The sequence below is a fragment of the Canis aureus genome, chromosome 10 (genome assembly GCF_053574225.1).
Source record: "Canis aureus isolate CA01 chromosome 10, VMU_Caureus_v.1.0, whole genome shotgun sequence".
NCBI lineage: Eukaryota > Metazoa > Chordata > Mammalia > Carnivora > Canidae > Canis > Canis aureus.
Window position 1 is genome coordinate 71,868,076 of NC_135620.1, and position 288,358 is coordinate 72,156,433.

The 288,358-nt window shown below is 48.2% G+C and overlaps 2 protein-coding genes and 1 long non-coding RNA gene across 9 annotated transcripts in view; 2 read left to right on the forward strand and 1 right to left on the reverse strand.

Moving 5' to 3' along the window:
• Positions 1-1,513: 1,513 nt before the first annotated feature.
• Positions 1,514-238,680, forward strand: PAPPA (pappalysin 1). The gene is made up of 22 exons (XM_077913087.1): positions 1,514-2,368; positions 33,549-34,611; positions 54,746-54,891; positions 59,007-59,300; positions 66,254-66,446; positions 72,875-72,996; positions 80,466-80,964; positions 108,425-108,553; positions 113,509-113,600; positions 142,786-142,979; positions 169,098-169,214; positions 170,150-170,285; positions 172,501-172,714; positions 181,580-181,748; positions 184,231-184,414; positions 193,454-193,664; positions 194,337-194,508; positions 202,256-202,403; positions 206,823-206,932; positions 215,446-215,517; positions 220,139-220,237; positions 232,855-238,680. The coding sequence occupies exons 1-22, from the start codon at positions 1,951-1,953 to the stop codon at positions 232,960-232,962; spliced, it is 4,890 nt and encodes a 1,629-aa protein (XP_077769213.1). The 5' UTR covers positions 1,514-1,950; the 3' UTR covers positions 232,963-238,680.
• Positions 238,681-266,868: 28,188 nt separating this feature from the next.
• The window catches only part of ASTN2 (astrotactin 2), an 850,745-nt gene continuing 829,255 nt past the window's right edge, over positions 266,869-288,358 (reverse strand). For all 7 annotated transcript variants that reach the window (XM_077913090.1, XM_077913089.1, XM_077913088.1 and 4 more), the window contains 3 exons: positions 282,688-282,788; positions 280,396-280,579; positions 266,869-267,690 (listed from right to left, as the gene is read on the reverse strand). In XM_077913090.1, coding sequence (XP_077769216.1) covers positions 267,453-267,690; positions 280,396-280,579; positions 282,688-282,788 — 523 coding nt within the window. In that variant the 3' untranslated portion in view covers positions 266,869-267,452. The remainder of the gene's footprint in view (positions 267,691-280,395; positions 280,580-282,687; positions 282,789-288,358) is intronic.
• The window catches only part of LOC144322732 (uncharacterized), a 14,941-nt gene continuing 2,095 nt past the window's right edge, over positions 275,513-288,358 (forward strand). The window contains exons 1-2 of the long non-coding RNA XR_013388371.1: positions 275,513-275,607; positions 286,617-287,314. This is a non-coding gene — a long non-coding RNA (uncharacterized LOC144322732). The remainder of the gene's footprint in view (positions 275,608-286,616; positions 287,315-288,358) is intronic.

The window sequence follows — 288,358 nt, forward strand, 5'->3', positions numbered from 1 at the left end:
GTGCAGACATGATCCCAGCTCTCGGGAAAGATCTGGAGCAGCCCTGAGGACAGGGGTGCATGGGGAGGAAAGTCCCCTGGTTAATGGAGCAAACTTCACCTCAGGCTCCTAGCGTGCTTTCCACATGCAAACCTCACGCAGCATCTTTTTATCACTACATTATTTGATCATACTGGTAATTAATAATTCGTAATTCACCACTGCTAACTCATTTTGACTTATTAAACACTTGGAAGGGAAAAAAAAAAAGAACTGTTTTGCCATAAGGGGGAGCTTTTGAGTTCCATAAAGAGGGGGGAAGAAGAACAAAAATCTATTACATATATGTCCCAGTTCAAAACAGATCCACAAAGCAGCAAACGGTCAGACCCTTACCTGTGACTTGAACAGTGTCGGAGAACCTGAGTGTCTTAGGTTGAAAAAAAAAAAAAAGGCAGGTAAATGAATATGTCTCTCTCATTTTTTAATATAAAACTACAATAATTTCTAACAGCCAATAGAATATTTTTAAGAGTATCCTGGAGTAGAGACCCAGTTGTGCTGAGTGCAAGCTTCGGAAAGGCAAATGCCTTGGAAAATGCCTTTCTTCTGGTTGTTCCTGAGGATTCTGTGAGGATTTTGAAGACAACATTTGGACTAGCTGCAACCAGCAGCACTGGGGGCTCAGAGAGGAGGGCGGGTGTGTGTGTGTGGGGGGGACGTTCACCATTGCATAACTTTAAGGGAATTCTGAGCCGGGGAAAGGGATTGAGAAGGTAAAAGAGAGGGAGTAAGGAGGAAGGAAAGAGGACGAGGGAGAGAAAGGGAGTGGAGAGAGGGAGAAAAAGAGAGGAAGAAGGAGGGAGGGGGGGAGAGAGACAGATGAGGGTGAGCGAGGGAGAGAGACAGCATTACAAAAAATTCAGAGAATCAAGTTTCAAGACCCTTTCTGTGCTATAGAGAGGGATGAGGTTTACCAGCAAAGTGCAAAGGAGCTCCTGAGAGAGGCGCGAGATTTTTTTTTCCTCCCGCCAGGAGAAAAAAAAAAAAAAAACATAATAATAATAATAAGGGGGGGTGGGTGGTGAAGGAGGGGGGGGACAAAAAAAGCAAGCAAACCAAAACAAAAACAGGAATGTGTGTTTTGAGCAGGAATGAGGAGAGCTGGAAGGACCATAAGGGGGTGTGTACAGAATTTCATTAAATTGTTACTTTAAGATTGTCTTCTAAAAAAAAAAAAAAAAAAAAAAAAAAAAAAAAGGAGGGGGTGGAGAAGCGGGAGCGAAGGAGGCAAACGGCGAAGTGGAGGAAGGCTGGGTAGCTCGGCCTCTCCAAACTGATTGATTAGTCATGATCCCCGCAGTTTTAACAGGGACTCATTCAATTGGGAAGGTGGAGCGCTCGGGAGCAGATTAGCATACGCTTGTTTACTCATCTTCTGAGGGCTTTTTCCCCCCTCTTTCCTTTCATTTTGTGAAGAAGGAGGGAGGGGAGGGGGGACGGGGGGGGGAGAAGGGGGCTGTGGCTTGTGTTATAAAGGACGCAAAAAATAAATAAATTAGAGCATCTTTTGGGGGGGGAGGGAATTCAGCGGATCAGTGTCTTAGAGGAGCTTTTTTTTTTTTGGAACAGCGAGAAATCATATAAAATAAAATGAAATAAAACAAGGAGGAAGGCAACCAGCTGTTAGAGGGTGGGGGGGTGAAATAAGGCAGATAAAGGAGCGGGGAGAGAAATTAATTGCCAACCAGGAGGAGTTGGGCTGTATTTTTTTTTCCTTCTTCAAAGGTGGGGGGAGTGGAGCACACACCTTGAGGAGGGAAGCGAGAAAGAAAAGGGGCACAGCGAGTGGAAGGGGGGGCTCGGCCGGGAAGGTGAAAGGCGAGGGAAGTCGAGGCGCCGCGGCTCCCAAAGCTGGCAGCTCCGGGCGGCGGTGCAGGGGCGCAGGGGGGGCGGGGGGGACCGTCGGACATGCGGCTCTGGAGTTGGGTGCTGCGCCTCGGGCTGCTGAGCGCCGCGCTGGGCTGCGGGCTGGCCGAGCGCCCCCGCCGCGCCCGCAGGGACCCGCGGCCCGGCCGCCCCCCGCGCCCCGCCGCCGGCCCGGCCACCTGCGCCACCCGGGCCGCCCGCGGCCGCCGCGCCTCCCCGCCGCCGCCGCCGCCGCCGCCGCCGGGCGGTGCCTGGGAGGCCGTGCGCGTCCCCCGGCGGCGGCAGCAGCGGGAGGCGAGGGGCGCCGCGGAGCCGGGCCCGCCGGGCCGGGCGCTCTACTTCGGCGGGCGAGGCGAGCAGCTGCGGCTCCGCGCCGACCTCGAGCTGCCCCGGGACGCGTTCACGCTGCAAGTGTGGCTGCGAGCGGAGGGCGGCCAGAGGTCCCCGGCGGTGATCACAGGTAGGCGAGGGCGCCCCGGCGGGGGCCCGGGCGAGCGGGGCGGGGGGCGGGCGCCCCGCGCCGGCGGACGGCCTCGCTTTGCCGCGTCTGCCGAATGGGCGCGCGCGCGGGCTCCGCGGCTGCCCAGCCTGCCCGGAGGAGGGAAGGCGCGCGCGCGCGCGTGTGTGTGCCTGCGCGTGTGTGCGCGTGTGTGCGCGCGTGTGTGTGTGTGTGTCGGGAGGAACTCGGGGAGCGCTCCCGGCGGCCGGAGCCCCTCGGGAGCCGTGTGCACGCACGTCCCGCTGGAGGGGGCCGGCCGCGGATGGAGGGGAGGGCGGCCCGCGCGGGGCACGATCCTGGGGCTCACGGATCTCTCTCACTTGTTCATGGAGATGAGCAGCCCCCCTTCCCACGTCCCCGTTTCCTGGGGGCCCGTGCACCCCGAAAGCCTCCAAGGATGGGGCTGTCGCGATCCCAACGACTTAGAAGTCCTCGAAGTGCCCGAAGTTGCTCTGCGGGCTGCGCCCCCTGCGCCCCGCCGCGCACGGGCGCGCACATCCCGGGCCGGGCCTCGGGGCTGGGGCGAGCCGGCCTCCCCGGGGCGCGCGGGGCTGCGGGGGACCCCCGGGGGCCCGCCGGGAGCCGCAGTGCTCGCTCCCCACCCTCCCCGGCCGAGCCCCGAGTGAAACCGGACACTTGGTGAGGGTTGCAGACCTTAGACGAGCTCCACCAACGTCCGCCCCCCTCCCCATGGAGCTGGGGCAATGCCTTTAATGCAACTGGGTGGGTGGGTGGGGGGGGGGGCGGCGGCGCCGGAGCCGAGGAGGAAAGTTTCGCCTCCGCGGCCCGAGCCCGGGAGATTCCCTCCCTGCACAGGCAGCCTTGCCCCGTCCTAGAGCAGGGGTTCCCCCCTCGCGCCGCCGGGAAGCCTGCGGAGGCGGTGCGCGATCCCCCCCCCCGCCCCCCTGCGCTGTCTTCCCGGGAAAGCTGTGAGCTCCTCCGCCACTTGTGCCTCTCTCTGTCTGGCTGCTTCCGCGAGCCCCATCTCGGGGCACCCAAACTCTGCTGCTCTCCCAGGATCCTGCCCCCGGAGCTCCCGGGCTCCCGGGCTCCCGCTCCCAAGCCCAGAGCGAGAGAGTGACTTTCCCCCCACATCTGACGTCACCACATGCTATTTTTTTCCCTCTCTTGCCCCCCCACCCCCCCATCCCCACCTCCTCCAAGAAGCAGAGGGAAACCGGGCTCTTTGGGTCTCAGCATCCAGGTCCTAGGCACCTGAAGCGGGGCACGGCCGCAGAGCCGAGGGGAAGTGCTCTTTCCACTAATCCTGATGATGCTGGTGATTCAGGGCTACGGTCTGTTTACTTCTCTTTCGGAACCTGGGAGAAGCACAGAGCCTGCTGCTCAGGGATGATGAAAAAAAAAAAAAAGAAAGAAATGAGTAGAACTGATTCTTCCTGAGCTTTACCTGCCATGCTAGTGATTTGGAATGCTTTTCCGATGCGGAGGGGAGGGCTCAGGGTTAGATAGGTATCATCCATGAAAAGGTAATAAATACGTTTTTTTTTTAAAAGAATATATATATATGCATGTATGTATGTATGCAGAACACCTGGGATTCTACAGGAGCTTGCTTTATAAACGTCTATAATTCAGACAAGGAGCCTCTCTTCACACGCGTTCTCTTGAGCACTCATTCACTCTCTCACACAAAGATTGTGCAGTAAAATACTTTAATTGGATGGGGGACGTTAGGTTATTATTGCTTGTATAAAATGCCTGGCCCATTTTATGTGTGGAAATAACATTCCTCTGAAAATGGAAAAAAAAAAAGAAGAAAAAAAAGGAAAGAAAAGAAAAGAAAAGAAAAGGAAAGGAAAGAAAGAAAGAAAGAAAGAAAGAAAGAAAGAAAGAAAGAAAGAAAGAAAGAAAAGGCACTGCTGTCGTGTAGCACCAGAAAGCCAGGAGCTTTTCTCCCGAGGATTCTGGTGGATTTTTTTCCCCTCCCCTAGTTGAGTCTGAGCCAGAATTGGCGGTGTGTAAACACCTGGCCCTGAGCCAGCCGAGACTCATTCTGCGTATCCTCCAACACGGTACAGGCTGTTGGACGAAAAAGAACCTGCTTCTCCTTGAATTAAAAAGCAAACAAACAGAGGTTCTTTGCAGAAGCACTTTTTCGGGCTCCCTCCTGCGTGTAAGTTCAGGCGGGGAGAGGCCCGGCCTAGGTGGGCAGCCCGGCCAGTGCCCAGCCATCCTCCCGTCCTCCCGCCTCGACCTCGGGCGCCCGGGCTGCCGCCTGACCTCCGCTGGCTCCCTCGGGCTGGGCGTCGCCACTTTCCTAGGAATCCCTGGTCCCCTATCTGGAGAGAGCTTGCATCTCTCAGCAGGGAGCGCGCTGCTATTTCAGGCAGAGGGTTGCTGCCGTGCTGTCAGGCCAGGCTGCCTTACATCACTCTTTGCTGCAGGATTCAATTGGGTTTCGTAAAGGTCTAATTTTACGGTGCTGTTAACCGGGTCTGTCGTCTGGCAGAGGCAGGCCTTGCCGCTCCTGGTAGGCGGGCTGTGCTCCCAGATCCGCCCGGGATGCTATTTCTGCCCCGGTTCAAAACTTCCCTGACACCAGTTCAGACAGGCGCTCTTGGAGAGGCAGGGGGAAGGAGGGAAGGAGCAGCGTGCTTCTGAAGCTCAGAAAACATGCCTTTTATTTTTTCCAAAAGGGAAGAAGAAGAAGAAAAATATATATATATATTAATAAATAAAAAGGGAAAGGCTTATACGGGCAAAAACAAAGCCAAAGTTAGGAGGTGCTTGTGCGCAGGGCCCACCGATGATGGAGGGTCTGTAGGATCCGAGAATCCTTTAAGGCCCTGGTGGAAAGGGGTCCGCAGAGGTTACCCCCACCCTTACCCGTTCTCTCCAGACCCCGATAGGGAGACAGAGAGGGGAAGGAGGGGTGCTGCTGGGGGACACAGCGCCGGGGCAGCAGGAGCTCGGTTTTGATCTCAGGCGTGCGGCCTTCCAGGCCTCACCCGCCCCCCTGCAGGCACCGCCGCCGCCGCCACTGAGAGAACGTGTCTAGTAAACAGCATCACCTCTTCCCCCTCCCAAGCCCACCACCCAGGCACAGCCTTTGCCTTCCCCGCACAGCACGTTGGGCTCCCTTTCAAGTCCAGGGTGGGGGGCTTTCCTACACACTCCTTTGCTTTTGTCCCGTAGCAGGCAGGAGCCAGACCCCTGCCCCTCATCCCCAAAGGGCCCCCCCTCCCCAAAACCCTCCAGTCCAAAGAAAGAGAAAGGAGAAGAAAAAGAAAACAATAGACTCAATTTGCTCCATCGAGCAGAGGCCCCGAGCAGCAGTTAATCTTGTTAAAGTTTCTCCTGACGTGTTAGATAAGTGAAATGTGGACCGCACAAGTGCTGCCCTCCTCCCGCCCCATCCCTCAGTGATCCAGAATTCCTGCTCTGAAGGAGAAAGGGATTTACCTGAATCCCGTCCAGCACCTCTGCTTGCCACGTTTTTTTTTTTTTTCTTTTGTTCCAAATGTTGGACTGTTGAGTTCGCTGGCTATTCGGAAAAGACTATTTCCTCCCGTCTGCCGCCCCCACTTCCTACTACCCCACCAGGCCCCCCCAAAAAGAGTGCCTGCAATTTTCCCAGCCTCACAGGTGCCCTAACAGGGAAGGCTGGGGGGCAAGGAGTGCCATCTGTTCACAAGGCTGGCCCCCACCTGTCGTCGTCGTCACATCCAGGTCTAGAACGTCGCGGGGGTGAGGTGCCCGTTTCAGCCCTTAGTTTGCCCACTCGAGAACCCACCTCTGCCCCTAACTGGCGGGGTGACCTCGGCCAAGCTGGTTGAGTCCTCTGGGCTTCGGCTTCATCTGCAAAGTGAGGGTAGGACTCAGGACTGGACTTGGTGTATCGGAAGTGCTCTGCAAACTTCACTCCTACTACGGGCCATGACTTCCCGACTTCCCGGAGAGCTCGGTCTTACCCTGATGGGCCGAGGACACACCTGGAGGACAGGGAGTAGCTCTCCCTGGATGCCCCCTGGGGGGGCACGGTGCTAGGCACCCACCTTGCGCCAGCACACTTCTCCCTCGCAGCCACCCTGGGACGCGGTGAAGAGGAGGGGAGTCTCAGCCGGGGGGGTGGGGGGACAGTCCACGGTCCCCCCGCCCCTCAGGGAGGCAGAGCCCACGTGTGAACTTGAGTTCTAAGTGCCCGTATCCCCTTCAGCGGCCTTCCTGGGGCGAGAAGAGCCGTTCACGTTTCCTTCCTTATGCTTAAGGCGGGATGTTCCCCATCCCTTCTGCATTGCTGGGTGCTGACCACGCACCTAAGAGGATAGAGAGCAGGTCTAAGTCTCACTCGGGGCCCTGGATTGGACTTGGCGGGTCTGTTTTTCCTTTCCTGCCGGATTAAGCAGACGGGGCTTGGAATCACGGTTGCCGGTCCCGTGCCGTGAGATTTGAGATCAATGTCACTTTTCATCTCCTCCTGTCCTTTGGTTTCCTCATCTGCAAAATGGGCATAGTGATCCCGGGATATTGCAGGGAAGTAAACATGCAGAAAGTACCTGGCAGGGTGTCAGCTCCTCTTAGGGACTCAGTCAACGGGAACGGGATCCAGTAAGTAACAGCATTCCCTTTTCACTTTTCCAGTTGGCTAACCTGGCTCCCAGGAAGTCGGCCTGTTGGCGCTGGGAGGACATCGCCTCTCGAGTTATTGGGGGAGTAGACCATGTATGTCAGGGGACAGTTAGACGCCCCCCCCCACTCTCTCCCCTTGCACTTTCATTTCCTCTTCTTTGACCTACTTGGATGACCCCTCAGTGGTGAGAGCCAGAGGAAGTCTAGAGCCACTGGACCAATGAATGAGCAAACCGGTTAGCACCGAAGAGTGTGCACCCTCAGGAGCAAAAGGCAGACGGTGGTCACAGTGGGGTCTGGGTCACAGATCTACTGTCACATGCCTCTTGCTCCTCCCCTGGGTTCCTTCCACTTCCCCTTTTCCCCAAGCAGCCATTCACGTGGACGGCTGGGGTGTTGGAGGGGACATCACCCTGGCTCCTTGCCACAGAGGAGAGCAAACTTGAGGCCGGTCAGAGGTGTGGAGCTCGGGAACGTGGGCCGTGCAGTGTCGGCCCAGGCAGGGACTGGGGCAGACAGGTCGTTGTGCAGTGGGGAAACTGAGGACCAGGGTCATACAGGGGCTAAGAATTAAAGTATATTCACAAACTGTGCCCTCTCCGAGGGGCCTGGGAGGTCGTACTGTCCGGGAGTTCACAGCCCTGGCCGCGCCTGGAATTACCAGCCTTTAAAACATCCCAATGCCCAGGCCACTTCCCGGGGATGCTCATGTCACAGGTCGGGGCTTGGCCTGGGCGCTGGGGTATTTCAAAGCCTCCTCAGATGGCATGGAAGGACCACCAGTGGGGCGAATCCCCGATCCAGTTTAAGGTCTCCTTGCTCTACAGGCGGAGAAACTGAGGCTCACAGGGGAAGTAGTACTGCGCACTAACTGAACTGGTTAGTGGCTAAGACTTGAGAGATTTGTACCTGTCTCCATTCTGAGTTCCCAAACACCAGAAAGGACCCTTCCTTCACTCTCGGTTCCCCTGCTGCCCCCAACCCCCTGGGTGCCATGGCCCTGCCATTCCATTTTTCCCAGAGCCACCTCTGTGTGTGAAACTACCCTCTCTCCAGCGGGTGTCACCTCTCAAGTGCTGACACTCCTGTAAGCAGGTAACACTGAGTCTTAGGCTTTTGATTTTACATGAATCTCTCCAAGGGGTGGGGAGGGGAACCTCCCCGAGAAGGAAGGGAAGCTGAGGCAGCCTCAACTTTGCACTGGGCCAATTCTAACGGAAGGGGTATGTTCCCGTTATTTCAGAGCCCCCTCATTGAGACCACCCCCCATGTGAGACCCCCTCATTGGAGACCCCTAGAGCTTCAGGCTGTAGCTATCTCAGAGGAGGAGAAGGGAAAATGCCCAAGTGCCCTGGGTAGGAGGACCTTGTCCACAGCCAGCTCGCACCCTGTCTCCCTAAGGCTCAGGGATCCAGCAAGTGCCTGTTCCCCCCCCCCCCAGCTGCTCTGCTTCCCTTAACGTCCCCTTCTCTTTCTTCTTGCTGCACAAAGGCCCCACTTCATGCCTTGATGCACTTCCTGGAAATACTTAACTGAGGACTGACCTGTGGATCTTGGCCCCTTGGCTCCTTATGAAGACCTGAAACTGGGCCTCAGGAGCTCTGAGTTCAAGTACTGACTTGGCCTCCCCTGAGCTGTGGGACCCGGAGCCCCCAGCTCAACCACCGGGGCGTCAGGGGACAGGATTCCAGGTGTGGTTACATTCCCCATCCCCACAGGTTGTCGCAGGAACCCGGTGAGACAATGGTAGCAGAAGCTCTTGGCCAAGATTAGGACCAGGTCCACATGTCAGCAAGAGGAAGGGGCGGTAGGCTGGGAGGTGAGAGATGTGAGGAATTTGTGTGATCAAGGTCATTCCTGGGAAGGCGCCTTCATTATCATTATTCACATTGCAAATGATAAATAGTGATCAAGTTAGCAAATCTTTTCATGCCTGTGACCTCACTGGAGCCCTTTGATGTTGGGACTTCACAGGTCTCCCGAATCCTACCTCTTAGGTGCTGCGTGACCTTGACAACTGCTTGCTGGGCCTCAGTGTTCTCAGGATGCACAGGGAGGCTCCGGGGTGGAAGAGGGGCTTTTAGACTGCACTCCGCAGTCTTAAGGGTCCCCTGGGGAGATGCTGGAGGGCAGGTTTCCGCCTTCCCCCACTTCCCTTCACCTAATTCTGTATAAACTGTGCACTTGTGCAAGATTCCGTTTGAAGACAGGGAACAGTCTGAACGGACAGGGGATGACATTGAGCACTTATTGTGAATTCCATTCATGTTGTTATGTATATTCAAAGCCCCTAATCTGTTAGAACTGCCTATCGAAGTATTTATGGGTTAGAGTCCATTATGTCTGTTTTATTTGTTTAAAATGCTCCAGAATGACACTACTAATAAAGGTACGGTCACTGTGGAAGATGGAGGAAGATCAGCAGACTGATAACAACTGTTGAGAACAGGCGATAGAAACGATGGGCTTCAATGCCCGTTTTGTCTGTCCCTCCATGTGTGGCTAAGGATTTCCATAATAAAAAGTCAAAAATAAATTAAGAGTTTGAGCACCATAGGAGGAGTCGAAGGCTCAGATCCCTGCATGTTCTGTGAGCCAACAGATGTTCCAGTACCACAGTGCCAGCTTGGGGAGGGAGGGTCAGGGACCGTCCCGAGGTCACACAGCAGTCAAATGAAAGTCGGGGTGCAGTCCAGCCTTCAGACACTAAGAGCTCCCTCTGCCCTCCCCTCTGCACTCTCACAAAACTCAGGTGACTGACCATCCTGGGAGAGCTCAAGGGGAGGCTTCTGAGGCGTGTGTAGGAGGGTGGTGGTGGAACCCTGCTGGTAAGCAAGAAGCTTTTAAGTGAGGCTATTCTTGGCCATATAGAACCGTCTCACACACTGTGAGGCATTTAGCATCTTTGATACCATGCATAAGAATCCCCCAGGATCTGCTAGTTGCTGTGACAATCCAAAGCATATTATGGCAACACACACACACACACACACACACACACACACACAGAGTTCCACGTATTCCTATTATTCACTTGTCTGGCTCCTCATTTCTCTCCATCTCCAATTGTCCTGGGAACCATCTAGAAACTCCTTGAGGTCTGAGGGAGTGACCTTCATGTGTCTAATCCCAGGAGAAGTGGACACTATGAGGAAACACAGGAAAGGAGGGTAGGCTTCCCGGGGACTATTTTGTAGTGGTTGATCTTAGGACGCAAGGGTCCGATGGCCTGAGTTTGATTTCGTGACTCTCCCACCTGCCAGCCGCGTGACCTTGGCCAAGTTACTTAATATCTCCAAGCTTCACTTTTCCCATCTGTAAAATGCGGATAATGCTGGCTCCTACTTCATGGGGTTGTTTTGAAGATTAACTGGGCCTCCATGTGGAAAATGCTTAGTAATGGAATCTAGATCATGGGTAAGCACAGTAAACGTTAACTCATGTTGGTGTTATGTGTGACCGACCCTTGCCACCTTGCCACACGTTAATTCTAATTCTCTCAATAACTGAGAGTTGGACAGGTTTATCTCCTTGGGCAGAGCCAGGGATTGCCTTTCCCTTCCTTGCCACTCGGGAAAGATACATCACTCTCAACATAAAACAAAAGGTAAAGGGAAAGGCAAACATAGAAACACTTTATTGTTTCATGTGTCCTCATAGTGGAGACGCTAAGGAATCCAGATGAGAACAAGGGACACAGTAAAAAATTGTCCATCTCCTGCCTGGGTATCAGGAGGTAGTTACTGACTTCTTGCGATGTGCCAGGTACCGTTTGGGGCCTGAAGACAGAGCACTGAGCATAAGAGGAAAATATCCCTGCCCTCAAGAAATCTGTGTTTTCAGGGATGGGGTAAGGAGATGGACACAGAGTATACATGAGAGAGTGACTGTATCACACATGTATGTGTTCATAAAGAAAAAAATAGAGAAGGAAGTAAAGGGCACGTCATAGGGGTGGGGCTGCAGGAGGAGTGAGATTTAGATGGGTGGTCAGGGGAGACGGTAATGAGAAGTGGCACTGGGGAAGAGCCTTAGGAGAAGACCCGAGGCTACCTATAAAAGACTGTGGGATATTGGAGAAGGAAGAGCAGTGGACCAGGAGCTAGGAGATGTCAGTTCTAGACCAGTCAAGTCATTACCTCACTCTGTGACTCTGGACCTGTCATGTTCCCTCTTGGGGGCCAATTTTCCTCATCTGTAAGGTTGAACTAGGGACGAATCTATCCTTGCCCTAGGGACCCTCCACGCAGAGGTCCCCCTAGGATTCCATAATCGTAATCAGGTCAGACCTAAGGCAAAACCGTCAACTTGGCCATGGTTGCAGTTTTCTTCCTGGTTTGGGTGCATTTTCCTCCACTAGGTGGTGTCTGTCCCTCTCGAGGGCCCCGTGGCCGCACACTTTCTGCTTCCTCGCCCCCGGCAGCACTCCTTGAAAAATGACCTGGTATTCCTTCTTGCTGAGGCTTCATTGACTGACGACACCTTAGAACGTTCCTCTTCCATAGACCTATGTACTTTTGTGCCTCCCCGGAAAGCTTTATATCAAAAAGCAAAGTATTAATGGGTAGAATTTTTGTCAAAGAGTGACTGAAGACATTATTTAGGTAATATTGGTACTTCCCAAGAGCTGGAAACCATCTCAGTCATTTTGCTCATCATCACTGCCACAGGTACTCCAAAAAACTCAACGGAGTGACCTTTCCGGTGGTCACTTACTTGGCTCATAGCTAAAATACTCACATTTCACAATTCCTTACTATACAAGGGCCCTTTCAGGCAAGTTCCTGGGCATCACGGTAGGCCACTGACCTTTTAGTCTCACTTATCATGTTAATCAGATTACTACATGAAGTAAAATACTAAAACTCTATAGTCTGTGATGATCCGTTAGCCTGTTTTCCTTCTGTGAATCCTCAGCACTGTCTTCAGTGAAGTTCCTCGTTCTTCTTCTCGTCCTCCTCCTTCCTCTCTTTCTCTCTGTTCCTCACACCTAACATACTTTCTGTGGCCACTTAGATTTTCCTTCAAACAAAGAAAAGAACATTTGTTTTTCCATATTATTTGCCACAGACCCAGGGTCCGTAAACCCTGGAAGAGTGGGGGAGGTGACCCTTTTTCAATTTTAGAGAAACTAGGTTCTCTAAACCAGGCTCTAGTTCATTTGGAGGAAGTAGAGACAGAGAGTCTAGAGGGTGGGAGGCCACAGCTTGGCATCCATGGATGTGGTTGTGGGGAGCATGTCCAGCCTTGTGCCTTCAGGAAGCTCATGGTCTAACCTGGACCTGTCCCCTTTGTAATCAAGAAGTTACACCTTTATCTGCCCCATTCCATCCTTTCTTAATCCCTGTTGTCCAATAAACGTGAAATGTGGCTGGGCAGGATCAGACCACACGTGTTTCTAGAGAAGGGGCTGTTTCCCCCAATGATGTTGTAGATCTTTCAGCTGCAAAGGCTGGAAAAAAAATGGAAAAACAGTCCAGTCAGGTACAAGATTGCCTTGTTCTAAGATATACAAAGTACCCGAGCAGAAAACCTAAGAAATGAATCCAGACTGTACTGTTCTGTGAACTAACGATTCACATAGTAAGTCCCAAGAACCAAGATATGTGAGTCAGAAGGATTCATCAAAACCATTATTTTCAAAGATAGGAAACTGAGGGTTGCTGGGGGAAAGACTCCAAATCAGTGAGCAAGCTGGGTAAGGTCCTCTGTCCTCTGAGTCTTTCCAGGCCTCTGTCGGCTTGTCCCCTGATGTTGCATCCTTTCCCATTGAGCAATCACCACCTCTCCGCTGATGAGCATCATTTGTCTACAGGCTCTGCTGGACTCCAGACTCATGGATCCACTGGAAATGTTAACACGCACTTCAAATGCAACATGTCCAAAGCTGAATCATCATTTCTCCAAAATTCCTTGTGTTCTCATCTGGTGTCACCCACTCTAGGTAGATAACCCACCATACTTGGTCATCCATTTTCATCTGTCCTGCCTCCTTAACATTTTTATAGCTAGTCTTCCCTCTTCTTGGCTTAGGCCCTCTGGGCCTCTTGCTTTGACTGTTTCCCTAGGATTGTAATGCCCACCTCTCTCAGCCTCGGCCCCACACTGCACCCCTTCATTTTTTCCTCCAACATCCAATAGCCAGTTTTTCCCAAAACATAAATCCGACTCTTTTCTTTCACCTCTAGCTCTAGGCCCTTCAATAGCATTGGCATTATCTGCAGTTCCCCTTAGATACCCTGGACATTTTTGTGACATAATTTTCTTTAGTTGCTGTGTTTCTATATACCCCTGCACCATTTTGCAGAACACGTTAGCTTCCATGGGATTCTGCTCAATGTTTCCCCCTTCCGGGATACCCTCCCTGACTGTCCCCCACCTCTCTTATCCATCTGTCTCCATTATACTCTCTGTACACATATACCAAAACACCTGGAATTCTTTATCACATTTAATTGTGTGCATATTTGGGGTCATCTCAACTTCTCCGCTGCCTAGCACAGCCTTTGGCTTATAAAGGCGCTGTGTACATTTCTGTTTAATGAATGCATGACTGGATAGCAAAACCAGCTACATGTCTAATGATTCTGAGAGAAAGAGCTCAGGAACCTCAGGCATGTTGCATTACGTAACCAAAGCACATGACCTAACCCGTGCGTCACACTCAAAAACATTACACAGTGGTTAATTCCATTTCCCCTTGAGCGAAGAAGTCAGAAGGGAAAAGAAATCTGGCCTTCCAAAACAGAGGGGGGAGGGGGCAGTGCATTTAAATGCCTCCTCAACTCACATTTCGTCCTCTAATCCAAGCCACATTTTAGCCTTGGTCTACCCCTCTCAGCCCCTCGCCTGTTTGCAAAGCATTTGTTTTGTGTGTGCACTACAGCACATAATCCCAAGATTTGCTCTCCTCTCAGATTTCCCCCTCTCCCCCTTATCAGGTTCTTACTGGGCCTCGAGTGTCCTGGAAGTCATATCTGTTGCCTGGGTTTTCATCCATTTCCCTCCTTCCTGATTGGGGGGAGGGGGGCTTTCCATCTGCTTCCCCTTGATCTTGTGAGACCTTGTGGTGACCTCAGGATCTGGAATCCTCTATCCGCTGTTTATATACCCTTGGGAGAAAGTACGTATTCTCAGCAGTAATAACAGTAATAAAAGCAGCTAGCTTATAATGAGCACTTACTATGTGCTGGCACTGTGCAGAGTGCTACACTTTGAACCCTCTGAATTAGGTTTAGAAAGTTACATGACTTGCTGAAGACCCCACAGCTAAATGGTGGTGGGACTAGAGTTCAAACTCAGGCCAGTTTAATTTTGTCTTTATCCACAGGCTTAGAGCATGGCTTGGAACACAGTAGTTGTCCAGTAGAAGTTCCATAGAGGATACATACATGCAAGGATAAATGGGTAGATGAAGGGAGGAAGGGACGGGAAATGGTGCCCCCGGTGACTGACGCAAACATTTCGAGATTGATAGTAGAATGAAGAGGGAAGGGATGGGGATGGAAGAAGAATCTGAATGAACATGATAAGATTTCAAAGACAGTGTTGAGGCAGAGGTTAATTCCATTTCCCTTTTCTGAGCTGAGTCTGGGATGTATGTAGGTGACGGTGCTGTGTGAACTATGGGCTTCAGAGTAGAAGAATGACCCTGGAGTGGCAAGACTGAGTTTGTGGTGTGTTCTCACTGGAGCCGATTAAGCCCCTGTAGAGCCCAGTATACTGTAAGCTCTCAGGATGACTCCTGTACAGAACAGCCCCACTGAGCTGATTAGATACGATCCACTAAAAACAAACAAGTACCATATCTGGTTCACCCTTTCCCAATGACGTTTATGCTCTGCTTTATCAGACAAATATGCTCATTATACAGTTGGAGAAACTGAGGTCCAGGCAAGTTAACTTGTTAAATTAAGCTGAGTTGACTAATGTTAAGCAGCAAGTTAGCAGCAAAATCAAAAGTAGAACTCAGATCTCTTGACTTCCAAATCAGTGCTCATTCCGTTGAGTCACTTTGCTTTCCTTTGTGGGAACGATGGGGGTGGGGGTGATGCCAGTTACATCTGTGAGTTCACATTAGTGACTTAGAAGGAAATATACCACTGTTTGGTAACTTTTCTTAAGCGCTTCTTATGTGCCAGGCTCTATCCTAGGCATTCTGTGAGGTTCAGTAGGAAATGACAATTTATTAGAAGTCAACCAACTTCCTTGTTTCCTTTCTTCCTTCCATCCACCCACCCTCCCACTTGCCTACCCATCCGTCCGTCCATCCATCCATCCATCCATCCATCACCCACCCACCCTTCCACCCATCCACCCACTTAATGGATGTTTATCGAGCACCCTTTAGTCTCTGTGTATTGTATGTTGAACCAAGGGTGGCGGGGGGGAGGGGACTAAAATGAAGTGCAGGGCACAGTTCCATCCCTTGAGGAGCTCCCAGTCCTAGCAGCGGAAGCAGACTGGTAAACAGATACATGACATCATGGTAACTGCTATAACGAAGCAATTAATAGAGTCCTGGGGAAGCGCAGAGGCAGAAACACTGTGTTCTTGAACACCCATGTTTATTACAGGGCTAGAAAGTGTTCTGAGCTTTCAGGGGCATAAGAGGCCCCTTCCACCTGGGCGGGTTGGGAACTTTCTCATGAAGTAGGTGGCATGTGTCTGTATGTGGAGGGCATGCTTTGCCTTGCATGTGGATAGATCACTCATGCCATTTTGAATGTAGAGCCATAAATCAAATTAGAACAATAAACACTTTTTGATTCATGTCTCAGCTGAGGACACTGGCCCAGAGTAGCTTTTAGGAGCATGACACTAGGAAATGATTAGACAATTCCATCCATCACCATCCGAATCACGTCCAGCAGCCCCTTATATCCGCCCCTCATCGCATTTATCACTCTGTTGTGTTTGCCTCCGTATGTGCCTGCCTCTCCCCACTTGTCTCCAAGCTCCTTGGGGGCAGAGACCATTTCTGTCTTCATTTCTGTTTATTCCTGGCTTTAGCACAGTACCAGCCCTGCCCATTGGTGTTCAAGAAATGGGGTTAAGTGAATTGGAGGTGGCTCTAAATAACAGAGAAGATGAGAGGTGCTCTGAAGGAAAGGTGCTTTGAGGAATGACATCATGGGCCCTAGTAAGAGCCAAGCGGTGAACACAAACATGTTCTGAAGGACCCTAGCTGTTAGATGTTTCCTCATCTCTCTGAGCTGACCAGTTGCCTGTGTGTGTTCTTGCCACCTTTCCCTATCACTCCCCTTTCTGTCTGCTGAGCCAGAGTACCATTCTGTAAGCTTTAAGTACTTTTCCCCCATGGTTTTCTGCTAGCTTCTCCAGTCCCATCCCTGGAGAGAGCTGAGAAGAGACAGGTGTAATTGTATGGGAGGTGCCCATGCTCCTCCTGCAACTCTCACCTGTGTCTTGGAGACCTTCCAGAAGATAGGGGAGCAGGATGATGGCAGGAATCATGCCTGCTGTGCTCAGGGCACCTTCCCAGGGCCTGGTACATGGCAGCAGTTCAATATATATTTGTGGGGGGACTTCCAAATGAGTAAATGATGTAAATTTACAACACACCTAGGCCAGTGTCCTCAGGTCAGAGAAGAAGAATCAGATGTCCCGAGGAGACTAAGAAATTATCCCAAGTTCCATCCTAGATTAGAGCAGAGGAACACTAGAGCCCAATTATCCTGACCATTCCTTCTGTCCTGTCATGTTGTGTTGGGGTTTGAGTTCAGCCCTCCTGAACTTGGTCACACAGGTTTCAGATCATTGTATCCTGAAGTGGGATAGGACCCAAACTATCCTTTTATGCTGAGAGGTCTAAAGTCCACAATGGGGGAGAGATTTGCCCAGGGTCCCACAGTTTTGGTAGTGGTAACACCCAAAGCTTCCAGAAAACCTCTGTGCAACTATCTCCACATAGCCAACAAATATATAGTAGGGGCCTGACACTTAGAGATGCAGCAGTGAGTGAGCAAGATAGAGCAGGTCTATGCCCTCATGGACTTTATTTTTTTCTGGGAAGAGAAGGACAGTAAATGAGTCAACAGTTGTAAGGTCTCGTATATTAACAATGATGAGTGATAAAAGTGGATCATTAGAGAACACTGGAGTCGAGGGACTTCAGTTTGGGTGGTCAGGCTGAGGTTTGCATGACAGATGAGAAGGAATAAGCCATGTGAAAAGATAAGTGAAGAGAGTTCCAGAGAGAGAGGGAGGGCACAGCTAGCACACAGACCACGAGGCAGGGAGAGTCGAGGATGCTGAGAGAGCAGGTGTGCAAGCCACCCAGCTGCGGGTGTCCTCGCCTGAAGACCTTGCAGGTCCTGAAATCTGGATTTTAATCCAGATGAACTAGGAAGTTACAGGATCCAGTGGTCACTCTGACCTAGAAGTGGAGAATAAATGACATTGAGGCCAAGAGTAGAATCTCAATCACACCACGATTGAGGTGTCCGTTGATTATCAATGATATTATTTTAGTGATGAGTAGTATTTTGGTTAACATCACTATTCATTTCCTTACTAATACCATTACCAATTAAAATACCTGAATAGCACTGGTATTTGAGATAAACAGAGAATCAGGGTTTTCTTGCACCCTCTGGGAGGACTTGGACAGATTTTGAACCCTGAGACATTTTCCGTAAAAATTTGACGGTGTGCACTTTTTTTCTGGGGGAGAGGTTGCCATCGGTTTCTTAGAGGGGTCTATGGCCCCCAAATGATGACCTAAATGCCTAAAGGCAGGAGGTACATGAGGTCATTTCCTGAAACCTGTACCCAGCTCTAAAATCTGAACACGCTAGGAGATCTGAGAAAATGAGAATGTTGATGTTGAGTTGTCATATCAGACTGAGGAATTGCACTTTCCTTCATCTGTACCCTTGCTGGAGTAAATAGAATTTAGGGCTTCTTTCCCTCTGAGGAGAAGTTAGTTTATTCCTTAGAAATATAATCTACAACTTTGTTTATTCAAACTCTGGTCTGAGTTTCTCTGAGTTTTAAAATAGGCAAGTTCACTTCAAATGTAGCCTGAGGTGGTCCTGACCATAATTATCCACTATGGGCTTTACCCACGAATCTATGAATCCAAATATCCATCCATGCATCCATTTATCCATCCGACCTAGCAACCACCCACCCACCTCCCTTCTTCCCATCTATCCTTCCATCCTTCCATCTCCCTACCCTTCCATCAGTCCATACCCTCACCCAACTACCCTTCCATCCATGTCACCTTCCATTTTCCAGGCTATGTGCTAAGGCTGGGGCAAGAGTTAGAAGGCTCTGATTCTTGTTTTATGCCACTCTGAGTCCTTGAAAAAAAAAATCCCTTGAGATACCTCCACTGAGTCCTTTGCTTCTACTAGACTACAATTTGAAAACCCCACTTTAGAAGTTGAAAACTACTTTGAAAAAATTCAGCTGCTGTGCTTGCATAGTTATATAATTATAAGTATTCCCAGTAGTGCTCTGAATCTGAGTCTAGACTACTGGAGGCTCCTTTATCAACGCTAATATTTTAGATCAATAACAGCTTCCACCCGTAGGTCAGCAGGTGGTGGAAAACCGATAGAGAATGTGAAATAGTGGCAGGGATCTTTGAGAAAGGGCAGGCTTCATAAAGGGAACAGAGAAGGGAGCTGCCAGTCACTTAGCTCCTGGGACTCTCTTTGCCCACAGCCCCAAAGCCCTTGCACAGTGATTCTGGGCCTTCGTGCTCCGCCTGTGCCCCTGGATGCATGATGTAGCAGGAAGCCCGCGTGGCATGGGGTTGTTTCAGTTTCCGAAGCATTTTCGACATGTACCTATCATATTCCCACTCGCCTTGTAAAACAAGCATTTTCATTTAATACAGTGAGGTCTTTGTATTCTCAACAATAAACACATGGTCTAAGGCTCTCGGACACAACCTGCCTTTTTCTCCCACCCTACTCCGTCCGCCCTCACAAAGCCCTGTGTCAGCAGAAATATCTGTTTACAAACAAGGGCTCCGAGAGAGCAGTATCAGTAGCTCAAACAGACCTCCAAAATATGTCCCCGGCTCTGTCCTTGGCATCCCCGTGAGCAGTGTGTGTCATTGGCAGCCGCTTCCATAGAAGGCTTTCTGCCTTTCCATCTTTCCAACTGTCTTCGTGGCTGGCTTCCTCTGTCTCCTTCCACTTATTCATTAAAACCATCAGGAGCCTGGACTGTAGAGGCGGTCGGATGCTGGCCCAGGCCTCCTGGATATCTGGAAAACAGAGTCCAGCCCGGGAGTATGTGCAGACAGCAAGACAGACTCAGACACCTCTAACCTGTAGTGTCTTCCGAAGCAGGAGCTGATTGAAGGAGGGTTATTAAGTGGGTGGATGTACTAGTCACATGATCATGCAGCTCTAGGTCATTTTTCACTATCAGGATTATCCGTGGCTGAAGGCACTCTTTGGCCTCTCTTGAACTTGGGTCTATTATAGCTCCCTACTACCTATACATCGAAAGAGAATAGCTAACATACTGAGCGTGTGACGTGTGCCAGGCACTGTGTTGAATACTTTGTGCATATGAAGTCTTTGGTCTTCGAGTGCTAGGCTTCCAGAGGAGGGAACTGAGGTAGAGGAAGGTTCAGTGACTTGTCCAAGGTCACACAGCACGTCAATGGGAGAATGAGTCCTTGGAGTCCGTGGTCTAGCCACTCCCCCACAAAGTCTCCAGGTCAGATCTGAATTTTTTAGCCCCGCATTCAGCCTCCTCCCCAAACGTTGTTGTTTACCGCAGCTTTTCCTGGTTCCTCATATCTCAGTTTCTCAGCCTCAGCACTATTGACGTTTTGGGATGGGTAATTCTTTGTCACAGGATGTTTAGTATTGGAGGATGCTTGGCCTTGACCCACTAGATGCAGTAGCATCCACTCCCAGTTGTGATGAGCGGGAATGTCTGCATAAGTATTACCAAATGTCCTCTGGGGGCAAGATCTCTGCTGGTAGAGAACCACTGACTTACGCGGATTTTTTTGATTAAAGAGAACGTATTCCTAGAACACATACCCCCACCTCCATACTTTCTCACATTTGATTTTCCCCTTGACCTTTTAGTGTCCTTGGACGCCTCCTCATCAGTCTTCTGTGTTCCAGAATCTTTCGGTCCTTTGCCATCTTTTACAGCCAGAGAACAAATACTAGCCTGTCTGGGTTACTGATCTGCTTTGTTTTTATGCTTTTGTTGTTGTTGTTTAGAAAATGTTCACCACCTCCAAACTTTCTGTTCAAAGTCCCCTTAAGTTACAAGCTCAACCCCTGTCATGCATTCAGTGACGTGTATTGGGTCAACCATATGTCAGGTCCCAGGCTAAGCCCTCAGAGTCAAGGATGTATGTCAAGGAGATGGACTACCTGCACCTCAATAACTTATGTGATAGGCTGTCTGAGCAGAAGAGAAGTTTCAAGATAACTCTGTGCCCTATTCTAGCTGAGAAGGTGGGGAAATCAAGCCCCAGAAGGTCAATGATATTTGATCAACATCAACCAGAGACCAAGCTCAAGGCTGAACTAGGTCATCCTCCACCTAGAGGAACAGAATTAAACTTCTGAAGTCCTGAGGAGATCTAACTACCAGTTATCCTTCTAGAGCCTTAAAGAGGTCCCTTGGGTTGGATCATGATGCACGATTTGCCGGTGGATATTAAAACAATAGAAAATTAATATCTGAAAAGTCTGTTAGCCTTCTGTCTTCAGAAGTTTGCTTACACTCCATGCTTTGCATTATAGGCCTTAAGTCCGAATGACTTCAGATTTCTCCCATGAGCACTGGGCAGGGACTACTAAGACGTGAGTCCTGAATCTTTCATCAACGTGGCCCTGTTGATAAGAACACCATGATCCCAAGCTAATGACCCCCCATTTGGTTCCTCAAAACCAGCAAAGATTCCCAGTTGTGTATGGAATGAACTTCCGATCTCTCGGCGTGCCATTCACAGCCCTTGGCACTGTAGCCTCAGGCACACCTTGCAATTTCATTTCCCTCTGCTACTCTGTACATCCTCAGTTCCATCGAGAACTCAGGTCTTGCCCCCAGAGCCCCCTTCCAGTGACAGCACAGCTCCCAGCCTTTGCTCTCCTGTTTCGCCTTCTGCCGGAAGGTCGTCACCCAGCCGCTGCCACCCAGTCCCTGTTCCTCCTGCAAGGCTGCTTCTGTGCCACTCCTCCAGGAAAACTTCCTGAGCCTTCTCATCTTGTCCACATCGAGGGTTCCTTCCACTGAGCTCTGTTTGCTCATCCTTCTACTAGAACTTACTCTATTAGGCTTTTCTTTATGGGTAGTTAAGATCTGCCCCTTGTCCTCACACAGTCCATTTTCCCCAGGCTGGGAGGCCCAATTTCAAAGTTACTAACAGGAACTCTTGGGTCTGATTACCTGGGTTTGAATCCCACCTGTGTTACTCGGGTGAGTTATCTGTGCTTCTCTGAGCCTCTGTTTGCTCATCCTTCAAACGGGAATAAAAACTCTACTCCCCTGCTTGGATTGTTGTGAAAGCTTCCTGAGCTAACCCGTGCAGTTTCCCACAGCACCTGGGACACAGCAAGCGCTAGGGGGGCATCAGCCATCAGCCACCACCATTCCCCCTGCATAGAAGAGTGATTGTGGATGGCACCGGAGTGGGAATCTGCCTGTCTGGCCGCGTCCCTTCCTTATCTCGTTTTGCCATCGCTCTCCCTGAAAGGCTCACCCCTGGCTGTGTGGGCCAGGATGAGGTGATGGCAGGCTCACCCGAGAGAGGAGCTTTTGTTTCCAGAGCTCAGCCCACACTGTCTGGGGTGCATTTTTACATAACTTGCTGTGGGTCTGCGTCAGTTATGAAATTCACGTCACTTGGCTCGCCCACATGGGAACCTTCCCCATCCCTCTCAGCTCCTTGGTTTGGCTACAGGTACTCAGTGACCCTCCTGGTGTTATTTTGTAGATGAGGATCTAAGGTCCAGATGTGGACCCAAGGCTGACTCATCTACGAGGTGCAGCCAGCATGGTACCTGGAAAGCAAGGTACTTTTAGGGGCCAATAAAAATGGCTTAGTTTCTTTGAAAATCAGAAGAAAATAGTGTAATAACATGAATTATGTAATGATGAATCCAGCCTCTTGATTGTATGCGTCTTTCTGCCAATGTAACTGTAAAACATAATTCTATGTATTTATGGAGGAAAGGAAAGGTGCCCAGGGCCAGGAAAGTCGTGACGTGACCCTGGTTGAAAAGGAATTTGCCCAAGATCAATAGTACATTAGTGGCAAGCCAGGGCAAAAGTTCATGGCTTAACGCTCTCAACTTAGAAATCTTATCCCTGCATTTTTAACAGATTGCCTAGAAATCCGTTCACCATAGTCTTCTCTTTCCCTGATGAGACAGTGGACCAGAGAGGGGGTGCGAGCTGCCACAGGTCACATGCTTAGTTATGCTTTCCTGACTCCTCATTATCCCTTGTAGTATTTTATATAACCCAACCTAGTGACTGTGGATGCAACCTTCGCATCATACAGGTGGAACAGTGGAGGGCCAAGAAGTGGAAGAGGCCTACTCAGTGTCACAAAGATGCCACTCTTGCCTCCAAGTCGGGCTCTTGTTCCAGTACTCTGAAAATGGTTTGAAACTTCAAAATCTACTCAAATTGCATTTCCTCACAAGCCTTGGGCATGTTTCATTCATTCATTCACTCATTCATTCATTCAAATACACATTCACACGTTCAACACCTGTGTTCTGAGCATTTATGTTCTTATATAATAGAAGGCTCCAGACACAGAGTTGATGAACAAACACGTACTCTTCATCTTTACTCTCCCAGAGGCTTACTTTCTCCATTTGTGTGAACAGAATCATAGGTTCTATGTTTCTTCCTTTAGAGAGATCTAGGAAAAGCAAATGAAATAATTAAGATTCTTTGTACACTTGAAGGCTTCAGGGAAACTTAAGGCTTCTTGTATTATTATAACCAACAGAGTGTATAATCAATATAAGGAAGCTTTAAAAAAATGACTGTATGAAGAAATAAATAACCATCTGCTTCTAAAAGAGTTTTTGCTTATATTTATTCATGGAAAACATAAAGCATTGGCAAAACACTTGACTTTGGAGTCAGAGAGCTAGGTTCCAATCTTATGTATGTTATTACAAGTCAAAAGACCTTTGCCAAGTCAAGAAAACTGTCATACTTTCTTCATCCATAAAACGGGACTGCGAGAACTTATAGAGTAGTCATAATAATTCACTGAGATGATGCACATAAAATTGTTGTCCTTGAATGTGGCACATCCTAAATGGTGGGTCTGTATTTCTCAGTAGGTTCCTGTGGCTCTGGGTCACAATAGAACAAATCAGAGTAGTGATCCTAGGGATAGAGTAAGGAGGCAGGCATGATAATAATAGATATTCCTGTCTGCATGTTATCAATTCCTACTATATCCACATTGCATCAACCAGAAGACTGGTACTAGCATTAGGGATTAGCAGTCTCTCACAAGGGGGTACAGTCTGTGTCTGGTCATGCTCTATACCCTGAATGTCTAGGTTGGACCTGATGTAGTAGATGTCCTATGAAAGTGTGTTGAATGCATCAGCGAGTGGGTAGGTGGATAAATCAGGTGGGACCTGGGGATGTTAACTTGGGGGATAGAAGAGCCAGGGATAATGCAATCAAAAGCCTCACACCTCCTCACAGCTGTCCTGGGGTAGAGGCTACAGAATAACTCTGTGGGTCCCTGGAGCTCAGATCCTGGATCAGTGGAAGGCAAGAAAAGGGAGGTGATTTGGCTTCACTACAGGCGAGCACAGAGAAATGCCCAAAGATGCAGAGGTCTCCTTCTCATGGCATGGAGTTCTCTAATCCCAAAATGTGAACAATCTTGTCAAGATGTTGTACGGGTGATACAAGCAGGAGGTTAGGTGTGCATGATATAATGACCTTTGAGGGAACCTCCAGCCCTGACTATACCCGATTCCATAAATGATGAAGGGTAAGGGCTGGGGACTGCTGCAAAGAATGTGGAGGGTAGGATGGAATGGTCCTTGAGAATTTTCTGGAATGTGGTATCACTGTCCCTGAGGTTTGGTGAGTGAGCAGGGAAAAGCTTGTAGGTCCTCAGAACCATCACAGTGACCCAAAGGCGGCTCTCTTCCCCAAGGCGGCTCCAGCATCAGCACCACGTAGCTTACCAGGGTCTGGCCTGTGCTAGGACATCCTGTAAGGGCCCACAAACTGAAAATGCATGAATCCCCCTCTCTTCCTCCTTCTTTTTTCCTCCTTTGTCTCTCTCTTCCTCTCCTCCACCACTTGCTCTTTCTAAAAGTGTAGGTACTCCAATGTCATTGATGATGTGGGAGCAAGAGAGCAAGGAGTGTGCCTTTCTATTTCAGAAAGGATAAAGTGTAACCACACAGAAGAAGGTGGGGGAAAAAACACGGATCACAGTTCTGAGGAAAAAGAACCGACATTCATATCAATAAAAGGTAGAGCCAGCATGTGTCACGTGCTGTGCAAATGAGTGTTGCATTCTCTGACCTCAGTCCCCACACTGGCACTGCGCATTAAGTACTGGGATTATCAGGTACAGTTGAGAGAACCATGAGGCAGGTGAGGGGATTTTGCCCAAGGCCGCCTCCCTAACCAGTGGCGCGGGTAAGACCTCCCGGTGCACGTGCTTAAGGCCTACAACGATGCCAGTGCCTCCCCCGGCCAGGTCCTGGGACGTTCATGATCTCGTTAGCTCCCCCTACAACTGGCAGAGGTGGAGAGTGTCCCCCCATTTTACAGATGCGAAGACTAATACCGGAAGAGGTGCCCCGACTGTCCCCGAGTCACACAGTGAGCAAGTGGCACAGCCTGCCCTGGATGTACCTTCACGGCCCTGTGGAAGCCCTGACCTTCCCAAGGCCACCCAGCTGGCTCAGGGAGGAGCAAAGGCCGCAGGGCTGGGGAGTCAGCACCCAGAAGGGGACATGGGTGCACCCCGAGAGCACCTTGCCATCCCAGACGCACTACTCTCGTCAGCCTTGCCTTATGTCAGTTTAGCCTTCGGTGGTTCACGAGGAAATACGCCTTCCTTTAACTCCTTTCTTTCTCTGCGAAGTATACAGGGTAAGGCTTTGTAGTCCTCTGGGTGTGAGAGCTGACACCCGGAGGACTGAACCCCTCCAAGGTCACGCAGCTGGTACAGACGGGGCGCAGACCCATGTAGTCAGAGGGCTCCCAGGGAAAGGTTCCCAGGTTGGGGGCAGGCGCCCAGGCCACGGCGGGCACGCTTCCCACCCCACGAAGGGACATACCTGAGCTAATTCCTCCAGGGGGTTGTGTGTGTGTGTTTTTTTTTTTAAGATTTTATTTATTTATTCATGAGAGACACAGAGAGAGGCAGAGACACAGGCAGAGGGAGAAGCAGGCTCCCTGCGGGGAACCCGAAGCAGACTCAATCCTGGGGCTCCAGGATCACACCCTGGGCTGAAGGCAGACGCTCAACTGCTGAGCCCCCCAGGCATCCCCAGGGGGTTGCTCATGATGCTCTTGCCTGTCTTACATCAGGAGAAGGAGATGTCTAGGACTCAGAATAGTTTGGGATAAGCCTTCCAGCCAGCTGGGAATTATTTCAAACCTCCTCCTTCTATGGAGCCTAGAGTCCATCCTTGGAACCGAGGTGGGCCCGGAGGGTCGAGGATGCTGAGGAGCAGTGATGTCCCACCTCGGAGATGTCCCGGCTCTCCTCTGAACGCCTGGTGCTGCTGAGTCGTCCGGGGTCATTTTGGTGGTCCTCCCCCCGCTCCCCCCGACTGAACCAAGTACAGGGACCATGGGTATACTTAACCCAAATCTGTCTGTTTTAATCACTGTCCTCTGGACAGATAAAAGCTTTCCATAGGATTGCTCTCTCAAGCATTCCTCTGTGGCTTTGATACCAGCCATTAAACCCTGGAAGGGAAAACAAAACAAAACAAAACGGGACCAGCTCCAACCTTTAGCTTTTAACTTTTTTTTTAGCCCCCCGAAAGAAACCAGACTGTTGACCTAATTCCCCCTTTCGGGTCCCCATCCTCTCACCTCTACTGGTATTTCTCTGGCAGATGTCTCACAGCGAGTGGACACCCTTGAGTTGGGAGGTCCTACAACTGCTTTTCCTCCACCCCCCCCCCCCCACATCTGCCTCCATGACCGTCCATCTCTCCCAGCAGGAACTAAGGCTGGGGTGTCTGGAGGACCCGGGATCTCAGAGTCTCAGGGGGCTCCTATGGCCTCTGGTGTAAGCCTCCTACCTCATGGGGCAGGGTGTGAAGAGGCCCAGAGAGGGGAGCTGCTTTTGCAGCAACCCACAGCAGAGCAATGGCAGGTTGGGCCACAGGCATCTTCCACTGGGCTCAGTTATTCCCCCTGAAGGAAGGCATCCTGGAGGAGAGCTCTGGCTTTCCAGTTAGTCTGGTTGTGATTCCACTACTGGCTCACTGGGATCCTCGTGGGGAAATCACGTTGCCTCTCTACGCTTCACTGTCTCCTCTGGCAAAGGACTGTCGGGAGAGCCCGCTTGATGGGGTCATTATGAGCAGAAGGGGACCTTTGTGCCTAGCAGCAGAGGACCTGCTATACAGAGGCTTTCGGCAAATGCTTTCTATTATTATCATGATTTATTTGAAAATGCTGCTTTGTCACCAGCCGAAAGGACCCAGGTCGAGTATCGTTTCTCCTCCCATGTCTACTCAACCAGTGAGAGAAAACCAAATAATGGTATAAACTTGATGTGATTGTCATCCGTTGCCGATCGTCCTCCGTAGACAGTGATGGAAGTCAAGGGTTATCCGAGCAAATTTTGCGTTGACTCAAACCATGCTGGGAAACCATCCTAGGGCGGGATGCACACGCACAGCGTGGAGACACAGCTGAGGGCCTCTTCATCCCTGAGGAACTGAACTTGAAATCAGGAGTCCTTAATTCCAGTCAGTCCCTGCACACATGGAGTGCTGTGTGTGACCTTCGGCAGGTGCCCTTGCCTCTCTGAATCTCGGCTTCCTCGGCTGTAAGTGGCACCTGTTATACAAGGGCTGTGTGAGCATAAGCCTGCACCCTGCTGAGACGCAGAAGCAACCCCCCCCTGCAAGGGCGCTCCCTGCACGTGGCCGCGCAGCACCCATCCTGCCTCCTCCTGATACGCCTTGCTTTGCCCGCCTGGGGAATAGAGTGAATTGGGGCAACGTGTCGAGACCAGAGGAGGATCCTGAACGGGGCACGAGGCCGCGGAAGATGGGATGGATTTTAGAGACACTTCAGTGGGAGGGCTTGGAAACTGGAGTGGTGGTGGTGTAGTCGGCCACGGGTGCCCTAACGAAGTCCCACGGACCGGGCGGCTTAAACAACAGAAATTTGTTTTCTCACAGTTCTGGAAGCTTGGCATCTGAGAGCAAAGTGCCCGCAGTGCGGGTTTCTTTTGAGCCCTCTCTCCTTGGCTTGTCGGTGGCCCTGGTTTCCTTGTGTCTTCACGTGGTCCTCCCTCTGTGTGTCTGTGTCCCAGTCCTCTCTCCTAACAAGGACACCAGTCCTAGCCGGATGAGGGCCCGCCCCAAGGACCCCATTTTAGCTTGATCACCTCTGTATCAACCCTGCCTCCAGACAAGGCCACCTTCTGAGATACTAGGAAGTTAGGACTCTGACATGGGAATTTTGAGGGGATGCGATTCAGCCCCTAACAAACAGAAAGGAAGATTGGGAAGCATCCAAGGTACAAGGTGACTACACCCTTGGAGTCGGAGGGAGAACATTTCTGTCGAGACCCTGGACGTTGGAACAAACCCCGGTCAGAAACCAGCAGGTAGAGAAGTGGGTGGTGGAAGTCCAGGTGCTGGAGGACATGCCCTGGCAGGCATCCCGAACTCTGGATAGACAATGAGACCCAGGCACATCTTGGGTTCCAGGGAAGTGGGGTGAGCTAAGTAGGACAGATTAAGCCCCGGTAATAAAGAACCATTGATACATGCTCAGTGTTTTAGACCCAAGCAGAAGAATGACAATGGAAAGTAGCCTTCTGGCTTGCAGTCCAATTCCACGTGCTTGTGTTGGCGCGATGGGACTTATAGAAATATTGTCGGAGGGGGCCGTGCCTCCAGGCAGCCCCCTTGGCTCTTAATGCAGTGACGTGAGTAAGCACCTGGGCCTGGGAATCCTCTAGACTTGGACTCCAAGCTTTGTCGCCTTGGGTAAACCTCTTCCCTCCCTGAGCCTCAGCTTCCTCTGAAGAATGGGCAAAGGCGAGAGTTTTGTTGTGAAGGTTAAGCGGGAGAATTAATATAGAACACGTGGGACTTAGCAGGTTCTAAATAAAGGGTACTATTCTCTTGTAAAAGAGCACAGTGCTAGGGAAATGTCCCTCCTCCTTTTCCTTCCTTTATTTTTAATTTGCAATGACAAACTCTACGGAGCACCTGCAAAAGTACCAGGGTCTGTCCTGGATGCTGGGCACTTTGAAATGAACCAAACAGACACACAGATGGGAAACAGAGACACTGGATGAGTAATTACAGAAGTGGTGAGATCTCCGACAGGAAGGAACGTGATGGACTTGGTTGGGGTGGGGGGGACTTGTCTGTCCCTGGAGTGGAACAGAGTGGTCAGATGGAGCTGCCCTGGGTTAGTGCCATCAGTGTGACCCCAAGAGGGGGACCCCAGGGCCCGGAAGACTCCTGGTGCAGCCCTGGCCAGGGTTTTGGGAGACCCGTACGAGCCTTCTGCCTTCGGGCTAGCCTCTTTTACGTCTGTTCTTCATCTCCAGGATGAGGGTCAGTGGGTAAATGAGGAGAAAAAGAGACAGTGAAGTAGGCAGCCAGCTTCTGGGGGGATCGAAAGCACTTTTCAAAGCAAGCCAAGCTAGCTGCAGGAAGATAAGGGCACGTTAGGAGGGCCGGCTGACCAGGGTCGAGTGACGGGTGATGGTCATGAGGCCCTGGGCAAGCTCCTTCCAGGTCTGGGGCTGGACGTCTCCATCCGTGCAGCGTGCCCTAGCCCCTCACAGGCTCCGCACACTTGCAGTGTCTGCTTCCATGCGCTTATAGCCTTGAGGCAGGCTTATGCTAATTAGATGTAGATTGTGTGCAGGATTGCCCCGTAGCCTTCATCTTGTCACATGGGGATGTGTCCCCTGGGATCAACTTCCAGCGCCACACAGATGGTGCCGACTTCAGCCCGCCTCCCTGTTTCCTTCACTATATCTCTATCTTCCTAGACAACCACGGGGAGGGGCCAGGTGTGGGGAGGGTTCTCACGTGTCCCCCAGAGAACACCATCCTGTGTCCTCTGTGGACATCCATAGAGGAGAGGGGACCTAAGCACGCACGCGTTAGGATTGACACGGGGCGTCCAACATTCAAATCAACACCTATTTCGAGCTCCTTCTGCTTACAAGGAACCATTCTAGTAGTGAACAAAAGAGCTCTTAAATTGTAGGAGGGGAGGATCATTTAATCCAAACGTCTCCTCTTTCAGAGAAGGGAAATGAGGCCTGGCAGCATGAGGGGTGGTGTGACTTGTCCCAGGCAAGGTCATCCGGCAAGCCGAGCCCGGATCTCTGGTTCCAGATCCCTGGTTCTGGGCTGGTGGTACAACCCCCTGGAATGTGACTACCGTGGATTAGGTTTTTTTTTTGTACAGAAATAAGTCCCCATCACCATTACGCCTCCACCGCACCCCCATTGATGTTCAGTGATTTAGTGATTTCCTTTCACCACTTACACTCCAGATAAATATTTCCTTCTGAACTACTTAAAAAAAAAAGATTTTATTTACTTATTTGAGAGAGAGAGAGAGAGAGCATGAGCCAGGAGGGAGAAGCAGAGGGAGAGGGAGAAGTAGGCACCCCATGGGCCAGGGAGCCCAATGTGGGAACTCAATCCCAGGACCCCAGGATCATACCCTGAGCAAAAGGCAGACACTCAACCAGCTGAGCCACCCAGGTGCCCCTACTTCCGAATTCCTGAAGCCACTGCCTCAAGGTTCTCATTTCCCTTAATGCATTTCCTCTTGGTTCCGTTGAAAAGCCTCTCTTTGCCCTCCTTCTGTGCCTCTTGGGGCTAAGCCACCTCTTGGTCCCCTGCAGTATGTGGCAGACTGGCCTTTCTCTCTGTTCCTCTCTTCTCACTTGGCTGCAGACGGAGGTGGCTTGAGCCTGGGTCCCAAGCCCCAAGCCCCAGGAAGGTTCTGAACGGAGGGCACCCTACAGATGTGTAAACATTTTACCTTGCTAACCCAGCCAGCAGCCTTCCAAAGGCAACAGGAAAACGCGGGACTGAGAGCCCCTGGCAAAATAGAAAACCTGCAGGGAGGGAGAGAGAGAGAGAAAGAGAGGGAAAGGGGATTTTGTTTCACATGTTAATTTTCTCATTAGAAGAATTCTCTGTTTAAGAAGGAGGCTGCGCCAGGGGAGCAAGAGAAGGTGAGCTCAGTGATGGGGTGGGGAGCACAAGCTTGACGACTCCGGGGACTTCGGTCTCCTGATCCCCTGTAGCAAGCGGCAACTTGTAGATATGGGGTAACTCATTCCAAACGTGGAGCCAGAGCTCTGGCATTGGAGGGGGCAGTGGGGACGTAGCTTTACACATGCAGCATCCTGACAGTAGCTAAGCAGACGGGACTTAGGATTTCTAAGTAGGCTTTACCGGTGACTTCCAGGAGGACTTGTGCTTTTTTGCGCCGTTATCCTACCAGCTCTTGATGCATCAGTCAAGATGCCTCCGGGTGCCTTCTCTCTTTGGCGTTTCTGTGTTTCGTCTCTAGTCATTTTCTACTTGTCACTGACATCACTCCCAGACCCTCCAGCTTCTTAAAAATGAACTACCTGGATGGCTGCTGTAGAGCAAGGATGGTGTATCCACTGTGTCTTTCAAGTATGACAGCCTACTTCAAGAGAGATGTAGGCAAGAGGAGTAAGATCTGTGGGAGTGACGTGATTCTCCCCCAGATGTCCGGCCAGTAGTTGCTTTTATCAGAATTGCCCCGAGTCCCAACATCCGGCTCTTCCTGTGGTTCTCAAAGCACGCTCTCTCTTCTGACTCTCTGTGTTCTTTAGCGATGAAGATGTGACTTAGGGCCTTTGATTCTGTTTGTCCCATTTCCTTCTTCCACTCTATTTGGACTCCTCCTTGTGCTCCTTCATGAGGCACTCACGGAGCATGCACTGTAGGCAAGGCACGGTACAGATGACCGAGCCAGAGGCCTCACGCCTCAAGAAGCATCCCGTCTAGGGGGACTCCAAAACCCCAGAGCCAATGTCTAGCTGCCTCAATGTAAAATGAGTTCAGAGGAGAGATGAGCATTCCTTACAGGGCCATCACGGACAGCTTCTTGGTAGAGGTGGTTTCTGTCTTAGGCACGGGGAAACCCGGAACCACAGACAAGCAGACTTGGACGAGGCATGTGAGGGGGGACCTCATTCAGTCCCCTCCCTTTCCAGGTAGAGAACCAGGAGGTACTCGGTGCTTCACCAGGTTGCCCGGCCTGTGAGAGCAGGTTGACTTTGTGAGGGGACCGCAGCTATTGCCTGAGGGTGTGGGAGGAGAGGTGTAGGCACACTTCGGTGCCAGGCCCAAACTGCCAGCCAGCCACGTCAGCTGCTAACAGAGCGATTCCCATGAGTTCTAAGGCCCCGGTACCCGCAAAGAAGTAAGGACCGTGTGGGCTTCCTCTCCTGATGTTGCTGGAAGCTCTCCATGCTCCTTTGATGAATGCTGATGGCAGATGCACGCTCAGAGTTATGGTGACCGCAACAGGTCTCCAGCTCCGAGTAGGGACTGTCCTCCTAAAGGAGCATCTTGTGTTCGTTCTCATCTCCCTTTCTCCTCCCACCTGGCCTCGTACATCATCCTGCACTTAAAATACACTCTTAATTAGAAAGTCCTCTCCCCCATCCAACAGCCTGTCTGTGCCAAGGACACTGGGTATATTCCAGAAAGGCTGAGGAATGGGGGTTGTTGATTATAAAGATAATTCGATCCAGAGAGAATCTGCTAAGTGACTTTCTGGGGTTCCCAGAGTTTAAGTCTAGAGATGTCGGCCTTGGGACTTTTCCAGACACCCAGCGTGCGGCACCCCCAGGCAGTTGATGTGCTCTAGATCCCTGGTGGCTTTGATGGGGGAAAGGGAAGTACCCGTACAGTTGGTTCACAAGGTAGCGAATCCCAGTGTCTGATGGATCGAGGATCCACTTACCGACTGGTTGACCATAAACCCATCCATCTCGTTGCTTCCTTTAAAATCCTTATCTTTTAACATCACTGCCTTAAGGGTGTTTCGTGGACTACATACACATACGTGGAATCCATACACAGGCCTTAGCACAATGCTTGACCTGCCCTAGAGGCTTGGGGGATTTTACTTAATGAAGGAGTCCCCAACAGCTTTTTTTGTTTTGTTTTGTTTTTAATTTTAAGAGGATGCTTTTCATTTAATTCTTTTGTAAATATAAACATTAGTGTCAAGGGAAAAGCAAGCTGAATTGGGTCTCAGGACGTTTGTCAGCGACTCTGTGTAACTTGACAAGCGCCTTTCGCTTTCTGGGTCTAAAATCGTTCACCTGTCAAGGGAAAAAGTTGGAAGTGGTGATCTTTAGAAGCCTTCCCAGCTCAGGTATTGAGCATGTCTGCCTTTCTCTGAGGCCAAATTTCAGGGCTAGCCAGGACCCTTGGTAGAAGGTAGGCGCATTAGCTTTGTGGCCCTCGACCCTTGCTTCTCTGGACCCACTGTGCTGACAGTTCACCACCGTTGGCCATTTGGTGATTGCCAGTGGTGATGTGCACTCTGGTGATCGTAGTAGGGGCCCTCCTTCTAAATGAGCGTCTTCTATTCATTATTACAGCCTGATTCTCCACTTGCCTCTTGTATCATCCCACACCTAAAACACCCTTTTGGGTTGGGTTGTTTTTTTTTTTTTTTAAGATTTATTTATTTATTTATTTATTTGAGAGAAAGAGAGCATGTGTGCATGCGAGTCAGGGGAAGGGCAGAGACAAAAATCCCAAGCAGACTCCTTGCTGAGGACAAAGCCAAACGTGGGGCTCCATCTTACCACCCATGAGATCATGGCCTGAGCTGAAGTCACGGGTCAGACGCTTAACCGACTGACCCCACCAGGTGCCCCTAAAATACCTTCTTCATAGGAAGTCCCCTTTCCCGTCCGACAGGCTTGCAAAACCAAAGGTGTTCAGATTTCCGTTATTATTATTGTTGGTATTTCCTTTGGCTCAAGTACCCATTCCACAAACAGAAGACTTTCTTGTATGTTCCATATTCAGAACCAATAAAAGTGGAACTACCTGGGCTCACATAGTGGCGAGAAGCCCCCAAGGCCAGCTCACCTGTCCTCTCTGTTCCTCTGGCCCTCACCTTGCCTTAAGGCTGGTCCCAGAGGCTTCAATAGGAATTGTCGGATCCTGCCGAGCACAGTTTGAAACCTGTGGGTGTGGGACATACTAATAATCGGTTTTATCAGCAATAACTGACTGCCTTCCTTCCATCCTTTATTTATTCATCTTTCTCTCTTCGGGCCCCATAGGGCTATATGACAAATGTTCTTACACCTCGCGTGACCGAGGATGGGTCGTGGGAATTCACACCGTCAGTGACCAAGGCAACAGAGATCCACGCTACTTTTTCTCCCTGAAGACGGACCGGGCTCGGCAAGTGACCACCATCAATGCCCACCGCAGCTACGTCCCAGGCCAGTGGGTCCACCTCGCTGCCACCTACGACGGGCGGCTGATGAAGCTCTATGTCAATGGTGCCCAGGTGGCAACGTCCGGGGAGCAGGTGGGCGGCATATTCAGCCCGTTGACCCAGAAGTGCAAAGTGCTCATGCTGGGAGGCAGCGCCCTGAATCAGAACTTCCGGGGCTACATCGAGCGCTTGAGCCTGTGGAAGGTGGCCAGGACTCAGCGGGAGGTGCTCTTGGACATGGAAAGCCACGGCCTCCACGCCCCTCTACCTCAGCTCCTCCTCCAGGAGAACTGGGACAATGTGAAGCGCACCTGGTCCCCCATGAAGGACGGCCACATGCCCCACGTGGAAGTCAGCGGGGCCCACGGCTTCCTGCTGGACACGAGCTTGGAGCCTCCCTTGTGCGGCCAGACGCTGTGCGACAACACGGAGGTCATCGCCAGCTACAACCAGCTGCCGCGCTTCCGGCGGCCCAAGGTGGTGCGCTACCGTGTGGTCAACCTCCGGGACGACGACCGGGAGAACCCGACGGTGAGCCGCCAGCAGATCGACTTCCAGCACCGGCAGCTGGCCGACGCCTTCAAGCACTACAACATCTCCTGGGAGCTGCAGGTGCTGGAGGTGAGCAACTCTTCCCTGCGCCGCCGCCTCGTCCTGGCCAACTGCGACATCAGCAAGATCGGGGACGAGAACTGTGACCACGAGTGCAACCACACGCTGACCGGCCACGACGGCGGGGACTGCCGCAACCTGCGCCACCCTGCCTTCGTGAAGAAGCAGCACAACGGGGTGTGCGACATGGATTGCAATTATGAACGGTTCAACTTCGACGGCGGAGAGTGCTGTAACCCCGAGATCACAGACGTCACCAAGACCTGCTTTGACCCCGACTCTCCGCACAGGTAAGATGCGCTGGGCCACTAGTGCCCAGCCGTGAGCCGAGGTCATCCCCCTTGATGTTGCATGGGCGAGGGACCTGAGGCCCCTCGGGGTCCTGGAACTTTCCGGATTGCCCATTCTGGACAGCGGCTTGGTGACCGAGGCCAGCCCCTTACTCAGTTCTCGTGGGGATGAAATGTGAGGGCAGCCCGTCACCAGCCCCGCATCCCCCCACCCGGGCTACGAGGAGAGCCAACCCTGTCTTCTCAGAGGGCTCGGTGTCAACAGTGGGTGGTGGGAGCCACGTGTGGATAGCTGCCATAGTGTAGGTGGTCGGGGTCGGGGGTTCAGGGCGTTACCTAGGGTGTAGTCCCCAGCCACTTGTGAATGTTTAAATTAGGTGAGATCAAATAACTTTAAAATCTACACTGAGTCACACAGGTCGTATTTCAGGTGCTCCGCAGCCTCAAGGGCTCGTGGCTAGCGTGCCCGACGGATGCGGAACACCCATCCCTGCACAGCCCCCGTTCCATCACACAGCGTGCTGGTAAAGCTGGGGTCAGCTGGGTCACACCACTGGGTGCAGGTCCCAGCCGTGCTGTTGCCCCACGTCCTGGCCTCTCCGAAGCCGTGTCTTCCTCCGTAAAGTGGGAACGGTAACAGCACCTGCTTTGTGAAGCTGCTCTGGGGATCGAGAAGCACGGTCCCTCTTGCAGTGGCCAGCGGGCCATTAGGTCTCAGGAAGCCTTTAGGTCATTACTGGTGTCAGGAAGGTGGCGTGGGCTGCATTGAGGGGGCACCGCGGGGGCTCCAAGAGGAAAGCACTGACGTGCAGCTCACGTGTCTCCAGAAAAGCATAGGCACCGCTTGGACATCCGAGATTGGGTTGAGGGAGAGAGGAGGGAAGTCAAGGCAGAGGGACTTTACTGCCCAGATGAGGGCAGAAAGGAGAAGCTTCTGGAATGCTTCCCTTAGTCTCTGCTCACAGTGTCCACTCCAGCCGGCACCTCCAAAGAAGAGCCCAAAGGTGAACCCCTGGCTGATCACCGTGGGTGATCTCTACTCCATATGGGGCTCGGAGGGCTAGTTCCAGGCCAGAGAGGCAGGCAGCATCCACTTCCCTGATTTCCAGCTTCATGCTGAACTTTTCCATTCTGTCCAGTACACAGGACCCTGGACTTGCTGATAGCTCGAGCGCATTTGCCGACCTCTGCAGGTTTTCTGCTGACTCCTCTCTTTATGTCTCTCTCAAAAGAGCAAGGGCCTCCCATGCACAGACAAAATACCTATGTGCAAAGGAATGACGACGCTGGCAGGAGAGTGTCGTGCCTGGCGGCAGGCCAGAGTGCACGTCAGCTCAGCCGGCTGGCACCAGGCGCGCCCTGGACTCTCACCTTGGTTCAGAGGCACGAGCGCCCCGAGCGGGAAGTAGCCTTGCTGTGTGGCCGGTTCCCTCCAGGTCACAGAGCGCTTTCATCTCTGCTCTCATGTGGGCTTGGGCAGAATTTGGTAGGGAAGGCAAGGCAGAGGTTAGTATTTGCATTTGACTGACAGGGAGCTAGAGGACCTCAGCGCGTGAAATGACCCGGCCAAGGTCACGGGTCGGGAGAGTCATTCAGCTAAGTCACAGATGCACGGCTCCGAGGATGGTGTGGTGTGTGCTCTGCTGAGCTGAACGGCCAGGAGTGACCTATGTGCCCAAGCACAGAGGGAACAGTGGAGGGTAAGGGCCACGGACCGCTACAAGTCCCTCACCCATTTGTACTTTCATTTGCCCCTCCATTCCTTCTTTCGTCCGTCCATCCATCCATCCATCCATACAGCAACTACAGCAACTGTGTATTCAGCACCTACCAAGAGCCAGGAAGGTGGGTACCCTGAGCCCCCTTGTGCCAAAGGAAGCCCAGGATTCAGAGTGACAGAGGGATTTAGCCAAGGTCGCTGAGCTAAACTGGAGAGCTTGGATTTGAACCCAGGTCTGTTGACTCTGAAGCTTCCCCAAAGGGAGGTGTTTTTCAGTCTGAGAAGCAGTAAGAGGCAGAATTGAAGGGCAGGTGTGGCGGGCAGGTGGCTTCCCCAAAGCCTTGGGAGAAAGCTGCGGGGTTGGTGGGGTCAGGAGCCGGGGCAGCCGACCATGGCGGCAGGAGTGTGGCCTGGTGCGGAGGGGCCGAGGGGCCCGGGGCCCAGACACCTCACCGCCGGCCTCCAGCGGCCTCCTCTTCCCTAAGGACCGGAGGGCCTGCCCACGATGTGTGTGAGCAGCCGTGTGCCGCTGGTTTGCAGCTGGGACACTCAGGTGCCCCAGGGGAGCCCGTCAGGTCCCCGGCGGGGCTGGAGGTGACGGGGCTGGGGGTGACGGGGCTGGGGGTGACGGCCCTCTTGTGTGCAGAGAGAAACCAGTTTACAGAGAAATACTTGCTTTGTAACCTTCAGAAGAGGGAAGGAGGGAGGGCGGGAGGGCAGTGAGCATGTGATTGATACTATCCAGGTGATTTTTAATAAAGAGCTGAACTTAATTCTCATCAGGGTCTTCCCTCGCCTCCCCCTTCTCTCTTTTTCTTTCTTAACGGGTGAGCACGATGAAACTACTTCATGCTTCTCAGTCTGTGGTGGGGGACTGACCTTGTTTTGCTTTGCTTTTTCCTCCCGTCTATGGCAAATAGCAAAAGTGAATTTAAGATGAAACACCACAGGACGATCCCATCGTCCGAGTTCTTTTTATATATATATATATATAAATTTATTTTTTATTGGTGTTCAGTTTGCCAACATACAGAATAACACCCAGTGCTCATCCCGTCAAGTGCCCCCCTCAGTGCCCGTCACCCATTCACCCCCACCCCCCGCCCTCCTCCCCTTCCACCACCCCTAGTTCGTTTCCCAGCGTTAGGAGTCTCTCATGTTCTGTCTCCCTCCCTGATATTTCCCACTCATCTTTTCTCCATCGTCCGAGTTCTTGAGAAGTTTCCCAAGGCCTGCTCTCCGCCGCCGTCCGCGGTGTGCCACAGGCTAGGGGGCAGTTCCTTCTGACCACTGATGCAGCAGTTCCCTTGAGTAAAATAAGATTCCTCAGTAATGCAGCCGGGCACCTCAGGGGGAACTCTTGGCAGATAAATAGCATTTCCTCTAACCCATTTAGGCTCCTTTAGGTGATGGTCCTTGGGTCCCCGGGGCCCATATTCCCAGGGGTTCGTGTGGTGTCAGAGAGCACCTAATCCTGGCAGAGGGCTGCAGAGGACATCGAGATTTTGCCAAATGTCAGACCTAGAAACATCCTCAGAGACCATTGGTCCCAACCCCCCTGTAGATGGAAACTGAGGCCAAAACTCACACTATCCATTAGTGGTCAAACTAGGGTACAGGTTGCTCTGGTCATCTGCTGTGGCGCAGCGGTCCACACTGCCCTGACATCCTGGACAACCACAAGTACCTGGCCCTGTGTGTTCTGTCCTCACTTTCCCAACCATCCTCCAAGAGCTTGGGATTATGAAGTGCTTGAAGGAGTGAGTTTGGAAGAGAATCAGATAATGGACTCAGGGTTCCATGAACCCCTGTAGAACGATTCGAGCTACACCAGCAGCTAGTTTTCCTTATTAAGAGGCCATAAGAGGAACAGTCAGTTGAAGCTATGCACAAAGAGAGGGACTGGGCAGTGAGGGGCCTGGAGTGTGTATCATAGTCACTTGGAGATGTTTGGCCAAAATGAGAAAATTCTCCTGGGGCCTTGGCGATATAGGGCCATGACAGCCACACGTCAAGTCTCCAAAGGCCTGTCCTGTGGGAGAGGCCTTTCTCTGTATGGTTTCTAAGCCCTGGCTAGGACTTAGTTGTAATTACAGGAGGCAGCTTGGAGCTGAGTAACAGATCATGTCATCGCCCCCCACCCCAGAATGGTCCTCCCAGGGCAGTGCTTCTCTGCAGGTGAGCAAGCACCCCGCCACCTGAGGCATGCACAGCGAGCATTATGGCAATGCTGCAGAAAGTAGCCTTGATGGTCCTGGGGTTGAGCACAGCACAGCCCGACTTTTTGCTGGTATCTTACTGCAGTCCTGTTAATGGAACCACATGGTAACATTTGGTCACAGACGTTTATTAGGTAGTGTACCCCTGCCAGGCCCTCTGCTCCTGGTTGGGGATGCTGAACTGAGTGGGATGCATTCCTCACCAGTATGGGGCTTCCACTTTGGTGGGGGAATCATATTCACACATAAGAAAATCTGATCCATGACACACGGTGGGGCAGGAGCTCTGTAAGGTAGAGATCTGCGCTAAGGGAACGAGGTGGGTTGGCTGGCAGAGACATGCTTTGAGGGACAGCTGTGGATGGGCAACACATCCAGAGGTAGGGATGCAGCCTGGATGGGCCAGGCCCTGGCAGGAACCAGGCGATACATTCAAACAGAACAATTAAGGAGAGAAGAAGGGGGCAGCTCCTCTGAAGGAGGCTGTCTACAGTAGGGTCGGTGGGGTTTAGGACCGTCACAGAGGCCAGAGTCAGCAACAGAGGGGAGCCATTCCCACCCTTGGCCTGGATGGGCAAGCAGAGAGAGTGGTTTGGGGACCTTGGAGAGTGAGTGTATGCAGAGGACCCCTGGGCAGCCACGGTGACTCTCTGTAAAGAGGGGTAGCCAACCTATCAGAGCCCCTAGGCCAGAAGGGAGCCAGGAGAGTAAATTCCACAGTGTCATTTTCTCCTGCCTTCCTGTCTTCTGCCGGTGATTCCCATGGGGGACCCAAGGTAGAAGTCGCAGGGCAAAGGAACCTGTAGATGCCCCCCAAAGAGGCTGGCCTCCAAGGGCACAGAACGGGATGGAGAGGGGTGGGCAGTGGGTGTGCATGAGCAAACAGCGTGTCGAGAACACAGAGAACGACAGCCCATGCAGAGGGTGCAGGATGAGCAGGGGGACCGTCCAGGATGGCTAGGACGCAGACCGGGAGCAGAGGAAGGGCCGCTGCGTTACCTCATGGCAAACTCTAGCATCAGGATAAATTCTTCCTTCCTGCCTCTCTCCCTTTCTTCATTTCCTTCCTCCCTTCCCTCCCTCCACTTCCCCTTCCCTTCCCTTATTTCTCTCCCGCCCTTGCCCATCCTTCTTTCCTTTCCTGCCCCAGTAAATGTTTGTTGAATGGTCCCTCTGTGCCAGCCCAGACCCTGCCCTTTGGAGCTCACCATCCAGTGGAAAAGACAGACGAGCAAGTGCGCCATTGTAATCACGGCTGTGAAGGAAGGAGCCCCTGTGTCAGCCAGGAGGAGCCGTCTGTGTGAGAGTAAAAGGTTTTCTATCAGACTGGCCGTTTAGAAAAAAAAAAGACATTCCAATGAACTTGGCCATTCTCTCCGGCCGTGGAGACGAGCCAGGGGGGCAGAACTTCATCTGCTGCCACTGGGATGTCCACTAACAAGTTAGACTGCACTCCGCATGCCTTATTATGGATAAAAGGGAAAACCTGGGTATTAAGGGAAACCCCGAGTATCAGGAACCCCAGAGGCAATCGACAGTCTGGGCTGCAGGCACTCCACTGCGAGAGCATCTTGCAACAAACCCAGCAAGCTCCTGTTTGCATCCTCCAAAGTACAGGCTGTGGCACAGTTAGGTGAACTTGACCTTTGCCCATGAATAGCTGCTTATAAACAATAGGACAGACAGAGAGGACGTCCCTTGCGGACTGTCGGCTGATAGGGAAACATTTTCTTTGTCTTCCTTTATTATTATTTTTAATGGAACAAGGGCATTCCCCTGGGGCCATGTTATTTTTTTTGGACCTGAGCTGACATTGCTGGAAGTCTTTGGAAAGGACTGCAGTAAGCCATGAGACAGACTCCTCGACCCCTCTGCTGGCACTGTGGATCTCCTCGGTGTCCTCCCTCGCCCCTTGTCAGAGACCATTAGATGGTTCCCCTTGACATGTTGGGGTCTCTTCTTCCCTGGGATGACATCATAAAACATATACTTCCTTCGCCCAAGTTCTCCCCAAATCTGGAAGAGTTGCATGGAATCTGGGACTCTCTGAGCTGAGAGGAGCAGCGGCAGGGTCTGGCCCTCTCTGGCTGTAGATGAGGAGGCTGAGCTCCCCAGAGGGGCGAGCACTGACCCAGGCCTCCCAGCGAGAGTGAGGCCAAGCTGAGAGCAAGACCCAGGATCTCCTCTCCTAATCCCAAGGCATTTCTCCCCTCCTCCATTGCCACGGGCTCTTAGAAGCCGGGGATTAGAAACTTGGAGAAGTTCTGTGTCGTATGGTCATGTTCTTGCCCATCATCCATATTTTATTAAGACGCTTTAGTACCGAGGGCACTGTGGTAAGTGCCCTAGGGATCCAACATGCAGTCTGTGTCCTGAAGGTGCTTATATTCTGTGGTTTGATGGTATTTTGTTACAGTCATTCAAGAGACGGCGAGAGGGCGGATGATTAATCTCCCAGGGAACCACACAGACGAGGCTTGCATGAGCTCTGAGAAAAAGGCAGGGTCCCTGTGGTTTGAGGGGAAGTCAGGAAAGGTTTTTCTGACTTGGAGGAGGTATACAAACGGACCGCCAGGATGAACAGGCTTTGTCAGGACAAAAAAGAACCAAGAGGTTGAGGTGGGAAAGTGATGGGAGGGTTCAAGGAAGAGGTGGGTCTACTTGGGACTTCCCGCAGTTCGATGCCATGATTTGTTCTTTTGGCGGTGGAGCCCTGATAATCAGACCGACACAGAATGAAGGAGGGTTCAGGGCAAAATGATGCTCCTAGCCTCCGCTCAGCCACGTTGTAGCCATCCAGTCTTGGGCAAGTCTCATAATCTCCTTGAGCCTCCATTTCCACATCTAGGGAAAGGGAATAATAATAATATCTGACCGCCTGGATCACGTGATCGCCTTGAGGGTCACATAAAATAATATCCCAGCAAGAGTTCTGGGAAGAGTTAACCAGCACACAGATGAAAGAGGGCTTTGTTATTTGTTCAGGAACTTTGTTCATTCTTTTCCAGTAATCGTGTAAGAGAAATTGCTTGGAATTTTATAATCAGAATATCAGAGTTTATTTAACGTGACTAATATTCATTAAAGCAATAACAGGAGTCAGGCCTGGTATAGTGGAAAAGTGGTATGTGTTGGAGACTGACCAGGGTTTGTATCCTGGTTCCACTCTTCGTTAGCTGTCTGACCTTGGCTCGTTTCTCAATAAGAGTTGCTGGTTTCTCATCTGTAAAAATTGGGTGAGGACCGCTCTCCAACAGCGTGTGGGGAAACTCACGTGGAGTCATCCGTGTAAAACACCTGGCCACGGTGTGTGGCACGTAGTAGGTGCAGAGTCATCTCCCCTCCTGAGTGCACACATGGGCTCCTCAAGCATTGTTTTATGGAGACTGCCTTTCTGCAGGCCTGGAAAAGAAAAGAAAAACAAAAAAAAAAGGCCTGGTTGCAACTGCAGGACACACATTGAGGTCATTTGCACAGATTACTTTCATTCTTAAGATACTGACTTTTTGGGTTTTTTTTTTTTTTTTTTTTTTTAGGACTGGCCACAGAATTGGTAGTTTTAAATAAAGACCATATACCGCATCAAATTCATTGAACTTGCACACTAGTTTATTTTTTTAAACGACCCCAATGTCTAACTGTATTAGAGGACATATTTCTGCATGAAATGATCCCAGGCAGTGTTGGGATTGGTCACCGTGGGTGAAGTTCCAAATGGATTGAAGCTCCTAGATTTTTCAACCACCTCCAGCCCACATGCCTGCTTGGGTGTGGATGCACAAACACCCCTATCCAGGCCACGTGCAGCAGAGTCCCATTTTCTCTGCTTCAGTCTGGGTTGCCTTCGTGCTCTTCATCTAAACAAAGTCCACCTTTACTCAGAGGTCCCCTCTGTGACTCTGCACAGGTGACTTTGGCCCTGGAGAGCCTGATAGAGGGGTGAGTGGCATGAAGAGAACCACTTGGGGCCTCTCCACGTGATGCTAAGAAGGAGCTCAAAACTGGGACCTGTGAGAAGCCACGAGCATCAGTATAGTCTCACCAATAAATGAGAACATGAATTTTGGAGACCAACCATACATGAGATCAAGCCACTTAACATTTCTTTTTTTTTTTTAAGATTTTATTTATTTATTCATGAGGCACAGAAAGAGAGAGAGAGAGAAAGAGAGAGAGAGAGAGAGAGAGAGAGGCAGAGACACAGACAGAGGGAGAAGCAGGCTCCATGCAGGAAGCCCGATGTGGGACTCGATCCCAGGACTCCAGGATCACGCCCTGGGCTGAAGGCAGATGTTCAACCACTGAGCCACCCAGGTGCCCCAACATTTCTGTGACCTTGGACAAGTCTCTCACTTTATCAAAGACTCAGATGCCTCCTCCGTAAAATCGGGGATGAGTACACAGTCTAGTGCTTCGAGGATTCAGTGAATGATACAGGGGTCAGCCCATGAGAACCACGCCCACCACTTAGCGAGCACCCAAAATAACAGTGGTGGTTGTTTGGGGATTTTCCGTCCTTGGGAAATCTTCTGACCTCTTACATACATCCTCCCTAATTCCCAGCCCCCTCTGGATCCTGAGCCCCGTCCCTGGAACCTTCAGACTGGAGTGGGGGTTGGAGACAAGCTCATCCCTCTCTTCCACCAAAGGCCTTTTATTTGGGCTCCTGGAGGTTCTATTTTCGAAAGATGGTGTTTCCTCCAAAAGCCCCGCACAGACCAGTTGTCCCGAGCGGCACACGGCAGTAAGTTTGCGCCTCCCCAGTGTAAAGCAAAGGCATGCCTGGGATCCCAGGATGGGGCTGGCTGGGTAGCTCTCACCCATCCCAGGGAAGGAGCTGAAAGCCAGGCGGGCACCCCGAAGGCGCCCAGGACTCCAGCGAGCCGTGTAAGAGGCAGCACAGGGCGCCTGCTGGCCTGCAGCTCTTTCTGAAGCAGCATCTGCGTCTCCGAGTCTACAGGTAGGAGATGCTCCCTGTCTCACCCCTTCCTGGGTGTGCATTTCCATTTCAAGCTCCCTGGGTGCGCTGGAGAGCTTGGTGCCCCCTTGAGGGCCCCAGCAGGAGGCAGTTGGGGTTTTTCCACCCCGGGTCTCACATAATCAGCATGCTCCTGTTTCTTTCTCCATCCCCTGGTGACACTGACCACTCATGACAGCCTCGGCCCAGCCAGACGCCCTTCCAGGGTGGGAAACAAAGCGGCGGGAGTGTGGCACGGACTGAGCCCGGGACGCTTGGCCTTAGTGAGACTAGTGTCCCTGACCTGATCTCGGCTCAGTTTGCACCTGCACACCCGCAGCTGGGCTGATTTCCTGCCTCCTGCGTGGGGACCATCACACCCCTGCTCTCACTTTCTGGCGACACAAAACTAGTGTGTGAAGGGCACTTGCTCACGGGTTTGTTTGGCAAAGTCCAACAGGTTCCCATTTCCCCAGTTTCTTTGTCTTGTTTTGTTTTCAGAGCCCCCCCCCCCACCCAGTTCTTGTCTCCTCTCTCTGGGCCTTCCTGTCTTTCTCCCTTCCGTGTTCTAAGTTGTTTTGGGGGATCTGGTGGTGAAGGGCGGAGGGCGAGGAGGTTACAGTCTTCATTTCAGGTTCTGACATTTGTGATTCCAGCCTTTCTTGAGTTCAGACAGCACAGCCCTCCAGCCTTGAGCTTGAACCCTGACTCCCAAACTCTTTGTATGGACACAGTAGGCAACGGCGGGTGACTAGAATGACACACACACGCAGACTACCTCAGGCTCTTACGGGAGGTAGGAGAGGGACATGAGACAGAGAGAGGGCTCTTTCCCAGGAGGATTCATGGTAGAAAAACACAGTTTGCCCTGTGGCTTGGCAAAGCATGAGGAAGGAAGTGACTAGCTATTTCCAGTAACTTCTTAGCCAACATGGAGTAGGCCACTTTTTTTTTATCTTAAATTCTTCATCTGTAAAATGGGAGGATTTGGGTAGCCTATTTTTAAGATCCGTAACTATTCATACATTTTTCAAATCAGATGTGGGAATCCAGTTTGTAGGCCTGTGGGGATTGCAACTAGACTACAAATGGGGAGCTTGATATTGGGCAGGTAAGAGCAAGGCCGTAGGTTGACTCTGGGGACATCCAGGAAAATATGAGACCATGCCCCTGCCTTCAAAGTATTTACCAGCCCCTTTGACCAATTGAGTCTGATGTGTTCAGCGTAGCAGTGGAGCAACAATTATACTGGAAAGGATCTGACAACTGGAAAGGATCTGACTCCCAATACTCAAGTCTCTGCAGCAGCCTGCTGGCGGCACCCTACCTTGGGCAGTCTACGCGTCTGCCATTCTGTTTTCCCGTAGGCCCTGAATGTGGTGTCCTCTTTCCAAAATTCCATTTGAATTTAATTCTGCTTTTGGTAGCGTGACATACGATCTCATGCTATTCAGCATTATTTCCCCATACTTAAGAACTTTTTGATTGTCACATGACCGTTTGAGAGCTATCTGTTTTTAACCCTCGTGGGGACCCAGATTTGGAGATATTATTAGACTCGTTCAAGCCATCCAGAGAGATCTCCATCTACTGTAATAACCGTGCTGTTGTGTCTCTATACGATTCTACTATTTGCCTACAGTCGGGTGATTTGTACGGGGCCACAGCTCAGGCCAAAATCTAGAAGTTGCCATATTGACACACGTTGGTGATGATGTAATTCTCGCTCTATCCTTCTCAAATGCAATATTGTTCAGCCAGTCGTCACATAAGTTATATGGCTCCAAATTAGAGCCAAACTACACAGTCTACTGAAATGCCGCCTGTATCCAGAACGTGGTGTCTCCTACAACTTATGAAAAGGGTTGATTTGTCTTTATTTAATTGTGCTTCAAGTGGACGACAAACCACAGGGCAGCTGGTGAGCTGTGTATACTCTGCTTAATGTGGTCAGTTCTATTATTTATCAATTGTGGTTTTGATCCTCTACGAAGAAAGGGAGGTGGTGGGAAGAGCTAGCTTGTGGGCCCTGGAATTCCGCACTTGTGTTGTGAAAACAGTACTTTGACGTGGGATGGTCACATTACTGTTCTGGTGCTTTTGAACACACCATCGTACTTTGTTATTTCCCCTTACTTATCAGGGTATTCTTCATGCTTCATGGCTTCCCAAAAATAATGAAACTCTGAGAATATGGGGCTATTGGAGCAGAGATTATAGGACCCCAAGAAAAGATCTTAGGAAAGTGACTATTTCAGTGTGTGTGTGTGTGTGTGTGTGTGTGTGTGTGTGTGTGTGTGGTGTGTGCATACCTGTGATGTGCAGGCATGGTGCTAGATGCTGGGGGTACAGCAACGAATATTTCATGAGATAGGTGTGATCCTGCACTCATGGAATATCCTGCAGGTAGATAAGTAGCTAGTTGGATAAATGCTTTATAGAGAAGTCCAAAGTCTGAGGGAACGCAGAGGATGGGTACTTGACTCATCAGGGGTCAGAGTCACTTCTAGCCTGAGTCATGCTAACCAAGTGAGGATAGCTGAGCTCTCCAGAAACCAGGTGTTCTGACTCTTTGTCTTCTGCCCCAACGGTTTCTGAAACCCATTTTCAAAAAGGCAAGTGAAAAAAATAGGAGCTGAGTGGATCCTAGTGAAAAGGTGTTCATTTATAACTAGTGTCCTCTCTTTTGAGATTACCGTGTTCTTTCCTTAGGAGGACTACTCAGTACCCTTTATTTTATTATGTGAAGGACATCTTAAATGGTGTGTGAAGGAAGAGGGGGCTCATCTTCACATGCTTTATTTCTTGGTCAAAATGTGAAATCTCTAATTCCTCCTCAGTATTTTATTTTTAATGATCCAGAGCTCCGAGAACCTCTCCACTGGCCCACCTACTTCTGAATCAGCATTTTCTCCTCCATCCAAATCCTCAGGATTCTTGATCCCACTCATCCTTGGGGCTCTTCCTGATCCTGTTGTATGGAAAGCTGCAGACCAGTGACTTTCCTGAGAGTTGACTTTCCATGTGACTCCTCAGAGGGAGCAACCCCCAGGGAACCAGCTCTCCTGCTGGGCCTACAGTTTGGGGCAGAGATACGAAGGATTTTGAAGTATGGAATCTAAGCCTGATCAATGAGAAATACTCCAGCAGACCACATCAGAACCCAGACCTATTGTTTCACCTCCTCTTGCTCCCACCCCCACCCAGCGTCACATTGTTCCCTATATATAAATACCTGTCCTTCCTAGATAGTGTCAGACCCACCTGCTTTTCTATAAGCCACTGCCAGGGCCTTCTCCAGTGCCATCTGTCCTCTCGTCTATCCAGCAGGCCTCTGTGATAATGCATGTCATAAGAGAAGGTAAGGCATTAATGATTAGGGATGTGATGTGTAGTACAGATGAGCAGCCATATCCGCCTCCCACACCTGTAACCAGGTAGGGGGACCTTGGGGAAATGGTATCACCTCACTGAGTCTCGGTTTCTTCCCCTATAAGCTGAGGATGCTCATACTTAACACATAGGGTTCTTGTAAAGCTTCAAGAAATAATTTTGAAAAGTTTTTCAATGGTGCTGATGTGTAGTAAACGCCCCCAAATGGCAGGTTTTATTAGTATTATTGCATTATGTTGTGATCATCTGATTATTTGTCTCACTTCCTTCATAAAACTGCTAACCCTTTGAGAGTGAAGATTGTTTCTCTTCCATATTAGTATGCCCAGTTTCTAGCTTAGGGCATGGTTATAATAGAATCTCTGTAAGTATTGGTGAACAAAGGAGGAACACACTGAATGAATGATTTGCAGAGAGGAGGGAAGAGAGGAAAATGAAGGCAGGGAGGGAAGGAGGAGGAGGGGAGGTAATGAGAGAGTGACTTATTCAATAAATGAATGAAAGAATGATCGATTTTTCAATTGCTCTTTGATTGGTGCCATTACATTTTTCTTAGACCATGTGTCAAGCTGCTATACAAGAGCTGTGATTTTGGAAACCGATCATTCAGGATTCTGAGAATTTAATAAACTCTCCAAGCACTTTATTTTTTCTGTGCCTCCTCTTACAAGAGAGGCAGATTTAGACATTTCTGACAATGAAACTAAGCAAGAGAATAAAGTCCAGATCATTGGGACCCTTGGGATGAAAACACAGAATCCAGGGTTCAGAACTGGCCACGGCTTGGAGAACGCTTGGTAATTGCGACAAGGATATGGATGCAATAAACATTCTGAGGTTTATCTTGCTTTAATGACTTGCCTTGAGTGGCTTTGATCTTTATATTTGATAATCACTTTCAAATGGTCTGGTGTGTTCTGAAATTGGAGTCGTGGTTCGGGGACTTGAGATCCTCCTCGGGAATGACAGGCTGCGATCAGAATATGGAAACAGGCAGTGCTAAGGGACTTGCTCTGTGAGTTGTAGAAACAGGTCAAGCACCTGTGGAGGAGATAAGCATCGCGGGCCAGTGATGGGAGCAGGGTGCCCTGGTGGGAGAAAGACGGCAGGCATTGGGAGCTAAGGGAGCTAAGGCTAGTTCCCTCCAGCTGCATGAGCAAGCTAATAAGAGAATTGTGCCTCCTGGGCCCCGTTCATGAGTTGGGCACACCTCTTGATGTTAACCTCCTTGAATTTTTATATTCCCCTGCCTAGATTGAATTCTATAATCCCCATTTTACAGGTGAAGATATTGAGGTTCAGAGAGGTTGAGTCCCTTCCCTAATAAGGTCACAGGCACACCTTTTGGCAGAAGAGGAAGGATTTGAACCCTAGACTGTCTCTCTCTTAAGATGAGGCTTTTTTAAAAAAAAAGATCATAAAGCCCGTGATTACAAGAATGAAGTATCCCTTGGTGACGCAATGCCAGAAAAAAAAATGGTGAATACAAAAACGTGTGCCATAAAACTTGATGTACTTGTGCCCCCATTTTCATATCATTGATTGAAGACTAGACCCCATTCCAGAATAATCCTATCTAGAACTAGATCCAAAGGTATTTAATGATGAAAGTAAGTAGCAGAGTCTTACTCTATACAACCATCTTCCATACGATTACGAGTAGAATACAGCTCTAAGGCACTCTATTTAAATGTGATGCTGAATTTTTTAATTACACCTTAAAAAAAAAAAAAAAAAGATGTGCTTGTTTCTATGACACTCGGATGTTTTTCCTTTAATGTAAAAGAGCTGTCCCCAGCGTCTAGCGTAGAGGTGGCTCCTCACAGCCAGGTTCATCTGAGACAAACCCTCTCCAAGTCCGGGGCATCAGCACTTGGCCAGCACCATGGCCATGTCCTGCCTCCACCTGTCGAGAGCCCAGGGAACAGAACTTGGGCAGCACACTTCTCAAAAATCTCCACCGCTATCGCTTCTATGACGGGGAAGTCAGTTGGCCTTAAGTGGGAATAGAAACAAACACTGGCCAGTGGCCAGTGTCGATCTGGGCTCACTGCGAGTCGTACCTCTGACCAACCATCTGCAAAACGAGAGCCAGTGTAGTCTGTTTTTAGGGTTGAAAAAACTCGAGCCCTTCCATAATTTCACTTAAGGGCTCTGTTGTTGTTGCTCTGCATTTTGAGTGTAGTTCCCTTTTGCTTCCCTTTCAATAAAACAGGCCCTGACAGCCCTCTCATTGAGATTATTACAGAGTTGTACCATCTCAGGCCAGTGCATTTAGGAAATATGTTATTGGCACTCACCAGCGAGTGAGATGCATAAAGAAAATATTCTAATGACAGTTGAGTTGAGAGAGCTTTGATCTCCCTCCAGAACTGCTCTCATGGCTTTGAAATGCAGTTCTGGCAGAGGGGTGAAGTCTGGGCGCCTTGGCACTCTGGGGCTGGGCCCCCCTGAAACTGACATTCCAGGGGACCCACAGCCTGCACGGTGGGATCCAGGGGCATGGGCTGCTGAGGAAGCAAAGGGACACCGAGACACCTCCCTAGAGAGGCAGCTTGCGGAGAGGGTCTACGTTAGGAAGAGCTTTCCGGGTTGGCCCAGTGTTTCCCAAACTCTGTTGGTTGTGCTGTTATTTGATTTTTGGCAGAGGCAGAGGTGAGGGTGAGGGGAAAAGGATTATGGTCAAATGTGTTTGGGAACGCTCTTACAGGATCTACTCTACTCCTGTTTTGCATGTTAAAGACTCTGATAATTCTTACAATTAAAAAAAGTACGTATTGAACATCGTTTAGCAGAGCATGTCCTAAACTCATTTGAATCATAAAATGCTTTTCCCTTAAATATGCGCCTACTTCTTGTGGATTTAGCCCTCAGTAGACTGTGATTTGGAAAACGCGAATCTAATTCACAAGCTCCCTGAACGGATAGGGATTCAGAGCTGCAGACAGAGCAGCTAAGTGTAGTGGGAGAGGCTCGACACTCAGGCAATGCAAGTCCTGCACGGGGACGCTCAGCTGAGGGGGAGCCCGGGGCTGCAGTCCCTCCCATGCCTGATCCTCGAAGCCATGCACTGTTGTAGGGAACTGTGTCCACCTGAATGAAGAAGTGACTTTACTAATTTGTGCAGAAGTGCTGTACACAGGCTAGTGAATGGGGGTTTGTCGTCAGGCCCTGGTTTGTCCCTTTGTCAATGCCTTGGGCAAGTCACTTCGCTTCCCCGAGCCTGGACTTCTTCATCTGGTTTTGAAGTTACACAATTTAAGACCATGGTGCTAAACAGTTGCTAATCAGTGTTCTGTCTGTCACACTCGCTCACTCCTCTCACTCAAGTTTTAGGGAGCACAGAGACATGAAGACTTGGTCCTCACCTACTTGAAGCTCATAGCCTGATGGAGAAGACGGGTGCTCACTGGAAAGATAACACAAAGCAGGGTGATAAGTGCTAGAAACAGAAGGGGAGGCTTTGGAGAGGGAGAAGCTACTGTCAGCTAATGGTGATGATGGTTTTGGTGCTGCTAATAATTATCCATGTCATCACAGTAACATAACAACAATAGCCTACGCTAGTCATTGAGTGCCTTCTACCCATCAGGCACTGCATGAGGCACTTTCTCTGTCAGACCTCTAGCCCCCCTGAGAGGTGACTGTCATCCTCCCATTTTACAGGTGAGGGTGATCAGGAGTGGATGTAAGCTGGACTTTGCAGGGAGGATAAGATTTTAAAAGGCAGAAATTCCGGAAGGAAGATCATGAGGCAGAGGAAGGAAACTAATGGGCATATAAGGAAGGAGTGGGCATAACTGGGGAAGCCCAGGGGCTCCAGGGATGAGGACACCATGAGTACTTGAGGCTGAGATTGCTGGAGGAAGAAGAATGTTGGATGGTAGGGATGAGATGTGGAAAGCTGAGACCCAGAGAACCACTCAGAGGCAGATCATTTAGGTTTATACCAGTAGGAAAAAAATAGGAGACCAGACCATGGAGAGGAGTGCGTGCCCAGGCAGTGCTGAGCTGTCCCATTTAAGCCTGCTGGGGTACTGACACTCAGAGAGACAAAGCAACTTGCCCATCGACATAGGTCTGTCCATCCAACTCTGAGTAGTACTGGCACGTAAATTAACAAATGCACTGACGTTTGGATTTGTATTGATTTTTATGGAGCATGAGTAATGAATTTTTTAAATAAATGTGACCAACTTGCAATATACACATGAGACTAACCTTCCCACAGTTGCAAAATGGAAAGCCAAGCAGCCCTGAGTGAGTCCTTTCTCTTCCCTCTTCACCATTCTCCCTAAACTCTAATGGCCCTTCTCTGTTTGACCTTCTCTGCTTTCACCTCCATTCAATGACAGGAGGGATTAAACATTCTCTTAAAGAGGTAGCAAGAGAGAAGTAAATACCCACAAGGGCTCCTGCCCGCCCCCCCAAGACTTTCCCTTGATGCATTTGGGAGACACCCAGCTTGGCTCTGAGTCGGTGGGAAGACCACAGCCAAAAGCTCTTAGCCACAAAGCTGTTTTCCTTTGGGTGGGTCCCCCCCAAAAAAGAGACAGAGAGGAGAGAGGCAAGCGGGGAGGGGGCAAGAACGTGGATGGCTGCCATGGATTCTTCCTCTTGGGGGAAATGGAGGCATCTCAAAGTGTGAAAAAAAAAAACATACAAGCAAGGGAGAGGCTCCAACATCCCACATGTCTGCCTTGGGCCAGGATGAGTACCACCCCTTGAAAAGATTGGCTTCTGCAATTACAACTGAATAAACAACCAATTAAAATGTCTCCCCCACCCCACCTCACCCCATCTCTTCTTCTTATGAAGCTTTCTCAGCCCTAGAGCAGCAGGGCAAAGAGGTGACTTTGTCTAATAACATCTGTGTTCTCTGCCTGAGAGAATGCTTGATGGAAATGGACAAATCAATTAGAAAAAAATAAATAATGTGGAAAGGGCTGATCCAAGAAAATCTCAGCTTCTCTTTGTTTTCATTCACCCACGCATTGTTTCCCTTTGCACCATGGCCCTGCATGAGCCTGGAAGTGAGGGTGAGGCTGTGGGAAGAATTGGACACATAGAGATTTGTGCTTGGCTTTGTCACTATTTATGTGATCTCTGAACCCCTGTTCCTTCATCTGTAAGATGGGGATAAATAATAGGAATAGCTAAACAGTGATTGAACTTTTCTACATGCCAGGTATTGTTCTAAGCCCTTTGCACTTCCTTTATTACATCCCAAATCTTCTGGGCAACTCGATGAGGTAGATTGTTTTGTGTGTACAGCAATTGGCACAGGCAGTGAAGCAAATTGCCCAGGGTGACCCAAACATTGGGTAGAGGAGCTGGATTCAAACCTAGGACTCTGGCTTCAGAACAAGTCATCCTACCTCCCCACTATGCTGCATGACTTCAAATACTGCAGCGATGGGATGAGAGGTATTTGCTAGCACAGGGGCTGGCCTACAGCAAATGCTTAATACATTTTGGTTTTTTCTCTTCGCTCTTTCCTTCCCTGATCACAGAGTAGACTGGCCAAAACTCCTTAGGAGGCTTCCAGTCTAAGAAGGTGAAGTTAGGATTTCCAGAGTGAAGAAGCATGGAAGCAATATTTAGGGTCAATATCTGAGCATGTGGCTATCCTTAAAAGTGGTCAGTTCAACCCAGACATAGCTATGACCTCTCTTAACCCTGTCTGTATCTCTAACTCATGTTCACCTTTTCTTGAAAAGCCAGGAAAAAAATTATGGCAACTGATCGATTATGGGCTCTTGATGATGTAGGGAATGGGGAGGACTCTCTAGTTCTCAAATGTATCTGTTCCCATTGGAGTAGAGGTGTGGGTCTGTGACTCATAGGGATGCTCTATGAAGCACCGGGTAGCTGCTGCTTATCCCAGTGTATTAGTAAGAAAACTGAGGCCTCATAGGAAGGAGACTGGGACCTAAATATTTTAGCTTCTTCCTTTCCCAATGTAAATTCAACCCCATTAACATCTACTGAGTGCTTACCTGGTGGCAAACCCTATGCTGAAAACCGGGTAAACAGAAATGGAGCCACAGACAGTGGTGGATATGGACAAGTAGAGTGATGATTTGGAATAGTGTGAGTGTGCATATTATAGGAGGTGAATGAGTGTAGAGATGGGAATCAGGGAAGCTTTCCTTGAGGTGCGGTACCAGCATGGGCTTTGGATTTGTTCATCAGAGGACAAAATGAAGAGCAGAGTCCCTGACAGAGGGAACATCTTGAGTGGAGGCACCACAGAGGATGCATCGTGGTAAACCCCCCAAAACCACAGTGGGAAATTCAGAGAGGGAGCAGAGAGAGACAGGGCTAGAGGGGGAGGCAGCGTCTTGGAGGCCATGCTGGAGACTTTGGACTTACTCTTTCACATACAGGACATCCTTCTATGACCCCAGGAGGGAAAGAAAAGGGAACTGTCATAAGTTTTCTCCCAGCCAGGATTTGTGTCAACCCTTTATGGGCAGATATGAAAAAGGAAACAACTTCCAGCTCGCTGTGGGACCTTAGCAAGGTTTGAAGCTTACATCTCTTTTCCCTCTTCTGGAGTATGGGCATCATAATACAACCTACCTCAGCCTTATTAAGCAGATTAAGGGAGATAATCCACGTGAAGTCAGACCACATGGAAGGGCCCATCAAACACTAAATACCATTATTCATAGACATCCTCTCACCTACCACGTCAAGCTGCCTGCATGCTTGTTTATGTATGTTTTTATTCATTTATTCATTGATTCATTTCCAGCCTTACTCAAGAAATGATTATCAGCTGCTCACAAGGCCATATGACAGCAGACATAAAACAGAGGCTGAGAGACTCAAGAGAGGAGAGCAAGATGCCTGTGTCGATAGAAAATGATCCATTGAGTAATAAGCCTGTGACTGATGGAGAGCTTTAGCATTTCAGTGGTGATAGGAGAGTCACACTCTTTGAAGGAGGAGTTCTTATTTACTAAGCTCCTTGGACATGCCAGCCTCTTTACAAAGACCGTTTCTGCCTCTCAGCAACCTGTGTTCAGCCTAGGTATTAAGGAGCTGATGATGATAACAGGGGTTTAGTTCACTTTTCTGATACATCAGTCTACAATGGCAGCCACTCCAAATACAATATCCCTCTTTAAGTCCATTGTACAGACAAATAAATAGAGGCTTAAAGAATGCAGAATCATCAAGGGGGAGGGGGAAGCGTGATGCCCAGTGACAAGACCATAGGTTTCCAAGGTACACAGAATTGGCCTTGAAACCCAGTTCTGCAATGTTGGGCAACCTATTTCATCACATTTGGGCCACATGTTCCTTATCTTGAAAACAGAGCAATAATGTCTCTTTGCAAGGTTGGTATAGAGATGCACAGCAGGCCTCCTAGTGCAGCTCTGTACTTGCCAAATAAATGGTCTGATGTCCACAGTGAATGAGTGAAGTAGAGAAGAAGCCAAGACAAGAATACATGTTATCTTTTCCATGGTCTATGTTCTTAGTTTACAGTCACGTTTTGTGGCCCTGTCACTGGGCAAAATAGCGAAGTCCTTAAGGGCAAAGATGTTGACTTTAGGTAAATCCAGGTTCTAACCTGAACTCTGCTATTTATAAGCCGAGTAATCTCACCATGTCTCTTAAACTTACAAGGACTTAATTTTCATAGCTGTGAAATGGGGTCATCTCAACTAACCTTATAATAGTATTGGGGGAAGCCACTGAGGTGATGTTTATAAAGTGTTTAGCAAAGTGCCTGGCACATAGTAGCTCTTAATTACTTGGGGGAATAGCTGTTATTTGAATAGTACCTTTTTTTGGATGGTGATGACAGCCAAGGTTCTTTTTCTGTTACAGAGCATACTTGGATGTTAATGAACTGAAGAACATTCTTAGACTGGATGGATCAACACACCTTAATATCTTCTTTGCAAACTCCTCGGAGGAGGAATTGGCAGGAGTAGCCACTTGGCCATGGGACAAGGAAGCCCTAATGCACTTAGGTGAGAATTAGAAACTTCTTCAGGAGGAAATTGAATTAGCACAGGAATAAATTTAGTGGTGATGATAACGGTGGTGGAAATCATGACCATGATGATGGCGGTGGTAGTGGTGACGGTGAACAATCTCTTTATTGCTTTTTAGTGCACAGAACTCTTCAGCATTCCTCATCTCGTTTCAACCACCAAACATTACTCTGAAGGAGATAACATGGTATCATTAACCCTGTTTTACCAGTGCAGAAACCGGGACCCACAGAAGGAACAAGGCTTATCCAAGGTCACACCCAAGTCCATGGCTGAGCCACATTTGGAATTCAAGGCCCCAGCTCTGTCCGTTGACAGATTTCTTCTTAGTGCATGCAAATATCTGCCCAGCCCATCAGCCACATGGTGCTGGCACAACCGGTTAAGGCTTGGCTTGAGAGATACCAAAGAGACAAGAGAAAGTGAGCTTGTTAAGAACTCCCTGTTTGCCGTGTTCCACCAACACCACCAGGAACTCTTCTTACATCCAAATTATTCATATCCATAAACCAGACGTATATTTATACAAACCCATCCCCAAAAGTCAGAAAAGACAATGGTTTTTGAACCAGGCCCTGTGAGTCAACATCGATCGTGATTTTTCCATGCTCTCTTCCATACACGTCTATATGTGCATGTGCGTTTGTGTAATTTGTGCATATTTGAAATCACAGCATAGGTAAAATTTTACGTTCTTTTTTTTTTCTTCGTATTATGTCGCTTACATTATTATACAGAGTAGCAGTCTTTCTAATCACTTCCAGTCCAGCTTTTTCTCTTAACATCATAAGATAAAAGCATCCTTCTGGGTTATTTCCATCTCCCTAAAGGTGATGTTTTAATGACCATGCAATATTCCATTGAGTGAGGCACTACAAGGTACTCAACCTTTTTCCCCTTGATAGAATGTTCCCGCTGTTTACACCAGTGGATGGCAATGCCTCCCGCGGTGAGAGTCTTCATCCGGGAAGGTTAGGGCTCGGCAGAGTGACAGTGCTGGCTGTTTCCCTAGGCCTGCCTGCTCTCCCAGTGATGCACCCAGAATCCAGTCACCGCTGTCAATCTGCGGTATCATGGAAATGAGGGACCCTGCAACTTCACATGATGGAGACTTCAAACTCTAGAGTTAGTTCCCTCCAGATTGCTCTCTTTCTCACTTGTTTTTAAGGGAATGAACCGACTTGTGTGTGTGCACGTGTGCATGTGTGCCAGCGTGTTGTGGTGGTGTAAATAGAGCTAGAGACAATGAGAAATCTGTAGTGGTTCCCAACTGGGGGCATTTCATCCCCTTGGAGACATTTGGTCATGTCTAGAGATAGTTCTGACTGTTACCACTGGGGGAATGCTACTGGCATCTAGTGGGTAGAGGACAGTGATGCTGCTGAATCTACAGATTTAGCAGGAAAGAATTATCTAGTATAAAATGTCAATCATGCTGAGGCTGAGAAATCCTGAGATAGATGATGGATGGGTAGACAGACAGACAGAGGTTGGGCAGAAACGAGTATGCAACTTAGACGCACCGGAAAGTAGATGATTTGTATCTATCATGTGCCTGGGATGACATATGGGACCCCTCCTGGCCCACAGCATTACGCATGGTTGTTTTCAGCTATGATTTTACTCGGCAGTATGACCTTAGGCATGTCTCTTTCCTTCCCCAAGCCCCAAATTGCTCAGATTTTGAATGAACAGTTTAGACTAGATGGCCTCCAAGGACAGTTCTCAGCACTGAAATGCTGTCCTATTGGAAAAGCGACTGAAAGGCTCTTGATCAGAGTCTTAGAAGGCCTCTAAAGTTAGAGAAAAATATTCCTGATGATTCTGTGAATTTCTGGGGCTGGCTCAGGACCAGGAATACAGAAGGCTATAAATCCATAGCATGTTATAGTGTTTCAGGATGATGTCAGGCTCCAGCTATTTCACCTTTTAAGAGAAGCAGTGAAACAGGACTCGGGCTCTTGTGCTGTGGCTCTGGGCAAAGGGGTGAATCGGGAGGGGATGAGGTAAAACAAACAAAGCTGGCCCGGACATTAAGTCTGCAATCCTGTCATTATCCCTGGAAATACCTGTGGGGTCCCATATCTTCCCACTGCCCTGCCTAGCGCCTCATTGTTGAAGCTTCGTGGAGAAACAGAGAATCACTGGCACTGTGGTAGCTGGTTATTTTAGAGCTCACCAGAGATGCAAAGTCACTTTTCTAAGATCACACAGCCAGGGTGAAGCGGAATGAATGTTGCACCGCATGTCAGGCTGAGGGCTCTGGGTCCCCAGCCCTCAGCTCACCAATCTCCTCATCCTAAGAAATGTTGGCCAGAAGCAATTTCTCCACACTAACCCCAATCAAACCCAACTTATTAGAACCATACATATATTTTTACCCTCTTTTCCTGCTGTGATGCCATGATCCCTGGAAAAAGCCTTGGGTGGGAAGGGGATTATGTTTCATATTATGATTGACAGAAAATAATTGAGAGAGATTTCCTGTCTCAATTTCTCTTTCTCCCTGCCTCTTTGCCTCCCCCTTCTCACACACACGTGTGTGTGTGCACACCCCCGCCCACACACACACCCTCTCATACATCTTTATCTCTGTGCTAGAAGGCTCTGAGCAGTTCAGAATTAATAGACTCCGCGAGCCCCATGACTGAGCAAGCTTGCCCTCCTGGCAGTTCAACCCAAGATAAAACTCCCCCCACGCCTGCAAGCTCAAATCAACAAGGCCCTGGCCTTAGCACCGTTCTTTATAAGACACTGTTCTGCACTTAAAATCACTACTTGCAGAGTGTTCAAACCCGAATTTTACCCTTCTCTTAAACACATTTGGATTTTAAGTTTAAATGTCTCCCTACCAGCCTGTATGCATTTCTCCAGTGCCTAAAATGAACATGAAAAATGCTGTCCATTGCTTCTGCTGAAATCTGCTCCATCTATCTCCCTAAGCTAAGCCATGCTCAGTCACGTGGGGTAGACCGTTGCTCCTCAAACTAGAACATACAGACAAGCCATCTGGGGCTCTTATTAGAATACAGATTCTGATTCCATGGGTCTGGAGTAGGGCCCAACATTCTACGTGTTTAATCACCTTCCAGGTGATGGTCCTGCTGCTTAGTCTCAAGACACTCTTCGAGTAGTGAGTAGTTGTTAAGGCACCCACTGGATACGAAGTGCCATGCTAGCTGCTTACGTGTGCTTAGTTAGACCTCAGAAAACTTCTTTAGTTGGGTTCACGTTCAGCAAAGATTCAACACACATTTAATGAGATGCCATATTCCAGGCCCTGTGACTGGCCCTAGTAGTAGAACTCATTAAGAGGCCTGGCTCTGGAAACGACAGATCCTGAGTTCAAATTCCAGCTTGACACTGTCCTGACTCCCCATCATAAGCCAGTTAGTTCACCTGTCTGGGCATCAGTGCCTCTCTTATTGGGTTGTGAGTTAGTTAAGTGTGATTATACACATGAAGCACTGAGCACAGGGCCTAAGGACACAGGGTAAGTGCTCAAGAAACATTGGCTATAATGAATGATGTCCTAATGATGAGCACACCATGATGCTGGCCTTCGTGAGTACTCACTCTCGGGGAGAACCAGAGATGAGGAAGTGGGATTCGGGGATGGTAATCAACATGCTCAGTGTCATAGCGTTGGTAAAGGCAGAGGGAGGACTGGGACCAGGGGGCCTGACCATGGGAGCCTCGGTTGGACAAGACTGTGCAGAATGTTTGTAAACGAGGCCATGCATTACTGTTGAAGGACAAGGTGGAGCAGAAATGTCTACCAGCCCAGAAATCAAGGTCCTTAAGTGCTGATCATGCCTCTTTTTAAAGTCATTCGAGATCACTTCAGTTGTTGTCTTCCTTCTGCAGGCATTGGGATCTCACAACTCACAAAATGACTTTTGAGACTCCTTCCTACCCAATCAGTGATTCATATAACAAGTCATTACAGTTCTCGGGGCAGTGGAGCCACAGGGTGGAGAAGCCTGTGGTTACTTTGGGCAGCACCCCATTTACCTGTGATAGATTGGGGGATTTCTGTACCAGGAAACAGAGTACCCCATTTGCTTAATGCTCTGGTTTTCTCCTTGCAGGTGGCATTGTCTTGAACCCATCTTTCTATGGCATTCCTGGGCACACCCACACCATGATCCATGAGATCGGGCACAGCCTGGGCCTCTATCACATCTTCCGAGGTATCTCAGAGATCCAGTCTTGCAGCGATCCCTGCATGGAGACGGAGCCCTCCTTTGAGACGGGAGACCTCTGCAGTGACACCAACCCAGCCCCAAAACACAAGTTCTGCGGCGACCCAGGGCCAGGGAATGACACCTGCGGCTTCCATAGCTTCTTCAACACCCCTTACAACAACTTCATGAGCTACGCAGGTAGGGCTCCCCGCTCAGCAGGAGCACGAAGCTGGGTGTCGCACACAAGGCTCCAGGCCTGTCTCAGAGGAGTCTTGGGAAAGCTGCTTTCCTTTTCTCAGACTTCTTGATCCCAGCAATCCCTCATCCCAGACGATCAGGGTAACAGTCCTTGTGTGAGATCCCAGGGGTAATGGAAGCTGTTGTACCTGAAGGCTCCTCAGAAGGACACACTTTAAGGAGCTGACTGGGGCCCAACATCAGGAACTCTAGGTAGAAGTTCTAGCTCTACCACTGGGTCACCTAATGTCTCTGCGTCTATCATATCCCTTCTCTGGGTCTCACTTTACTCAAGAAAATGGAATCATTGGATCCAAGGAATCTTGGAGAAGGTTCCTCTAATTTTGCAGCTGTATTTTTCTAAGCTGGTGATTACTGAAACCTTTTTCCTTCTCTTCTCTCTCTCTCTCTTTTTTTTTTTTGTACTGCAACTTTTTCTTAAATATAAAGCTCTTATACTCACCTTTACTATTTTATTACCAAAAAATATATATATAGAATGCTTTTGGTTTTGCAAATGCAAAATTACATGAGAGGAGTACATTCTTTTCCTAACTGCATACATACTATCAAAAACCTTTTTTTATATTTTCAAGTCATTCACCCTAGCTCATCTGTATGACACCAAGCATTTTTTTTTTCTTCTACTTTTGTGTGGGACTCTAGGTCTCCATCTTTGTTTGAACCAGGAAATCCTTACAACTGTTTTCCATTTCTTCTTTGGTTTTGCATTGGATTGCATTTGAAGAGAGGGGTTTTGCTGCTGAAACCCAATGAATTTGATGATCCCCAGTAGATCTTTCTGCTTTCCCTCTTGGGTTGATGATCTCTGGGGGCCTCTGCAGTTTAAGGTTCATACCGTTCAAACCTGACGTCTCTAGAAGGGTCCACAGCCCATCCTTGATACCAGAAAGCAGTCTTTAGATTTAGGTCTTTTTAAAAGACCACAATGCTGGGTATTTCCTCAAAAGCAGATTTCCCACTGGACTCCCATTCCCAGCCAAGCCGACATCCCACATCCGGTGCCCTGTCCCCCCCTACACAGCCCTGCTTGCGTTCCATTTCTGTAGCACCTTTCCTTGGCCAGCTCAACGCACATGGAAAATAAACAATAACATGAATTTGGAAGTTTGCCGGACTCTAAGGGGCCTCGGAGCTGCCACTAGCTACCAGACCCCCATAAACTAAATCTTTTTTTGTTCCCCTTTGTACAGATCTAAAGGGTGATTGATTTACTGTTGTTTTTTTAAAGGAACCCCTCAGCTCAGTGACCCATTAACAGCAGAACTAATTCACTGAGCTACGATAACAAACTTACACCCGCAAAAGCATATTCAAGGCGACCACGAGCTTTGAAATGTTTGTTTTCCTTAGGATCTCTGATAGATGAGGTGACAAAAGCAGCTGGATGAAATTCAAAATGCAGAACAGGATTGGGTTCTCAGGGCTGGGGAGAGCTATGCATAGGGGCTAGGCAGTCAAGGGCAGAGGGTGGAGACCCTGCGGGGTCAACTGCTTGGAGTTCTTTCCTTCCTGGGTGCATCTTCCTCAGGTCTGGTCACTAGTTGAGCAGAGTCTAGTGCAGTGCTTTCTCGTAGAACTTTCTGCAAAGATGGACATGTCCTGTGTCTATGCCGTCCAGCAGTATGACAGCCACTGGTCTGATGCGGCTCATGAGCACTTGAAGTATTGGCTAGTGAGACTGAGGAATTGAATTGTTAGCCTTTGGTAACTTTAATTAACTTAAATTGAAATAACGCCACCTGACTGGTGTCCACAATAATTCTTGAGTGCCTGTGATACACCACACACTTGTGTGCAATGCTTCCTAGGCTTGTCTTGCAGAATCCTCAAAATAACCCAGTGAGGTAAGTACTATTATCACGGGACCTATTTTACAGACGCAGAAAGTGTGGTTTAATGTAGCTTAAGTAACTTGCCCAGAGCCACACGACAAGAAGGTAAGACTTTTTCCCCTGCAGAGCCTGTGCTATTAATCAGTAAACATCTGGCTCTCTTTCTGATGCTAAGGAAGGCCGAGAGGGCCCCAAGTGCTCAGCTCCAGCAAACAGCAGGCAGGTGATGCTGGCAAGCCTAGTTCAGCACCAGGCATGAATGGCCATCTTGAGCTATGGATAAACCCTGGGCAGATGAAGAGAAGCTCAGACTCTGCTTCCTCAAGATGATAGGCCATGGGAGGCCCCCCAAGATCCCCTTCAGTCAGGGCTTCCTCAGGAGTCCAGAAACCCGGGCTTCTTCAGCCAACAATAATAAGTGTCTTCTTATCATTGCTCTGTGTGTCAGGGCCTTTCAACATGCACATATGCTTCAACGCTGCGATCCCACCAATTAGGAATGCATCCAGAGGAAATAAACCTGTTGATTTATTTAAAGATTTAATCATAAGAATGTTCTTAGCAATGTTCATTGTCCAAATATCAATTGGGTGTTTACTCTCTGCCAGGCATGAAGAAAAAAAAAAAAAAGCTTATATGTGGGGGAAAAAAACAGAAACTACTTGCAAGTCCAGGGAGCATGGATTGTTGAAATAAATCACAAGGCATCCCTGTGATAGAACATTATGTGGCCACTAACAATGGTGTAGAAGAGGAAGCAGGGGTGTAAATAGAAACCGAGTAACATTGTGGTGCAGGGCAGGAAGTTACAGAGTGCAGGCACCCCACTGGAATTCTCCAGGCATTAGCCTTTGACCTTAGGCAAGCTACTTCTCTAAGCCTCACTGACTTCCTGGATTCCATGGAGGATAATCACACCTACCTTGTGTGATAGTAGGTGTACTCGTGCAGATAAAGGATTTAGAACTGTCCGTGGTACCGTAACTAGTGCTCAATAGACGATAATTAGTAGGATTATTTAGCTATTTAATGTGAAAATGGTCACGGAGCCTTGTACAGTGTAAGGTCTGGCCTATGTAGGTGTGTGTGCATATGTGTATTTGTATGTGTATATGCACATGATGTAAATGTGTTTATGAGACTGAGAATCATAAATATTCACATGCAATATACTTATACACATATATCCTAAATATTCATTGTATTATCTCTAGGTAATGAGTTTAGGGTGACGTTTATTTCTTTGTAACATTTTTGGCATATCCCACATGTTTTACAGTGAATATAATCATTTCCTGCTATTCCTACTATTATCTCTATCCTTTTTTAATAAAAACCAGGAAGGCAGGGCCTCTTACAAAGGGCAGCTCCGTTATCCCTACACCAGAAAGGCTTAGCCTGCTAAATGCCCTCATTAGTTTTAGGGGGCGGGCAGCATCACTACTCCCTGTGGTACAGCGGGTGTGGAGGAGGCTGGCAGGGGCGGCATTTGCTCACACCTCCACAACACAGGGCTCGACAGCTCACAGCAGCGCTGGGCCCATGCCCCGACACTCCCTGTCCCCCATGCTCTGCAGCCTCTAGGCTGCAGAGAGGAATGCATGCTGGAGAATGGAGTTCAGTTAGCGAACTCAGGGCAGGGCACCAACAGCGTGGGGACTGGCTCAGGCCTCCCCAGGCACCAGAGCCCCAACATCCTCTCTGCTTAGATGGGTAAGATGGGAACCAAAGAACAAGACGGGCTGGCTGGTCCTGGAGATCAGATGTCGGGAGGGGAAGCGTGTGAAGGCAGGAAGCCAAGAGGGGCTGACTTGAGGCGTGAGCTAATTGAGACAGAGCATTTGTGATCAACAGAAACCCTTTGGTACCTCCCCCCAAGATTCTGGTAGCAGCTAAGTCTCTAAGCCACGCACCCTGGGACAGATGCTTTCTGCCTCCCGCTTTCACGTTCAGATGCATTTCTGCTCCCCTTCCAGGATCTGTCACCTGTTTTGCATGCTCTTTTTTAAAAAAAATTTATTTAAAAAAAACATTTTTATTGGAGTTCAATTTGCCAACATATAGCATAACACCCAGGGCTCATCCCGCCAAGTGCCCCCCTCAGTGCCCATCACCCAGGCACCCCAACCCCCCGCCCACCTCCCCTTCCACTACCCCTTGTTCGTTTCCCAGAGTTAGGAGTCTCTCATGTTTTGTCACCCTCACTGATATTTTCACTCCTTTCCCCTTTATTCCCTTTCACTAATTTTTATATTCCCCAAATGAATGAGACCGTATAATGTTTGTCCTTTTTATCGACAAACATGGAAATGGTTAACTTTTAAGTCATGAAAGGAAAATGCACTTCTTTGGGGAAGAGAAAGAAACAAACAAACCGGAGTGTACGGAGGGAGAAAAATGCTGTTTTTCTCCTCCATTCATCTTGATAAATGCTTTATGTGCTTCAGCTCACTGAGTCCCCACAGCAGCTCTTGAGAGCGGGGTCAATTTCAATGTCCCCAATTTATACATGAGGGACCTGAGTTTTAGAGTTACTTCCTTCTTTGGGAAATGACTGATTAGTATTCTATTCAGTGCCTATGCCTTAACATACATAGTCATTCCCCTATTAATAGCCAGATGTGTTATTGCTGGTATTTTTACCATTATACATGATGCTTCAAAAAATATCCTCATCCCTATATTTTCCGCATGTTTGTTCATGAATATCTGTCTGTTGAGCTCCTGGATGTGATATTGTTAGATCAAAGAGAATGGATATTTTACATTCTGGGGTTTTTTTTTTTCTTTTTTTCTTTTTCTTTCCTTTTTTTTTTTTTTTTTTTTTTTGCTTGCTTCTGGTTTTCTGACACACATACATGCATACCCAGGGGCGCTGTCCCAGGCATGAGGCAGCAAGCATTTACTGAGCATCATCATGGTCCTTTGTGCTCCACTCTCCTTATCTCCATCCAAGTTCTGAGATGAACGTTCTTGGTATCCTCATCAATCTCTGTCTACAGGTGGGAAAACAGGCCCTGAGGGCATGAATTCACTTGCCCATTTGACTCCAGATCCTTCACGCACCGGTCTCTCTCTTTTTTTTATATATATAATAAATTTATTTCTTATTGGTGTTCAATTTGCCAACATACAGAATAACACCCAGTGCTCATCCCATCAAGTGCCCCCCTCAGTGCCCGTCACCCATTCACCCCCACCCCCCGCCCTCCTCCCCTTCCACTACTCTTAGCCTTTATCTTTTCTCCTGCCTCTAACTTATTCAGGTTACCAGGTACTAGGCTTTTGCAGGGGTACCTTTTTACACTAAAAAACACAAAGATCATAGACACAAAGGAGAATGAATGTACCTGATGATCTAGCCCTTCTTAGGCTGAGATGTTTGGACTCTATTCTCCAGGCAATGGGGAGCCATTGAATGTTTGTTATTCCAAGGAGTTAGATGGCTGCATGTGGACTTGAGATAGATGTATGTGACTAAAGATACTTGATAAGGGACACTGGGCTCTTCTCCTCCCTCCAAACATATGATCGATCTGCGCAGGGTGCTGGAGAAGGGACCGGCTGTCATAAATTACTAAGGGAAATCAGAAGCAGCTTCTGTGTATAACCTCCTTGCACTCCTGTCCCTTCCCCAAGCTGGATTCTCAAGGTCCCATCCAACAACCCAGCACCTGCCCAAACTTATTTTCTGTTTGTTTGATAAGAGGAAGTGAGTTTATGCTGCAGGATTCCTGGTGGCGGGTTTATTTTAAGATCCGGCAAGCCCCGTGCTCCTCTGTCTGGGGCCCAGCTGCAGAAACCCTGACCAGGTGGACACCTCTGAGAAGTGGTGTTTTTGGAAACCAAGCCAAAACAGTGCCTTGTTCTGCCCCTGGGGCAGTTGAATGAAGCTGTTGGAGGGGTAGACAGGAGGCATGCTTCTTCCTTGGGAGGCGAGTCTTGGACTGTCTTCAGTCCGCATTGTGGAAAAGAGAGGAGGGCTGAAGGTCGTTCGATCTAAAGACATTTCAGAGATTGTATCCAGCCCAGTCAGACGCGGGCTCACATCCTGTTTATCAAGCACCTGCAGGATACTTTTCCCATACAGGGTCTCATTTATGCACAGAAAGAAGTTTTTGTATTGATTAGAAACATGGTCTTGGGAGTCAAGAATGCAAATCTCACAGTGAACATCCAAGTGACAGTACCGTCCTCATTGCCTGCAGGACACTGAGCCTAGACTGCTCCTAGGGCTGGCTGCCTGCCTCGGGCTGTGCTCGCTGCAGTGGACACCATGTCCCTGTGGTCCTGCAGCTCCCTCTCCTACTGTCCTTGACCTTTGCTTCCCCCTCTTAGCCATGCAGTCTGGTTGACCCAAAGGGCCTCCTTCTTCAGAAGCCTCCCTGGGTCACTGTCCTTCCCCACTGTGCTGCCTCTTGCTCATCAGTGGTCAGCATCACAGACTTTAGGAGTCTTCTGATAACTTGACACCTACGCCGAACTAGCCTTCACTCTATAACTACACTGGTCACTCCTTCAGGGCAGGAACATCTTTAAGTTTCATCTTTCTGTGGCCTTTGGCACAGAGCAGAGGACAGTGATAGATGCTCAGAAGGTGCGTTTGAAGGACAAGATCACTGGATCCCTGGATAGTGAAGTGAACAAGTGAGCAGATGAAATGGATGGGAAGGAATGAGTGAGCAAATAAAGGAATGAATGAATGGGAAATTTGGGGTGAGTGGTGAGGGAGGGATAGAGTAAGGAAATGTGTGACTTACTGAACAGGGACTTGGGGGCCCATGGAAAGCCGTCTGTCTGGCCCTCGTCCTTAACTGTGACCTCTGGGCTGCTCAGTCCCATCCACCCTCCCCTTCCTCCTGTTCCCTCTCACCTGTCTCCAGAAGTGATGACTGCACTCATTTCTTCACAGACCATTAACTCGTGAGCACTGGAAGAGGCCAGCTCTGAGTTGGCAAGGGCTGGGGTGCTGGTTGTCTGGCCCCCGGAGACGTCATAATTCTCTCTCATGCCTGCCCATGCAGCCAGGTTCTTATCTCTCCCTCTGCCCACTTGCAGATGACGACTGCACAGACTCCTTCACGCCCAATCAAGTTGCCAGAATGCACTGTTACCTGGACCTGGTGTACCAGAGCTGGCAACCCTCCAGAAAACCGGCGCCTGTTGCCCTGGCCCCCCAGATCGTGGGCCACACGACCAACTCTGTGACACTGGAGTGGTTTCCACCCATCGATGGCCACTTTTTTGAAAGGTGAGTGTGGCCTGTGAAGTGTTGACTCCTCTCTCTCCTGCCATGAAGAGGGAAATGCAGAAGGGGAGCAGGCTTGGAGAGGAGCTTTGCTGTTTCCTTTGTCCTCGCTCTTGTTCATCTGGAGCCCCTACCGCCTAGCAGTGACTGGTCCATGTAGACACATTGTAAATTTGAGAGTCAGGGGATAAACGAGTGAGTGCTTATCAAAATTAATAAGTAAAGATGCATGCTTTCAGTGAATGGATGTTTAGCTTTATTTTCTTATGAAACACCTGGAAACTTTTATTGCCAGAACATCCTCTGGGATAGAGGTACTGGCCTCATCTCCATGAGCTCAGGAGTTGAAATTGCCTCTGGTTAATACACAATTGTAATATAGGTATAATATGTATCATATATGAAGGTGTACATGTGTGTATATATATATTCATACATCATACATGAATACACATGCATGTATGTGTATGTATGTGTAGTAGGTATATTTAGAATCTTTGTGCCCAGTAGTTTGTTATAGGATTGAGGGTAGAATTTTTAAAAGGTCAAAGATGATAAACTTAAGCACAAGAGATCTGCTCCCCTATCTTTCACTTTCTAGCTGTACTACCTTGGGCAAGTCACTTTCCTTCCTTGACTGGTTCTCTCCCACAGGAAAGTGGGTCTCGTGGTGCCTTAGGGCCTGAAGGCAGGGATCCAACGGTCTCTTGTGGTGCCTTTCAGCATTAAGACTCTCTAAGGAGCTCAAGCTTTTAAGGGAAACAGATTCTCAAGGGACAGGAAAGTGGATTAAGATGTTGACATCTACACTTGGCTGTAATTTAGGGCTTATTAGTATATTAACTCCCAGCCCAGCCCTTCTTGGGCGCATTTTATCCAATACTGATGATAGACCATTGATGATGGTGAAAGTCATAACCAGCTAATGATTAACTAATAATTTTCTGTGGTTACGGTTTTTGCCATTTATCAAGTCCTTACTCTGGGCCATATTCTGTACTAAAGGCTTTATATGCAGAGTCTCATTCACCCTTTCAAGTAACTGTGAATTGGATGGAAGTCATCAAGGAGCATCTGGGTGGCTCAGTTGGTTGAGCATCCGACTCTTGGTTTCATTCAGCTCAGGTCATGTTCTCAGGGTCGAGAGATTGAGCCCCACATTGTGCTCCATGATTGGTGTGGAGTCTGCTTGGCATTCTATCCCTCTCCCTCGTCCTCTGCCCCTCCCCTCACTCATATGCTCTCTCTCGCTCTCAAATAAATGAATAAATAAAATAATTATAAAAAGTAAGAAAGGGGAGTCATCTTCCTCATTTGCCAGGTAAGGCAGGAATTAGAGTGAAAGACTATTTGATTTAACCAAGATTCCATGGGAGGTGCTGGGAGCTAGGCTCCAACGTACATTTTGCAACGTCTTGTCTGGGGCCCCCATGTGCTTTCATTAAGTCCTTCCAAAACTCAAATTATGAGGGAGGTATTACCCCTCCCCTAAAAAGAGCCATAAAAGGTGGTAAGGAACTCTCATTTGCATGTGTATGTGTGTAAAAATACTTATTAGATCAAGGTATCACATTAAATACATGCTTTGATTTTCTCCACTCCTATCAGTCCCTGAATCTAGAACGTTTGTTTGGCAACTGGGTGAATGTGTTCATGGGGAAGGAAATGCACTCCTTAGGCCCTCTATAAACCACCCCTCCCGCACCCCCCTCCCCCCTGCCGCCCTCACTGGGAGCTCAGAGCTGGGTTTGGGAAACCTCATGTGACACTTCAGAGCAGACTTTCCAGCAGCCTGTAGATTTATTTATTTTTTCTGTGGCGATGAGAAGTATCAGACTTTTGGTCAAGCCTTGGCCTCAGTTCCACTTAAAAATGGAAGTTTTGTAAATGAAGCTTCCCGTGTATGTATTTAATTTGTATTTCATAAAGCAGTTATTGTCCATTAAATAAATACCATCTGATTGTTGGAAACCCATTGGAGGGTTAATTGTTGTGTAATGAGATATGTCTCTATTACATGGTACCCTCAGCTTCAATCAATATGTTTTTAATAACCTATAGTCAGTTGGTACTTGAGGCTCATACAATAGCTATTCTGTTCAGTCTGAGATTTCATAACGGAGTTATCATATGTTAAATTACAACTGACGTTTTAGAAACATGTCTAATTAGGGTTAACAGCTACGTAGACGATCGTCTATGGCTCGAGGAAGTCAGTCCACCAGTTCAATAAATTGTTATAAAGAAATGGAGCTACCACTCTCCCAAACCCTCGGAGTTTATAGTCCTACAGATTGGCCCCGGTGTGGAGTGCACAAGCTTGCCACCAGGTTGTCCGCACTGTGTTCTCAGCTCCACCGCTCCGGGTCCGTGGGACCTTGGGCACGCCATCTCGCCTCTCTGATTCTCTCTGGCCCTCTGAATCTTCTTCCACAATTGTACCCACTTCACCAGGTTTTTGTGGGGAATTTGAGAAATACAACATCCGTAATATGCCTAGTACACACACTCTATGTTCAAGAAATATTGGCTCCCATCTTGTACGAGGTTTCCCAGAGCCGTTTAGCTACTTGAAAATTCTCTTTCCCTGCAAAATCTCTGGTGTTTTCTACAACATCCATCAATGCCAACCTCTCGCCCCTGGCCATCCCCACGTCCTCCCGCTGTTCCTCACATCTGCGGTCTAAGAGAATACAAGGGTTTTCCTTAAAAAAACATATTCAGATCCTCCCACAGCCTGTGTCCTCACACATGGGCAACTGAATAAATAATTCAAGGCCACCCCCTGGCTTTTCTAACTCCTTTATTTTTATCTGTCTTGCAAACATGTGTTGACTGAATGGTTTCAGTTATCTGAACAATTGGCGGTGGCACATCGGAAAGAATTCTGGACTAAGAACCAAAAGACCTGGGTCTGAAGTCTTTGAAACCTCATTCATTTCCTCCTCTTTGGCCTCAGTTTTCTGATCTGTAAGCCAAAGACCATCTGGCCTTTCTCAACCAAGGTCCCAATTCCAAATCTCAGAACACAGCAAGTGATTTGAGTAACTATTTTCTCAGTCCTTGCAAGAATGGTGCATAACAAGTACCGTTCTAGAAGCACAGGAGAGAAGCTAACTCATAAGACACAGTGGATATCTTAAAGAAGCACTGTTCGATAGGACTTCTGCAGGAATGGGAATGTTCTGTATCTGTACTGCCCAATATGGTAGCCATTAGCCAACTGGCTGTGGAGCATTTGAAATGTGCCAAGTGTGAAAGTGAATTTCTAAATTTACTTAATTTTAATTAATTTAAATTCAGAGACCCACATGTGGCTGTTGGGCACTGTATTGTTAGCACAGACTTGAGCTTTAGGCTTTGATTCTCATGGAACGTGGATAAGAAAGAGGGTCTCTTCTAGTGTTAGCATCCGGTACTACCGTGATTTCAGTGTCTGTGTGTATGTCATTGTGTATCTGGGCAAATAAAAATCAAATGAATGCCAAACATAAGAAAACATATACTTCCTGGATGTGTAGGATACTGCCTGGTTTTGGTAAAGCCTGTATCTACTCTATGACTTTACAGGCTGTGAACTTGGCATGATTGCTTTGTGCTCGTGATCTTGTATTTCTTAATCTATAAAATGGGAACATTACCCACACCCAAAATCACACCATTGCTTTTTAGTTGCTGACTTTACCTTTACTTTTGTCCTCTTTCCTCAATCCATGTTTCATTCAGCATAAAGACCGATCTTTTTAAAATGTAAATTAGATCACGTCACTCCATGACTTGAAGGGTCTCCAGTGGCTCACAGCCCTCCAATTGCTTCCCATCTCTTTTATGTACAATCTCCAGGTGGTCGACAGGACCTCCCAAGATCTGGTCCTTGCCTACTTGTCTAGCTGCCTCTTTAACACTCTCCTTCATTTATGACTCCTGTCACTCAGATTTCCTTTGAGATCCCTATAGACCAAGCCTTTCCTGTGTTGGTCTTTTACATACCTGAGACTGCCCCTGGAATGCTTTATATCCATTCTTTATGTCATCCTTTAGCTCTCACCATAGATGGCATTCCTCTCACTGAGGTCTTTAATGACTGTTTCAATTTTAATTAGCCCAGTGCACCTCCTCTACCAGTATTCTTTCCTACATCATCCATTTACTTTCCTTCTAGAACTTAATGCACCCATGATTTTATATCTGTTTACTTATTTGTTTATGTACTATCCACCTGGCTACAAGCCCTAGGAGGGGTAGGTAACACACCTGATTTCCTTTCCCTTGGATAGTCAATGTCTGGTACTAGCAATGAGAGGTGGTTCAATGATTACCCATTGAATAAATAGATGAAACAGCAAATGAATACGTGAATCAGTGATTGAAGATGAGGGAAGATACTGTGTGGAGCTCTGTGCAAACAAGATATGTTTACTGTCAGGTGGATGATGGTTTAGTCACTCATTAAAGTATGAGAAACCTAGGATATGTCAAGAACTCAGTGAAGTGCAGGGGACTATGTAACTATCATCCAAAACAAAGCATCTAAAGAAATAGAAAGATAGGCTCAGTGGCCATCAAAGTCCATGTGGTTCCCGACTCCTCCCCAGAACCTTTATAATCTCATTGTCATCATAGAGCCAGTCATGTGACTATGAGCTGCTATGCATGGGTTGTGGTCATTATAATGGCACTCTGCTCCAGAGTGAGGAAGTTTCTCTCTCCACTCCTCATTCCCTCTTGCAAGTGTATTTCTGTAATTATTCTTATCCAGGAGAAATTCATAGGTTTTCAAAAAACCTAGAAAATTCAGAAAACCAGAAGGAATAAAAAAAGGGGGACTCATCCTATATTCATTCCACCACCCAGAAATTGTTGTCAATATTTTGTCATATTGAGGTTATTTGAATAGCATTGAGAAGCTGCTGTAAATTCAATTTTGAATATGATTTTTTCACTTAATATTATAGTTTACACATTTTCCATGAGACTCCATGGAATATTTTTGTAATGGCTGCTTACCACATCATTGAACATATTAATCTTGGGCTATTTCATCATTCTCCTTTCACTGGATATTAATATGCTTGTGAAATTTCTACCCTATGTATGATTTCACATTAACAATGATAAAGCCAAGGATGCAAAATCTATAATTTGAGAGTCTAGACTAAGTTAGTTACGAGATTTAGCAACATGTTTGAATGACTGGTATTCACCCATCTTTCTGTCCACCCATCCAACTGCCCACACACCCATCTATCCATCCAGCCACCCACCCACCCACTTACCCATCCACTTATACACTCATCCATCCGGTTATCCACCCATCTGTCCATCCGTCCATCCTTCTGCATATGTTGACCACCATGTAAAAGTAGATAATCAGGAGAATGATCTGTTCAGATATAGGTTTGGGGATGAGGTCCTGGCAACTGTGTAGAAGAAGAATGGGGAACACTAGCAGCCTGATGCTCACCCACATACTATTTCTTACCATGTGAACCCATGGGCTACAGAGCTTCCCTATGAAGGGAAAGCCATAAGGCTCCTCCACTGCATCTTTCAGGTAGCCAAAGGATAAAGAGCCTTCTAGGAATGATGAAAGAGGTATTGGCAGGACCATTGCATTTTGAGAAATAATGGGCTGATCCCTCTCCCCTCCTGGCAGCTGCCTCCTAAACAGATGCCAAGTCTGGAGAACAAGCAAGATCCCAGAGGCTGTTGTGGCTAAAGGGAGATTGAATCCAGATACATAATACACTTGACAGTAGAGGAAGCCACCATAATATTCCACTTCTGGGGCTGTTCCCTTCAAGGGATTGGTTTGCCCCTTGGAGAGCTGCTAAAATGAATTAGATGCCATGGTAAGGAAACTGCTTTTGACTGTTAAATCAGAAGTGATTCATCCATCCCAGAATGTCAGGGCTGGAAGGTTCCTATAGGCATCATCTGGCTTAGCCAACTCATTTTCAGATGAAGCAACTGAACCGTGCCTTCTTATTTAGTACCTAGGACACAGGATGGTGCTTGGCACATGGGAGGTACCTGATGAACACTATTAAAAGAATAAAATTTGAGGTCAGATGGAGCTAGATTTTTTTCACAACCACACATCAAATCCTCAGTAGAGCTTTGGATATCTGATGAAACTAAGATTAGTATGGATAGTAAGTCTTTGGCATGTTGATTCTGCATGGCTCCAAATTAAAGAAGTGTATCTACTATTAGGACAGAAGCCACATAAGCCCAGACAAGATCTTTGCTGGGCACTGGGGAGGAATTTCAGTCACAGTCGTATCCTGGAAACTTTGGCAAGGATAAAGATGATGGGATAATATGGAATTGTTGTGTTTTCTGCCCTGGTGCCTTTGGCCTCGTCGGATCAGGAGCTCATTCAACTGTTCCTAAGTCGGTGCATTTCCTTTCTTTCCTTGGCCTCCTAGAGAATTGGGATCAGCATGTGAACTTTGCCTGGAAGGGAGAATCCTGGTGCAGTATGCCATCAACGCCTCCTCCCCGATGCCCTGTGGCCCATCAGGACACTGGAGTCCTCGGGAAGCAGAAGGTAAGCCAGCCTGGAAGCTCATTTACAGGTTGGAGGTGCAAAGAACCACTGTTTTGATGGAGATGGAGCCCTATGATTTTAACAGTCTTTTCCACACACTATATAATTTGATCTTACAACTGCCTTCCAAGGCCAATTTATTTTATTTTTGTCTTTTTCCCGAAGCTTTACTGAGACATAATTGACATATAACATTGTATAGGTTTAAGATGTACAAAGTGATGATTTGATGCATGTATTATTGCAAAGTGGTTACACCACGATCAGATTAGTTAACACATCCATCATCTCATAGTTTTTTGTTTGTTTTTGAGTTCATGTAAGATCTACTCTCTAGGCAATTTTCAAGTATATGATACAGTATTGTTAACTATAGTCACCAAGACGTAGATAAGAACTCCAGAGTTATTCAGCATACAACTGGAGGTTTGGATCCTTAGCCCAAGATCAAGGCCAATATTCATGCATCAATTCAGCACATGTCCTTTGAACTCTTACACTGTCCTAGAATGTTGTCCCACTTTCCATATGAGGAAACAAAGATGCTGAGACATTGAACAAGTGCCCAAGGCCATACACCTGGTAAAGACATGGCATATGTATGTATGTGTTTGTGTGTGCCTCCAGACCCTGACAGCCTGTTGGTGCACATCAGATCACCTTAGAATTGACGCACATAACTTGTTGCGGGGGGGATGTCAAGTTTTCAGTAATCTTTGTCTTCTTTGTTTGTTTCTGGGACTGTCCAGGGCATCCACACACATGCCATGACTATCCCTCTCCAAGTTTTCTGCCACATACTCTCCTTTTTGGGATCCATTTAACAGCAAGACACTTGAGGGGAGCACCTCATCGTTGCCACTATTGGTGCGCTTTCCCCATGACCAGACACTCCCCTGGCCCAGGGTCTCCCAGGCCCCCCTGCTGGGGGCTGGCAAACTATGCTCTCTTACTGTTCCACTTGCTGCCAGACTCACTGGGCTTTCTGCAGAAATTAAGAGGATGCCTTGTACTCAAGGCTTATTGCATGGTCACTTGGCCCCGACAGCAACCACTTAGAACTTAAAGAATCATGTGGAAAGTTGCCTCCTCAGTTTCCTTCTGCAATATCCCCTATAGGGCTCAGATCTAGTGCCTGAAGCCTGGCTGACAGAGACACTCTATTCTCCCTTGCCCTCAGAGATTGATACTTAGAACCACCCCCCAGTCTCTCTTGCTCCTGTATGGGGCAGCTCTCGCCCAAGGTTCCTGGGTAGGGACATCAGCCCATCAGAGGAAGCAGAGCCTAATTCCTCCCGGAGGTTCAGGGAGAACTTCCCCATTTTCCTATGTATTTTTAGAAAGAAGGTTGAGAAGAAAAAGCCAGAGAATAAAGCAAGGGAAAGGGATCAGAGAGGAGAGTGAAGGAGAAAAATGACAGCACTGTACTTTGTTATCTTCTAAAGTAGCTTAAAATAAAAATGAGAGCTGAACTTGGAAACTCTAAACAAATCCATCTGGAATGTAAAGCGAGAGGGATGTCTGGGAGTAGCCCTCAGCTCAGCCCCACAGAATCACAGGCTGTCAGACTTGGAAGGGGGGCCTGGGTCATCCAGCCCTGGTTCCCACCCAGTGCAGGAATCCCCCTGGTGCCCTCCCTCACCGAGGCTCTCCTAGCACCAGTGTGTACATTCCTGGGCCTTCCGTTCTAACTCCATTTGTTAGAAAGTTCTTCTCAGAATCTACAGTCATGACGCTCCCATCCCAATGGAACGCATGTTGGGTTCTCACGGAAGAAAGTGTATGCTCTTCCAGCTGATGACACGTTGTGTACGTGCAGAGTGACCCCGTGTCGCCTATGCCCACTGTAGGAGCTGTGTGCTGGGCACATGGGCAAAGCAGAACTGACTATCTAAAGGGGAGTTGGATGAGGAAAAGGGTGGCATCCAGTGCAAGGAGGCCCATGGTAATTGAAGCACAGAGTGCCAGGGGACCTGTAGGAAGCTGACCTCATCCATAACTGAGACTTAGACTGCCCAGGAAATGTCACCACACCAGTGAGCAAGGCACATTGGAGATCATGAAAGAAGTTTGCTATGTTTAGAGTGGTGATTTTTTTTTTCAGTGTGATCTGGAGGCTTATGGGGTTCCTAGAGACTTTTTAGGGTGTCCTCAAAGTCCAAAATTATTTTCATAATAATGCTGTGATATTGATTACCATTTTCACTCCCATTCTCTCCGGAGAGAGCAGTGGAGCTTTCCAGTGGCCGCATGGAATGTGATGTTATTACTACTCTGATAGCTAATGGAACACATGCTTATGTATTCTTGTGTTTTAAAGTTTCTCAATTTTCATTTATAACATGATAACTATCAGTAGAGGTAACCCACATAAATGATTATGCTATAAGAGCTGAAGTAGGTTTGGAGCATGGAGCATGAGGTGTGGAGTAGGGGGAGGTTGGACTGATTGTCCTGTAATGCCTGGATGAGGATGGGTTGATACTGAGGGCAGCAAGGAGCTGCCACATGCCTTGGCAGGAGTCTAAGGCATGGTGTGATGTGTGTGTTATAAAGATAGGATGGGTTGGTCTCTGCTAAAGGGCCTGGAGAGGAGTGTGCCAGAGGAAGGGGAGCTGCCAGGGGGCTGTTGCAGGAATCCAGGAGAGGGATGTGGTGGTGGTCTGGGTGTGATCCAAGGCAGTGACAAATGGAGAGAAGTCAATGGGATGCAGAGATATTTGGGAGGTAGAATCAGCAAGATTCTCCCCTGAGATTTCTCTGGTTAAAACCACCTCGGTTTGTTCTATTGGGTGCGTGAATGAAATAATTTTCAGACATCTCCCCACACCTCCATCCAACCCAACTGTCAATTGGTTAAGTCAATTCCTGGTTTGCTCCTGACCCTCTTAAAGCGTTATGTGCAGAGTAGAGTTCAATTGGAAGTGCTGAGCCCCCTGGTTCCCTGAGCTGACTCAGGCATGCAAGGAAACCCAGCAGCCTTGGGTTTTCCTTCAGGATATGTAAATTTAGTGCATGCAGGCCAGGAAAAGACTCTGTTCTTTTTTTAGAGCATCCTATTACAGGCTCTGTGATCCTTTTGGCTCAGACCCTTTTAATATCCTTGAAGAAATAAACTTTTCCATGAGCCAAATTCTGCAACTTATTTCTCAACTCATTTTCATCCTATTTATCTTTGCATGTTTAAGTTTTTGGACTTCCCAAACTAACATAAAACTCCCAAATCTATGAACGATGCCAGACATATCTTTGGGGTTGGTGAAAGAGTCTGGGGTGGGGGGGTTAAAGTGGGCTGGACCTTGGTCCGAATCCTGCCATCAATGTGCTCTGTGCCCTTGAATGAGTCACTGAGCTTCTCTGAAGATAGCATCTCATGCACAGAATAAATGTCCTCTCTAGCTCTAATATTCCATGAAGCTGTAACTTCTTTATTTTAACTCCATATTAATAAGATAGAATTTTTTTCATTTAACAAATATTTATTGCACATCCATTATCTTCTATTAACTCCATTACATGAACTTCAGGTAAATACAGTCACAGAAATTCTTGCCTTTGGCCACAAAAAGTGGTTGGACACAAAACAAACCCTATTTTCCTATCTCTTGAGCAAAAACTGTATTTCATAGACGAATATTTCCTGAGGTGTTCAATATCAGGGACAGTTGTCACCCAGGACTTAGATAGCTAGGCCTGATCAACTCAGATCTCAGTTAAGGTCACATATACAAACATATAATGTGTTGGGTTTTCCTTGAGAGAGTAACACACGGCACTAGCTCTTTTCATTTTCATTGTTTGTGTGAGTCCTTTCCCCCATTTTTCTGCCCAGAATATTTCAGGTGTGCTGAGTATTCATCTGGAAAAAACTTGGCACCAAGTTTTTATGACTGTATTTGTGTCAACAGCTGCAGTGGATATACACAAAGATATATAATAGATGTCTGTATGGATCTTCATAAATGTAAATTTAAATCAGCATAAGTATGTATAAATATATTTTACACACATATATGGCCTCACTTCTAGTGACCAGCTTCTATAAACATGTAACTTTTCATTTAGTCACCATATATACAAAAGGGTATGTATTAACAATGAAGTTAACAGTAACCTTTGTGCTTTTTGTCCTTCCTCCTTTCTTTCTTTCTTCTTCCCTTCCTCCTTCCTTCCCCTCTTCCTCTGCCCTTCTCCCTGTCTCACATTCACACTCAGTCAACTTTTCAGCCTTGTTCTTTCTTCCCCCTTAGGTACTTTGGTTAGTCCTCGTCCCTTCTGGTGTTCCTTTATCCAAGCTACAGGTGTGATTATCTGCATTAGTACAACCGTTTCCCACCTGGTTTCGCTAGACTGGGAGCTCCATGGGGCCAGAGACCATGTGTGTAGAAACCTCTCTCCCCAGGGACCAGCCTAACTCTGGACACAGACTAGCCAGTCAATAATTATTCTTTGGATGGATAGATGGATGGATGGATGGACGGACAGACGGATGAGTACATACATGCATGGATAGTGTCTGTGACTCTAAACAGTGATTTTTCTAAAAGACAAGTCTCACTTGTTTGCTTAAAGTTTTTCACTAGCCCCCCATCCCTCTCAGTATAAAGTGAAGTTTCCTTAAAATGACCTACAAGACCCTTCATGATCTGGGTTCTGTTTAGCCTGCTGGCATCATTTCTTGCTGCTCTCCCATTGTGCTCAAAATCATAGTCATCTTCTTTTCCATTCTGTCTCAGTTGTTCTCTTTGCTTGGACTTCCTCTTCCTCCCAAGCTTTTGCCTATTAATTCCTCCTTATGTTTCATAACAGAGCTTACGTGTTTGTGAGCATTTAGTAAATATCCCATCCCATTCAAGTTTCACAGCACCCCTGTGAGGTAAGTATCATTGGAGTAGGTGACAAAATAAGAAGCTTGTATAGCTGATACTGTAACCCAGCTTCCATTGCTTCAAATCTTGGCATGCTGCCTGGACCAACAGTATCACATAATATTCTCCCCATCAGGGAATGACTTAACCATCCGAGTCTCAGTTCCCTCTTCTGTAAAAACGATTTTCATCAGGCCTGTGCCATAGACTTACTACCAAGAGGAAGAGAGCTGAGGCATGTAGCATGCTTGGTGCAGCGCCGAGTGCATAGGGGATGGTCAGTTCATAGAGCCTCTAAGGTTAAAGGGGTTGCTGCATTGATGATGGTTGTACCCAGTAACCCCCAAGGCTCTTTTTTACATGTAAAAGTTGGTCTGTGATAACCAGACAAGCACAAGCTTTGCTAAGATCTCCATTCCTGTTTACTTAATTGAGGGTAGTGTCCAGACTCACCTTCCTGTCTTTTGGAAAGTGTCTGGTCCCTCTGTTGATTAACAAGAAACCAGGGAGAAGGCGGGAGCCAAACACATGTGTCATCTTTATTCTCTTGTAGCTCCCACCACTGATAGTCATTTCTCCAAGGAAAGGAGAAGGATTGTCCCATCTGTAGACAGTTCCAGGAAAAAGTGTGTGGAGGGGTGGAAAGCTCACCTGGCATTCCCCATCAGTGAGCTTCAGTGTTCCATGAAGCTTTCACTTCTTTATTTTAACTCCTTATTAATTAGAAGATTTCTTGTTTCACAAATAGTTATTAAATGTCCACTTTGGTCACTATCTATGGACCAGGCACTATATGATATAAAGGCTACCTGGCATGGAGTGAAACAGAGTATGAGAGGCAAAAACATTAACTATCTAATGGGATCTTGATGACGATCAGATGGATAAATTAATAGCTAGGGAATGTGCTTCACACACATTAAAATGCTGCCCTCAGTAAAGCTCAGTGAGTAAGTGATGTCTGTGTGTCAGTAGTCCACAAAGCTAAGAGAATCAAGAACACCACTGAGTTGGAGAGTCAACAGAGGAAAATCTTCACCTTCACTAGGGCTTCTAAGGCGTCAGCATAGACATCACTTCTGCCTTTGACTTAAACCACTGGTCACTTCTAACCAGCCTTTGCTTCAAATAACAGATGAACCTTGCCAAGGGGCACCGGAGAGAATCCTGTCATTCTGTCCATCTCTTCCTGCTCTAATGTGTTGTATTTAAAAAGTCTTTTGAATATTCCTCATCTTCTTCCCCTCTCTCTTTCCTTTTTCTCTTCTCCATCTCCACATGGTGTCTTCTCTTTTCTCCCTCGGTTGGGCAGAGAGACAGAGATTGAGGCATTTTTAGCCTTCACTGGAGTAGCTTTTCCACCCAAAATGGTTTTCTGATGTTCATATTGTGATTCCTATGATGCTGTAACACTACCACAAAGCCATTTCAGACAAATATTGCCTTTTCCCTTTTGTGTTACAAATGCCCAACATCCTACCTCCCACCGACCAGTGATGCAAAAGAAGAAAAAGAATGTGGCTAATAGGATAACTTGAGATCCTCCATCCTACCATCACCAGCTGATCTGTATCTCTTGCTAGACTCTCTTAAACAAATTAGAGCCAATTACTACACTGAGTCCTGATTACTTTTCTCAGCAGTGCAAAGGAGAGCTCTCTGAGGGTCTAGGACTAATGATCTCAGCAGAGAAAAATTCAGAAGTCGCTGCAGGCTGAGATCAGTGGGGATGAGGCATTGTCTCCCCAGGGAGAGAGTAGAAGAATCTCTCCTTCCTTCTCCCCCCGCCTCACCCAACCCTCCCCTTCCTGAGTCAGACTGGACGGAACTCTGAGAAGCTCAGTGGTATGGAATGACCTCATGTGGCAGAGAGGAGGAGAGATAAGATGGCTCCAGGGGCTGCCTTCCAGCTCTGTCATTCATGGTTCTAGACAGTTTCCTCCCAGAGTCCTCAGTCCAAGGGGAGAAACTATCTGTTCTCACCTCTAATTTGCTAAAGGTTGCTTGTTGTCCTGTCATTTCAAGAAGGTCGTACTAAAATCAGTACTTTAGAGATTCTAGTTTATTTTAGTGTCCTCTGCATGCAGGAGGGAGAATAAAGATCATGAACTTCAAGATGAGACAACATTGGGTTCTAATGCTGACCTTCACATCAAGCTGTGAGGCTTTGATCAGTTCACTCCACATTTATGAGTCTTAGTTGCCTCACCTCTGAGATGAATCTTTGCAAGAAGTAAGCACGTTCAGGGGACATATGGGTATTTGGCAAATGTATGTCTCTCCCTTCTTTCCATCTGAGGCAATATAGCTTATAAGTAGGGATTAGATAAGGAAAGTTAGGACATTGACTTAAGCGTAAGATACTTACTTGAATCTAGTTTTGACCAAATGTTTGGTGATTCATTCAAGATCTGTGTTGCAGGGGTGGAGACAAGCTGGGTGCTATGCACACAGCTGATTTACCAGAACACTGAGAATCTTCCTTCTTTTCACCCTCTCTCTGAGCTCAAGTTAGGCCAGTCTCTCCTAGTGTCCACAGGAAGCTCCGAGGACCAGACTGGAGGGCTTTCAGGAACTCATACCCTCATCTCTTCTCCATAGGTCATCCAGATGTTGAGCAGCCCTGTAAGTCCAGTGTCCGCACCTGGAGCCCAAATTCAGCTGTCAACCCACACACAGTCCCTCCAGCCTGCCCTGAGCCACAAGGCTGCTACCTTGAACTGGAATTCCGCTACCCCTTGGTCCCTGAGTCTTTGACCATCTGGGTGACCTTTGTCTCCACTGACTGGGACTCTAGTGGGGCTGTCAATGACATCAAACTGTTGACTGTCAGTGGGAAGAACATCTCTCTGGGCCCTCAGAATGTCTTCTGCGATGTCCCACTGACCATCAAACTCCGAGATGTGGGTGAGGAGGTATCCGGCATACAGATCTACACGTTGGATGAGCACCTAGAGATCGATGCGGCCATGTTGACGTCCATTGCAGACAGCCCGCTCTGTCTAGAGTGTAAGCCCCTGCAGTACAAGGTGGTCCGGGACCCTCCTCTCCATGTGGACGTGGCCTCCCTCCTACACCTCCATAGAAGATTCACGGACACGTAAGTGCACTCTCTGGATAGGGAGATGGTCAGGTGGGTGGGCTGCAGATGAATGTAAGGATGGTCAGAGAGGCCAGCTCTAGAAGAAGATTAATCATTTCTAGGGATCTATAACTTTCACTGATTGTAGAATTGTCCTAATGAGGCAGAGTTGTTATGGTGGGAACAGCAATGCACAAGGAGCCAGGAGGCCTGGATTTTTGGTGAGAGCTCTACTGTAATGCTAAGGTTCCTACGCTTTTCTTAGTTTTCCCAATGATAGAATAAAGGAGGCTGTATAAGATTAGGCATAAGAAAGTCATATATTACTGATGAAATTGGAAGAACTGAAGTTTGCTAATGATTTCCTTTTTATATTTAATTGAAGATTCATGAATTGTGATTGCTTTGTCAGTGAGTGAGAAGAGAGTGAAGTTATAGCAGGTTGCCTAGAAATTGAGCATGTTTCTGCATTTTTGCATGAGAATGTTCCTGGAAAGTGAACATAATCAGTCCCAGTCCTCGTTTGGTTTCCTTTTACGAAGTGGAAGAGAGGTTCAAACCCATTTGATCCTTAAGAGCCCTTGTAGCTCTAGGTCTCCAGGAGCCTTCTGGGATACTCATGGCTTTTATGTGAGATAGTGCTTGTCCTTCATATTCATTTCTCAAGCCACCTCTTCCTCAAACATCCTCAGTATTTAGGAGAGAGGCCACCGTATAGTGATGTTACCAGTGCTTTGCCTATATGCCAGACCATGAGCTGAGATCTTTGCATCTTTTACTCATCTCATCCTCTCCACAACCACAGCCCAATTATCCTTCTTGTTTTACAAAGAAGAGAATGACAGCATAGAGATGTGAAGTCATTTGTCCAAAATCACACAGTTAGGAAGTGGTAAGATCAAGTTTCTGTCCTGACTCCTAAAGCCAGTGTCTTTGATCAGTGTTTGGCTAAAGATGTGATTCTAACTTCTGCTTTAATCCAACAAATGAAGGGGCCTTCACCACCTAACTTGGGTACCAAGAGTTTGCGAAGCTAATCACCAAAATTTGTTGAACTATGTACTGTGTGCAAGGGCTATAAGTAGGGAACACTTTGAGTACTGGAGAGAACAATAGCTCAGAAGTCAGATACCTTGGGTTTAGCCCCGGCCAGTCCACTTACTAATTTTAGATAAATCTTTCAATCTCTTTGAGCCTTACTTCCTTCTTCTGTGTAATGAAAATGCTCAAGTCAGTGGTTTCTATGGGCTTTTTGTCACACTCTCTTTGGTTCTAAGATGATATAAGACCCAATATCTTCTCTGTCTACTTGAAAATATTTACTGAGCCAATCATTAATAGAAACCAAATTTTGGAGGAAACTTTTAATCTTTTTAAGAGACAGAACCACTTTCAAACACTTTACCAGCACTCCTTTTTACATGCCAGCAATTAATGCGCACATCACAAGCAGACCCTTGCCCACTCATTGACTCAGAGATGAAGAACATCTGTTCAAGAACTCAGAGGGAGCACTTGGTTTGTGTTTGAGAATGTACTTAAAATTTAAAGGATCATCTTGCCTTGAAAATATTCCATAATGCTGTCTCTTTCATCTTCTTGCTTGTCTAGAGTGGTAAAGTTCTATAAATATGCATCCACTTAAAATTTCTTTATAAAACAATGGAGAGAAGAAGTCATAGATGCTTTAAACTCTCAATTTAAATACAGATTTCGTTTTTTGCCTGGAGTTGTGTGCTTGTGAGAATAGACATAGTTGATAAATGTGGAAGGGTAGAAATTCAACTGAAGAAGTGAGAGCCCCTGAGTCGCATTCCCGGATAGTCACCAACTTGCTCTAGGATCTTAGGCTAGTCACTCACCCTTTTCAGCCTTAAGAGGCCTTAATCTGCAAGGAGGAGGTTGTGCTAGACTAGGGGTTCTGAAAGTTGGGTGCATGTTATAGAAACTAGGGACATTTTAAAATCCCTTATATTTCACCAGCATCCCTTCTCCAACCCCATCCCCCAATCCCCAACACCCCAAGTATTAACTTAATTTGTAAGGAGATAAAGCCTGGCCATCAGAAGAACTTTTAAAATCTCAGTGGATGATTATAATGTACATTCATGTTTAAGAGCCATTGCACTAAAGCAAGTTCTCAAAATGGGGCCCCAGGCCAGCAGCAGCAAGACCTGAGAACTTAGGTCCCAGCCCAGACAACTGAATCAGAAACTTGACTAGAGGGTCTTCCCAAATGACTTTAATGCTGCTACAGTTTAATAGTCACTCTATTAAACTGTGTAAATGATCTGTAAGGCTCGGGGATTTCCAGGGTCTCTTTCCCAATACTCATTCAATTTGAAAATAATGTACTGAGGACATTCTGTGTGCCAGAGTGTTCACTAGAAGCTAAATATTTCAGGAATGACCTGGTACCTTTCCTGTGGATGCTCACACTTCAGTGCTGAAGACTTTAACCATGTAGTTAAAAACACCCAGTCCTATGCCACTTTGCTTCCAGAACCACCACTATTCAGACCCACACTCTTATGCTCCATTTGTTCTTTCATTCACTCAACAAATCTTTCTTAGAGCCCACTATGATGTTTCAAACATATGGGCTAGACTGAGGCCTTCATTAACTTCCTCTTTGTCTTTCTTGAGTCCTAAAGAATTTACTGGAGACCTAGGCTGGGCTACATTTCCTGACCTGAATGTTCTCTGAGATTCTAAAAAAAGTAAACCATCATTCCAAGTTAACCTACCATTTCAACTCCTTTATCTCTTGGTAATTTGAGTTCTGAACTCCAACACAAATACCTCTTTGTGTGTGTGTGTGTGTGTGTGTGTGTGTGTGTGGTGTGTATTTTGCTGCTTTCACATTTTTTCCATATCAAATAAATTGGCTCTTATACAAGTTCTATATAAAGACTGTTTTGGAGAAAAAGAGGAGTGAGAAAAAAATGCTTTCTTTTTCTTCCCTGACTTAACCCATTACATGATTCCCTTTGACCTTTGTCTTCATTTTTTTCTCTCAACAAAAATATTTATTCCTTCTTTTATCTGTACTGGAGATAGCTTCCCAAGGTATGACATTGATGGAAAGGCTTCTGTGCTTACCCAATGGACACTTCTAGGAGACTGATTACTTTTGGCCAGGATGAGGAAGAAATGTGGAACCTCTCTGTTACATGGAAACCCCTCCATTGAATGAGAAGTGACACTGGTATGGGAAAAGGGGACCAGCATTGACTCTGCTACTAACTCACCATATGTTGTTAAGACACATTGCATCACATCTTTGGGCTTCAGTTTCCCTCTTGGTAAAGTGAGGGGGCAACACATTAAACTCTTCTCTGTGGGTAGACATTGTTCTTAGGTGACTAGTGACTCATTAATTTTTTTTTTTTGTAGTAAAAGGGACTTAGCAGAGACTGTCTGTAAGAATCGGTACCCAGAGGAGACCACTAATTCACTAGGATGCCCGAGTACAATGTGTAGTTGTGGACAATAGTAATAAAAATAACAGTAATGTCAACCGTTTGCTGAGTATTCTCTGCTCTAACTGCCTTAAAACAAATATTTATGAGGAAGTAAAGCTCAGAGAAAAAGCTGAAGCTCAGAAAAGTGATTTATTCGACCTAATACAGCTGGTAATGACAGAGTCAGGTTTAAAACCGACGTCTAATTCCAAATAACACCTTCTCATCCACAGTACCACACCACCTTCTGTTGTAATAGTGCAAAGGCAAGATTCTAGACCTCAGACATGCATCCAAGCTGGCTGAGGTTTAAGGTATAGCAAATAGAAGACAGGCTATGACTCAGGAGACACCAGTCCTCAGTCAGTTCCTGAGACCTACTCGGAGTCCAGAAACACCAGCTACACAGCCAGTTCTTTATGCATCTGGCTGGGAAGAAAGAGCAAGGAAGCTTCTGTTTCTAAACTTGACTGCCAAGTGCTTCTGTACTGGCTACCATGCTCCTTGGGTCTGGATGGAATCTTCAGATTTCTCTAAGATGTAAAGACTGTGGACAAAACTGAGCTCTTTTTTTTTTTTCTGAGAGGAAGTGAGGAATAAAGCAACCAGAAACAATGAATAGAAGCTCACTCTCTTCATCTCTTCGTCTATCCATCCATCCATCATCAGTTCATTCAGCAAATATTTAGTGGTGTCTATCAGATACCATGCACCGTATTAGGAAATGATGATACCGTGGTGCCAGGATAGGCATGGAGTCTGAGCTCATGGTACTCACACTGTAGGAAAAGAGGGAAGCAGTGTCACTATAGTGTAGCAATACCCCGAAGGCGGAGACAGAGACAAAAAGTGGCTTCTAACCCAAACTTGGAAGAATTGAGATGTAATTAAGAAATATAAGATTCCTGAGGACTGGATTTTCTTTGTTTGCTTGCCTGTTAGTGCCTTCCAGGTGCCTAGAATAATTGCAGGCACAAAGTAGACATTCGGTGAATATTTTTGAACAGCTCTTAAATGAAGAAGGAGAAGGAGTTTAGTGGTTGAAGAGAAATGGAGGAGCTATAATTTACTGAGTACTTACTATGTGTCAAGAACTTACTAAGGGTATGACTTAAGTAATCTCATTTGATTTGATCTGCACAGCAGCTCCACAAAGTAGGTGGTCTTCTTCCCAGATTACAGACGAGGACCTGGAATTCAGACTTTGAATAGCTATCAAGCCACCTAGCTAGGGTTGTATGTAAATCCATCAACTCCAAAGCCAGTGCTCTTAGTCATTCATTCTCTGGTTGAACAAATATATTTGTGCCTCTCTCTTCTTAGGATTTTTGATTTAGAACTAGAAATATGCATAGAAGTCACTTCTCCCATTTGGCTTATATGTGCATCCCAATTAATTATTCTATTGATTGTCTCTCATTCAGACCTGTTAACCTGCCAACACAATCTCTGTCTATTTTGCCTCAGCTTCTTGGCATTCTTAATATAATTCTTAGGGGAAATGAATAAGCATAAGGAAATGATATATTTATATGGTCTGAGTGGAATTTCTTGTGCATTTGAGTCCAAATTTTACAAATCAGATCCCAGGTCTGACTCTGGACTCTACGTGCTCAGAAACCCCACCAATCGCAGCTCAAAAACTGTAGTTCATTTATCAGTCTGATCACTCAACAAATGTTTGTTGATTCCCATCATGAGCCTAACTACTTTGTAGGCATTAGGGATGCAGTAGTGAACAGAGCAGAAAAGGTCCTTGCTCTCATTGATTCCTGCAGTGTGGCTGGGAGACACAAACCAGAAACGATTGCATAATATCCCAGTTGGGTAGAGTTTAGTGATTTTAGAGAAGTGTTAAGGGAAGGCCTCTGATGAGGTGATATTTGAGCAAAGACCAGAAATGTCTCTTAGTGATTCATAATAAGGACTAGCTGAACTGCCATCACTGAGACCCTAGCCTATTTGGAACATGGGTGTCTTATAACAGGATCCTTGGTCCTTGATCACTGTTTGGCTTGTCTTATATTTAACTGTGCTTGTGTTTTAGTTCCTTTTTTATTCCCCCTCTCATGTGGTTCAGATTCTTAAGTACAAAATGTAGCATGCTCATATGCAACAGAATCAGGGCTTCTATGAATGCTTGTTGAATGAATGAATGAATGAATGAATGAAGAGCATGTCAACAGTAACATAGAGTGAAACTTCTCGGAATATATGTCTCATGCTTCCAGATCTTAGCCATAACATTGACATGCAATGCCATATTAAGCCTCAGAGGATTGGGAAAGTTTAGACCAAATCAGGGTCAACTGAAGGCATAGATGGATCCCTCATGCTGTTTCTATGGCTCTTAAGCTGCTTCACCACTTCATTGTTTATCTTGGTCCCACTTCTTTTCCTGGCTCTTTCTGTATGTCACCCAGTCATCCATTCTTTGTTCTTGTATGTGTTCATTTGTTAATTCATTCACCAGCCAACGAGTGCAAATCAAATGTAACTGTGTTCAGTAATAGTTGTTGTTTGCCTTAACAAGTATTTACTTATGTGCCTGTGCTGAGCTATATGCTATGTTGGAACTAGGAATAGAGTCCCGATTCCTGGCCTCATGAGCACACAGTTTAAAGGGCCTGAACAGCCAAGGAATCAGGTAACTATCTGGTAGCATGGAAAGTACTCTAGTGCAAAGATCACAGGGAGCTGTGGGAAAACACAAGAAAGGTATCTGCCCCAGCCTGAGGTGGTTAACGAAGGTTTCTCAGAAGAAGCGATGTCTAAGCTGAGGCCTTAAGGATGGATAAGACTTGATGGTTAAGTGTTGATCATTGAAGAGGTTTGCCCTAGTACTGATGGTCGAAACCAGGTGGATACTCAGCAAACGTTGATAGATAAAAGAATGAGTGAATGAATGAATGAATGAATGAACCAGCATACTATACTTTATGGAAGAAGTGCATATTCAGTCACAGACCAGACATGGAGTCTTGAGAGAGGAATGTAGTAATCTAGGCTATCTATACACCTTGGTTCTTAAATCTATATCACTCCTTTTAAATGCCATACAGTACTCCATGGAGGGAATGTGCTACAAGTTATTTAACTGCAGCCCTAAAGCTGGGCCTTTATAATATTTCATGCATTTTTCTGTTACAAACAAATGCTGTAGTCAGTACTCCTATAGGAACCTCCTTATAGGCACATGTGAGCATTACTCTAGAGTTGATGCTGAGAAATGATATTACTGGATCATAATCTATTGGCCTTTTTTTATTTTAGTGGATACAACCTGTGGCATTTTTGAGAGGGTGAACTAGCTCACATCCCACCAGCAGTGTGTAGCAGGACCTGCTGTTCTGCACTGTCACTGTTTTAGTTCCTTTTTTGCCACCACTGGCAAAACAAAAGTGCTTTGTCTCTGTCCATTTGATGATTGAAAACATAGATTCTTATTTATGGTTTTGTGATTGAACATCTTGGGTGAGCATCTTTTCAAATATTTACTGGATATCTACACTTTCTCTTCTGTGACTTGTCTATTAATATCTTTAATTTAGGTCTGGCTGTTCATATCTCTGTTTTCCCATCTGTTACACTGGGATTTTAATGTCAGCACTCCTGCTTATCCATCAATGTTATTAGAATCTAGGGTAAAACAGGTAGTCACGAGAGAACTAGCATTTATGAAGAAGTTACTCTTTGTGTAATTATTTATACACATTGATTTATTTTTCAAATGCTCCCTGGCTGGGAACCATGTCACATTCTGAAAATACAAGGGATAAGAAAAACCAAACCAGTTTCTATACTCCATGGAGCTTAAATTTAGTCACTGTGTTAACCACCATCACATATTCAGGTAGCATTTACTACCTGTAGCACTAACTACTACTACCACACTACTACTAACTACCACATACTGACTACTTGAGATACGCTCAATATTTTTATAAGCCTGCCAATGAGGTATAGGTATCAACATGCCTTATTTTTAGATAGGGAAGCTGAGACTCAAAGAGGTAAAGTCATTTATTTAAGTAAGATCTCAGCATTAATAAATGTTAGAGTCATATTTTACATTTCCTTGCCTGACCCCCAAAGGCTGTGCCTGGCAAATTACTGAGCATAATCATTGCTGTGACAGGCAGAGCATAAGGTGGCATCTTGATGGATGGAGAAAATAGATATTTAAATTAGCTTTTCTTGTTTCTAAGGAGCAATATAATAAGTATACAAAAAAGAACAAATATTTTCCTTTGCTTTTTGAACATTTAAGTACATGAGAAGGAGGAGACATGATGAAGTGTGGACATTATCAAGCCAGCGTGGTTTCCAGTAATGTTTTGCTGAAATGCATGCTTCAGGTCAGACCTCTTCCTGAGTAGGTCCTTCTCCCATGCCAACCCAGCATGGTCTTACCTGCATTCTGATGTCCTGCCCACCAGGATGGATAGGCGAGTTATCTCTCCAAGCCCAGAACAAATACCTCTGCTCCTAGCCTAGACTAAGCAAGTTATACAGTCAGCACAATTTACTCTATTTCTAGAAGCTGGGCATCACCTACCTATGACTCCCTCTTGTCAGTCTTATGGCCAAGTATCTCTCAGAATGAAATATGGATTCTGGGAATATTAGAGTAAGTGAAAGTGTTTAGCAGAATCAACAGATCTCCATGGTCAACAGCAGCGTCCAAAGAAGTGCTAACTGTCTCCAGATACCTTCATGATTTTGAAAATGCGAAGGGCCCCTGTTTGGTGCTAACACCACTGAAATGACTCATCTAAATTTCTATGGGTCAGTTTGATGCACTACTGGACTTTAAAGTGGTTGTTACAGTGTCTCTTCTACAGATATTAAAGAAGACCCAGGGAGGTTAAACGATAGACACAAGGCTCCATTGATAAATTTATTAATTCACTTATTCAATAACAAGTGCCCTATTGCATGTCAATTTCCACGCTGACACCGGGGTTCTGAATCTTACAGTTGGAAAGGAGAGCTGGGCTGAATAATAACTCAAATAAAAATAGAATTACAAGCTGAAGATTAGTATTGTAAGGTTATAATAATATCCCCTCCTTAAATTAAGGGGGGGATATATAGAAGTCAATACTGGAGAGGTAAACAGAGGCCAAGTTATGAAGGAGGTGTGGCCAACATTATGGAGTTTGAGTTTATTTGTTGGAAAGTAGAGGAACAAACCAATCAAATCTGCCTTTTTAATAAAAGTGCTCTGGGTACTGTGTAACAAAAGGATTAAGGGAGAATTAGAAAGTCCATCCAGAAGTTATTGCTAAAGTCTGAACCAGAAATTATGATTATCTGCACAGAGAAGTGGGTGGACTAGAGGTATGTCTTAAAGGTAGAATCAGCAGTATTTGGTGATGTATTGGATGCGAAGGTTTTAAGAAGGAGCTGTCCAATGACTTTCAAGTTTCAGGTATTTGGAATGATGGAAACGTTATTCTGGAAATCAAAGAATAGATTTTAATTTAGTATGCTATTAGAGGGTGGGACAGGTCAAGAGTCCCTTTGAAAAACCAGTTCGTGAAATCAGGTTGCAATGGGTGTCTTGATATCACCTACTTCTTTGTTCTTTCTCTGCCTTGAGGGTAGGGAGGGTGGACTGATCTTAGTTGTGCTGCTCCAGTTCCTGATTTTTAAGAAAAAAAATAAATGGGTAGGAAAGAGAAGTAAAATAACAGCCATCAGAGTAATTACAGATGTGGAAAGAATGGAGGAATTTATCTCATACTGGACATTGGCAAGAAGAGTGGACAAAATCCATTCAGTCTGTGCTCAAAGATGATGAGAATCCTTAGGGCAGGTCTTAGTGGGTTTATGTTGTGTCTGTTCTAACAGGAACCTCAGACATTACTTTAGAGAGGCTGAATTTGAAAATTAAGAGACCTGATTCCCAGGCCAGCACATGGCTGTCTTGCTGTGTGACCCTGGCCAGGTCCTTTCAGTGGTTTGAGCCTCAGCTCCTTCCCCTGGAAAAAGTGGGTTTTGTTTCCTGTCCATGCAGTCTGACAGCGGGTGTCCTGTAAAAAACCAGTGAGATAATGGGCTTGCAAGAACACGTCGCAATCTGGGGAATCATAAAGATTTAAACGTTCATGATTCTTTCTATTGTTTGGTTTTCATTAGGCTTGTTCTTGGCCAGGGCCAGTCTGGAGAGTAAGTGTGAAAGGCAAAAACACAGACATGCACAGACACACACATGAAGCAGTTTCCCTTGAAACTTTAACCAGAGTTGCTAAGATTCAGTGTCGGATTCGAAGAAAGGAAAGACAAATTGCACTTTAATCTCTGTCACTGAGTTAAAGAAAAAAGAAAAGAAAAGGAAAAAAAAAAAAAAACTCTGCTGAAGCACTGGACCTGGATTCAGGAGACCTGGATTCCAGGACTGAGCTCCTAAAATTTTGCTGTGATCATGGTCTGTGACCCCCATCTGTGGACCCCAGCCTCCCGTCTGTAAAATGAAGGCATAGGTAGGTGACTCCAAAGGACATCTTCAGCTCTGACATTCTGTTCAGACCCTCCTTGAGCTCTCTTCCGCACTAAAGGCATCTAATTCCGTGAGGGTGGAGCAAGCAGGTCACACATCACATTAGCAACAGGTCTGGATTGTGAGCGAGACCAGCCATCCCTATTGAAAGCCTTCTCAACACACTGGGGCTCTCAGAACTCCACACTGACATCCTGTCTCTGTTTTAGGGCCTACCAAGCTCTCCTTTTGGAACAATTTCAGTATATATCAGTATGTTTTTCCTGCTCGGTGGCATTTTGAGTTGAGAGGGAGACCCCAGAGGTGGGAACTAAGTAGTACTTGCCACGTTATCCTCAGCTTTGGGTTCAAGACCAGACATCAAGTAGATGGACAATAAATGTGGGTAAATAAATACATGCATACATGAATAAACTCTGTGACCGATCAATAAAGTCAGACATTTATGATAATACACAGACCATATCTGGTGTGATGGAGGCCTGTCTTTTAACTTCTAAGATGGATTAGTTACCAAAGAATGAGGACAAAAGAGAATCTTATAACATGATCCTGTCTCCTCTTGGGGCCTCAGGTTCCTTACCCATAAAGGGGCCAGATGATGTAAGGCGGCCTTCCATTCATTCAACAAATATTTATTTAGCACCGTCTTTATAACAGGCCTTGTGTAGGCAGCAGAAATAAACCAGTCAACAAAAGAGTCCCAGCCCTCTAGAAATTTCATCGAATTCGTATAAGAAGTGAACATATGAACAGGTGGTAACAAAGTTGTGAGAAAGGTATTAAAAGGTGGTAAAAGAAGCCGATGGGCAGGGGCTCCCCACTCAGCTTAAAGGCTCGGTAAGAACGTCTGGGTGAAGGGTAGAGCCTAAGCCAAGGCGAGGATATGTAGCCAGGGATAGGAGTTGAGACTCCTTGCTCTTGGCAAGTTGGAGATGATGAGAGAGTGTGGAATTGAAGGAAGAAGGGTCGAGAGAAGCCAGTAATGATGGTTCTAGACTGCCCTGCTAAGAGGTCTGGGCTTCATCCTGAGGGCAGTGGGAGCCACAGAGTGTTAGGCAAGAGGGCCTTGATCAGACCTGGTTGTGGGACAATTCTTTGGTGATGTGCGGCTCTCAGGGTGAATGTAGGGGATGGAGGCACAGATCGGAAATGGTCAGAGAAGTGGGGCACTGTTATCAGAGCTGAAGCAGGAGACAGTCGAGGGAGGGGCGCAGAGACTTGGGTGTGCTGAGTAATGCTAGGGGCTGGGCATACCTGGACACCCAGGGGGAGGAGGCAGGTGAGTGGGAACTGGATCAACTGGAGGCAGGATGTGGACGGAGTTGAATATTTGGGTTGGGACGAGAGGAGGACGAGGCTCCAAGTACCTCCCATTTGCCAGCTGTGAATCGGTGGCAGGCAAGCAGCTAGGGGCCACTTGGAACCGTAAAATCTCTTCCCTGTGTAGAGAGTCGGGAGCAACGGAGGTGAGCTCGTGCACGTGCCCATGTGCGTGTGCAGGCCTGTGGGTGCCCGTGTGCATGTGCGTGAGCACGTGTGCTCCAGGAGTGTGTGTGCATGTGTGAGCATACGTGCTCCAGGAGTGTGTGTGCATGTGTGAGCATGCGTGCTCCAGGAGTGTGTGTGCATGTGTGAGCATGCGTGCTCCAGGAGTGTGTGTGCATGTGTGAGCATGCGTGCTCCGGGAGTGTGTGTGCACGTGCGTGAGTGTGCATGCTCCGGGAGTGTGCGTGCATGTGCGTGAGCGTGCATGCTCCGGGAGTGTGCGTGCATGTGCGTGAGCGTGCGTGCTCCAGGAGTGTGTGTGCACGTGCGTGAGCGTGCGTGCTCCAGGAGTGTGTGTGCATGTGCGTGAGCGTGCGTGCTCCAGGAGTGTGTGTGCATGTGTGTGAGCGTGCGTGCTCCAGGAGTGTGTGTGCATGTGCGTGCAGTGTGGTGGGCAGACGGGACCTGTGAGACCACCTGTTTGCATCCTCCACTGACTCTCAGAAGTCCAGTCCACGGTTCCGCCAAGGTCCCCGGGGGTCGCGGGGTTAATCTTCCGTGGCACTAATACCTATAACGTTACAAGGCACGGGCTTTGTTTTCTGCCCGGGATTAATCATTCACTCATGGGCCTTAACACAAGCCAGACACCACCTCACTGTGCCTCATGCGAAGCAGTGCCAGCCCCCCCCATGCTGTAGCGCCGCCGTGCACATTCTTGTTGTCAGATGGGAAGTAGGGGTTTTTTCACCCCAGCTTCGAGATACTATGAACTGAAAGAGTTTGGAAACTTCCATCCAAGGACATTTAGGCAAAAACACCAGGAAAGCTGAACTCTGCCTTTAATTTTCTGTATGACTTGGGGCGATTCATTCCCCTTCCCTGGGCTCTCATGTCCACCCCACTAGAAGCTTGGAATCAGCGATACCCGAAGCCATCGGCTCTGTTTCTACATTTTTATGTTCCCTTCTTGGGCTCAGCTCCTTGGGCGCAAACCCGGACTCCGGGGTTTTGAAGCAGAGAGCGTTCTGGAGCGCCCAACCCGGCTCCCACCAGGAATTAGACTCCGGGCCTCTGGGCCTCCGGGGCCTGGCGGGAGTGTCCAGGCACTGACTGAGCCCAGAGGGGTCAGGACGCTTCCCCAGAGTCACACCGCCATTTGATGGGGATACAGGGAGCTGACCCCTGGGCTCCTGACTCCCAGTCTAGGTGCTCCTTCCCCCACAGAACAGAGCCCTGGAGTTTGGCCAGACCTTGGGACGCAAATCCGAGTCGGGCTGCCTGGGCTCCCGGAGAGGTCTGCGATGATGCTCGGGGTGAAATCACAGAAAGCTGACATCAGTACCCTCGTGGCAGCTGGTGCTGGTGAGGGGGGTGGTATAGGAAATGAGAGAACACATTTGGCCAAGCTCAGGGTTCACGTGACGCTCCGAGAGCCCTCATTTCAAAACAAACTCAACCTTTTAGGTTCAAGTTCTCCCTCTCGTCAGAAACGTGACTTCCTGCTTCTAAGAAGCAAGGCTTACAAAAGGGCTTAGGAGGCTGCGTGGACATCAAATAGCTCTTACAAAATAGCGTTTTGATGAGTTAAGTGTAAATGAATCAGAAACATAAGGATTACATTTTCCCCAAGTGCACATGGGTTTCAAAATTTGAGGGGAAATGTAGTTTGCTAACTGCACGCCGGCTTTCACCGAACCCAAAGCATTCATGAGGCGGGGGGTGGGGGGGCGTCAGGGGTAGGGGGGAGAGGAGAGAAGAAAGAGAAGCCCAGCCCCCAAATGGTTTTAGATGTGGTGCCAAATTCAAAAATGCTGTTGGGCTTGCCCTCTGCCAGTAATAAAATTGCTGGCCACCCAGAGAGGCCACAGGGAGGAGAAAGGAGATTGCTTTCCCCACTGGCCCCTGGTCCTCGACAACTGTGTTCAAGTTAGTGCCCCTCAATCACCAGCTGTCACTGGGTCCCTGCTCTCGGCTCACTGGCCCCTGCTTGGCCTCGATTTTCACACTGTGCCGCATGCCTTGTTTACCTCCAACTGTAGCTGGTGTTTTGGCTCCCAGAGGCCTTAGCGACCCATCAGCTTGTCACAAACCCCAGCTCTGTAATCAAGAGACCTGTCCATCACCAGCAGGGGTGTTTGGGGAAGCTGTCACACATCGCCTTTGGTTGCATTCAGGAAAAACAAGAGTCCCTTGTAGATCTTTCCTCTCCCCTTGCTTTAATGCTATCCAGGTGTGGTGTTTTCCCCAAACTGGCAAATGTCTTCCCTTCCAATCTACGCCTGACACAAACAACCAGCTAAGTCTCAGCACTGCTGTTACCTTCTCCCAGGACTCGGAGCTCTGGATCTTTTATAATTTCCACATTGTCCCTCCATTCTTCCCTTGTATTTTATTTCATTGCACCAAGAAAGTAGAAAATCATTTCAATTGGTGGTAAAAGATGATTAAAACAAAATAACAAAGGCCTTGGCTGAAAACTGTTAGTTTTATTAAATTTGCTACTGTGTTTTAAATTGGTACCAGGGCAGATCTTTAGACAATTATATCAAAGGCTGCTGGAATTAATCGGTTGCATGTATGCATTTGCTCCTTTCTGAGCTATGGACAGAGTGGGGGCAGCATCGCAACCATAAAAATAATGAATTTTGTGATACCTGGGTGAGAGGGGCAGAGCCTGGTTCCACTGGGAAGGATCCTAGTGCCCAGTGGACTTTAGACCCCTGCCAGCACTCTACCATTCATTTCATCCAGACCATGGGTCAGAGCTCACAGTGGTCACCAGGGGAATAAGTGATGGATATTGTCTTGCAATAATAAGACAAAAGCCTGAAATCTCCCCAAGCCTTTTGTATCCTCCCAGCCACTACTTGGTCACTCTCAGTGTTGGTGCTCTGCAGACTCTACCTTAGATTATAACCATCCTGTGCTTGATTTATCCTTCCTTTTGTGCTTTTAACTCTTTGAGACTAATGATGCTATCTCCGTCTTTGGGATTAATCCTATCAGAAACTCCATACATGCTTTTTTTCCCCCTTTTTCCTCTCCTTCCCTCCCTCCCTCCCTCTCTTCCTTTCTCTCTTTCTCTCTATCTTTCCCTTTCTTTCTTTGTGGCTAGCCGAAGAAAGCAAGGTCCAGAGAAGAGAACTGATTCATCCAAAATCACAACGAAAGTTAATGCAAGACCTATAGTCTTTTTTTTTTTTTTTCTGATATGTAGTCCAGGGGCTATCCACAGTGATGTGAGACTCTGTCTTTCAAGCTGTTTGGTTCTCAACAGTATGTGATGCTCTCCATCCCAAATCCATAACAACCACCCTTGTCCAGTAAAAAGTAAAACCAAAGTGTCTCTCAGCCTAGAACAAAAGTCAAGTGTTCTCTGAAGAATTCAAGGTAATTAAAAAAAAGAAGAAGAAGAATTCAGGGTGATCCCCAGACAGCATTGGAATTAAGGAGTATATTGTTATGTGGGACAAAGCTGAGTGTACGTAATCTTACTGTATGAATGTTAATGTCTTCTCTTTGGAGAACACTATGCACCACTCCAGAGGCATTTGGAGAAGAAGGTATTTTGTTGTAAGTTTTAGTTCTCTTTAAACAAAACAGAATATGGCATATAGCATGGGGCCCAAACTTGGCAGGTACTTGATCCATTCCTGCATCGTTCATCCCATGGGGAGTATTTGGTCTCCCTACCACCACATACTCCCTTTCTACCTTTCCTCTTAAACTAGTTATCTCTACTGCTACCAAAATGGTCTTCCATGAAACAAATATGATTATGTTCTCCTCCTTTCCCTGATGTGGTTTCTCCTTCCCTTTTCTAGTCAAGCAAGTAAGCCTCCATTGGGAAGTTTTTTCAGACTCTCTTTTCCACAGCCTGGGTCAAATATCACTCCTCTGTGCTCCCACAGCCCTTATACTTTTGAGGCTATGTTAAAGCCATCTGTTTTAATGTCTTTCTTTTCCCCCAGTAGCTTATGAGCATCCTAAAGGCAAGACCGTAGTTTGTTTATCTTTGAATTCCAGACCTAGGAGAAGCTGAGAGAACTCAATGAGTGCTATCTGCACAAATAAATAGATGAACAAATGAAATGATATAAACATATTTATCCAGAATTTGAAAAAGTGGTCAATGCCATCAAAAGTGGCTAGCTTTATGATAGCTAACTAGCTGGATGTACTACTCCTATACCCCTTTCTCATGAGCAGTAAAGATGAAGTGATACAAACAGATTTGTGATCTTTTATTCATAGGACATAGTATGTGTGTGCATTTATACATACAGAGATATGGGAAGGATGCTGACCAGAAAGTTCATGGTAGCTACCTCAGGGTAATGGAATTTGATATGGCTGGATGTGATTTTTAATTCTTTCTTCTAGAACTCTAATTTGTTAAAATAAACATGAGTGATCTTTATGGTTAGGAAAAAATAAAGCAATTATGATAATATGCTGTCACTTCTCAATTAAGAAGAAAAGGTCAGCTCTCACCCTAAAAATACGTTAGAACTGAAGCAACTTTCCTCTACAACTCTACAGAAGAAACAAAATATAATTCAGTCTGAGTTGCAGCTTCGTAAAAGACCTTAGGACCATATGGAAGAGCTTGCCTTATCTTCAGGTAGTTTTAGCCTTCTGTAATTGGACTGGGTATTAATTGGTACTAACATCTTGCATACTAGTGTGTGCTTATCCAAGGAGTCAGCTCAATGTCATGGAAAAGTCAAGGGTTTCAGAGTCAAGCAGCATGGTTTAAATTGTGCTTTATAATCGTTACCTCCATGACCTTGGGCAGATCGCTGCATTATTCTGGACCATAACAGATCAAAGCAAATGATCTCTACCTTTCAAGTTTTATTACAAATCATGCAGAAGGCATATGTAAAGTGAAGTAGCTAATCTAAAGATATTTCCAGTATAAAACATTTGTCCAGATATCCTAGATTCCAAATATCCTAGATCAGAGCAGCAGAAAAATATGTCACCAGGGGCAAGAGATGAAATGAAACAGAACTAGACAGGTAAGCCCTAAAGCTAACGTTTAACTGTGGTAGTTGGGACAAGGGAGAACCATCAGATTTTGGCAACTGAGTAGAGTGTATATTCTTGCTCATCCGAGCAGAAGACATCTGGCCCTGTAACTTTTCGAGGTGAGGAATGGTAACTAAGGTTTTTGGAGTAAAGTGGGGATCTCTGGAAGTCTACATGGTTAGTGAAAATGTGCAGAACTATCCATGTGTCTGTTCTAAGCCTCACGAAAACTGAGCTTTGAGTTTATACTGTGCAATATGGTCTAGAAATGCCTGAGTTGGGCAAGTACTGACAACAAAAGAGAGAGAGGGCAAGAGAAAGAGAGAGAGAGAAAAAAAGAGAAAAGGTTCAAAGCTAATGATGTTCCAGAAGTACCTAGCAGTGAACATGAAATCACTCTGGAGGGGGATATAGATTTTGCCCAGGGACCACGTGATTCCCACAGATTAAAACCTAACAAACATGAGTTAACATGTAAAAATTGAAAAGATGCAAAAAAGTAAATGAGACATTGAGAGAAAGGTCAGCAACCAACACCAAGGTTTTTATTGATCATGGTAACAAGTGTGCCTATTGATTAGTATTTTTGTTAGGGTAAACAAGAAAAATAAATAAAATTAGAAAATACAGTCTCCAAAGATTAGGTGAACTGAGAAGAGAGCAGGAATCAGGAAATCCAACAAATCCAAATGAAAGCTAGAAAGGAGGAAAATAAATATGCTAAAAAAAGGAATGATAACTGCAAAGCACAAAGATGTAAGAAATAAATCGAATACAGTAGGCATTCTACTAATTGGGTTGAAGTTACCCTATGAAGGTTCTCAGGTTGAACTTAACTAAGGATAAGTTCACTGAAAGGTAAAAGGTAATGGAGTGGAAAATATTTACCAGGCAAATACTAAGCAAAGCAAATTAATACTCACCAGACAAAGGAAAAATCAAGGCAAAAAATATCACTAAGATAAAGAGGTCACCATATAAATTATAAAAGGAAATTTTATGATAATTTTGAGCCTAAATATACCAAAGAACATGACTTGAAAATGTATAAATGAAAAATGCCTCTTCCCTAAAACAGTGATAAATCCATAATGATATTATGATATTTTAACACACCTTTCTCAATAATTAATTGATCAAGCAAACTAAAATAATGATCTAGAAGATTTTGAACAACACGCAAAGAAATTTCATCTGATGCAAGTGTATAGAATCTTGCTATTGAGTTAAATTATATACGTATTACTTTTGGGGATGTGTAGGACACACCTCTTTAGTTTAGCATGTCATAGGCCAGAAAACAATAAATATCAAAAGAATCAATATCACATAGAACATTCTTTCTATGATGCCAGGCGCACATACATAATTGAATACATAAATAAATAGACCAATTAAATGAAAAAGATAAAACTTCTTTGGTAAATTAAATATATAAGCAAGAAGCAGAAGTCTTGTGTAAGGTATTATACAGAATTCAGCAGAGTAGTAAAAGCCCCACACTCACACAAACACGCACATTGTACCTAGGCTGGGTCATCCCAGAATGAGAAGAGACTCTAATGTTAGATGGGTTCTGGATTCCAGTAATTCACAATGTCAGCATATTAAATGGTTTTTTAAAAAACAAGGTTGTCTTGCTAGATGCCAAACTTAAGTCTCTTGTTACAATCAGGCCCCTTCATGATCAAAAAACAAAGCAAACAAAATAAAGTGATCTGGGAGTAGAAAGGAACACAGTGAAACACCGTAGGCATTATGTTTAATGATAAAATATGAGAGCTATTCCTTCCAACTCCAGGGTCAAACCAAGAATGCCCAGTAACACTATTGGTCCCACCTGGCACAGGCAGACAAGAATTATAAACACAAATTCTGGGCATTGTAAAGGAAGAAACAAGCTATTACTATCTTCACCTATAAGAGAATACATAGAAAAATTAATAAGAATCGACAAATTATTAGAACCAACAAAACAATCTATGAGGACATCTAAATATAATATAAATTTATAAAACTCAATTATTTTTATCAGCCCCCAAATATGAGAATGGAATTATACATATGTGTGTACATGTGTATATATATGTATGTGTGAGTAGATAGATGAAAGCCACCATTTATTATAGCTCTGACATCTATAAATGCTTAAAGTTAGGAATATATTCCTAATAAAATATCATTCCAATTTTTACAAAGAAAGCTTTGAAACTTTACTGAAACCATAAAAGGAGACCTAAATAAATAAAAAGATAAACTGTGTGTATAAATGGGAGGATGCCATATCATAAAGATGTCTTTCCTCCTCAAATACATCTATAAATTCAATGAAATTGGAATCAAAATCCCAACAGGCATTTTTAAAAATGAAACTTTAAATTCATATGGAAGAGCAAAGGAGTTTTTTGAAAGAAAAAAATGAAGTATAGAATGGACTCGTAGCATAAATCAAGACTTTTATAAAACTATGGAAATTAAGACAAAGTGCTATTGATAAGACGTTAGAAAAAAAGAGACCAATGAAATGAAATAACCCAGAAGCAAACTTTTCTAAGTATGGAATGATATATGGCAAAGGTAGTATTACAGTTCAGTAGTGAAAAGATTAATTAATATATAAAAAATTCTGGACAAATGGCTCATCCATGTTGGAAAGGTAAACAATCATTACCACATATCACTTTAAAAACTACATGACGATTAAAGCCATACATGTGAAAATAAAAACCTTAAAACTATTCAAAGGAGATAGAGGTGACTATTTTGTGACTTTTGAGGAAAGAAACATGTATTCAACAAGGCATTAAAAACACAAATAATGAAGGACATGATTTAAAAATTATTCAACAAAGCAGCATAAACAGAATGAGTGAAAGAAGAGTTACAGATTTGGAAATAGTATTTTCAGTTACTTTAATTGCAAAGAATTAGTATCCAGTTTGTGTAAATATACTTACATAGCAATAAGAAAAGAGAAAAAAAAACAATTTTAAAAAGGCAAAGGTGATAAACAAGCAGGTAACATAGAAATCTACATGGTCAACAAACACATAAGATGATACTCAGGTCTGTTAGTCAGGGAAAGGCAAAACGAAGCAGTAATTAAATGTCATTTAGGATCCATTGAATTGGCAAAAAAATTAAATGTTAGAATCAAGTGCTGACCAGGACCTGGAGCATTGGAAAGTCTGTTGATAGGGATGTTAATTGGTACAACCACTTGGGAGAATAATTTGGCAATATTTATACAGTTGAAGATGCAATTACCTTCAATTGAGGGATACCACGTTAGATATATTTCTTTCAGAAAACTCTTGCTCTCTGCAAAGGAAAGTGAACACAATGTTTAAAAGTAGCATTACTTGAAATAAACAAAAAGGATTAACAATATTTGTATGTCTTCTTTGCATAAATGTCTGTTCACATCTTCTGCCCATGTTTTTGTTTTTGGGGGTGTTAAGTTTAATAAGGTCTTTATAGATCTTGGATACTAGCTGTTTATCTGATAAGACATTTGCAAACGTCTTCTCTCATTTGGTTGGTTGCCTTTTAGTTTTGTTGACTGTTTCTTTGCGGTGCAGAAGCTTTTTATTCTGATAAAGTCCCAATAGTTCATTTTTGTTTTTGTTTCTCTGGCCTTTGGAGACGTGTCTAGTAAGAAGTTGCTGTGGCTGAGGTCAAAGAGGTTGCTGCCTACATTCTCCTCTAGGATTTTGATGCATTACTGTCACACATTTAGGTCTGTCATCCATTTTGAGTTTATTTTTGTGTATGGTGTAAGAGAATGGTCTAGTTTCATTCTTCTGCATGTGGCTGTGCATTTTTCCAGCACCAGTTGCTGAAGAGAATGCCTTTTTTCCATTGGATAGTCTTTCTTGCTTTGTTGAAGATTAGGTTGACCAGAGATCTAAGGGTCCTATTTCTGGGTTGTCTATTCTGTCCCATTGACCTACGTGTCTGTTTTTGTGCCAGTACCACACTGCCTTGATGATTATTACCACTTTGTAATACAGCCTCAAGTCTGGAATTGTGATGCCACCAGCTTTGGTTTTGTTTTTCAACATTGCTTTGACTATTTGGCGCCTTTCTCATTCCATACACATTTTAGGACTGTTTCTTTGAGCTCTATAAAGAAATACTGATGGTATTTTGATAGAGATTGCATTAAATGTGTAGATTGCTTTGGGCAGCATAGATATTTTAACAATATGTGTTCTTCCAATCCATGAGCATGGAACGTTTCTCCATTTCTTGGTATCTTCCGCAATTTCATTCATAAATGTTCTATAGCTTTCAGAGTACAGATTCTTTACCTCTTAGATATCTTATGGTTTGGGAATATCACTCAGCCATCAAAGAAAATGAAATCTTGCCATTTGCAATGACATGAACAGACCTGGAGAGTATTATGCTAAGTGAAATAAGTGAGAGAAAGACAAATTTACCTTATGATTTCACTCATATGTGCAATTTCAGAAACAAAACACATGAACATAGGGGTAGGGTAGGAAAAATAAAATAAAATGAAATTTGAGAGGAAGGCAAACCATAAGAGATGCCAAACTCTAGGAAAGAAATTGACAGTTGCTGGAAATGACGTGGGGGGCAGGGATAACTGGGTGATGAGCATTAAGGAGAGCACTTGATGTAATGAGCACTGGGTGTTGTATGTAACCGATGAACCACTAAATTCCATCTCTGAAACTAATAAAAAAATTTAAAAAGTAATAATAATAATAATAATAGAAACAACCTAGGTGTCCACCAAGAAAAGAATGGTCAAATAAAGTATGGTATACTCCTACAATAAAATACTTATGTCAGTGAAAATAATGAGCTAGATCTACATGTATCAATATGTGTGATCTCAAAAATAATGCTGTGCAAAAAAATGCCAGCTGCATACTGATAAATATAGTATTAGAACATTTATGAAATTTAGAATATGCAAAACAGTGCCTGTGAATAAAAAGTATAAAAACATTCGTGATAAGAGGGAAGAACACACAGGTGGGTTGAAAATAAATATATAAAACAACATATTTTATTTCTTTTTACAACAAAAATAAGAGATGAAGAAAATATGGCAGTGTTGTAATTTGACAAATCTGGATAGTGAGGCTTCCAAGGATATTTTTAAGAGTGTTCTCTATGCTATATAACTGGAATATTTTCTAATTAAAATAATAATAATGGGGGGCACCTGGGTGGCTCAGCGGTTGAGCATCTGCCTTTGGCCCAGGGAGTGACCCCAGGGTCCTGAGATCGAGTCCCTCATTGGGCTCCCGGCAGGGAGCCTACTTCTGTCTCTGCCCGTGTCTCTGCCTCTCTCTGTGTCTCTCATGAATAAGTAAATAAAATCTTTAAAAATAAATAAAAATGAAATCACAATAATGGTGTGTATAAAGTCCTTCGGCACATCATGTCAGACTCAAAAAGTTACTGTTTTCCTTCTCTTCCAGTTCTTGGCTGGAAGGTGGTGTACAGAATGCCTGGGTATTACCCTCTGGTCCTCAGCCCACGGCAGTACTGGAAGATTGGTCTCTTCCTGAGCCAGAGGCATCCTAGGTGGTCCCCCTACCGTTTCTTCCAGCTCAGACAATCTGGGTGGTAAATCCTGAACTACACCCATTCTCAGGGCCGGATTCTAACTGCTGAGGCAGCTTCTCGCTGGTAGAAAAGATGCAACACTACACTTCTCATGAAATGAGAGTCTGCACTCCAGAGCTGATCATCTTCCCAGATTTCCATTTCACAGATGAAGAAACGTATGGTCAGAACAGGAAATGCCTTGTGGTAGTGGTAGTGTTGAAGGCAATGTTTGTCTTTCTCCTAACTTTTAGAACTTTTCCAAATGGTCTTTGCATGTGGACTCAACTTGGTTCAAAACTAGGTCTTTTAACTTCTGTCCTGCAGTGTTTTCTCGTTCATAATTTCCAGAAACTGCTGTCTTACAATGAAGTTAGATAGACCTGGCTCAAGTCCCTGCCCCCAAAGCAGTGGGTAGAGCAACCTTGCCAAATATGGCTTTCTTCATCTGAAAGGGGAGATAATAATAATTATTCAGGGAAATGTTGTTTTGATTAAATGAGATGATTCATAGAAAGTACTAAGCCTAGTGCCTGGCATATGATAAATAGGCAACAAATGGAAATAACAATTGCTATTATTATTTGCGGAAGAAGGAGTTTCAAAGAAGCATGACACAATTAGTTACACACACTATGTGGAGAGACAGAGGGTGATCAGTGAATGGTATGATATGGAACAATAGGGGGTCAATAGGGAGTAATCAAAAAGAGGCTTTAGAGACTGTTTCCTAGAAGCAGCAAATGGGATATTTCCATATTGCAATGAGGCTCTCTATCCCTTTTTCTGCTAATGCACTTTTATATTTCCCATTTTACCTTTACTCTGGTATGGGACAAGAATCATATATCCTAATTAGAAGGTAAAAAACAAAACAAAACAAAACAAAACAAAACAAAACAAACAAAACAAAACAAAACAAAACAAAAAAAACAGACCCAAAGCAGTGAAGTGACTTACCTATAGATTTCATGTGGGTTTTATTTTTTTTAATTAACGTTTTTTTAACTTTTATTTATTTATGATAGTCACACAGAGAGAGAGAGAGAGAGGCAGAGACATAGGCAGAGGGAGAAGCAGGCTCCATGCACTGGGAGCCCGACGTGGGATTCCATCCCGGGTTTCCAGGATCGCACCCTGGGCCAAAGGCAGGCGCTAAACTGCTGCGCCACCCAGGGATCCCTCATGTGGTTTTTAATGGACCAATCACAATATGAACTACACACCAACACTTTAAGAAATATGCATTTTTGCCAAGAGCCAGGTCAGGTGGTACTTAGTCTCCTTATGGATATTTATGTACATACTGATATTTTTAAGAAAATGATTTCATAATCTGTAACAAAATTTTCCTGAAAGATTGAGCTCCAGGTGCCATTGGCTGGCTCATTTGATAGAACATGTGTCTCTTGATCTTGAGGTTGTAGATTCAAGCCTCACATTTGATGTAGAGATCACTTAAGATCTTTAAAAAAAAATACCATAAAAAAGATTGGGCTCCAGATCTCATCCACATTACCATCAATGTGACATTTCTGAGGATGAATACTGAAAAATCATCACAGTTAAAAATGCCACTATTTTTGTTTATAATTGTCAGAAATGCAAACCTAAAGCTGATTCATCATCACTTGAGACATTTGTGAAAGAACAATGGCTAAATGTTAAAAATGTTTTTTTAAAAAAAGTCATATAAAAGATGCATAAAACAATCCCTCAAAAGTAGCCAAGCAATCTCATCCCATTTTGATACAGCAATTTAAATTAATTAGCTGGACACATAAAATTAATCTGAGATGCAGTTTGAGGAATTGACCTTTAAATACTAGTGGAGATTAGCTTTAAAAAAATAAATGACACTCAGAGGTCTATGAAGGAAATCAGAAGTGATGCAACTTATCATGTTTCGGGTGAAGTGATAACATTTTAGTTCCCAACAAAGAGTAAATAGGGAGACTGGGCTTGGTAGTGTGCTCTCATCACTGCTCTAAATGAGAAGATTTTGAGCTGGAGAGTGGCTTTGGATCTCAGAATATTCTGATGGTGTTGGCAGGCCTGGAAAAGGCAGATACGAGGGGCTGGTTCAGCCTTCAAGGCAGGGATATAGAGGGAATGACATGGGAGTTTTGAGATGGGGAATAGTGACAGAGTTTAGGGTCTGAGTGGAGGTAAGAGGTGCAGGAGAGGCAGGAATTCAAGCAATTGTGTATGACTTTCCAGATGGTCTTAGAAGCAGCTAAAAGGAACAACTTGACATCTATGCCCCACTTGTAGACCAACCATGAAATAGGTCCTAACCTCCAGCAAAGCCTTCAGAGTCCACTAGCTTGACCTTCCTAAAGAATTCTATTCTACCGAGGTTCTTGAGAAAAGAGCCGTCATTTGGCATAAATTTTGACTTCAACTTGAAGAAAATGTAATTTTGTCACAAGGATTCTTCAGTGGAAAGACATAATATTTTTAATAGCAGTGGTACTGCTCCCCCTTTCTCTGCATCTTTACCAAGGGAGTGACTTGGGCTTTTATTGTCCTGGATGAAAACCTGAGACAAAACCCCTGCTTCAAAGAGCTGCTGTCAGGCTTCCATGGCGTAATGACACATAAGCCATCCACACACAGTTGGAAGAAGGAGGATTATCAAGGTCTCCCTGCAAATCAGATGTGTTCTGTGTGATGCTAGTGGGTAAGAAGGAGGTGTGGGTGGAAGTTATGGGGAGACAGATTTTGCCCCAGGGTAAGACAAACTTTCTGGGATCCAGAATTTTCAGAAGTTGGAATAGCCACATGGAGTGAGAGCAAACTGCAGGTGCTGAGGGTCTTCTAGCCAAATGATGTGGTAAGGAAGAGACTTCCCACTAAGCTGCGGTATACACCATAGGTGGTGTCCCCACTCTCATGGGTTTGCCTAACCAAGGTTACATGTAGCTGTCACTTTCTCCCTTCTACTAAAGACAGCATAGAGTAACTCCAGTGAATGAGAATATTAACAATTAAGCCTTAATAGTAATGGGTTAATATTTATTCGCTATCACAGGCTGGGCACATATGTGCTTTCTATGTGTTCTCACATTCAATCTGTAGGAAACTGCTGTGAGGTCACATTGATGACTAATTCGAAATAGGCTCAGAGCAGTGAAACACCTGCCTGTGACTTCTCAGCTTGTAAGTGATGAAGCTGGGGTAGAAACACATGTTTGCTTGCCTCAGACTTGTGTTTATTGAAAAGCAGGAGGAGGAAGAGAGGAGGAGGGAGGGCAGGGTAGGAGGGAGGAGGGAAACGTTCACAAATATTAGCAGAGCACCTTAAATATTATCAGCCATAAATCATTTGTGACACACTCTACAAATGAAAAACACAATGTAGAGAAGTACTTTTCACACCCTCATGCATTCCACAGAAGTGCTCCATCTGCTTCAGACAGTGACCATATGCCCCCGGTGGCCTGCAATGTAGCCTGAAGACAATTTCTTATTTTATTTCATAACACAGCCATATTTGTTTAATATAAAACAAGCCTCCATATTTTAGAGGAAAATGAATATACAATAGAACGCGTGTCTTCTTTATCTTGTGCCTCTATATTATCACCCGGGAAAACCACTCTACCTGCCACCACAGTATTTCAGTTTTAGAAGCACGACCAGAAAAAGTATACATTTGTTAGTTTGGAGGTGGATGAAATATCTAATAAATTCTTTTAGAAAGAAGAAACAGAGCCTGTATCCACAAACTATATACAGAAGTTTACAAGGCAACAGTTGTTCATACATTCACAGGTATAATATCTTGAGATTTGTATGCATCTTACCTAACTAGTTTTCACTGACAGACAATGATGGAATCCCCAGGGACTTCTGGTCTACCCCCAATATTGTTTTCCACTCCAGCACTGCCGAAACAATCCCTCTTTTGGGTAACAAGGCCAGCATTCTCAGGAAGGCTATATTCCTCACTAGAGTCCTTCAGTGCTCATAAAGTCATACTCACCATTGTGTTTAGAGTCAGGTGATGTTGTCTGCCCATTGCCTCTGCACCTGTTACCTTATGGGCCTTATCCAAACAGCCCCAGCCCTAACAGCAGCTGAAACAACAGATGGGCAGGAGAACTTGAGATTTTTTGACATCATCTTTTTGTTTATGAAATCCCATCCCCCCCCCCACCTCAACTCTGGAATCTAATAAGAATTCTCTTCATTATCATTTTGTGGGATATTTTTTCCCATGGCACCTTTTTATTATTAAAAAGTAAATAATTAATGCAGAGGGAGATAAAAAGGGGAATAACATCACCCTTCGAAAATGGTCGAAAAGGAAATGAGTATTGTGATTTGGTCATGTGGAACCAACATAAATATATCTCTGCCTCAGAGGATAATTGGCAGTAGCCAGGTTTGATGGCAGGAGGAATTTAAGCAGGCAGCTGAGAGGGGCTGAGAAGGGGAGGGAGGAAATCTGTGGTAAGGTTGAGTGTGAGGAAGTGGAAGCAGGCATTGCACTGGGAGGTCTTGAGAGCAGAGGGGAGATGCAGGCTAGGCAAATTGAGAATCTGGCAGCCACCAGTGCCTGGAATTGCAATTTCAAGACAGGATGCCCCTTTGCAAGGGATGAGATTATTAAAACCGGCCTAAACTAGGGATTAGGGAGGCGGAATGCAGGATGTTATTTAGTAGCCTGTGATTGTGAGCAAGTTGATTAACCTCTCTCTGCCTCAGATTCATCATCTGTAAAATAAACATGAAAATACTAGCTCACAGGTAGGGTGGTTTTGATTCTCAAATGAGAAAAATACATGGAGTGTGTGTAGCCCCAAGCCTGACTCGCAGTTAATAGATGCTGCAATAGTTACTATTTTAGTTGAGGGCGAGAGACAGAGAAGAGCAAGAAGTAGAGAGGAGGACAGTCGCCGAACGTACAGCATAAGGAAGGGGCTTGCCCACATGTAATGAGGCTTTGGTTCAGTTCCTACAATGAGGGGGGGAGATCAGACAATGCCTACCGAGCCTGGCATGGTACTTTCCCAGCTCTCTGTTTATCCCATTTAGTTTTCCTGAATGACATTCTCCTAAACACCTTCATTATGGGCCACCTACCATCCGATTCTTATCCACCAGGGTTATTATAAAGGTTAAATTAAAGCTACAAGTACCTAGTAATATTCACGGTTGTCTGTCATTTGATACTAGTTATTATTGCTGTACATTTTGGTGTGGTCCGTCATGCATAAGAGAGTGCCTGAACCACAGGAGACAATAAAAATTATTGGATAACTTAATGTGGGTGTGATTTCAAAAGCAAGCAAGACTGATAGCAGGTACTCAAGGGGATCAATTTTGTCTGCTCCCAGCATTGTGTCTGTATAGCTAATCACCTTTGTTAATAATCTCCGTTTTCCAGGGATCTCAGCCTCGGCAGCACATACCAGTACTGGGTCATCACCATTTCCGGAAGTGAAGAAAGTGAGCCATCACCTGCCGCCATATACATCCATGGAAGTGGCTACTGTGGTGATGGCATTATCCAGAAGTAAGTGGATGTGATTAAAGAAGGGGGAGGGAGTGATGCTGATGAGGTCAAGAGATGGTCGGGGTGCTGAATAGAAGAGCTTATGGGATACTCTTCAATGTGTGAGCTGTGAGTTACCAGCAGTCACCAGCAGTCTGCCAATTTGTCTGCAAGTAGTTTGCTGGCCTCAAAAGAGAAGCAGTGATTCTTTATCAAACACATATATTTTTCAAGTATGTGATACAATATATGATTCTGACAGAGCTGCCATTATGCACTTAGGACCAGCATGCTCTTAATCGTAACTGTTTTATGTGTACTGCAAAGATTCTATTTGTCTTTTCCATTCAGTTAACAGGACACAGTGCATCTAGGTCGAGACACTTTCACATTCTTTGCCGGTTGCCATTGAAATTTGTTAAAACTGCATACTTATTTGTTATTTCTGTCGTATCAGGTTATATTAACAATTTACAAAATGGGTTAAAGGCTCATAAAAATAACAAAATATTCTAACTCACTATAATGTAGAAACCATAAATAGTAAACAGTCCTCCAGAGTGAATACTGAATGTGAACATAAGTAAGTGCAGGGAGGCAAATGAACCAGAAAGTGTAGACTCCGCACGAGCAGCCAAAAAGGAGAAGTGTGAGTAGAGAATATAAAGCTGCATGTCTACACCATGGATTTTATTGGGTCATCAGTCCATTTATCCCCTCGTCCACAGGGCGAGATAGTGCACAACTGTGAAATAGGGGCAAGAAGCCATCAAGGCTTTTGCGTTGTTTTATAAAATTTTTTTTAAAAAAGTAAACCTTTCAGTTTTTTTCCTCTAAAATTGGCACAAAAATGTTTTCTGGCACGAAACGGAATAGTTTTGTCTCTAGAGGTGAAAAACAGACCAGACACCATTTACAGTTAAGTTTCTTATTGCTAAAGTTGTGTTCCTTATTGCTAACATGGTTGCAAGTTACACTATTGCTAAGAGACTTTTAAAACTATGGGCCGATTTAATGACAGCATCACACGTAGAGAGGGCAAACAAGCTATTGGCGAAATCCCTTCATTAAAGGGCGCTGTTGGGTGTCACATAATTTCTGTACAATGTGGAATGGCAGCGACTGTTTCTGTAGGGGGAGGGGTGCAGCAAGGAGAATGTTTCACAGTTGGATGAAACCGCTGATATGTAGACCATGAATCATAGGTGGAGTACGTATGTGAAAGAGAAGTGCCAGATGACTCTTTCTTTCAGTTCATCATTGACTCTAGTGCTGGAGGGGAAGAGCGATTTAATTTGGTACCAATGATCTCGAGGTGTGTAATGTAAACTGGAAACCTGCTTTGGGATAAAGGGACCGGCCAGGAGCAGAGCAAGGGTAACACAGTTGTGCAAGTAAAGCGTTGCACCTGAATACCCCTCCCCACAGACAGCAGAAAGCAGCTTGCTTTCTGGTCATGACTTAGCACTGAAGGAAAGATTGAATGTTGCATGTATCATCAGATGATGGCCAGCCTGTTACGTCTTTTCAACTTGGCTGTGCGGAAAGATAGTACGCACAAGCTTCCGCTACCCCACAGTCTGAAGTATATGAGCTGGTACAAGAGAGGTACTAATTCAAATTGTTGGCATAAGAAATGACTTTTTTTTTTAATGTTGATACTGGTAAGGTCGGTAATGATTATTTGCACCATTTTAAGAGGCTTGCTAAGGTGACATATCTCAGGGATATATATTCACGTCTTAAATGTCTTGCAACTATAATTTCAAAGCTGTGAATTGTTAAGATTTTAATATTCAGGAGATAATATAAGGATTTTTAAGTGTTGAATGATGGCGCAAACCATCTTATTGCCAAGAATTTGACTTGTCAAGCATAGAAGATAAAGCTCCTCGTTTGTCAGAGGATGAAACTCATGGTGTGCTGTTGTCTATGTTTAAAATCCTATCCACATGCACCTAGCAAACTGAAGAGATAGCTTCTAGTGCTTCATATCACCCAGTTGGGGAAAGGAAAGACATTGACCATTTTCTTCCACATTAAGACATCAACTTCTGGCTCTTGACATAGCTGTTGTCTGAGGGAATTCTAAGCTACTGAACAAGGCAGTCTCCCGGGAGAGTGCCCCATCATTTGTGGGTCTAAAATTGAGCCGCGTATCCAGAATATCCAGGAAACACTTGCGGTCATTGCCGACAACCCATAATTGTGATTTGGGATTTTCTAATTCAGCGCAAAGAATATATATATATATAAAGAAACTAACCAGATGTGGAACCTGACCTACAACTCCGTCTGTCCATTTTGCAGCCAGATATAGATGTGTTGGCAAAACACTGCAAACAACCTCATTCTTCTTGCTGATGTAAAACTATTAATATTTTTAAAATTTTATTATTATTAATATAAGTAGTGTTTTCAATAAAGGTTTTTTTTTAGTATTTTTATCTAGAATTCCTATTCCACACAGATATCAAACACTTATTAAGTTACCAAATAGTTGTCGACATGCTTTGTAGAAAACTGAAGGCAGCTTATGGATGGTTCCTTAGACAGAAACAAACAAACAAACAAAAACTTGTAGGAAAAGGAGGAACGTCATCTTAGCTAATTGGATTTTCCATAGGATGATTTGTGCCGATTCGCTATGTATATTTAAGGGAATTTCCAAAGATATTCAGATAGGCTTCACACTTAATGAGGCCCCAGTGGATGAAAGCATTGGATGAATGTAATTATAATATTCCCAAATATTTATTGAGCCTCCATCATGCATGAGCTTTGGGCTACATTATTATCTCCTTGGGTCCTTCCGACAACCATGTGAAATTGGTTCTATTCCTGCACTTTACGGAAGAGACAACTAATATGTACAAAGACTAAAGTGGTTTTCTCCAGCTTCCATGCCCAGTAAAGAGCAAAACCAAGATGTAAACCCAGGCCCATGTTCCATTTGGATTCACCATTGCCTCGCTGTGTCACCAACAGCCCTGCAAACCTAACAAGTGAAAGGGGAGCTTCATGCTCTCTGCTGTATCCCAGGCCCTGTGCCAGGCACTGCAGATCTAGGATGGCAAAGACGGTCCCTTCCTTTGACATCTGAAAGCCTAGTATAGGGGGATGTCAGGTAAACAGGCAAAGGCGGTCAGTTTGACAGGTGTCATGATAGATGGAGCCCGGTATCTTTGGACACAGAGAAGACAGCCACCCACTCCAGCTTGGGAGGTCAAGGAAGGTTTCTCAGAAGCTCTCTATGTAATGATAGATCTGCCAATCTAGAAGATATTTGTGGTGACACTCATGTTTTGCTTAAACCAATAGAACATACTGTTTGGGTGGTGAGGGAAGGCGGGTTAGATGTGTTCTTTGTGGCTTTGGGAAACCAGCCCAGGTTAAAAAAAAAAATCTCTCCCTAGATAACCCATGAGATAGCTAAGAAACACAAGGCTGTCACCAGTTTCCAACATTCAAGATTCACTAGCGGAGATTGGAAACATGGACCCAGCTTGGAATATGGACTTCTCTTGTCCTCAGCTCATGCATTTGCAGGCAGGAGAGCACTTGAGTGGCTCTTGAGAAATTCATGCAATGGCCCAGCCATCTTAAGGATTGATTGCAAAGCACCATTCTGCTACTCTGACACCTCCTAAAGGCAACAAACATCTCCCAGTGTTAATTGCTTGGGTGAAGGGAAAAGTCTAAGGCTTCTTCCATGCTGTGACAGGTCCCAGCTGGTCTCTGGGGAGGGAGAGACAGCTGCCACACACTTGCAGTGACCTCCCAGGACTGAGTGGGAAAGAGAACCCTGATTCCCTGAGCATCTACTATATGTCATACACCATGTCAGTCGCATTAAGTTCCATTCCATTCTTGCACCAGCTCTAAGTAGCAGGTATGGTTGGTTATCTCTATTTGAACCTGTGGCAAAACTGACACTCAACATCTAGAATAGCACTCTCCAGGAATTTTCTGCAGTGGTGGAAATATAGTCTGTGTTGTCTAGTCCAGTAGCCGCTAGCTACATGCTACACACAGCTATCGAGGGCTTGAAATGTGGTAACTGCGACTAAGGAATGGAACTGTAAATGATTTTTAGTCTTAATTGATTTAGATGGCCTGATAGAGATTAGGTGACTTGTCTGAGATCACACAGCTGGTTTGAAATAAGGGGGTCTACGCCAAATTTTCTGTTCTCCAAGGATGAGAATTTTCCAGTTAATGACAATCCATTCTGTCTTTCAGCTCTTTCTCCTCCTTCTCCTCTCCTCGGTCCAATTCAGAGAGCATTGCTCATTTCCTGTCCATCCCAATCTCTGCAGAACAACCCTGGGGTGATAGAAATAATCTTAAAACACAAAACAAAATGAACAATCAAGAGGAGACACTTTTATTTCCTAGCAGTATAGTTCCCATGGGCCTTGGAGTTCCTGACACCATGAAACGAACCACCCGATGGAAAGAGCCATACTTTCTGGTGAAAGGCAGGCCAGACCCAAAAATGTGACTGGGGAAAAAAAAAATCTTTATTATTAAATTCACTGTGGGGAACAGGGAGGAGAGTAAGGTAGAGCATAGTGAGGAACATAATTTATATTTCAGAAGCTCAGGAATTTCCTTTAAATCCACTATTTTAAAATGGCATCGAGATCTCCCAGACACAGGGGAGCAAGGTTGGTTCCTTCATGCCTTCATCCATTCCTTTCTCCCATCTGACCTAACTCATAAGATCCCGGAGAATGGGTCTGAAGCAGATACTCTGCTTCATCATGGGAAGCACAAAATAAGGCAAGGTTAATAGGATCTTCCACGTTTATATCTTTATACATCTCGTTTTGATGAAAAAGAAATGGACATTCAGGGTAAGGGACTTGCCTAAGGCCTCTTGGAAAGTTCATGGCCCCGGGAGGGACCTTCCCATGTCCAACTGTGGTTCTGAAGCTGCTCTGACCAATTTCTCTTCTGTACCTGGTCTGCAGAAGCCAAGGTGAAGAATGTGATGACATGAATAAACTCAATGGTGATGGCTGCTCCCTCTTCTGCCGACAGGAAGACTCCTTCAATTGCATTGGTAAGTGTGTGTCATTCCTTTGGGCTTAGCTGGAGGAGGGGACCTTGCGGAATCATCCCTTCAAGAAGAGCGGGCATGAGGACCAATGATGACTTGCTCCTTGTGGAACGAATATTTACTGGGTGCCTCCAGTGGGCCAGACCTCATGGGGGGCACTCGGGAATACAATAGGAAGCAAATAAAAATGGGGCCCAGGCCCCTACCCTCACGGAGCTTCTGTTCCCACACGTGACAGCGGTGGCTGCCGGTAACTCGTTTTCAGGCTAGCATCGTCCCACTTACGTTGTAGCTCTTCTTCATTCCAGCTCTCCAGGACGGTTATTAGGATAGATTCTTAAGGATTTTATTCTCCCTTTCGAGATGAGTAAAGTCAGAAGCCAGAGAGTGATTATGAGCGTGTCCAGAACCTCATGGCTTAGAAGTGATTAAAGACAGAACCAGGACTCGAACCTGATTTTCTCTGATTCTTAAGCACACACCGAGCTCCTGCTGCTGCTGCACAACCTGCAGCCGAGATCTGGGAACCACTGTGGTCCCTGTCACACACTCAGAACCTCGGGCAGTCTCTCTGACGCGAGGGTGGAGGAGTAGCAGACCAGCTTGTGTTTAGAAAGCAAACGTCCTTTTCCCACCTTTACTGAGTCAGATGGGAAATTTGTTTTCCTCTGGCTTCTCTAGGAGTCTGGCTGGTCTTGTTGTTACAGCCCCACTTGGGAGGCCCTGGCCAGCCCGGGGCTGGTAAACAGACAGGGGTTGGGGGGCAGGGATGGAATTTTGAGCTGGCTCAGATGAGATCATACTTCCTTTAAGATGCAAATCGATACCTGAAGATCAAAGGTCCCCTGGCTAATCCCCTGGGCTGGAGGTGAAAACTAATCACAATTCATTTGCAAGTACAAAAGACAGAGGTGCTCTATCTGAAGAGGGAAGGGGATGAGGGGATGAAACTGAGGGGATGAAAACATTGGTGGGAAGATTTCTCACTGAAAGGCAATTTTCGAGGAAGACTAAAGGGAAGGAAATGTCATTGGGTCCTCACATTCGCAGTGTGTTACAGGGACACATTTAGACCTTCCTTTCGGGGGGCGGGGGGCTTCTGAGCACTGTGAGCTCTTCACCATGTATCACTCACCCTTAGTCCATTCTCAGCACACAAGGATTGAGCACCTACTATCTCCTTGGCACCAAGTAGGGGCTCAGCAACACAATAAGAGGTATCCCACAGCTAACCATGGATGGAAAAGAGGTGGACTTAGAGGAAGCAAGGAAAGACAGAAGGGGAATTTCCAGGCAGGACCTTGGGTTTTTAAATGACAGAAGGTTGTTTTCTTTGCTCTGTGGATTTGGGCCTGGCCCATGGTAAAAACCTGATGTTAGTCTAGTGGTATGGCTGAAGGAGCCTGAGCCGAAAATCAGAAAAACCAGGCTCTAGTCCTCATTGCACGGAGAACTTGCCAAGTTCACACTGGCCAAGCTGCTTCCCTCGTCTGGGCTTCCATTTACCTGGTGTAAACTTCAAAGGATTGGGTTAGGTGTTCTCTAAAGGCCTTGTCTGCACTTGACTTGTGTGATTTCCAAAGTGTGTGGCTATTTCCCTTACCCATGAGCTACTTGCCTTTGTCGTCATCCTCGTGACACCAGCATCACTCCCAGATCATGCTGGAAAGTATCTACCTGTTTTACTCACACTAAGGGTGCATGTAACTTAAGAGCCTCTGGAAGGAAGGGAGGATGTGGGGAAGGCTAGGTAGGATATGGTACCCTAAAAGAGATGCTTGGAGGGGGTGAAGTCTTACTGGAACTCGGCATACTTGTGACTTTATTTATATTGTCTATGGCTGTTTTCCTGCTACAAACTATTGAGCAGGTGCAGCAGAGACCCTATGTCCCAAAGAGCCTAAAATATTTCCGAATCTGGTCTTTTACAGGCCTTTGCTGACCCCTGGCTCATAGGTTTGAAGTCTTTGATACTCTTGGTTATTGGAGCCTGGCACAGACAGGAGGTGACAGTTATGACATTCTTAAAAAAAGAAAAGAACTGAATTTTAAGCATATGGTGGTGGGGCTTGGGAAGCTCTTAGAAAGTAGTGCTGGACAGCGAGTCCAGTCTTAGCGTGCCTCCCCACCCCCCTGGGGCCTAACTTCTCCACCTCTACTTTAGCCAGAATGACTGTTTTGGACTAGTTCAGTGATTTTTCAAACTATGTTAACTGAGAGACTTAAGAGGAAAGAGGTGACGATGAGGGAGGTGCCAAGAAGGTGAGACCCGGACCCTCATAGATCCACTTTATACACTGTTATTCTCTACTAGATTCTGAGTATTCTGGTGGTGATTATGATACTTGTTGAATTTCCGTTATATACCAAGCACATGTATAAATAAACTCTCGTTTTCATAACAACCTTTTATAGTCCTGCTTTTGCACAAGATGAAGCTGAAGCATGAGAAGTGAACCAAGGATATGCAGTTAAATGGTAGAACCAGGACGCAAACCCAGAGAGTCTGACTTCAGACTGCAAAAAATAGTAAGAAAATAAAATTAAAAAAAAAAAAAGGCAGCTCTTGGTCTTTTAGGGCTTTGAGGGTGAATGAGGAACACACTGCTCTAGAACAGTTCATCTAGTGAATTAATGGACTGGGATCCATTGTCAGTGGTGTGGATGGTGTCCAGGGAAGGCTCTGTTACCTGGTATGTTGAATATGGTTTGCATTAGAGGAACAACTTCAGCAATACCCCCACCCTCACCAATTAGAATTCCATCATAGAGACTCAGTGAGACACAGGACGTTCCAAGAATTAAGGAGCCTATCCAGAGATCCCAGCTCCCAGGAACTACATTCCAAGGGCAAACTCCATGAACAGCTTGAAGAGTAGACAGTGAATCTTTGGCTCCCACCAAATCCAGCTTCAGTGAGTCAGAGAAATGGCACTGGAGTGTGGGAGGCTTTGCTGAGATGGACTGGTTTCATCATTATATTTGTCAAGACAGTGGCCAAGAGAACTGGCCTGAGTGAGACTGACTTGGGCTCATACCATGGCTTAGACGTGCAACCGTAGCCAAACATCAGTATTCTCATCGAGAAAATGGTGAAAGTCCTGAGACTCAACTATGGAAGATATGTATCAATATTTTGGATGCTTATTATTTGAATCTCCTTCCTGGATTTAGGAAATAACTCTCCTTGATATAATAATGACGAAACAGAGATCCCAAGCGCTGCAAGTTGAAAATCCAAAAGTCTCCTTTCCCCACTCCCCTCTACACCTTGAGTGTGGGCACAAGAGCTACACTTCCCCTCAACCTATACGTTTCTGAAACATCAGTGAACAGCATGTGGCATTAGTGCTAAAGTGACCATGTTCTGATATCTTCACAAAGACCAGTCCTGGCACCTAATCTTGAGCTTAGACTCGGGCTTTGGAGTGTGCAAGCCTGGCTCTCCCAGAGAGAGTTCTATAACTATCCAGTATTGCCTGAATAGATACTATTTGTTTGATCGTTTTGCTTAAGTTGGCCAACGATGGTTTCTGTTGATTGTCACTTAGAATCCTGACTGAAAATTGTTGTCATAAGAGACTATGAGGTTCAGCCCCATTCCTAGCAAGTTTGATGTGTTTGATGTACATTAGCTATTACTTGTGTCAGTGTGGGTATGGGTGGGGAGTGAGGGTGCAACCACCATTGACGATCACCGGTTAGGTGGGATGTCCTGTGTCCCACACCTTTCTTTAGTGTGAGCCTCTGGGAGGGCTCTTATATCCAGATGAGGGACCTAAGACCAATTATGATGCCTTAACCTGGCCAAGGTAACATAGCTCATAGAGATGTGATCCCATCTTAGACTGAGTACAGCCCCCCTGCTTTGTCTACTCTACTACTCTGCTACTCCCTGCCTTCCTTCCTTGCATATTCCTTTCTCTTCTCTTCTGTATTATTATTATTATTATTATTTATTATTTTGTCACTGGCCATTTAGTAGGGCCAGTGTTTTCCCTGGGTTTGGTAACACCAGTGTGAGGGTGGGTGACAGATTTATGGTGGCATTCCCATTCACTTTTCAGAAGCCCACACGTCCGGAAGTATTCCCAAGGTGCCAATGTGTTATTATGCAACACCCCGGGACTGCCCTTTCCTACTTTCCCACCCCAGCGCCCTCATCCCCCAGCACATAATAAGTTGCTTGTTAAAAGGAACACCACCCACAAGACCTCTTAGGCAATGCAGGCTGCATCCCCAGCAATGTGGAAATTATCTTGTCCTTCTCCCCCTTTTTAAAAAACATAACATACACCAGGCCTTAGGTTTCAGTTGAAAAAAATGTGGTATCAGTAAAATGATAACTCCCCACCGCACACCACCACCGCCGCCCCCCCCCCCCCCGGCCCCCCAGGCACTGGCTGGAGGCTTTGTTCAGCAGCGCTGGGAATTCTCTTCCTACAGCACTGAGTCATAAACTACAGACAGGCTGCTGATAAAAGCCGAAGGAGGGAAGGTAATGCTCAAATTAGACAAAACGTGAAGCATCCCCAGAAGGGGCTCTACTTAGTGATACATCTGAAGCCAGTGCTGGAAATGAGCTACTTTCTGAGATGACCCGCAGCCCCTTACAGGAGATGCAACATGGAGGACTCAGGCTCCGTTTTGATTTACTGCCCTGCGTCCCTCGGGATGGCTGGTCCCAGGGGTGACTTTAGATGTGGGGCCTGCGCTGCAGCTCAGCATCCAGGAGCCTCCGTTTCCCCCTCTGTGATGTGAGAGCCAACGGGCTGAGGGCTCTAAGGCTTCTTGTCCTGTCTGACCCTGGGGCATCCTCTGCATGTCATTTACTTGAAGGCTTTGGGGTTTCAAATCCTACTTGATGCTGATAGATGGTTAGGAAAAAGAAGCCCACGGACCCCCACGTTGTCATCCCGTGGGTCTGTTTTTCCCGATTCTTCCTCTGCTCCCCACCACTGTGGGGCTGCCATTGTCTCTGGTCCCTGACATAGCATCTCCAGCCCTGTCCCAGAGCCAGGGCCCTAACTCAATTATCTGCGAGGCGGCTGAGGCAGAGGAGGGGACACCCATCCTCCTCCTCCCCCCACCCCAGTCCCTGGGAGGGGCGGGGGTCACAGAGCCTTGTGGCCCCTGTGTCAGGCCGCCCTGGCCTGCTCTGAGCCAAGGCGAGAAAGGAAAACAAGAAGATGAATCGCCACGTCTTCTCGGTGGATGTTCTAATGATACTTTAGAACAACAGTGACTAAAAAGAAAAACAGCATCTGGTTGGGGGGAGGGGAGTGGAAGGAGGAGAAGAATGGGCTCTGCTGGGAGTTGCATTTATTATTATTTTTCTTTCTAACAAAGTGAAATCATAATAAGGCGATCCACCTCTCACCTTACTAAAGCATTAAAATTAAAAAAAACAAACAAACAAACAACAACAAAATAAAACCTTCTCCCAGAGGCGTGTACTCCTTCGGACCTCCTTCTGTGGGAAGCGTGACGGCCACCACACCACCTCCCTGACACACGGCTCCCGGTGACTCGAAGTCATGCTTTGAGAAGAAGAGAGAACTATTAGCAGTAGCCGTGGTGGGGCGGGGGGTGGATAAAGGCATGAGGGTGGTCACCTGTCCGCCAGCCTGGGTGGCACCCTTAGCACTGGCATGATGCCACATGGCCCGGTGACTACGAACCTGGATTCTGGGTGACAAGCCTAGCCCAGCCACTTTGTAATCTGAGTTTCCGTTTTCTCATGAGTAAGATGGGTTAGTAATAGACCCTACCTCGTATGGCTGTTGTGAGGCCGACACGAGGTCATACATGTAAAGCATTTTAAAACAGTGCCCCCCCCCAAAAAAAATAAAAAAAATAAAAAAATAAAACAGTGGCCCCTGGTCAGTGTTATGTGTCTGCCACTGCTGTATTATTATTGTCATTATTCGTACCATGGATCCAGAGGGTGTATCAATCCACCCAGGAATCCTATGACATAAGTGATGTCGTTATCCCAGTTTCCTAGAAGAGAGACTCTGAGGCTCAGAGAGGTTAAGTAACTTGCCCAAGGTCCTTCAGTCAGAAATAGCAGGGGAGGGGTTCAAGGTCCTGCCGGACAGGGTCTGAACACCGAAGCATGAAGCCGTGTCGTTTTGTAGGCACCCAACCGTACTAAGTGTTAAAAACCCCCTTTCTGAGTACTTCTGTGCTAAGAACTCTTTTCGCAAGTGACGTCACTCATTTTCCCATCAACTCTGCGCATTCAGGCTCATAATGCCCGTTTTGCTGACGAGGAGACAGAGGTATTGAGGGTTTCAGTGGCTCATCCGTCCTAAGTCATCCAGCCTAGTGGGTCAGAAAAGGAGGCCTCAGACCCCATCTGCCTGCCTCTAAGGACCATGTCCAGTCTCCTGATGAACTCCCCAGGAACAGTAGACAGACTTTCCCACTGTTTCTGCTCTGGTGCCATTGGCGCACAGCAGGAAGTGAAAGTGTAGGCGCAGGTCCTTCTGTGCCTTTTTCATGAGTCATGAAAACTACAACTTTCAGTTATTATCACCCTATAAACATTCCACTGCATAAACCCCATGCCCCCGACAAAGGGCCCTCCTGTGTTTCGGGCTGTATTTTCATTTTTAAGAGCTCACCCTCCATTGACAGTAGCCACATTGTTTTTTAGCTTAGGAGGACTTTGACACTTAATCCCGTTGTCACGGCAACGTGGTAGGGACAGAGGAGCCTGAGTTCAAACGTCTAGTGGTTGTACATACGCCCTGGGTCACCCTGGGCATCTGCCATCCTCTCTCTGGGTCTCAGTGTCCTCTCTGGAAAATGGGCATGATTATAACCCCCCAGTTCTGTTTAGAGGAAGGTGGAAGTAATGTCCACAGGGTGTTTAGGGCAATGCATGGCAGTTAGTGGATGCCCCACGATGGGGCACAGAAGTTAATGCCACGTCCCCCTCCCCTTCCTCACTCCCATGTCAGAAGTGACTGATACAAAGGCCTCCGGTCCAGCCTGGGGGGAGGGAAAAGTGGTCCTGAGCCTGAGCCTGCTGTAAAAATGCGGTGGTCCCTTGTGCAAAGTGAGTGAGCCCCCTTGATCTCAGCTTCCCCAGCTATGAGGTGAGGGGGTGAGCTAGATGAGCTCCCAGGGCCCTTTCAACTCTGACTTCCAGAATTTAAATCCCAGATCATTATTGTTTTTAAACTGTGCATTTTAAAAGAAATGAGGGCTTGGGGAGGAGAAAGGAATTCCTTTAACCCACAGGGTCAAAGGGGGTCACTGAGGGGACAAAGGAGCAGGAAAGGAAGGCGATGGGGCGGAAGGCTGCCATGAGGAGCAGGACCTAGAAGATCTGAAGTCCTCGACCGGGAGGTCTGATGGACGCATTCAAACGCCCCGAGTCGAGTCAGCACCGGTTAGGATCAAGCTGGCCATCCAGCCTCAGACCTCGGCTTGCCACCTCCTTCGGAAACCCGGGAGGCCTACCCCACAGAGAGGCCGGGGTGGAATGAAAAGAAACAGGACGGCTCTGACGCCAGAAGGGAGGAATTCTAGCCCTCAGCCCAGGTCGGCTTCCTGACTCGCAGGGAGGGGTCAGGCTCCGAAGGGCTCGGAGCTTGCCTGAATTTGAGGAATCAACACCACACTTTGATGTGTGCCTTTGAAAGGCAGCCTGACTCCAAGGCAGGTGAATCTGGGTAGCCAAGAACAAGGGCTTCTTTATGGCCTTTAAAGTGACCAGAGACCTGCCCACGCGCACACACACGTGTCTTGCTGTGCATCCGTGCCCGACGTGGCCGAGGTAGCTGGGGGGAGAGAGGGAGGCCTGGGGGGCCAGGTGTCAGGGTATTTTCCTCACTGCTGGCTCTCTGCTCTTTCTTGGGGACCGTGTTGTGTTGGAAGAGACACTTAATATTCATGAGCTGTGATCTCCACTTGAAGGGAGTGCCCTGGGGGAAATTGAAATATTAAGCAAGTGAGGGATATAGACCTAATTGTATCCTCCTTTTCTTTTTGGACAGAGAAGTCATGTGCTTAAAATAAAATGATGGATGGGCAGTCAGGATTGTGTGAAAGCCCCAGTGCTGTAGCCTGCAGAATAAATCAGCTCTAACATATGCAGTCAGAACCAGGCGGAGGATGGTGCAAGCTGGCCGCTGGGTCACATCATGTCATTCATTCCCACATTTCCTGATGCCTGCTGTGTGCCCAGCCCCGTGCTAGTTGCAAGGGGACAAGGAAGCAGGAGCAAGAAAGGCCAGAGAAATGACACTAATGACTATTTGAATGTAATTGTTGGAAGGGCCAGTAAGTGGACATACTTGGAAGTACGTAAACGAAGGGCCTCCTTTATATCAGACAGGAGTCAGGAAAGTCCTCCTTCGGGACACCTACATTTAAGCTCAGACTCGATGATTGAATAGAAAATGGACAAATTAGGGAGATGTGTAGGGCAGGGTGATAGAGTGAGGACTGCAAGAAGTTTGGACTAGTAGATCCACGAGACAGGAAAGGGCTTACAAGGCTGTCAGAGAAAGGCAGCGTGGCCAGACAGGAGGGAGGGAGGGAGGTGAGGCTGGAGTCCTGCAAGTTCTCCTCTGTCAGATCTCGGTGAGGCTGTCACTCCTGGTCTGACATTCCATGCCAAGCCCTGGCATGCCATGCCAAGCACGATGGGCCAAGTGCGTGCTTGCATAGATCAGGGGTCAGCAACCTGCTGCCCTTGGCCAGCCCCAACCTGCTAACCATCTGGGGACATACAGTTTCATCGAAACCCATTTGTGCTCCTTGGGTTAGATATTTGCCAATACAAAAACATGGTTGAGTAGTTCCGATGGAGACCTTGGAGGGCCCACGAAGCCAAAATAGTTACTGTCTGGCCCTGTACAGAAAAAGTTGACATCCTACCGTTGGCAAAGATGGATGAGTATATAGGTGGGTAAAGTAGCAGCCACTTGGGGAGATCAAGGCACAGAAGAGTTGAAGAGGCGAGTGTATTGCCTTATGCATCTTGCTCCTGGGGCCTTAGAAGCTTAGCTGTAATTGTATCGATCCCCCACATTTTCCCGTTACACAGCAGTTTCCCTCACCTTTCACAGAAGAAGTTACCCCGTCCATTCTTGTGTCCCCAGCGTTCAGCTTCAGCGGGTCATTAACGGATGCGCTGCGTGAAATGACACTCGGTGGCAGGAAAGAGGGCCCAGAGGAGCCCAAACTGCTCACCGCCTAAAGGCAGCATCCAGGATCCTCCTGGGGCCGCAGAAGGGAGTGTGTTGATATTTATGGAGAATCTATTCTGTGGTCTCATTGCAAACCCACAACGCCCCCGTCAGCCAGGCATTATTATCACCACTCTCCAGATGACACAACAGAGCCCCCAAATGTTTAAGTGACTTTTGAGAAACTGGCCTTCATTCAGTAAATATTTAGTGAGCTGGAAAACCACTACATGGGGAAAGGAGCCTTCGGGTGCACTCCATCCCATGCCTGCTGGTGGCCGCGCAGCCCGCCCAACCTCCTCTTTGGGTCTCCAGGAGGCTGTTGGAAGGCGTGGGACCATTGCTCCCATTTTACACAAGGTGAGCGCGAAGCTCAGGTAGGTGAAGTGACTTTGTCCAAAGCAGGTGATCCTTAAACTGCAGAGCTGGGATTTGATCCAAGATCTGCCCAGCTCCACAAGTAGAGGAGCGGTGGCCCTCTTCCAAAACACTAGACCTTTAAAAACCATTAGGAGAGGCAAGATATGTCATCGTCCCTGACAGTAGACATCGTAGTAGAAATAGCTCATGATTAATTTTATTCGTTTCATTAATTTCATGCTTTTTCTCTATTAACTCCTTTGATTAATTGCATTGACCCTCTGTGGGAGTGTTAATATTGTGCTGGCTAAAGATGGCTGGATAAGGAAAAAGCACAGAGATGTCAAGTAATTTACTCGAGGCTTCCAGTAAGGGGGAAGTCTGGCTCTTAAGCCCTCAGGCTGAACTATTAATTTACGCTACCTCTTGATCATTAAGGTTATCTAATAAAATGTGTCCTCTCAAGAGCTGAACAGCCAGCCAGCAAACAGATAATGAGAAGGGGAAACAATGCGCCCAGCAAAGGAATCTTCACATAACAAAAGGATCCCAGGGTCTCTTTAAGAAACACTGTCTGAAGTGTTTGTTTACAGATCATTAAATACTTAACAGAGGGAGAAACTAAAAGCGACTTTCTTTTGGCTGCTACTGATTAAGTACTGAGAATAAATTAAGATAAAGTAAATCTGAAATTTAAATAATTTTTAAGGGATTGGGTTTTCTATTTTCATTTGCCAGACAGAAAGATAAAACACTCCATGCCCGGGGTCTGGCTAAGGTTACCATCTCCCCGCCACCAGGCAGCAGCCACAGGGGTCCCTCGAAGTCAGCTGGAAGCCAATGTGACCAATCTCACACTGGTCTCTGTCTATATTAAGCACCTGCTGCATGTAAAGCTGTTTGCTAGGTACGATGCAGATGGGCGTGACAAGTGGCAGCACAAGTCCTTCACTGGGGGACTTCAGAAGACAGCATCCTTAAGGATGTGCCTGGACTGATAGGAGGCAACTGCAGGAGGACTTTGAAAGCCCCCTGGTGTGGGGTGTGGGTCTGTGAACACTACCAAGGCACCTTGGCTCAGGAAGACCAGGTGCACAGCTCTGCTGCTATAAAGGTCCAGAACTAGGGTTCTTTGGGGGCTACAATGAGTAAACTGGTTCCAAAAAAAAGTCTACTGGGAGGGGAGGCACAAGATAGGTGGGTGTCTGAGTGCAATTCTGCAGCAAGGAGTGGTTTCTAGGCAGAAGCCTGCTGTGCCAGGAGCAGTGTTGTAAGACCAACCTCCCCTCAGTGGGATGCTCTTCAAGGGCCAACAAAGTACTCTTGGCAAACTGACCAGAAGAGAAATCAGAGGGATTTTGGCTCTCAACACCGGTCAGAAACCCAGCCCAAATTATCCATAAGATTGAACTACCCTTCCAGCCACTGTTGGCAGGGCTGTAAAAGGTCCTGGCTGGGGCCGATCCCTCAGTTCAGGAGCCCAAAACCACGCATAGAACTTGAGTTCAGGCTCATTACCCATGCGAGGGCTGCACAAGCGTCTTCCACCTCTCTACTTTCCCATCTGTCTGGGTGCATTTTGCCAAGAGCACTCCTACATGGGGAGAGAGGCTGAGAAAGAGAAGCTGGTTGACCTGCCCCAAGAGCACAGGGGACCACTTCTCTGCTCCAGGCTCCATCCCCCAAGCATCCTTTTCCATCTGTGAGATGGGAGTGCTGTTCTTCCCTTCATAGGGTAGCTAGGATACTTCCTTTCTTTCCTTTGTGAATTTATCCATCATGGAGTTGTTGAACGTGTCTTACGTGTCAGGTCCATGCGAGGCACTGAAGATGCCAGTTCTGCTGTGCTTGGGATGGTCGGTTCCTGTCCTTCAGAAAGCGCTCAATAAATGTCAGTTATTATGACTGTTAATCATCTAGTTCTATGAGTAGTGAACGCCCAGTCCCTGGAAGAGATCAAGCGGAAAGTTAAGAATCTTGACTCCGGGAAGCCATAAAGGGGATTCCATTCCATAGCATGATTAACAGACATAGTTCAGTGTGTTTCTCCCCTAACTTATCTGGCTCTTTCTTGAAGTTTTGAAGCTTCCAGTTTTCCTTAACCCCTCTGGCCACACTTACACAGACGTTCTGCTCACCCTTTAAAATATTGGAGCTCGCCAAAGTCCCCAAAGGAGCTACTTCTCATACTGCACTTTGTCCCTAAGCTCATCATTCAAAGCCAAAGACCGCCCCACCCCCACCCCAAATCTCTGTCTTGAGTCTGGGCTTTTCTCTTGACCTGTGTTTGGACTTACATACCCAGTTGCTCTCATTGGATGCCCCACAGGCACTCAAACTCAACACATTAGATAGCGAACGTACCAATTGATTTTCTCCCCAGACCCGCTGCAACTCCTGTTTTTCTGTCTCAACTGGTGGCGCCACTAGCCAACCAGATATTTCCGCTAGAAGCTTGGAAAACATCCTTAAGTCTCCCCTCCCTGTCATTTCTCACATCCAGACGATCACCACCATGTGCATTTTACTTTGAGAACTAACCCCCACCCCAAATCAACCCCGCTTTCCCTCTTCCTGCCTTCCTTGCTCTACCTGAGTCCCCTCCAGCTCCCTTGCAGACTTTTGCAGGAGAACTCCAGCAGATCCCAGGTTACCCATCAGGGCTTGCCCTCACCGACCCTCCCCCGTAGGGAGAGCACCGCTTCCTAAAATGCAAACATCATTTTGTCACTCTCCATTTGAAAAGGCGAGTGCCCTTGAGATCAATCCAAATCCCTTACTGTGGCATTCAAGGTCTGAAGCTGGCCTTTGCACTTCACACTCCAAGATCTTTTGTGTTTCATCTGCTAGGCTGTTTCCAGCTCCATCCATTTGCTTGCAGAGACTGGCAAGTATCCCCACCACCCAGTCCTGGGACCCCTCCGAGATCCAGCCCAGTGTAACCTCCCAAGAATCACCTTCTCGAATCTGGGTAACCCTCGGGGCTCTGTGTGTGTGGTGGATGGGAGGCCCTCCTCTCTGCTCCCACAGCCTCTCCTACCTCAGGACAAAATACTGTGTCCACAGTGATTGACTTACTTGCTCCCGTCACCAGGCTCTGGGCTCCTGGAGTTTTGGGATCCAGTGTCATTCATCCAACTCCCCAGAATTCAGTCCTGGATCTGGCAAGTAATTTCTGGCTCAGTAAATACAGAATAAATGAGTGAAGGAAGGCCATGTTTCTTAGCAGACAGTTTTACTATTCAGGCAGCAAAGCGTAGTAGAGCTTTGTTGGTCTTTAGAGGCAGCCCAGCCCCAGTTTCAATCACAGGCTCGTCTGCCTTCTAGGGGGTCCTCTCCGGCGCGGTGTCTCACTGTGATGGTTTTGTGCCTGGCTCCGGAGCCAGTTGCTAGTGTTCAGATCCCCTTTCTGCCTCAAAAGTGGGGTGGGGGCTACTTTAGTTTCCTCATCTATAACAGGACCACATCACAGGACTGACACTTGCTACAGAGCTGCAAAGCACCATACAGGTGTTTGCCCATAATGTTCTTTTGAGCCTCTTTTTCCCTTGGTACAAAGGAGAGAAGGGCTAGGGGGCAGCCCTCTTTCTCCATCTCGTTGCTGAGGACGGCCCTAACTCTTTGACAAGGTCCAAGCGTTTTAGAACCTCGGTGGAAGGGATGGGCTGACCCAGGGCCTTTGGTGGTTACTTAGATCCCTCCTCCCCCTCCCACAGGACTGCCTGATAACCCCGAACTGAGCTGCTTTTCAAAACCCAGTCCCAGTGCCCGCTAGAGCTTCCTTTTTGGGAGGGAGCCTGATTCACTAGTAGCTGGAAAGGACTGCAGGTAGGCCACCCCCCAGGCAGAGAATTCAAAGGGAAGTGGATAGCTGTGTAAATAGCACGGCTTTACGGGGGCATTTAAGCCGGTGCTCCTTGTTAAGGAAATTGATGGCTTTGTAAGCACTGCCTCTGAAGGGAGTACTTGAGTTGAAGCCTCCCCATCTGTCCTCGTAAATTCCCTAATGGACTGTGGGCCCGGAGGCTGGGCCCCGGTGTGTTCAATCACCTGCCAACAAAAACTCAGATTCCACTTAAAAAAAAAAATTAAAAAGGTTTAACCAAAACATAAGTGATGGAGCCCGTGCAGTTTAACTGGCACAGGGCAGCAGAGACAGATTGCCGCTTCCTTTGGGGAAAGGGAGACTCCTGATCCTTCACAGAATCTGTTTTCCTGCCGGACTCCACGCCAGGTGTTTTCTATACAGCTCCTCATTTCATCCCCCTCATGTCTGAAAGGAGGAAACCAGGACCAGGACATGAAGCGTGTTGCTCAGGGACGCCCAGCTCCTTAGCGCAGGCCGGGATGTGACCGCAGCTCCAGCAGACCCGGGAGCCTGCCTGTCCTGCAGCATTGAGGACGGAGCCCCATCAGCTTGTCTCTTTAGGCCCCCTCGGTGTCCCCAGCCTCATAAAACCCATGCAGGGGCCCGGATTATGGCATGACACTAGTCAGGATCAGATTCTTGCTTCAACTTGTGAAACCTTATATGAATCTATTGACTTATCCTCTTTATACAGTTTCCTGGTCTGTGAAGTATGGATAAGGATAGCACCAAACATACAGGGCTCTTCTCGGATTAAATGACATTATACATTGAAAAACTTTTAACGTAGTGCCCGGCATGTGCCAAGTCATCCGATCGTTCACGTAGCAAATGCATTTATTGCCTGGTCGCTAAAATGGTTATTAGAGAAGTAGAGGATGCAATGGGAAGACGTAGAGACGGGCAAGCAGCCCCCCCACCTCACCCCGGGGAGATTAGCAGAGAGACTTTGCAGAGGAGTGCTTGGTCAAACTATGGCTAAGGATGCGTAGAGGCCAGTCAGAGGAAGAGCAGTGCTGGGAATTTGGGGGAATACGGCCCATTGGGGAAGCAGCTGCACTTTGAGGCTGTCAGCCGTGACTAGAGAAGGAACGAGAAGGCGACAGAAACAGGCAGGGACCGGATTATGCCTCGCGATCCTCATCAGGCCTCTGCTGGCAAATGTTGAATGGATACCACTGTCTTCTGAGGCAGCCAATTTCGCTTTCAGACCAGCTGCACTTTGTTAGAGTTTTCCGCTGTGTCCCCTCTGAGCCCTCTCTTCTCCAGGTTAAACATCCCCCTACATAAGAGGATTGCTCAGTGATGGTGCCTACCTTGGGCCCTATTCTCAGACCTCAGGGGCCCCAAACTGGTCTGTGTAGCCACCTGAGAACCACAGGCAGCCTCTCTGATCTCCCTTCTGGAATCTATAGCCAGTTACACAGTCTGCAATCCCATGACTTGTTTGCGCAGTCACCTTCTGCAGTCAGTAGAAACTGATCTCAGAGCACCCAGGATTCCTGGGAGCTTTTTCCATACATGAATAATAATGCTAACCCTTATCCTTTCTAGTTAAACAACAACAACAACAACAAAAACAGGTTTTGGTTGATATTTTTAAATATTCCAGATTAACTCATAAAATTTAGGAGTTTTCCCTCCCTCCCTCCTTCCTTCTTTCCTTCTATCCTTGCTTCCCTCCCTCCTCTGTGTTCTCCTTATTGGGAGGAGACACACACACACCACACACACGTTTCTCTAAGAACAAAATACAGTTCAGCAATACAGACCAAAGAGCATATATTCAAATGACATAAAATCCTCTTCCAAGGGCAGAAGAGGAGCCTGCCCATCACGTAAGGTAAAGAAACTTACCCGAGAACAGCTCAGCATGTTGACTTGGCCTCGGCCCTTAGCGCACTGTGGCCTATCTCACCAACTTGGAGGTGGAGGACGCTGTGGCTTGAATGCCTCATCTTGTTGGACTTATCTGAACCATATGGCAGGAGGATGGTCTCCGAAGCGGGCCCAACCAATCAGGGCTCGGGTGGGAGGGACCCACTGTGACACTCTAGTTTCTCGGGTGGGATCCCCACCAAGAGCCCAGTGTGCTGCGGTCACCTTAGTCACGACCAGCTGTGCCAGACTGGGGTGACTGGCTCGGTTTTCCTGTGGTGCCCTGATTCATCCTCAGTTCCTTGGCTCCTACTATTTAGCACAGCATCCGCTTGCCCAGAAGTCTCTCTTCTCTGGAAACTTGAGGACACCCTAACGGATGGATACGTGGCTCACTTTACTGCGTTGGAGAACAGACGTGCATATGTGCCCAAACTGCATTCGTGAGGATCCGTGGGGTTTTCTTTATGGTCACATGTGCACGCTTCTCACAGACCGATTTCTATTTGAAACCGCGGATCCCCAATATTTATATAATGAGCCTTAATGAGCCAACCGAAACCCTTGGCCTGTAGCAATGAACTGTAGAGCTTTCAGTGAGTTACTTGACCTTTCTGAATCTCAGCCGCCACATTTGCAAAAGGCCTAGACAGCCTCTAGAGGCCCCTGTGGGGCGAAACCTTCACTTGTTCGGCAACGTGTACCCAGTGTCCTCTGTGTCCTGGAATTGGAAGGGCTGTCATGGGCCAACCAGCCTGTGATCCAGCTCTCAAGGCCCTGCCAGCCTACTTTAGAGAGAATGCAGCAGTCAAGTAAACTTGTGCAAAAAGCAGGGTCATGCTCTGTAGACAATGACATCGGGGAAGGGGGTGTAGGCCGCAGAGACGCAAGTGGAGGCAGCGCAGCCCGAGGAGGCGAAGGCGAGGAGAGTGAGCTGAGCAAGCCACGCGGTGGCTTCTAGGGAGAGGACTTCTAGATTGCAGGGCGATAAGAACATGTGAAAACAGTAACATGTCTGAGCATTTGCCATAATATTTTATCTGATTGTTGCAGCCACTGTCTAAAATGGGTGGGAGAAGCAGTTTGGTCGTTTCGCTTTTACAGACACAGGGAGCGAAACCCAGGATGAAACTGAGGGGTACCGGGTGCCGAAGAGTAAGTGAGCGGCGGAGTCGAGCCTCCAATTTTGATTTCCTGTCCTTTTTTCCACCTGCAGTTTGCCATAGTCCTCGCCTGTGTTTCTCAGAAACGTCTTCAGCTGCGCTGTTCTCAGTTTTCATTTTGCTAATGTTTCCCCATCTTCAGACCGGAAACCTGTTTTGTTTTTGTTTGTTTGTTTTTAAGATTTTATTTATTTATTCATGAGACACACACACACACAGAGGCAGAGATACAGGCAGAGGGAGAAGCAGCGGGCTCCCTGTGGGGAGCCCGATGTGGGACTCCATCCTCGGACCCCAGGGTCACACCCTGAGCCAAAGGCAGACGCTCAACCGCTGAGCCACCCAGGTGTTCCTGAAAACCTGGTTTAATGTTTAAAGGGGCAAAACCATCAAGAACCAAATACATTTTAGAATGACTCCATTGAAGGCGATCCTAGAGCTACTTGATGGAACTCTCTTCCTGTAGAAGGGAAATTGCAGCCCAGGGAAGGAAATGAGAGTGCATCTCTTTTCAACTCCTGTTCACTTGACCAAGCTGCTGATTTTGAGAAAGTGTCCCATTCTTTTCTCTTTCTTTCTTTTTTACCTCTTTGCTTACTTACTTTTGGTGTGGGGAGACGAGATCACATGACAACCACTGACACTCCGTTTGCGGTTGGCTATCTTCATCACCCTTTTATGCCACTTTTATACATTCTCTGCATATGAATGCTTCAGACTGCTTTTCTCTATTTATTATTAGCTTATATTATCCAAGACAAATCTCATTTTGTTATTTCCTGCTTATACTTTTAAAGGCCTTTGGGTCTTGGGTGTCACTGTCCCTCCTGCCTGCCTGTTTCGTGGCCACTACATAATTCATTGTGGGACTGAATTTTACCTCCTCTTCCATATCGTGAGATAGGATTGGATCCCAAAAGAGACCCAGCTGAAAATCATTCAGGGCCTGAGCATTCTGCTCTATTGAATGCCTTGTCACTTATTAGGATCACTATCTTCGCTTATAATCTTTTTAGGCCATTCAAATAACTATACTTAATTCAAGGTGATGCAAATGTATCTTCGAGTTCCAATTCATAAAACCATCAAATCTCTTTATTAAATTTCAGTCCAGTATGCACCACCTTTTCTATCCAGATGTTCCATTGCTTTGCAAATTCAGTTAAGAAAGAAAATAAAATAATATTTAGGACAGATGGTGAGGCACGATGTCTCATGGGGAGAAAAATATTATGGGATGGTTTAGATAGAATTGGATTTTTTTTCCTCCTAATGTGTGCTTGGATTTATAATAGGATCTCATTCTAATTAATATTTTCATAAAAATCTTTCTATCGTACAATCTGCTGAAACAGATTCAAGTCAGGTTTGTGATCTCTTCAATACAATCAATAACAGACATTTTGAAACTCCAAAAGAATTTTGTTAATTCATCATTTACTGAGCACCTGGTATGAGAAATGGCTTTGTCCTAAGAACCAGAGACGTGAATAGAAGTCACACTTGAAACGGCTCAGAAATGTCTCACAATCCAAGAGCTGTACACACTCATTAATTTATTCTCAAATGCCAATTACATAATATGGTGAGGCAGTTTTGTTGATCCTAAAGAAAGGTGTACACTTGGAAATGTGCTTCCACGAAACCTATGTCACAGGGCTGGGGGGAAAGAAACAATAATAAGTAAAATTTATTTTTAGTTAGTGAATAACAGTGTGGAGGAGATAAAACAAGATGATATGTATGCTCTAATGGGGATGAAGGTGTGTAGGCAAGGTTGTTATTTGCGGAAGTAATATTTTAACTGAGCCCTAAACGATGAAAGGGAAGAGGTTGTAAGAAAAGTCAGAGAAAAGGTATTCTAGGTAAAGTGAATAGCAAATTCAAGTTCCTGGACCTATAACAAGTTTGGTTCATTTAAGAAACATTTGCTTCTTGAACAGAGGGATTGTTGAATGAATAGAGTGGTTGGATGGATGATATGGTGAGTGAGGGGGGTAGTATGATCAGGCAAGGTGGGGACTTGTTGGCCATGATAGTGATTGAATTTCGCCCCACATAGTATGGGAAGCCATTGAGTTTTAGGTAGGAAGATAGCCTGGAAGTTTATGTTTTTAAAAGAGCAATCTAGCTGTGGATGAGTTGAAGAGGAAGGATTAGGAAATAGGCCAAAGAAGCAAAAAGACTGATTAGATAAGCATTGGTTAAGTGACAATGGCCTGGATTAGAGTGGCAGTGATGGAACAGAAGTGAATCTCTTTGGAATATTCTGAGATAAAAGAGGATACAGGATGTGCTCATGGACTTTATGTGGGGTTGGAAGGTGGGCTGAAAAAAAATGGGAGAGATGACTCAGACAGTGTTGATTTGGCCATTGTTGGGCAATGTTGTCATTTACTAAGATGGACAAGAGAGGAGTGTGGGGAGAAACCATTACTTCTGCTTTAGACTTGATGATTTTGTGATGCTTTTAAATAGATATTTAAGTAAAGATGTCACTGTAGGCAGTTAGGATTCATAGAAGAGGTAATTTCTAAAGAAATGTTTGAGTCATTGGCACACAGATATTTTCACATTTTTATTTAAAATGAGAACTGAATGATAGAATGTAGATAGATAGGAAAGGGGGCCCACGGCCTGGCCCTGAAGCCTTGGCAGCATTTAGCAGAGATTTGGGGAAGAAGCAGAGAGCAGCAAATAAGTCTATGTGGGATAAGCTGAGAGCCCAAAAGAAATGGGATGGCAGGTGCCCTGGAATCCATGAGAGAGTGCTTCAGGAATAAAGAGCTATTTCTTTATATGCTTCCAGGCAGTCTAGCAAGACAAGGATTTTGATGTTATGGTTTTAGAAACCTTGAGGTAAATGGTAAATCCATCCATCCAGGATGGATTTTGGTAGAGTAGTGAGTATAGATATTAGATTGGAAAGAACTGAAGAGTGAATTGTAGGAAAGAAGGTGGGAAGTGTAAGTAAAGATAACTCTCAATAAAATCCGTGAGTCATGAAAGAAGTGTGAAGTGGGAGACATAGTGGTAAGGAGATGTGGAATGAAAGGAGGGTATTTTTTTTAATTTTTATTTTTTAATTAACATTTTAATAGAGGCCATATCCTGTTATGATGGTTTGAAAGGAGAGAATAGCGATGCAGGAAGGAAAGGGGGTCAGTTTGTGCTAGACAAGTAGCAATCCAAAAGAGTGACAGGTGAGGCTTTGCGGAGCCAAAGATACCTGAGTCAAAGCTTGATGGGAGACTCAGGCAGAGACTAGCCTTTCAGGCTAAAGAAACAAGGACAGAAGCTCTGAGAGGTGGATTCTGAGAAGAAACTGTACATTTAAGGGCAGAGATGTGCTTTGGGATGAGAATAGACAAGACAATTGGAGCTATAGTATGGAAGGATTTGGGAGCTAGGTGGGGAAGCTCAGATTTTGCAGAAGGTAACTAAGTATTTCAAACACAGTCTAGATAAATTGTTCATGGCTTAATCACCTTAGATTCATCACTCTTAGGAAATGGGGCAGACCCAAACCAGTTAAGAGAGTATTTTAAGGGCCAAGTAGACAGAGGACCGGGCTGTCCCCTGGATCGTGCTCTCCATGATAGGCCTGGGTGTGGAATGGAAGTGTTAATATGTGACTATATCCAGATAATCCTTCTTTTCCTAGTGTTTTCCATTTGCTAGATGATGCCTGGTTGTCACAGTGAAACACAGGAAGGAATTTCTGGCCCACTTTGGTGTATGGCCAACCCTTGGAGGAACCAAAAACCAACTTAAGCTCCTCAGTTTCAGTAGACCCAACCAGCATCTGAAACTTGTTAGCGGATTCATGGTTCCTTAGAAGCCCTTCACCACCCTGTCTTCTGTACGCTGGACAGACCAATCTGGTTGAGGAGGTTAAGAACAAACCCTGGCTTGAATAGAATTAAATGAAGTCAGCAATGTGGGTTGGACATGAAGCCTTTGAAACATAGGCGATATAAAGTCCAGATATTTCTCTTCCAGAGGAAACATATGCCAGTACAGCCACCACCATCTCCCCACCAAGCTTCCCCTTTGTGAACCTTCGGGGGTTAAGTACTCCAGTTTCCCATGTTCCAAGAAGCTATTATTTGGACACAGAGATTGTGCATTTTTTGGTCGTTTGTTGTTGTTGTTTGGATGAATTGTTATGTGGCATGAAGCTTGTTGTGGTTGGACCCATCCCTAAACAAACAGCTGAATTTAAAAATACAGTTTTTTTTTTTCTGGTGTTTAAAAAAAAATACAGAAAATAGTAATCATTGGACTAACCAAATATCCTAATGCCAATCACCATTCCCTCAGCTGGAAATAGAAACAGATACTAATTTCTCAAAAGCTGACCCATCTTCACAGACAAGAAGTTTAGAAAGACAGGTCAATCCTACCACCCTCTGGAAGGTAGCCCATCTCAGGAGAGCATGCATCCAAAGTATTTGCTTACTCCTTGAGTCTTATTACATATTATATCTCCTATTACTTAAAGCTGTCATCTCCCCATCTGTAGAGAGCTTTTTTTTTCCTCAATGGGCTGGACACTTGGTAACCCCAATAGCTTCTCAGACTACTATGTAGCCCATACCAGGGATGTTGTGAAAAGTGAAAATGGAGATTCCCAAAAGGAATGTTGAAAGTTGGTTAAGGGTAATGAACTATTTTGTTGCCAGAATTACATCTTGAAAACCCAGTCCGATCCATCGACATGGTGTAGTAGAAAGGGCATTGTGTTATAAGTTCAAGTGTTCTAGTCTTAGCTGTACTACAGATGTTCTCTACAGGCTTCAGCAAATCACTTCAATTCCATGAATTTCATCTTTCCTGTACAGGAAATAAAATCATTGCTTTCAGCTCCAAGGTCATCATCGTTGTCATAGACCATGTATTGACCACCTGTTATGTCCTGAGGGCTTCACCTACGTTTACCACTAGACCATACGTTCCATGAGGTGAAGGTCATGGATGATTTTTTTACTACTCTGTGCCTACAGTTTATCACAGTACCTAGCACACAGAAGAAACTAAGAAAACATTTTGGGTCATTATGTAATCACATGAATTATGAAGTGATCTGAGCATGATAGCAAACACTTAGTCCTTCAACCATTATTCAGATGAAGAAAGCAAGGTCTAGAAATTCCAAGTAATTTCTCCAAAATCACATAAATGGTAAATGGCATTAGGGAAAGACCTAAGCAAAATCAGGTCTTAGTCCTCTAAGAGTGTGAAAAATGCAGGTTTTCCTGCTCAGAAAAATCATCAAAGTCTCCATTTCTCTCTTCTTGAAGATTTTTATTTATTTGACAGAGACAGAGAGAGTAGGAGTGAGAGCACAAGTGTGGAAGCAGCAGACGAGGGAAAGGGAGAGGGAGAAGTAGACTCCCCGCTGAGCTGGGAGCCCCAGACAGGGCTCCATTCCGGGACTCTGGGACCATGACCTGAGCCAAAGGCAGATGCTTAACCGGCTGAGCCACTCTGGTGCCCCACAGTCTCTCCATTTCTAAACAGTACAATTCAAATATCTCAAAATGGCATTGCAGTCCTTCCTTAGTCTGGCCTCATATTAGCTTTTCAGTTCATCGGCTCCAGGACCCATCATTCTCCCTTAGCTTTAACCTTGACAGCTTTCTCATATACACACACATTGCTTGAGGCTCATCCATTGCTCATACTCTTCCCTTCACATCCCCGAATTCTTTTCTTCCTCCAAAATGCTGCCCCAAACTATCTTCTTGGGAAGCCTTTTCCTGTTTTCCCAAGCAGTATTGATTCCACCCACAAGGGAGGAGCCCCACCTGATTCATCAGTGTGTCCCCAGTACCAGCACAGACACAGAGCAGATAGTGAGTAAATAAATACTGGTTATGTGGATTGAGTCTCTTCTCCAGTTCTCATCAAGGAGTTAAAAGCTATCTTAGCTGGAGATAATAACGACCCTCACTCCTAAATCTTCAGAATGCTTTGGTGCCTCTTACTTATTGCCTATTCATTGCTCAAATGATTTCAAGAGGATTACTGCATTCTTAGTCCCAGCTGGACATTATGGAAGTGTTTGTGAGACAGCCACTGGGGATTTGCTTTAGAGTACTGCAGTGAGTCCCAACGTTTGAAGAAATTTTATAGCAAAGCTAGTAAATATTTTAGACAAGATATGTCATTTCACTGGAAAAAGATACCTCTGTTTTGATGAAATCTGGTTTGCAGTACTCAGGGTATGGCCAATAATCACATCAAAGAAAAGTGTATCGATACCTGCTTAGTTGAGAACAGGCCTACACTGGTAATAATATATATGTATATATACATATACATATATGTATATATATATATATATGAAGTACATTTTAAATGCAACATGATTTTATGTTGTAAACGTCTTAAAAACTCAAGGTTTCAGCTACATATTTTTTTAACTGAAGTACAATTTCTATACAACCTTTGTCCTCACTCCCCATTTTTCCAACAATCTGCTTTATTAGGGACATGACAGTAAAAGTTTTGAACAAGAAGCCATTCAAAAACAATAGAAACTTCCTGAAGTAGCTTTTCTCTCTTCTGTATCATTTTTTTTTCTTCTACATTTTCCACAAGTCAGGTATTTTTCTGGTTTTTGTTCTGGGCTTCTGTGTAGATATTCCTTATTAATGGCACTTGTTTAAAAAAAAAACAATTTTAGGCACAATAGTCCATTACTTCTGGCTCTGCTCTATATATGCTTTATGTATATGCTTTTCAGTTCATCGGCTCCAGGACTATATATATATATATATATATATTAATTAATTAATCCATTGACTATATATATATATATATTCATTGCTTTTGTTTGTCATTTGTCCCCTCATATATTCCTTGGCCATTTGTTGGGCATCTCTTTGATTCTAGGTCCTGTGATATGAGTTCGGAATACAGGGATGAGAGTCAGCAATTTAATGCCCAGAGATAGTTCCTGCCTGCTGGGACAGGGCGGCAAGAGGGTTTTGTTCACAGACAGGTTGACAAAAGCTGGATGTGGGGAATCCAGGAAATGTGAGAGAGAGCACAGAGGAGGGTGGCCTAAGTGAGCTAGGATGGGAGTCAGTGAGAGAGAAGGGAGGATGGAGACAGCTTGCTAGAGGAGACACTCAGCTGCATCTGAAGACCCAGCAGGAGTTAGCAAAGTGAAAAATGAGAAATAGATCCTACGCAGAGGAAACAGCCCTTAGGACGCCAAGACAGAATGATGGGGAATGGCTGGTTTGGAAAACTGTGGGCGAGGTCCGTTGTGGAGGGCCTTGTACTCCAAGCTACGGAAGATGACCTTCACATGCAAGGGCATGTGTCACAGTGTTATGTGTGAAGCCCGGCAGGGGCAGGTATGTATCTGGGGTAGAAGGTTGTAGCTCAGATCTGCTATATTATCCCTCTGTCCTGAGGAATATACATTATCTCAGTCCTTCTTTGAAGAATACATTGGCTTGAGTTCATTCTTGCAGTAGCCAACACCTTATGGCTGTGTGGCCTTCAAGATTCTTGAAGTGAGAGCTTGTGGAAATCATCCTGAGATCTTGTACCAAACTGGCAAGAGCAATTTAAGTACCTGCTTCCTTTTCCAGCAATGAATTCTCCAGCTCTTTCTTTTATTCATTCACCACAAGGATTTTAGTGGTGTTGCAGATTCACAGTTTTCTAATCAGGCTAAGTTCATTAGTGTCCCCCAGTTGGGTTGAAGTAGTTCCATCCTAAGTAAATACATTCAAGATTACCTGGTAGTCATGGACAGATTAGAGGCTTGAATCCAGGGTTTCTGACATTAAGGACAAGAATTCTTGACAAAAGCCTAAACCCCAGCCTTTGCTTACATGCCAAGGTAAACCCATCTCATTTTCCTAAGACTTGGCTTCCAAGCTCTCAAATAGGGGCAATAATCTCTGACCATCTCAAATCGTGTCCTTCAGACAAGCCTCAGGAATGCAGAGGCATGGCATTTCATTCCGATGCTCCAGACAGATGGAAATTGAAAATTAAGTCAATGAGAAGCAGCATCATCTGTGTCTGTCCACTTACAGAGAGTCCATCTGCCTCAGGCTCCTGGAGCCTTGTGCATTTCTTCCAGAAGGAAAAGAAAGTAGCACAGGAAAGTTCAGCTGGGGATGACAGACTTGGCAATGCCTGCGCCCCACATCACGTCCTCTAGCTGGATAGAGCAGTTTCTAAATGTGATACTGCACAAAAGGGACTAAGTCTGAGACAAAGAGTTCTCTTAGGTCGGAGGAAGAAGGGGTGAGGCGGAGAAATCATACTGCCCAGTGCAATCCCGGTGTAAGCCAGTCACCCCTGGCATCTCAGCTCCTTTCTCTCCTCTCAAAGACCCCGTCTGAAGAAACTTCCCAAAGGGTACAGAGTGTGAACTGTGTTTAGACAGGAGTACGTGCATTGGGAGTGCTGGATTTTACTCATTCACTCATTCAACAATTATTTGTTGAGCGCTCCAAGGGGCTGTGCGATGATCAATACAGGGAAGGCAGGCGGTGGGGTGACCATTTGACCTTGGTGTTGACTTTAAACTCTTTTCACTATAACCTACTCAGCTACCGGCATGAAGTGTTCAAAAAGCACCAAGTACATTGATGTAATGAAAACAGGAAGGCCAGTTTTGTTTTATTGTGTTGTTGTTGCTGTCTTTGTTTTTCCTGGCCACGCATTTTTATTCCATTCCTCACTCTGTTCTCTACAGTGCTTGGGGCATGGGAGGAAAGAGGGAGAGAAAATTCTCCAGATGAAGACTGGCAGATGTAGCTGAAGGGCCCCGGGGACTCCAGGAGCAAGAGAAAATGAATTGCAGAGTCCAAGGATGTTATTTCCCAAAATGGCTCACAGTAGCTATGTCAGCAGAATCTTGGGGGAGAAACCAGGCATATTTATTCTCTCTCTCTCTCTCTCTCTCTCTCTCTCTTCCCCCCCACTCCACCTCCTATCTCTCTCTTAACTCTGTCTCTGCCTACCTATCATCCATTTAACTACCTTTCCACTTACTTGCTTAACTGTGCCTACCCCTACGCCTCCCCCATTCCCTGGTTCTGCTGAGTCCCAGCACACAGGAGGTCATAATCAGGAGCAGGTGAGCCTTCATGAGACCTCAGCTTTAGCCCCAGTTCCTGCCATTCTGGAGTCTCTTTGCTGAGAACAAGAATTAAGTCATTGTAGAGAATAGAACTTATGTGATCTTACTAGAATCTCACCCTCCCTGTCTTCAGATTGGAAGGGGGGGAATGTGGTACCAACAGTCAGGCAACCCCACGTCCTGGTCCTCAACAGGATGTGCTCTCCTTACTCTGTAGACAGAGCATGTAGGGGGCATTTCTCTCCGAGGTATGAGAAGGCCAGGCTCCTACTTCTCGCACTGCCGCCACTTCCTCCTGTGATCCAGGAGCAGATCCTTACCGCCTCTGGCTCTCAGTCCCTCATTAGCTAAGATGGGCGAAGATGCTGGCATTGTACGCATCATCTCATGAAATCCGTTTAACAGCACCGGGTAAATATATTATCGTCTCCTTTTCTTTCTTGGATGAGAAGATAAAGTTCGGGGAGGTTCTGTTAGTTTTCTTTAAATCCTACACAGCTGATATATGACAGAGCTAGGATCTGAGCAAAGCTCTGTCAAGCTTTGCCTGATGCCAAAACCCGTGCTTTCGGCAATTCCCTTTATTGAGTTTCAGGAGAGGAAAGCCTGGATTAATGGCTGGTCACTCTCGGATTAGGTCTCCGTTTTATTATATGTAAGTCGGCCCTGCTCGCCAGGAGGCTGGAGCTCCTGAGAAGTGCTGAGTCTGTATTCCCCCCATGCTCGCGCTGCCAGGCGTGCTACTGGTCACTGGAGTCCTCAGCTGGCTCAGGCTCATCTTTAAATAATTGAATTATAATGAATTGATTTATTCTGGCTCTTTTGATAGTCTTTCACTATGTAAACTGTTTGCTGAAATAAACAAGGGATTTTGGAGCTTGGAAGGGGCTCAACATCCTGCTGCCCCTGAATTCACAGACTCCTTTTTCAGATACTCAGCATCCTAGAATTCCAAGTCTTAATAATACTTGACCCCGGCTCTTTCTGTTTGGGGAGAGGACTGCCGCATGGAGTGTTTTAAGTGAGTCCTGATTGCACAAGGTGATTCCATTCAGCCAGCTAGAAATAAATGGAGCCCTTGAAAGAAGAATTATTTTTTTTTCTCTTGACTGTTATTTTAGAATGTACAAAGCATGTTTGTGTCCACTTCCTATGAGAGTTTTGCAGCCATCCTGAGAGGTTGTCCTGGCTGGGACAATCATTCTTTTCTTTTCTTTTTGTTGAAGTATAATTAATACACAGTGTTATTTTAGTGTCAGGTGTACAACATATTGATTGAACAATTCTGTACATTACTCAGCGCTCACCATGGCAAGTGTAGTCACCGTCTATCACCATACAACATTATTGCGATATTTGGGACAATTGTTTCTGTATTACAGATGGAAAGCCAGAGGCTGAGAAGTGAAGCTAATTGTGCGAAATCATATAGCTAATATAGGAGGGACAGAAGTCAATTCCTGATTGGAAAAGGGGCTCCACTCTGTTGTTCTGGAGCAAATAGGGGAAGAGTGTCCTAGACCAAGCAGTATCCTTAGGGTGATCATATGTTCTGTTATGCCTGGGATTTGCAGATTTTCCCAGGACATGTGCCCATTGCCTGGACATAGTTTTTAATAGCATCTCTATCACCAGTTTGGATGATCATTTTAAGCTCACCGGAAGACACCGCATAAGGTCCAGATTTCAAGAAGGCCCGTCTTTTAGAGGAGCTACAGTGTGTAGATAGGATGGCTCCGTTAAGTGTTAAGGTGGGGATCTTTATAAAATAGGAACCCACACAGAAAGGGGTATTTAGTTTGGCCTAAGTATTGGGAAAACAGTGCAGACCACCTGAACATTTATTAAACGGTGGGCAGGGGGATCTCCTTCCGATGGCTGCATTCTGATTTCTCCCGGCGTTGCTCTGTGCTGAAATAGCAAGCCACGTGCAGAGGTCCTGCGTCCTTAGAAGGCACCTGCCAGCTCTGTGCTTCCATGATCTTTGTCCTGGCAGCTGAGCATCGCTGCAACCTGCTGCAGCTCTACGTTGTCCCAAGTAGAAATCTCTGCTGTGGTTTGAATGACATGGGAGCTTGAGAGCTCACTTGGCCTGGGACTTTAACTGGAGCTCCTGAGGTATCTGGCCAGCCCCAAGGAGCCTAGAACAGTAGACAGGAAGGGCTCCTGGACGCCCAGCACTTTCACCCTCTTATCTGATTGAGCCCAGAGGGGCAAGACATTGGTCTTCAGTAACAGAGCAGTTGAGTTACAGAGCTGGGATTGAAGCCAACGCCTCTTGAGTATCAGTTCACTCCTAGGTGAAACCAGAATTCTCTTTGGAGTTCAGTAAACCTCAGTTTGCCACTGTGAAGTTCTGTGATGTCAGATAACATACCCAAAACTTGGAAGAGTGAAAGCCTGAATTTGAAACCAGGATCTGGGGATCCCTGGGTGGCGCAGCGGTTTGGCGCCTGCATTTGGCCCAGGGCGCGATCCTGGAGACCCGGGATCGAATCCCACATCGGGCTCTCGGTGCGTGGAGCCTGCTTCTCCCTCTGCCTGTGTCTCTGCCTCTCTCTCTCTCTCTCTCTCTCTCTCTGTGACTATCATAAATAAATAAAAAAAAAATTAAAAAAAAAAAAAAAAAAAGAAACCAGGATCTGGCATGAACACACCGTGTGACTTTGGGCAAGTTTTTTTTTTTTTTTTTTTTTTTTTAATATTTATTTATTTGAGAGCAAGAGGGAGAGAGAGAGACAGAGAGAAAACCAGTGGGGTGAGAGGTCAAGGGAGAGGGAAAAACAGACTCCCCACTAAGCAGGGAGCCCGACCTGGGTCTCAGTCTCAGAACCCTGACATCATGACCTGAGCCGAAGGCAGATGCTTAACCAGCTGAGCCCCCCAAGCGCCCCTATTTTGGGCAAGTTATTAAAGATGCATGGGAGCTCAGTGTCCTAATCTGGAGGACTGAAATAATTAAAATAATAATGCCTTTCTCACAAAGTGGCCGTGGGGCACACTTGGGGTATAATGAAGGTCCATGTGTTTGTGAATGTGTGTGCGTATGTGTGTGTGTGTGGTAAAACATGCATAACACAAGACCTACCCTCTAGATTTGTAAGTATGCATACACTTCATATAACCATAAGCACAATTTAAGCTGCAAGCACAATGCTTTACACTGTCTTGTGTACCTGCAACTTCATACCCATTGAACAGTAACTCTCAACCCTGAGCCACGTCCCAGTCCCCGCCAGCTCCTGGCCACGTCCCAATCCCCCCACCCCCACCCCCAGCTCCTGGCATCCACCATCCTAGTCTCTCCTCCTGTGAGTTTCGCTGCTTTATAGTCTTCATTTAAGTGGAGCCACACAGTATTGGACCTTCTGTGACTGGCTTATTTCACTTAGTTTCGTGTCCTCCAGAGGCATCTACGTTGTCACAAATGGCGGGATCTCCTTTTATCAGGGTGACCGTTAGTCCCTCGTGACTGCTGATGGTGGGCCTCACGGTGCTGCTGATTCTGCTGGTCTGGGCCCAACCACCGCGGATGACAGCTGAGACCAAAGAACACATCTCTCTGTTCTCTCCCTTCTCTGCCCATCTCCTGCAGATGAACCCAGCCGGTGCTATTTCCATGACGGTGATGGAGTATGTGAGGAGTTTGAGCAAAAAACTAGCATCAAGGACTGCGGGGTCTACACGCCCCAGGGCTTCCTGGACCAGTGGGCCTCCAATGCTTCAGTATCGCATCAGGACCAGCAGTGCCCAGGCTGGGTCATCATCGGGCAGCCCGCGGCCTCCCAGGTAAGCGCCCAGCCGCGTGTGCGGTTTCCTGCAGACGTCCTGCATCTCTTAGTGCCACTGGATGTGGCCACCTGACCATATCTCTAACCAAATGCAACCCCAGGGCCTCACGAGGGATGAGACACAGGATGGTTAAGTGCAGGCAACATCATCATGGTAGGGTAATGCCTCTCCTCCTGTTTCCCTACCTGTTTTAATTCATGTTTGGTGAAAGAATTCCAATTTGTACATGTCACTAGAATTCTGTGGGGCAAGACCAAATTCTTTTGGGAAAGTCCTGCTTTTATTTTTTGGAGGAGGGGGTGCCAAGTTGTGTGCCCCTTGAACACTCGCCTGTGAATTAACTCTATCATGAATTTGCTGTGTGGCCTTAGACTAGTCTCCCCACTTCTCTGGGCCCCGTTTTTCCCATCTTTAAATTAGAGGGTGGTTGAACTTGACGATCTCCAAGGACCTCTCCGCTCTATAAAGCTGTGACTCACTCCTCAGTCCCCTAATGCACTATTTATGATCCAGGATTCTTCCCCCAGGGGACTGCCAGTTTAGTTGAGGGAGCAAGCGATTGGGGCCACCAGTGCTTGTGTGATTCTAGGGATGGCCGTGCTGTCCCCAGAGTCCCCTTTCCAATTATCCTGCTGAGCAAGCACCTGCCTTCTTCCGAGACTCCCATTTCCCAGAGACACGACTCAGTGCCTCCAACCGCCTGGCCCGGTGGCCATGTCAGAGGCCAGCCTGCTCCTGGGCTTGCAGATGAGCCATTATTCCCAGCCATTCCTCCCTCGTATTGCTTCCCTGACTAGGGGGTGGCAGTGGGGGGTTTAGGCCTGATTTCTAGATGTAAGAGGGATGTGACCTTCCTCTGGGGCGCAGTGAGAATCCCTGGATGAGGTGCAAGACAGGCCCACTTCACTTATAAGTTGCAGTGTTTGTTTGGCCATTTTTCATTTGTCTGTTTATACTTGTGTTTACGTGCCTTAGATTATTTATTCATTCACATTTGTTTCTGGCTGCCCTGAGTGGAAGGGATCTTGCCTAGTCCCAGCCTGGTGAATGAATGAATTGAGGAATGAGGAATGAATGAATGAATGAATGAGGAAGTGGATGTTGAGGGTTCACCCTTCCCGTGCCACCTCCATACTTGCCGACTTCTTCTTTGGTTGCACCTGTCACCTTGAACCCAAATCACCTCTAGGCTGCGCGTTCTTGGAGAAAGAGGTCAGCCACATTCGTTCTGGTCCTCTCGTCTTCAAGCACAGGCCTAGACAAGACGAGGTGCTCTGGAAACGTGTGTTTAATTGACTACAGTTACATGCACGTGCGCACACGCGTGCACACACACACACACAGTGCTGAATGCCAGTGAGCACCACCAAGAGAAAGTGCTCGGGCATCACTTCTCTGCGGCATAGAAGGTCCTGCTCGGGAGCAGCAGGGCCGGCCGGCAATGGGGCCAGGAATTCCCAATTCAACGCTAAATGTTTAAAAACCATCATTCAAACGAGGGAATGAACACACTGGGAATCTCACGTGAGCCTCTGCTGAGGGAGCAGCTGTGCTTCAAACCACCCGACGTGTTATCGCTCCTCGCGGAAGGAGGAGGAGGCAAAGGACTGCCCAGCCTTAGCGTTGGAAAGGCGACTTCACGGGGCAATTATTTCAGTCTTGTAAGGAGGGGCTGTCAGGAATTATGGGTGATTATCTCTTCCTAAACAAAAATCCAATTTCAAAAAATCATTATAAATACTAGCTCTTCGATCTACAAAGAGGAGACGAGGAAACAAAATCATCCTATTGAATTATTCATTGTAACCAATTTTATTTTAATGAAATCGACTAGGTTCCATTACTCTGGGCTTGGACATAATCTTTGTAACAAGGAGACTCAAGCTGTAACTAAATTTGCCATAATGAGATCAGCTCACTGGAGAATGTGGGGTCCGGGGTGGGGGTGGGGGGGCGGTGGCTGTGTCCAGGCTGGGCCGGCCAGGCAGGCGGCCTGGAGGGCATCGGAGCCGCAGCCTCCAGGAGCCCCCGCTGGAGGCCAGGCCTGCGTTGACTCCAGGTTGGATCGTCCCGGGGCTTAGGGGACGGCACTCTGGGGCCCACGTTACCCCGTGCGCTGCTTACAGGAGGCTGGGAGCTCACCGCCACCCAGTCGGGGCCTCCGCTGAAGAGGTTGACGCTCGAGAGAAGGGGCGGGAGGCGCTTAGATGCGCCGCATCCTAGGTGCCCCTCCTCTTCCCCGACGCAATCATCCTTTCTCCTCTCTCTCTCTCTCTCTCTCTTTCTGTCTCCCTTACACACACACACACACGCATGTGTATGCACCCACGCGCAAAATTCCCGTGCCGGAGCATGGGTCCCCAGGGGAGGACGGGGCAGACATGGGGGGGGGGTGGCAGGGTCACTGTCGTGCACCTGCCGCCACCTTGGGCCCTACTGCACTCCACAGCCAGGGGACACGGACAGGCAGGGTGGCTTCCCCAGAGCCATGCGGCCCAGAAGTGAAAGGCCCCGCAACTGGGATGCCGGGGAGGCCGCCAGTGAGGCTGGGACTGGCGGCACATCCCGAAGTGGCAGTCAGTGGGTGGCAGGAAAGTGGCCTGGGAAGCAGCGTCGCCGAGCCTGGGCCATTGCTGGTGTCACCATGCCGGTGCCCAAGGCGCTTGGGGTCTCCCTGGCCACTCTGAGCCAGCCGGCCGGACCCCCGCTATGCCCCGAAGCTCTACGAAGGGCAGAGGTGAGGGGCTGGGAGGACGTGTGGCTGCCGGCTGCCTCTGCACTGCAGCCAGGAGAAGAAGGGTCGCGAAGAACCACACGTGGCCTGCTGAGCCGTGAGAGTCCTCGTGGCATATAGCCCCGTCACAGAAGGTCGCAGGGTCTCGCTGGGACTGCCCAGAGCAGCGTGCATCGTGCTCCCTGAGCCCAGAGAGTTGATGAAAACTTCACTTAAAAACAAAACAAAAAAAAAAGATTTTATTTATTTGAGAGAGCGAGCACAAGCAGGGGTGTCTGCAGAGGGAGGGGGCGAGGCAGGCTCTGCGCTGAGTGGGGAGCCCGACTCTGGGTCCAATCCCAGGACCCTGAGATCATGACCTGAGCTGAAGGCAGACGCTCACCCGACTGAGCCCCCCAGGTGCCCCCAAGAAATGGTGCAAACTTTTGTTTCGACTTTATAAAAACCCTTTGCTTCTAATAATTTCCAGCCTCTCGGGTGTCTGTGCTCCTCCAGCAAGATCCCCAAATTTGGTTAGGGCTAAGCTGCTCCACCCCAAACCTTGAGTCTCATATGCAGACCTTATCGGAGGCATCAGAACTTCTTGGTGTGCATATTGGGCTGCACACCCTCTAATAGGAGACATTCCTTGGATATTTTGGCCACGCACCTTCCCGGCCCAGCTGGAATTCAAGAAGTCCCTGAGACAGAACAAAAATGGAAATGAACCGAAGGAATCAAGTTATCTCTCTTTGGGGAACCTCAGAAATGGTTTGGGTTAAGTGCTTGCAAAAATTTCGACTTGTCCTAATTTTGCCTCCATGTTTTGCATGTCTCTGGTGCTTCACGCCAAAGGCTGCCAGGGTGAGATGTAGATAGTCCTTCATCCCGCCCCCGCCCCCAGCATTTCTAGCACAGTCCATTTCCTCCTATCTTGACAAGCACCTCCCTCCTTCTGCAGAGGCCTAGGGAGGAAATGGAAATACTGACTATCTGGAATGCGCAGGGCTCTCCAGGGATTACAGACCTTTAGTCAACCAACCAATTTATTTGGTTAATCCTTTGAGGGTAAAGCTTAGACTAAGCATTTCCAGGGCAGTAGTTTCAGGGCCAAAATAAAGAAAACCTTTCTAAGAACGAGAACTATCCACAGGGGGACGGAGTGCCTCATGATACACTAAGCTCGCCATGGTAAGGCATGGTAAGGAGAGACCCTAGACGTCTCTCCTTCTGTGGTCAGCGATTCTCTTTCTACTCCATCGACCCATTATTGGGTGTATTAGTCCTTTGCCACTTGATCTTGAGTAGCTGTGACCAGCTTCTAGGCCAGTCCCTAGTACTTGGGGCCTCCGTTAAAAGGCAAACCATAATTTGTCTTGTGTTACAGTAATTTGTGTATTAATTCATGTAGTCATTGAGTAATATATTTGAATCCTACACTGCAGAACATGAGTAGGTAAAGAGCATGGGGGGTTAATGGAAATCATGTGACTTGGGCTTTGCCCTCCTCGCCCCTCCTTGACTTGGGAACCTGGAGCAGATGACCCCTCCAGGAAGTTTAGTTTCCTTTTTTTTTTTTTTTTTAAATAATAAATTTGTTTTTTATTGGTGTTCAATTTGCCAACAGGTTTCCTCTTTTGGAAAGAGGGAAAGACAGCATGTACCTGGTGGATGTTAAGATTGTAAATGTAGAGAAGTCATCTAGTACTGTTTTTTTGTTTTGTTTTGTTTTGGTTTTTTGGTGTATGTGTTTTGTTTTTTTTTTCCCCTCCACTTATTGTGTAGTTCAGATTTTACTTCTCTGTCCCATTTATGTTAGCCTTCTCCTCCACACCCTCACCCAGAGGCCACAGTTACCCACACAGTACAGAAGCTCAGTCAGCCTTCCGTTGGGTTAGACGTAGTTGTGTTAGCAAATGTCTCCTGCATCCTCAGGACCATACCAGCCATTCCGAGAGACTCCAGAGAAGCGCCAGTCCCTTGGCTGCCCTCAGAGGGCTCACCCTTTCATCGGAGGGGTGTGTCCTGTTCCAGACAGTAGCCAGAGACCCAAGACTGAGACTCAGAGGGAGTTTCCCTGAGGAAGAAACCGCAGTGCTATCAGCTTACTCAGCCAACAGGGACGAGAGCCAGCACGTACGGACGGAAAAGTCCTTCGCCCACTTTCTGAAGGCCCTGGACAAATTATAAAAATAACATTTATCAAGTTCATCCAGCTTCCGCGTCGAATTCCTTGAATCCTACTGAAACTGCTACAAAAACAGGAATCTCTGTGCTCACTTTATGGATCAGGACAGTGAAGCTTGGAGGGTTGGTCGGGTGGCCTTGGGGCTCGCCCCCATAAGGGGCAGAACCAGGGTGCTGGCTGCCGTGTTCATCATAGGAGCTCAGGTGCAGGGTGAGGCAGCTCCCACCTGTTCTGTGATGACTCTGGAGTAGAAGCTAGGAGAACCGGCATCTCTGGACCTTTTCATGCATGGTGTGTGTTCAAGAAACACCAAAAATGTAGGAGCTGCCATGCCAATACCTCAAATATTGCCCCACCGTGTCTGTCGGGCGGTGTAGACCTCCACCTGTAGGCACTCGTCCTTTCAGGTTACGAATTGCCTGCTCCGGAAGGTCATTTAAAACGGGCTTACGAAACCATGGGAGAAGTCTAGGACGTGTTTTAAGTTGCCATCCCCAACGTGTAAGACAGATTTCTCAGATCTACACCTAATTACTTCTGGATTGTAGGAGGAAAACAAAAGAAGAAAAGCACAAAGAGGACAGTGATGAATGGAAAAGGTGACTTGGCTCGGTTTACAGGTGTGTTTACGGGTGTGTCACAAGCCACGTGCCATAGACAGGAAGCCCTGCAATGTCAGCAAGAGAATCACAGAGTGTGTGCATTGCTCGATGGCCGCCAAGCTTGAGCCAAGAAGTGGGGGCTGTTTCTCCGAGTCTTCATCCTCGCATCCAGAGGAAGGGAGCAGATACCCTTTGGGGTCTCTGGACGCAAGAGTAAGAAATCTCCATGAGCACCTATGATGCAGTGTAGGGAGTGCGGAGGTTCAGGAGAGAGACACCTGGAGGGTGGTAGGGACAGGCAGACACCAAAAAAAAAAAAAAAAAAGCCAGTAAGAAGTAAAGTGGAAATGGAGAGATGAGCTTATAAAGGTGTGCAGGGACATCCTTCAGATGCGTGAGATTTAGACTTTACCCTAAGTGCGGTGGGGAGCTTTTTCAGAGGTTATGAGCCGGGGGCTGTCATAATCGGACGTCCGTTTGAGGAAGAGGAGAGACATGTATTGAACACCTTCTGTATACCAGACCCCGGACTGGGGGGTTTAAAGCACATGACCAGACTGAGAAGTTTCACTTCCTTCTCAAAACGAAGAAACTGAGTCTCAGGGACATGAAGCACCTCATCCACGGCACTCTTCCCTCTTCCTTCTGCCTTCTCTTACACCACACGACCGGCATTTCATCGAAACAGCCTCCCTGGGAAATTCTGCATGGACAAGCAATTCTCCAGTGCCATTTAGATGATCTTATTTGCAAAGGACAGAGAGAAATCTTGGACTCAGCAGCCCGGCACTGAGGTCATTTCTAAGAGTTTTCCTCTCCTTACATGTACCTTCACCAGAACGTGCGTCTCTTCTCACTGGTGAAATGGGACAGCATCTGCCTGTGGTGGAAGGAAGAGGACGGGCGAAAGGAACACACTGACATTTCAGAGAAGATTCCAAGCAGTTTTCCCAAATACCCATGGGATGTGCTTTCTCCTGGTGGTTTATGAATAATTTTTCAAGAGCACATGTGCGAGTCATCTAAGGAGACAGAACAGAAAGTCCCATGGCCTGTTACAGCCTGTCCCATTGATGTGGGGCACTGAGCCCCCCCACCCCCCGGAGAAGAAGAAACAGCGCCTGCCCCAGAAAGGAGCCCCGGGCTGGCTGCTGGGACCGCCCTGAGTTTGTCATAGACGGCTCGGCCTGGCAGGGACTTTAATCTACAGAATTATTCACGATCCCAGACTGTCCTGCTGGCCCTCTCTCGTCCCCTCCCTCTTTCACTCATTGACTCTGTTGCTATTTAGTCAAACTTGAGAAAGGCCAAGCATCACGAATGGCCCTGAAGAACTTGGGATGATGAGAGTTTCAGAGAAAAAAAAGGTGAAATGTTAGGATCTGGTTCACGTGGATTCCCGCTCCGAGCCCCACTGCCATCCTGGCCCTGTCACTTGGGTAAACCAGTTCTCTTTGCTCCTACCCAACCTCCTGTCCCTAAAATAGCAGTAATGACATCTATATGGCAGGTGCTCATCGAGGATGAGACAGTGGATCCAGAATGTGGTTTTTCCTTCTAAGAGCAACAGAAATATTTTCTACTGAAATGCTCCTTTCTGCCTATGGAGTTTTAGCAGTTGAGACACCCAGTTAGGAACAACCCAATTTTGTTGTTGTTGTTGTTTAAAGGCTTGCTCTTTGGGGCCCAAGGAAGAGAGACTTTGAGTGTCTTGGTCTTACTTCACTTAACGAAGATTTGACTTTGCCTAAACGGCTCCCCGAAACCTCTCAATCCCCAACTGCTATGAAATGTTTCTGCTCTTTGGATTGAAAATCAGTAGGATCTTCTTGTGCACCTACTGGGTCTCAAGCATCATGTTCAGCCGTAGGGGGAGGTTGAGAGAAACCAGTGATGAACCCTGACCCTCGGGCAGCCCGCGATGCCCGCGGAGGAGAGGACGGAGGTTGGCAGTGCCGTGACCCGTGCACAGATGGAGCTGGCCTTCGAGGGGCGTGCACGGAGGGGCCTGGGATGGTGCCATGGGATGCAGGGGCAACCGGTTTGAAGAACGACTCTTCATTTCGTGCTTGCCGGTTGCCTCCTGACTCTAAGCCCAAGAACCAGCGTGGCTTTGTGGTTTGGGGCTGCTTCCACCCGTTCTCTGCGAGAGCAGCCCCAGCCCTGCCAACCCCCCCTGCCCCCCGCTGCCCCTCTAGGAAGATTCCTTTGTCTTCCCTCCAAGCCTGACCCCCCCATCTCGTCAGTCTGCACGTCCTTCCTCCCCACTCCCAGGCTCAGGACCAGACTCCCTCCTTCCTTCCATCCCCCGTCACTCACTTGGGGGCCCCCTTAGGACCCCGCTTCCATTCTTGTTTTTCATTTTCTTTTCTTTCTTCTTTTCCCTTTTTTTTTTCCTTGTTGTTTAATTGTTTCTGTTTTAAGTGGGGGCACCGGCGTGTAGCCAGCGTGGCCTTTGCTGTATAATTTAGTTTCATGTTCTGTACCCAAGAAACATGTAAAAAATGTAAACAGCGTTCGCTCTCCGGGGCTGCAGTGCACTTAGGAAGCCGCGGCCAGGCAGGCTTGCTGAGCCCGCTGCTTTGGCGCGTTGAGTTCTGCCCCCAAAACCACATGCTCATTTCCCTATGCCTGAAAGTAAACTTTCTCAAGCCAGGCCCAAAGGATGGGGTTCCGAGGGGACGGAGGCCTGGCCGTGCATGGGCTTTTGTTTTTGTTTGTGTTGGTTTTTCCAGCCCCCTGCTCCCATGCGCATCCCATGGCCTTACCTTGTCAGGTAGCCTGGATGTGTTACCTGTAGACCTGGACCCACGAAGGGCCTTCCACCTGTGCTTCCACCCAAGCCCTGGGTTTCTTAAAACCCCCCTCGAGTTTCAGCCAGACCCAAGTCCCAGGAGGTCCCGGATACAGGTGTGCAGGTTTGCTTTCCAGGGAGGGGTGGGCTCCATCGAGCGTGTGAGTCCTGCTGAGAGGCGTGCTTCTGAGCCAGGGCGGATCCCCAGGGACTTCCTGGGCTCCTGCCCCCCCCCGCCCCGGGGCTCTGGCCCCCCCGACCCTTGTGCGGGCTGGTGCACGGGCACGCTTGGCTGCTGGGCACCCTTGCTTCCATCCTGGGAGCCGGCTGAGTTTGGGGACAGATCTGGTCTGCTCTCAGGACTGGAGGCTGCCTGAGTGACCCCCTCGGGCCCAGGCCCGGCCTGGGAGCAAGGGGTCCAGGGAAAGAGTGGCATCCCGAGTGACGCGGGGAAGCAGAGGAGCGGCTGTGTGTTGGGGAGGGCAGGCTGGTTGGGGGCCCGGGCTCCAGGGCTGCTGGCGCCGAGCCCCCGGGGACAGCTGGAGGTCCTGGATGTGGACGTGCCACACGGCAGGCCCTGGCCACCTGTGGCCACAGGGCTCACCAGCCGCACGCACTGATCCTTTTACTTTTAAACGTGAGTAGTCGTGTGGGGACAGCGGGCCACCTGGCGGACAGGCTGACGGAGAGTCTGTTCCACCGCAGAGCTGCCTTACAGGGGGCCTCGGGGAGTCCCAGGCTTCTCAGCTGTAGGTCGGGGCCTGCGGCACCCTGGGCGCAGCGCTTGGCCGACAGCAGCCACCACCCGCCTTCACTCGGTTCAGCCGCTGCGTCATCTCCTTATAACCAACCCGTGCAGCAGGAGCCGCGTCCCCACGTCGGAAAGGTTGGCGGGGGGCCCTTGGCTCTGTGTGGTGGGTCACAAGTCAATCCAGTTCTTCCAGGGTCCACGCCACCTGTCCCCATCGTTTCTTTTTCTTTTTTTTTTTTTTTTTTTGGTGAAACAGTGTCTTGAACTTCCTAAGTGTGCATGTGTCTTCAAGGGAGGAGTTTTGCCACATTTTCTGTCAGTCACAGTAAACGTTGGTCTCTGCGAGCTCTCACCTGCCAAGGTTGGGCACCGCTCTGCGCGGTCTGTACCACCTGAAGGCCCTAGCAGGCAGGGCCGCACGGGATCTCGGCGGGCTCCTCTGCACAGCTCCCTGCCTGGCGGGGCCGCTCCGGGCAGAACTGGCGACTAGCTATCCCCGGACGGGCCTCGGGGTCCCCATCTCTCCTGCCCAAGGGAGCCTTTGTGCACCTGTCCACCTCTTGGAGGCTTAACTCTCCTTCGGGGTCTAGGTCCCATGGCACCTCCTCCCATCAGGCTGCCTCTGACCACCCACCTGTGTGCAGCCTTCGCTCTTCTGAGATCACGTGGCCCTTTTGCAACCATCCAAGGAGCACAAGCTGCCTTTTACTTTGCTTTTCCTGCATCCACAGCTTTTCAGACCAAATGCCCCAGGAGCAGCTAAGGACTTGGGCTCTATCTTTTAACGTTTAGTGATTTCCTGTGCCTGCCACAGGGTTTGCTGCGTGGAGAGTACTCGGCGGGTGCTTCTGGGTTCATGGAACGAGGCTGTTGGAAACAGTGTCTGCTGAGCCGCGTCTCTTTTATGATTGGCTTAAATGTACAAATCAGGGCCTGTGATTCCCTCATGTGGCCAGGGTACAGCCCCCTGGTAGATGGTCCTCTGGGTGACCAGAGCAAGCAGGGCCTTCGTTAGTCCCCCACTTTCCCCTGCATTGCAGACGGGGGTGCATCAGGGTCGGGGGGGGAAGGGAAGGGGTCCTGAAAGCCCATCCTGGGCCCCAGACTGGTCTTGTCTCTGCTCTCTCTGCCTCCGTGACCCACCCCCTCCACCGCTCCAGAGTGTTAGCCGCACAAGCACAGGGGTTTTTTGTTGTTGTTTCAGGATGAAAAAGAGGGCCTGGCACAAAGTAGGCATGTGGTAAATATTTATGACTCAACCTGCACTTTGCTCTGTCAACAGCTTTATGCAGAAAGTAGGAAACGGCTTCTGGAAGCCGACCCACATGGTAAAGGCTCTAGCCTTTTGCCTCTTGTTATTCCGGGAGAGACGAGGGTCTCAGTGAGGTCCCTGTGTCCCTGTGGGTAGGTTACTACGGAGGTTGGTGGGAACACAAGGGATTGTCTTTCCGGCTTGTGAGAGTGGCTCACCCTCTGGAGGTCGTCTCCCAGCAAAGGAGAACATGAAAGAGAAAGATGAAGGGAGGGCAGAAGGACAGATGGAAGGAGGCGGAAGAGGGATGCAGAATTAAGGGAGAGAGGAAAAGCAGTGACTAAGCAATAATAGAGGACAGTCAAGGGAGTGACATGGTGGTCATGGGGACGGTTGACCACAGCGACAGGAGCCACGTGAGAGGCAGGCTAGCCGGGCGGCTACGCGGGGTCTCTACCCGAAGCCCCCCCACTGTTCCAGCACGGTTACACCTGCCAGCCCCTCTGGGAGGCAGCCACTAACCCACTGGCTCACAGAGGAGTAGACTGAGACTCAGAGAGCTTGAGGAACTTCTCCAAGTTTCTGCAGCTGGCCCCGGGGGTGGGGCGGGGGAATCGAGAATTGGAACCCAAACCCGTCTTCCTCTGTGTCCAGGAAGAAAGAAGTAGAGAGGGATGAAGTAGGGACGTGCTAATTCTGTTTCTAGCAGGTAGGGCATGCCCGAGGCAGGAGTGTGGAGGGGTCCTTGTCTCGGCCCCGGGAGCAGACACCAGCATCTCATTTGGCAGTGGGGGCGTGTGGCCCTCCCAGGGGGTGCAAGGTCACACCGGCAGCCAGTGGCATCGGCTGAGGCTCCAGCCCACGTCCCTTCGACTCTTTAAGAGGTGTGTGACTTCTGCCGCTCAGTGGAAGGCTCGGGGACGTGGCAGGCATAGGGACGGTCAAAGGCTTCACCTCGTGGGTCGCAGATCATGCTGCCGCTCGCCAGGGAGCACATCTCGGAAGGGCCGCTTCCCCAGCCGGCTCCGGTGCAGATGTGCGCTGCCTTGGCCAAGGGCGCCCCGGGGGAAAGCCGCGCTCTGTAAGGCCTCCGTCCCTCGGAGGAACCTGCTCCTGGGGGGCTGGGCACTCAAGTCAGCCGTGTCCATTGGGCATTTGGTGGGCAAAGCCCCCGGTTGGCAGGTCGCATCGAAGTCACTAGCCCTACCTCCGAAACCTGGAGGGGCAGGCCAGAGAGCAGTGCTGCCCATGTCCCTCGTCTGAGCTGGAGGTCAGCACACACCGTTAAAAGCATAAGCACATCAGCAGTCCCTGTCCTCTCGTCCCTGCCCTGCCTCCTTTGGCCCCTCTTCCCAGGAGAACTCAAGATCAGGCCCCCTGGACGGGAGCAGTGGCTGCTCTTCAAAAGCGAAGAGAAGGGAGCCGATCACTCCGTGGTTTCCAGGCCTTGCTCGTGTGTGGGACGGGGCGAGGACTCCTGCGCGCCGTAGTGAGAGCCCAGGGACGGTGCGCTCTGCAGGGCCGTCTTGGCGTCAGGTGTGGGTCCCTCCCTTCAGGGCATGTGACTCGTTCCTCATCATGGACACAACCCGGAACACACAGGTCGTAATGCAGAAAGCTGGAGGAGAGGAGGGATGGACGGGGAGCGCGGAGGGAAAATAAAAAAGAACCACCTGGAAACTCCCAGCTTTTATGAACTCGAGAAAGCCTTGTTCTTTCAACACACAGATGCCTTTAAGTGAAAAATCACTGCTCTGACCTTTCTCGAACAGGCCCGGGTGGTCAAAACTGCCATTAACCACCGTTCAGCCATTCCGAACCGAGGGTTTCGGTGACCAGGCACCAAGCTTGGATGCGGGTAGCGCTTTTCTGGTTAACCCGTGAGCATGTCAGGGCTCCCAGAGAAAGGCCCAGAAGTGGCCTGCAGGGCACCCAAGCCACGCTGCTTTGGTCTGTGTGGCTCAGCCGAGCGGTGGAGACTCCCATGTGTCAGGACGTTGCTCCAGAGCTGGCCGTGTTTTCCACTCCGGAGCCAGCAGGGAGGGCATTTTTGGATCGAAGGTGACTGGATTTGTGTTCTCCGTCTTTGGCGTCTGGTTCTCCACAGGTGGTTTCCGGGCGCTGGATGTAGAGCGCACGGCCTTGCCCGGTCCCGTTGTAGAGTCACGGTCTCTCAGTATTCTGGGCCAGCACTGGAAGGGTCTCAGTGCTCCGTAAGTAGACTTCTCCAGAGCTGGCAACACCTCTGGGCTCCGAAATACAAATCGCGATGCTTTAGGATTCCTATCTGAAGTTGGCAGTGTCTCGGGATTTTCATCTTTCCCTGGCACTATCTCTGTGTTCCCATCTAGAGGTGCATGAAGACTTTGGTTGGAGCTCACGGTGCTCTTTGATCTGATCCAGAGACCACACTGCTTTTATAGCTATCCTGATCTAGAATTCATGAAATTGCATGAATTGCTTTCAGTACAAATGCTGGGGGCGGGGAGGGGGAGATTTGGAAACACAGAAAGATAAGAGCGTGTTTTTTAAAAGCAGGGTGCTCAGAGCTGTGCTTGCAGCAAGATCTGCGTCTCGACCTTTGTCCTTCATGCCTCCGCTGCTGACATCATCTGGGAAACTCGGTTTCTTGTGGCTCAGCTGTGGCCCATCTTTCCCCTTCTCTCGCCTCTTCTCCGGCCGCTGCTCTCCAAAGCCCACTTGAAATTAAGAGTTTGTGTTTCAGGCCTGGCCCGCGGGCACAGATTGCCCTGGCAGCTCTTTGCTCCACGCCGCTCCCTCAGCCTGAACATACCTCGAACACAGATCCCACCGCGCTGTCCTCTGTGGATTTGCTTGTAGAATCTTTTACACACACCGTCCCCCTCAGCCCCACCCATCCGGGGTTGCTATTTGTGAGAAGAGGTTTTACCTTTCTTTCTATTTTTTTATTTTTATTTTTTTAAAGAGATCTTATTTATTTATTCATGGTAGACAGAGAGAGAGAGAGAGAGAGAGAGAGGCAGAGGGAGAAGCAGGCTCCATACCAGGAGCCCGACGTGGGACTCGATCCTGGGACTCCAGGATCACACCCTGGGCCAAAGGCAGGCGCTAAACTTCTGGGCCACCCAGGGATCCCCCTTTCTTGCTTTTTAAATCTGGGACCCATTTTCACCATGTAGACCAAGGTGAATAAGGAACCTACAAGGAGGAAGTGCCATGTAAATATATATTGAATAAGTGAATGAACGAATGAATGAATGGAGAGAGAAATAGAAAAATTCAAGGTTGAGCTAGAAAAAAAAAATCTGAGCCTCCCAAAAGAAAACTGAGATTTCTGGGAACCCCTAAAGCCCCTGCCTCTCACCCCTTCAGAATTTCGGGAAGGTCCCACCAGGCACTCTCCTCACCCCGTCAGCATCTTCCTGTGGGAGGAGGCACATGTGCCGTGAAGTCACCCACGGACCATCTGGCTGGGGATCCCGTGTTCCTCCTCTGCGACAGGAGATTACATAAGCTGGACAGGAGCCTCCAGATGTTAGCAGTTTCTGCTCATTTTTTTCCCCTCCCTTCTCAACAACAATAATAATAATTAAAACAAACACGGGCCTCGTCCCCTGCCCACACCCCTGAAATTACAAACAGGTGGGCCCAGAGGCCCCGCCCCACCAGAGGCCTCCCCGGGTCCCGGGGCCGAGCCGCCGACCCTCAGGGAGGCCTATCCTGCTCTGAGCCCGACAGCCAGGCCCGCCGCCCCGGGGCTCGGGACGACGCAGGCCTCCGGGAAGGGATGTGGCCGTGTCATGAGAAGTCCCTGTGCCGGGCTTTCCCTCTCTCCGGCTCCCACCCCCAACGCCTTGGCCTTCAAGTTAAATGGATGTATTTTGGAAGACGAGGTGGCTTAAGAGATTAGTAATGAGATCCCAAGTCTTTCACTGCTGGGTCAGGAGTTCAGAGGCGGGCCTGGGTGACTGGTGAATGGCATAATTAGGGAGCCGGGAGCAGGCCTACGGAGGGCCCGTGTGAACCGAGCCCGGCCAGGCCTCTGCAGGGAGGGGCCGCCAGCCGCACAAAGCCCACCGCCACATCCGACACTAATCACTCTCCCTTGTTGAGGATTTACTAGCCTCAGAAGCCCGAGCCCCTGCCCGATGCCTCCTGCGAGCGGCTGTCCGGTTTCCAGCGATGAGCACTGCCCAAGGCCCAGCTCTCCTGTGCGTCGGTGGGGAGAGGCCGCTCACCCCGTGGGGTGTCGCGGTGAGAACGCACACCGTGTGCCATACGCACTGGTGACCGGGGGTCACTTATTTTTAATTATTGCCGCCACTGCTGTGCTGATTCTTTCTCCCTTGGCCTCAGTTTCCCCATATGAAAATGGGTAGATCTGAATCTCTGCGGCCACACAGGCTGGAGTTAACGGAGGCGGAAGCAGCTGGGGCATCACCATCGCTGCCTCACCATCACCTTTCACACACCGTGGCCTGCGGGGTCCGCACCTGTACCCCAGGAGATAGATGTGCAGTAACCCGGCCGGCCGGGCGTCAGGCCCAGACCTCAGCAGCCGCCACGCGTGTGGCTTTGGCTCACTCCCAGCTGTCGAGTGAGTGAGGCCGCTGATGCCTGCCTCCCGCCGAGGCGAGGATCCGCATTCAGGGCACGGTTGCTGCTTTACATTTGGCCTTGCCACGTCTCCGGGCTGCTTCCTCCGGCCTCTTGAGTAAACGTCACCTGCAGGAGAAGGGGAAGGCATCACCTTTCTGTCCCCTACAGCCGTAGACTTGATGGTGAGCCGTTTCTCCTCCAAGAAAGGTAGCGTCACTGTAGGAGTGTCCATGTGCTCCAGACCAGGGAGCCTGGTGGTTCTCTGCTCAGGTCCGCTCAGAAGCCTGGCTGCTTCTTCATGGCCGTTTAGGGCAGCCCAGGACTTTGTACCCCCAACCTCAGGGTTTAGGACGTGTGGGGGGTACGGGCCGGAAGACATTAGACCCTGCTGGAGTGTGGAATAGCTAATGCGTTAGGGACAGACCCCGGGGCCGCTGAGGAGCTAATCACCCCAGCGCTGAGCCCCGAAGTTGGAGGCCATCAAATGTCAAGTTATCTTACATGCAAGTAGCTCCTGGGTGGAAGCCCTGAGCTCTGCTGCCGCGTCCAGCCCCCTGGGTGTGAGGAAGGAGGCGTCTCTCCGCTCTGCGCACCTGCCTTGTACACAGGAGATGCTTTTGCTTGATTGTCTGAGCCAAATAATCTCGAAACTGAAAAAGAGCCAGTCCACTCCTCCCCCTCCCTCCATCTCTTTAAGGGGGGCATCAAAGGGGAAGCTGCTCTGGGGGCCTGGGGACAGTGAGCATTGTGTCTAATGGTTGCTACAAGAAAGCCTGGCCTTTCTTCTTCTCTCTCTGTCTCTGTCTTTTTTCAGTGCTACTAAGTGTGCAAAGAGGTCAGAGGAGGGGATTGAAGGTGTGTGTGTGTGTGTGTTTATCTCTCAACCCTCAGTTGCCTTAAAATTCTCTGTGGTCAGGGGGTCAGTTTGGAATAAGAAGCAGAACAGGCTGGACCAGGGAGTGAGGAGAGAGACCTGGTGGGGGGAGGATGACAGTGCTCTGCAGCCAGGGGAAGAGGCCCCGGACCTGGAATCTCGACGTTTGGGTTTCCCGTGTATCACGTGTGCATCAACTAAGATAAGGCACGAGGGACACTTGCTAGAACACCTGATGGAGGTTTCCTCCACAGCCCGAAAGCAGGGTGTTCTCATGACACCTTTCCTAAGCCCAAACGGCATAAGGCAAAGAAACAACTGCCATTCATTTGTATGACAACATGTTGGGGTGTCCCCAGACCCCAAAAAAGAGTCTTACTTAGGCTCTTCTGCTACCTTAGGACCCACCTTGGTAACCAATGCACAGAGTAAATGGAGGCCAAGCCCAGAGGCTCAGAGGCACAGGTCTAAGCTCGGGTGGCCTGATGCTAAGATGCTGGGTGTAGTTCTGGAGAAGCAGCTGGGTGGGGGGCCCTCGCTGCTGGGGGTGCACGCTGCCTCTGCAGGACGCGCCGCAAGACAAACACTGAGCACTGTTGTTTGCTTTTGGCCTTTTTTTTTCCCCATAAAAGTGAAAATCCCCTTTGGATTTCTTTCAGTTATCGAGAACAGGTACTAAGGTAGGCCTTTGATAAAAGCAAAGTGGTGCAAAAAAAAAAAAAAAAAAAAAGCAAAGTGGTGTGACGTGAACTTTGGAAAAGCAGGGGATCCGTATAGATGGTAAAGGATCAACGACCTTTACGACGTTATTGTTGGTGACTCATTCTTTTATTCAACTAGTCTGGGCTTTAGGCTTCTCACTGCTCTTCGTACTGAAGATGTCACAGGCAAGCCACCGCCGTTCTTGCCCTCCGTGAGCGAACAGCCACGTTCAGGGATTGCAAATAGGCCCATCTCCTGGGCCGATGCCGACCAGTGATGAGAGGTTCGCCAGAGTGTTTTATTAAGGTGGATTCTGAGGTCTACACTCAGGGGAACAGTCCGCACCGTTTAATTAATGGTGTCTGTCCCCAGCAAGGGCTTGGCGGATGGCGGATGCCTCAACCGGCCCAGTGGTCTCAGGGCCAGCAGACTCCCCGTTAGCGATCAGCCTGTTTCTCATCTGGAAAGTAGAGGTAATATTAATACCTTTCTCATCAGGTGGTTCTAAGTATGAAATAGCGGAATCGGACAGGCTCTGGTGCGCAGAGTCGTGGGAGATCGCTCGAGTACCAGTTACTACTGTCATCATCGTGTTGTGCATCAACTGCATGTGAGCCTGGGTGGTGGGCGGGCAGGGTCTTTCAGCGCTCAGGAAGGAATCCCAGGTCCCTGCACCACGCGGCTATTACCATGTCCACACCTGGGCTTCCGGCTCTCGTGCGTCAGCCCCGACCCGCGTGCTCGGCCGCCTTAGTCCAATAGGCGCAGCATTCGCTGAGCCGCGCCTCGCGAGCCGCAGTTGGACACCAGTGAAGAGGGGACAGAAATCAGGGGCGAGCACTGCCCCTGACGCTCAAGCATGGGGACAGATGGACACACGAGAAACCACAACAGGTGTGGCCAAGAGGTATTGGGAAGTCTCCACCCAGAGGGTAGGAAGGATACGGATCTGGAGTTGGGCCCGTGGGCTTTGCCTCCTCCGCGGTGAGGAAGTGCCCGGTGCCTTCTGAACCTTGAACTCCCTATGTCTCAAATGGGGACAGCAGTGCTTCTTCCTCCCGGTTAGCACTGCAAGAGGCAAGAGGACCCCCGGGGCAGCGCCAGCACTGTGGACTGTCTGTGAGAGTTGGTGCCCTTCCGCTCCCTGTGGGAGCACTGCGGAGGGAGCAGCGTGCTCTGTAAGGGACAGGCACGCGGGCTCTGCAGAGGTGGCTTTGCTGCACCTGCCCCCTCGGTGTTGTGGTCTCCGTGGCCTGACCCCTGGCCTCCTTCCTGCCATCTCCATGTCAGGGAACCCTGTCCCTCGTACCACCTTGCAGTTCTTGGGGAAATAACTTGGCGTTGGAGCTGCAAGCCTGATGTTACAATGTGACCTAAGTAGAAATATTTGGAAACGCTGCCTGGGTTATGTGTGTGTGTGCATGTGTGTGCGCATGTGCGCAGGGGTGCGTGCATGCATGCACTTGTGCATTTATGTCTATTGTTAGTGTCAGCATGCACCCCCACGTCCCCCCCACCCCCCCAGTCCTTTACCTCTCTTTTTTCTATGAGACCCATTCCCGGGTCCCTTTGGGCTGAAAGAGGAAATTGGAGAGGACGGGCCTGAGACTTGAAGAGCACTTCCTCCCTCCTGTGATTGACAAAAGGGCATGTAAATCTGTAAAAGCGAAATTCAATAGAAACCTCATGGCATCTCCCCTGTGTGGGAAAATACCAGAACTCCCGCTCCCCCCCTGTTCTCCCTCTGTCTCCCCGCCTTTGTGTACGACGTGTGTGGGTGGAAGATAAACTGGATTTAAAAAACCCTTTGAAAGCAAGACATCGTTAACTCCTCTAATTGAAAGCAGTCTTCGGCAAAGGGGGGGGTTTGGAGGCGGGTGCTGGATGGAGGGGACCTGAGCCCCGAAGTCCTGGGGCCACGGAGGCCTCTGTGTCTGTCAGCCCAGGCAAGCCCACTACCCACCAGACATCCCGGCCCATCCCAGAGGAGCTTACGGCCAGTCTGTCCCGTCTCCAGTGGGCTCCGTTCCCCATCTCACCATCAGATGTGATGGCTGGGATCAGATCTCTGAGGATACCCCCAGCGCAAATATCCAGTGATCTCAAGGCTTTGCGGGGAGAACCAGCTCTTTGTAGCATGCATGAAAAGAAAAGAAAAAGAAAACAGAAAACACATTGCTGGAATGGCTGCGGTAAATGTTTATGTTTGCCCTCCGGTTTGCGTAGAAAGGTGGCTGTGAAATTGGCCCTCCAGAGACCAGAGCCGCGAGGTCCAGGGGTTGGCCGAGGGGCTGACGGGACAATCCCACTTCCTTACGGGGTCCACACTCTCTCCGGCAGCATTCGCCAGGAAGGCGCGGGGAGTGAAACGCTGGCCGACTGTCAGCACTGAAAAGCCTGTTAGGGATTCAGCTCACTCTGTCCTTGTGCACGTGAGAAGGATGGGTGTCGGGGGACATAAGATGTGGGTCAGCTCTGGTCGGCAAGCCTCTGGCCTGGCAAGCCAGGGCTCTTTCCACCACCTTGCCCAGCCCAGGGCCGCCCTGGGAGGAACTGCTTTGGGCTGCTGAAGCAGCTTCCGTCCAGCACAAATTCCAAGTCCATCCTCCACGACAGCCCGGGGAGAACGGCAGGTGGCCCCTGCCCAGGTCACAGCCACTCTTAATAAGATTGTGGGCTGAGTGAGCGCCTTCGAATTGAATCCCGGTACCACGGTGAGCTGTGAGCCGTGTGACCTCAGGCAAAGTACGAGGCCTCCAGTCCTTACTTATGAAACAGGTGTCCTCACGGTGCCACCCTCCCAGGGTTGTCCTGAGACCTGCAAGATTTGGCACACAGGCTTAAAAAGCGCCCGTCCTAGGACCGCCATCCCGCCGCTGCCACCATTCCTGTTGTCATTGTTGTCCCCGGGGCACCCACTGCGTCCCGGTGCTGGGCGATGTGCTAGGATGGATGCGGGCGTGACGACAGCGTGCTTCTCAGCTTGGAAGTCTTGAGAACTTAAAGGGCTAAGACTGGGCTCTAAACAACTATACTCCAAGCTGACAAGCGCTGTGACCGAGGTATATACGAAGAGCTATGGGAACACGCGAGAGAGCAATTAATTCTGCGTGGGGGGCGAGCAAGGGCCTTCAGAGGAGGAGTGATATTCGAGACTGGCTTTGAAGCGTGTGTAGTAGTGCACAGCATGGGCATCAGTGCAGCGGCGGGGCTGGCGGGGTGGGGGGGAGTCTGGGCACGAGCACCAAGGTGGTTGAGGCCGGGCACGTGAGAGAAGGGGCCGCGTGGGGCGGAGGAAGCCCCACCGTGCACGTGTGTGGATGCCCACCTGCTGCAGGGGCGGGGGGGGGCGGGCAGCTGGGGGTGAAGGTGGTGATGTGGCCGAAACCGGCTCCCGAAGGCCTTTGCCAGTTGTGTCTTAGGAAACCTCCCGTCCCGCGGTCCCGGGGCGGCCATGGAGGGGTGATCGGGGCAACAGGGTGAGTTCTTTACTTTGGCAGGTTAGTAGTGAGGACCTTGGAGCAGGGAGCATCTGGAGGCAGAGAGTGGTGACTGGTGCCTTCTTCTCCATCAGAGGAAGTGGAGGCTTTGGCCAACGCAGGCACATAGACCGTGGCGTCAGAAGGATCGGAGTCTGGCTTCTGGCCGCCCTACACAACTGGATGTGTGACCTTAATGGGGTTCTTTAAAGCCTCTCTGCCCCCCTTCCTCAAAAGGAAAATGGGACAATGATTCCAGCCTCACAGAGGATAACTGGGAGGATAAATGGTATTGGGACCTTGAGATCCTTGGTGGAAGTCGTTACACAGGGTGTCCTCAAGCTCCTGGGGGACTTTGGGGTCATCCCGGACAACCACGGTGTGTCACAGATGGGGAGGCTGAAGGTGGGGGGGAGGTCCAGCTGATAAGTGACACAGCCAGAACCAACCCAGGTCTCCTGTTTCCCATGGGGGGTGTTAGGTGTAGGCACATCCCTGAGGGTGATGAGGCATCTAGGGCATGGTGCCGAAGACCAAGCGGGGCAGCAGCCTCTTGCCCCTCGGTTCCCACAGCTGTTAAGATGGGACTGGACAGCAGTGGCTGCTCAGCTTCCATCGAAGACCTAGAGCTGGGCTTCTCCTGGAGAAAGGAGTGGCGTGGGCACCGGAATTCCTGTCTGCTCTCCATGCCATGCGTTCTTGGGGAAGAGCGAGACCTCCCGCTAGAGATGGTTCTACACAACAGAAGTAGGACTGGGGGCTCCTGGCCGGCTCAGTCAGAGGAGCATGTGACCCTTGATCCCAGGGCTGTGAGTTTGAGCTCCACGTTGGGTGTAGAGCTTGCTAAAACAAATAAACCTAAAAACACCAAGGGGGAGCTGAGCATAGGTGAGGAAAAAGCATCCATTCTTGAGACCAGAAAATTCTGCATTTTAATAACAGTTTTGCCACCTACTTGTCGCGTTACGTTGTACAAGACAGCCCACCCTTCCTTGCGCGCTGCAGAAGGAATCATCTCAGTAGGCAGCTCTTCAGTTCTTCTAACTCTGGAACTCTAAATACGAAAGCGTGTAGACATTGCTACTTAGAGGAAAACGTTGGAGAAAGTACAGCCAGACACGTCCTGGCCGCTGGGAAGTGCTGTCCGAGGGCAGATTGAGGTGCCTGTGCATGGAGGTGAGTTCTCCGGCTCTGAAGTGATCAAGAAGATCCTGGGTAATCCCTCCTCCAACCCCGAGAGTACCTAAGGGAGGGTGCTTGCCAGCCCACCCACATCTGCTCCTTGCCTGGCACCATTATATGGATTTCTCTCCCCCAACCTGAACCGGCTCACTTGTTTTATTAACGTATTTGCTCATTCGATGCATATCAGTATTTTAGTCTTTCAGTACTACTGTGTCCCATTTTATTGTGACAAAAAAGTGAACAAGAGAGCTACTTTTTTTTTTTTTTTTAGATTTTATATATGTATTTTAGAGAGAGAAAGAGAGAGGATGGGGGTGGGAGGGAAGAAGAGGAAGAGACTCCCAAGCAGACTCCCTGCTGAGCACCGAGCCCAACTCGAAGCTTGATCTCAGGACACTGAGATCACAACCTGAGTCAAAATTGAGAGTCAGATGCTTAACTCACTGGGCCACCCAGGTGCCCCAAGATCTACCTTCTTTCACACATTTTTGTGTGTTCGATAAGGTATTGTTGGCTACAGGTACAGCAGGTTTCCAGAACTTAACCACCTGGCTTAACCTGAAACCTGATGTCTGGTGATTAGCAACTACCTTCTCCCCGCACCCCAGCCCTCGGCCGCCACTGTTCCACTCACTGATTCTACCAATCTGACTTCTTTTTTTTTTTTTTTAAGGGAGTTTTTTTTAATATATTTTTTTAAGTTTTTATTTATTTATGATAGTCACAGAGAGAGAGAGAGAGAGAGAGGCAGAGGGAGAAGCAGGCTCCATGCACCGGGAGCCCAACGTGGGATTCGATTCCGGATCTCCAGGATTGCGCCCTGGGCCAAAGGCAGGCGCCAAACCGCTGCGCCACCCAGGGATCCCCCAATCTGACTTCTGTAGCTGCCTCATGCAAGTGGAATAATGCAGTATTTGTCCTTTTGTGGTGGCTTTATTTCACTTAGCATGATGTCCTCCAGGTTCATCCTTAGCATCACATATGGCAGGGTTTCCTGTTTTTTTTTTTTTTTTTTGGCTGTATAACATGCTGCCATTCTATCAACAGATGACATGTTGTTTATGCATTGACCTCCTGATGGACCTTGAGTTTTTTGCACATCTCAGCTATTGTGAATAATGCCGTAGCGGACATGTGGGCCGAAAGTGGGCAAAGCCGAAAGCCAGGTTCCATCTGTAGGAGGCCCCCCTCTTCATCTGTCAGGGCAACCCGAAGCCTGGAGGCTGCCCATGTTTTTAGAGCCCCTAGGTGTGCTCTGCAAGGTCTAGTGATGTGAAGGGACGGATAGCAGCATGATGGAGAGGGCAACAGGTTACTATGCTCAGCCCCCGACAGCACTGGGGAGGGTTGTTAGGTGGCATCATCAGAAAGATGATGTGTGTGCAAGACCGGGTCATCCGAGGGAGAGAAGAATGGCTCACGCGCGATCTGGGAGGTGCAAGTTGGGAAGACGGGGAGGTGAGGAGGGTTGGGGAGGTCAGCAGAGCGACTGGAGGAAAGGGGATGATGAGGGAGACGGCACCCACTTCCTGCGGCTGCCAGGGGAGCTCGGGTCCCCACAGAGCGTGGGATGTAACTCTCCTGCTTGTTTCCGCATGAATGTTCAGGAAAGTCTCCGTTGTTCAGTAATGCTTTATGCAGTCGGACTTGGCTTTCTTTGGAGGGTGCAAAGCAGTGAGTGGATGAAAACGGAGCATCCCCGTGGAATCAGTCACCTTGGGATCGCACTTGGACCGTAGTGACCAACCCTGTGGCCAAGAGCAAAGCTCTTTTTTCTCTCAGCTGTGCAGAGCCCCGGGGGGTGCCACCCACCCTCAGTAAGTAGCTGGTGAATGAGCAGAATCCGCAAGGTCTACAAAAGCAGGAGGCCTGTGAGTGTTCGCTTCACCTTTCCCCTGCGGCCTACCCCGCTCCTCCCCGCCAGCCTCCCCCAGGAACGTAGAAGGTTTTAAGATCAACCGGGGCTTTGGGCAAAGGTTCAGCTGGATTTGTTTGCTCCTCTCTGATCTGCTTGACTGTCCCCGGCCAGGATCGCAGCCAGCTTGAAACAAACACAATCTAAATAGGAAAACAGGAGAATAAAATAACAGCAGTTATTCTCAAGCCCTGTCTGGTGCTGATAGAGCTGACCAGATAAGAGAAAATTGTATTTGAGCAATAAGAGGGCTTTGTTGGTGTCTTAGATGCAGAGATAAGCATCCCCCCCCCCCCCCCGCCCCCGCCGCCGCCCAGCACTCCAGAGATGTGCTCCAACCACACTCTGCTGGGGACGGGCAGCTCAGAACACTCCGAACACAGGGGAAAGAATTTCCAAATGATACATGTCGAATTGCTGGCCAGGATTTCAAATGCCATAGATAGTTTATGCAAAGGCTCGCACTGTTGTAAAATGTAACACAATCCACTGGCAGATCTGCCTAAGCCCAGTCCCAGTTGTTTTTGAGAAAAATAAACTCGAAGACATCTTCCAGCCTATTAAAGTGGCTGGTCTGCCCCCCGGTCTCCTTGGTATTGGGCTTCGAGAGACTTGACCAACAGAAGCTGTCACCTGCTTCTGGCCAATGAGATGGTTGATTCCTGGCACCTCTACACTCCTTGAGACGTGACACGCGACGTTCGGGGGGAAAACTCCTGCTGCATGCCCAGGACCCACTGATTTCTCGGGGAGGGGAAAGGGAACTTTGGCAATAGACGGCTCTTACTACTTTTCCATGCTCTTAAAGCAGTGAAGCTCTTTTCTGAAGGGAAACATGACATGGCAGCTTGATAGGTAAGACCCGTGAGCGGAGATGCTACAGGTAAAGCAGCAGAGAAGGAAGGAAGCAGATTCACACCCTGAGCCGCAGGTGGAGGCCTCCAGGGAACCCTGGAATCCCTGAAAACCTGTGAGCTCATCTCATGTGCAGATGTCAAAGATAAAGCAGGGTCTCCTTAGCGGAGGCCAGCATGCCCCTGCAGGACGTCCTGGGTGATGCTTCAGAGCTGGCTAAGCAACTTTTTAATTTTTTAAAAATATTTTTAAGGTTTTATTTATTTGTGAGAGAGGGGATGAGCAGTGGGAGAGGAACAGAGAGAGAGAGAGAGAGAGAGAGAGAAGCACCCCCCCCTGCTGAGCAGGGAGCCCAATGTGGGGCTTGATCCCAGCACCCAAAGATCATGACCTGAGCCCAAGGCAGATGCTTAACTGAGCCACCCAGGCGCCCCTCTATATGGGGCTTCAAGAATGAATTGATGAAGATGTTAACGGCAAGGGACACCAGATGAAGGAGGCGCATTCAGGACTCAGTTATTACTTTTGCAGCTTTTTTTGTCAATATGAAATCACTCCAATACAAAAAAGTTCATTTAAAAAATAAAAAGGCACTGATGATTGCAGTTGTAGATGATGGCGCAGCCACGCGGCCACGCATTTGATCTTGAATTTGACTATAGCACATTTGACATACGACTCTTCTACTCTGTTTTTAATTCTTCTGTAGTCATCTCTAGGGATCTCTGGTAGGGAGATTGTCTTGCTCTGTGTGATTTTTTTTGTAAATGACATCATATTGTACCTGTCCATTCATACCTCGTTCCTGCTCCGCCTCCCTCCCCGCGGAGTATTAGGCTTTTGCAACCTCTCCATTGATGTCTTGGACTCGGGAGGAGGGAGAGCTTCTGTTTCGTGTGGCCAGGACCCACACTGGACCTGACACTGAATACTTCTACTATCATCCCTGTGCATGGATTTAATTCAGGCCTCTTCACAGTCTTTTGCCAAATGGAAGGATGGTCACGTGACTGTTTCTTACTCGATGCATCCCTTCCCCACAGAAGGACATATAAACTGTTCCCGATCTCTTGCTACTCTAGGTATCGCTGGAATCCGTATCCTTGATCCTTGCATATACTTTCTCTTTTTCCCTCTCTTTTGTGTTTGTTTTACATGTATACGTGTCTATTATGACCTTCTGGGGTCTTTTTTTATAGCTTGCAGGAGCCTTAGCGTTTGCCAGTCGGCCTTTCTCAGATGAGTACACTGAGACCCAGACGTGTGGCATGACAGGCCCAGATCCACAGGGAGTTTTGAGAGAGGAGCCACATCCCAGGTCAGAGGAGCAGCATGGACGTGGGGCGGCCTGCTGCGAAAGGCCTCACCAATCTCAAGAACTAGTCCGTTGTTTCTCTCCTTTTCCATCATAGAGCTTTTCTGTTTTCTACTCGACAGTTTACAGCTGCGCATGCCTGTGTGGTGCCTGGATGGACACGTGCGCTCATGGTCGGCCCTAGCTCCTCAGCGTCTGTCCCGTCCCACAGTGTTCGGCAAACAGCAATCTCCCAACAAATAGGACTCGGATGCGTGAACGACCTGAGGAATGGAATGACATGTGGATGCACAGTATACACACGTGCACACAGTGTACACACACACACACACACACACACACACATCCTGTCTTTGGGGGATAGGCCCATACTATCATAGTCTTTCCTCTGTCCTTCATACAGATCTGGGCACAATTTTCAGATTTGTTCTAAAATGTTCTGCTTTGGATTCACGACTCTGCAAGATCCCACCCCTCCTCCTGCCTTTTCTGCTGCCCTCCCCAAGCTCTCAGAATACCAGGCAGCTAAGCACAACCGAAGCATTCCAGATTTCCACTTTCCTCGGAGCCTTTGCTCCTGCTCCTGGCACCCGCAGTGCCCTAACCCCCTGTCTCCTCTATTCTTTAAGATCCAACTCAGACGTCAGCTCCTCCAGCATTTGCCCCATGAGAATGTCTCTGTCGCCTCCACCACCAAAACGTGGTATCTGTCCTGTCCCTAAGAGTGTGGAGGGTTCCCTGTTCCTCGGTAGGCGGTGGGCTCCTGGAGCACAGCGGGCTCCTGTCTGTCATCCCTGTTTCCTCCTGTGGCGCCAAGAACAAAATAGGTGGATGGCAAAGGTGTTTCTACTTGAATTTAATTCAACTTCTGACACCCTCTAAAACACGTTTCTCTTTATCTTTTCGCAGGTGTGTCGAACGAAGGTGATAGATCTCAGTGAAGGCATTTCCCAGCATGCCTGGTACCCTTGTACCATCAGCTACCCATACTACTCCCAGATGGCTCAGACCACTTTCTGGCTCCGGGTAAGCCAAAGCTTTAAGAGCCTTAGACTCTCCAGCAGTGGCCCCCAGGAACCAATTCCCATGACCCTTCCTCAGGATGGCTTGTCTCCTCCCTGAGGGTGCTCATGGTCAGGACAGAGAACAAAACACTTGGCAATAGGATGCTTCCTGAAATAGAATCCCTTCATCGCTCATGGAATGCCCCTCGTCATTCTTGTTTTGGCAAAGACTCTGGATACCTTTTGTCTTCCCGGAACCTTCTGTTCATTGCTCAAGGCCTTTTAAGATTGTCTTCTCCCCCTTGAAGGCTTAACTGATCCCCGCAGAGGAGTGACTGACTGTTCTCTCCCTTCTCGTCCTGTGTTTGGTCATCTGTTGGATGGTGCTTGTCACATTATTCTGTGGCTCTCTTTGGGCCCATCTTCCTGACTAAGGATTGTGGATTGTATTGACTTTTGATTTGCACATCACTGACCCACTTTGAACTCCATGGTCCGCAGAAATGCAAGGGCTGGGTCTTACTCGGCTTTGTCTCCTTGCTGCCCAACACAGAGGCTAGCATGGAGAAGTGACAAATAATAACAGCACCTTTCTTTTTTTATGGTTTTAGTATGTGCCAGACACTTTGTTCCCATTATCTTACTGGAGCCTCACAGGCACCCTATGATTGAGTTATTCACTTAATATATCACTTGGAGGGAGGTGAGGGAGCCTAGGCCCATGGACGCTGAGCCTCCACTCACTGTACACAGCTCAGCAGGAGTAGAGCCAAGTTGGCACAGAGCTTCCCACCTCAGAGCCTGTGCTCTTCACCCCCTGCCTCCCTATTCCTATCCTGGACCCATGATGAGCGGCCCAGTCCCTAAAATGGAAGATGCTCCTTGAAACCCCCGCACCATGGCTGCTTCCCCAGCCACGTGCCCGAACGTGACCCTCCTGTGTCTTCTGCATTTCAGGCATACTTCTCTCAGCCAATGGTGGCTGCAGCTGTCATCGTCCACCTGGTGACCGATGGCACCTATTACGGGGACCAGAAGCAGGAAACCATCAGCGTCCAGCTCTTTGATACCAAAGATCAGAGCCACGATCTCGGTGAGCGCGTTCTCATGCCCGTGGCCCTCGGGACCGTATCTATCCAGGGCTTGGTTTGAGGAGCAGCTGAGACCTAGGTCTTCCTTCGCCTTCCCTCTTTCTTGCGTCTCTGTTTGGCGTTCTGGTGGCAAATCAGGAGGCCTTTGTGTATCCAGAGGGGCCTGGGTGTGGTAGATATGGGGATAAGGGGCCACCGTCCAAGTCCTCTCAACAGCTCCTTTCTACCAGGCACCTTTAACCTCGCGCACCCCATGTGACCCTCAGGAGACCCCGGGAAGGAGACCGAGCAAAGGCCCTTCCTCTAGGTATCAGCACCTGACACCCAAAGAGAGGCCTTGGGAGAGCCCGGGTGGCGGGGCAGTGACCAGGAAGAGAGAAGGAGCCAGGAGCTTGGAATCGTAGCCAGGGCGCTTTACCCTGCAGCCCGAGGTGTCCCTCAGTCCCCCGCAGTGGCAGCCGTGTCTCCAGCACAACCTGCAGAGCTCCCCAGAGGAGGAAGGAGAAGCAAAGGCCAGTGTGGGGAGCAGGAAGGTGTATCCAGAGCCAGGTCCTGTCTGCCGAGGCACTGCCTCCGCCCAGGGCTGGGGGAGGGCGGGGAGGACGGGGCCAGAGTGGTCAAGCTGTCACTTGCAGAGCCCTCTGTGTACCCGCGTGTGCTCGGTGCAGAGGTGGGGGGGCCCAGCCCCGGGGCTGAGGGCCCAGGCTTCCGTGCTGTCCCTGCCACTCACTGGGCCCACAGAGGTGAACGCTTTCCACGACCTCAGAGCACCTCATGTGGCGTCTTGCTGTCCTCTTGTCCCCACGGTGCCATGTGATCGTCAGAGCGAGACTGAGAGGGAGTAACGGAGGGGCCCTCCCGGCGGTGGTAAGGGGGCCCAGCCCAGGGCCTGGCACCAGGAGAGTCCTGTTTCCGGTGCAGCCACTCCAGGGGCTGGGAATTCCAGGCCAGCCGGGGAGGCCGGGCTCCAGAGCGAGGCCTGCACCGCCCCTGGGGAGCTGGGTTCAGAGACCCGCGTGGAGCCAGCAGGCCAGGGGTCACCGCAGGGTCAAGCGGAAGCCCAGGGAGCGGGAGAGGGTTTCGTGTTTTGTTTTTCTGTTTACTTATTTAGTGAGTTTTAGAGGCGAGGGGGGACGTGTTAATAAGGAAGAGAAAGAAAACCCCTCCGGACTTATCTGGAATCCGGGGAAATTTCCCTAAGTGCGAGGCAAATATTTTCCTAGCTGTGCTGGCATCGCAGAGGCCCCGGGGGGCGGGGGAGGCCCGCTTCCACAGAAGCTACTTGGATCCCGTGACCCCGCGTCCGGGGCTTCGGCGTGTCCCCGTCCCTCCCCGCGGGGTCCTCTGTCCTCAGCATCCTGCCCCCCTGCGCCCCCCAGGACTGACCGCGGAAGGGCACCTTCTGGAGCGGGAGCCAGACGCCCAACCCAGCAGGCCTGCCGGGCAGGGATCATCCCCGTGGTAGATGCAGAAGCGAGTTTAACCCTTTGCTGGGGTCACGTGGCTGGGGTGTGACCGGCTGAGTGCCCCGTGAGCCGAGGCCGGCAGACAGCAGAGCCAGCGTCCGGCCCACCCGGCCCACCCGGCCGCCCCCTTCCCTCTCCTGGGTGCGCCCTCCTCTCTGCCGCCCGCCTTCGTCCTGGACACCTGGGGACCTGCTCCTGGCTCTGGAGGGACCCGGGTTTCTGGAAGGCTGTTACGGGCGCCTCCGGGAAGCCCCCCTGCCCAGCTTCTCCGCGTCACCCCTGAGCACGGCTGTGGGGTCTGCGCCTCACAGGCCGGGCTCCTGCATCAGCACCGAGGCCAGGCCTGGCCCCCCGGGAAGGGCCGGCTCCCCTGGATGGTCCCTACCAGCTGCGGGCTGCCTGGGAAGGCGGCCTGGCCTGTGGGCCCTGTCGCCATGCGGGAGGGTGGTCAGGGCCAGCCACGCCCGTCGGGGGGGGGGGGCGGCCCGGGGGGAGGGCGGGCGGCTGTGGGCGCTGGGTGAAGGGAGAGCTTAGGGGGCAGGGAGGCACAGGGATTGGAAAGATTTGGAACCAAGAGAAAAAGGCAGACAAAGAAACTTTCAATCAAACTCAAAATCCCCACTGGCCACCCAATGGTGCTTTTGTGCAGTGACATGAAAGGGTCTGGGGGCTTCGGGAAGGGCCCGTTGGGGGGGCGTGACTGGCCCTGAGTAATGAGCCTGGCCCCGCGGCCCTCTGTCTCCCCTGACAGGCCTCCATGTCCTGAGCTGCAGGAACAATCCCCTGATTATCCCCGTGGTGCATGACCTCAGCCAGCCCTTCTACCACAGCCGGGCGGTCCGTGTGAGCTTCAGTTCACCCCTGGTCGCCATCTCGGGGGTGGCCCTCCGCTCCTTCGACAACTTTGACCCCGTCACCCTGAGCAGCTGCCAGAGAGGGGAGACCTACAGCTCAGCCGAGCAGAGGTAAGGGACCCCGGGTCGCATGCCCTGGGCCGTTGGCTGGGGTTCGGCGGCGCACGGACATGCGCGTTGCCTCCCTTCTCTGGCCTCGGGCCTCCAGCGGGGCCCTGCCCTGGGGTCTACGCGGCCCACCCGGCGTGGGGCTCCGGCTCCCAGGCGTGGGAGGGAGGGAAGCAGGCGGGCGCGGTGGGAAGGCCCTGCCTCCCGCTCACAGTCCCCACCGCCGATGGCTGGCTTGCGTGGGCAACAGCACGTTCCCTGCCCGGGTCTGGGCATCCACATTTGAACAAAGAGGGGCCGGGGGCGGGGGTTCGCTGCCGTGCAGCTCCGACACGCTGGGATATCTAGGAGGGTGCAGGGGACTGGCACTGGCTCCGGCCCGGCTCCCTGGACTTCAGCCATGGGGAAGTGTCCGTGTCCACCCCAAGCCTAGCCCCGGAGATGCCCTCAGCGGTCTCGGGGGCCCTGGTGGCGGCCTCACGTCGCTCCATCAGTGCGTCTCAAGTGGTGTCAGTGACGCACCCCGCTTGAAGCTGGGAGAGCTGGGGTCTCCGGGGAGCGATCCGAGTTTGGGGGGTACTCCTACTTGGGTTTGGATGTGCCCCTCCTCGCCTGCATCTCCATGGCAAGGCACGTTACGTTTCTGAGTCTCGCTTTCCTGTTTTTGAATAAACGGACAGGAATATCTACACACACACACACACACACACACCCGCCCCGGGTGGCCGTGAGGGCTAGTGGTGTGCCGTCGACGCACGTCCTCTCACAGGCCGCTGGGCACCGTGCAGAGGCGAGGTATTGATGCGGAATATTTGCGGCCCCTTCCGGATCCGACGGCGGTGCGTCTCCGCTTGGAACTCCGCATGAGGCCCTTCGAGCAGGAAGCCGCCCTGGAGATCACCCAGGACACCCGGAGTGTCCAAACTCCCCAGAATCCCAGGGCCCCCAAAGGGGAAGGGCTGGTCCAGGCTCACACAGCACCTCTCATGTTTGTTTAATGAGCTCCAGAAGGGGAGAGAGAGAGAGAGAGAGAGAGAGAGAGAGAGAGACTGAGGCAGGGGGCGCAGGGGCCTCGGTGGGCTCCCCCAGGGGAAGGCCCTCTGAAAGGCGAGCCAGTCCTGCCCCGTATACCTGGGAGCGAGGAGAAGAAAACATTTGGGACCGTGGTTGGGGGGGGCACTGCCTTTCCCACGCCCCTGCCGCCACAGGGGACTCCAAAGGTGGTTGCAAAACCCACATTGTTTTGCACCCACTGTCTCTAGCTTCTGTTGTGCAAAGTCTGTTGCAATCGTTCGGAGGCAAAAGAGCTCCTTAAATATCACTTTATATTTTACACTAAAAGGGCTTTTTCCTCCCCGGCTCTCCAGACTATAAAAATAAGTCAATTCTCAGAACTCAGGGAAACGGTGTCGATGGGAAATGTAAATCCCTGAGACCTCTGCTGCAGTGCTTTCCGTCCCATCCTTGCCCGGCCACCGGGACCACGGGCAAGTTGACTGAGGCCAGCCCAGGCTTCTCCGAATTCTTCATTAGCAGTAAACCGTTAGAAGTGCCTGACGCCAGAAACAAATCAATTGCTCCAGCATTTGTTGAGTTCTTTGACATGGGGCCGAAGAACTGCCCCCCCCGCCCCCCGCCGTCCCTGGCTGCTTATGTGACTCTGAGCCCGTCACTGCGCCTCTCTGGGCCTCTGTTTCGCCGTCCATAGGAGGATGGTGATGCATTGGATGTTGTCCCTGGTCCTTTCCCGTTCTAACATTCTCTGGTTCCCAAGAGCTGGTGGGGGTGTACGGGGGGCGGAGGGAACCAACGTGCACTTCGTTACCGCATTTCATTATTTTATGTCATTATGACACCTGTCCCGTGAGGTGCGGACAAGAGCACGAGAGTCAAGCTGTCCGGGCGGTCAGGAGGCAGAGCCCTGTGTCGTCTGCCCCTAACAGGCACGCACACCCTTCGGAGCCAAGCGCGTCTGGGAGAGAAGGGGACCCGTCCCGGCTGCTCACGCGTGGGCCTCTAGTGAGCGGGGCGGCTGGAGAGGAGAGAGCCGAGGTCCGGGGGCCTCAGCGGCTTGACCGACCGACGGCTGGGGGGTGAGGACCCCTCCCGGAGGCTCCAGGGAAGGGGGGCTGCTGGGGAGGGGAGCAGCTGCACCCGGAGAGCCTGAGAGGCACTTACCCAAACAGTCAGGACCCCACAAATGTGCAAATGCATTAAAACAAACAAACCGGGAGGAAAGAAAAGAAAAATAAGCAACAACTGTAAAAAGCCATGGGATGTTTTTCTTCTTTCTCAAAACACCAAGGTAAATAGCATCACTTTTTACAGCGCACATTTCAGCTGGCTCGGGTGGCGCGGGCCTCTGACCTCAGCTGCTGCCCAGGTCCGGAGAGGCCGCCCCGACCCAGCCCCAGCCCCAGCCCCAGCCCCAGCCTCAGCCTCAGCCTCAGCCTCAGCCCGCCCCTCAGTCTGGTGCGGCCCCTCCTCCGTCCACTCTTCTCCCTTCTCCTTTCTGCTCCCCTGTCCTGGGAGCAGCGTGACCGATGCCCAGTGGGCCGCCACAGGAGACGCATCACTCCCGCAATGTCAGTGCAGGCGGTGTGTTCGACCCAGATTCCAGGGGCTCAAGGCCCCCACGGCCAGAGGAGGCCCACGGGAGCAAGGTCAGGCTTCGAGGGAGAGGACCTGGTGTGGAATCGCAGCCCAGTCCCAGGCCACAGCTGGGGGACGGGGGAGCCCCGGGGGCACGGCCCGGCCAGGGGCAGAGGCTGCCTCAGTGAGGGACGCGACAGCCATGGGTTGAGGCTCCGGCGTGTCTGACACATACACACACGTACACACACCCCCACACACATATGCACACACACACACACTATCCTATGCTTCTAAACAGAGATTGAGCAGCTATTATAAACTTCAGGGGGCCCCGTGCTTACACAATCAGTAAACTCCCATCCTCTCTCTCCTCTCATCTCCTCTCCCCTCCCCTTCCCTCCCTCCTTCCTTCCCACCTTCCTTCCTTCCTCCCCTCCCTTCCTTCCTTCCTCCCTCCCTTCCTTCCTTCCTCCCCTCCCTTCCCTCCTTCCTTCCTTCCTTCCCTCCCTTCCCTCCTTCCTTCCCTCCCTTCCTTCCTTCCTCTTTCCCTTCCCTCCTTCCTTCCTTCCTTTCCTCCCTCCTTCCTTCCTTCCTCCTTCCTTCCCTCCCTTCCTTCCCCCCTTCCTTCCCTCCCTCCCTCCCTCCCTCCCTCCTTCTGTCCTTCCTTCCTTCCTTCCTTCCTTCCTTCCTTCCTTCCTTCCTTCCTTCTCTCCTCCCTCCTTCCTTCCCCCCTTCATTCCTCCAGCCCCTTTTATTGTTTGCATCCTCTCTCCCTCTCCCTCTCCCTCTCCCTCTCCCTCTCCGTCTTCCTCTTCCCCATGCCGGCCCACCCAGAGAAGGGCAGTTCTGATAGGGAGCTAACCTTTAGTGAGCCAGCTCTAGGAGGAAATAAATTCTTCACGGGACCAGATTGACTCCTCCCAGCCGGCGTGGACCTAGACCAGGTGGTGTGCGGGTGAGGGATGGTGCCCACAGGAATTCCTGGACTCGGTGCCCCGAGAGGAGCCCACGCGCGAGTGTCCGTCCCATCAGATGACTCTACAGGAGTTTGTGTGTGAGATTTGGAGCCTGGAAAGAAGCTTCTCGTGGCCAGAGACCACAGGCTCCCCCATTTATCCTGCCCACGAGCGGGTCAGCACCTGTCGGCACACCGGTTGGGAGTGGCAGATGTGGGGGATGCACCTGCAGACAGAACTGCTGTGCTGAGCGTGTGTCTCTCCGACGGTGACAGAGGCTCCTGACTCTCCTCCAAGAGGCGGTTCAGCTTCCGCTCCCATCAGAGGTCTCCTCCGTTTCCACGCACATCCTTGTCAATAATGGGGATTTTCACAATCTCTTCCCCACCCCCCACCCCCGCCGAAAGGCTCTGAAATGATCTACGTCGGTTATTTTGTCTTCGTAAGATCGTGGTCCCTGAAAGCTCGGGCCTCTGACGGATTGTCTGCTTCTGCAGTCCCAGCAAGGGACGTGAGTCCCCAAAGCCAGGCGGCCGCTTCCCGGCAGGACTGGCATTGCCGCGGGAATCGCAGAGGCCTTCCTCTTGGTCACAGGTTTCAAGGCTGTGGTCACGGGGGCCAGAGCAGAGCCCACCCTGTGCCGGGCCTCCCCAGTCCTCTTCCCTCATGACTTGCTGACGTCTGACCCTCAGGAGCGTTCATAGCGACGACCTTCAGGCTGGGAGACACGATAGGGGACCCGTGGGCCACCTGGGCGTGGAGTGACCCTGCCTCTGCTCTGCTGGCCAGCTGGCTGCCACCCCGACCCTGCAGGCTTCGACTTTGCCTCGTCACCCTGGGCCAACCCCTCACTGGCTCCAGGGATTCCAGGGTGCAGAGCCTCTGGGGATCCCTCCCAGGCTGAAAAGAAAAAAAGAATTTTGTCTTTTTTTTTTTTTTAACATGAGAATCCAGGAATTTGCATCCCGAATTTAGTTTTTCATTTTTTTTTCATTTGTTTTTTATTGAAGTTCGATTTGCCAACATATAGTATCACACCCAGTGCTCATCCCATCAAGTGCCCCCCTCAGTGCCCGTCACCCCGTTATCCCAACCCCCACCCACCTCCCCACGGGGGTCCTGTCTTGATCTTTCCTTCTCAGTCTTGCTTCCCAGGGGCCCTGCAAGCCCTCCTGCCAGGAGCATCTTCTCTCCCTTTTCCCGTGTGGATGTGCTGTCTTCTCCGCTGTCCCCACTGAGCGCCCCGGACTGATCGATAGACCACCTTGCCGCTAGGATCCCCCCGCCCTGCGGTGTAGTTGCAGCGCCGAGGCAGGCAGGGCGCAGCCCGGGGTGGGACCCTCGTCCTCCCTTTCACTGCTGGTCTTCTGTGTTCAGGTTGAGCAACATCCATCCTTTGGGTTGAGCATGATTGGGGGCCATTTCCCTGGGCAGTGGGGACAGTGTTGGGGGACTGGCTGGTGCATCACTTAGGATATGCTTCTATGTGGGACTTGAGTCCGTAAGTAAATACATAAATATATAGATATATAATAAATATCTAATAAATAAATTTATATATAATAAATAAATATATAAATTATGATTTTATTTATAATATTATAAATACTATATTAATATATTTATAATAAATAACTAATGTATCATAAATAATATATTAAATATAATAATATATCAATATATTAATAAAATATATAATTATAAATTTATAAATATCTGCTTATCTTTGGCTGGGGCTGCATCTCCATCTTTGCCCAGATGTGAGAATTTCATTGATAAAAGTACCTATGTCCCTTCCCCCATCCCTCAGATCAGCCAATGTCCTCCCTCTGAGAAGTATCTTCTCTTATTCCTCCTTTTGTTATTTTTATTGCTCATCACTGGTATTGAATCCTTCCCCCAGTTTGTTTTTAATGAAGCCAGAGGGTTTTCGGCCTTTGTTTTCCCTGTTTTTGTGTTTCAGCAATGACAGGGAGGTATCTGGGAGGGGCACGTGGGGTAATGTGTATCGTTTTTGGACAGTGTGTTCCCACAACCCTTCCAGCTAATGGGAAAGCAAAGAGAAGAGCAGGGGCTGAGGGGACAGACGGGCGGACCCACTGGCGGGTCCTTGCCTTGGGACAGGCCAGCTGAACTCCTGGAGTCTCACTTCCCTCTTCTCGAGAATGGGAGTCCTCGTACTACCTCCAGGAGTTACGGTGAGGGTGCAAGTCAGGTGATGCAGGGAAGACATAGCGGCTGACACCTGGTGCACATCGCCGTCTCCCCTTTTTCTGCCTGTCTTCAAGCCCGCAGGCTGGGCACCCACCGATGTGCTGAAACGGCATGCTCTGGAGCACGCTAATCCAGAAATGTCCCATTGGGAAAGGTTATCAGTTTGGGAAATGATGTGTGCCGCAGCCCCTTCTGGAAATCCCCAGTGTGCACTAGAACATTCAAGGTTCTGAGTAGTCCTGCAATTAAAAAAAAAAAAAAAAAAAAAGCTGATTTACTAATCCAGTTCTTTTGACCATGAAACCTTTGTGACCAGGGGATATTTTCATTCTACAACAGAGAGAACCAGAGTAGAGAAACCACCTTCTCTTGCAGCATCATGGTTTCCAAAGTATTTCTCTATTTCTCATGCATGGGCCTTTTGATTATATGAACATGCTGAGCTCCATTCTGTCCTGGACTTGGTGCACGCTCTTGCTTCCACCTAGGACTCCTTCTGCCCCAGACCTTTGCATGGCATGTCCCTTGGCATCATGGAGGTCTTAGTTCAGATGTCCCTTCCTCATGGAGGCTTCCTTCCCCAACCCACCTGCACAGGTGTCCTTCCCCCCAGCCCCAACAGTCATCTTCTGTATTTCACCTTTAGTGCCCTTTCTGCGGCACGTCACTGTTGGAAACAGGCTTCCTTATGATTTTTCTGGGACGCATGTCCTTTCTCCTCAATAACACAGGTGGCAGGCGTCCTAGGCAATTCCCCAGTGTTTAGAACAGGGCAGCGAGGCCCCTAGACCAGGTCTGTTGAACAGATGAATGAGTGGCTGACATGTCACCCTGTTGACACTCTTGAGAGATAAATTGGCTTATTACTTCCATTTTGTGGATGAGAAGACTGAGGCTTAGCACATCAGGGAACTTTCCAGGGTTAAGCAATTGGTAAATGGCCTTGCTGGGGCTTAGAACTCGGATTAGCCCAGTTGCTAAGCCCTGTGCCCTTTCCACTGTAGCAAATCAATTCTTTTTTTTTTTAATTTTCAGTTTCTTCTTTTTCTTATGAAGAACATTACCGTGCAGAGAAACCGGGTGGGGGGTACATGCTGCTTTTACAACTTCACGGCCCCACAGCCTGGGGCGGGCCAGAGCCCCCTGGTCGTCACCCTGGGAAAGCAGAGCAGGCGTGGCCACTCGGGAAGTCACGGGTCAGAGGGCCAGTGTGGGAGCTGCTAGTGTACGGCGCAAATCAACTGAGATTGGAACCATGTGGCTCTTGCCCCCCGCGCTTACCCACTGTGGACACGTGTGTCGTGGGGTGTCTGAGCCCTTGGTCGGCTCTGCAGCCACTGTCCTGGACGCCTCCCCGGGGCATGTGGCGCGGCGCAGGTGACGCTGTCAGGGGCAGGAGGGTGGGTGGAGAAGCCAGTATGTCTGCAGGTGTCCCCGTCGCCCTCTCACGGTGCCTCTGGGAGCGGGGGGTAGGTGGAGATGCAAAGCCCCCATCTGCATGGGTCTGAGGCCTACATCAAGTGCTTCCCTTTTCCAAGGATTTGAAGAAAGGGAATTTGTGATGTGTGGAGGCTTTTAGCTCCACCCCAGCCCAAGCGTGACTCACCAGGCCCCAGAGCAGAGGCAGAGGAGAGAGCATGGCAAGGAGTGACCATCTTCCGGGAGGGCCCCCAGCGCGGTTTCCCGAAATGGGTACCAAGGAAAAAAAAAATGAGGAATCCCTTCTGAAGCTGGTTTGGCCACCGATGGCTCCCTGCCTCCTCGCTCTCCACGCATCCGGGGTGCCAGGCAGTGTAGACAGTCGGAGAGGCAAGCGGCTACCAAAAACTGCCCCCGACAAGCTGTCAGGGTTCCCAGTCAGCATCTCAACCTCCAGAGTGCTCAAGAGCTATTGCCCGACGCAGCCGCCCCTCGTTTCTTGCCGCTTAGGAGACACCTACTGTATGCACCGCTGCTTTACTGCAGTGCAGAGGACACCCGGATGAAACAGGCCTTGTCTCTACCCTCAGGGAAGTTCTAGTCCAGGTGTGGGGCCAGGTTAACAACAAGGACTTCAGACTCACACATCTGGGTGGGAACCTAAGGAACACGATCTCACTGGCCCCTGGTTTTTCCGACCATAAAATGAATAACACTTAGCTCATAGGGGTGTTGGGAGGCTGGGGTGAGCTCATGTGCATAAGCAATCGCTGAATAGCCGCTAATGTTACCGAGTGTCTGTGTAACGGTGACAGGAGGGGAGAGAGCATCGAGCCCAGGGATTTAATATTTCCATTTCCTCGAGGATTAGCACGCGTTCCGGCGCACGGTGGGCACCCAGGTCCCTGTGTTTTCAGCGCACGAGGCGCGAGGCCCGTTAGAGGAGGGCAGAGTGCCCGCCAGGATGCTCCCCTGGGGACCCCGGGGAAGCTTCCCGTAGAAATTGTAGAGAGGCTAGACTGCAGATTGGCAGGAGGACTAGAACGGCAGCTACAGCAAGAAGCAAGGCGTGATCGCTGTGCGGCTTTGCCAGCAATTCATAAATCACTTCGCAGTTTCTACAAGACTTGCACATTCAGCGCCGCCCCGGTTGAGTCTCGTGGCCCTACGGGTGGGCCCAAATTTGAGCAAACTCTGGAGCTCAGAGAGGTGACGTACCTGGCCCAACATGACGCAGCCTCTAGGTCCCGGAGCACAGGCCCGTTTACACGGTTCCCCGATACTTAGTGAGTGTGTTCGTGTGTCGGGAATCCCCCGGGGTGGGTGCCGCCACGAGACGCAAAGAGGCTGTCGATCACCTCGGCGCCCGGCCTGCAAGGACCTCGGTGGATTCTTGCTGGCGTCGTGGTCCCTGCCTCACGGGTGGAGAAGCTGAGCCTCCGCGAGGTTTGCAGGTGACACCATGCACGGCTTTCTGCGAGATGTGAACCCTGGGGCGCTGTGATGAACTCTGCTGCCCCCGGGGCCGTGTCCGCAAAGCGGGCCCAAGCCCGTCCTCTGTGTCCGCCTCCCGGGAGGGCGGCGAGGGAGTCCATCAGCGCCCCTCCCAGCTGGAGTGCAGGGGTGCTGCGAACGGGGTGCCACGAGCGAAGCCCTGCTCACCCCCTGTTCCTTTCCTCCCCAGCTGCGTGCACTTCGCGTGTGAGGCCGCCGACTGCCCGGAGCTGGCAGTGGAGAACGCTTCCCTCAACTGCTCCAGCAGCGACCGCTACCACGGCGCCCGGTGTACCGTGAGCTGCCGGACGGGCTACGTGCTGCAGATACAGCGGGACGACGAGCTCATCAAGAGCCAGGTGCGCCAGGTGCCGCGCTCAGGGTCCCTCTCCTGCCCCGGAGCGGCTGGCTGGGGGCATGGCATGTCCCCTGCCGAATCCCCAGCACTTCACACGGGCTGCCACCCAGCAAATGCTCAGTAAACGGGTGTGGATCGGATGAATGGATCCATCGACCTGGCATTTCTAAGAGCGTGGTTCCCGTGCAGAGTAGCATTGTGCACAGCGCGTATCAGAGCCATGGGAAGGGCGTGAGAACAGTGGGGAGGATGTGAGAGTCCTGGGGAGGGTATCAGAGCCATGGGGAGGGAGTAAGAGCGGTGGCGGGGGGCGTGAGAGTCCTGGGGAGAGCATGAGAACCCTGGGGAGGGTATCAGAGCCGTGGGGAGGACGTGGGAGCCGGGAGGAGGGTTGCAGATCCAGAAACTCACGTGCCGAGCATTTGGGAAGGAAACCCAGGCAGGCAGGACTCTGCTACAGTTGCATGGGCCGCTTTAGAAAGAGGCGAGCCCTCTGCCGACGAGGTGTTCGCTCACTCACTGTAATTGTAAAACAGACTGTAAAGCATCTGTTCGCCGGGAACTAGGTGCCGTACTAGGTGCTAGAGAAAAAGGAAAAAAACAGTCACTAAGATAAAGCTAGGTCGTCCTCCCAAGGAGCACTCCGCCGGCGCAGGCAGTGTGTGAGTGATGACCTCCTGGTGTGATAAACTGCAGTTGAGGCAAGTGCCAGGCAGGCGTGGTGCAAGCCTGGGGGGCTCCCTCTGGAGAAGTGACTTGACAAAGGGACCCAGACCAGTAGACACAGGCGTGCGCACTGAGGAGGGTGCCTGGGCACAGCAGAAGTGGCCTGTGAGGGCCTCTTGGTGAGAAAGAGCATGCCGCAGATGATTTATTTTTTTGCCTGAGCTCACCCACACAAGGAGGCTGGAGGGGCCGGGCCCCAGGCCCCAGGTTGGGAGGTTAGAGATTTACACTTGGGGCAGCAGGGAGCTGTCGAAGAAGGTGATGGGCCCAGGTGATAGTTGGTACAGGTGCTCCTGGCTGCACACCTGGGTGGAGGGTTCTGGAGCCCCATCACCAGACGCAGCCTTTTCGGGGGCCCTGCCCATGGGCTTCACCTTCGTGCTGCAGACACACGGGGACACCATCCTCCAGAGCTTCTGGGCCTGAGCGGAGTCCCCATCGGGCGCTCCGGAGCCCTCGACCCCAGGTCTTCGACACCCACTTCCCGGTGTCGGACGCGTCAGGTCTGAGGTCCTGTGGAAACGATTGGGCTGTTTTGGCAGCGAGGGACCTCAGCTCCCTTTGATGTGCTCCTAAAAGGGGAAAGATGTCCTTTGCTTTTAAAATCCCAGATCGTGGTACGCCCGGGTGGCTCAGCGGTTTAGCGCTGCCTTCGGCCCAGGGCGTGATCCTGGAGACCGAGGATCGAGTCCCGCATCGGGCTTCCTGCATGGAGCCTGCTTCTCCTCTGCCTGTGTCTCTGCCTCTCTCTGTGTGTCTCTCATGAATAAATAAATAAAATCTCTAAAAAAATAAAATAAAATCCCAGATCCACATTCCTCGGCATCCCCGTCCCCCAGGATCTGGCGACTTCTGCCCTGAGCGTGCCGTCCTCCCTTGGCTTGGAAGCTCAGCCTCACCCTTCTACCCGCGCCCTCCTGCCACCTTCCGGCTTGTTTCAAATCCCTGCCAGCCCTTTTTGCTTCTCCCCGGCCAGTCCCATCTTCACGTCTACGCCTCCTGACTCCCTCAGAGCAGGGGTGGCTCCTAGAGCGAGCAAACCATGGGGGCCGCGCCAGTGGGAGAGATCAACCGAGGCAAGGGATGGGCCTGTGGTGTCACGGCCCAGAGGAGAAACATTGGGGCCTCCGACATCCCAGGGCAGTGCCTGCTGGTGCCAAACTCCCTGCTACCCCCTGCAGAGCCAAGCTATGAAGACCGAGAGCCCGTGAACCCCGTTGTGCCATTCGCACAGGCCGGGTCGGGAGGGGAGGCATGAGGCCCTGGGAGGCCTTAGCGCTTGTCGGGCCTGGGAGACTCCATGGGGAGCACTTTGCAATGTGGCTATTGGATTCAAGTCCCCCAGAGCCTCTTTGTTGTCCTTATTATTTAAAGATCTTATTTATTTATCTGAGAGAGAGAGGGAGAGTACGCGCAGGGGGAGGGGCAGAGGGAGAGCCCATCCCGGGGGCCCCATCCCAGGACCCGGGTCGCGCTCTGCGCCCAGGGCACACACTTCAGCAGCTTGGCCCCCAGGTGCCCCTCGTGCGTCCTGTTCACAGCCGTGTAGCTCGGAGCTCCCCAACGTCTCTGGGCCTCGGGTCTGCATCTGCACAATGGGAGCTGGGGTCCTCAGCTCAGGCAGCTGGGGGGATCATCAGGAGCCCGTTGTAGGTCACCCTTGGGCTCGTGGGGCCGGGATGAGACTCATGTGTAGCATGGGAGAGGCTAGCGGGATGAGTCGGCCGCGGCTTAGGGTGCCCGCCTCTGCCTTTCAGGTGGGACCCAGCGTCACGGTGACTTGTTCTGAGGGCAAGTGGAACAAGCAGGTGGCCTGTGAGCCCGTGGACTGTGGCATCCCAGACCAGCATCACGTCTACGCCGCGTCCTTCTCCTGCCTTAAAGGGACCACCTTTGGCAGCAAATGCTCCTTCCAGTGCCGTCACCCCGCGCAGTTGAAAGGTATGGACGAGGGGCCCTCGGGCTTGGTTTGTCCTACTTCTGGGTCATCCCCTGGGTCCTGCACACCAAGGGCAGGGCAGGGGTTTCTCTGCCCTCCTGCCGCCGCTCCACCCGCGGAGTGTTTGTACGCTGCCTTGCGGTGCAGCCAAGGAGAAAGTCGAGTGTGCAGAAGTGTGACCCCGAAATGCCCTCCAGGGCCTGGCAAGTCTTTCAGGAGGTGGAGGGGAGGGAGCGACGAAGAAAAAGATGGTAGGAAATAACATTTGGAACGACGTGACTGGTTCACTGGATAGGATTAGGGCCCAGGAAGTCCGCACGAGAAGTCATGTTTGCAGAGCCTCAGAGAGGTTAAAGACCTTGCCCAAGGCCACGCTCTCCGCGGTAGGATCCGCGTTGGGGCCTGGGTGTGACTTGTACCAAAGCCACTGCTCCTCCTTAGGAAGGGTCTGCTGGGAGAGGCGTGTTGGGGCAGGAAGCACTTTGCTGGGGCATCTCCTGGGCCAGGCCCCAGGGTGTCGGGGTGAGGGGGGCAGAGTCGGGCACACTGGAGGGGAGGCCTCGTCTTGAAAACGGGTAAGAGGCCAGCTGGGGTGACCCAGAATGTCAGGACCAGAGGGCTTCTCAAAGCTCACGTGGAATAACTGAGGATTTGGAAACATGGTGACACCGAGGTCCAGTGACGGGAAGGAACTTGTACGAAATCACAGACCAAATTAGTGGTATTTTTAGAAAAAATGCTCTTGGCTTCCAGTCAGAATACTGGGTTTTGATGTGACACAGGATTTCCAAGTTGTGATGGCTCAACTTACAGTTTCTTGATGGTGCACAAAAGTGGCATGCATTCCGTAGAAACCGTTTTGAGTTCTGCATTTTGACCTTCTCCTGGCTGCCGATATGTGGTCCAACGCAGCCTCGTGGTGCTGGGCGGTGGCACCTTGCAACGGTGCCCGCACAGCCGTTCCATCCCCACACAACCATTCTCTCTGCCACTTTCAGTATGGTTTTCAACAAATTACATCAGGTAGTCAGCACTTTGTTATGACATAGGCTTTGCCTTCGACAACTTTGCCCTACTCTGTAGGCTACTGTAAGTGTTCCAAGCGTGGCTCAGGTAGGCCGGGCTAAGCTAGGGTGTTCAGTGGTTAGGAATACAAATGCATTTTCGACTTGCAATATTTTCAACTTACTTTGGGTTTCCTGGGATGTAACCCCATCATACGTTGAGGAAAATCTATAAACCCATTTCTCAGAAGTGCCAGGACCCTCCCTCTTCCTTGTCTTATCAGAGGGAACATTGTCTGTTTGTCAGACACCCACAATGTGATTTCATTCAAGCCCGGGTCCTACCTCCGATGAGTCCTACCATCCAGCAAAGGTCCTGCCATCATTCCTCTGAGGGGGAATAAGTAGATTTCCATGGGGTGTGGGGAGATGGGGGGATATCTATGGATTCCCTTGAACTTGAATGTAATATTATGTGTTCATGAGTTTCAGGCATTTTAATGATGGGAGAGAGTCAATAGTTTCCCCAAATTTCCAATGATTACTGGACATGAGTTCCTAGAGGGCAGTGGCTATGTCTAATCCATTTTCACATCGCTGTCAGCAAGCCCAGAACCTGTGCTTAGTAAGACTTAATATAAGTGTTTTGACTGGATGGCTGGGTAAATTGATAAAAGTAATACCGCAGGAAATGTTTCTTTTGAGAAATGAATGAAAGACCAAGTAATCTTAGTAAACTGGTGCCCTGGAAGAAAACCAGGAAGCAGTGATGGAAAGGAAGCAGCCTTTGGGTCCCCTGGTTTTTAACCCCAGATGATTTGAATTCAGAAGTTATAGGCATTTCAGGTGAGGTTCTCTAAAGACGTAGGCTGGGGAGAAGTGAAGAGATGGTGGAAATTGTAAGCCCTCCGCCTTTCACGCTTTCTGAGTCCTTCCCTTGGCTCAGATGTTGGGCATGTTGATAATGCCAGACCAAGAAATCACACTTCTCCCCTCAATCAGGGGCCTTTGGGAAGGAGCAGTATGTAAATTAGCATTGATTATCATGGCACCCATTGTGGCTAATAATGATTATTTAAGAAAATAAAAAAAAAAGATAAAAAAATTAAAAAAATAAAAAGATTTATTTTAGAGAGAGCGAGCTAGAGAGAGCACGCAAGCATGTACTCACAAGGGTGGGGGGCAAGGGACAGAAGAAGAGAGAGAACTCAAGCTGACTCAGTGCTGAGTGGGGAACCTGATGCAGGGCTTGAACTCACAACTCTGAGTGGAAACCAAGAGTTGGACGCTTAACCTACTGTACCCCCCAGGTGCCCTGCAAATAATGATTCTTCATCAAAGTGATTCAGACCCTTCTGCTGTTGCTTCTCTGCTAACTATGGTGGAAGGGGAGTGACCCCTGCTGTGGAGACGAGGCCTCAGAGGGACCATCATTTTGATAGTCGTGGATCCTAATTTAGATCTTCCCTTTGAGAATGCAGAGAAGCATCTTGCCAGCGGCCACGCTGACCCACTAGGACCCCCTAGCGTTTCATGCACCTTGGTTGTCAGCATCATCTGGGGCTCAATCCCAGATCTGATGCTTCTGCTTGGGTCTGCAGGCAGTAAGGACTGGGTGAAGGTCCTGCTACCTCTCTCTTGAACTTGTTAGTGAACCCCTTCTCAAGCAAGAGGGTAAACAGCTTTCTTCCTCCATTTTTTTGTTTGCTTCCCTTTCCTCCCTTTGTTTTGCTTTTCTGAGCAGCATCATTGAAGTGAAAAGAGCACCGTCTTTAGAGTCAGACAGACTGGGATTCCTCTCCTGGCTCTGCCCCAAACTGTTGATCTCAAAAGAGCTATTTCATGGCTCTCAGCCTCAATATGCTCATCTGCAGAAGGGGTGCAGGTGTGCCCATATGGAAGGGTCAGGTTGAGGACTGAAAGAGGTGATGTGTGTAAAATTCCAGAGCCAGGGAAAGTGCTCAGTGAATACGGACCTTCCCCAGGGGGCACCCCTGTGAGGACCTGTGCCACGGCCTCCCTCTTCCAGGCCTGACCTCTCTGTTTCGTGGAGGCCTTAGTCCTGGGAGCTGTGTAGATATACTCCATCCTCCATGCTCCTCCCAGGACCTGAAGGTTAGGGGTTGTCAGCCCAGCAGCCACCACCCAGGACAGGCAGTCAAAGGTAGCCCCTGGGACCTGGAATAATGTGGGTAGCACCACAAGCCCACTTCCCCTTCTAGTCCTGGTGAGTTTTTCTTGAATATCCCCACTTTCACTTAATTTCTGAGTCCTCTTCAAGATGTATGCAAAATATCCTGCAAACTCACAGCCTTAGAGTCACTTCTGCCAATGTACGCCACCAACACGGAACCTACAAGAACAGAGGGAAATTATATTCTCAAGTCAAAACAACAGCAATAACACCACCACTTCAGAATCATAAATGCTTAATTAAAAGGCTGCAAATGCCACATTATTTATATCACCCAGTGAACCTCAACTCAAGCGTGTTGGGTGCACTTGACATTGAGTGTGGAGTGGGGCTTCTAAAGCAAGCATGCCTTGGAGTGCCTGGCTGGCTCCATTGGAAAAGCATGGGGCTCTCGATCTTGGGTTGTGAGTTCGACCCTCATAGTGGGTATAGAGGTGACTTAAATAAAAAAATAATCTTTTAAAAAAAGTAAGCATGCCTTCATCCTACAAAGATCTTTTTTAAAAGGCCTGCTTTGTACTTATAGCTTCTGTTGGCTTTTCTGTCTGTTTGCCTCTCCAACTCAGATGAAAACTCAGCCTATTTGCAGAAGATAGCCAATGCCACTGAGCACTTCCTGATTTCTCAGACTTTACCGAAGACAGGGGTGTGAGCTGGGTGGACACAGAGAGTGGCCACATCCTATAGCGCCTCGCAGTGAACCTCTGTGCTTGCCCTCGGCTCCTTCCCTCACCCTGTCCCCCCTCCCTGTAGCTGTTACAACTTCCATCACTGTAGAAATTGCAAGTTCTCTCTTCTGTCTCAGGAGAAGACCCTTCCTTCTTTCTCAGAAGCAGATAGCTAGGCCCTGGAGGGCCACAAGGGTCTCACTGGGCCATCATCCCCACAAAAACAGGGTCACCCCCCAACTAAGAGAAATTCTCATACAACTCCTCAGGAGAATACTGCTTGCTCCATCTGTCACCCTAGCATTTGGGATGGTGAGAGTTCAAGATGATCTAGGACCTCACTGGGTCCAAACCACTGCTGAGTGCTGATGGTAGACCCACTACTCAGATTATGCCTGGGGATTTCAGGGTCACAGTGGAGAAGGGACATATCCAAGATCATACAGCTGCTTATGAGGCCACTATTCAATGTGAGTAGTGCTAAGATGGCATCTCTTAAATAATTCTTCCTATCTGTCTCATTCCTGCTCTACTCTGAGTAGTTGCTCAAGTTTTGAGGGTTGAGTCTGTTACTATTTGTTGTCTCAGAAGTCCATTGGCCTTTCCTACAGCCTGTCCCTCAACCCAGAACCCCTCTGAAGCCTGGAATGTCAGAGCTGGGAGGAGCCCAGAGGTCATCAAGGTGAATTATTTAATTTCACGATGGCGAAACTAAGGCCCAAGAGAGGAAGACATTTATACAAGGACACCTAGGAGTTATCTTTAGCACTAGGGTCAGGAGGCAGGGAGCCTGACCCTAGAAATGACGCCCCTTTGCTAGGTATGCCATTCCCACCCATCGGCGGAAATCTGTTCACTCACATCTGCCATGTGCATTCCCAAGCTGCTTCTTCATGGCAGGTGTCCGGTGTTGCAGGCTCCTTTCTCTATCTGCTTGGGAAGTTTTCCATCATCTACCCCTGGCTGTAACTGCATCTGACAGCAACCTCTTTCCTTTGAGCCTAACGTGTGAATGACACATGGGGCCCCTTGTAAAGAAATTTGGAAGTGAGGGGCACCATTCTGGACAGTGGGGAGGAGGTGGAGGTACTGAAATCTTATTGTATGACCAGTTCTTGATTTTGAGCTGCTCCACTCATCCAAATTCTCCATGAGATGTTCTTTGACCACGCTCATGGCCAAAAGCTCTGTGGTGAGGTCGAGAAAACACTTAGGAGTCAGGCAGACCTGGAGGGAGCCTCGACTCTAGACTGAGCGGCTCACATTCCCTCTCAGGGACTCCAGTTTGTCACCTACAAAATGGGGTTCATGACACATTGGGTTATTAGGAGGATCAAGAAGATGGCCCTGGCAAGTCCTGCCTCTTGGGCTGAATTATAAAGAGCTATTAGACTTCCTTGTAGATATTTAGGGAGAGAACTGGACAATTAAATAATCGAAATATATTCACTTCCACGAGAGTTGGGAGAGCCCAGTTTTACAAGCAAATGGCATTCTTTCTGGGACTGCCTAGCCCAGCTCGGATTTTCTCTTTGGCTCCTCGGGGTCCCCGGAGCCTAGCAATGTGCTTTTAGGACTAAAATTGGCAGAGGCTTGCATGCTTCTCTTAATGGCTCCATTTCTTCAGCCTCGGCTTTCCTCCTCTGACTTGCGGCAGCCTGAGCACTGGGTGGAGTTCCAGTTGGCTATCATTGGGAAAACAACCATACTGAAACCTTGAGGTCCTCATTTCTTGCCTCACCTGGCCCAGGACCTTGTACAGAGAGACTTCTTCTCTATTTACACTTCCCGTCGCCCTTCCTTTTCTGTTAAGGTCTCTTTCCTATCATGAGCAACGAAACTGAATCTCCTCCCAGTTCCAGCAGCACTAGCCCTTGGCTGATGCAGCCTCCCGAGGGCCTGCATGTCCACTTCCAGTCCCTCTCACTGCATCTGTGTTTTCTCAAAACAATACAGTGGCCAATATTCTTTCGCGTCCTAAAACGTTAGAGCTGTAAGGACTCAAAGACAGCCTTGGCTGAAGGCCAGAGAGGTTAGGTGACTTGTTCAAGGTCACATGTAGATTCACAATAGTTCATGCATTGAATAAATGGGTATTAAGGACCCACTGTTTGCTTGGCACTAGGCTAGCTTCTGGTGCTAAAAGAATGACCGAGGTCCATTCCTTAGCCTTAGGTTACAGGCACCATGTATGAGGTAGTAAGAGAACCAGATGTTAGATCTCCTGGCATTTCTCTCCACCTATTCTGCCCTAGGTCAATTTCAATCTTAAAGGCACTCCCAAAGAGATTTGGCCTTCTGGGTAATCTTTTGAATAAAATAATGAACATAGGCATATCTCTTTGACAGTACATTTACAATTATTTTAATACTCATTAGAGACTGACATTTCTTTAAGCACATCTGTAGACAGCAGAGCACCATTTGTCTTCCTGACTCTAAAAGATGGACAGATGAAGATATAGGGTCACATCACTTTTTGGAACGCAGTTTCTGACATCGGCACTGTTACCCCAAGCCAGAAGCCCCAGGCTCAGAAATGCCTGCATCTAATATCCTGAGTCATGTTCTCCCAGGAAAGACAGATAAGGGAATGGGGCAGGGAGGCATGGAAATGACAGGAGCATCCAGGGTCTCTTTCAGAGCAAGGTCCTGCTGGGGGCAACCAGAGCTCAGTCGCTTTGGGGAACTATGGGAATACAGCTACTGCAGCTCTGGGAACTGCCATATTAACCCACCAGCTCCCTTGCTGGTTGGATGCTATTGCCAGTAGCACGGATGCCTCAGTACCGTGAGCTTGCCCTGTGTGCAGACACAGTGACCATCCTTGGTATAGAGGTCAGTGCCAAGGAGGTGAGGGCAGGGCACGGATGGTACGTTTTACACCCCGCTTTCTTCAAAGCCATGTAGTGGATATAGAGTAATGGCAATAGCTGGGTCACGGAAATACTGACTCTGTGCCATTCAGTGTCTGCATCTCCTAGATTTTGTTTGTCTTTGGGGTGGGGGCATGTCCATGGTCCTGAACCACCAGTTCCTGCTTTAGTGTGATGGTTCTCTTGACGGTGGTACACGGCTAATTCCCAGTCACCCTCTCCCAGAACGGACATTTCTGGCTTGCGTTTCCACTCTTGATGACCATTTTGCAACTCTCACGTTCTCTTGCCACCAAGCGACTGTAACTTGCACATCACGATCTATAATTTGCATAGCTGATACGGTGTACTTTTTGGAGTCCTCACACTTTCTGCACAGACAGTTCATCCTTCTTGGGGAGTTCCGAGAGTGTGTGCTCCCTGCATCTTTGATAACTTCTCTTTACCTCTGCTAAGTTTCTCCCGTAGCTTTTGCTGTGCCTGTGCACCCCCAAAACACCACCTCCACCACAAAAGCAATGCATAAAGCAGTTTGTGGTCTCTGGTGGTCTAGAGGCCTCTATGCTTCTATGGAACCCAAATGAATCATCCTTCACTTGATATAGAAATCTCTGTGGTTTGCAGCATCAGTGTTTGTCAGCATGCAATCCTCTTTAGGGTTCACAGACACTAGGTTGCCTTGTGCTCACCAGGTGAATCACACTGACACAGGAGAAGAAAGAGGACAATGAGTGGGGTCGGGGCGGGGTACGGAACCTACAGAAAAGTGCACGGCACTCCCTGCTGCTTTTGGGTCCTGCTCTGTTTGTCTCCAGAGTACCTACTGCCTTCCGGCACGCCAAACAGTGTATTTCTTTGTCCGGTCTCCAGGGTTCCTCCCTGCCACACTGGAATAGAAGCTCCAGGAGGGCAGGGCTTGAGGGTTTGTACATCTGTTTTGTCCACCGCTGTGTCCCAACATATAAAAGAGTAGCTGGCACATCATGAGCACTGCACAGGTGCTTGCTGGATGAACGAAGGCCTGTGTGCAACTCACAGGGCCCCTCAGACCTGCCAGTGAAGGCAAGGTTAGGAGGGAGGGAGGGAGGCAAGAAGGGAGGCAAATAAGGAATCTGACAGCACTTTGCTAGGTGTGTTTCATTTTATCTTCTCATCGCCATGAAAGGCAGGGCAGTTCTCTTTCTGTAGATCAGAGTTGGGGGTTGCCTCTCGGAACAGGTAAGAGAGGCCCTACGGAGCACGTGTAGCCAAGTTCCCAGAGAAACAACTGCCTTTGTCGTTAGACGACCCTGGTTCTGAGCTTTGGTTTGCCTTTCACTCACTGCGAGGACTAGGTCAGGTGCCTTCACTCTCGGAGTCTCTGCTCCCAAATGTGCGTCCTCCCAGCTCCGAGCCTGCTGTGAGACTAACTCCGATGACACTCAGGGCGCTGGGCCTGTCGCCTCCGCCCCTACCTCCGCACCCTCCACCTGCCGCCAGCCCTGCTGGTCAACACTGCTCAGTAATAACCGGGAAGAGCGGTGTTCGCTGGAGAAAGCCAGGCTTGGGGTCTGCCTCTGATTGTCCTGGGGAGGTTTGGGGGCAGGCTGTGCACTGATAATGTATGACCTGGCAGGGAAAAGCCTGCACCCCGTGTTTTACTTCTTCTTGCCACGTCCCCCATCAGGCCAGCTTCCCGGGGGCAGTCAGCACGTCTGTCAGAGCTGGCACGGGCTTCGGGGTAGGGGAGGGCGGCTGCTCTGGCAAAGCGTCACCGAACACTGGGGCCTGGAAAGCACAGCAGGCCTCCAGACAGCACAGTGCTGTCCCTTCCGGCCCGAGGGGGCCCACAGCAGTACAGGGGCGCGGGCCCGGAGAGGAGCGGCAGGCAGCTCGAGGCCACGTGGACCCGGAGCTCCGAGGAGAGGCTCACAGGAGCCCTAGCCCGCCACTTCCCAGGAGGCACATGTACTCTGGCCTCTGGGCCCGGAGCCCCACCTGGCGCAGCGAGGAGGAGGGAGGGAAGGAGCATGAGGATCTCTTCCTGTGCGGTGGGCGAGGTTCTGGATCGGGACTCAGGATCCTTGAATTTTAGTTTCTTGTAGATGTGGGGCGAGTTACTCCCCATGCTGGATCTCCTCGTCGCAGCTCTCTCCACCTCCTAGAGGCCCTTGGTCGTATACAGAAGGGTCTGGAATTCCAAGGGGAAGACCTTCTGGCTTTTTACGTTGGCTGTAGCCCAGGCAGCCCGCACCATAGCTCGGCTGTCAGGGGCACCCCTCTCGACCCGTCTGCTAACCCTCCGGCCTGTGTCCTCCAGGCAACAACAGCCTCCTGACCTGCATGGAGGACGGCCTGTGGTCCTTCCCGGAGGCCCTGTGTGAGCTCATGTGCCTCGCTCCGCCCCCGGTGCCCAACGCAGACCTGCAGACGGCCCGGTGCCGAGAGAACAAGCACAAGGTGGGCTCCTTCTGCAAGTACAAGTGCAAACCGGGATACCACGTGCCTGGCTCCTCGCGGAAGTCAAAGAAGTAAGTGGGGCCAGAAACACACGCCTGTGGGCTCTGGGGGCGAGGGGGAGAGCCAGGTCCAGAGGTCTGATGATTAGGAAGCGCCGCTTCTTTGCTGGAAGCAGCCCCCACCGTGCATCACATGCTGCCCCGTGAGAGTCTACAGGGACACTGTTAGCAACCGCCCCCTGGCCGTGCGACCTCAGGCAAGTGACTTCACGTCTCTAGGCCTCTACTTTTCAACAGTAGGATGGGGGTGATGGTACCAGTTACTGTCTGGTATTACTGTGAAGAATAAAGGAGGATGTGTGTGTAAAGTGTTTGCAAAGTGCCTGGCATGTAGTTGTTGTTCAATGAATGGCAGGTGTTAATATCATCACTGTACTCATGCCCCCCCCCGCCTCCCCGAACAGTCTAGAAGGTAGGGAGGGGACTAGAGCTTGCAGGGCTGGAATTTTATTTCAATCCATGTGTAACTGAGAGAATGTCTGAAGCCACCACTTGCCCCAACTCAATGAATTTTCTTGAATCCCTACATGTGCCCCCTCCCAACCAGTAGGGCAGGTAGGGGACCAGGAGTGAGAAAGGGAGATGAGAGGCTGGCTGGCTCCCGAGAAACGTGGGTGTTGGGATGGGGCATGAGCCTGGCCATCTGATCCTTGAGACATCTCTTCTTTTATCTCTTCCGTAAAGACGGGCCTTCAAGACTCAGTGTACCCAAGACGGCAGCTGGCAGGAGGGGGCTTGTGTCCCCGTGACTTGTGACCCGCCTCCGCCGAAATTCCATGGGCTTTACCAGTGCACAAATGGCTTCCAGTTCAACAGCGAGTGTAGAATCAAGTGTGAAGACAGCGACGCTGCCCAGGTAAGACTCCCTGAACTGGAGGTCGGTGCTTCGGGCCCCCTCCTACCTGCTGACCGAGGCCCGCCTGTATCTGAAGAACAGCATCCGCCAGGAGACTGCAGGTTCGGCAGTGTCACCGATGCAGTAGAGGTTCTGGTCGTCTCCTTTGCTGATCGCCCTGCGCCTGGGTTTCCTCTCTCAACACCGTATTTTGGCTCAGAGGTCCTGAGCTTTGCAAGATGTTTGGGGTTCGAACCCTCGCGAAGGGAAGCGTGTTGTGGAATCCCATGGCATGGAAACAATCACAGTTGAGTCACTCTGAGAGGAGGGACCAGGGTGGTTTGGCCAACTGCCCGCCACCATCACTCATGTTCGTCCTCAAAGCATTCAAAAACACAAGACACCCGTTGGCTCTGCCTGCGTGAAGAAGGGGGACCACCTTCTGATTAGAAGTGGACGGTGTGGAGAACACCAGGGAGGAAAGGGAGACCCGGAGGGGCCGGCAGGGTTTGGGTGTTATCTCCACCCCCTTGTAACAGACGGAGGCCGCCACTCCCGCCCCTTCCTGCTGACGGAGTCAGTGAAAGTCTCTCACTCCTTCGAAGGCAGGTAGAGAATCCAGAATGGAAAAGGGAAGTGGGAAGCCAGCTCACTCCATAGGAGCCTTAGCTCCACCAGCCATTTTGGGTCGATAGGCTGAGCCCTGTATTTCAAGGGTGTGCGAGGACCCTTGGCCAGGTGCGGCTGGAGTTTGGCTGGCTGGGCCCCAGTGCTGGCGTCACCTGCAGCCAGTCCTCCCCCATCTTTATTAGTGCTCCCCCCGAGTGCCAGATCGGGGATACCACCATCCTCAGCCCCTCTCACCTGCCCGTCACCTGCCAACCATCGCCGCATCCTACCCATCCTGCCCCCAGGACACCTCCTGGAGCTGTTCTCGCCTGCTCCCGGCGCCCCCACCCTCACTCAGCCACCACCGTCTCTTCCCTGAGCCGCACACAGCCTTCTGATCATCTCCCTGCTTTTACACCCCCAGCGCATTCTCTACGTTTCAGCCCGGGTGATTTGTTCAGAGCGTACACCTCATCACAATTCCCCTACCCAAAGCCCCTCGTGAACCAGTGCCCCCATCCCCTGGAGGATGAACCCCTGACTCCTCAGGGTGGATTCAAGGCCTCCAGCGCCATTGCACCCCCCTCACCTCTGCACTGCGCTCCTCTCCCCTTATCAGCTGCCTCACTCCTAATCGTCCTTCTGGGCCAGCCCAGGTGCCCATTTTTCCAGGAACCCCCTTTTTTATTGAAGGATGGTCGACGCGCGATTCACTGCAGGTGCACAGCACGGGGATTTGACAAGTGCATACGTCATGCTGTGCTCGCCACACATGTCGCTGCCATCTGTCACCATGCGGCGCTATCCCACTACCATAGACCATATTCCCCATGCTGTCCCTTTTTTTTTTAAATTTTATTTATTCATGAGAGAAAGAGAGAGAGAGAGAGAGAGAGAGAGAGAGAGAGAGGCAGAGACACAGGCAGAAGCAGGCTCCATGTGGGGAGCCTGATGTGGGACTCGATCCCAGGACTCCAGGATCAGGCCCCGGGCTGAAGGCAGGTGCTCAACCGCTGGGCCACCCAGGCTGCCCGGTGCTGTCCCTCTTATCCCTGTGACCTACTCCCTCCATAACTGGAGGCCCGTACCTCCTGCTCCCCTTCACCTGTTTACCCATCCCACCACCCCCCTTCCCTCTAGCAGCCATCAGTTTTCGGAACTCTTTCTCGAAGCCCCTCCCACGCTGGGGCGCCGTACCCCTGCCTTGGGTCCCCCAGCACTGGCCACACTGCGCGGTGATTCACCCCAGGCTCCCCCTTCTCCCGGCTGTGACGTGCGTGACCACCTCTTTCGTCATCCCTGGGTTTTCAGCACTTGGGACAGTGCCAGGCCCCAGGTAGGTGCTCGGGGGCTGTCCCGCCCTGAGAGCCGCGGGGACCAGCCAGGACGGTTTCCTCCTCTTCCACATGAGGAAAATTCACACCCGGAGAAGTCACCCAAGCACCCAAGGTGACGCAGCTGGTGCTGCCTGCGTCAGAATTAGAATCCGGATCCCCACCCCCTGCCCAACTGCAGACGGACAGAACCCCATGGACGCCCCCGGAAAACCCCCCGTCGTGTACCCTCTGGGATGTCTGCGAACCCACATCGCTCCCGCCCTTGCCGCCCGGGGAGAGCAGTCAGTGCCGGGACAAGCAGAGGCCGGAGATCACCGTGGCCTCACGCAGGCTGATGGACTTCCTTCCCCCTCCCTTACATAAAACTGTTGCTAGCAGTTACCCGAACTGCTGAGCCAAATACTATTCTGGCCGCGGTCATGTTATCAAACTGAAACCCAGTCTGCCTGGGGCCTGCCAAGTACCTTTCATGGCCAGTTTGTATTTAAAGGAGAGGAAAATGTAAATTTATCAGACGACGCAAGCAGTTCTGTTTGGCAACCGGCGGGGAGGCTAGATGCAGAGGAGCAGGGTATTGCTCGTCGGCTCAAAGAATGAGGGGACGTGTGCCAAATGGGCTCCTAATACGATTGACGTTTCTAGTTTGTGCCGAAAATGAATTTCCTCTACCCTCAGACCAGCGCCCTGAGAGCCAAATCTAGTATTCACCTCAGATCCCCTCTTGCTGCCTGTAAACACAGCAGAAACCTACGGCCCAGAGCATCTTGAATTCAACAGCTTGTATGGAGCTGGAAGTCTCTGCTTCCCAAACAAGTTCCAGATCCTGGCAGCAGAGGACAGGGACTAGTGTAGGGGAAGTTCGTGTCCTCCCTCCCACCGCCACTAAAAGCAAACTGACAAATGAAACTCCGGTTCATTTGTTCCTGAGGAGCCAGCGTGATGCTGGATTTGGACCCTGAGTTCGAATCCTGACTTCACTGCTTCCCAGTGGGAGGACTCGGGACTCGGGCAAGTTGTTTACCCCTTGACGCATCAGTTGTCTCCTGGGGGCGGGGTGCACATAAAACCTGGTTTTATGCCTCCTGGTTTGTCAGGATTAAATGAGGTCATGAGAGTACAGCACGCCTGTGAGTACTCCCTTGAAATTGTGCAGTTTACAACCTGTGCCGCCGTACACGGCAGCCCTGGGGAAGGCACAGATGAGCTAGCCAGCCTCCCTTTAAGGTCACTTCTAGCAGAGAGGATCCCCGATGCTCCATGTGGGCTCCCGTGGAATCTAGAAACAAAGGCAGTGGCTTCAATGTTACCCGTCTGCGGGCGGCTAGCCCCAGAATATCGGAGAAGGGGCCATCCATCCTGCATGAAGCCATGGTGTGGGGTGGGGAGAGTGGTATGAACCACGGGGAGACCCGATTTATGGCACAAATAAACCTGTACAGCGTACGGCCTCTCGAGACTAGTAACACCCGGTAGAACTCTGTGCTGTGGTGAGCGTCACCCCAACGTGTGGCGGCCACCGGCCACATGGGCCCTGGGGAGCTGGGCACGTGGCTGGAGCGACCCAGCCACCAAGGTTTACGCTCTCTTTAATCTCAGGTGGTTCAAATGTAAACGCCAAGAGCCGCGCTAATGCAGCAGCCACCACACTGGGCAGCTCGTGACTGTCTAGTGCTCTCAGTTCTAGAAACCAAGCCCGAGAACCTCGGTGGCAACGGCTTCTTAGCTTCTGAGTGTGGCCAGGTGACCACACAGGTGTCCCGGACTTTGTCTCATTTTGACAACAACAGACCTTTGGAAAAGAAACCAACGTCCCTCCACCCCCCACCCCCCACCCCACCCCATCAGGGAAGAGGTCTTGAGGCTAAGTTGTTGCCCATGGTAACAAGTGGGTGGTGTTGACGGCTCGGAGCCCTGCTCTTCCTACGGCGCCCCAAGCATTCCCAGGGCAGGCCAGTGGCCCAGGGCAGGAACTCCGTCCCCAGACAGCCGGGGAGAAGTGCTCATTGTCCCAACATTTACTTGTTCGTTGATTCATTTTTATTTATTTTCTTCTAATTAATTCATTTTTTACATATTTTTAAAATGTATTTTATTTTTTAAATTATTTATTTGTTCATGAGAGACACAGAGAGACAGAGGCAGAGACACAGGCAGAGGGAGAAGCAGGCTCCATGCAGGGAGCCCAATGCGGGACTCGATCCTGGGTCTCCAGGATCACTCCCTGGGCTGAAGGCGGCGCTAAACTGCTGAGCCACCCAGGCTGCCCATGTTTTTTTTTTTTTTTTTAATTTATTTATTCTTTTTTTGCCCATTTTTTAAAAATTTAAACTCAGTTTGCCAACACCTAGGGTAGCGCCCAGTGCTCCTCCCATCAGGTGCCGTCCTCAGTGCCGTCCCCGGGTCACCCCACCCGCCCCCCAGCTCCCCTTCCACATCCCTGCGGCTGTTCCCCAGAGTCCGGCATCTTTAATCCCGCTCCGATGCTCCTGAGCTGCCCGATGATAGATTCCTCGGGCTGGTTCCACGGGAGGAACACGGGGAAGGGTGGCGGATTTGTAGGTGCTTAGGGGAGCATGGCCCGTGGGAGATGCCTGCGGCAGCGGAGCCACGGGCTAAAGGTGCTTGTGGACCAAGTGACACCCTTAGCAGGGATTTGCGGCGGCTCCGCGGGAGCGGGACGTGAAGAGCGCACGGGGATCCGTAGTGCGCCCAGGCCTCCGTGGGGACCGCAGAGGTGCCCTTTGTGCGGCCACAGCAGAGTCGTCACAGCCCACGCGGAAGGTGCGGGGCTGGCGTTCGAATCTCCGTGGTGGCACGTGGGGCCGCGCTCCCAACCGGGGCACCAGCACCGTTTCAAAACTCGCTTCTTCGCTTCCTGGCTGAGCCTCAGTTCCTGAATCTGTAACACGGATATAATTTCTACTCTACTGTGTCGCTAAAAGGATCTCTAAATGCCTGTAAAACCCTTGGCGCGTGATGGGTATTTGATAACACGATGATTATGTGCCTTTCATGCTCGGTGGGCCTGTGTGACTGATGAGAGCTTGAGAGAGCCCTCGTGGTTTTTTACAGACGGAGTCACAGGCGCGGAGAGCACGGTGTTTTGCTGAGGGATGCTCAGCCCTCTTGGAAGAGAGCTCACCCCGGTGTGCAGAACTGTGCGATCGGAGCCAGGCGTACCCGGCGGGCGCCTTGCCCGCGGGTCTTCGGGTCTCTCAGGTTGCATCTTCAATGTCAGGTCCTCCGTGGTCACACGAGACTTATCATCAGTGGTTAATCCTGAGGCTCCATACTGGCTGGGAGGCGAGCCCTGAGGGCACTGAGATCTAGTCCTGGAGGAGAGTTTGGAAATCCGGAAGGGCTCTGGGACGTCTGCTGTGCAGAGGGCACAGCAAGGGCAAGGGTGTGCAGGTGGGAAGCAAGGAACACGTACAGGAGAGACGAGCTAACCCTGAGACTAGACGGAGCGAGAGAGGGGGACAGACGTGTTATCCTGGAGAGCCAGCCCCCGCGGCGGGCCTTGCTCGGAAGGCCGAGGCGTCTTCGCTGAAGGATGCCACAGCTTTTAAAAGCAGATTTACTCAGCAGCGGAAAGTGCCTGATGAACTGGGCAGGAGGGAGGGAGGCTGGAGGCAGCAAGGCCAGCGCCTCTGTGCTCCCGTCCTCTTCGGTGGAGCCTTGTACGGTGGATTTCTCCGCGCTGAAATTCCCTGAGCAGATTCCAGCTAGTTCTGATACGTTCTCTGCTGCAAACCGAGGTCCCCGCCAGCTCTGGCCCACGTACTGCTGAGGTCTGCAGCCCTTCGGGGGCTGGAGGCCAAATGCATCATAGGCCCAGGCCAAGGCTCCAGGAAATTGGGGTCAATTTCCTACTCCCCCGAGGGCCCCACAGAATCATGGGGCCCGGGGCCTGGGGCTCTGGGAGGGAGAGCCGGTTCTCTGAAGCCGCATGAAGCTGCCTAACCCCTCCCTGAGCTCACACGGGACCTCTGACCTCTGGGGGTGGACTCTGCGAGACGTCCCACAGCTGCATGCCTGGGATGGGCCACCCTTGTCCCGTGGCCACAGAGGCTTCCACTGCAGTTGGAAAGGTCCACGAGAGGCCGAGAGAGCCCCCCACCCCCTTCTCTTCTGAATCCTGTCTCCCTGCAGCTGTTTTCTCAGACAGGGGAGCTTCGGCCTGCATCAGCCCTTTCGGAGAGTGGATTCATTTCCCCCGGCGGGCACCCATTCACGGAGTCCCCCATTCGCCTCATGCACCCATGTCGTCGCGGGCTCGCTGGTCCATTTATTCCCTCCCCTGCAAGTTCACTGGTGTCCTTGCTTATGGAACAAAGTCACCCCGTAACTCTCTGCCTATTCACCCCATCCTCTGTGAAGCACATCATTCTCGAGTGAGCAGAAATCTCTGCCGAGTGGTCAGGACATGTCACGTGCAGTGGGAAGGCCCCGAGGCCGGGGCAAGTGGGGCACCGTCTTGGGCCCCGAGGAGTTCATCCTCTGGGCGGGAATGGATGATAAAAAGGCAGCGCGTGTCAGAGACCTCACGGCAGTAGGCTCTGCACCGTCAGAGCGGCCTTAGGACAGGGCGGCCCGTGCCACACAATGCGTTCGGGCGGGGAGGGAAGCGCAGCAGCCCGAAGGGGCACGGGGGCAGAGGCACGGCCCGGGGAGATGGCACGGGGCGCATTGGAGGGTGCAGACGATTTAAACCAAAGTCCCAGGTTCGCGGCGATGCTGCAGGGAGCAAAGACATGGAGGATGCGCCAGAGTTCAGGCCGTGAGGATGCTGGAGGCGGGACTGTGCGTGGAAGCTCAGCTGAGGCGTGGAGTTTTGCACCGGTGCGGCACGCTCAGCTCCTCCGGCCTCACTTAGAGTTTCTCTTCTTATCAAAAGCTTGAGAGAGGGAGAGGATACACAGCTTGTTCTACGCTGGAGGAGCCGCGGCCCAGACGCCCCCCGTGCTTCTCCATCCTCAGGGCGCAGAGCCCGAACTCCATCCGCTGACACCGAAGGCCGCAGCGGCATCCGCCCTACCCGGGAGCTCTCTGCTGCTTGCTGCACTTCCTTGCACTCGCACGTCCCCTTTGGCCTTCCAGAAGGTCTTCCTAGCCCTTTTCTGCCTATGATTCTACGCAACCGTGAAAACTCTTTTCCATATATGGCTCCTCTACAGGGCCTCCTCCCCTGCTGGCCCCGCACAACCCATCCCTGTCCCCGGGTCCCTGCGGTGCTGCCCCGAGCACAGTGGCACGGACGTGGCTGCCTCTCACGTGCCTGTCTTTCTCGCTCTCCCTTTGGACCCCACGGAGCTGGGCACCGACTGGGCACTAAGAAGGAGTGCTTGGGTTCAGGGGCCGTTCTGAAATACCCACAGAGCTGGACCTCCCGTTACAGTCGCAGGCTTTGAAAGGGGGACGCAGAGGAAGGACCCTGCTTGCGAACCGCAGGCGCCCACCACCTTCAGGAGGCCAAGAAACTGCGTGGTGCCCATTCTACAAAACAAACCCTTTGGATGGAGATCTCTGAAAGAGTTCAGAGCTACAATTCAGGAAACATGGGAGTTAGGCTCCCTGGGGAGCTTCGAACAAGTTTCTTCCCGCGCTGCGTCCTCAGTTTCCCCATCTGTCAAGCAGAGATGTTAGCAGTGCCTCTATTTTAGGGTGATCGGGTGCCTACCGTGGTGAAGAAATTGTTTCTGGAGCACTTCTGGGGCTCTGGGGAGATGAGGAACTGCTTCCTCTTTTATTTCGAGGGGTTTTGCTATGTGGAGGGTGGCGCTCCCTCTCGGTCGTCCTGACTGTTCTTCTCTGGTGCTCAGGGACGCGGGAGCAACATCATCCACTGCCGGAAGGATGGCACTTGGAGCGGCTCCTTCCACCTGTGCCAGGAGATGCAAGGCCAGTGCTCGGCCCCGGACCAGCTCAACAGCAACCTCAAGTTGCAGTGCCCGGAAGGCTACGCCATAGGTACAGTGGGCGCGCGAGGGTGGCCGTGGGAGGGACGGGTCCTGCTGGGAACCCGGGGCCAGTGCCTCTCTGGGCAGCTGAGCACCTGTAGCCCGTGAGGCCCTGAATGAGGGAAGCAGAGATGAGAGAGACCAGGTCCTGATGGGAGGCCAGGTCCTGTGCTCCCAGAAAGAGACCTAAGGGCACGAATGTTGGAGAAGCGCTGGTCGGTGAGTGCCGAGGGTCATGCGGGAGTACAGAAAAGCCGGCCACGGTGTCGGGGGACACAGGAGCTCCCAGGACGAGGGGTGCTCATGTAGGGATGGGAAAGAGCTTGTGGGGCAGGAAATGGCCATCCGTCAAGGAGCCCCGTGGTGCCCAGGGAGGGAGATGTGAAAGCACACATCGTGTTTCGGAAAGCAGGAGGGGTGGGGCGTAGCTGCCTTTGTTAATCCTAAATTTTGCATAGCACCCCACGTTGGTGAGCACCTCCTGGGGGTCCGGCCCTGCAGGGAGCACGGAGCACAGCAGAGGCCTTGGCTCTTACCTGCTCAGTGAGCTCTCACGGATGAGGACACTGAGCGCTGACGGGGTAACAGAACGAGCCCTGAACCCGGACGTCTCTCTTACTCCGAAGCCCGAGATCTTTCCCTGCCTGGCACCTCGGTTGCCTCCAACTGAGAGGATAAATAGCGCGTTCAGAATACTGTTTGTGTGGCGAGCGGCTGGCTCACAAAGTGCTCACAGTGAGGGGAGACAACCTGCGGTTTGGTGCCAGGGATTTGCCTGGTTGGGACCAGGCGTCTGGACAGATGCATTAATCACAGGCTCTGAGGTTTTCTGGGGAACTGGGTGTGCATTGAGTGTGACCTCAGTTGAGGGCGGCGATGCTGACCTCTGGGGCCGAGTCCCTAATTGACCATGATGAAAAGCCCAGGGAATTGGATGTTCTTTCTCATGGCCGGTGTGATTTATGGGATAATCACCAGGGATGTCTGGAGCAGGAGGTTATCATGTGCACACTCACTCCCAGTCGCACAGAGCCAACCAGTTCTGCACCCAGCAAAGCGGGAGCTGTCACTTCTTGTCCTGAAGCGAGGCCTGGGGTGGGGTGGGGTGGGGGGAGCGTGTGGGGCCTGGCCACCCCTTTTCAGAGATGGAAACACGGAGCCTAGCGTAGGACTGCGCACTCCTACACGTCGTCCAGAGCACCTGCCCCGGGTGAGCGCACCTCCGGGGGAATGGTTTGCTCTCTCCGAGGATTCAGAAGGTCCTTTACGTTCCCACAGAGCCACCGATCCAGAGGACCCCAGCCGGGATGCTGCAGAGAGGCGGCTACCTTGTGGGGTCTGTCAATACAGGCATTTTAGGGGGTTGGGGCCGTAGGCGCAGCAGCTGGTCACGCTGGGCGCTCCACCCCGAGGCCTCCGCGGCCTTCCCTCCGTCATTCCTGTGGGGTGGCTCTAGACACTTCTATGTCGGTGACGAGGTTCCTACCTCCAGGTCGGTCAGGATATACACTAATGAGTATTCAGTGACACTCATGACTGGCATTAAGTGGCCCTGCGGGGGGTGGGGGGAAATGTTGCTTAAATTACTTCTATTTAAAAAAAAAAAAAACCTTATAAAAAGAGATTTCCTGTGTGTCTAGATCCATGGCACATTCAGATATGTTCACACGTGCAAAAATAAACACAAGCACAAATGTTTAACAACCACACAGATATCCAAACACACACATCATAAACTCATGCCCGGCGGGCACGCAGGAGAGGGAGAGTCTGCACAAACCCACCACCCAACACACACGGAGCTGCACACCGCGCGCACACACGTGTGATATCACACGCATGTCACGAGCACAGACACGTCTCATGCTCCGAAGCATATTACGTACACGGAGAGAGGCACAGAAGGCAAACAGGGCTCACACGCATGCACACAAATATGCCCTGGGGCCACCCTGTACCTGCACCGCCCGCACGCGTCACAGCTGCACACGGCCTGGCCCTCCGCTCGCCCGGCCTGAGGCAGGCGGACGGGTGGCAGGAGCATTCCTTTGCCCACTGAGCTTTTTCAGGGTCAAGCAGACAGGGAAAGAAGTCACTGCGACACGGGAACCTGAATGGCCTTCCCTGTCCCGCTGTCCCCATTGCCATGCAGATGCCCCTTTGATGAATATGGGTCCCCGGGGTCCCGGGGTGGCTGGGGGGGCAAGTGGGGGAGCTAAGAGGGCACAGGCAGTGTGGGACGCTGGGAGACAACCACTGGGAAGGAGGGAAAGCAGGTTGCACCTGCTGATCTCCGGGGCCCTCCCCTTCCTCTCCTCCCGGGACCCCCCCCCCCCAGATCTGATCCCAGGCTGGGCCCCTCCCCGGGGAGAGCCCACCTCACTAAGCGGGGGATCTAATCCAAGGCCTTATCATCAGTGTGTGCGTCCCTTCCTGTGGGCTTGGGGGCTGGAGGACACATGCTGGAGCCCCCCAGGGCGGCCCCCTGTGGGCCCCTCCCCAGGCAGCACAGGCCAGCTCCTGTGGCAGTTAGGGGCCTCAGAAAGTTGCTCCTGCCACCCAGGCTGCCACCCTCCCTCCTCCTCCTGAGGAAGGAGAGGCAGGGGCCTGGTGAGATCACCCTCTGTAATGATGCCAGTTCGGGCTCATATATCACAACATAGCAGCCTGGTTCTAAAGGCCCAGCCCTGGGGGTGGGGAGGTGGGGAGAGCGCAGGGGAGGGAGCTGCAGGGACGGGAAGGGGAGACAGGGCTGCTGCCTGGGGTAGGCATGGCCTCCCGTGTTGACCATATTTTCCCCTTTGTCCCCGCTCTTGGGAGAAGATGGCCCTTGTCTTCTTTTCCTCCAAGGCTGCCTCTTGCTTTTGCAGAAGAGGAGAATTTTATCATCACAGCCTTGCTTCTTGCTCCCTAAAAACCCTTTAGAGCTGACCTCATGACACATGCGCAGCCCTGAGCTTCTCCAGCTGCTTAGTGACCTCCCTCCCTTGTTCCTGTCGCTCAACCTGCTGGTGTTTTCCCATCCGCCCCCCACACCACCCTCATTTCTTGTGTCTCCTCTCCCTTCCTTTCCCTTTCCCCTCTTGGGCTCCACTGTACTTACTGCTGGGCCCGGAAGGCAGAGGGACGTGGGTTCTCACTCACGGGCTTCTAATCGCCTGCTCGCTCATAGCCGGAGCTCCGCGCACTCCTCTAACCTGAGAAATGGGTGCGATGACAACCTGCCAGGCAGCGCCGCACCTTCGGGAGAACGCGCGACCTATGGAAACCACCCGCACGGCCAGGTGGGCCGGTGCCCCTTCTGGGCTCGGTGTCCCTGTGTTTAAAGTGAAGAGGTTTTAAACGCTGTCCTAGGTCATCCCCTCTTCGGTCCTGGTGAGTCTCTCAGACTGAAGAGGATGACAAGGCGGCAGCAAGCAGGGCCCCAGGAGATGCCGACATACATGTGTGCGTGCGCGCGAGGGGGTGGACGCACACAGACCTCACACATGCACACACGACCCTGGAAGGGAGCCCTTAGAATGGCTAATAGAGTAGAGCTGCTGTGTGTTGTGACCTTAGTGTTCAAGGGTGGTCTTGGTGCTACAGCTGGGGGCAGGGGGGGCTTCTTAGTGCATGAGTTGAAGAAGAGCAGGAAGGGTGTGAAGGCGCAGGGAGGCACGTGTGCGAGTCCTGTGCAAGAAGAGAGGGAGGGCTAAGAGACTGGGCTGCATTGCCGAGCTCACATGCAGGGGGCCTGGGTGTCAGGCACCGGGCTGGGCTCCCAGAAGAGCCCCCTGATCCCTGTCCCTCTAGGGCATCACCGTAGCGGCGGAAAGCCGGGCACAGGGAGGGCTAAGGTCGGCCCCAAGAGACTCGTCAATGCCAAACACCTCTCTCACTCGGGCACAAAAATCAGGGCGGGCGCCTTGGGAGGATGTGAATCCGGCCCTGAAAAACGGATAGGCTTTGGCCTTGAGAAGGCAGATGGGGGTGATTCAGGGGAAGGGGCGAGTGGGAGCAGAAACGTAGAGGCACGGGGTTGTGGGACTCAGATGGGAAACCTAGGGCAACCCGGCTGGACCACCCGACGCATGAAGATGCTTGATGGGAGATGAGATTGGGGAGCCCACGGGAGCCCACGGATGCCGGGCTAGGGGGATCACACTTTGTCTCGCTACTGGGGAGCCTTGGGATTGTCCTCAGGCAGCAGAGAGGTGTGGCGAACAGGCGCAGGGTGAAGGTGGCCGCGGGTGCAGGCTGCACTGGAGAGGAGAACGGCGCCGGGGAGGCTGCCCTGCGGGGAGTTCACGCCTATCAGCTGTCTTCACGGCCGGGATCGCCAGCTCCCCTGGGGACCGGGGCCACCGGGGCCCACCCCGGGAGAGCTGCCCCTGGCATCGAGGGCCAGGGGAGCTGAGCTGCGGCCTCACGCTGTGCTTCCCCGCAGGGTCGGAGTGTGTCACCTCGTGCCTGGACCACAACAGCGAGTCCATCATCCTGCCAGTCAACGTGACCGTACGGGACATCCCCCACTGGCTGAACCCCACACGCGTGGAGGTGAGTGACGGCGCTGTCCCCCGTGCCCCCTTCGACACTCACTGTGCCCTGGTCCTGCACTGGCCCTCTTGCATACGTTCAGTGGTCGACGTGTGGCACCTGTTCTGTGGGGTGGGCGCCGCCCGCGTGGCCCGCTCCCCTCTGCCAGGCTGTGCAGGGGACCTTTCCTTTACAGTCCGGGCATCATGAGGACAGCCTGGGAATACGAGGACGGTGGTCCTTGGCTTAGGGGCGGGGATACGGAGACACAGCGCAATCGGGTCACGAGCCCATGTGTGTCGGCCTGTCCTCGTACGGAGGGTGCAGCGTGGCTTCCCCAGAGCCCTCGGAAGGCCTTCTGCGTCCCGGGCCTCGATCTCTGCTCCGCTTCTCCGCGCGTTACTTGTTTAGGGAGAACGTGATGAACACGTGAAACGGGGACGCTACCACCATTGATGAAGCCCCACTGTGTTCGCGGCCCGCACGCAGCTCACAGGGTTGTCCTGACCTCGGAATCATGCGAGTGGAGGCAGCGCCTGCAGTCCCTGGGGTGCCCGGGGTGGGGGCTCCAGCCCGGGCCGAGGGCAGGTGCAGCGCTCCCAGGGTCCCGCTGGCATGGGCCCGCCACAAGGCCGTGGGGGCTCCGCCTCCTGGCAGCCACCGTCCTTGCCCAGGTCCCCTTTGGGGCCGGCCGCTCCCACTCGCCTGGGTGTCACCTGGTCACTCTGTGGCCCTCGAGCGGACTTGGGAGCCCACTCTTGCCCTCAGGGCCAGCGCGGATGCCGGGCCTCATGCACCCATTCTGGGCACTGGCTCCTCCTGCAGAAGGTGAAGTGGGGGAGGCGGGCCGCAGGGGTGTTCAGCTGTGTCCCCATTGCGGCCTTTCTGCCCGGGCCGGGCCCGCCGTCTGCCCTCCGGCCACAGATGTGCGGATGCGCAGAACCCGATCCGAGGTGTACGGTTTCCCAGAGGAGCTGAGGGCGTGATGGCGAGGCCTTACTCAGCACTCGGCCTGGGGGCTGGTGCTGGCCCGGGACCCCGCTCTGCTCTGCGCCCCACTCCTGCTCCTCCTCCTCCCTCCTCCTCCTCCCCCACCACCTGGTGAGGTGCCTCGGTGCCTGGTCTCCAGCGCTTGTACCCTCTGCGGGGGGGGACGTCTGTCTCCGCCCCATGTGTCTCTCCACCCTCCCAAGAGCCAGTCACTAAGTTCCACCTGGCGCCCCCCCTTCCTCCTTCCCCTCCCGCCTCCCTGGCTTCTCCCTGTTAACCTCCCCTCCTGCTCCCATCCATTCCGTCCCCTGCGTGCCCTTCCCCCTGGCACACCCAGAGCCCCCACACCCGTTCTCACACGGGTGCCCCGGGGGAGCATCACGGGGCTGCGCAGGCCCGGGAGTGGGCAGGACCCCATGTGGGAATCTCGAGGACGCTGGCGATCAAGCGCAAGCCCCTCATGGTGCAGGTGGAGATGCTGAGGAGCCAAGAGGGAAGGGCATCAGGCCCAGGTCACACAGGCCTCAGAGCCAGGATCAAGCCCTGCCGCCCCCTCCCCTCCCCTCTCCTCCCCTCCTCTCCCCTCCCTTCCCTTCCCCCCTTAAGCCCCCCCCCCCGACTTCCACAGGCTCGGGGACAGGGGAAGGAGGCTCACACGGGCACACGGAGCAGACCCAGGAGCTCCCTCCCACCCCAGGAGCCCAGGTCTTCTCTGCCTGGGATCCAGACCCGGTTCCCCTGGTCCGGCTCCACTCAGGCCTCTACTGTGCCCCGGGGTGAATTCCCACCCTTCCCTCGGGGCGCCCTGGGCACCAGAGTTCAGTTATAATTCAGGGCGAAATAAATCCAGGGGTTTGAAAGCCGCCCACCCGCCACCAGCCGCTCGCCGCCCCGCCCGGGTCGCTCGCCGCCTTTATTGATGCGGGGCCTATGGAGAGCGCCCGAACGAGGCTCAGACCTCTGAGGTCTCCCGAGGCCTCATTATCCAGGAGGCAAGAAATGTGGTCGAGAAGGGGAGGAGGGTGAAGGGCAGAGATTGATGATTTCCAGGAACAGGGCTGAGAAGCTGGCCTCTGCCGCACCCTTGCCCTGCGTGCGGGAGAGCAAGGTAGGAACAGAGCTGCGGGGGCAGGCCTCCGTGCCGGGGCAGGGCCCCCCCTCAACCCCCCTCTGGGCCAGGGAAGGCCCCCCACAGGCCAGGACAGCCTACCCACCCTTGGTCCAGGGCAGCTCCCCCACTACCCCTCAGGGCAGGCTCCCCCCTTGGGCCAGGGCAGCCCCCCCAGGCCAGGGTAGGCCCCCACTCCAGGCCAGGGCAGGGCCCCCCCTCCTCCAGGCCAGGGCAGGATCCCCCTCCTCTGGGCCAGGGAAAGGCCCCCCTTCCTCTGGGCCAGAGCAGCCCCACCCCGAGGGCAGGGCAGGCCCCTGGGACCCCCCCTCTCCACAGTCTGCCTCCCGGACCAGCGCAAGGCCGATGGGTGGGTGGGAGCCAGGCTCTGCTCCACCTGCCCTTACCTGGGTCCCCGGGGAAGGACACAGGGGCCAGGACATTTCCTGGATGGCTGCCCTGAATCAGCTCAGGCTCAGGCCCCCTCTGCCCGCCCCCAGCCCCCTCCTCACACCCTGTGAGGTCGCTCTTACTCGCTCCCCTTTTCCCAGTGGAGGAAATGAGATCTCAGCGAGGGAAGCCCCTTGCCTAAGGGCAGTGGAGGGAGCCCCCAGCCCGGCCAATGCCGCCGGTTCCCCAGCTCCCTGTGCGGTGTCCGCGGGGCGGGTGACGAGGATAAGGGCAAACCGCTGACCAACCGCTTACCAGGGCCGGGCTGCTAAACAGTTAGCAGCTGGCTCTCCACCCTCCGCCCGCCCTGACAGCCACCGCCCTATAGAACTCTGATCTGTAGCATTGCCCCATTACAGTGGTGTAAATAACCCCCAGCACCCCGCCCCCCCCCACACACACACATGGCAGGTGTCTGGGTTTGCAGGTGGCCCTCCCTGCACACAAAGCTGGGAAGGAAGCGCCACTGCCGCTCCCGAGCCCACAGGAGCTGGCTGGCGCCTGTCGCACGACAGCCTCTATCTCGGGTACTTGACACGTATCGGCCTGTATGACGAGAACGATGCCCACTTAGGTGAGTGGGAGGGCAACGCTGGGATCCCGAGGTACGATCGGTGCACCACGACAGTGGCCTCGGCGAAGGCCCGACCTGCCAAGCGCGCAGGGTGTGCGCTAGACCCTTGCAGTTGCAGGGTCAGGTGACCATGTAGAATTCATGTAGAATTTCTACTGCAAGCCTCGGCCTCCTCTTGCTCGCTGTCCTTGGCAAATCCCGTCACCCCTGTAAGCCGCGGTTTGCCCATCCATGGAATGAGCGAGGCCTAGATCAAGAGTCGCAACGTTGAACACTGAGGGAATCAGGCAGGCCAGGCACGTCCCGGGTATTAAATGCCCAGACATATTATTAATAGTAGGAGCAGCATGTTCTAGACATATTTCACACAGACTTAAAGAAAATATAACAAACGCCCATGTGCGTACTACGCACCTTAAGGAATGACTTAAAATTCTCTTCTCAAGGAGATACACTGCACATGCTGACCTTAAGGGTACGATTTGATAAATGTTTGTGGTTGTGGCCACTCCTGAAGCCATGACTGGTTGGGATCTCTGACTCCGCAGAGGTTGCCCCTTCCCCGTGCCAGGTGGTGGCTGTGCCACCAAGCTAACTTCTACTGGCTTTGCTTATTCTTTTTTTAATTGAGGTACAATTGCCATATAAAATCATATTAGCTTCAAGTGTACTGAAATTTTCAGTTTTACTTTCATCAGGAAATCCACTGCATCTCCTTATATTTTAGAGTTCTCTCCTTTGAAAGCCTCCAGTCCCTCACGCACTTTTGGAGGAATAGGGACGCAGAGTGAAATCCTCCTCATATCTAATAAACGAGACAATACAAACTCAAGGACACATGGGAATGTCCCTGGGGCTCAGAGCTGGAGAGACCGCAGGGAATGGTGGAGACAGTGGTGAACTCTGGAAAACACATCCTGCTTTCCCAAGGGGGCAGCTCTAGCACATGTGGCAGTGTGGACATGTGTGCCTCGTATGGCTAGATTCTCCACTTTCTCTTGAAATCTGGAGTCTTTATAAAATATCTAAATTTCTAAAAAAAAATACTGGCACATAATTTTGACTTCTGTCAAGCACATTGTGTGCCACAGCGAACGTTTCTGTGGGCTGTGTAGCCTGCAGGCTGTTGGGTTGCAACCTTTGGATGAGGTGGACTCCCAGCCTCTCTGTCACCAGCTCCTAAGGAGCACCTCTAGTCTGCTCTGCAACTCGATCATAGCCAATGCAGCTCACAACCTCAGAAGCTTATCATCCCTCTGGACAGCTGAGACCTTAGATTTGATAATGGCTTCTGGGAAGAGGATGCAAGGAGAGAGGAAAGACAGGAGAAGAAAAAGAAAGGGAGGGAGGTACTTAAGGGGGGAAAAAGGAAGTAGCCATTTATTGAAGATCTCTGAGCATGTGGCCACCTTTAGGCAGTTCCGCGTATGCCGCCTCATTTTGCCTCCGCCGTACCCCAGGGAGATCGGTAGTGTCACTGCTTTACACGTGAGGGAGCTGAAGTTCTGAGGGGTTTTCACGGCCCAATCCACAGAACTAATGCAGTTGAATCAGAGTTTGAACCCAGGGCTAGTTCTCCTGCATTTTGTCCTGCAGGGCGACCACCTTACCTATTACAAATCATAGGACTCAACACTTGTAGACAAAGGATGTAGAATTTCTCCCTTGAAGGGAAGGCAGCACTGTGGAAGACCCTGTCAAGAGTCTAAAGTCAGAGGTAGAAGGGTTGTGAGTGAACGTGAAGTCCAGTCTACCCCGTGTACAGAGGGGAGATCCTGGGTGCCCTGGCCGTGAAGCCTGGAGCTGGACAGGTGTGCCTGGGACCCAGGGGTTTCTCATTCACTCATGGACACTCTCATACACTCACTCATTTGGTCACTGGTTCATTCACTCAGTCACTGATCATACACTTCTAAATGGCAGGTGTTCTTCGAAAGCAAGGCATTCAGGGTGGAAAATGCCTAGGCTTTCAAAGACAGCCAGAAGCTCCATAGCAGATCACGAAAGGCAAACAGGGGTTAGACGATCTCATTCCCTCACAGAAAGTCCTATCAATCAAGGAAAGAATTAGGGAGAAAAGAGGGCTCATCTTACAAGGTACCAGAAGGGGTGTCCAATCTGAACCTCGGGATGGGGAGACTCTTAAGATGCTTTGTTACATGTGTTCAGCTGCCTAAGACCCCTCTTCCCTGGGATTCATCTTGGAGACTTGCTGCCCGCCCACCCTACTTTTGTCTCAAAGCCCCTCCACCTTTCTGAACCTTGGTCTTCCCATTAGGCAAAAGAGTAAACCATTTTATATTTACAGTTTTGGGGGCTCGGAGAACCTCAAGGAGAGGGTTGGGTTCAAAGTATACACCTGGAAATCAGACAGCTGTGGGGTTTAAGTCCTGAACGTCACTGCCGATGCGTATGGCCTGGAGCAGGTTGTTTAACTTCTCTGTGGTCTGTTTCCTCTTGTGTAAACCACACTCAAAAATAGTACCTCTCTCGTAGTTATGGTGAGAAGTAAATAGATAATGAGTACAGGGCTTGGGTGGATGAGGATGAGGATGACGATGACAGGGTTGGTGGCAGTGCCATGTTGCTGATGATGGTGGTGGTGACGATGGTGATGGGGACGGTAGTGGGGGTGATGGTGAAGCTGATGGTCGTTGCAGACGGTAAGTTCTTCCTATGTGCACCAAGGCAGGAAATGAAAGCTGTCTTACAAAACCTGGTCTGGAAGCGCTCGTACTGGGCTAGAGGTCTCACTGGCACCCGGCGGAACAAGGCTGACATTGGAGGGGTCCCATATGGGATCTCCAAGTTTGTAGTGTAAATAGCCCAGCTTTTCCTTCAGCTCTCGCTGCCTGCCTGCTTCCCAGTTCTCACATACAGAGGGACCCTGTAGCAAGACAGGTAGGACGTGCAGCCCTAAGGAATAGTGGAAAATCCAAAAGCCTTGGAAAGATAAACAGCCTCATGCAGATAGGATAAAAGTCCTTTTTCTGAACTCACATCAGGTAAACCTGAGCTGACAAACTGGTACAACCACACCACGACATTCTTACAGACTGATTACCTTAGCTCTCAATAAGCAAGGGGAGGGATGGCCATCAGATCCCGCATGCATCCTAAGCCTACTCTGTTCTACTTCCTGAGCCGTTACCAAGTGGCCCTCCAGCATCCCTGGATTTGGGCTGGGGACAGACCTTCAGACCCAGAAATGAAAGCAGGTGATTCTCTCCACTTCTGGCCCTGCAGCTGGGAAGCAGAGGGCACCAAAGTAGCTAAACTAGAAGAAAGCACTGGAGCTACTCAAATTCCTTCATTTGGTCGGCATGTATTTATCTGCTGTGCTCCAGGCCTGGCCCGCGGAAGGGACAGAGATGACTAAAACCCAGGTCCTAGGTTAACTGTTCCCATACCATTTATCTCAGTGTTATCATCACGGCAAGCTCCTGATGTGACCTTCAGGGCCCATTTCACAGACAGGAGAACTGGGCCTCAGAGTAGGAATTTACAAAGCAATTTCAAGTTGAATTACATCCACATCTGACACACCCCATGCCCAAGGTCTTTCCCATATTTCACCTTGTCTAGGTGTACTGGGGAAAGGTAGAAAGGGGCAGGAGGGGGCTACATAGCAGATTTCACATGGCAAGGCTTGTCAGATCTTCAGGTTAGGCTCTTTGTCCTAAGACTTTAATTGTGCCTCTAGACACTGTGCTAGGCCTGGTAAGGGCTCTTCTGATGTTCTAGAAGAGCGGAAAACAAGCAAACATAACATTGCCCTTTGATAAAATCATCTCTATTTTGAGATTTAGCTATTCATTTGTAACAAAAACAGGTATGGGCGTCCTCCAGGTGCCAGCTGCCATTCTAGGTGTGGATGATCCAAGGGCGAACCACAGATACTATGCAGCAGAGAGGCACCAACCCAGTCTTAGCCCAGCCTTGGAGTCAAGGGATTCCCTTTGTTCCAAGCTCACCAAGAAACCTAATTACAGTTGGGCTTCCATATAGGTCTGCCTTCAGAAATTGGGTCGGTCACATGATTTTCCATATTCTGGCCCATATGACTGTTCATTTCTTAATTAAAATTAATCAGCTGGCACTCATCCAGGAGGGCAAGAGCTGATCATATAGACCTCCATGCTGGTCCCTGACATACTTACTTCCCATTGCAAATCTAAGCATTTGCCTCCAGATTATTTTAATTCTATTTTTTAAAGAAATCATTGGAATTTTGGCATAGAAAGTAAGGCATCTATGACAGACTAGAGAAAGGAGTTTCTGGGATCACCATGTTAGCCCTGTTCCTAATGCTATTTACCTTCCTCATTTTATCCCCCCCCCCCCGCAATACACTCCTTTAAGAATTATCCTCATACTGAATTTTATGTTATGAGCTGCCTTAAATAATTTCCAAAATGAGTGCTTGGTTTCAAATCCTGGTTTCTTCACTAAACAGCTATGAAGCCTGGGGAATTTATTCTCCTTAGGACCCAAGATTAATGCCCACCTCACTGCATGGTAACGAGTAATAAATAAGATAATGCATAAAGTAATTAGCACCACAAATGAACTCAATATATTTTAGTTGTCATTATCATAGTAATCATTATTATTATTAAAGGAGGCTATAAATACATACATACATGCAAACCTATACGCTGTCTCTGAGGGGTTTGGGGAAGGCACCAAAGAGGAAGTCAGTCTTAAGCAGCAATTTAAAGGATAACTAAAGAGACTCCAGGAGACAAGTTGGGGAAAGGGCATTTCAGCGAAGGAGAAGAGCAGGAACAAAGTCACAGGGGTGTGGAAGTGAGGGCAATGGCAGGGAATTGTGAGCGGGCCCTTATGGCATGGCGACAGGTCCACTGCACTCAAACTGTAATGTGTATCAGGATCATCTGGCAACCTTGTTTGTAAAAGGTGGAGTCCCCAGCCCTGGTCTCAGAGATTTGGATTCATTAGATCCAAGGTGGTTCCGAAGTACCTGCCTTCTCTGTGAGCTCCCGCACTGATCCTGCAGTTTCCTTAGGGAAACCCTGCGCTACCCCATTCTCCCATCTATCTACTCTTTCCCCCCCTGATCCCAGCTCCACCCATGGATCAAACATCGGCCACAAATTGCCTGATGGGCCTTTCTGATCGCATCTTCATCCTCCAATTCTGTTTTTCTTTAGCCCTTATTCGTGCCAGGGAGATAGGGAATCATGATACCTACAACAAACACAAATACTATTGTAATCTCATGGTTCCTGTTATTGCAAGTACCTGGGCGAATTATCCATGCAAATGCCAGGGTGAAATCAGGACTTGGAAGATCCAAGAAGAGGTGGGGTGCTTGAATGTGGTGCCAACAAAGAGATGGCTTCCTCCCAGCCACACACTCATCTGACTGCTCTTTCCCTCTCTCTGCAGAGAGTTGTCTGCACAGCTGGTCTCAAGTGGTATCCTCACCCTGCTCTGATTCACTGTGTCAAAGGCTGTGAGGTGAGTCCCTAGTTGTTATATTGATCATGGCTACCATTTGCTATACCTACAAAGTGCTGTGAATATCCCTTTAACAGGCTTCTTCGACAGGAATGAGCAAACCCATTTTACAGATGGGGGGAACTGAAGCACAGAAATACCAACAGATATGTTCAAAAATACATCTAATATATAACAGAAATGGGATTCCAAGCCAGGTTTTCCTGCTTCCTAAGCAGGAAGTGTTCAACATAATATTGTATCTGTGAGGGAGGGAGGGAGGGAGGTCATATTGATTTTGCATCTATAACATGCCAGGCATTTTACCAAAATTGTCACATTTAATGTTTATAGAACCACAGGGTGCATTTTTTTTCTTTCTAATTCCTACTTTACTGCTGACCATTAATTGCAGGTCACTCCCTTTTGCCACACGTTTGTCATTCACTTGTTCTTCAACCCCAGAAGTAATATGGCCACCTTAGCCCCGACCATAGAGCTGAAAGTGAAGATCCCCTTTGACTTGAATCATTCCCTGGAACTTGGCATTATGGAGATCTGTCTCTGTGACTCAGTGACAAGCCTGGGGAGGGAAAGGGCCAGGGTACTTAGAATGTCATCTGTATTCCTAAGGGGTTACACTGCCTTTGGAACTAAAATATATTTCTGTGCACCCCAAGTCCTTGTGGGTCTTCTCAGCTGGCAAGGAAAAGGTGGCCCCGAATCCCATCCAGGTCGATACACAAATATCTGTGCCCCCCTCTCAGAGCCCACTCGGGAAAATGCATGTGAAACGGACTAGATTGAGCTCTAGGAAATGTAGTTGGTGAAATTCTTAGAATGTGAGAGTCAGAAATGCTCCTCTAGATGATCTGTACCTGACTTTTGAAAGGTGTAGCCAGGTCTAAGATTTGAGGGAATACCCAGCCTGGAAGAGTTCTTGGTGTGATCTAACCCTACACATGATTATATGGAGTGGAAAATGAGAGTCAGAGAGGAGATGGATTGGCCCAAGGTTGGGCATAAAAGCCACAACTTAAAAGCTGCAGCACAAAAGCATGAACCTGGGTCTCCTGACTCCAGGCTGGTGCTTTTTTCTCCTCCACTAGGCCACCTCCCACTCATGAACCACCCCTGACCTGCAAGTGTCACAAGACAGCCCCTGGATCACACTTTTGTTTCTGTGTATTGGCTAGGGGCTCCCTGTGGCATCTTCTCAGGGCATTGGATGCTATAGTCATTGAGAGCCCCCATTCTCCCAAGGTTCAGCCAGGAATGGCAAAACCAAGGCCAAGGCCCTGTGGCTCTTGCTTCCTTCCATCTCTCTGGATCAGTCCAGTGCTTGGAGAAAAGGAAGCTTGTATTACCTGGGCACTCGTTCTGCTGAGTCGGCGGTCTGGGCAGCCAGTGTGACAGCAGAATTCGATCCTCCTTTGACTCAGCACTGGGGCCTAGGAGACCCTCACCTGTCAGGCTCTGAGCCCTGCCAACGATGCTTATCGCCTTTGCCCTTGCAGGTGCCCCTCATCTCCTTTCTTCCTTAGCTTAGAGCTTATAGTTTGCCTCTTGTCTGGGGCTGAAAAGAACGCCTGGAAGAGATATAAACTCTGGGACTAGGGAGGAACCATCAACCCGGAATGCCCTAGAGGTAGCCAAGATTGAGGAAGGGTTTTGGGAACTCCTGAGCCGTCCACCCCAAGCTGTGTCCAATGTGGTCACTTCACTCTTTCATGCATCAGAGCTTCACCGATGCCTCTTCTGTGCCTGATGCTACTCTACGTTCTGGGAACACAATGATCTCAGTCGAGTGAAAACTATGCTCTCTTCCAGAGTCATCTGTGGTATCTTCTTGCCCCTTGTCCATCCATGTATCTGTGTAGCCATCCATGCAGCATTTTACTGGATAAACATTTAAGGAACACATGTTCGGTGAAGTTTTGCTCAAATTGCCACACGTTTTGCTAGGAAATCTAGGATGACACAGAGTCTCATCCGTCAGGAGCTCACAGTGTGGCAAAGGAGATAAACAGTTAAAGAGAGAATTCTGAAATATGTACCGAGAGCTGTAGCCAAAATAAGTACAAGAAGCTATAGAAGCACAGAACATCCTGGGGGTATCAGAGAAGGCATTTTGGAGGGGTGAGGTTTGAGCTAGGTCTCGAAGGGTGAGTTGCTTGCCAGGCCACAGTAGTAGTGGCAGCCATGAGAAATACCAGGGATGGGGAAAATTTCTAAGTAGCAGAGCTTTTCACATGTTATTTGCTCTCTCTACGAATTTTCCCTTCTCCGCCCTCGTCTAATTAACCCCTGCTCATCTTTCTGATCTTAGCTGAAATGTCATTTCCTAAGGGACACCTTCACGGAGCTCCCTGATTAGGTCCAGTCCTCTTACTCTTTAACAGCATCATGTTTCCTTTCCTCTGTCGTGCTCATCAGAGTTGAAATTGGCCAATTAGATGTGTGATTATTTGATTAAAGTCTGCCTCCTTGCTGAAGTGTAAGGTCTGGAGGAGTAGGAGCTCGATCTATATTGACTATTGTATCTTTTTCTTTAGCACATGTAGTAGGCATTCAGTAAATATGGTCAAGTACAAGATGAGTGGAGGGACGCACAGATGTGGCTGCAGGAAAGGACATGTAGGGGAGGGTAGCCAAGGAGGAGACTGGAGATTGATTGTTTCAGGTGCCAAAAAAAAAAAAAATGCATTTATCTTTTTTTTTTTTTCTCTTCTTCCTCAGCTACTCTTTTACGGAGCCAGTTCCTTTCATTCTAAGGAACATTTGGTTTCCTTCCTTACTCTGTTTTAAATGATATAAGAAAGGTCATAAAGAACAGATCCCACAGGCACATCTCCTAAGGCACAGAGAAAAACCAAGGACTTATCCCAAGGGCTTATCCTTTGTTTGTTGTTTGTGCCCTTCTGTTCGAATATGAATGTAATAACGTGTTCATTTTGTCAGATACTCAGCAGAGTCACACTTGTGTTCATAGCCGTGCACATTTGCACATATATACCTGAGCACAGCTCTCGCCTGTTCTTGGTTCTGTCTGTCTTGCTAAGATATTTTTTTTAGACCCTAAAGATGGTGATCAAGTGGAATCTGGCATCATGAATTGGGAGCACAAAGGCTCGGTGAATTTGGAGCTGAAATGCAAAATTCAGGGATGTCACATGGGAGGGGCTCCTTGTGAGCTTGGTTTTCCCCATAACAGTCAGGGTGGGAAGGAAAGACCATTGGATCACAGGGGTTGTGCTGAGATGCAGTGGCCCTAGCTGACTGATTACATCTTTCCCATCAGTGAGTCACTTGAGCATTAGAGAGCCCAACTTGAACTTCAATCAGGGAGGTCTTACTGTCTTCTATGTTAAAGGGTCACACAGCATTGCTTTTGATGTGGGGAGGGGTATGCTTATTGCTTTGAGAAACTAGTGGACTAATCCTGCCTCTCTGTTTCACAACTGAGAGTCATGAGGCCCATAGAAGATAAGCCACTTAACCAAAATCCCCAAGTAACCCCTCCAGTTGGCTGAGGTGTATTAGGCTGGAACCCATGTTTTCTGGATCCCTGACAAATGCCTTTCCATATACCAATACGATGTGTTCAATTTTAAAAACATCTCTAAGAGCCAAAGTTGTACCCAGCATTAAACTAGGTGATAGGGAGACCAAGATGAACTGGATATCGCACATGTGTTCAACGGCCTCACAGTCTTGCACCAGCTGCAGGTTCCTAAGCAGACATTGGAAAACAGTATGCTTGGTGCCCGGACGGGGACACAAAGGTGTTAGGAGGTTTACATATACTCCTGACTCTCCCATAAGATTACTCTCAGTTCAGATCAGTGATGACTTAACCCCATCATCTTCTCCCTCATCTTTGGGGTACCACAGTGTTGGAGGAACACAGGGGAAAAAAGCAAAGAACCATATGTGCTTGATACAGACTCGAATGGCAATGAAAAAATAAGAAGCCAGAGTAGATTTATATTACTGCTCTGCCCCTGCCAGGGTGATCTCGACTGAGCCCCTTGCTTGCTCTGAGCCTCAGAATCTTCATCTGAAAAGTGGGAATGGCAGGGCTTACCTCACAAAGAAGACAGCAAACATGTAATGCATGTGGCATCAAGTACACCTGTCCTCCAGTGCTAGAGGGGAGGGAGCCCACCATCATGCACAGACCACTGCGCCAAGTTCCTATGAATTCTTAGGTTTGATCCTTACAGGTCTTGTGCAGATTATATTCAGCTTATATCGTACTATAAATGGTGTTTTTATATTACCTACTACTAGGAAAAGTAGGAGAAGGGTCCTCAAATTTTCTAATCATTTCTTCAAGTATGAAGAAGCTTTAGAGAGATGTGAGCGATCTGTCCTGTGGCTTTGCATACCCTAGCCTACAGGTGTGTCTACCGGCATAACCACAGTTGTGTTGGGGAAAATGTGGCTAGATACGTCTTTACAAATGGTAGAAGCAATACTTTGTCCAAGGGAGTGTTGGCATTTGAAGCCAGGCAAGCTGCCTGCAGAGGTTTTTAAAAGGATGAGAGAGAGCCGAACAATTACCATGGTGCAGGGCCATCCCCCACCCACTCCAGGTTACTAACAGGCTGCTTCCTTCTGCCTTTCTTCCCCCTTGCAGCCCTTCATGGGAGACAATTACTGTGATGCCATCAACAACCGAGCTTTCTGCAACTACGATGGTGGGGACTGCTGTGCCTCTACGGTGAAGACCAAGAAGGTAGGCCCCCGGGCAGCCACCCTCTGCAGGTCTCTCCTGGTTCCTAGCCAGGATCACTGGCATGTGGGACGACCCATGGCCCTGGTTGTGTCAGCACTTGCTCACACGCTGTGCTGTACTGTATTGTATTTTTTGTTCTTTGAGCCAGTAGTTGAGCTAATATCATGTGCTGGGCCCTGAGCTGGTGGGCAGACTCATGGATGATCTTTGCAGATGTGGTTCGTTAGCCTCAAGGCTTGGAGCCTGGTGTGGAAGCAGATAAGTACAAGTGTAATCAATACTTTCATAAGGGGGAGGATAGAGCACTGAGAGGGCCCAGGCCAGAGGCTGGAGAAAGGCTCTACCAAGGGGTCAGCATCGACACTGAGACTTGAGGGATAAGGAGAAAGGAACAGGAAGGTAGCCAGGAAAAGATGAGTTTCTGGGGCCAGAAAGGGTAAAATCTTAGAGAGAACTTGCATTTCTAGGGGGTATGGGTAACATCTAGGGGCAGAGAGAAGATGGGACATTCTTAACAAGGTAAATCATAGCCTTTAATTGTTTTATAACCTGTTTGGTTTTTCACACTTGTAAAATTAGGGGGGGTGGTCTTGGTTGTGATTTTCTTCCTTTGCATATTAAGGTATAACAGGAGTGATTCAAGTGTCTCGAGTCAACCTGGGATATTTGACTATGATGCATACCCACTGCTCATGGAAGAGTAGCCACCCCCACTTTCTTCCTGCTGAGAGCTGGGCAACCCAGGTTGAGAAGTGCTCTGGGTGACAAACGAGTTCATGAGGAACGATCTCTGGTTTTATACTCATCTACCATCTGCACTGAAAAATCATTTGAGATCATCTCTTTCTCTTCAAAGAAGGGGGAGCTGTGTTCCTGAGACCAGTCATAGTCCATCCTGGCTGAAGTGCTGTCAGTGATTATCTAGGCCCGCAGTTCTCATTTCATAATGGGGGTAAACTGAGGCCCATACAGGAGAAATGGTTTGTCCCTGGTGGCAGAGTGAGGGACAGAAACAGAGCAAGGTTTCAGGGTCGCTATCCGTATGGCACCATCCGTAAAAGAATTAGTTCCTTTAAGAAAGATGCTCAGACCCTAGAATGTGGGGATGAACAGGGCAAAACCCAAGGAACACACTCAAGCTGCATCTTTGGGTTGAGCTGCGGGGGCTCTCTGGAATCAGCCAGTCTCGAATGGGCAATATTTTAGCATGCCTGCCTCCTTTTTTAATTTTTTTTTTAAATCATCCCTAGTGTAGGTCTGTACTTTCTGCTCAAATACAGTAGAATAAAATTCATTTCCTACTAATGGATTTTAGTTTTCACCCAATTATGAAAGAATACTTTTTTGGAAAATCCAGAAAGCAGAACGACAGCAGATCCCTTCTTGTCGGACAGCCCAGAAACAGCCACTGGTTCCTTGTGCCACGTTGTACCGCGTGTGTAAGTGTGTGGATATGTGTTCCTGTGGGTCTCTCACTGCATTTCCAGTTTGGGATACTGTTTTGACCCAGCATAGGAAATCTTATACCTAAGAATGATCTGATATCATCATAAACCTTACAGCTGTCGTTTTTGCTCTATTATTATTTATCAGAGGGTCCTGATGTATCATCATTTATGTGACCATTCACCTCAGGCTGTTATTTTTAACTCTTGGGTTACTTTGGTTTCTTGCAAAGATAAATAACGATGCTCGTGAGTATCTTTGCACATAGATACTTCTCCAGCTCTGTTCCTCGACAGTTGGCTTTTTAGAATGGAAATGACTAGGACGAAAGGTGTGAGCATTTTTAAGGCTCTTGACCCCTGGTGCCAAACGAATACAGCATACAGGAGAGTCGATTTCACGTGTTCGGAGTCCACCGTGTTCAAAAGTGAATGCACAAGGGAGGTTGTGTTTTAAATAGAAGTTCTTGTAGAATATGACACAGTATTCATGTGACACCATCAGTTGGAGCAAGAGCAGCTCCGATTAAAAGAATTTTCCTACCACCTATAACTTATATACGAAAACATTAAAAAAAAAACCCTAATTTATTTTTTATTGGGAGACTCCCCTAAATGGATTGCTGTTTCTACAGAGTGCATGGTGGGAACATGAAGTCATGAGACTGAGGTTCAGGTGCAGACTCCAAATTATTACAGTCACTTGAAAAAAATACATATATATACACCAAATGGCCATTTTGACTCTATGTTCATACTGGGCTCAGTTGCAATAATTTCAGACGTCAGCGTCCTTGGGTGAGTGCTGCCTCTTTAGTGAGGGACCCAGAGTCAGTTCTTTGCTAGTTCTGAATGTGCTTTCTGGTCCTTTTTCCCCCTTTCCTTTTCTACCCACATTATATATGTAATTTAGGCTTTTTGTGTGAAAAGACCCCCTTCTTCCACGTTAAATTGGTGATCCTTCTTGTCGGCCGGGGCTGCAGGATGCAGCTAGCCCAGCATCCTTTGTTCAATGAGATGCCTGTTCCTCGAGCACCTGTGTGGGCCCAGCAGCTCACCGAGCTGTGAGCACTGGACCAAGTCGAGACAGACCTGCACCTGCCCTCTCAAGGCTTGTGGCCTATTAGGGGAGCCAGGCGTGGGCAGGGAGGTATACGACCGTGCGTGGTGGTACCTCCGTAGAAGGGCAGGACAGCAAAGGTGCAAATCTTACGGAGACCGGTGTGAAGGTCAGAGATGGTTACATTGAGACCTGCAGGAGGAGTAGCTTTCCTGGGGAAGGTGAGGGGTGGTTGAAGTCAGGACGGAGAGCCTGCGAGTGCTACGTGTGTGGATGACAGACTGACGGCCTCTCTTCTGGTGCATTTGGCTTTGCTACGGTTGTTCCTGGTCCACAGTATTTGGGGCCTCCTTCAGATTTGCGATTCTTGGGAGTCTGACTTCTGGAGGAGAAAGGCATCTCAAATTAAACTTGTACTTCTACCATTTCAATCCCCCAGTTTAACTTCTGAGTAAAGTCCGGCTTCTCGGATGCTTTAACGCTCTCTCCCTGTGTACACCCGGCTGTACTGCCTGCAGTAGACGGCCTTATAGAGCCAGCAGGTGGAGAAATAGAGGATAGAGAAATAGAGACACCCCTAAGGGAGTCGCCACAGCGGTCAGACATCCTGCCAGATGCTTGTCCCCTGTCTCTTTCTTTAAGCCCCACGTTCCCCTCTTACAGGTCACTGTCATCCCAGTTGCACAGGTGAGCCAGTTTGGGCTCAGAGCACTTGCAGGACTTGCTTGAGTTCACTTGGCCACAAGTGCTAAGGCCCGAGTTTGAACCCAGTCCTGACTCAGGAGCCCAGCTCTTCCCTGTGTGTGGGGCTGAGTCCTCAGGGTGCGTGGGCATGACCCTCCCCGTTCTGGTTGGAGACAATTCGCAGTGAACCCCGCCTGCCAGGGAACCTTGGCCGTCGGACCCCTCCCCTTGGCAAAGGTGAAAGCAGCTTTTCCCGGCAGCAAAGACAGGGTGGAGAGTCGTTGAGGCTCCCAGCCTTGCCAGCCATCCCTGACGTCCCAGACAGCAGTTTCCTCTGAGTGGAAAAAAAGTCCTGGTTTCTGTCTCCAGCTTCCACAGCAGGAAGCCTCTTATAGCAGGAGAGGGGCCAGAGGCTGGCTTCCTTCCTCTCACTCCCTGCCCCTTACCACTGGGCCCATTTAGTTCCCACCTAAACTCTTGGCCCCGGGCACCCATCGTGGGAGGTCCCTGCCCACGAGCACGCAGCCCGGCACTCAGAAGGTCACTGACAGGCCGGATCGGCTTCATGGCCTTCCTACGTGACAGTGATTTCATCCGTGGAGCCCATCCTGTGAGCCTGGCCGTGGTTTGGGGTCTCTGTGCATGTCGTCTCACTTAGAGACTCGGGTAAAACCTGGCAAGGTGGACTGAGCTGAGGCTCAGAGAGGTGAAGTCACTCGTACAAGGTGGCAGAGCTGTGGGGAGGACTTAGGATTTTGTGGCTCCAAACAGCAGTCGCTACCATCGCTTGAGGGCTGCCGATGGGCCCAGCCTGGTGGTAACGGGGCACGAGTCTGCTCTTCTCATCACACGGTCGTCCCGTCCCGGGTGCTGTCTTGTTATCCTCACCGTCCAGACCCCGCAGCTGAGGCCGGGGGGCCGGGCGGAGCCGGGCTCCTCCACCACGAGGGCTGGAGCTGAGCGGCAGACCGCGAGTCTAGGCCGCGAGGTGCTGCTTCGGAGCCCTGCCCCGAACATCCCGCTGTAACGGGCTTGCGTCTCGCCCTTCCCTTGGTGGGTGGGCGTCTTCCTTCCTGGTGCTCCTGGACAGCAGGCCCGGGCGTGAGCGCACGGCCTCTTCTCGCAGACATCCTTCTAGCCAACTCTCTAACTTAACCTCTTCCCAGTCTCCAAGGCCTAGGGCCTCCTGGTCATTTGGCCCAGAATGATGTCTGTCTGCTGCCTTCATCCTTCCTCCCCGTGTTCGTCTGTCCAGACACCAGCTGTTCCCCACATCTGCCTTGTGGGGTGACCCGGGCCCGGCTGGCAGACAAGAGCAAGACAGTGCAGGAAACTCCGTCTGACGGGGTGACCGGTTTCCCATCCAGACACCTGTCTGTAGTGCGGGGCAGACAGGAAAGGGCAGGACTCAGCCTCTCAGCATGTCCGTTTATTATTTTCCTGTTGGAGCCTTGAGGAGTCTCGAATACAGAGCAGATTTCCAGAATGGTTGCTTCAATAATCCACCCTCATAACAACAACAGAGAAATTCATTTATAATTGGAATCATTCTAGTAGCCATGTGTTGGAGGTTTGAGGGAAGACGGGGAAACAGCCTTAACTTATTCAGCGTAGCAAGGTTTCGTGAGGCGTGGTGGCCTGGAACACTAGTTATGATCGTGTTTTAGACAGCTGCTAAGAGACTGGTTCTGGAGGATGTCTGGGAAGTTGGGGTGTAGTCCCAGTTCTGTGACTTAGTTCTGTGACCCTGGGCAGGCCAGGCTCACCTTCGGGTTTTATCTCTTGACATTTGGATTATATTCATGTCTAAAGATTCTCCACATGGCTTCCTGAGGGAATTGGCCATTGGCAGGAACCTGAAGGCTATTTGGAGCAGAGACCAGTCGGCTAAGAAGAAATTAATCCCAGAAACATGTCTCAGCACAGGATGGCATGCCTAACTGATGACATTCAGTATAGAGTTGTTCTGTTTATTTGCTAAATCGAAGTAAAAGCGTGGTTTCTTGTGAAAGGACGTTGTACCCAGGCGTAGCCCATTGGTCTAAGGAGTCTAGTGATTCTATAGGATGTAGGAAGATAAAAATCAGTAGATGGACAGCAGCCTGCTTAGCTGAGTGGTCCATGCTAAAAGGTTGGGTATTGGGCTGCAGAGTTGGTGATGTGCCTCAGTGGCTCTTAAAATCTCAATTCAGCAATCAGAGTGGTCCTCCGAAATAAGTCTTGGGGTATCACACCTCTGCAAAGCCCGTCAAGTGTCTCCCCATTTTACGCAGAGTAAAAACCAGTCCTCCCAATGACCTATCAGGCCCTTGGTTGTCTGCCTACCCCCAACACTTCTCTGACCTCACCCCTATTATCAGTACCTTCCCTCACTTGACTCTAGCCCTCTGGACTGTCCAGCTGGGTGTCCTCCTACCTTTGACAGACGTTGTCTCTGGCTCCTCCTTTAGCTGACAACATTCTTCCCCATTAATCCACATGACTCACTGTGTCACCTCCTCCAAGTCTTTGCCCAAGTGTCAAGTTCTCAATGAGCCCCATCCTGACCACCCACCTTACGTTACCCCTGGCACTCACGCACCCATTTGCTTTGGCCTCCACTCTTCTTTCTTTCTTTTATAACCCTTATCACTTTGGCACATCCTAGAAAATATATTTATCATCTCATTATCCCTCCCCTCTTGCTGATCAAATGAAAATTTTGTGAGGTCAAGGATGTGCATCTGTTTGTTCAATGAGGTATCCCTAGTTGCACTATACCCTGCTGGTGAGCATCTGCTATGTGACGGACACTGTTGTAGGCCCCAAGCACGATGGACCTGGTCCTGACCATGCTGAGTTCATGTCTGGTGGACTAATGGCCATGTGTTTAGAGTATATTAAGACAGATAGAGCAAGTGAGGAGAGTCAACAAAGCTTCCTGGAGAAGGAAACACCAAAGGTGAGACATGAAAGGCATAGTAGGTCATAGCCAGGTAAAAGGAGTCTGTGGGGGAGGGAGGACCAGGGATTAAGATGCGAGAGAAAAGAGAGTTTCTGGCAGAGGGCACAGTCTGTGCAAAGGCCCAGACAGAAAGAGGCATGCTAAGGAAACCCCAATTCCCTGAGTGTGGCTAGAGCACAGGATGAGAGGGGATGTTAGTAGTAAGAGGTAAGAAAATGAACCTTAAGCAGGCTTTTTAAACCAAGCCAGAGAACCTGAACTTTATCCACAGAGTGTAGGAGTATTTCAGTGATTCTAAGCACTGAACTAGTATAGAGGATCCTAGAAGGCTTCCTGGAAGAGGGGCTAGACATGTTTACCTTGGAAGATTAGTAAAAGACAACAGGAAGATGACTAAACAGACTACACTAATTCCTCCTTGTCCCAAAAATCACTGGCTTCTGGAATGTTATGATTTTTCCTATTGGGGGTGTAGCATTGACTTTTTCATGTGGATGAATAAGACACTCATTTTCGTTTGATCCTGCGAAGGGGTCAGACCCTCCTATCCCCCCAAATTACCATCCTCATAACCACTGTCAACATCACCATGACCACCATCAATACCAGCATCACTGTCACCACCACCATCGGCAGCAGCAGCAGCATTCACTGAGCACATAGTATAAGCAATAGACGATGCTGAGGGCTTCCCTCGAATTTTATACTTTCTGTAAAATATTTCCAGAGGGCAGGACTGTCATTACCCTCATTTTACAAACAGAGAAACTGAAGCCGCCAAAATGAAAATAACTTGCCTAACAGCATACACGGAGCCCCTGACAGCGCAAGGAATCCAACCCAAATCTCATTCCTTTCTCTCCACCGTCCCCTCCCTTATCCACATGACCACTGTATCCACATTGAAACAAGCCTCTCTATTCATGGACTCCTCCATGCCCCGTGCCAGGCGTGTGTCTCCCCTACCTCCGAGGAGCTTACAGCGAGTCCTTGTACTTGACATCACACCTTGGTCCACTTGATCTCATTAAATCTTTCCATCAACACGATGACGTCCCTGGCACTCAGGTGGTGAACCGACTTGTGCCCAAGCTCCCGCAGTGGGTGGGGGGATAGTCAAGGCTTTCTGCCGTTCAGCGTAGGCCGCCCCTTGCTCCCCATGCCGCATACTCTCTGCTGTGGCCTCCCTGTTGAGTCTGAGTCAGAATCCTGGCCCTGCCTGTCTCCCAGCATCAGGGGAGACCCGCAGCCAGGGCCTTGCGGTGCATTTGCCTGGGCTGCATTCCTGAGCCTCTCACACATACGGATGGAGCTGTTCTCCCGGGCAGCTCACAGAGGAGAAGCCCCTGAGCCTGGGCACCATCTCCAGCCCAGAGGAAAAAAAGGAGAGAATCCTGGCCTTTAGTCATTGACCTGGGCTTGTTCACAGAATCCTAGAGTGGGTGGCCAAGCCATTTATGGGATAGCCTCACCACACGGTGCTGGGAATCCCAAATGTAAACTGGCCACCACAGCGTTTGTGCTGCTGGTGGTAGGTTTCCTTGGGAGGCCATCGGGGGGAGAAGGTGGAACGCTGCTTGGGGAGTCAGGGAATCTGGGAATCGGGCTCAGAGCTAACTTTACCAGGATGTGGCCCTTTTTTCTGTGCCTCACTTTCTCCCTCTGTCAAAAGGGGACTCTGACTCCTGCTGCGCCTGCCTCCTGGGGGGTCGGTGTCGAGGAGAAGGTTACACATGGGGCTGCAGATCCCAGGCCACCTGCCAGCCAAGTGACTCACCTCTGGGCATTGTAGTTCCCTCTAAGAAGTAAAATGGGGCTAGTAAGAATAGCCACCTTATTAGGGGTGCTGGGAAGAGTGAGTGAGATAATGCGCACGGGGTTCACTCAGCCAGGCACGTGATAAAGGGATAAAAGGCTATTGGCTGTAAAAAGACAAAGCAACATCCTGTCCAGGCTGTGGAGGAGGAGCCTTCTTACTCTCACTTGCTGAAAAGCTCTCTGAGTTCTTGGAGTGGACTTTTGAATCCTGTCATCTCATTACTAAGGGGTAGTGAGGTCCGGGGCAAGTTTGCTGTGCTCTAAACTTTCTGAAACCTCTGTCTTCTCATCCACAAGATGGGTCGCTAACCACGCTAGCCTCATGGCGTTGTGCAGACTGGACTAGCCAGCAGGTGGGAGTCCTCTGGCACACGGAAGGCCCTCCGGAAGTGCTAGTGTGGGCGTTGAGTGTTGGTCACTGCTGTGGACCTGCCCTAGTTCAGACCCAGGGAAGGGGGTGGAGCTGCCAGCCGCTACCCTTCTGTTCCCACTCATAGGCCCTTGATCAGGGAGGAAGCTTATGAGAAGAGGAGACCCCGGGGCAGGCTCTGAACAGGCAGTTCACTGAGCTGCAAGAGGCAGGCAGGTGGAGGAGACAGGCTGCTGAACGTCGCCTCTGCACTAGGACCTCTGTAAGCTCATTTGGAGACGCTATTTCACTGACTCCTCAGCAGAATCCGGTGAGATCTTTCAGAGGACTCTGATTTTACAGATGAGGAGACAAAGTCCCTAGGGTGCCAAGGGCTTACAGAAAGTCAAGCAGCGCCTATGTAGAGCCCACACCCAAACCCAGGCTCGTCTGCCTCCTAGACTCCTAACAAGGGCTCAATACCAGCATACACGGAAGATAAGAAGGCTCCAGATCTGCCTCCTGAGACCAAGCCTTCCAGACTTTGTTATGTTCTGACTGTGGTTCCTTCTCTCGGTTTTCAGACATGTTTCTTTGAGAAAAGGTCTGAGCTGCCTGGATTGACCTGGGGAGGAACGAGAACGGCCATACCATGCCCACTTAGCCAGGGTGGCCAGGCCGGCCAGAGAAGCTAACTGGGGCAGAGCCCTGGCAACAGATGGTTGTGGAGAAGCTGAAGGAACTGGGGATAGCAGAAAGGGCAGCATTTGTGAGAGAAAGTCTAAATTTCTATATTCTGACCAGGACTTTTGCCTTCTACTCTTCTCAGACTGAGGAAGGTTTTCAGACAGATGGGAAGGTAGAGACCATTAACATTGAATCTTAGTGTACAGGTTAGGGCAAGGGAAGGCCAGAGAAGGCGGGCAACCTGCACCTGTCACAGTGAGTGAGTGAAAGAGCAGAGGCTCCCCGCCTTGGATTCTGGGTATATATGCATGCATTCCTTTGTTCCTCCATTCATGGGCCCATTGAGTGCCTGTTATGGGATATATAAAGACTCTGGTCAATGAAAGACAGGCTCCCTGCTCAGAGAGGGGTGACATACAGAGCATTTTGGTACACGGAGGGCTTACGTAGGATGCTGTGATGTGGAACGTAGGTGATAATGCCATCTTTGTTCAGACCAATGAGGGAGGTGGTGACACATGAGATGGGACCTCAAGAGAGGAAGGAAAGCTGGTCAGGACACAGCAGTGAGGGCAGAGGAATGTTAATGGCTGGAGATTTGCTCAGATGGTGGTTCTTTGTATATGCGGTTCAACAGTGTTATGCCAGGCAACAGAGGAAAAGCCAGACTCACAGAGGGGTGTTCATGTGCAAGAAAGCAACATTAATGATCCACACAACCTCCCGAAGGTGTGTTCTATCACAGAAAGCCTTAACATTCAGTAATTCCAGGTGATCTACCAAGATAACCTAACTATGTTTCCTTTTATAAGCTATACAACAGTGATCTCCTATTTTCCTGTCACTTTTTCAATAAAATATTGATTATAGATGAAAAAATAAGTAAGAAAACCCATGGGATATTTGAGAGAACAAGAAGGAAATAAGCCACAGAGAGTGAGGAGGAGAAGGGGACCAGGAGAGGCCCGAGAAGTATGTGTGAGCAAATCATGCAAGGCCTTGATCTCATGCTGAGGACTTGGGGTCTTGTTCTAAAAGACCTGTTCCAGTTTTGCCCATGTGAGGTGCAGCAGGAAGCATGGGAGCTAAATCAGAAGTGAAATTATCCCTCATGGGTCAGAGCCAGAATTTGTGCACAGGACATTAGAGGTAACTGGATCATTCTAATGTTAGAACATGGGCAAGGGCAGGAGAAGAGAACAGATAAAGGGAAGGGAGGTGGAAAGGGGGACAATGGGCAGCAAAGGTGTCACAGATGGCGAAATGTGAGCTGGTGGGAAATATGACTCGGCACATATGTATTCAGCATCAAGCATCTCCTGAGTGTCAGGCCATGTGCTGGGGCTTCTGGATGCTTATTCTCATGTGATCTTCACAACCGCATGCAATACAGTGTTTTCAAAAATCGGCCTTTTGTAGATGTAGAAACTAAGCATCAGGACAGTGAAGGGACTTTCCGGAAATTGCTCAGTGACTAGGAGTCAAGCAAGGATGCCAGTCCAGGCTTCCTGGCCCCTGTGATCATACTCTCCCTACTTGACCTCAGTTATTAGACTTGGACTTGGCTCTGTCATCAGTGTCCCCACTTGGACTGGAGGATGTCCTCTATGTCTCTTCCAAGTCTAACATTCTCTGCTTCTCTTAGAGATAAAGAGGTTGTGGAAGACTTCTCTAGATTAGAAGGCACAGTCTCTGCAAAGGCATGATGACCAGGAGGTAGAGGTCCTGAACAGGGCAGGGCCAGCTGCTGGGTGAAGAAAGACAGGCACTGCGTGGAAGGAGCATCAGTGAGAAAGCTTACATTCTTGGGAATGCTCTAGGAGTTGAAAAGAAACAGAGATGTGCTAGTCATGAGTACAATGAAAGGGTCAGTAAGAGATGGAGAAATGAACAGAGACATTCATTCATTCAGTGGCTCAGGCTCAGAAAACAAAACTGACATGGTTCCTGCCTCACTGAGGGAGAGAGATGAGGAGATACCTATCCTTTGATTGGTCGGTCTGTGCACTGAGCACATGCCAAGAACTGGGTGTTACATGCTTTTCGTCAGTTCCCTTATCCTCCATCACAACCTCAGGAGGTGTAGGCTTTCGTTATTCCCATTTAATGACTGAATTAACTGAGGCTCAGAGAAATTGTCACACGCTCAAGATCACGTAAGTGGCTCCAATCTTCCATTTCAAATCATTGCAAAATTGCAAGATGGAGAGAGGTTGTGAGGGAGGGAGCGAGGGAGGGGAGGCAGGCAGGCCAAGAGGCAGCAAGAAGAGTTAGATACAGAGAATGAGTCCACAGGCTAGGAGGAGGACAAAGATGTTCTCTGAGACCGTGTGAGCACTTGGAGACCCTGCCTAGGCAGGAGGCGAATGAGGTCATTAAATCCATCTGCGCAGATGGGGGACCCTCTGGGAAAAGTTATATGCAAATATCATGATGCAATGAGGTGAAATCTGAAATCCGCTTGCGTTAGCCCAGGCTGGGGCTCAAGCAGGGACTGCACTGTGCTCTTTGGAAAGATCATCTGCTGCATCGAGAAGACATTCGCTCTTTCTCTCAGTTTCTAGAAAGGAGAGCCAGCTCAAGGTCACAGAGCATGTGAAGGAATGGACTGGGAACCAAAACTCAGGCTTTTCCCTTTTTTTTTTTTTTCTTTGAGAGAGAGAGAGAGAGAGGCAGGCAGGCAGAAGGAGAGGGAGAATTTCAAACTCCATGCTCAGGGCAGAGCCCTACATGAGGCTCGATCCCAAGACCACGATCTGAGTGGAAATCATGAGTGGGATGCTCGGCCAACTGAGTCACCCAGGTGCTCCTCCCATTTAAAAAAAAATGTTTAATCTCTTTTCATTTTTTTCCCCCAGCTTTCATAATATATGTGGATAACAGATCATGTTGTACCCTTCTTACCTTTTTCCGAGAGCCTTCAACCGAGCCTTATGCAAAATCTCTATGTGAAATGTCCCCCACTGAGATCGCAGGCCCCCTGGAAAGCGGTCTGAGCTTGCTGAGACATGCACTAGTTGTTTTCATCCTTGCCTCCCCAAGTCAAAATTCCTAGCGTGTGTCTTTCTTAGAAGGCGCTTTCATATACTTAATTTCACTTGGCCACCACAGCAGCCCTGTAAGTTAGGTATTCCGTCATGCAAGTCTTATCAACCAGCTTTGGGACAGTACCTTCCAGTTTTTCACTGATTTCATTCAGCCCTTAGAATTCCCAGTGCGAGGTGGGGCTGATGATGCCAGTTCTACATCCAGGAACCTGAGGCTTGGAGAGAAATAGCTTATCCTACCTTAATGACCACGTCTGCCACTCATTACTTTGGGCAAATGGCTGTCCCTTTCAGAGAGCCTGTTTCCCCGCCTGTAAAAGGGTGGTGGTTTTAGCACCTATCTTAAAGCGTTGCCTAACCCTTCATAAATGCCCTCAAAAATGAAAGCTGCTATTGTAATGACTTTGGTAAAAGTTATGACAGGGCTGGCAAGCAGCAGAGCTATGACTTGAACTTGAATCTGCTACCTGACACCACCCCCGCGCCCCCAATCCCGTCATTCCCCTTCTGCTCTGCACTACTTGTCTGAAAATTACTGTATCAGACCCAACCACCTGGCTCACATCTCTCTTTCTCTCTACAGGTCACCCCCTTCCCTATGTCCTGTGACCTACAAGGTGACTGTGCTTGTCGGGACCCCCAGGCCCAAGAACACAGCCGGAAAGACCTCCGGGGATACAGCCATGGCTAAGGAAGGACAAGGAGTTGACAAAGAATTCCCAGCGCCAGGACCCGCATCCCTTTGGTATTGATTTCACAGTCAGCTGCTCAACGGAATGGCCTCCCCACACCAGGGATCCTTAGCACCCAACCGGTCTGCCTTTAATTTCACCCAGGAAGGACTCATAGTAGGGGCGCATGAACCAAGTTTCGCCATGTTGGATGATGGATTGGAATCCCATCCCAAAGTCTTAGGTGGATTGCACATATAAGTGTGCAGTCCCAGAGCCTAAAAGTCTCATCAATTGTCACACAACCACAGCGAGAAACATGTTCTATATTTAGGAGTGTGCACATATGTGGTTAGTACACATGCATGCATACGCACCCCCAACAAACGTCTATCTGCACGAGGGCAGTTTGGGAGACTGAGCAGAGAGAGACTGGAACACACTCAGTCTTTCCTTCCCCAAGCTCCTAGACAGTACTGTCCTTGGGAGAAAGAGAGTCACAGAAACTGCCAAGACCAAGTGTTGAGATGTCAAGATAGCTTGCACTCTAAGGCTTGGAACATGTAGGGCATGCCCAGTTGTGCAGCCCTTTGGGATTAGAAGTGAAATGGTCTCTGATCACCTACCTTCTAGGGAAGTAGAACCCAGGACGAGGTAAAGAATCCAAGGTATGAAAAGCCCCCAAATTCTTCTGTTGCCATGGGGGAATCTTACCCCAACTCCAGGGTTTGAGGCCAAGCTGGAAATGGCATAGGGTTGCAGTGTCAAGGTATTATAACAGCCCCCTGCTTGAGGCCATACTATCCCTCCAGAACCCACCCATTCCCCAAATCTTGCCTTGGGACCACATTCGCTGCTACTTTTCCTGCTGCTCTATCCTATACATTGAGTACCCCCAAGATAGTAGGACTAGGTTAGGAAAAACCCCACACAACCAAACAGTCTGCCTTAAAAGTGACCCACATTTTCCCACGGCTCCTCATGTCTTAGCTCTTCTGTAAGAGAAAAATCCTCATTGGCCCACATGGTGAGAAGTTACATCCCCCATGGGTGGGCTTCTCATCCTGGAAGGGAGTAGAGGGACTGGAGATGCTGAAACCCTCATGGAGGGTCCAGGATGTCTGAGCCAGTGTTAGATTTTAGAATCAAGGGGACCAGTATTAAATGTCTGTGATGTTGGGGCCATCCAGAGACTGCTGGGATAGTGGGGACTCTTGAGTTAATTTTCCTTATCCAAGCTTTCCTGGCCCTCCAGGCTAGATCAGGTTTTGGTGCTGAGGACTTTGCTGTTGCCCTGAGCAGCTATAATCCTAGAACAGAGAATCATCTTGGGTTTGGTGCGTCTAAACTGTTCTCGAGGGTCATCAGAGGGAAGCCAAAGAGTTCACAGCCTCAGTCCCCAACCACCCAACATGGGCATCATGTTTTCCACAGTCTTCCAGCTACCAGGACTCCCATCCCCACCTGCAGTTAGTCAACCCTTCCCTCTTTCCCATGTTTAGCCTCCAAAAGTTGAGAGGAAGGTAGTCCCATGCACGTGGAAGCCCCTACCTCATTGGGGTCCTCTTTGCCTGTTTTCCACCCGTTACTTGTCCACTGCTTTTGAAATAATATGAGAAGAAATTAATACAGAATGAGGTAGAGAGAATGGTCAAGCTGGACGTAATTCCTAAGACCTGGAACTGAGAAAGTGAGGCAATGGGAGGGTATCGCATAAAGATTGCTGTAAATCACGCCATCTCAAATCTAGTGAAAACAACCAACAAAAACAAAATCTAGCATTGGAATGGGAAACCCCAGGCATATGTGCTGACCCTCCTCATTCCTGCACCCGAGATAGGCATTGTTATTCAATCATTGTCCTTGGTCCTATGGGGACCAAAAATAACTTCAGGAAGCTTCTTCCTGTATTACTCCCAACTGCAATTACCTGCCGACCAAGAACACTTGAGACGCCAACATACCAAGGTGCTTTTCGCACAGGTGCCCATAAATTAGGATGCAGTGCTTAGATTTGTGTGGCTCGTACCATGTTCCAAACCCTGAGACTGGGTTCCAGATTGGAGAGGTTGCCACCACGGTTAAGGACAGGCTCACATCCTTTACAGTTCCTTCTTTTACAAACTCCTGTCTCACATATATTCAGAGCGTTTTCTAGAGTTACCAGGGCCAGTCCTTACCAAAATTATCATAAACATGGAAGCACAGATCCCATTTTGTACTCCTTCCAGTACCTTTGGATGCTGGCCGATGTTAAAGCCCCTCTCTCGCCCTAGTGGAGTTATCAACATGTGTGGTTAACTGACAAGATATGAACTAAGAAAGGTAACTGAGTGGGCCTCCCAGTTGCTTTATCACACCTATAAGTAGTGTGGAAGGTCTTGGAGACCCGAAGACGCCATCACTAATGGTGGGGTTGCAGGAACCACAAGAAAACCTCTCCAGCTTCCCTTCAGGACCCCCGTCCTCTTTCTTCCTTCACTCTCACCCTGTCTGTGCCCACACTCTCCAGCTGAGCAAAGCTTCCTAGAGGCTGACTTCCATCTTCAGACTCACAGATTGAGTCAAGCAAGGAGCCACCCAGTCTCCTCCTTACCGTCATTCAAACCTGTTACTCATAAATTCCTATTTGCCAATAATGTTAGGCAAGACAGGCTACTTGACGGATGGCCAGCCTCATGCCCACATGGAAGGCCCTTCTCAAAACTTAGTGAAAGAGACTCCGTTCTATTCATGCAATGCACTGATCTCGGCCTTCATTTTCCTTCTGGGAATAGACTCATTGTCTTATCCCTTCGATGATCTCCTGTTTAGGATAATGGAGTACTCACAGGGAGGCAGATCTGAAGCACTGTTGTCTATCGATCAGCAGCTCAGGGGGCCCTAAAACAGTTGGGGGTTCTGGGTCTGAAGAAGTATTAGCCTGTTGGCAGCAAGAAAGAAAAGATGAGGAAGACGGTTCTCCAAACCCTGTTGCGGGGAGCCTTTCCAAGCCACAACCCTAACTGCATGCCCAGAGGACTCGTATTACCCCCATATTCTGTGCCAACCACCTCTTAAGGGAAGACAGTCCTTGGGAAGTCTGTTTTGGTGGCTGAATTAGGATGGTAAGAAAGGGAGCGATCTAGGGTCGTAAATAGTAGGGCTTTGAAGATGGAGGGTATCGGCTGCTACTCCTGGCTGCAGCATGTTGAGTTACTGCCTAGACAGTTCTCTTGGTCTTTTTCCCACCTTGGCCCATGCTTAAATGCTATTTGTTGAAAATAATTCTTTGAGACAGATTTCAGCTACCTCCCTTCCAGGTTCAATTTAACTTGGTTGTAACTGTCAATTTGTTATAGGTCTTACCTGTGTTTTAAAAAGAAAAAAAAAGAAAAAAACAGGAAGGAGGAAAGGAAGAAAGGAAACCATAAATTCAAGTTAACAGTTTTGAGGTTTTTGTGTTTTGTGTGTTTTATTATTATTATTTTTTTTTCTGGAACTACTTCAAGTGGGAAAATGAAAAGAATAAATTGATGGTATCGAAGCTGTACAGATAGAGATTGATAGAAGACAAAGATATGAAAAGGAAATAAAAATGCATGATTAAAAATAAGAATTTAAAAACCCCCTATTTTTGTGCTTCCTAAAGGGAACTGTTTATTCTGCAGGCTGCGTAGATAGACACAAGCATAAAAATTTCCCTAGCAGGAGACATAAAGCGGGATTTTATAATGCTCTTATTTTCTGTACATTGTGGTAGATCCAGGCAATAAGGCATCTTCCCCCTTGGATATGTAGTTGTTGTTGTTGGGGGAGCATTTTGTCTATATGTTTGGTGGCAATCAGTGGTAGTAGGGAGTGGGGAGGGCTTGAAATTGGTTTTGCCTAATATTAAGGGGACATAGTGTGTTGTGCTTTTCACGTTATAAAATGTTTGTATTTACCAGTAGAGCACTGGGCTTTATAAAGACTGCACTTAGAATCACACTGCACGGTCCACTTTCCTAAAAAGCTGCTACATGACCAGACAGGTAACTTCCATGGTTTTTGAGAAACAAAACAAAAATAAACCAAGCAAACAGCAAACATAAAAACTAAAGAACAAATGAATAAAAGCCTATTCTTTGAACTTACTCAAGTTTTGCCAAATTCCTACCATTTGTTTGATCTTTAAGAGAATTCTTTGACAGCCAAGAGAGGAGTTATGTCTCTAGAGAAAGAACCTGGAGTTCTTAACTCCGGGCTGCAGGTTTGCTCAGTGATCTTGAACAAGTCATCAAATAGCTTCTCCATTTGCCTCAGTTTCTCCAGCTGCAAAATGGGGATAATATTACTTACCTACCTCACAGTGGGATGGCAGGGGATGGTGTGAGGCCCTGAGGTTTTAAAGGGGCTGTGGCAATCTGTGAGAGACACACAAAGTCCATGGGTTACTTTTCAAGAATGCACAGGCCCATTGGTCACTTAAGAAAGACAGGGAGTGCTCATCTGATATTTCAAGGAATAAAGCTGGAGCTCCTAGATTTCATAGTCCACCTTAAGAGAGAGGCTTGTAGTTGGGGATATTTCACTCATAGGTAAATTGGATCCCTCCCCCCCATTCTGGCCTTTACCAGTTCTAGAATTTGATTAAAAGCCAATTACATCTTACAGTGTAAAAGTCAGTTTACTGTGGTCTAGTCAAGACTTATGGGCCATTTCCAACCTCACAAGAGGAAGGGAGTCATTAAAATCCCTTCTTCTTCTTCTCAGACTTAAAATTCCACATCGAGTGTTCCATTTAAAGAAGATACGGCATTCTGAGTGCAAACAACTCGGGGCTTCTTAAACTACTACACCAGCAGTCAGTGAGGAGAATTTTGAACAATTATTACGTTGCTTTCTTGGGTCTCTATAATCAATAACCTGTCCGCAGATATCTATCTATATAAAGATATTATATATAAATATAAATTTACATATATATGCACATGTATATATAGTTGTACATATATGTGTGTATATATATACTTAAATGTAATATTTACAAAATAAAACTGTGATCTCGTCTAGAGAAAATGTATTCATATTACAAACTGCTCTTCCATATTTATGTATCATATTATACCTTTTTATTATTGTTATAATTATTATGGGTATTTCTAATTATGATGATGTTGAAATCTGTTTGGCACCTTCTGGAAACTACCAAATAATGACTCTCCATTGAAGTGCTTAAAATCTGTTCTCATGAGAATTCTACTGGCCTACTACTATTAAAAAAAAAAAAAAAAAGAAAAAAGAAAAAAGAAAAAAAAAGAAAAAAAAAAGCCTAAACACCAAAAACAAAACACAATTCCAATCCTTTTTCTGTACCTCACGCGCATAAATTTGCTGCTCCTATTTTGGGTTTTATTTTTTCCTGTTTATGTGTTTTTATGGATCTAAGTTAAGTCTTTCAGCAATATATAAAATTGTAAATAGTAAACTTTATTTATTAAGAATGTCATCTTTTTTAATTTATATTTACACAATTGTTCATCTAATTTATTTTTTCTATACGGTTTTAAATACTCAGACATATTTTGCTGTTTGTGATATTTTTATCCTGTTCTCGTGGATTTGTTTTTCCATACTGTTTTCTCTGGTCTCAATTACAGGTTGGATCTCACAAAAGAAAAAAATATGATGTCAAAGACAGAAATATTTTGCCACTGTTGATTACTATACCTTAAAATTCTATATTATGAAAATATATAATAGCTTGTATGCTTCAATACGTAGCAGTGTGGTTTCTGTCTGTTGTGGAAGTCTAAAGGACTCTCATATGTGCACACTCATATGGACGAGATCCCCAGAGCCTCAGATGGGAAGATTATTGGTAGCATGAGGTCGAATTCAACATACACCCAATCTTCTACATAAATAATTCCTGAAAAATACCTATATTTTGCATATGCAAAAACTGAAAACCATTCTTACATGTTTGTTAAAAAAAAAAAAAAGCTCAGTTTTCATGAAACTGTCAGCTATATCTAGCCTTTTGGATGCTATCTTCAACAATCAACTTCCAGCATATTCTTTTTTTTTTTTTCTTTATGATTGAATGCTTAGTCATCCAGTCATCAACCTGCTGCTGAGGCTGAAATTTTGCTGTATTTGGTTTGCCTACTGGATCTCATTTTTCATCGTATCACCACTTAGTAGCCATGTGATCTTTGGAAAGTCATTTAAGATTTAGTTTTCCCATCTGTAAAATGGAAATAATAAAAAGGCCCACTTCAAGATGTTGTTGATAGAATTAAATAGGATAAATATGTAATGTTTTTAGAACTGCAGCAGACACAGATCACATATTAACTCTTGTTATGACTATTATAAGCAGGGGAAAACTACTCATAAGACATGAATTTTTCTCATATCCACTTATTTTTTTAAGAGAATAAAGCCAAGATGCACCAAAGCATTCAAGTACTTGCACAGACACTGCCACGGAGTCAAGTCGCTGGCACCATACACTGAACTCTTGCCTGGCAGTACCACAATGACACAGGTCAAAATCTGTATTTGCTAGAACTTAACAACTTTGAGTCTGCACAAAAGGGGATTTTTGGGGACATAAAGGTGAATTATATTAAAGGGTACAGGTAGGCAAGTCAAGAACCACCCATAGTAGATTTCTGGTCTCTATACAAACAGAATCCACTGAGAGACATGAGGGAAGCCACCAAAGAATGGAATAAAAGTCATTGCTAAATTATGCCAGATAAATAGTTATTTCCAAAGAAAAATAATGATCAAAGAGGATATTTACTTAGTTCTTTTCAATTCACTGTGAAGACTGAAACAAGATTTAAATAATAGTTTCATGAATAGTTTCATATATATATATATATATATATATATATATATATATATATATATTCTCTTGGTAGAAAGAAGATATTAATTCTATTGTCTTCTCCCTTCCTCCTCTAACACACTCTCTCTTTCTCTCTCTCACACACTCACACACACACACACACACACAGAGTAATGGAAAAAGTTCACTGGGCTTTAGTTGCTTAATCTGTCAAATGGGAAAATGACTCCCTTCTCACTTCAAAAGCAGGTAGAGATATTCAGTATTTTCATCTATTTATATTTGTCATCCAGGTTTTAAGGAATTGGTTTTACAGTTAAAAAAATAAAAGGATGGGGGTGGGGCAGCCTGGGTGGCTCAATGGTTTAGTGCCACCTTCGGCCCGGGGTGTCGTCCTGGAGACCCTGCGTGGAGCCTGCTTCTCCCTCTGCCTGTGTCTCTGCCTCTCTCTCTCTCTCTCTCTCTCTCTCTCTCTCTCTCTCCTCTGTGTCTCATGAATAAATAAAAAATCTTTTTTTTTTTTTTTTTTAAAAAGGATAGGGCCTACATTGTATCAGGCTATGCTGACATTGGTGAATCTATCCAGTTCTTAACCTTTAGGGCCATGAATAAGAACCTAGGACAAAAGTATAGCCTCTCTTGCCTTCCACTCAGGAGGAGGCTTCCTTCTTCACCTCTGTAAAGAACTGTGATTTGAGGTAGAAAGCAGTGCTGGGAGTTGGCAATGAGATAAGGTATGTGGTATGTTTAAAAACCTAGTATGTTTAAGGCAAGTGGTATGTTTAAGCGAATGGGACTAACCAAGGAAGAAAAAAGCATGGCACCTTCGAGGAGAAATTGAATAAAAGGCCAATGCACTTAGGAAGCCGAGAGGGTACTGGTGGACCAACAAGAGGATGGAGACGTTATCATGAGCCATGTTGAGACTTTCAGGTTTATCTTATCAACAATGTGGAGCCATTGAAGTTTTTCAGAAAGGGATTTACAAGGGCAGTTTTTTGTTGTTGTTTGTTTGTTTTTTGTTTGTCCTTCTCTGATTGATTTATTTACTCAGCATAATACCCTCCAGTTCCATCCACGTCGAAGAAAATGGTGGGTGTTTGTCATTCCTTTTTTTTTTTCTAGCTGAAATTTTTTTTTAATAATAAATTTATTTTTTTATTGGTGTTCAATTTGCCAACATACAGAATAACACCCGTGCTCATCCCGTCAAGCGCCCCCCTCAATGCCCGCCACCCAGTCACCCCCACTCCCGCCCTCTTCCCCTTCCACCACCCCTAGTTCGTTTCCCAGAGTTAGGAGTCTTCCATGTTCTGTCTCCCTTTCTGATATTTCCCACCCATTTCTTCTCCCTTCCCCTCTATTCCCTTTCACTATTATTTATATTCCCCAAATGAATAAGACCATATAATGTTTGTCCTTCTCCGATTGACTTATTTCACTCAGCATAATACCCTCCAGTTCCATCCACATCGAAGAAAATGGTGGGTATTTGTCGTTTCTAATGGCTGAGTAATATTCCATTGTATACATAAACCACATCTCCTTTATCCATTCATCTTTCAGTTGACACCGAGGCTCCTTCCACAGTGTGGCTATTGTGGATATTGCTGCTAGAAACATCGGGGTGCTTTGCAGCGGATGTGGGATGGTATGGGGAGGGAAAGAGGTACACACAGCCCAGCTCCCCAGTATTTACATGGGAAGAAATATACACCGCTTTCACATTACCAAGACTGAAGTTTGCAGGATACTAAACTTGCTTCCATCTCTATGAAATGATAAATCCCCGTTACATGCCTAAGAGACTGAACAGGTCTAGAGTAAAGACCAATAAAAAATTAAAATCATTATTATTCTCCTAGCTTGTACTTTAAAAGGAGAACGACAAAAGAAAATAATAAAAAAATAAATAAATAAAAGGAGAGTGACAAGAGCAAAAGTTGGGAAGGGGTGCCTTTCTTTAAGACGAGGAAATAATTAGCTTCTCTTTTATTTCTCACACAAGTACTGTGATATAGGGATCATTAGTCCCATTTTCACAGATGAGAGAAACTGAGGATCAAAGTTTAAGTGAATTTTCATAGTGAATGGCCCCAAAAGTCAAATCCCAATCTTGTTGAGTTGTATGCAAACACTACTTTATACTGATTCTCAATTCTCACAATTATCTTAGGTCTGTTTGAGCTAAAAGCAGTGTTATTTAAATACTCCAAGGATGGAAATTGTTTCAACTTAATCTCAACACAGATTGAGACTGGTAGTGATTGCAATGCTGGGTTGAGGAAGGTTTTATAATTCATCCAAGCTACAGGGGAAAAGGTAATGTGACCCCGGGAAGGTCATCTCATCTCCCTGAACTTGTTTCCTCATCCATGCTTGCCCATCGTGGAAATGGAAGGGAAGTGGCAGTATGAATGTTCTCATTGCTTTTCTATACTTACTATAGTTTCTTTATTTTTCAAATATAAATTGAAGATTGGGTGGGGGTGGGGGGAAGATTCCCCAGGGCTACAGCTCATGCCAGACACAGAGCCCCTCTTCAGCCTCCTTGGTTAATATTCTCTTTGACCAGGATGACTCTTGTCTAACTTGATGAGAGACCTCATCATCTTTGTGTTATCTGGAACCCCTTGAACAAGTTACCAATTTGTACCATGACTGGTGCCAAATGAGCATTTTTTTCTAGAAGTTTCCATCCATGATTGGTAGAGTCTTGTTTCTTGGAAGGACACCGAACTTGTCTCAAGCCAATAGAACAGATTATGTTCACTTCTCTAGCTACCCTATCCTCTACTGACCAGTTTGGGTGGGGAAGACAGTGTATGTAATAATCTCTAAAGAAGGTTAGTTACATTTACTGAGAAATCACCTTTATCCATTCTTTAATTTAATCCTAAAAGCAATGCTATAGACACATATTTTTTTTTAGACACATATTTTTAAGTCCATTGTATGAATATCAAGATCCACAGATATGAGATACTTTGCCCAAACACACAATAAACAAGTAGTAGAGCAGGATTTTGGCCAGGCATGTGAGATTTCTAAACCCACACTTTTATTTCTTATGTTATCCTTTCTTCTTATCATAGTACAAATGGGAAAAGGTTTGTTCCGGTATTTACACTAGTTAGAGCGAATTTCTCTCTCTGGTCCTCAGACTTCCATTTGCAAAACGATAGTATGAACTAAGGACCTTTCCATTTCTTACCATTAGTGATTCTGAGATGGATAGTCTCAAAAGTTCTGGGCATAAAAGTAGAGTTTATCTGAGGAAACAGGAAGGAGTATTCAAGCCATTCTAGTTCACTTGTACATCTGCTACTTTTGAGAGCATAATTTATGCCGTCTTTGGAAAGGTTCAATGTTGGTTTGTAGAATGAAGAAGCACAGTCCACAGCTGAAGGGAATCTGGGATGGCAGTTAAAGCAGGCAGTAGGGAAACGTTAAGTTTATTTCTAGCTCATTCAACTTCCACATATCTACCTTTTCCACTGCCTTACTTCCTATATTCAATAAAAGTAGTCAGGGTGCCTATTCATAAAGAGAGTCATTAAAAAGGACTCTTAGTATTCTCCTGATTAAGAAGATACTATGTGAAATAAGTCAATCGAAGAAAGAAAATTATCATATGGTTTCACTCATATGCAGAATATAAGAAATAGTGCAAGGGAAGGAGGGGAAACTGAACAGGGAAAATCAGAGAGGAAGACAAATCATGAGAGACTGTTAACTCTGGGAAACCAACTGAGGGTTGCTGAAGGGGAGATGGGTGGGGGGTTGGGGTAACTGGGTGATGGGCATTAAGGAGATTAAGGAGGGCATGAGATGTGATGAGCACTGGGTGTTACACACAACTGATGCATCATTGAAACCTACATCTGAAACTAATGATGTACTGTAGGTTGGCAAATTGAATTTAAATTAAAAAAAGATGCTACGACAGTTTCTAATGCCAAAGATAATGCCCTAAGACCCAGCAATTCCACTTCTAAGAGTACACCCAGAAGAAATGCATAAATAGAGTCACCAAAAACAACCTCTAGAATGTTTATAGTAGCACTATTGATGACAGCCCAAACTTGGAAATTTACCAAATGCCCATGAACAGTATTATGGGCAAATAAGCAGAATATATTAATGCAATTAAATCCTATACAACAATAAGAACAGGGCAGCCTGGGTAGCTTGGCGGTTTAGCACTGCCTTCGGCCCGGGGCGTGATCCTGAAGATCCGGGATCGAGTCCCACGTAGGGCTCCCTGCATGTAGCCTGCTTCTCCCTCTGCCTGTGTCTCTGCCTCTCTGTCTCTCTTGTTTCTCATGAGTAAATAAATAAAATCTTTAAAAAAAAAACCAATAAGAACAAATTATCTACAACTTTATGCAATAATACACATAAATCCCACAAAAAAAATGATGGCAAGCAAAAGAAGACACAAAATACTATGGGTTTTCCATTTTAAGAAGTATAGAAATAAAAAAAAAAAAAAAAAAAAAAAAAGAAGTATAGAAATAAGCAAAGCACCCCATTGCTGGGGCAACAGGATCTACATGCAAAAGAATGAAATTGGACCCCTACCTCATACCATATACTTGAACTGACTCAAAATGGATCAAAGACCTAGATATGAAAGCTAAAATTTTAAAATTCTTAGAAGAACACATAGAGGTAAATCTTTTTTTTCATAAAGGTAAATCTTAATAACCTTGGATTTGGTGATAGATTTTTAGATATGGCACCAAAGCACAAACGAAAGAAGAAAAAATAAACTTCATCAAAATAAAAAACTTGTGTGCTTCAAAGGACACTATGAAGAAAGTGGATAAAATATTTCTAAATTGTTTATAAAGAATATATAAAGAACTATTACAAAAAGACAAAGAACCCAATTGAAAATGGAACAAAAATAACTTGAATAGACATTTATCCACAGATTAAAGACAAAGGATGGGTATACTAAAGCAGTAAAAAATAACAAGCGTTGGTGAAGATGTGGAGAAACCAGAACCCTTGTACATTGCTGGCATAAAATGCCGCCACTGTGGAAAACAGTTTTTGCGTTCCTCAAAAACGTAAATGTAGAATTGCCATATAATCCCCAAATTCCACTTGAAGGTATATGCCCCAATTAATTAAAAACGGATACTCAAACAAGTATACACGTTTGTAGCTGCACTATTCATAATACACAAAAGGTAAAACAACCTTAATATCCATCAACAAATGAATGGATAGGGATGCCTGGGGGCTCAGCAGTTGAGCATCTGCCTTTGGCTCAGGGCGTGATCCCGGAGTCCTGGGATCGAGTCTCACATCGGGCTCCCTGCATGGAGCCTGCTTCTCCTTCTGCTTATGTCTCTTCCTTTCCCTGTGTGTCTGTCATGAATATATAAATAAAATCTTTAAAAACAACAACAAAAACAAATGAATGGATAAGCCAACTGTGGTAGACACAAACAGAAGGACATTTATTCAGTCATAAAAAAGAATTCAGTATTGATGTGTGTTGCAAAGTCGATAAGCCTCCAAGATAATGTGTTCAAAGCCAGTAACCAAAAGGTTACATACTGTATAATTCCAGTTATGATATCAGAATAGATAAATGCACACAGAAAGACACATATTGGCAGTTGCCAGAGGCTTGAAGAAGGTCAAATGGGGAGAAGCTGCTTACTGGGTAAAGGATTTTGATCTGCTGTGACAGAAATGTTTGGAATAGACAAAGGTGGGGGCATCCCAAGGTTGTGAATATATTAAAGACCATCAAACTGTTCATTTTAAAGTCGTTAATTTTGTTATGTGAATTTCACCCACATAAATTATTTCTAAAAAGAGACTGGAGGGGTGCCTGGGTGGCTCAGTTAGTTAAGCAGCCAACTCTTGGTTTCAGCTCAGGTCATAATCTCAGGGTCTGAGGATCAAGCCCTGCATTGGGCACACGGCTCAGCAGAGTCTGCTTATGGATTCTCTCTTTCCCTCTTCCCCTGCTCTCATCCTGCTGGTGCTCAGTCTGTCAAATAAATAAATAAATAAATAAATAAATAAATAGATCTTTAAAAAAACTAGGGGTGGTGGAAGGGGAGAAGGGCGGGGGTGGGAGTGAATGGGTGATGGGCACTGGGGGTTATTCTGTATGGTAGTAAATTGAACACCAATAAAAAATAAATTTAAAAAAATTTAAAAAGAGAGACTGGAAAAAACCCAGATGTGAATAGCAAAAAAATACATAAATTAATAATAATAATAATAATAAGCAGGAGGAGGAGGAAGAAGAGGAGGAGGAGAAGGAAGAAGATGAGAAGGAGGAAGAGAAAACTTTCAGTGCTGTTAGAAGTCAGGATAGGATAATGGATCCTTCTGAGAAGTAGAAAGGGTATCACTGGAAGGGAAAAGAAAGGGGACTTCTGGAAGGCTAGTAATGTCCCACTTCTTGATTTGAGTGCTGGTTACATGTCTGATTTTATGAAATTCATCCAGTACTTACAATAAGTTTACATAGTTTTCTTTATGTATATTATATCTATACCAAAGTTTTTTTTTTTATATCAAAGTTTTAAAAAAGATTCACTGGCAAAGATGCTTCCTTAGAAAGGAGACATTTTTATAGAATATTTTTCTGAAATGGAGTAAGATCCCATTTCAGTTCAGCAGCTTACACTGCCATCCACATCTTCCCCCAAATTAGCAATGATTCTTTAAAACATGACAAAGCTTGACTATACAGTGGGTGGGGAGGGGAAGCAGGGTGCTGGTGTTGTGGGAACAGGGTAGTCAGGAGCCCTGGGCTCCAGCTCCACTCTTCTGCCATAAAGCACTATCTGACCACAGAGAAGCTTCCTTGGCGCTGAACCTCAGGATTCCTCATTTGAACACTGAGCATAATAATGACCAAGATGAAATGAGTTGGTCTGAATCTATTGCTCTCAAGCTGAGTAATGTGATAGAACTGCAAGAAATGTCATGGAGAGGGGCGCCAGGGTGTCTCAGTTGGTTGAGCATCTGCCTCCAGCTCAGGTCATTTCCAGGGTCCTGGGATCGAGCTCTGAATTGGGCTCCCTGCTCAGCAGGGAGCCTGCTTCTCCCTCTCTCCTACTATCTCTGTCTCTGTAAAATAAGTAAATAAGTCTGAAAAGAAAGGAGGGAAGGAAGAGGGGGAAGTAGGGAGGGAGGGAGGTTATGGACAAGTGGGTAGAAAAGCAGCCAAATGAATGGAGCTCATTCTCTTGGGAAACTCATCCTACCCCAAACTAGAGATATCACAGTTTTTAATCTGCTTTACCCAAGGAGCCTTCCTTCCCTTGCCTCATATCCTTAGGAGACTGGCTCAGATGTAATCAGGTCAAAGATTCTCAAACGTTTGGCCAAGTGCAATATTATATGAAATGTCAACACATCAAAAGAGCTTTTTTAATCGAAGAGGGGATGAGGGACTCCCTTAGTTGGCCCCTGCCTATCTTCTCTAACTAGCCCAGGATCACCCCAGCAATAATTCCCTAGAGCTCTGGGGTCCCAGAGAACCTGATGTAAAAGCACCTAACCTCATCTAGTCTATTATACAGATGGGGAAGTTGTCAGAGGCTCAATCAGAACTTGGAGAAACCAGAACCAGAAACCCTTGTACATTGACAACTGTCATTGTCAATTGCCCAGAGCCCGAGTAGAGGACAAAGTAGCATTGCTGAGTAACACGCTCTGCTGCTACCTGGTGCTGGGGCTCTCCACACAAAGGTCTTGAAGGGCGGCAGTCATCTGTGGGTTCTTGAGCCTGGGCTCCATGCCCAGAGAAAAAAATGAGGGGAGGGGGTCTGGCGGTAGTCAAGGTCCACAGTTTTTTAGATGCTCTGGTGTGTTTTCCCTCTTCTTGACATGCATCCTGGCCATTGTCCACTCCTACGAGTGGGGGATTTCTTATTCTCATATTGCTTTGAGGCTATACCATGCATATCCCAGCTTAGGCTACATGCCTGGCTGAATGCTTTCATTTCCATCCTTAACCTGTGGCCCTCAATCCAAGCAGAACTCTTCCCAAAGGATGCCCAGATGGTGACCACATCCCCTGGCCAATGTATGGGTGTCAACTTGCTAAAATCATTGCACAAATAGCTCCTTCTATACAGCACCACTTAATATTTCATATTTAATAATGTGTATATATAATCACTTATCCCATTAAATGTTGAATAATTGTTTTATTGAGCATCACTATGTGCACTGCATTAGAGTAAGCACTGATAAAGCTGTAGACAGAGGTAACTATAGACAGAGGTAAGCCATTAGCTCACTGGAGTGCAGTGCTGTAGATGGGGGGAAATCATCCCAGAAGGAAAACTGTAAATGTTGTAGGCACAGATAACAGAGTATGTAAAGATCTAGGGGGTAAAACAGGGCATGGCTTGTTTGGGGAATGCAAATGTTCAGGCTACTGGGATCTGAACTGGAGCTAAGGATAATTGAGAAACCACACTGGGGAAAGGTGTCAGCTGATACCAGGGAATTATATAGGTCACAAACTGTCAAAACCTCAGTAAATGAGTATCTTCGTTTAGGTTCCTTTAGAAGAAAATCTTGAATCAAGGATTCAAGTACAAGTAGTTTAGCTGGATGATGATCCCAGTAACCACCAATAGAGTAGAGGGGACATGAGACAAGAATGGGAAGGTAGCCAAGAGAGGGTGTCTCATCAAACATATTACTACTGTGACAACTGCAACTCAATCCCCTGGGAACTCTGAGCCAGTGGATGTCCAACCCCTCAGAGTTACCCCACCTGCGATGCTAGGGAGGTGGGGTATTTATCCAGTAACTCCCATTGTCACTGGTTGAGAGATTCCTCTGGGGCATTAATCACCCAACACATCTGCTATAGCACTAAAGTGTTTGGACATCGTTCTGATGGTAATGGACAGACATGGACATTTTCAGGAAAAGCAAGGTCAAGAACAAATTTTAATTCCAAGGTAGAATTCTTGATGTGTAACAAGAATTGCAGGAGAGAACCAGGATGTGTGGAGACCAAAATGGAGGCTGGATCAGTGGTCTAGATGAGAAATGACCCGGTGGTGATAAAGCAGTGATGGAAAACACAGTTGGGATCAAGAGAGTTGTAGGAAGTAGTAGGATAGCATCATTGATTAATCTGATATTGAGGACTGGGGGAAAAAGTGATAGCATGATTTACTTAGAATACTCACATTTGCCATGGTCAACTGGATATTCAGGGTGTTTAGGCGCCAAAATATTGCCAGAAAAGATATAAGGACTACGAGGAGCCAAATACATAGTAATTCATTTTTTATAGAAAAGGAGAATTTAGTGCAGGGAGTATGAGACATAGATGCTTGCATGAGTCCTTTTAATAATTTAAATCTATAGATAGAAAACTGTCCCTGAGTTTCCAGGATTAGCCTCCAAACAGAGTAAAGAACTTTTTGTCCATTGTGCATGATGCCCTTGAGTTCTACTGAAGCTAGGGGCAATGGAACCTCTTAGGAACTATGCCATTCTTACCAGTGTTGTCCAAGACTTTCTCTTAGATCAATGGTTCTCAAACTTTATCAGGCATCAGAATCTCATGAAAGGCTTTTTAAGATTTCTGGGCCCCACCCAAGAGTTTCTGATTCAGCAGTTCTGGAGTAGGGTCCAAGAATTTGCATTTCTAAACATTTTTCATATGATATAGTTGCTGCTGGTGGGGCAGGAAGCAATCCCAAGAGACAGGGCTGGAGAAGAACCTAGGGGACATCTTAGAGGAGGTAGCAATAGGACTTGAGATGAGCCTTGAAGAACCAGTAGGACTTGAGAAAAAACAAGGAAGGGTGGGTGGCTGAGAAAACCTCACATCCACCTGACTTTAGGACCCTATATTGCCTCCCTCATTTCTTCCTTCTCCTTCAAATATATGAGAAACACAAGAGCTGTATCCTTTCACAAAAGTTTGTCTAGGAGGTAGCATCCTCCCCAAAGCCCTATCTGGGCTTTGCACGGAAAAGGAGCGGCTCCTTCTTGATACCGTTGTGCCGTATGGAACACGTTCATTTCCAGGATTAAAAACACATTAACATAACACACACCACATGTAGGAAGGGAAGTGACCAGACACCCTGTTTTCTCCAATCCCTAAGAAATAGATATAACCCATCTATCCACCAATTCATCTGTGTGACACCCACATGCACACACGCACATCCCTTCTCTAGCAGCACAGGCTAGGGAGGCACAATTGCTGAGGATCAACCACAAAACCTCTTCCCAAGGAGCCAAAGAGAGAACTCAGTTTCCAGACATTTAGTGAATCATCTGAGACCTAAACCCATATCTTGATATTTCTCCTCTGCTGGGAGAATGGTTTTTGGGTATTACACATTTTTTCACTGTGTTGACATTTTAAGGATATTTCCACAAAGCTACCTGCCAAATGCTTTCATCCCAAACATGTGTAGCTTTCCTGTAACTCATGTTAATACACACAGCAGTGGTCACTTCACCTATAAGTTTAAGTTGTCTTCAGAGCCCAAAATTCGTTAACAGGCTCAAATCTTAGGAATACAGCTGGTCAAAGTTTTAGCTTGCCTAAACCCTTCACGTAGATCCTGCCTGCCTTGCTAAACTTGTCTTTTGCTACCGTCCCTCCCATCACCTACCCACCCATCACTTTATGCTCTCTCCAAAATGAACTTCCTTTAGTTACTTTAACATACCAACTTTTCCTAGTTCTCAGCTTTGGACTCAGGATCTGCCCTTTAGCTAGAACACCCTCCCCTAACTATGCATAGCTTACTCCTACTCATTCTTTATGTCTCAGCTTAGATGATCAGAGTATAATAATAATTATTATAGCTTACATTGACTGCAGGCTCACGATGGGCCTGACATGAAATTAAGTACTTTGCATGCAATCATTTAGTTAATATATATAATAACCCACTGAAGTAGATAGAATTATCAGTATTATCATTTTATAAATGAGGAAACAAAAGTAAGAAATTGTAAATAACTTCCCCAAGGTCATAATGACTAGTCAAAGATAAAATCTGAATTTGAACCCAGACAATCTGATTCTGAACACCCTGAATATAACTGTCTAACGATTCTCTTAAAGCTTTCTCTAGTTAAGCTAAGGCTAATAGTCTTGCAGTTTCCCACCAATCCCTATTACTTGCCAAACTGTCCTAACCATACTACACTAATTGTCCATTTAGTTCTTCTATTTCTACAAAACACATAGAAGCTGTTTTTCATTCAACCGGTATCCCCTGGCTCACAGTAGGTCTGTGATTGTTTAAAGAGGACATGAATAAATTTGGACAGAGCCTGAGTCAATTTCCACTCACAAGAAAATACATGCTAATCCAATTAGTGATATATACCCCAGGCTGTAACTAAACTAATTAAAAGAACAAAATTTTTCAGCACTTTGATAATGCCTGCTAACACAAAAATCATACATCAATTACCGACCTTTTTCATTTATTCATGAAAGAAGGTGTTCCAAAGACTTCTAATTGCTAAAGCTTCCTATGATGAGCAAGTGCTTATAGATAAGAAAGCTTAATTAAATAAAATAATAATCAGTAATTCCAACATTTGGTACATGTCAATTGCTTGTGTTTAAAATAAACAAATAGAGTCATATCTGGATGAGTTTGGCTGACTGAATAGAAAGGTATGTTCAAAGTTTGATGTCAGATGGGAAACACAAGGACATCTGAGACCAGGGAAGGGGGTTGGTAAAACAAAGACTACAGCCCACCAACCCAGGAAGTCTAGTGAGTTTCATGTGAAGATGGGTCTCAGCCTTTATAGACTCAAATGTGAGGGATCGCCAAAGTCCTCTCCTTCAGGGCAGGATGAGTTTTACAGCCTGAACCTCCAATTGGCAATAAAAAAGAATGAGGTGGTATCCTGGGTTGACCTGCCCTTCCTCTCTTGACACTCTTGGGTTCTAAAGGAGAGGGGTGCTCGTCACCACTCAGTTCAGAGAGCTGGTAATTTACCAGATTCCTAGGTTGTGACTTCACCATGTGACCAACTTTACCCAGACCTCTGACCTCTCCACCATAACTGTGTCTAGGTCAATTAAAAATCTGGTTCCAATAAATAAATAAAATACTTAAAAAATGGGGGATCCCTGGGTGGCTCAGCGTTTAACACTTGCCTTTGTCCTGGGGCGTGATCCTGGAGTCTTGGGATTGAGTCCCGTGTCTGGCTTCCTGCATGGAGCCTGCTTCTCCCTCTGCCTGTGTCTCTGCCTCTCTCTTTCTGTATCTCTCATGAATAAATAAAATCTTTAAAAAATCTGGTTCCACCCCAAAATGCCCTGAATAGTGAAAGCAATTCTGAAAAAAAGAAAAACAGGGGCACCTGAGTGGCTCAGTCAGTTAGTGTCTGCCTTCAGCTCAGTCATGAGCTCCTGGGATCGAGCCGCACATTAGACTCTCTGCTCAGTAGGGGTCTGCTTCTCCCTCTGCCCTTCCCCTGCCTGTGCTCTCTCTCACTCAAATAAATAAAATCTTTAAAAAAAAAAAAGAAAAAGAAAGCTGGAGGTATCATAATTCCAAAATTCAAGTTATATTACAAAGCTGTAGTAATCAAAATACTGTGGTACTGGCACAAAAATCTAGATCAATGAAATAGAATAGAAAACCCAGAAATGAACCCATAATTATGTGGCCAACTAGTCTTTGACAAAGCAGGAAAGAAAATCCAATGGGAAAAAGAATGTCTCTCCAACAAATGGTGTTGGAGAAACTGGACAGCAACATGCCAAAGAATGAAATTGGACCACTTTCTTACATCATACACAAAAAATAAATTCAAAATTGTTTAAAGACCTAAAGTAATTTCTTTGATATTGGCCATAGCAACTTTTTTCTAGATATGTCTCCTGAGGCAAGGGAAAGAAAAGCCAAAAATAAACTACTGGGAAGATATCAAAAAGTTTTTGTGCAATGAAGGAAATAATCAACAAAACTAAAAAGCAATATACTGCATAGGAGAGATATTTGTAAGTGATATATCTGATAAATAGTATCCAAAATATATAAAGAAATTATAAAACTCAATATGACCCAAAATGAATAATCCAATTAAAAATGGGTAGAAAACATGAATAGATGTTTTTCCAAAGAAGGCATACAGATGGCCAACAGAGACATGAAAAGATGCTCAACATAACTTATTGTTAGGGAAATACAAATCAAAACTACAATGAGATATCATCTCACACCTGTCAGAATGGCTAAAATCAACACAAGAAACAAGAGGTCCTTGGCAAGGATATGAGAAAGGGTAACCCTCCTGTACTGTTAGTGGAAAAGCAAACTGCTGAGGTCACTCTGAAAAACAATAAAGAGGTTCCTCAGAAAGTTAAACATAGAACTACCCAAAGATCCAGCAGTTGCAGTCCTGGGTATTTACCCAAGGAATACAAAAATACTAAATCAAAGAAATATATGCACCCTGATATTTATGTTTATAGTAACATATCTACAACAACCAAACTATGGAAACAGCCCGAATGTCTGTTGATCGATGAATGGATAAAGAAGATGCTATATGTAGGTACACACACACACACACACCCACACACACACACACAGGAATATTACACAGCCATCAAAAGAATGAAATCTTGCCATTTGCAATGACATTTGCATGGATGGAGCTAGATAGTATTTTGCTAAGTGAAATACATCAGAGAAATTCAAATACCATATGATTTCACTCATATGTAGAATTTAGTAAACAAAACAAGCAAAGGGAAAAAAATGAGAGAGAGGCAAACCAAGAAAGAGACTCAATTCTAGAGAACAATATGACAGTCACCAAAAGGGAGGTGGGGGTGGGGGTGGCATGGGTTACACAGGTGGTGGGGATTAAGGAGGGTACTTGTTGTGATGATCACCAGGTGATATTTGGAAGCATTAAACTGCTTATATTGTATACCTGGAACTAATATTACACTGTATTTTAAACTGGAATTTATGTAAAAACTTAAAAATCTGCTTATTTTCAATTTTCACAGGTTTTCTGATAAAGCCACATACTCTTTCTCTTTCTCATGCAAAGTTGGCCATTCTCCCTTCTTCTTTCTTTTACTTTTTGCTTTTTGTTTTACTTCTTTGAGCTCCCTACCTCAATGCAGTTGGCCAGAAGGAAACCAAACACCTAAAAATAACTATCCTTCTACCAAAATGATACATAAAAGTCCCATTGCCCTTATTCTAAAGCTCGGGCTCTGTGGATGGCATACATGGCTCCGAATGACCTAGCCTGGCGCTGTCCAACACAGCAGCCACTAGACACAAGTGGCTATTGACCACTTGAAACACAGGCAATCTGAACTGAGATGCACTGTAAGTGGAAATTCCACATTGGATGTCAAAGACATTGTACCAAAAATAAATAAATAAATAAATAAATAAATAAATAAATAAATAAATAAATAAAATAATGATGTAAAATTTCATTAACTGTTGTTCATATTGGTCACATATTGAGACAGTAGTATTTTGGATACTTTGAGTTACATAAAATATATCATTAAATTTAACTTCACTTTTTTTTTAATTTTTCAATGTGGCTACCAGAAAATTTAAAATTACATGTGGCTCACATTGTACTTCTATTGTATATTCAGCCTCAATTCCCGTTACACATCCTACCACAGTCAAGGCTCCAGATATGCTGGACAAGTCCTCTGTTACTCCCCTAGCCTTTATTTATCTAGAGCAGTTTTTCACGTAATTCACTCTTACTCAGCCTTTGTGCCAGAGTTCAGATATTACTTCCTTGGAATACTGCGGTATGTGGCCAGCCTTCCCAAATTTGGGTCTCTGTGACCTCATGACCCTGTCTGTTTCCATCTATCACAGCACTTGTCATGCTACTATAATGAATTCCTTCTGCTCCCCTGGAATATGAGCAACAAAAGTGAAAAAAAATGCTACTATATATGGCACACAGTAGGTGCTCATAAGTACTCATGAGGGAAGGAGGGAGACCTAATCGGGTTGTGCTGCAATACGCTACAGTAGGGATTGGCATACCCTAGCCCACAGGCCAAATCCAGCCTGCCATCTATCTTTGTAAATAAAACTTTACTGGAATACAGCTATGCTCATTAATTTACATACCGTTTATAGCTGCTTTTGTGAAACAGAAGGGAATAGTTAGTCGTGATAGAGACCGTTTGGCCCAGAAAGCCTAAAACATTTACTCTCTGACCCTTGAAAGAAAAAAAGTTTGCTATCTCTACCCTGTAAGGTAATGCCCAACTCTTCAGCACAGGCCGCTGCTTACCTGTCCGGCCTTATCTGACGGTACTCCGCCTATAATACCTGTTTCAGGTGTGCTGAACTAGTGCCAGTGCCGGAAAACCTCCCACATTCATGCTCATCCATTCCACGTCCAGACCACACTGTTGCTCTCAACACTCTGGAACACACATAATATGTCATTACAATTATATAATATGCAATAAACATGAATATAAACCCACCCATAAACATGTCTGCTTTAGATTGTCAACTAACTGCTCAAGGGGAGGGACAACTTACTCATTCAACACATATTTATGAAGTGTGCCATTAGGAATGGCACCATGAATGATCACATTAGAATGTGACATTCTAATGGCACATTAGAATGATCACCATGCTCAGTCACTTACAACCAACTGGAATGGGATGGTAAGACCACGTTCCCTCCACTGCAAACCCACTGTCCAACCCGGACACACTGTAGACACCCGGCACATGTTTGAGTGAATCAATGTTTCCTACCAGAATCACACTTTATCTTCACACAATGCAACAAGCAGTGAAGTGAAATTAGGAGTCAGATCTGTTTCCCACCCCTGCCTTGACAGGAAGGAGGCAGGCAGGCATGCAGGCAGGCAAGAAATAACGGTTGAAAGCATAGATTTGTGAGGCAAACGGCCTGGGTTTGGGTGCTGACCCTGCCACTTGCTGTATGATCTTCAGAAAATTGCTAGACCCTTGTGTGACTTGTCCCCCTTGCCTATAAAGTGGGGGTAAGAGCACCCATCTTGGAGAAATGTCATGTAGGTTCAATGACCAATACTATCGATGAAAAATGCACAGACCAGTGCCTGTCCCATGGCGAGTGCTTTGTGTCTTTGCTCTTGTCATTGTTGCCTAAAGCAAGGGCATGTGACCACTTTAGGAACCTCATTGGTCCACTGAGGCTAATGATATCTACTCTGACGACTTTGCTGTGGGAATTTGACTGGAGACATCAGTGGGAGGACTCTGTGACCTGCAAAGTGCTCTCCAGATGTGAGCCATGGTGATGCTTAGCTCCCAGATGTGTGGGCCAAGCCATTGCTGACACATCTGCAAGGCACAAACATCTGGAGGCCTGGCCTTCCATCATCTCAACCCATGCTGCCCTTTCCCCTCCTGCTCTACTTCCTTTCCACACACAGCCCCTTCTCCCACCCGGGGGCGGTTTGCCAGTTCCAGGTTTGGAGCAAGAGCCATAACATTCTTCTGTTCTCTTTCCAGTGTGGAAATTCCATCTTTTTGCAGTTTCCATCATGTCAGGGTTGCACAGAGGGTCCATTAAGGCTTCTTATGGGAAGAGAGGAGGGTGTGGAGAGAGGGAGGGAATGGGAATCCCTTTCACTTGGACTTTAACAAGCACCCCTAGATGAAATCTTTCCATCCAGTCACCAAAGCCCTTGGTGGGTCATGGCTACTGCTAGAATGTGATTTTTTTTGTAAAGTAGGCCAACAGCGAAAGAATGCTTCATTGAATCAAAACACACATCCATTGCAATTTTTTCCCCAACCATTTTTCCTCTTTGCTTTCCCAAACACAACACCGTCTGGGTTAGTTCGCAAAGCAGTTTTGGATTTAAGGCTGAGACTGTTTTGTAAGAAATCCCCAAAAGCAAGTCAGTTCAGTTCAATACACATTTATTCAGCATCAGGCACCGTGCTGGGCCCCAGAGTCCCAGAGGTGAATGAAACACTGCAGTGTTGTTGGAGACAGTGTAACCTTTAGGGGAGACAGTCATAAAACCCAGAGCTTTCTGACTAACATAGATGGGCTTTGGTAGGGCTAACATAGAAGTGATCCCTGGCACTTGGGAGACCTCAAAGGAGGGACAGGTACCCAGCCTTCACGTGGCCTGACCACAGGATTGAAGCAAATACATCCTAAGTCTTCATAGCAATATCATGAATAAATGGGCCCCATATATATATATGAGAGTTCAAGGAAGACTTCCCAAGGAAAACACTCATGGACCATGGCTGAATACATGTGCCAGGGCTCATAGTTTGCAAATGGCAGCAACAGAATCTGGCACAGAGAGCATTTGGGGAGCATGTGGCCCATGGGTTTCTATCTGTGAGGGAAGGCTGGAAAATAAGACATGAGACAAGAAGCCAGGCAATTTCAGGGCCTTGGTAGCAAGAAGAGCTCAAAAATTGTGCCCAGGCTTTACAAACCCCAACCGTCCCTCTCTAGTATCACTCTGCTCAAGACTCAGAGTCCTTGGAGTGAGATTCTAGTTTGTACATGCAGGTCGCATGCTTCTGTCTTCAGTGGGAGATATGACGGTTGAGGTTCAGAGGTGGGCAGAAAGAAAGGTGGCAAGAGTGTGCACGATCATGGAAGCTGGATGAGCAAAATTATAGAGGCCTAGAAAAATAAGGAATGGGCAGGGGATTTCAAAAAGCTTGGCATTACTTGGGTATAAGGCATGAGATTAAAAAATAACTGGGTATGAGCAGGGGCACAATATGGTGATACTTGAAATTGCAGAAACTCTCCCTTCTCTGGTTGCAAAAGTTCTTGAAAATCATCTAGATCTCTGGTTCTTAAACAAGGCAAACACCAAACAGTGTGCTATGCTTGGGGCAGGCTATGGAGTCCAGTGTCACCCTTGTCCATGTCACTGCTGCTTGGAAATAGTGTGTTGTTTATGCCCAGCATCAAGGGCTGCAGCCTGTTCCGTGACTGTCACATACCCCATGGATACGGGACAAATAGATTAAACACGTCCAAACACCATTAACCCAATTACAGATGTGCTGAGTGGGCTCTGACCTTGGCCCATCCCCAACTGGAAGTTTCACTTGAAGACTGAAAAGGAACAGGGGTGAAAAATTCTCATCTGTGGCCCATGCCCCATGCCCCCAGCCAACCACGGAAACCTCTGCTGCCCAATAATCATCCTTTGCTGTGTTTTTGTTTGTTGATTTTGTTTTTAACACAGACCCCAGTGTCTTATGTAACTGAACACATGGCTGGGTGAGAAGCTTTCTCCCTGAAGTTAGGTTTTCTTGGAACTAATAGTGATGCCAAAGGCATGACCAAGTGCAAACTAAAAAACAAAACAAAACAAAAACAAAACAAAACAAAACAAACAAAAAAACGCCACAAGACTCTATTGAGCACCTACTCTGTGTCTATGTCAGGCCTTTTCTTATTTATTGATAATGCCTTCCCCACGATGAACATTGCAGTAAAGTATATGAAACTGATGATTCCTGTTTTTCTGTTGATAAAACTAAATTCCAGGTCTGTAAAGTTGCCACATTTGGGGAAGCTAGAATTTAAATCTAAGTTTGTTTGACTCTAAAGGCCAATATTCATTCCTCATAATTTTTCTGTCCTTTAATAGTTCTTTCTGAGTTTAGTTCCTTGCCACAGGGACCTGAACCTCAACTTGATGGACTGTCGATCTGTACCTCTCTAGTGATGTAAAGCTCACCGCCTCACATACAAAAAGAATAGCCCTTTAAGTAGGGAGACAAAACTGGCCTTTCTGAGAAATCCTCTTGTCTCCACTTTGCCTTCTTGAACCCCCAAAAGGGATCCCGTTCCTTCAGCTGCATGTTTACTATGACAATATCTGAAGATGAGATTGCACCTCAGTGTATTCTCCATATAAACTCACAAATTCTCCCTTCTCTGGTTGCAGAAGTTCTTGAAAATCATCTAGATCTCTGGTTCTTAAACAAGGCAAACACCAAAGTCACCCTAGGAGACTTGCAAAAATATAGACTCCCAGGTGTCTCCCAAGACTCACTCACTCAACTAGAGTCTCAAGGAGGCGGGGGCAATCTGTATTTCCCTCGAGCTCCCAGGCATTTGGATGTTTCAGTCCGATGCTCCAAATTACATTGCATGGAAGACCAAGGTCCAAAGAGGGGAAGAAATTAGCCCAAAGCCACCCCAGCCGATCAGTCACGCTTTTACTTTCCGATAGGGCAAGGCCAGCCTTGCTGATGCCCGACGACAGCCCCTCTAGACCCTGCCTCTCCCTCTGCTCTGGGAAGGCAGTTCACGGACTAAGGAGTAGAACAGCTTACAAGTGAGTGAAGAAACTACGTCATCTCTGATCATAAAACCTAGTGAACTGCAACCGGGCTGGTATTTGTACTACAAAACCTCCTGGGAAGGCTGGCCACACTTGGCACTGACCTCGCTTCTTGAGCAGAGGTTAAGGCTTTCTTCCCTGCCCCTCCCTACCTGCAAAGACGTCAGGAAAGGGGATGGGCCTGGGGTTGCCCAGGGGTCAGGGAAGCACTAGAGATAAAAATCAGGGAATATTCCACTCTTGGTTCTGTCAGCTGCATGACCCTGGACAAGTACTTTTTCCTTCTTTGCCTTCAGTCTTCTTATTTCTAAAATGGGAGAATTTTAGAAATGTTCTGGAGTGGTTATGAGAACAGAGCAGCAGAGACACCACATCTTGAATTGGAACTCCATCCCAGCTCCTTACTGACGGTATCACTCCAAGCACATCCCCTACCCTCTCTGTGCCTCCGGATTTATTCTGTACAATGGGGATGTCAACAGCCGGGTTACAGGATGTGAGTGCCACCTAAATGAGATACTACAATCATGGCTTGGTCCAGACCCTGGCCATGGAAAATGCTCAACAAATGGTAATTACTGCTCTTGTTGTGGTTAGAATTGGTCATTCTAATCGGAATCTCCAAGAGACCAGCCTCTCTGAACGAGGGGAGAATGTGGAGGCCTGACATTTGAACAAACTTCACCAGTTCTTTCACAAGTGATCTCCTTGGTCCTCCGGGGCTCCTCAGCACTCCATGAGTGTATCTCTTGGCAGAGCCCAAAGGGGGTCAGAAGAGAGATGCCCAAAGACCTGCTCTGGTGTAGAGACCCTGTGAACACAAATCCAGCCTCAGTTTCCTCTTTACAAAGTATAAAGCCTGTATAGGACGGGCTTCATGAACACTGTCCTGGAAGATTCAAATCGGCACACATTTTCTGAGCACCTAACATCTGCTCCCACCTGACCTGGGCACAGGAGACATAAAACACGGCCCTAGCAAGGAGGTGACATCTTAGGGGAAACAGGAACTTAAAAGGATAATTAGAACTCGATGGGTTAGGTGGAAGCATCACAGATGTATGGGTATGGTAAGAACCAAATGGGGGAGCCCCTATCCAGAATTTTGGGGGGATATGGTCAGATCAACTTTCCTGAGATAAATAACAGTTCTCCTCTGGGTGTGTGCTTGGGGAACATCAGTATCTTCTACAAATAATACAGGAATGTTTACTCCCTCCATTTCCAGCTATGGTCCTTGAGGGCTTGGGAATCCTGGAACATTAGATTAGAAGGATTCTTCAAGGATGTCTCAGTCCCACTAATCTGTTCATGAAAAGATCCCGAGGGTAAGACTGAGAGACTGGCCCAAGGTCCCACAGCCTGTTAGTGGCAGAGCCAGGGGCAAAATCTAAATTTTTAACTTTTCATTTGGGGCACTCACTGCCACCTGGACTAACAACCTCCTCCCTTGTCTCCTTGTTTTTTCCTTTTCTTCCTTCTCTTCCTTCCCTCCCTCCATTCCTTCCTTCTTCCCTTCTTTCTGTTCTTTCTGTGCCTCTTTCCCTTCTTTCTTTTCCTTCCTTTTTTCTCTCCTTCCCCCTGCCCCACCCCACATGCACTTGTCCAGCAGAGCACACCTGTGGCCCCTCATGCTCCCTTGCAGCCAACTCCTGTAAAACAGGAAAACAGAGCAGCTTGGCTTCAGCTATAGCATATACAAACACATGCAGTGAAGTTTCCAAAGGTAGGCAGACAGTGAGTGCCTTTCAGGGTCTGGCAATTTTATGGGCAGAAGCCAATTAAAAAGCACACCCCCACACAAAACCTGTGGATTTTGTTTGGCTACAGCCTCCTCTTCAGGCCCCCATGTGCTGCATTGATGGTAGATTGGAAGGGTCCCTGGTCTCAGGGGATTCTGGGTATTCATATGCTTCCTGGGACCCTCCCTTAGGCTCCCCCCTTGTTCATGACACCAAGCCAAGAGCGAGGCCCAGCACTAGACTCCAGGATACAAACAGAATCCTACCCAGACCATGTCTTTGTGTTGTTCATCATCCTATGAGGGACAGTGACACTGAGAGAGAAAAATGCTGGAATGGAGGCAGGGAAGTCCTCACTATAAGACCCCAGAGGAGAGAGTTACCAACTCCTTCTGAGAGAGGCAAAATGTCTTAGGGAGGCAATGAAAGATGTTTGAACTACATCTGTGTAACCTGGAAGGGCATCCCCAGCAGAGAGAATAGCACATGCAAAGGCTGAGAAGGAAGGTGTGAGAAGACGTGGAGATTTTTTTCAGTGCGGCTGTAAAGTAGGTTGTGGAGGACAAGAACGACAGTAATAACTAACACTTGCATAGTACTTGTTACACACCAGGTACTATTCTAAGTATCTGACATATGTTGACCCACCCTCACTAAGATCCTGTGGCAGCTGCTATTATTTCCCCTAATTGGCAGAGGAGAACACCAAGGCACATAGAGGTGGTCACTTGCCCAGGGCTTGTTGGACTCTTAACAATTAGCATCTTGTATGACCGTGAGAGGGACTTGAGTTGTCTTTAGGTCAGTAGAGTTGGCTCAGGATCCAGACTCTGCTCCAGACTTGCTGGGCCCTTAACCCTCTCTAGAGGAGCCATTCGTTCTCCCACTGTCAACCTCAATGAAAAGTAATGAAGATAAAAGGGAGAGAGAAGTTAAAAACCTTATCTGTACATGAATCACCACCTAATATAATCCCTCATGTCCCTGGCACATCCTCCTCAGTATGGTGGTGGCATATAAGAAGCCAAGGCCCACAGAGGTTGAATAGCTTGCTAAAGGCCACACAGCCACTCTGCCAAGAGGCAAGACTAGAAGTGAGAAAAAAGAGGAGGAGGAGGAGGAGGAGGAGGAGGAGAGGGAGGAGGAGGAGGAGGAGGGCAAGGATAAGGAGGGAGAAGTGGAAGGGGTAGACGAAGATGAGGAGGAGTGCTCTTTCCTTAAGTCTACATCCTTTTCCATAAAAGCTTTACATAGCCCCTAAGCATAGCTCACCTACTTGCATTTGGAAGTCATGGCACATCCATAGGTCCACGTATAATTTCCACGTAAAGCGGAATTATAACTGCGTGGTACAAATAAATCGTTACTCATCCATTGCTGTCCATCGAGCCCACATGGATTTATCACCGCTTCATGTCCCATGTCCTGCCCATCTAACACTCAGACACCAGGGGGGAGGAAGACCCCAATTCCCAGGCTTCTTAGCAAGTTCTGTTGAGTCAAGCTCCTTCATATTGCTCAGATTCAGCCTCACTATTGCAACAAGGCATTTCTCTCTTCTCTCCCACCCTATCTAACCCTGCTCTACCCTCCCCTACCTGGTCTCTGTGCTATTGGCACTTCCCTTCTCTCTGCTTTCCTCCTCTACAGCCAGAGGGTTTTTTTTTTTTTTTTTCAAAATGCTCACCTGCCTATGTCACACCCTGCTTTCAATCCAATGCCTTCCAATGGCCATCTAGTCTGCTCTACCTACCTCTCCAAACACCCTCCATCTATCCGCCCACAGTAGTTGCTCCCCTTCTCTCAAATACGTCACACTCTTTCAGATTGCTATTTCACACACAGCCTCTGACTGTGAGGGCTTTCCCGATGCTTGCCTTTCAATGGCAGAGTTAATCTCGTCTATCCTTTCTTGTGTACACAAGCTGTTGCAATAACTATTTATTGAGAGCTTTTGTTTTCAAGCACCCAATGGCTTTATATACATTAGCTAATGTAATCTTTCCAACAGTCCTTCGAGGCAATGTATTTATCCTCTTTAAAGATGAAGAAAGTGGGGCTTAGAGAGGTTAAGGTAATGTCAGCTAACTTGAGACTCTTAATTAGCAAGACCTGTTGAGTTTGCCTTAGAAATTTCTCTCAACACCCAACCCCTGTGCCTCCTGTAAATTGAACAGCCAATATTTAAACCCAGATTGGCTTGACTCCAAAGTGTCTGATTTTATCACATTATATTAAATTAGCTAAGTTCCAAGAGTTTCTTAAAGGCAGTCTCTGGGTCCTGTTCATCTCAGTACTCCAGATCTGGAAATCAGTCCTCAGGCATTGGCTGGAAGTTGTAGAGGGACTTAGTTTTCGACTTAGGATGGGGAAATGTGGTGCTATACCCAGTTGTTCTAGGAAGCAGAGTTATCACTGGTTTGAATGACTTCATCTGTCCAAGTTTCGATGTCAGTATTTCAATGTCACTACTAACTATAGGATTTGGAGCCTCTTATTCAACTGGTTTAAACCTCACTTCCTTTAACTGGAAAATAGCAATAGTAGCATATGGCTGTTTTGCACATGGTTACAGGAGATCAGTGTGTAGTCACTGATGTGATGAGGACTCCCTCAACAGTAGTTATGAGCATTTCTCTACGCAGACCCCTCTTTACCATGAAGCTTGCCTGAAGGAGTATTTCCTCAACCATACAGGAGGGGAAAGTCATGTAGGGGTGATTTCCTGTGCACCTCTAACACACGCTTTCTTTCTTCAGGGATGGAGACCACATGAAAAGTCCCATCTTTGTCAGCACAGTGGGATGGGAGCTCCCTGGGCATTTTCTATGGCGGTTTGTGGATCAGTCTGGCCACGCAGAGGCTAGGGCCTTCAGTTAAGCCGCCTCATCTGCACTTCAAGAATTTTCCTGTTTCTTTTTCCCCATGAAACATCTGAACACATATTGGTCTGACCAACTTCCCTGCCATGGCAGGGCAGACACACACATACCTGTCTCTCCCAGCTTCTGGAATCCCACTCTGGAGAGACAGTGGCTAGGAAGAACAACAATGTTCCACAGTGCCAGGAGAAAGGGGTAGAAACCAGAGAGGGCATGAGCACCTGAGTGAGTTGGGGACAAGCCGATGGCACATATTCTCAGGTGCCAGCCAACTCTGGCCAACTGGGTGGCTATCCAGAGGCCACAGATGTCTATGAGAGCCTCAGAGAAAGCCACATACTTTTTCCTTGCGGCTCCAATATTGTAAGTTCTTCCTGATACTCCTGGAGTTAAACTTGTGATACTATTTTCAGTCCACATATGGCACAGGACTGCTAATCATTAATTCCTTCTGTTAATCAGAATTCTCTAGGCCTCTCCCAGACAAAACTTCCTTGTCATCTCTCCAAGATTCAGAGCGTGATGAATATTATCTAATTAAAGAAAAAAAACACCATAATGTACGTTGTACTGAACACATTATAGTTCCTGTCTTGTTCAAGTCTCATAATAACCCCAGAAGATGAGATTTCTACTAACCCCATTTTGTGGATGAGAAAACCAAGGTTCTGATGGCAGGTTACTTACCCAAGGTAATAGCTGGTGAATGGCGATAGAGACAGGGTCAATTTAATCAGGCTCAGATCACAGCCCCAGCACATGGGGGAGTTTAATTTTCTGCAACTGTTGAGCTAATTTTTTCCTCAGGTTGGGTCAATACAATGGAAAGCTACAACAATGGGGTGACTCAGCGAAGACCAGGGACCTAGGGTTCAGGAAAGGGTATACACGAGAGGAATTTAGAACAGGGTTTGGCATGTGGCAATGCTATATACTGAATATTGGTGTCCCCCTGCAATTCCTGTGTTGAAACCTAATCCCCAGTGTGATGGTAGGAGGAGGTGGTGCCTCTGGGAGCTGACCAGGTCATGAAGGGGAGCCTCTTGAATGTAGGGCCTTTACTGGAGAGACCCAGGAAGAAGACAGCTGTTTATGAACAGGAGACTCTCACCAGACACTCAATCGGCCGGCACCCTGATAGACTTGGCAGCACCAGAACTGTGAGAAACAAACCCGGGTTGTTTATACCAGTATTCTATTCTAACCCAAACTAAGACAGCCAACTAACGAAGATAGGCAAGTAAGTGTTCAATGAATAGAACTTTCTTTCTTTCTTTCTTTCTTTCTTTCTTTCTTTCTTTCTTTCTTTCTTTCTTTCTTTCTTTCTTTCTCTTTCTTTCTTCCTTCCTTCCTTCCTTCCTTCCTTCCTTCCTTCCTTCCTTCCTTCTTTTTCTCATTCCTTCCTTCCTCCCTCCCTCCCTTTCTTTCTGATGTTGGTTCCTTTCTGACTATATTATGCCTAGGAGGAGAAGAGTCAGCAACACTGTAGGAGAAATCCATTCATCTAACCTCTACCTACATGCTTGTGGAAATGTAAATTCAATCATAACAAAACTTCTTGAAAGAGTATCTTTGAGCTTAGATTGCTGGAAGTTGAGCAGATCTCTAGGCACCTGAGTTGTTTGAAAAGATGTCCCTGTGCTTTGTTTCCCCATGTGTGTTAGAGTCAGGGGGTGGGTGGTGGTTGAGCCTATGTTGACCTCATAGGCACGCATCAAAACTAAGAAGTAGGCATATGTTTAACTGCTTATCTTTTACTGGTGTTCAGTTTCTCCCCTTCTCTGAATTCCCACAGTGCCCTACTCTCTTCTAACAGGTGCCATCCTTGCATTATGAAACACCTGACCTACATCCTTACTTCCTCAAGCAAGCTAGCTCCTGGGAGCTATTACCAGAATGTTAAAAATCTATAATGCCTCTTTATACTCATTACCCTCCCAGGTAACACATTGGAGGCAGTTCGTCTGCCTTTTAAAAGGAGACTCCAGTGGCTGAATGTCTCTCCATGACCTCAAGATCCAAGCTGCCATCACTTCTTGCCTGGAAAATAACAACAGTCACCCTTTTTGGGGATTTCTCCAGCCTCACTTCCACCCCTGTGGCCAAAACAATTTTTCTTAAAGAGCAAGCTTGGCATTTTACTCTGTTAACATTCTGGGGTGGCTCCCAGTTACTTCCAATATTGTCAAACTTTCTGTCCCAAGCTTTCAGAACCCTGCCTAGTTCTAGCTTTTCCTTCAACTTCTTGGGTCTATATCTTCATTGAAAGAGCTTTCAGGGGCACCTGTCTGGCTCAGTTGGTTGGGCAATCGACTCCTGATTTTGGCTCAGGTCATGATTTCAGGATCCAGGGATCAAATCCTGCATCAGGTTCTTCACTCAGTGTGGAGTCTGCTTGAGGATTCTCACTCTCCTGCTCCCTCTGCCCCATCATCCACTCACATGCTTTCTCTCTAAAGTAAATAAATAAACCTTAAAAAAAAAGTCCTTTCAGTCCATGGGGCACCTGGGTGGCCCTGTCTGTTAAGCATCAGACTCTTGATTTTGAATTGGGTCCTGATTCCTGGGTTACAAGATTGAGTTCCACTCTGGGCTCTGCGCTCAGCGTGGAGTCCACTTGAGAGTCCCTCTTCCTCTGCCCTTCTCCATACTCACACACTCTCATCCCATCTCTCTTAAACAAACAAACAAACAAACAAACAAACAAACAAATAAAATCTTGTATAAAAACGTGCTTTCAGCCCTTGCATGTGTTCTGTTTTCTCTTATTTCTGGACTTTTGCTCATGGTGTCCTATCTCATCCTTCCCTTCTGTCTGGTTTCTTCTCCCCATCCTTTGGGCTTCAGGCATCACTTTTTCAAGGAAGCATTTCAGAACTCCTCTAGGTTGTCTCACAGCCCAACAATAAGTTGCCCATTCTTGCCCTAGTATAGCCTGAAATTGAAATTGCTTTAGTCCTTCTTTACAACTTCCATTGGACTGTAAGTTCCCTGAGAGCAGGGAGCTTCTCACTCTAGTTGCAGGCCCATTGCCTGGCATGTAGTAGGGAATCAATAAGTACCGGTTGAGTGAATAAAGAGAGGTCCCCCAGTGACAAGAAACACTCCCCAAGCAGAAAGAGAGACAATAAGAATTTTTAATGCATGGAAAGTCCTGCAGGGACTCTGGGCAGACCCACAGGTAGCAGGAAGAGGCAGGGCTCCTGCAAACTCAATAACGTCTGGAAAAAAAAAAGTCATAAAGACCCAGGATTCCTCACTGCAACAATCCTCAGGGCCTCCTTCCTGATGCTGAAGAGGTCAGATTGTCTCTCCATAGGTCTCCTTCGGGGTCCATTGCAGGAAGGAAGCTGAGTGTGGCAGGAGGAAGGAAGAAGAGCAAAGGCCGCTTGGTCTCCACCTGAAAGCTCCTGCCTCGGGATTGACTGCCATCCATAAGAAAAAGTTTAAAAAGGAGAGACTTTGATAGAGTCAAATAATATCTTAGAAAAAATAAAAGAGAAAAACGGATAATTCCAGTGGTTACAAAGTTCTCTGCCGGCTATCCACAAGAGAAAGAGTTTGCTTTGGCCTTGCTGGCAAGCCTCATCTGCCAGGCCCATCCTCAGCTGTCCCCCAGCCCCCCCCAGGCCCCAGGATCCATGAGAGTACTGCTCCCCCTCCCACGGAGAGTCTCTGTGCTCACGGAGGGCAGCACCCTCCCTCACCGGCCCTTGGACTCCCCATACGTGTTTCGGGCCATGGACACCATCTTCTCCTCGCACGTGATTTTGGTGTCCTTGAGGATGCTGTACCACACCATACCCGCAGGCCGGACCTCCTCGCTGCGGCAGAAAAGGTAGGGCACGGTGTCCACACGGCTCTGGATGTAAGCGCTTCGCAGGAGGCTGGAGCAGTGGCTGCTCACCCTCTCCAGTCGCCGCAGGATCAGGTGGGCCTTCCTGAAAGGGAGGACGAGACAGTGATTAAGAGGTAAGCCCTTGAGTGATGGATAAAGATCAACTGAGAGATGAGGACTTCCTGTCCCAACAATCTCCTACCCATTCCTGGCCAGAGTGTGGGTATTTCAAACACCTATTCGAAAATCACCTCCGAATTTGTCCTCTTCAATCACGTCATGTGTAGAAAATGAAAGCGACATATAACCTTTTGAACCAGTCTTTTTATTTCTAAGATATGAGAGTCCCAGGAATTATAAGGTCACCAGTCTTGGGACTCTGACCAAGTAGAAATTATTATAATAATGCTACACAGAAATAGCAATCACAACTATAATCTACTGACACCTGCCACACTAGATGCAGAGTAAGTGCTTTACCAATATTTTAAAATCTTATGTAATCTTCACAACAGCCCTGACCATACTCTTCTTTCCACTCACATCAAATGCATGTGAAGCCAAGCTCAGAGAAATGACATTGCATGACCAAGGTCAAACATAAAGTCGGCCATTGGGGCTAGGCATTCAGATCTAGGCCTGAACACCCACATAGTCCCTCCCTAACTTCTGCTTTTGTGTTTCTCTAGTTTTCTCATATTCTTTCATTTCTCACAGTCAGGAAATTTGGAAATCGTTCATCAAATCCTTAATCTCTAGGTCCCCAAATCAGATTTCTCTGGGCATCTCATTTTTCTCACTTCTAAAACAGGGGTGATAGTCTTAGCATTATAAGTGGTGGTGAAGATTCACCATGAGAAATGCCCAAAGCCTGGCACAGAGTAAGCTCCTAATAAATGATACCTGTGATTATAAAGTATTGTTGTGATGGTGTCTTAGGGTCAAGGTCATACTGAGCACTCTAAGCAAGAATCACTCTGTCCTGTGGTGATCATCATTAGTAATGTATCTGTCACCCTTTAACTAGAACCAGAGAGGGCATCCCTCAGGAGGTCTGACAGCTGCATAGAAAAATCAAAGCTAGCAAGGATCTCCCAGATCCTTGGGTTTCTTGATGACAGCACTATTGACATTTGGGCCAGATAGTTCTCTGCTGTAGGGACTGTCTTTTAGGAAGTCTAGCAGCATCCCTGGGCTGCTTGCTGCCCTTTAAATACCAATAACACTCTTTTGGCCCAGTCATAGCAATGAAATTGTCTCCAGGCATTGTGAATTGTCCTCTTGGGGGTAAAAATTGCCCCAACTGGGAACCACTGACCTGGTCTGACCTACCCTTATTAAAGATGTGAAAACAAAGGCTCAGAGAGTGAAAGGGATGCCCTTTTCCTGGGTCATACCATATGTTAGCTTCACTGTCAAGGTGTCTGTCACCATGCGGAATCCAATTTTCTCTACATCCCAATACCTTCAAGATACCCAAGGGCTAAATGAGCAGCTCTCTCATGTTGTCCTCTCAATGCCCCTCTGAGACCCCAGGAGGGAGGGTGTTTTACAACAACAGACCCCACAAATGGGAGACTGTGTTAGGCACCTGCATGGCAGCTGGAAAAGGGCCTGGCTTCTGTGTGTGTGTTTTGTGGGCATGATTTATGAGGTACATTTCAAAAAGTCCTCTTTGTATAGTTCACCACTTGGGTGGAATATTTCCTGAGGTGCCAAGAATTCATAGCTTCATAATCACACTCGAGTTGCCACTCTGCCCACAGTCCTCTCTTCCCGCTGGCAGGCACCTCCCAAAGAGGAGCCTGACAAGTCCATCTCCTCCTGGTTTGAGCCCTTGCTCTGTTCTTTAATAGCTCTGTGTCCTTGGAAATCTACTTAATGTCTCTAAACCCATGTCTTCACTTGAAAGATGGAGCTGTTGTGAAGTTACAGGAGATAAAGTCATTGACTGATCATTTACTGAGCATTTATTTTACAGTAGGGTTCCCACTTTGGTGTGAAAGACAGACAGATGGAAAATTATAACACAAATAGCAAGAGTGATAAAGAGGAGGTGTAGGGGTTGAGGGGAGTACAGGAAGGTATCTAGGTAGGAGTGGGAATATCCAAGGAGGCTTCCTAGTAGACAGGCAACTTGTGTTGAGTCTCAAAAATGAGTTGGGGGTGAAAGATGACAAAGGCATAATAAAAGGCAGAGGTAAAGGCATAAAGATTAGAGATTACATAGGAGTTCTGAGGATTTATGGCTGGAATACCATGTGCAAGTGGGCACACAGTGGGGAAACTGGAGAAGTGGCAGGAGCCAGGCCATTGAAGCTTAGGATGTTGGTTGTACAGAATAATGGTACACCACCCAGGCTCTGGAGCATGACTGCTCAGGTTCAAATCCAGGCTCAGTCACTTACTAGCTCTGTGATATTGAGGGAATTGTTTAATCAAGTGTGACCCAGTTTCTTTATCCATGAAATGGATGAAATGGGAATAATACCTGTATCTGCCACAAAGCTTGTTTAAAAAAAAATGATGAATCTATAACAAACCTTCAACAAATGATATATAAATATATAACCACCTCCTATCAGTATCCTTATTTGTGTACCCGTGTAAGCCTAGAGCACCTTTGCAAGTCAATGGCAGGAGACAGAAATAGTAACAGCTTCTAATTTGGGGTCAGAGTTCTGGGTTGGAGACACAGTGTGTGCTCTGAGAATATAAAAAGAGGCCACCTAATCATAAATTTGGGGGCTTGGAAATCTTCCCAAGGGTTGTAACGTCTGCATCAGGACTTCAATGACAAGACAGGTTTTTCAGATAGATGGGTGGCAGAGGAAAGAGCCTACCTAAAGTTAGATAAGAGAAAAAATGAACCACCAGTGCTTTGAAATAGAGTGAAGAACGGGTGAGAGACTAGTCAGTTTGGCAGACATCAGACCATTAAGGCTCTTCAAAGTCATGGTGAAGTATTATACTTTGGAGGCAATGGAGAGTGACTGCTGCAGACAGTCACAAGAAACAAGCTACAAATATAAAATGAGGTTGGAAAGGGAAATTCCTCCAACATGTCCAAAAGCTTTGCCCCCAACGGCCCAGCCACGTCCTCAAGGAGAATCCTGGAACTCAACTGAACCAAGTTGAATGGATGGGAACACTGAGGTTTGGAGTGAGAAAGTCGTTTAAGAGAACAACTTAAATTAGTAACAGGGGCAGAGCAGGAACCAAAGCACCTGACTGTACAGAGCCAAATTGAAATACATGAACCTGGAGTCACAGATTCAAATCCTAGCTCTATAACTTAACAGCTCTGTGGATCATCAGCAAGTTCTTTGATGCCACTCTTCGTTATGGCATCAATAAAATGCAGGTGATTGCAGTGTTTTGGGGAGACAGAGATAATCTGAGTAGTTTGCTTACTCCTAGTAAATGTTAGCCAAGATCCAAATAGCATACTGTAGTAGACAGGACACAGGCTTCAGAGGCCATTAGAGTGGTCACTTCTGCTCTGTAAGTCTGTCTGCCCATTTGTAAAATGGGATTAGAGATGCTTATTTCTAGTGCTGTTGTTAGCCTGAAATGAAGTGCCTGCCCTAGGCATCCAGCACAGAAGTCTGTACACAATAGGCACTAAACCTGTGTCAGTTCACTTAACTATCCCTGTTCTTTTTCCAGTGCACACACTGCCTCAGACCTTGGCTTGCATTTAGTCAACAAAGACAGGAGAAGTCAGGAGGTGACGCCATGGAGAGAAGGGTTGGAGGTGCTCAAAGGCCAGAGAGGAGGAGGCAGGAGTGAGAGACCAAAGGCGAGACTGCTCGGCAATAAATTTGTAGGCAATGGAGAAGCATAAATCAAAGGCCAGGCATGGTCCAAGCTTTCCCTGGAGAGGGAATCGTAGGTCAGAGTGACCACTTTTCTCAAATACCGGAAATGAAATCTTCCTCACAGAGACAGGACCCAGGCCCACTGGAATAGGAAGCCAAAGGTAAAGGAGTGACACCACACATTAATTTATGGTTGTATTAGCAAGCGAGACTGAGACAGGAATGGCTTGTGGAGGAGTCAGGGGCTGAGTTCTGATGCCACTTCTCCGGGAACTGTAGAACCTTTGACCGATCATTCTATTCCCAGCACCATTACCCAATCAGCTGTTGACACAGTTAGTGGATAGAGACCTAATTTCTAAGGGGGCCTTGGAATGGAGAGGGATAAAAAAAGAGGCAGTAAGGAAACATTCCTATTGGCCTCTCTCCCTCCTCCCTATCTCCTTGAGTTGAGCTTAAATGTCTCTGTGTTAGCTGACCTCAAGCTTAATGAGAGTTGAGGGCATGACGTGGTTGCACAAAAATGGGACACAACCTCCAGAAGCAGATAGGGCAGATTAAGAGAAAGAATGACTTCATTCATATTGCCCTGGTCAGGCCACATCTGGAGAACCCCAGTCACTTCTGGTAAGAGGGACCTGTGCAAACTCTAGTCAGATCATGATGCTGAAAATTGTCTTAAAAGCAAGTCTTAGGAGAAAGTGTGGGAAGCAGGAATGGAATGTGTCCACAGAAGGGAGATATTTAGGCAAATGGTTGTGTTGTCCTAATAAATAAAGGTTGTGTGTGTGTGGGAGGGGTGGAAACTGAAACTAAATATAATCCTCGCCACAGTTCTAGAGTTATACTTTAGTCCCAATGTTTAGGTAGTAAAAGTGAGCTCAGGCTGGTCATATAATTTGACCAGGGTTAACCATGTGGAAACAGCATCTAGACCTCTGTTGCAAGGCACCCCAGTGTTATCAATGACATCACCTTCAAATTAACAGAAGGCAAATGTTGACTCAATATAATTAAAAAAAAATAAAACTGGAGCCCTCTGAATATAGAATGGATCCTTCCATATTTTCAGTGGGCTTCCTTCCCTGGAGATGATCAAATCAAGTATGTTTTAGAAAGGAGTTTTAGTCTGTTTGGGCTTATGCAACAAAATACCACAGGCTGGGTAGTTTATAAACAACACAGATTAGTTCTCCGAGTTCTGAAGGTCAGGAAGTCCAGGCTCATAGCACTGGAAGACGCAGTGCAGTGGTTGGTGCGAGGTAGCCTCCTGGTCCATAGACAGTCCATTCTGGCTATGCCTTCACATGGTGGAAGGGGTAAAGGATCTCTTTGATGCCTCTTCTGTAAGAGTGGAGATTCCCATTCAAAAGGGATCCATTCTCATGACCTAATTGCCTCCCAAAAGCCCCATCCCTAAATATTATCACCTTGGACATTAGATTTGGGACCTGAGAATTTTCAGGGATACAATATTCAGACCATAGCAGAATCTAATAATTCTGAATAATGTAGAAGTTGGAGAAGATTTGTGTTGTTTTGTTTTCTTTCAATCTAAAAGGAATTAGGGGCTTTGTTCACAGAGAAATGCCATCTGATGGGCATCTGATGAGCACTTCACAACAGAATCTGGTGTGACACAACTGTAGAGACATGGAGTTCCTCACGGGAGAGGACCACATGTGTTGAGGTTCATGCTTCAAAGTCATGCCGAAATTTCATCTTCAGGAAGTCTTCCAGATTTTCCCAGCTATCATAAGCCATATTCCCACCCACCCCCCTTTTGCTACTGAATCCTTTTGTTTCTCTGTTGTGATACATACTATGTTCTGCCTTAGTTGTGTACTTATCTTGGGATGCAATGTGCTATAATGGACAGGATATTGGTTTTAACTTTGCATTTTGAGGTTAGTTTAAATTTGACCCCTGATAGTTACTAGCTGTGTAACCCTAAACAATTCAATTCAATTCCACTGATTCTCCAGTGCTTACTCTTCAAAATCGATGGTTCAGGAGATGAAATGACATATAAATGACTGGGCCCATAATAGGAGCTCGACTAATATCTCCCACTGCTTCTTGGACTGTGTGGAGTCCCCCTGTTTCCCAGGTCCTGGTTGCACAAGAAGAAGGAATAACAAGGGTAAACTGGCTTGAACTGAGGAAATTCTCAGTCCCTAGCTTTTAAAATCCAGTAATTCTCTTGCAGGAATTGATAAACAGAATGAAATGGCACAAGAGCATCGATGTGGACCTAGGGAAGTAATCTGGCAAATGGGCAAAATGTTTATATAGATTTGCTTATAATAGCAAAGCATTTGGAAGAAACCTTGTTGGTCTTTAATAAAAGGCTCAGTTAACATATGATACATTCATAAAATTGCATGGCTAAAGGGCCCTCCCAGATAACATATGCATCCAGGAGAAAAGACTTGTTAAGTGTAAACAGGCAGATACCAGAATCTAGTATACATATTTGTTGAACATTTCAGAATTGGTGGAAATAGGGCTGTGGCTGTAGATGCAGGTATATCCATAGGCCTGTACCAGCATCCCTATTCATGTGCACATCCATGGAATACCTGTATCAACATCTGGAAAGCACAGGGCTAATGATTTTATCTCTGGGTTGGGATAATGGGATTCAGAGGTGCAAACTGTTCACTTTCCATTTTTTAAAAAGATTTTATTTATTTATTTATGAGAGAGAGACAGACAGACAGACACAGGCAGAGGGAGAAGCAGGCTCCATGCAGGGAGCCCGATGTGGGACTCGATCTCAGGTCTCCAGGATTACGCCCCGGGTTGAAGGTAGGCACTAAACTGTTGAGCCACCCAGGGATCCCCACTTTCCATTTTATGTATACACCCACATCATGCAGATGTCATAGAGTAAGAATTATTTTTAGAACAAAATACAATAAGGCATTTCCATTTCGAAGATAATGTGTATATAAACATATATTTTATAGTTGGTGTGATGAATTTGTGCAATGAAACCATGGTTTTATGGATTCCCAGTTGTTCACTGGGGTCATTTTCAGAATAAATACACATCAAATCTAGCCTTGGACTACTCCCCCCAAAACAGAAAACCTGCAGTACAAATACTGCCACCTGGTTATGTATCTTCAACACCAGGTTTGAAATGTGATTCATAAGATAAACAGTGAAAATATTTATATTTCATCCTCTTATTCTCTCACAAGAAACCACAAGACCTGCCCCAAAATCCATTCCTTAACTGAGGTTGAGTTTGACAGAATGTCAACTAACCCAGTGGTTTCAGTGTGGAATGGATATAGACTTCAAGACAGCAGCCAAACTTGTTATACCATCAGTGGGAACAATGATCCATGGGACACTTGTTCAAAGGCCTACTGTGTTTTGTTTGTATTTATCCACTCTAAGGCAACTTAAGTTACATGAAATGCCACCGACTTAATAGCAGCCTTTTAAGGAAAGAAGAATGTAACACTTAGCGTGCACATCCATTGTACACTGTCCATCCTGATTTCAGAAATGTCAAAATATGCAGAAAAATTACAAGTGTCTCTGAGATCCATAGGAATATGGCCCTAGAAGCCTAAGTGTGCTTTTGTTCCCAATATCCTAGAAATTCCAAAAGACTTAATCCATGATAGCTTAAGGAAAGAGCTAATATTATCTTGACCTGCAAGAATGTACAGTGACATCAAATTTGCTTATTTTCTCTCTGGACACAGAAACCATGGTTCATAGAAATGTGCCAACTCTCCTCAGATGGGAAAGGCTTGTCTTGCTATGTTGAGAAAAATCCCAGGCTAAACCAAGCCTGTGACGATGTCTGCAATCTATTAGCAATGTCTGCCATGGAAGAAAGAGGGGCTGAGATAGTAAATATACTATTATTAGTCCAGAGAGATGAATTCGCTGAAACATCTCTTCTGTGCTTGCTCTCTTCTTTCTACTCTATCATTTTAGCCAAATGTAGCTGAGAGGATCGAGAAGCCCAAGAGTGGTCAAGGGTGTTCTGACTGAAGGCAATTCTGGTCCTTAGCCACCTATGAGCTCAGTTCCTCACGTCTCCTAATAGGAACCGTATGGCTGGGACAGCCGGCTGTCAGCAGGTCTCCTCTGAGCAGCTGTTTGTGACACCTGTGGCTGCCACGGGAACCAGGATCTGGAGGCCACTGGCCTGATAGACTTCCTAGGCAGAGGTAAGAGATGCCCTTTTATCACTAAGCTACATGGAGCTATGTGACTACAGATATAGGGAGAGGTACAGAATATTTTGGGGTTTGGTGATTAGGGCCAAGAGAATCCTAATAGAGTTCGTCCCATGGCATAAGTCCTCCTGGGAGGAGCTCTTAACATCCTGACCAGCCTAGGTCCCTGAGAATCAGGGTGTGCTGAGTGGAGGGGAAAGGACAGTCTGAGTGTGCCTCTCTGCCCTTTATGAGCTTTAGGGATTTTGGTTCCTTGGCTTCCCAGCTGGAAGGGGACTTTGGAGCCCAGCCCTTTTATGTTACAAGTGGGGTCCAGAATGGCAATGGAATTTGTCCAAGGTCACACAGCAAGCAGATGGCAGATGTAGGACAGGAACCAAAGGTTCCTGGCTCCAGGGCAGTGTCTTGCCCTCTCGCCTTTACACTTTGCAAACCCTTCAGAGTCATGGCACATTTACCCAAACTGCTCCTCTGTTTAAGACCTTTACCTGGCTTTTGGGAGAGAGAACAATCTCCTGAACAGAGCTCACAAGAGCCATCATGATCTGCCCTCTGCTGACCTCGCCACCTTGGTTCCCCCACCTCCTCACCTTGAACTCTCTGTTCCAGTGAGATCTGTACTTCTTGGCTCAAGTGTATCCTCTTAACGACCCACCCCAACACTCGTCTTTGCACTGGCTGTTCCTTGTGATGAGAACATCCTCTCCCTTCTGCCTGGAGGACTCCAGTTCATCGTTTGACACTAGGCACAGACCTCATGTTCTTCCCTGTGGATCATTCTTTGAGGTCCAGGTCTGGATCAGCTGTGCCAGCTATTGCCATCTAGGACCTTATCACTCCCAAGTGTGCTTTTGGGAATAGCAACAGGGGCATCACCCCAGAGCTTAATAGAAATGCAGAATCTCAGGCCAATCCTAAGCCACTAAGTCAATTTGAAACTCAGCAACACTCTCAGGGGATTCTCATGCACATTCCAATTAGAGAAGCCCTCTGCTGTAAAGCAAACTCCCTGCCCTCCTTTTTATGGCACATGCTTCCTATCGCATTTCATTACAACTGCCTTCAGACTTTTTCTTACTAGATGCTGCTCCCTGTAAAGGCAGGATCTATCTTCTTCATTCATATATTCTCCAGCCCATAGCACAGAGCTGGGCACATAGTGGGCACATTAAATGAATTAGTGAATAAATAAATTAATGAAGTGTGGTCTCCTCAGCTCTCTCAGTATTTGCAAGGACAATACATTTTTTGATTCCTATTTTTGAGTAGGAAAGACCTTAGAGTTCATGGGATTCAATTGTTTCCAACTGTGACCCACAGATCTTTGAGAGCTCAGAGAGACCTAAGGGTCCCTTGGGACTGGGAGAAAGAGTAATTTAATGGAGACCCATCAGGTGGGGCTCCAGGCCACCCTCTCTAGCTTCTACCAGAACAACCGTTCAATCTTCTGAGCCACAAATCCACTCATCCTGTTATCCAATTATTTAACAAGTAGTTATTTGGCACTCACTTAGAAGAGAGACTAGGACATAAAGAATCACTAAGTACATATAAGCAGACATCGTAGTGCAGAAGAGAGAGAACACAATGGTAAACACATAAGCAACACAAGATACTGAGACTAGTAGGTATGATGCAGAAAATTAAAACATGAGGGTGTTGATTAGGAGAACAGGTAGAAATTTTAGAGGATTCTCTGAGAAAGTACCATTCTAGTTAAGACCTGGGGGTTATATATAAGATCTATTTAGAAAAAAAAATTACTGCTAAAAAGAAAGGGTACCTCTGCCCTAGTTCATCATCATCATTTTAAAGATGAGGAAGCTGAGGGCCAAAGAGAGAACCAGAACCCAAGGTAGCCCAGTGAGGATAGATTAGGATGCAGCTATCTTGATCCCTGCTGACATGCCCATGTGGGATGTTAGCGGAATCTCATATCCTCCCCCAGAGACTAGACAGACTGAGAAGGGAGGAAACTGGGTGACACCAATCTGGGTTGGCGGACAGTGACTGGTGACGGGTTGGCTGGAGGTTACTGGGTTATCACAGTCCATTACCAAGTGGGTTGTCCTGCCTCTGTGGGAGGCCAGGCACCCTTTCCAGAAGATTTATGTTCTGGAAGGTCATAAAGGAACCCAGAAGGTTGTAAAGACAAAGTCAGGAGCGGAGCTCTGGTTTAGCTTCCACCCAAACTCTCTGAGCCCTGTGGGAAAGCCCCATAAAGTGGGATGCCTTTCCCTGTCCATGGGCAAGATGGCAGCCCGGATGACTCACACAGTGGCTTTCATCTGGGGCTCTGGGCTTCTGCCTGTCTGCCTTCTTTTAGCTTTTATCTAAAGAAGCTTCCTTTCATGTGAAAGAGAAAAAGTTATAGTCCAGGACCCAATGGGCAGATAAGGTCTATTCCAGGGAGAGATCCCTTTTATCCCTGACCAGGCTCTCATCCGTTCCCTTGAGGGCCTCCAGTCCTTGGAAGGATACTGCCAGTGTTGTAAGGGCTCAGAATGAGAGCTCAGGGCAGAACCAGCCTCCATATCAAACTATGCAACTGTAGGCAGCTCATTTAACCGCATGGGGCCCCCAATTCCTTATCATCTGCAAGATGAGAATATCCTACTTTGCCCAGTTTACAGGGTAATTTTAAAGCTTTTTAAAGCACAGAGTGCCACTGACTAAGTATTTCAGCAAGTCAGGCAATTCTCTCCCATGCTACCAGTACTACCCTGCCCCAGAACACCACGCTATCTCCCCCGGACGACTGTAAGAGTAGCCTCGAGGGCCTCACTACCTCCCTCCTGTCTTGACCCCTCTTGAACGTCTAAGCTCCCAACTGTGGTCAGAGGGATCTTTATCCCTCCCGAAGATCTGCTAATATCACCCCCTTGTGAAAAACACTTGAAAAGCTTCCCATTACCTTAGGGAGATAATCCAAATAATTTAACCCTACTTACAGGGCATTCAGGACTGGCCCCTACTGACCTCTCCCTTCTTATCTTTTATCACTCCTGCTGTCACACACTTTGCTCCAACTATAGGGAAATTCTTTCAGTTCCTCTACACATAGTGTTTACCAAAGTGTAGAAGGGGTTCCCCAGGGGCAAGAGAAAGGATTTTAGGTGGTGCTACAGATAATCACAGACTCAGCATTAAACAACAATGAATCACCCTGGGAAAGGCAGTCAAATTCTCTTTTTCATTCTCTTCCTCTGCTCCAGATTACTTTAAAAAAGAAACTCTTGGTTCAAGACTGTGTCCTCAGTACTCCCTAACACTTGCTAATCTCCTTTTTAAATGCAGAGCCTCATGCTCTACCAGGATTGAAGAGCATTGTTTCTTGTTATTATTTTTTCCCTTCCATTGTATCAAATGTTTACATTTACCCGACTCTGAGGGGATTTAATTTTCTATTAAACATGGATGGTACTACTCTTCCCTTTATAAAATGATACAGTGTTTTCAAACAGATTTTCAGTGAGATGTAAATCTATGAAATACCAAAACAAAAAGTGCTTACGGCATGGTGATATGCCCAAAATAATAAAAGCGGCAGGCAAATGATGAAAATTTGAGGAAAACCCTGCCCTAAGGTGACATTATCTCCTTTGTATATTTCTCAGGCTGGTCACTCTGCCCCAAACTCTCCAAACCTCTTCTCCTTCCTCTTGTCTGACCCCTATTCATTCTGTCAGTCTCAGTCTCAGCCGCTGGGAAGGCTTCGCTGGGTTACCTAGACCAGATGATTCTGCTGTGCCTCCCCAAAGGGCCCTGTTCTGTGCTCATTATACTTACCATTCCTATTCTTTTCAATTGCTTGTTTAATTACCTCCAACAGTGAGCTTATCCGTTTTTGTCACTGCATGGTCAACAACCAACTGGTAAGAGGTGCTACTAAGTAAGTGATGAATGAATGAATGAATGTTGTTAGGTGCAAGGCATAAAAACATAACCACTACTTCATATACTACTTTATGAAGCTTCAGAAGATAGTGATTGTCTTAGGTACGTTTGCGTCCTCCATGGTTCCTAGCACAACGATTGGTACAGTCACTGCTGGTGATAAAGATCATGTCTTAATACACATTGAATTTAGGAATGTATTTAGTCATGGTCACTAATGGACTTTATTCTAGAAACCTCAGAGTTGTTCTTTTTTTTTTTTTTTTAAGGGGGAGAGAGGACGGGAGGGAGAGAGAGAGAGAGAGAGATAGAGAGAGAGTCAGGGGAATGGGGAAGAAAGAGAAGGAGATAGAGAATCTCAGGCTCAGGCAGGCTCCAATGTAGAGCCTGATGCAGGGCTTGATCTCTTGACCCTGAGGTCATGACCTGAGCCAAAATCAAGAGTCGGACCTTTAACCAACTGAGCCATCCAGGTGCCCTTAGAAAACGTCAGATTTCTTATGGAAGTGGGAGGAAAGCCCTAGATTAAGGGCCATGAGCCTGCCGCTATACCCTTTCACGGTCTTGGTTAGGACAGATCTCCTCCAGGAGTTCATGGTTCCCATCTCCAACACTAAAGGTGGAAGGTGGGTAAGGGGAGTAACTGAGGGAAACAGTGCTGAATGTCTTATCTGACATTCCAGAAGTCTGAGAAGCTAAAATTCCAAGAATCTGTCATTCTCTCTGCCCCTTTCCAATTTCTCACCCTGACATGACTAAGGTAGATGACACTCTTATTTAGTTGACAAAGCCATTGTTAGCCTATGGAATAAAGACTCTCATAAATTCAAATAGAAGCCAGAAGGATCCACCACTCCATTCACACTCACACACTGTCCATACCTGGGCCCAAGCTCATCCTCACTCCTCCAGACAAAGTCGCCAAACTTCTCGTAGTGAGAGTTGTAGTGATGCTGGACTCGGAACAGCATTGAGGCCGAGACCTCCATCAGCGTGTTGTAGGCAGTCTGCTGCTCCTTTCCACTTGTATACCCATTGTACAGATTGTAGATCTTGTCTGCTATCTCTGAGGGGGAGAAGTGCAGGCACGGATCACTGGACAGCAGGAAAAAGTGAGCATGGAAACACACCTTGCAACAAGGAAGGCACATTTGTGCTGGAATTCATGTGTGTGATATTCAAGGGCCGACAGACTATCAGCTGCAAATAGCAATGTCTATTCTGGGGATGTGCTGGGAGGATGAAATTAAAAAGTGAACGTAAAGCACTCAACACAGGCCCTGGCACAGAGTTAGTGCTCCTAATTCGCAAGCTTTGTTATTAACATATATTTGGTATCCATGATTTCACATAAAATTCCAAACAAACGCAGAGGCTTAAATCTACTGTCTTGGGCTCATCTCAGCAGTCTACTTCTATCTCCTCTCTGTAGTTTTTCCAACATAGTTCTGTGATCAGGTCTAAGAAGTTTCCATTCAAAACACCTCTCAGGGATCCCTGGGTGGCGCAGCGGTTTGGCGCCTGCCTTTGGCCCAGGGCGTGATCCTGGAGACCCGGGATCGAATCCCACGTCGGGCTCCCAGTGCATGGAGCTTGCTTCTCCCTCTGCCTGTGTCTCTGCCTCTCTCTCTCTCTCTCTCTGTGACTATCATAAATAAATAAAAAAAAAAATTAAAAAAAAATCTTAAAAAAAAAAAAAAAAAAAAACCAAAACACCTCTCAAAGAAAAACCAGACTCTTCTGCTCACCATATATGGCAATTTCTGCTCCTTCAGTTGTTCCTAGAAATTGATGTAACTTAAAGTCATCATGGGTAGCTCCCTTTGAATGGAAGGCCCGTTCTTTCATCTGTGAAGACTCTGATCAAAATTTATGCACATCCCCAAGTCATTGCTAACAGTGATTGCCTCTAGAAGAATCTGGGGGACTCAGGTTTAGGATGGAAGGAGCATTTAGTTCATAGTATTTCCACTCTGGTTTTAATTTTTCTGTCTTTTTTTTTAACCATACGCATGTGTTATTTTAAAATAATTATGATGATGATGATTATTATTATTAATCATCATCATCATCAATGATCAGGAAACCATCTCGAACCTCCTTACCTTTGAGATTCGATAGCTCCTCAACAGGAAGACTATTTCCTCTTGTCTGGTAGCATACAAAGCATGTATTATGGAGCTTATTATTGAGCCATTTGTAGAAATGTCTCTCTCTCTAGAGAGACTAGAATGTGAGTTCCTAAAAGGTGAAGAGCATGTCTCTTCTGCATTGCTTGTGTACCAGTGCTCTTAGAAGACATTTGCTCAACTTGAAGTGAACCATCAGGTTCTCACAGTCTACACCAGGTTTTTGCCAGTCCTGCTATGGACACTTCATCCTCATGTCAGCTAAGAACTAAGTACATGGTGGGTCTGACTGACCAGTTCTTTTCTTTTCTTTTCTTTTCTTTTCTTTTCTTTTCTTTTCTTTTCTTTTCTTTTCTTTTCTTTTCTTTTCTTTTCTTTTCTTTTCTTTTCTTTTCTTTTCTTTTCTTTTCTTTTCTTTTCTTTTCTTTTTCTTTTCTTTTCTTTTCTTTTTTTCTTTTTCTTTTTTTTTTTTTTTCCAGGTGCCTGATGCTTACAGCTTTACGGGCCAGGAGCAGCATAAAGGTTTAATCCTACTTGCCAACTCAGATAGTCACTGCCTATAGATCAATGCTGAGGGGTCTGAGGCCACCCCTAGACTAGATGGAGATGCATGCTGTGATGAGCTATTGGTACCTGCCATGGGCTTAGTGGTGGAGTGGTCTATTGTCACTCACATGCCAACCCTAGCATAAACAGAAGTGGAAAAAAGTGGTCTCTAAAAAGCCTAGGCTAAGGGGCAGGACATAGTCATGGCGCTCTGACTCTCCACCACTCCTTGCCTCTAAGTCAGAACACAGACACATGCTTGAAAGAAGGGCAAGTCTTTCCACTGGCTAAGATCTTGCTGGTCAATCTCAACTTCCTTCATGGCTTTGATTAATTTAGTTCCCTATTTCTTCTGTCCTCTTAGTCTCTTCACACTTTGTTCAACTTGTGCCAATACGTGTATGAGGCAGGAAAGGGGTAGTGGTTAGGGACTGTTGGGTATAGAACTTAGAGAGGAAATATGGGAGTTACCTGGGAAGTGAAGAAATGGATAACCCACCTTCTGCCTTATTGTCATCCACCAACGGACAGGCTGTCCTCAGGGTCACTGTGCTGAGCTCTGAGTGCCTCCCTCGTGTATCCACAGCATACAAAGTGAACCTGTAGCAGAGCAAGAAAACAGAGTACTGGGTTGTGGCTTCAGAGAAGGCTCTGGAAGTTGTAAGGTGGAACACGAAATCATACTGTAAGATCAGCAGTCAAAAGGTGTCAGGGATGCTGAGACTACAAAAGAAGAGATTTTGGGGAAAAAAAAAAGCAACTGTGAAGCATTTATTGGGCACCAAATGCCTGCTGGGCACTTTGCACTTACTCTCTTATTTTCCAAGTAGGCAAGTCTGGAAGGTGGGGATTAGTGTCACCTGCACCTCAGTGAGGAAACTGAAATTTGATTTTACATCTTCCTGTGGTCTCACAGTTACTTAGGGACAGAGCAGTCTGAGTCCTGGGCTTTGGAAGTGAACCCCAGAGTTACCTGGCATGGCTGGACATGCTCATTTACATGTTCTTTCATTCATCCACTTAACAGTTACTGAGCATTAACTGTGTGCCAGGAGCTCTTTTATCCCTGTACTGCATGAGCTGCGTACTATGACTGCATTTTATCAAGAAGGACACTGGTTCCAAAGAGGTCATGTAATTGCCCTATTATTTATTACATATTAAGGAAGTAGCAACAGGGGACCAGAACTTAGGTCTGCCTGGATCCAAAGATTAGATACCTAACCACACTGTCAAATCTAATTCCACCTTTTATCTTTCATTAGCTGGCTTGGAGTGCTGGCAAAGGTAAGGAAGGGTGGGGCTGTCCCTAAAACATAGGTCTTAAGAGGCCTAAACATGGGGTATGTTGGCCGCATCTTCATTAAAAAGCTAATCTATTCATCTGCTTTCTGGGTTTTTGGCTTCCACCTTTGGTATAAGAACAACAGCACTGTGATGTGGGCACTACATCTCTCCTGTTGTATCTCAGCACTGTGAGTGGAGCTCAGTTGTAGGGCTTACTACCTCTAGTACTGTGTTAGCCAAGAGAAGCAGTGGTGACAGAGGAAGGAGCCTGGTCTTGAAGACAGCCAGACGTGGGCTCACATTCTATTCTATTCTCTTCCCTTGCTCTGTGACCTCAGTTGAGTCACTTCTCTGTGCTTACTTCATCTCTCTGAATCAGGCATCTCTAAAGGCTACATGGGTGAGTTATCATTGAAAAGCCTTACAGAGGCGTTAGAAGTAAGATGACAAACTCCAGGAAGTGAGAATGAGCCAGCAGCAGAGTAGGGAGGTAGGGACAGTCCTGGGTAACACTGCGTAAGCACTTACTACCCTCCCAGCAACCCATCTAGAAAGCAGCAGAGGCGGGATCCAAACCCTGGTCTGCGGCTCCCAGAGGGAGTATATACCTATATACCGCAGCTCGAGTACAGCAATGTCCTGGCACTTACCAGGGCTGGGTATGGATGGGAGGTACTCGGTAAATATCTGAGTAAATGAATGAACCCGAGCATATCACATCTCATTTCCTAGTCATTTCTACATCAACAAGATGGGGATAATTATAGAGACAGTGCATGACTGTCTCAGAGATCCCATAGAGTGATACACGAGAAGTGGCTTGTAAGCTGCAGATTTTTATAAAGACCATGTAAACAGCACGGATTTGTACAAGAGTACACATTTAAAAAATGCTTTCTTGGAGAAGAGGCGATGCATTTCAAGTGAGGGTAACACGGAAGGATGTAGTGAATGGAATATGTGAATTAGCCTCAAAACATGAGGAGTCGGAAACTTTTTTTAAACACGACTTTCCCACTGGCCACTGATGTTTCCATGGCACTTCTGTAATACACTCCACCAAGAGGGTCTAGGGTCACCTCCCTGCGTAGCCAAGCAGCATGAATAACAGCATGCCGGGGAAGAAGCCGCCTTAGATTTTCAAGTTACGAAACCTACATAGAGGGGCCCCTGGGGGGGCTCAGGGGTTGAGCGTCTGCCTTTGGCTCAGGGCATGATCCCAGAGTCCGGGGATCAAGTCCCACATTGGGCTTCCTACAAGGAGCCTGCTTCTCTGTCTTTCATGAACAAATAAATAAAATATTAAAAAAATAATAATAAAACCTGGGAAGAATCCTTGCTTTCCTCAGCTGCTGGCTGAGTATTCTCTGGGCTTCAGTCTCGGTAGAGAGGGTGAAGCTATCCATCCCTCACAGGTTTGGGGCCAAGACTCAATGATACAACGATAGATCAGGCCTGGCTCAATCTTTGCTCCCCAAAAGGTAGCTTCTATTTGTGTCATTAGAGTAAACCAAATGTGTCAGTGGAGGCCTCGGTGTGGAGGAGGCCTCAGGCCACCCTGCTGGCGGGGGCGGAGGGGTGGAAAAAGAGGAAGATGTCAACCTCACAGGCCTGGGTCAAAAGTCACAAGGCCAAGCGCTTTCTGCCCGGCTCAGCTGTAATTGTAGAACTGTTCCAGAGACACATCTGAAAGCTGTTAGGGGACCCGGCAGGGCTTGGAGGGGGCTTTTTGTGAGGGGAAGAAAGTGGCGGCCCCTCATGTGGAGAAGGAGAGCGAGCTAGAGACCGAGAAGCAGACGTAGGGACACACCCACACAGCAGAGTGGAAAGTGGGGATGGAGAGAGAGAGGGTGCAGGTGGACCTCAGGGTCGCTCAGGGGATTCAGGAAGGGTGCCAGCTGCCTTCACCTCAGTTCTTCCATCTTCTCTTTGCCCACCGGAGCAGGCTGAGGTCCACCGATAATCTGAATTAGAGCCCCTGAGCTATCACCAAACTCCATATCCTTATTTCCACGTGGGGAAACGGAGGCCCAGAGAGGAAAGATGCTTAATAAAATCAGAGTAGACGTTGGCTTTTCTGACCCCCGCCCCGGTGCTCCTTCCATACACTATCCTGCTTCTGGTACCACTGGCTGAGTTAGGTCCCACTGCACCTACGGGAACTTTTATTACAAAAGAGGTAGCTCCAAGGATGGAGTGGGATGGGCGATTTAGGAACTGGAGTTCCAGGCTCAAACCCTATTCTTTTCTCCGACTTTGTTTTAGGGGAAAGAACAGTGGCCAAGGTGCCTGAAACAAACAAAATGAACACACACACACACACACACAAATACACAGAACAAACCAGTGGTTTTCAGAGGGCTCGGGTGTAAGGGGATAAGCAAGACAGGTGATGGGAAGTAGGAGGCATGGCCGTCCAGTTATGAAGAAGTCAGGGGATGAAAGGTCCAGCATGGGGAATATGGTCGATGGCATCTAATAGTGTTGCCTGGTGACAGAGGGTAGCTACCCCTGCATGATGTAGAGAGTTGTTGAATCACTACGTTGTACACCTGAAACTAATGTAATATAGTGTGCCAGCTATCCCTGAATTAAAAGAAGAGAAAACTGAGCCCTTGTCCCAGGTTTTCCACAGACTGAGGCCTGGGAGATCTTGGATGACTCTTCCATGTACTGCGATTTCAAAGTGCGGGCAAGTGCCTTGGGATTGACTACACAAATGCAAAGTATTATTTAATGTTTCTTCATCACCCTTGGAACTAAATCCAAATCCCTTACCAGAGGCTCAGTGCAGCTCTTTGATCTTCACTCGTTTGACTGTCCTAATATCACTGAACCTCAAACTCTGGCTACACATCCAGCCTCGTTTACCGATCTTTGCTTCCTATTCTTGTTTCATAGTAGAACCATAGCGAACCGCCAATGGTTCCATGATATGGAATCTACCTCTGGACCTTTGCACATGACTACACCTCTGTGTGGCTCATCCTTGCCCTTCCCCAGTTGACCCCTTCTACCTTGTGCTTGGAGCATCAGTGGAGCCCCATCTCCTCCAGTAAACCTTCCTCTGCCCACGGTGCCCTGTTACAGCACATGCCGCACGACTAGGTCAGTGCTCATACACTTCTCACTTGCCCCCAGGAGTACGCATCTTCAGGACTACGGAATACGGCACTGCCCATCTCTATCCACCCACCGACATCTGGTGCTCAGACATCTAAATCACGCGATGCTCGGCAAGTACTTGCCAGAATGAATGACATACTGAATGAATGACTCAATCGACTAGGAAGTCGTAGTTCCCCTGTCTGGAAATCAGCTTCCCTGTCTGTGAAATGAACAAAAGGGGGTTTGGTTGAAAGGTCATTATAAGAGATAGAATGACAGAATGGCTGAACACATGAGCCTGGAATGAGGCTGTTCGGTTTTAAATTCTGGCTCCCCATTTATTGCCTGTGTGAGGCCTTGTGTCGATGTACTCACCTGTGAAATAGGAATCATGATATTAAAACCCACTGTATAGCGTAGCTGCCAGAGTAAAAAGCGACATGGGGAAGTGCTCACTATGCTGCCTGGCATGTGCTGACGCTCAGCGAGGGACAGTTGCGGTGTCATCATCAATAGTTATCATGAGACTGCACGAGGCTCTGAGCACCCCTCTCCCCCGTCTCCCCCAGACATCTAGAAGAAGTCATCCTAGTGGAAATCAGAGGAGAGTGGGTGGAGAGGAAGCTGTTGTTGGTCCCATCCAAGACCTCCAGACCCCCTCGCAGCAGGGGTGAGAGAATGAAACCGAGAAGTTAATTGGCGGTGAGAGCTTCTCACGGATCTGACAGGGGGTAAGAGCTGGGATGGAGCCCCAGAGGCCCACATCAGGACCAGGTCCCCGAGAGTACGGGAGAATGCGTTTGAAGTCTCCAGGCCAACGCCTGCTCTTCCCCAGCCGCCACATGATTTAGGCATTCTGGGGAGGCAAAAGTCTCCTCGCTGATTTGAAGGGAAACAGATGTTTCCAGGCCAGAGGCCCTGGTCTTGTAAAATGCTCCTTCCCCCCACACAGCTTTGGCAAACAACTTCCCAGTTAGTCTAAACCCCACCCCCACTCCTACCCCCACCCCACTGCCCCACACCCAACCTACCATCACTCCCCTCCCCGCCATTCCCGCCACAACGTGGCAGTCGATGTGGTGGGAAAAGCAGAGTCCCAGCTCCGGCTCTGCATCTGAGCAGCTGGCCGGCCAGGGACACCTAACTGCCCTTCTCCGATGGGCCTCAGTCTCCCGTCTCTGTGGTGAAGAAACTCAACCAGTATCACTCTAAGGATAGGCTAGATCTGACATGTTAGGGATTGAAAAAAAAAAAATTTGTTTTCCTCTGAAAGAGTCAGTATTAATTGTTCCAGATCTTTCCTCATTGCAGTCTATGACAAACAGCATGGGATTGCATATCAAACTGCGCTGGCCTTGAGTCTAGCTAGACTCTATCAGCTACCGGGCAAGTAGTGACTTAACTGTGGGCCTTGGTTTCCTTATCTGTAACATGGGACCAAGGTTCCATCTCACAGGGTTGTGAGAATTAAATCAGAATTTAATCCCCTCACCCACATTTTAGGTTTTTTATGAATGAAACTCAGTGTCATACCTCTTCCCTTGGATGACCCAGAATGCACAGAACAGTTGTGCTCAGAGCAGGTGTGTGATAATGTCTTCAAGTGACTACTGGTAGGAAGGTAGCTAGACACCAGGCAGCCCAAAGACTCGGGTTCTTGGTGTGACTCTTTACCATGGGCAAGTTAATTAACATCTCCGTTCTTTAGTGTATCCTGTCTTTAAAATGGGGATGATAATAAAAATAAAGTGTGGACAATAATATTACCTCCTTCA

Coding starts and splice junctions, on each gene's coding strand:
- PAPPA (XM_077913087.1), top strand. CDS start 1,951: ATGCGGCTCTGGAGTTGGGTGCTGCGCCTCGGGCTGCTGAGCGCCGCG. Junction 172,715..181,579: donor TACAGCTCAGCCGAGCAGAG/GTAAGGGACCCC, acceptor TTTCCTCCCCAG/CTGCGTGCACTTCGCGTGTG. Junction 194,509..202,255: donor AAGACAGCGACGCTGCCCAG/GTAAGACTCCCT, acceptor TCTGGTGCTCAG/GGACGCGGGAGCAACATCAT.